This window comes from Cololabis saira, chromosome 1 (genome assembly GCF_033807715.1).
Source record: "Cololabis saira isolate AMF1-May2022 chromosome 1, fColSai1.1, whole genome shotgun sequence".
NCBI lineage: Eukaryota > Metazoa > Chordata > Actinopteri > Beloniformes > Belonidae > Cololabis > Cololabis saira.
Genome location: NC_084587.1, coordinates 24759357 through 25047714, shown reverse-complemented (window position 1 = coordinate 25047714; position 288358 = coordinate 24759357).

Here is a 288358-nt window from a genome sequence, read left to right as displayed (position 1 = left end):
ACTTTGTATGTTATGTTTTGGCTATTTCATGACACCAGGCTGGTTTTCACATCTGGCTTCTGCATGATAATTTTCCAGTTTTAGTCAGATGTTTCGCTATGGAGTTCATGCAGAAACTTTATAGTCAGTGAAATCTCTGAAAAATCACAGAGTGAGACAATGTGTTAATGCAGCAGCTAATCTTCTGAAGCATCCACCGCATTTACTGACAACAAAGAGATGCGAATGATGCAAAACATTATAATGATATATGATTGGAAAGAATCAAAAACCATGGGAAATATACATAGTCTGCGATTGTTTTTTGTCTAGTTTGGTGTGAAGGTCCTGCTCTATGGTAGCAGGGGGCTTCGGATCTGTCTGTGCCTAGAAATACTTTGTGCCATGATCCATTCATGAGGGGAAGTCGGATTAGGATGGTGCTATTTTAGAGCTCCGTCCTGGTTTAAGAAAGGGATTCCAGCACTCCAGCCGTACCGTTCCTTTAACTTAATGATGGCAACAGATAAAACAAATCAAAGACATCATTCATTTCGTTGAGTGCTGGACAGTCTCCATCACACAGAGGACATACAATCCATTGAAGATGACGTATTCCTTATGGGTGTAAGTTTTGGTTACTAGGAATCTAGGTTTCACCAGCCAATCCTGACGGGAGGTGGTGGAACCAGGGTGCGAGCATTTCACGGATCCCAGCAGAGAAGCTGCAGGTTTCCCAGATATAACCTTTGCTACTGGGGATGAAGTGAGAGGAAGCAGTCCAAGATGCCATGAAAGTCGGCTAAACATACTTTAAGTCTCACCGGCCTACCACTGTGTTTACACCAGCGGTAATGGTGGCGCTTACTTCGAGGAGGTGGAATCAGAGGGTGGCAGAGGTGATAGATGATTTCCAACAGTAGTGGGGGCAAAGTTTTCCATCCACAGTGATAGAGCTGCACTCCAGCAGAGAGTCAAAGATCCAGGAGCATTTGACGATTGTACACCAGCAGAGCGCTGATATTATGACGCACAGGAGCCAGAAGCAGAACAAAACCAAAATCAGAGCTGCAGAAAATAACCTTGGTGGTGTAACTCCACACCAAGCACCAAGAGTGAGTCAAAAAAATAACTTTTTCATAAACATATGTACCATACGTAGGCTACGAGGGTACCTACTACATACAATCATGAACCAATTTTAAAGCAGCACAAACAAAACTTCTAACATTATTTAACAGTGGACCCGTCCACACCCCTTGAGATAGAAATGGCTTTTAGATTGCTGACATATTACTCTTGTTTTGTCTCTTACTCTGTCATTCTCTCATTTTTGTTCACTGTAGTTCTGTAAGCTGTTTAAATCAACTATGAAACCAATGTTAATTTCTGAACTACAATGTAACTCTAGCTGAAGTCTAACTTTTCTTTATTAAGCCACTGAACTGTAATTCATAATTTTTTTCTCTTTACTTTTGTTAGGAATCCTTGAAGGAGTTGCAGAGAACTGGGAGATAGATTGAAAAAGCCCAAACATAATTTGTGTGTTACTCTTACGCAGGCAAGCCTGCATTATAAGGAGGTGTCACCCATGTATTGCGTAATGTAACTCTTAATCACTTGAAGTAGTTCCCTTATCTCAAGCCAACAGCAACGGAGAGGAGTCAGCCAAGAGTGGTCACTTTCGAACAAGGCTAAATCCACAATGTTTGGGGTGAAAGAAGACGAAGAGAGGCAAGTGATTGGGACCAATCGAGGCTCCAACGAAGGGAGGGATAAATTTAAACCACGGTTCCTCCCCATCAGTTTAGCAAATTATATTGCAATCGTACATCTAAATATTTGCATTTTTGTCAGTAGAAAACTATGATGCATATTCTGTTCTGTGATCTTTTCTGCCGAACAGAAAAGATCTGTGTGTTAAATTACTTTTAATCTCCAATAAGAAAAACTTTAATTGAGAGAAGTTGTTTGTGTTTATTTCTAATGCAGTGTCTTCTTCCTCATATCAACAAGCACACAGGTTTAAAATAACACTTTTCATGTTTTTATATGTAAAGCACCTTGAATTGCCTTGTTACTGAAATTACAGTAACAAGGCAAATAAACTTGACTTGCCCTTGATATAGCACCATAAACAATATGCAGACGTCACTAAAAAGGAGTCCAAAGTAACTTTTTCTGTTTTGGCTGAATGCAGAGAAAGACGACCATGTCGGCTAGACAACGGTTCCTAAAATGAATCAAATATTCTTTCAATTGAGTTGTGAACTGATAGTGTAACATGAGTAAAGTCTGTCGTGCTGCTTTAAGTGCACGCTGACCACACTGAATCCTCCAACTTCAGTTTTATGAGTCTGTGTGTAGCCCCTCGAGCGTCTGTGCTGCAATTTCAACTTCTCACCAAATCAACACACTGCACCTTACTCTACTACACATGTAGGTGAAAATCAGCTTAAAGCACTGCTTGAGACGTCTGCTTGAAATAGAGGTCTTCTCATTTTAAGCAACCAATATTTATCACGTGTAAGTTTCCATGCAGACCTCAGACATTGACTTTTCAAACTTTCATGGGAACATACCATAATTTACATTATTTTTTTTTCCTTTGCAATATTTGAGAAAGTTTACTTCAAATTGATTTGACAAAACACAGCTCATGTCGGGGTAGCAAACCATACATTTCTATTTGAATAATGGAATTGATTTGCTGCACTTGCTTTTCTACTTACTTTGCTCTGCCACCGGTGATCAATACCTTAGTATTGCAGTTATTTTTTCATTATTGCATGCCAGAAATGCTGGTTCATGGTTGCCTCTTGCTGCACAGAATTAAATATATTCAAGAAGGTAATGAAAGATGTATTGTCTTGAGGTAATATGTGCACGAAGCTTACAGTCTGACATGGACATTGGTCTGTCTCTCCTCACAGAAAAAAGTAAAGTGCTTTGTTTGCAAAAAAATGAAAATAAGAAAAAAAAAATTGCACCCTCAGGACATGAGGCAGCCAGAGCAGTGTTGTTATAACAACATGTACCCGTGTGTTTGTGTGTGTGCGTTCACATTTGTGTAATGCTTGCCTGCTTTAAAATGGAAACATTTTTTATAAATGATCCGGCTCTCAGAAAAAGAATTTAATTGACACACATAAGTCCCCTCTGCAAGAGGCGGAGTGGGAAATCAGTGCCAGGACAGGAATGTAAACCAGTGAAGCAGCAGGCGGTGAGTGGCATTCATCAATGTTTGATGGCTTCCATCTATCTTAGAGCAAAGTGGCAAACACGGACCAGCACAGAGACCTTACAGCAGGAGGTAAACACGCAACTATTATATAGCCTTTTGTCTGAATCAATATTCCACGTGTATTCAATAATTAAGAGAATGAAAAACCCAAGACTTAATAAAAAACACCCTAGTCATGCTTGGTAGGTTGTGACCTGCTCTATGACTGAAAGCCCTTTTCTCACTGTCTGACATTCAGATCAATATAATGGAGTAAAATATTCCTGTTTGCAGTACTGAGGGCTGTTGTAAAAACATCACCTTTTAACCTTCAAAGACTGGCTTCACATATAATGCATGCTACTAGCTGACCTGTTAACTCCTGAAGTATAGCGTTAATCGAGGGAACGTCTTGAGTGGTAGGCATAAAAAGTGTTTTTTTAATAATACCTCTGTAATTCAGCTTATCCAGACAAAGGAGTTTGGGTAGTTCCCGTGGCAGGAATGGAGCTCTTATTTTAAAAGAGCGGCACACTTTTTTGAACATAAGAATCTATCATTGTAGTAGTTGTTCTGATGACTTCATAGAACGCACCTGCACCAGGCAATCCGCACCGAGCCCAGCGATGATTGTCCGCTAAATCTTGGTTGCTTGGGTGGTGTGAACGCTCCATTCTGTGCTCAAGTAGAGCACGATATGGTACGGTTCTTGGTACGGATGGAAGAGGTGCGCACAGTACAGTTACACGTGTGATGTTTGCAGGGTTTACATGCTATGTATGAAATGCTAGAAAGATCCATTTGACCACAAAAATGATGACCTTGTAAAGGCACGCTGGTCATCCCATCTTTATCCCACCTCTACTCTCCAACTGTGCATTCACGGTGATAAAGGCCTTATATTCCCACCTCTGTTTGGTGTTCTGCACCAAACTTGGTGTTCTGTTCTGCAGTATAAAGACAGTCACGTGCCTCCACTTTGTGTCCACAGGCAGCATCAACCCCTTGTGTCTCTGGACACTGGACACTCCCCTGTTACTTCCTTCTGCATTGGGAATTGAAAAAGCCCTCATTTTGCCCTCTTACAGGTTTGCTGCCACCTATGAAGGCACGACTAAGGTAGAACAAACTAGCAGTGTGAATGAGGCTTTACATTCAAGAACTGGTTCAGTCTTGCACATGGGAAAGTATTGACAATAATCATAAAAGTGCATGTGTCTCATAGATTAGTAGAAAGCTTTAAAGGCAGGGTAAGGGGTTTCTGGATGATGTCACATTTGTTAGTATTTTAAAACAAAACATTAAGAACACATCAAGCTAGGCCCCCAGCTCTCACAGAGAACCCCCCCCCGCCCATCATAAACTCTCCAACACTTTTCCCCCACTTCATTCGCATGACCGTGAAAAATCCCCGTATCAGTGACTGGGTGCAGCAATATTTGTCATGATTTGTCTACTAATGGAGCCATTCTACTCCTCACTCTTTTGAATGCATTTAAAAAACATATTTTAGTGTTAAGTTCCCCCATGACTTCAGCGCCCCTTTCGCCCACACCCTGGGTGGTGTTGGCGAAAGGATCTTTCTGTGTGGAGTTTGCATGTTCTCCCCGTGTTCCCCTGGGTAGCTAATGGGAGCTACCCTCACAAAAACATGCACACAGTCCTGGGCTATACATGCCCCCTCTGGCCAACCGGGGCGCCAGATGGGGTGAGGAGGATCTGGCCGGAATAACTTGATCCTTCCACGCGCTACGTCCGGCCAGAGAAACCCCACCCTGTCTAGTGAAAAGAAGCGGCCTGCTCACTCCTCAGGTTAAGGAGGAGACCTGAGCTCAGTGCAGGGCTCTCCCTGGGTTGGTAGAGGGAGCAATGCCCAGGACTGACTTAGGTAGGAACACTGGGTGATATAATGGGGAAAAAAATTGGGATAAAAATATTTAAAAAAACAACAAAAAAACATATTTTATATAAAACCCTGAATTGTCTTGGTCATGAACTTGCTTTTCTTTTGTTTTGTTATTTAATAATATATCTTTATTTGTCAGTATATATCTCACGAGACACACCAAAATTAGCCCTTCTTTGCTTTTAACCCATCATACACTATACACTAGGAGCACTGGGCTGCCATTTTCCTGGTCCCCAGGGAGCAGTTGGGGGGTTTAGGGCATTGCTCAGGGGCCCAGAGTGGTTCATCTCTGTTGCCAACCTCAGGACTTGAACCTGAGTCCTCCAGACCCAAGCAAGCGTTAGCATAGCAGTTAAAGAGGTGAGCTTGGGTGCCCCTTCATGAGAAGGGAAGGGAACCTCTGTTGAGGACTAGTTCACTGAATGTGGCAAAATGTGTTCTGGGGTAGAAAGTGCATAGAATTGCTTACCCTACCTTTAATTTGAGGTGCATTTGAAATGGTTCCTGTCATGTTGTCAGTCAAAGCTTGACAAGGCATTTCTGAGAATGAGAAAACAAATATTAAGCATTATGTCTGAGCATGATAGCATCATATATTTGTCAGTACAACAACAATAATGTCTTCTTTTTAAATAATAGTTGACATAATAAACAATGTAAAATTAGATCTAAATTACAATGAATCAAAATGGGTTGTCCATGTTTTGTTGCCAGACTGAAAAGGGCAATCGATTAGCAAGTACTTGCATTTTGATCACCCAATACAGTTTTAGTACAAATACAAAGAAGGACCTCAGGCTTGTTGAAGAGAAACTCCAGCATCACGGAGGGCATCTTCACATGTCGACAGAACAATCTGAGACCGATCAATTATTTATATTTCATGAGCTCCAGGTTGAAAAAAGGAAGACGAGATGAAAGAGAGGAACATGCAGGAAAGTAGATGACAGATAGTTGCTTTAGAGGATCCAAACACCCCCCCCCCCCCTACTACAATAAAAGCCTGACCTGGAAAATGAATCGCTATAAAGCCTTATAGACTTAAAAGCATCAAGTGGAGTCTGCTGAAAACACATTTATCCCTTTCTGGCTGCCTTCCTTCTGACTGCAGTTATTAGCTATTTAGCAGACATTATACTGGCCCTTGTTAGCTAATGACTTGCCACACACAGCACGGCTGCTGATTCAGCACAGATGTCCAGCCAAAGCCAAACTAAAGCACTAAACCCCTACATAATGCAGCTATGTGCATAAAACAAGAATAAACCTAAAGTACGGAAACAATACTGAGCCAATACATTAAATGTCATTGTCCGTCGTAGTGCTGGCAAAACTGAAAAGTTCACTGTCTGTTTTTTTGCTTATCTAATAACAATCACATCTCAAGTGCATGACCTTTTCTGAGAACAGGGATCAATATAGTTGGCCATGAAGCTGCAAGCAATCCACTGTTTACCTTTGCCTATCTTTCACCCATTTAAAAAGGTCAGCACACTCTGTTATTCAGATGGAGTGAGAACCTTGCCCTTTCTTTTTCTGATTGATTCGAAGGTTTCTGCAAAGTGGAGTGTACTTGCTATCCTGCTTCCTGTCTTCTTTCCGTGTTGTTTTTGAGCGTATGATTGTGTCCGAGCGTCCGTGCATGTGGGTGTATGGGTAAGAGAGTTTTTTTACACAATATGTGTGCACCGGATTTTTGGTCCATTTCATGTATTGTAACACTCTTCAAAGAGACGGGTCAAAACAGTGTTTTATCATCAAGCAGGTTCAGCATCCCTTTGAAGGTCTAACGAATGTTTCTTGAAGCCTGGCCCCTCTTTGGGTTTGTGTGCAAAACATTACAGAGGCAGTAGTTGCGGGGGAAGTGGCAACAGCGGCAACTATTGAAGTTTGGGAAGAGTGAAGCCTGAGGATTAGGGTGTTCAAACATATCTGTCCTGTGTAGGCCTTGATATGACTGCACCTGGGAACAGGCTGTGCTGTGCAGTGACAGTTTCCCAGAGTCCAGGGGCTCTACTATCACTGCAACACAACAGCCTTAAAAGAATCGCAAGCAATGAGCTCAGTTTGAGAAATAGAATCACACCGTGCCGATATGACGCTCTAACATAAAAAATTGATTCACGATAAGAAAACGAATGTCCGTCTACTGCATATGTAATCCATCACTTGCCCTGACCTTTGCAGCTTTACTTTACATCACATTACATCACCTCTTTGCTATAATTGCAGTACTTCTGTTGAATATTGTCTTGCAAAGTAAACATGAAGCTGTTATGTCACAGGACCCGCCAAATCTGAACCGTAAGTCCCCAAAAAAAGTGAAAGGTTTGTGTTAAGTCACTTCAGACTCCCAAACATATAATTTTCAAGCATGAAAATGTTTTTATTTTTTTAATCATACGGCCATTTTATGGCATCACTACATTTGAAATGACCCCCTTACTGATCACACTGACCTGACAAAAACAGGAATGTCCATTTGAGTGCAAGTCTGTTCTTCTTGTTCAGTGATGGTGACAAAGAGTTATTCTCATATTAGATATTAAAGCAACTTATTAAACTCTACTGTTGTAATTTTGAGCTCAGATGGTCCCCTTTACAGGAGTAATGGTTAAGTTGCTTTTATGAAACTGTACAAAATTTTATTCTAGTTCGGTTTCACACCATGGACTGTAAAAACAATGGACGGAGCGTTAGCCACATGACCCGTAGGCTTCTGAAGACCTCTTTTTCTTTGTACATGAACACAGCCACTTCCTTCACAAAACAGAATAAAGCTCTGAAGCTGAGGAGCTTGCGGAGAAATCAACAATCCCTCTAAGGTCCCACCATCCCGCGTCAACCTTTTTTACATCAGAGCAGACCCATGTTTCAGTGTATGGAAGGTTGTAATTAAAATCTCATTGGATAAAAATACCTCTCACTGAGTATTTATCCACTCCTTCCAATCTATTTACTTGGCCTGCCATAAGAGATGTTGATGCTTTTGGAACGAGTTTACCAAATAGAGAGGGGTTTTTGGAGTTAGGAAGGGACTGGCTTTTTTGGCCACGTAGCACGTAGCAGTCTTTTATAAACAACTTCACACGCCTCCCCAGTGGGACCGTCTCCCAGCTAGTTTTAGGATGGGGACATCCTCACAATCTTGATGATTTAAAAATGCACATTTTGATGAAGCTTTTATATAGCACTGGCCTAGAAACATACCTGATGGCTCCCATTAGCCACCTACTACATGCAGCTCTGGGCCTAAAATGCTAAGGGATTCCCAATGATGCACTTGTGCATTTCCTCACTCTGTTCTCTTTACTTGTATGTATATGTTATGATTATTGCAATTAACATTGTTCTGTTATATGTCTCACAAATACTTTGTTGGTCATGCTTAAATTTCCCCATTTCCATTGTTGCCTCAAGCTCTTGCAGGATGGTGGATTGGACCAAAGTGAAGATTTAATGCATTTTGTTGGGTTCCTTAGCTAGGCTTATGCTATAAATTCAGAATCTGGACTCTTAAGTAATGAGATGGACTAATCAATTTAGAGTGAATTTGAGTGAAATGGAAAATAACTCGACTGTCCTTGATTGAACTGCTGCATTATTGCATTGAACTTATTTTCTGGGTAATGCGCTTTGAGATGACTTTCGCTGTGAACTGGTGCTACAAGAAAAGTGAACCAAACTGAATACACTACTGTTACTCTGTGGTTTTAAAGTAACACAGTTTAGGGGCATCTTCAAATTATAGTCAGAGAAAATAAACCTTAGTTGCATCCTCTCCAAACTGTTAAGGGAAACTAATCATTGGACTAACAATCAGTAATGCATTCATAATTAATGTATTACTCTCCAAGGCATGACACAGTCGTGCATAGAAGAAGTAAGTTAGATGTAATAGATTTTAAAGGTCCATATCCAAGTTTGAGTTAAATGTGCTGTGAAACAACATATTGATTTTATGTCTACATTCTAAATGATGACTTCTGGCAAAAATCACTCAAGCACAATGTTTATCACATTCATCATATAACAAGCGAAACACACCAAATCTAGCATTTATTATCTTTTCAACTTGTCTTGGCAGTCAAAGTGTGATCTGAGCTGATTTTTAATTGTTATTTAAAAGCTGTAAAATATGGAAGTCAGAAATGGATGATTTTGATGAAAGTAGCTATATCTACCTCTATAAGTCACACAGCACAGATACAAAAGGCGAAGTGGAAAATGTTCATATTACATGGTCCTGGGTTGAACGTGTCTTGTTCAGGGGAGAATGTAAAACCATCTCCACTTCCTCGTATAATTACATCCGAATAGAGAAAGCACACTTGAGAGGTAAATGAAAATGAGAACAGAGAGCGCAAGGGTGTAGCACTGAAATGTAACCTTCTCAGATAGTCAAATCCAATATTTTCACAAGGGATCAGATATACATATATTAATGCTAGGCAGACTTCCAACGCAGTGGGAAAATGATAAAGTGACATCATGCGACTGACTGCTGTGACTAATATCAGGGAAAGCTTTCATCTGCCATTTTAAGCTGGCTGCACATTTCAGGTGAATAAATGCAAGACGGGCTGGGCGGAGAGACAATTTTCATACTTGATAATAGAGTTAATAAATAATAATCCAATAGATAGACTTACTGTATCTCAGTTTCAGCAAATGGTGAAACTGAAATTAGTCAACATTGTCATCCTGAAGTTTACGTGTACTCCCCATCTACTTTTAGATTTTCGGCACAGAGGGTTTAGGAAAGTCTTTTTAATGATAGAACACATTTAAAGCACAGTTTTATGCTCATATAAAAACAACACACAAGTTAGCAAGCGACTGAAGTCTCATGAGATATGAGAAAGTCTGGATGTTTAGTCTCTGAGCATAATTGATGAACTGCTATTGTACTTGTGGATTTAAGTGTTTTGAAACACCGCTCTGTTCCCTGCGTCAAACTGTTTTTATAGTCCTCCTGCAGAGAGGCCACTTCCAATTTCTGTCAAAGTAGAAATATATACTACATATATATACGTAAACATAAATGCACATTTTATAAATAATATAGGGAATATTCCATCACTTGTCTCATTTTCTTTAAAACGCCCGGTGCCCTTTGCAGACAGGAAAATACCTATAGGAGAATATTGAACCAGATAACACAGTTTGACAGTGTTGGCTCAGTGAGGTGTCAGTGACATTAAAGAGGATTGTTTCTGGAAGTGGAAAATCTAATCTGCCTCTGATTCTCCAAGGAGCTAAAGGCCCGCAGACTACAGAGTGATTTATTCAAATTCTTTTAAAAGTCTCAGTTTTTTCCCCACACCTCTGGGATTGAAGATAAAGTGTGGAGATGTAGACCTTAAGGAGGGAGATGAGAGGTCATTATACTCAGGATATGTAGTGGAAATGTGATGTACTGCAGCACTGAAGCATTACAGAAAATGTCAGAAGGAATAGATGAGTTTTGGTAGATAGTGTAGTAAAGATTAAAGCTCCATTCACACAGTCAGTCTGGTCCACCTCCGTAGCAGCTGCATTCCACCCTGCTGTGCTGGATGAATGTCACGTAGGTGCGCCATAACATTTTATTCTGCAGCTGTTACACTTCCATATCATCAAAGAAGGTACGGTAGTGGTGTAATGGGTAAAAGTGTGCTGTGTGAATTTGTATTGCAGCAGCTTGAGGATGAAATCAATCCATCACGAGATGGCGAGAGGAGCTGTCAAAATATTACCAAGTTTTCAATTACGCTAGTCAGAGAGGCAGAGACCAACTCTGTTACAAACTTTGTCACTGGACTTGAGCCCTCGTTATTGGACGAACCCTGTGGCCGTGCTTATCAACCGTGAGGAACTTCCATCACCTAAAGCCGAACCATCCTCTTCCCAAACAACCCAAACATCCCAAAGCCCTGCAGCAATGATGAAACCGAGGTGAGGCCTACTATGTGTTTCCCAACCAGTGTTGGGGAGTAGCACGTTAGTAGTAACATGACAAGCGGGAGAGGAGGAGCTTGTCTCTTAAATGGAGGGGAATGCATTTGCCTAAACAAAGGAAACATGGATCTTTCAGAGCAAAGTTAACAAAAGAAACCCAATAAAAATGCAACAGTAAAGTGATAATTTTGCGTGATAATATAAAATGCATTATGTTGCTCAGAAAAGGCTGATGATATTAATTTTAAAGAATATTTTGGACATATACATCAGGAGTTACTTCATAGGTATGGTGCTGAAACTACTTTAATTTTTACACTTTAAATATTAAATACTACATACAGAAGTCTGGAAAAGAAAAAAGTCAAGTCATACATGAGAGAAACTATTCAGTTTGTGGCAAAATATTTTTACTTGTATGAAACTGAAGATGCATAATTCAAACCTGACATTTACTTTTAGTTCAGTTTGTGGAAAATGGTTGCTCTTTAAAACTTAAACAGTTTTAAAGCATTACAAACTGTAACAATAGGGCAAATGCACAGCATTCTTTTGTATTTTGTGTCTTTCAAATAAAAGACAATTTTTCTATTCATATGTTCCTCATTCAAGTTGTTAAAAAAATACTGCTATAATATCGTATCGTGTCATTATCGTGACCTCAATATTGTGTATCATACCATATCGTGAGATTATCATTATCATTACACCCCTAGTATAGCACAGCACTGGTCCCAACCAGGTAGAAACAATGTTTTTTTTAAATTGGTGTTTATTCAGCACTAACTGAATAAAGTTGCCAGTTCTGACCATAAACTGTACATAACAGTGGATGAAGAATTCAGTCACAAACAGCTGGTTGCTTCCCTAAGCATGGTAGCATGACGATTACCGATGAGGAAGTGATAACGTCTGGCCAGCTTGAACAGCAGCTTTGAAGCCTCTTTTTCTTCGTACGGGAACCCGGCCACTGTTCTTCAATCAAAGTTAGTTTTGGCTACCAGCTCCCTCAGCAGATTCCCGCCAAAATATCTGCAGAGCTGCCAGCAGACATTTGCCAGCTGAATATAAAGTTTAACATGTTGAGTTGATGGCAAAATCAAAAATTACTGTCACAATTAGCCTATTCTGGGTTAGTACAAATGGTAGTGGCTAGCCATTGGCAGAGCCTACTGTCAATCAATCATATTAAAAATACATTTAATGCTTTATACATTTTCCTGCACTGGGTCATAAAAAATGTACCCCCCTGAGAGTTTTCATTGGTGGGAAATCAAACGATTAAAAGCTAAACGTTTTTCTTTAACCAGGCTGTAAATATTTTTATTTCTGCTCTAAAGTTGGACATTTTAACGTTGGAGTCAATGAAGATTGACTTGCTTTTGCAGCCAGCCTGTAGCAGTCAGTCGAGGAACTGCAATGAAAATTATTTTCACATGAGCCTCAACCAGGAAGTCAGATGGTTGGTGTTTGGTTATGACAGACATTAGACACATGTCGTTGACTGTGGGCTGCAAAATATAATACAGACACTGTCTAGATTGTGGAACACTATGGTCTTACTTATTGAAAACAAACGCTGAGAAGGGAACGTTGAGCCTTCATGCGATCACTTTGATCACACTACTGGAGAGTGGTAGCAGATTGCAGGGGGATCTCCAGTAAGTCTTTATACCACTTTCGCTGTGTGAAACTGCCTCGTGTTCAGTATAAGGAAATTATAATCTCCCACCAATGAGTGCATTGAGTGAATCTATCTTTTTGTTGAAAGCAGGCAAAACCCTGCGTAGCAAGTAAAATATTTATGAACTGAATATGACCTTTTTGTAATCAGTAAAAACATTGTGAATTGCAAAGGCTTTTAAAAGTTAGCAAAGTGAAGATTTAATCAAATTTCACAGTCTGACAGTATCTGGAAAACTGCACACCAGTGACTGGAGAGTCTGTGAACGTGGCTGATACTGGAAAATCAAAAAAGAAAAAAAAGAACCATTAGATAAGAAATCTTTAACACAACTGCAGGGGTGACCCAGGATTTTATTATCATCCTCATTCATTTAGTTACACCCAGAAAACTGCCCTTGGCTAGTGAGACGTGGAGTCCAATCTTCAGCCTTTTAAAATATATATCACGTTTATGCCCCTAGTCTTTTTTAAAAATCTTTCTCTTTTTTCATTTTGCAAAAGGCTGGGGTCCAGGCATCAAGGCATGTCATTAATGAATCATCAGCTAATGAACGGGGCATGTGGGGTCTTGGCAAGACACACACACACACACACACACACACACACACACACACACACACACACACACACACACACACACACACACACACACACACACACACACACACACACACACTGACACACACAAAAAAAAAAAAAAAAATGCACACATATACATTTATTCATTTCACAGATGGTAATGTTGTGACCCATAAGTCAAAAGGAGGACAATGTCTCTACAATAACATCTGTGCATTATGCTTGGCCATGTGGTGTGATCTCTCTTTCATTTGGATTCCTTGTAAGAACAACTTATTTGAAATTTAGTCGTAGTTGCCTTTCAAGACTAATCAAGTGTATCTATTAAAAAATAAAGACTAGACAAAGACTTGGTAATATCTTTTATGTATATCTTCACAATCCCAGATGTTTATCATTAACATACTCTCCAACCCTTACCGGCTCAAGAGACGCCACTTAAATCAGTTTCAGATTTCGGGCCCTTCCCTGCCCAGCCATGAGATGCCTTTTGCAGATTTTTTTTTTTACGTATGTACTCTGGTGTGGAAAGTGAGTAGGAGTTCCACTTAAATAGGTCCTTGGTGACTGGAATGCAACACATGTGGTTACCTGCAGTCACTGTCAGTGTGGCTGAAAGACATATTCATAGTTTCTGTGTTGCATACCGACGAAGGTCAACATACACACTGATCAGGCAATAGTTGCAGTGCATTTAGGTCCAGAAATATTTAATCAGAGACCGAGTCTTTAGGATTTTTTTTGCGTTTTTTTATAAAGCGACACAATAAAAAATAAAACACTCAAGATGTGATCAAAGTGTGGACTATCAACTTTAATTAAAGAGATGTCACAAAAATATGGCATTTAGCATTATGTAAACACAGGCACTTTTAAGGGGTCAATATTGTTCTGTATTGTATTGGACTGACTGAAAAAGGTGCAACATGGTGACTTGGTGGTTAGCACCGTTGCATACCAGTTTGACTCCCAGCAGAAGCTTTTTCTGTATAGAGTTTTGGATGTTTGTGATGCTTTCAGGGTGTTTCTGCCGGGTTCTCCGCTCCTTCCAACAGCCCAAAAACATGCATTTTATGTTTATTGGGGATTCTTAGATTCTTAGAGAGTGTGTGTGTGGCTGTTTGTCTACATGTGGCCCTGTGGTGGACTAAGTGACTTGTCCAGGGTGTAGCCCCTGCCTTTCACCCAAAATGAGCTGGGACTCCAGACTCCACCAGATCCCTGTAAGCTTAAACAGGAATACGCAGGTACAGATAATCAGGGGCGCAGCTTGTGAACAGGCAAGGCAGGCAACTGCTTGGGGCCCCGAGTTGTTGGGGGGCCCATGAGGCCCAAAAAAAAAAAAAAAAAAAAAATTTTTTTTTTTAATAATTACTTTTATTACAAAAGTGTTTCCTATCAGGGGTTTAGAGGACTAAAAAAGTATTGAAGGCTGTTTTTACTGTACAGATCTCAAAATGTGGTAACTATCAATAACTATCAATAACTAGGCAATTATCAATGACATCTCAGTAGCCAGTAAGAAACCTCCCTTAAGGGGCCCCATGTCGTCATTCCCATGATCACAGCCATCCACCTGTACGCAGTGTCAAAAAAAAAAAAATTAAAAACTACACACAGTGTCGTGTGCACAGAATTTAACGTTCATTCTGGAAGTTTTAAATGGAGCCGATTCGGCTCAGCCGAAGGTGAAGAAAAATGAAGAGAAGTAGTTATCCGTCCGACAGTGAAAAGAGGAAGAAAAAAAAGGAGGACAAAGACAGAAGAAAGCAAGACAGTGGTAAGTGGAGCAGATAACTACCGTTAAACAGCAAAACTAGCGTCAGACCAGTGTTAAGTTTATTGACGTTTTTGGTTAGTAGAGCAGAGTAGAGTAGAGCTGTTCTGTGTAGTGGAAACGCACCTTTAATGTTAAGCTATGAAAGCTATGACGACTGCGTTTACATGCAGTCAATAACTCTTTTAAAACCTGAATATTCAGTCATGTAAACGCCAAACGGAATATCCCCATCAAACGGAACATTCAATTGTTTTCTATTTTACAGGATATAGTGAGTATATAGCGGTCTTGTTTGGTTTATTTGTTTTATTTGTTTGTTTTGAGTTTTTCTCTTTTCATTAGTATTATTATATTAGATGATTTAATGTAAAGCTATAGAAAACTAGATCCTGTCCTACATACTCCGGTTCAGTAGGTGGAGGTATGCAATCCGCCAAAAAACGCAAAAAAGAAGACTTTGTTTTCTGTGCATGCTCTGTTCGCAAGGAATCCTGGTCAAAATTTCATAAAGTTTTCATTGGTGTCAGTTTATTATAACATAACGGCGATGAACGCTGGTTTGAGGGGCCCCCTAGAAATTTTTGCCTAAGGCCCCAACAGACCCTAGAATCGCCTCTGCAGATAATGGATGGATGGAATTGACTGTAAAGAAGATAATTATCAAGGTGCAGTCCATTATCTCATTACTTGAGGTAAATGAGTCTGATAAAAAGTCTTGAGGCCAATATCAGGTATTGAGTTGGTATTTGGCAGCTGTTAGACTGGAGTTACCATTATGATAGGAAATCTCATTGCAAGTGAAGGTGTTTATATTTTTACACTTTTATCACATGTTAACTGTTAACTTTTAAATAATTTGTGGTGGAGTATTAATGGTTTATCTGAATATGCTAACAAAAATGATCCAACATAAGGTAATGTAGTCAAGTAAAAGGCTTAAGTAATCGATTAATGATGCATTTCTAACATTGAAAACACCTATTCTTTAATTTTCTTTAGCATTGGTTTCTAAATGTAATTTGTATTGATACTAAAGTATTACAACATTAAAGCTGCGATTGCATACTGAATTGCAGGTTCTGAGTGTTTTTTTTTCCTTTTTTTTGCTGAGTTAGAGGTCAGCAGGAACGCTCAGGATATAAAGCGAGCCAGCCTCAGAAAAACAGGTTGGAACGAAATTAGCATATTCCTATATCTGTGCATACTAAATAGAAGGTCAAGGTCAAATTTACTTATTTACCACATTTCAAAACATTCAAGGTTGACCAAAGTGCTTTACAAGGATGTACAGTTACATCAAAGCCATTTTAAAGCATGACGGGATCATGCACCTGGGGGAAAACTTTAATTTATGATAAACTAGAATGTGTTTCACTCATTTCACCTTTAATTACATCTAAACACAGAAGAAACCGTTTATAGAAGCAAAGAGGGAAATGAAGATGAAACAAACAACAAAGAAATATGTTTTCAGTGAAAATTATGCTGTTTTGTCAAAATAAGCATAAAACTCCCCATAAAGGGAAGATTATGTTTATAGTAAGACAAATATATATATATATATATATATATATATATATATATATATATATATATATATATATATATACTGACATGCACTGCCAGACCAATCCAGAGCGATGAGTATATGAAGCATCCTGTGAGTGCTTCAAAATTAAAATCACCACTAACAGGAGAAAAGATAAAGATCGGTTCTTACAAGCAATATCAACAGAGGTTAGCTTGGTGCTGATGCTTGTAATAATGTATTAAAGAATCCAACATATCCAACAAACTCAAAGTTGTGGGATATGTGCTTTGAATACAGAATAAGAGTGGTGAATTCCTTTGCCACTGACAAAAACTTTCTTCAAAGAATAATTGAAGAATCTAAAAGTATCGAAAGATAATGTAAAAAGAAAAAGGTTTGATTTAATGATGATGTATTAATATTTATGACATTACTTAACATTATATCACATAATCTCTTGATAAGCTCCTAATTATGTGCAGTAAAAATGGAAATGTCATAAAACCTTGTTGTGATTCAGAGATTTACTTATATGCTGTCATATTAACAAAAACCAAACACCAAATGACAGCAATGTAACATTTTGATGTACTTTCTACTTACTAAATCCTTTTATCTAAAAACAGGATTTTCTTTTCAGTGTGTATCTAAATGCATCGGGGAAACTGTCTAAGTTTTATCTTCAGTGTGAAAAAATAAATAAAAGAATCTGACAATTAGAATGTCCAATTCAGCCACATCTGTGATAAGAATCTGAAAAAAAGTTCTTTCCATTTTCACTGAGACAAGACAAATAATGGGGCTTTCTTGTTGTAGAAAATGGCTGGCTTGCAATTATTTGCAGCGAAAAACATATATATTTCACAAACTTGTACTCAACATATTTGTGAGGAACAGGTACAGAATTCTTTTTTTTCTCCTCCAGCACATTTTCAGAATAATGAAGATGTCCCTTCAACCATACATCTTTGTCAAACATTTTATTTTCTATCGATCCTCTAAGTTGTTAAGTAGCTTTTTGCTACAGGGACTATTCTAGCAGAAGAAAGAGATAAATGAACTGAATTGATTTTGTGAATTACAATTAGACGTTTATCTTAGGAGGTCAGAGTGAAATATCTGCAGTCTGCAGGTTCTACCTTGGTGGTCTTGGTTGACAGCCTCATGTTTTGTGCAGTCTGAAGGTTTCTTCTTTTATAAAATATAGAACTTGCTGACATTCTCCACATAGACAAGAAATGTACAGAAGACTATAGTCTTGGTTTGTTGGAACATTTTATTGTTTGTGCCATGTGCTTGCCAACCTGACTTCCCTGCTTTGTGCTTTTGCTTAACCAGAGTCTATTTATCAAAGCTTATTTGCTGAAAATAACTGCTTGCGGCTGGTGGAAATGGATTTAATGAGAACATTGTGACCCAGTCATACAGTAAATGCAAAACTATGACCCCCAAAAAGGCTAAAAGCTCCATAAAGCTTCCCAGCTGATTGATATTTGTTGTTTTCACCAGTGACCTTTTTCATAAAAGATAATAGAAAAGATATTAATTCACTGAGCTACAAATGTTGACAGGAAAAAGAAATGAGCATGTGTAATTTAGTCATTTTAGTTCTCTGAAGGTCACTGCCACTCTATTTGCCATGGCAGTTCTGTTTAATGATGAAAGACAAGCTGAAAATGTCCTTCTTCCAACCACCGTGTTCAGTTCATTAAGCTTCCACTGGAACTAAATGTAGTTGCTTTTAGTTGAGGCAGCAGACCACCCAATCTGTCCCCAAGCGATGGGACGCCCCCTCTCCAGAACCTTCGAACAGTTGTGCCTCAAGGTGGCCGGCATGTCACCATTATTTACCCTCTTGCCAGCACCTCCAGAATCTGCAACTGGCTCAAAGGTCAGCAGGGCGTGTCTGTCTACACTTCAGCCATCAGACACTCGCTGTTTTCTCAACCCGGCTGCGCCACATGGACACTGCGGAGAAATGTGATACCCCCACAGCTGCAGCTACCAGAACCAACAAGTACAGCCTTGAGTAGCGTCCCATGGTTCAGTCATGGCAAAGGCAAATATACTTTATTAATTACCAGTTCAGTCTAATTTGATCTTTGCTTTCTGGATGCCAAAAATAGCTGCTTCAAAATATCTAAATGAGGATACAGCTCACTTGGGCTTTTTAGCCAACAGCAGTGCGTGCCACAGAAACTAGCAGGCTGTTTTTTCTCTTCAGAATCTACCGCCACTTCTACCAAACCAGAAAAGGTTGCAAGAAACAACAAGAAACCTGCTATGCCTATGTTGTCCTTGGTATTATCAATCTTATGTATTAATCTAATTGTTATTTCACAGCAGAGTAAGAACCCAACACATTTCCTGTTTTGTCCTTGTCAACTTCATTTTATCTCTTATCACATTCCTGCACCACATTCCAGGAAAACAAGGCCAGTAATGACGCAAATAACATCAGGGATATTATATCCGATCCGATGTGTTAGGTGACTATGGTTATCTACTTCTGAATGAATAACCCTGAAATGCTGACGCATGCTTATCCATGAAGCCAAGTTATCAATTAGCATTGTGGATGGTAACCGATAGCTCGGTAAGTACTAAGTAGTGTGAGAACAAAAGACAATATTACAAATGAGTAAATGTGTTGCAAGCGATAGATGAAAAAAAATGTATATATATAGTAACAAAGAAAATCAAGGTAACAAGTAAAAAGATGAGCCTATTAACACAGAAAAGTGATGCAAGATGGATAATCCGTTTGTCTCTGTTTACCAACTTGTGCCCTAGATCTGAAGGGACTAGCGCAACCTTAGTACCACAGTCTGCTGACCTGTATGATTGGAAGTGGTGCACAGTGAGCTAAATAATGGTTATTTCAGCTGCTGTTAACTTATCTCCCTGACAGTCATATTTGGGTTTCTACAGGAATGCACTTTCAGATCACCACATCTCTTTTTCAAGCCACGCTTTTCATGAAGGCTCAAATGTACTGTGTTGCTTCACTTCATAATCTCTCCCGTGTGAAACTGAAAAATGACTCTGAAAAAACATTCTGACAGTCTCCTTCCAATGGCTTCAACAAATAAATGATAAGTAGGTCTTCACTCTTGGTTGAAACCGGGGCCGTAAACAGGGTTTAGAAAATAGAGATTTTTTTTTTCTCCTTCAATATATTTTATTTAACAAGGACTCGGAACAGCGGGAAACTATATCAAGAGTATAACAATATTATCAAATGGAAAATGCAGCGAAAACAACCCTTGGAGGTCATTTCATGAAGGCTATTTAGCAAAGGCTTATAGTATGATAGCCCAAATCTGAGTAGCAACCAAGATTCACATGTTTATGAATAATATTTTTAAGATTAGTTAAAAAGAGTCACTTCCATAGTGTAATAAATTAGCAATGTAAAATAGTTCTGAACATACAAAGACTTTCTTTCACGTTAAAATATCAGATTAATTTAACAGAATACACAAATACTTTTAGGTAGCGTTATCCTGCTCTAACATTCTCCTGTCCCACTTGTCCCCAAAAAGCAGCCATCGTACCTTTGGACTGCAGTCTCAGTGGTCTCCTGCAATAACTGCATTTCACTTTACAGCACTATGTCTCAGATCAGCAGTGATGGAACTGGCTCACAGAGGTACAGTCGACATAATGGCAGAGGCAACTGAGACTCAATAAATTAATGATGGAAGAGAAAACAAGAGAGGCATCAAGCAAGAAACCAAATAAAATGTATGATGCCATAAAATGGACTAAACTATCTTGCCTTTAGGGGAACCTGCTGAGCTAAACCTAGCAAAAATTCCCATGTGCTGCTTACGGATCTTACAGAGCCTGCCCTACATAGAGATCGGAGCTAGTTCCTAACTTCAACGTGGTGAGCCTAACATTAGTTTCAGACTGTGCGATTTTCATGCGGGTTGGCTGATCGTTGGAGTGATGGCTGTTTGGCTGTTCATATTATGTAAATGATCGCTCGGTGCGGTTACATGCACATCTAAATCCAGCTATTGGCAATAACCACTAAGGATTTAAAGGGGACCTATTATGAAAAACACGTTTTTTTCTTGCTTTAACATATACAAAGTGGTCTCCCCTCAGCCTGCCAACTCAGAGAAGGAGGAAAGCAACCAAATTCTGCAGTGTCTGTACAGCCGCCCAGTGTGATGTGGCTTCTACGAGCCGTTCAGATTCTGCTCCCGTTGTTACGTAACGAAAATGCGATTTACATAGGTTGGCCTCGGATGCATGAAACCACACCCACAACTAACTCCGCTGGCCGGAGCTTCCGCCATTTTTTCGTAGCGGTGTATCGCGTCATTCAGGCAGCCAATCAGCACAGTGCCTCATTATCATAGCCCCGCCCACTCAGAATCCCGCATGGAGAAGGAGGTTAGAGAATGGGATGATAAATACATGGCTCAGAGACTGAATTTCTAATTTATTTAGCAAAAAGAATCAAAAGCTTGTTTTTAAGACATTCAAGGCCTGTTTAAAATAGGTATTAGATGCCATAATAGGTCCCCTTTAACTGAGAAACGTTTCTGAGAAATCCAAGTATACAAGCATGGGCAGAGAATTAAATTATCCTGTGATGTGCATTTGACTCTGCAATGCTAAGTGGCGCTACACGCCCTTTTACCCCTGTTTACCTACACTTTATTTGAAAGCAATTTGTGGTGTTGACTCTGATTTCATCAGTGCCTGAGATCCAGAGGTGAATATATAGTATGTCTATTGCTTAATCAAATCTTTGAATGAACAACTGAACTGGTTTGTTGTGGACCCTGCTCTGACAGATATTTGCATTCTACCAACTTTGCACTGGGTTTAGCAGTCTCCAGTATCATTAAAATGCAGTCAGATGCTGCTTTTTTCCGGTATCGGTCATTTCTTCACTTTTCCAGACAGGCTTTCATTCCAAAAAGGCTCTTCCATCCTTCTGTCACTCTTTGTGCCCTGTTTGTATCACTATACTCCCTGTCTTCTGAGTGTCTGCCCCCCTTCACATATTGGTTTGATCCAAATCTGTCTTTGTACTGTCTTTGTATGGTGTGCCCTTCAAAATAAAGTCCTGCCCCTGTCTGCATGGATTCTTAGCAGAGCGTCTGAAGAACTGACTGTCTTTGGGAGGAGTTGGCTTTTAGAGCCACTCGTTCCCGAAGGACAAACAAAACTTTCTCAGCATGAAGCCAACGTGGGGGCATGTGTCAACTTAACCCTGCACATTCAACTCAGAGGCACTGTAAGGCAGGCCATAACTTCATAGAAATCCTGTTCAAGTCTTTTCTAATAGTGCTTCACTGATTCATGCCAGTTTTGTTTTATTTTGAAAATGAATTCCTGAGGCGCAGACCTCAGTGACCTTAGCTGTAGCTACATTTCCTTGTCTTTGTAATAGTTTGCATCACATTCTGTTCAAATACCATATCACAGTATCACAACAAAGTTGTGACTTTGTTGTATCTCCAAACTTTCCAAGTTGGATGTAGCTAGGTATAAAACACGGTGGCAGGTTCATCTGCACTTGACCCATATGTGTGCACTTGGATTTACAACAAACAAAGCCCCCATGACGTAAGGCTTTCCTGCTTTCTTCACACCCTGAATAGAAGTCAAATGTTAGAGAAGTGACTCTAACATTTGTGACTAAGTCTTCTGAATTTTTGCCAACCTATTGTACCAACATCAGAAAACAAGATATTTTCAAAATATAATTATCAAAATATCTTGTTGGTCTTTGCAGCACCTCTTCAAAGCAAAGCTATCATCAAATAAAACAACTTACGGTTATATGCTTTTTTTAATATGCAGATAATGATATTTACTCTTTATTTTAGGTTTTATTACGTTCACATGTCTCAGTTACAAGCCTGGAATGGGTGTGAAATTGCAGGACAGCTGTTTGCTGTGTATCATTTCTGTAATGTGTGAGAGTGTTGTCTTATTTTACTATATGAATGGGGTTCACTAACTTTGAACCTACTATAATTGTGGGGTCTGGCCACTTTCTGTTGACCAGAATATGGGGGAACTCCATCCATCCATCTAGTTTCTTTCTACACTCACTTCATCTTATCAAGGGGGTCTGCTAAAGCCTATCCAAGCAGTGTTTGGGCAAAAATCAGGGATTCACCCTGGACAGGTAACCAATCTATGGCAGGACATTGTTGGAACTCACAAATTCACAAAGGTTTTTGAGGGTCAGAAGTTGGTTCCATGGCTAGGTCAAAAGTTAAGAAACTATTTCAATAGTATCTCAAATGGCTAAGAAATGCATCATGTCAATGGTGGGAACTCACAAAGATAGGAAAACAAGAATCTATTTCTATGTATTTAGCTGGCATCAGTCAGTTTGGCCAGTTCTATCAGCCAAATGCTTTACGCAAAATGGGGCAATGGCCATCGGTAACTCCCACATAGAAACTATATTACAGAGCGATCTGGAAAGGGCAATTGTTCCACCCCATTGCACTTGACTACAGCTGCAACTGTACTGCTCGTGACTGACTGGATGCGTATGGGATTGCTGTAATCTGAAATGGTACACTTACACCATTAGCAGCCTAAAGTCTTGCCTGGTTTTCAGGTCTACAATTTTCTTTTAGACCCTTATTTTACAATTTTGCATGATAGATATAATTTTGAAGTGAAATGAACACACAAATTAACCTTAGTGTCTAATGCTCCAAAATGAGACAAGGAGAATCAGGATAAATACTAACCAACTACCTCACACACAACAGCCCCTGTTTGACTAATGGATGTTACAGGACTTAATGGAAACAACCAACACCCAGGGTGTCCGTGAGCACAGAATAAAACACTCTGTATAGCTTTTGGCAAGGCCACACAATCTGAAACAATTACTGTGATAAAACAGCAGCTGGTTCAAATTTACACATAGTTCCAAACAATCATTAGGGCCCGAGCACTGACAGTGCGAAGGCCCTATTGTATCTGTAGTTTCATATTGTGATTACTGACCAAAATACAGAAGGTAATCTATGAGTCTTTGGTTATAAAAATGTCCCACTTGCCTATAACGTCACTCCACTTTTTGTTGAGGTTTATATTGGATTTTGTAGTTTATAGAAGTTTGGAGAATGTGTAGACTTCCAATTTTAGTTAGACACCCTTTAAATATGTTGGTTTGGCTTATCCATAGTTGCTCCATTAAAGGTAGGGTAAGCAATTTTGTGCAATCTCTCACATCTTTACACAAACAACCAAATGACTAAAGAAAACAGATCTGTTTCCTTAAACTGGAAACAAACAGAGTGGGTCAAATTAGGGCATGTTTTCTCAGGGAGAACTGGCAGTTGGATTTAACTATCCATGCTTTGTTCAAATATCAACGGAAATTATGCAATCCAGCTAACCAACTAACCTACCTTTAAAGACAATTAGAAGTCAGTTATTTTCAGTAGGTGTGTTTCCACTAGCATGGATTCTGGGTACATTTTTCAGGCCCAGATTGTTTGCACGTCTCCATTACCAGGAACAGCCCTGTAAAAGTGGTATTCAGGAACCTTTACGGGATGAGAAACGTTCCTGTAGTAGGAGTTGTGCTCAGGTTGGCCAACAAGAACCTCCTGGTAGGGGGATCTCTGCTAATCAGAATTTCTAAACTACATTCAGCACTCTAATGTGAACATAAATCATGTGACCACAACTCATTTGAACCCTTTGGACCAGAGACATTTTGCTACGAGTACGTTTGATGAAATTGGAGATTACAAGAAAAAAAAAGATAGATGGGCCAACAAGTTGGTTCAGGTTTTGTTGGCAGGTGGTTTCCTTTTAATCTTGATCGCTACCACCATGGCCTATGTTAAAAAAACAAACAAAGACACAAGTAGTACATGCTGTACAGGTTGCCAGTTCTTCACAAGGCCAAACAGAAACAAACGAGAAACAGCCATGCACACACACATTCACTCTTAAAGACAGTTTAAACTGACCAGTCAGGCTAATGTGCATGGTCTTGAACTGTGTAATGAAGTTTTAGTACTCAGATGGCGCTTTTACACTAGTACCTACTCAGCGCGCTTCTACTCGCTACGCCCCCGTTTTGCGCTTTTACACTACGGGTGGAGGCGGGTGGAGGTGTGCCGAGTAGATACTTTTTCTGTATCTATTCTGCCGAGGTTCGAAGCGTGCTGAGTCGGCCTGCATCTGACGTCATCACAATACACGCCACCGATTGGTCGGGGGGCGGGGCCGTCAGACGTTTGAGTCAGGAGGCGGGAATCAGCGCAAGAGCAGCTCGCAACTTCCTCATTTTATTCAACAGGCAATGGCAGCGCAAACGTCTGTTTCGTGATCCAACTCTGAGTTGGAGATGTTCCTAAACCTGGTGGCTGAGGAGAGAATTAAAAAGGGATCTAGACGGGCGATAAGGAACGACCAGATCTACCAGGAGCTCGGTCACTCGCGCCTCCAAGCTGATTTCTCAGCAGCGCCAACACAAGCAAAATAAAAAAAAAAGAGTTGCCGCTTGAAGCTTCTTTCGCTCTCATTTTTTAACTTGATATCGAACACAAGTCACAGACCCAGCAGCACATATATATCATCTCCTCCAGGTTCTACATCTTTAGTGTTGTTGTCTTCTCCGTTTAGATACACAATTAAATACGTCACAGCAGCTTCGCTCCAATCCCGCCCACTTCTCATCTGGGTGTTTAAAAACAAATGAGGACGAGGCGAGTGGAGGCGAGACGAGGCGTGACGAGTCGAGTGGCGCTGAGTAGGTAGCCTACTAGTTTAAAAGCACCAATAAAGTATGCCAGCTGCACACAGAAAGGGCCCAGTTGGGGTTTAAACTAGGAACAATCCAGTTGTAAAGCAACAGTGTGAATCTTCACACCAGTGCTCCCACATGGGAGATAACACTTCCACAGCATAAACTTACCACACAAAACACTGATAGCACAAATGCATTTTAAAGATTTCAACTGTATTCAATTAGGCTTCAAATGAACTTGTTTCCTCTCTGGCCAAAGTGCTCTGTGGGGACTTTTTTGTGAACTGACACTGTAGAAAATAACACAATTGAAACAGAGAATCATGTGGTTGGTTGTTCCTTTATAAAAACACAGTAAAGGAGAAAGTAAAATGCTGTGTACAATTTGATAAACAATAAATGCACTGCACTTAACAGTCAGAAGAATACATTTAATTTCCTACATTTCAAAAAGCTACTTAAAATGCCAAGATTTTTGTTGACAAATAGAAAATGCTGGAATAAAAGTAGGTAAGGGACATTTAGTTATCAAAAAAAAATATATATATATATGAAAATAACATTTGTGTGACTATCTCTAGGAGTTGTTATATTGTAGAAAATGCAGTCTATTTGCAGTGAATTTGTGTTAAAATTGCAAAGCTTTGCTCTGCTGGGAGAATCTCAGAGGGCTCACCATCTTCATCTGTAAAGAAAAAAAGAAAGTTAGTTAAAGTGGTTCGCAGAGCTGTATGCACCCCCGCACACATAAACATCCCCACAGATATTCAGTACATCACTGAGACTTATATCCTTCTCTCAGCATCAGTCCATTCAACCTTTTGTCCATCCAACCACCAATCATTGATGTGTTAATGCATCAATCTAGTCATCCATCTGTTAGTCTGCTATTCAATTCAGCCACTTATGTATCTGTTAATTCAATTGTATTTTTAACATCTCACTGATTGTCCCTTAAACTTCCCATCAGCGACTTGCTTTGAGTATCTACGAATACTTCATCCATGAATCAGTCTATAACACCTGACATTTATCTTGTATCTTGACCTGGCTTGTATTTTCCCATCCTCTTAGCTATTTAACTTTGCACCTGTCATTCCATTTATTCTGAACTGTTTTCACTGAGTCATCAGTTGAGGTTTCTGTTTCTTACACCCACATTTATATCTTCTGAACTCCTACACACACTTCCTAATGAGGACCAAGACCTCTTCTGTCAGCGTAATAAAAGGGAATGAATCCCTGGTTGGTATTACTTCACAGGGTTAAAAGAAAAAGAGGATTATTTTTAGAAGAACCTTTTTTTCTTTCCTTTTTAACCTGACTTTTAAAGACAACAGGGGTAAATTGATCATCATCAGCAGCAGCAGCAGCAGCAGCAGCAGAGTACAAAGCAGTGTATTTTTTGTTTCTATAGTTCCTTATTCACCTTGTGAATAAATATAACCAATGAGAGATGTGTAAATGATGAAAGACTGTTGAGTAATTGAAAAGCCAATTTGGTGTAGAAACTAAGACAATATTGGACATGCTATGAAAGTCAAGGCATTTTTCTATTTAACACTTTTTACTTTTTTCCCAAAATATATAGTAGTATATATATAATAGAAAATAAATCATTAATGAATAAATTAGGAAACTATCCAATGCAACTGTGAAAATCTAAAAATTCATTATTTTAAGTATTCATTATTTTATTTTAAATAAATAATCTGTCAAGAATATTGGCTACAGTAAATTCAGCAACATCAACGTTTGCTTTATATCAAGTACAAGAATTCAAGTCATGCCGTGAATGTGTATGCAGTTTTTCTTGAACTATTTCACCTAATCAACTTTATTTACAGACGTCAGTCCATCAACGTTTGCTTTATATCAAGTACAAGAATTCAAGTCATGCCGTGAATCTGTATTCAGTTTTTCTTGAACTATTTCACCTAATCAACTTTATTTACAGACGTCAGTCAAATGGTAATCATCAGCTCCTTTAAATTTACTCTTGGTATTCAGATTTTAACTAAAGAGTCACTTAAAATACTATGCTGATGAGTTGAGGATGCTTCAGCAAGCCTTGCAATACCACTTTGTCCCACTCAAGGTGCCTACCTTTTGTAAAGTATATAAATAAAGAAGAAATTAAAATCGCTGCGGCTGTATTATAGCCACAAGTCAGTCACGTTGAGGGTACTGACTAGAAAGAGGTCTTAGGAAGAGCTTGTGGACTGGCCAAGGGGCTATTCATTGAGTTGTGAGAGGTCACCTGTTGGCACTTAATCCTTATGTGTGAACAGTGCAAAAAAGCTTACTAGTATGGGATCTCTGAGTGCTAAGGATATCACACCATGAACTCACGCTTTTCCATGAGCACCTACTTGGCTCGACTCGGTTAGGCGCTTTTCCACTATACGTGTCTAACCGTGCCGAGTAGATACTTTTCTGTAACTACAGGCTGTATCTGACGTCATCACATTACAGGCCACTGATCGGTCGGGGGTTGGCCAGTCAGATGTCTGAGTCCGGATGTAGATATCATTTGAAGAGAGGCTCTGACGGCGGCTTTTTGTTAGTTTTATTCGATCAACAATGGCAGTGCAGGAGTCTGTTCTGTGGCCCAACTCTGAGGTGCAGACATTTATAAACCTGGTGGCTGAGGAGAGAATTCAAAGGGATCTAGATGGAGCGATAAGGAATGAAAAGATCCGCCAGGAGCTTTGTCAGTCCATAATTGCTCACGGCTACCAACGGACTTTTCAGCAGCGACAAGCTACAAAAAATTAAAAAGCCTTGCTGCTTGAAGCTTTCTTTTACTCTCCTTTTTTAACCGTCGAACACAAGCCACAGACCAAGCAGCACATATACCATCTCCTCAAGGTTCTACATCTTTGGTGTTGTTTTCTTCTTCTTTGCTTGTGTCACATGATCAAGTACGTCACAGCAACAGCACTCCAACCCCGCCTACTTCTGCTCCGTGTACTGGATTGTAATGGAAAAGAAACTAGGCCAAGTTGAGCCGAGCCGAGTTGAGATGAGTAGAGCCGAGTAAGTACTAGTGGAAAAGTGCCATAAATACCTGGAACTGATAGGGAAATCCGGATTCAAGCTGCAACTAATGAAATAGCAATGAGTGGACTGCTGCATATCCATTACAGTTTTTTTTCCAAAAGAAAAACCAAACTCTTTTGCATTGAATTGTGTTTCCATTGAAGAGTTTTTCTTTTAATGAGCCTAAAGCCGGGCATACACTGTGCGATTGTCGGCTCGTTTTGAGCCGATTTTCCAGTCGTGCGACTTTTTTTTGATCGGGCCCGATTTTGACCCAATCGTTGCTCGTGCCTCGTGCAGTGTACGTGGGGTAAAGACGAGAGATTAACACCTCACGACGAGCTCCCGATCACAAATCGTGAGGTCGCAAGAAAATCAAGCGTGTTTGAAATCCTGGTCGCTCCTCGTGAAGGAATCGCAGAGTTGAAGCAGTGCTGTGACCCGATTTGCCTCACCCTTTCACAGAGAGCATGTGCAATCTCTGATGTCACGTCAAAAAACTATTATTTGTAGTTTAAGTGTTGCAAATTCACATTACAAATCAAGTTTTAATAGCAAAAAAAGACCGCATTTCCACGTACGGTGCGCGTCGCTGCGTACCCTATGCCGTAGGCTGTGCGTTGGTGTAACGCGGAACCATAAATCAGCCTTTAGTGTGTGCGCTGTCTGCTGTTCGGAACACTTTTTTCTTTTCTCATTTTGCTGGGACGCCGGGTTCTTCCGCCGAGACACAACTTTTGTTGTATGCGTTCTTTGTTGTCTCTAAAAATGATGCGCAGTGCCCACCCAATCAGAAACGGTACAGATATTTTGGGATTATATTTTATATATATATATAAAAAAATAAAATTATAAAAAATAAAGGATCCCCATAACCTTTGATCGGGTGGGCAGGACGCACGTTTGGGTGGACACAGCTCACCCCTGCCCCAAAACCGGCCTCGAGTTCCAGTACACAGAAGTCCGACGGGAGGATTCTGATCGTATAGTGTGAGCAGACGGGTCGCATCCGAGCATCGGCTCGTACAGTGTGAGACCAAAAATCGGAACGTTTTATTTGTGATATTTAGGTTTTGCACATATTTTGGGGTAATAGAAACATGAAAAATGAGGAAGGGAACCCCACGGAGTGACGAGAAGATGCTGTGAGCTTCTAATGAAATACCAAAGGTCTTATCAAAATTCAATAACAGCATTTATAAATCTTCCCTCTTTTCCTTTTTGACAAATAATGGTGTAAATTACGAAGCAGAACTAGCAAAGTTTCTCCTAGATTGGCATGTAGGCTAAATTATTGTTGCGAACTTTGGATAATATTTACCCACTAAAGTTATTTCATTCAGTCAACAGTTCAAATGCTTTATTAATGGAAAAACACTTACTCAACAAGTACTCTAGTCAATCCTCAGTTATTCTGCATTTACAGAGATATTAGAGATCGTGGACATAACTGAAGTGCCTACAAGTACAAACTGAGGAGAAGGTAAGATTTTAAGAGCTGCAGCTCGCTTGGCTAGAAATCAAAAGGTATGTGAAAGACAAGTACTTCATGCTCCTAAAATAGATCCATGAAGAGAATTAAGTAATGGGAATTCACCAAGGGGAGCAGGCTGGCTTAGTGGTTAACACTGTTGCCTCACAACAAGAAGGTTCCTGGTTGGTCTTTGTCTGTGGAGTTTGTATGTTCTCCATACATGTTTGCAGATAAATAGATGGAAAGATACTTTATTCATCCCCAAGTGAAAATTCACATTTTCCAGCAGTATCCAAAAAATAGAATAGAATAAAATAAAAATGGTGCTATTTAAGGCACAGCCCAACAGAAAGAAAAGGGGTTAGGGTTATATAGGGAAAAAATTGGGAAAAAATAGCTTATAAAATAGGTGGTGGTTTTAGTGGTATCATTTCCCCTCGGGTGCAGTTTAAGAGCTGTAGGGCGTGGGGGGAGAAACGACATTCTCATTCTGTCTGTGGAGCAGGACACTGACAGCAGCTTCCCCTGAAGCTGCTCCTCTGCAGTGAAATGATGACGTGCAGTGGATGATCTGAATTGTCCATGATAGTACAGAAACTTGCTTAACGCCTATCGGCCTGCCACAGATGTCAGACTGTCCAGTTCTGTGCCCACAACAGAGCCTGCCTTCCTCACCAGTTTGTCCAGGCGTGAGACATACTTAGGTTTGACACTGCTGTATAGAAGAAGGCAGTCTCCACCTCTCCACAACAGTCAGTTCGAACATCTGCAGCACCTTTTTGCAGATGGACGCCAGCCTTCTGACGAAGTACAGTCAGCTCTGCCCTTTCCTGCACTGAGCATCTGTGTTGGCAGTTCAGTCCAATCTATCATCCAGCTGCACTTCCAGGTAAGTCTATACTATTTCCAACAACGTTTGCATGTGCCTGTGTGTATGTGTGTGTGTGTGTGTGTGTGTGGGTGTTTGTGTAGGGGGGGCATGCTACATAGTGCAACTTTAAAAAAAAAAAAAGATATATCCTCGATTTTATCACCCAGTGCTTCTACCTAAGTTAGTCCCGAGCATTGCTCCCTCTACCAAGGGCCCTGCACTGAGCTCAAGTCTCCCCCTTACTTGAGGAGTGAGCAGCCGCTTCTTTTCACCAGACAGTGTGGGGCTTCTCTGGCTGGACGTGACATGTGGAAGGATCACGTTATTCCAGCCAGATCCTCCCCACCCCATCTGGCACCCCGGCTGGCCAGAGGGGGCAGTTTATAGCCCAGGACTGCTGCATGTTTTTGTGAGGGTAGCTCACATTGGCTACCCAAGGGAACTTCAGCACCCCACCCAGGGTGTGGGTGCTGAAGTCCTGGGGGAACTTAACACACACCCTGCAAGAATTGAACCCAGGACCTTCTAGCTGTGAAATGGCTGCATTACCAGCTGCGCCACCGTGCCTCAACATAGTGCAACTTTAAACTTATTTCAAAAAGTAAGGGGAGCAAGGTGAAACTCATCTGTGCATATGCAAAGGCTGCAAAATTGTGCTGCAAATTTTCTTATCTTTAAAACCTGACATGTCTTATGCATATTATATTTTGAGACTGTGCAGACATATGTATGCTGCTGAAGGCTAATCAAACACACACTTAAGTTGAAATAATGTAGTAGAAGGTAAAAGCTGAAAACACAGTTAAGAGTAAAGAAACGGGACATTGGTTCCACTCATAGTCTCTTGGCTTAAAGGCCTGTAATTGGTCTATTCTACTACCTTACACTTCTACACCCAAAGTATGGTTCTTCACATCACTATGCAAGTTTTGTGTGCCCACCCAGAAAGACTTGAGAATCATTTGTTACACCATGACAAAATCCCAAACTGATTGTGCCTTGGTGCTTTATAAACTTAATAAACTGTGCTTATTTCAACAAGTCTGACAAATGATGTTGTTTTAGGAAAGTCTGTGTGAGGGGACTTGGCCTTTCTGCACCTTGATAAATTTGTCATTTAAGTCCAGAACTCTGCAGAAATCCTGTGTTATGTCGACAGACTCTGGCTGCACACAATGCTGCAGCGTTTGGCACAGTTCATGAAGTTTCACTGACACAGATGTATGGTCGAATCTGCTAATAACTGCAGGAATCTTCTGTAGCTAAAAGTGCAAAGTCATAGCTGACCTTTTAGAAACATCCATTGGACCCAATTGAGTTTATCTGCGTTTGATGTGAGGGGCAATAACCTTTTCAATAATACAATGATCACTCTTCTGTATAACAGACTGGTGTGTTCTTTGATCAGTAAAACAAATTGGTATTTATGTGTTTTTAAATGTGTTTTGTGTTTATAATGGTCTCTAAATAGACTTGCCTCACCTTTGCTAGCGCTGGTTCAATGCAGGGATTACATATCTACTGAGAGAGGAATATAACATTATTTTCTTTCACAAATGTTTTATAATTATTTGAAAACCCAATGCATATTGTGGACTATGATACAATTTAATCCTAAAAATGCATACGTTTTCACACAGTAGGAAATTACTGTGCATCAGTGCAATGTGCTTGGGTTTTAGCAGTCCAATTTATCCCCAAATTGCACCATTTCCAACTCTAAATCACACCCTTTTTTCAGCCAGCCAAAAGCAAAATTGTTGCCAAAATTCCCGATTATCCATCTAAAATGTGCAAATTTAACGATTTACAGTTCGAAAGTCATTTTATGATCATAACGTAAGCTGGATGATGGATAAATAAAAATGTAAATATTTACCTGTTTACTGTGGTATAATTTCAAAATAAAATATATTTTACATAAACTTTATGTTGTGAAATCTTGGCTCCTTCAATTTTAAAATCACACCCTTAATTTCAGATCAGCTTAATTTAATCTAGTTACCACTATAAACAGAATCGATCTCTACTCCTACCCCTGAACGTTTGCTCATGTCTTCCATAAAGTAATATGAATGTGAGTTTTTCAGCTAATTACGTTTACTTTTACTTTGAGTATCCCCGTGGTTATGGGCTTGCAGCCACCAGAACTGTTCTTGGCTGCAGGTCCAGACTGGCTAACAACATCTGAGCTGAAAACCACAACAACATACTCGTCCACCTGCCAGGTGACTTCCAGCCATGTGGCTACACACACACTCAGTGAAGCATACTCTTCTTTTTTCAATAAAAAATACAACCACGAGGAGAAAATGTTATGAATCGTTTCTATTTAGTACCCATATTTCATTTCCACCCAAAAGCAAAGAAAACATAATTGTACAATAATGATTTATTATCTCTCTCACCACATCTATAAGCTACAAAATGCCGTCACAAAGACATCACATGGTGCTCACTGAGTTAATTTACTGCTGGAAATAGACTGCCAGTCCTCCACTATAGTCTGAATTGGCTGTGCTTTGCTCTAAACAAAGGCTTGCTTCTCTGTTGGAATAATGAAGTCTCCATCTGCTGGGAAAGTGTGTGTGTGTGTGTGTGTGTGTGTGTGTGTGTGTGTGTGTGTGTGTGTGTGTGTGTGTGTGTGTGTGTGTGTGTGTGTGTGTGTGTGTGTGTGTGTGTGTGTGTAGTACCCAGCTGCTGAGTTATGTAAGGAGTTCAGTGTCAACACGTTTTCGTGGTCAGAAAGGTGTCAGTCCCTCTCTTTTCTTGCTTCACCTTTACAGCTCATTTACTTCTTCCGCAGGAATCAAATAGCAGTACGAGTTACCCATGAAAAAGAAAAGAAAAAAAAAGCTTTAGACGTTCTTCTTTCTTTGATAAGAATCAGCTCTCACCTCTCGGACAGAAGCATTTAGAGGAACTAAGGTTATTGCAAACCGAGGCCAACTGAGGTTTGTGCTGTTTGATCTGCCACCCAAAGAGCAGCTGTGTTGCCATAAGTTCCACATCTCTGTTTAATGCCCCGGATCAACAGATTTGAATTAAACATTTCAATTTACATGTCATATGAGTTGTAATACTGGGGTGATAAAAGTTGCTCAGTGCCTAAGCAGGAAGTGTGTTCATGGTTAAAGATGAATGATCCTGTTCCCATAAGCCTCACTTGATTAATGACTCGGAATGAATTGCTTGTTTTGTTTGTACAGCAGTGACAACAGCTGTTTCCTCACCAAGGGAAATGCTACAGTTTTACAAGGTATTTATTATGCAAAAACTCCAGTGATTGGCTCATCCCTTGTTTAGCTAGTGTAGCTTAACCAATCCAATAAAGTCCTGCTTTACTTCAAATATATGATGTTCTTGTATTTTCTTAGGCTGACAAAACAGTGCCGCAATTTGCATCAGCAGTTTTATTGTCAACGTAAGTTTTTTTTGTTTTTAAACACAAAAATTGACTATTTGGTGTTTCCCATTGGGTCAAAAACAAAACAAATACTGTAGCTTTTCGTTTAAATCAAATATCTCAAGCATGCCTATGGCAACTAATTCAACTTCATATTTAACATATTCAACATTTTTCATATTTAAAGGTTGAGCAGGAGACTTTTTGGGGGATTTTTTTTTTAATTTAATGCTCTCACTTCAAAAGAAAAAAATATGAATCACTTTTGGAAGTGTGACCCAAGCAAAGTCACGGGTAGTTGGTTTGTCTGTCTAACTCCTTTTCTTCTGTGAACATGCATTGTGCTAGTCTGGCCAGCCATCGTATTCCTTTTCCTCTTTTGGTCTGGTCCCTTGTGAAATCCACTGATTTACATCACAAAGTAGAACCAACAGATGTGATGGTTACATCTAAGATGGTTTGAATTAAAAAAACAAATAAACAATAGTTAGTCCCTATATACACTCATATATCTAGTTGTCCTTTGTTGCATCATTCTGCATTCGGCGTCCTCCACTTCTACACCCAGACATACAGAAAAAACACACAATAATTGTTAAACTCTATACACTTGAGGAACTAGATGGAAATACAGTATAATTTATTAATTTTTGAACAGAATGGAGTGCACACCCTGTGCATACACTTTATGTTGGGAAGTTCCGTTTAACATAAAAAAACAACAAAAATTGAAAGCTGTCAATAACGGCTTTCTTATCCATGTGAGCAGTGAAGTGCTTCCAATAATCTCTTCACTGTGATGCGTTTAGTGTTATTCAGTGAATGAGGCAATTTTGAATTAATGTATTATACGACTTCAAAAGTGTTCCATTACTGCCAGGGCTTTAATTTAATTCAAATTAACTCTGCCTTAAAGGCACATGTCTGTAAAGTAACTGCAGGCCACTAAGAAGAATGCTTAACGTTATGATTTATGCCACCAAGACCTAAACTGGTCTCCTGTGAGGACATTGCAGAGTTGGTATGCACCATCTCTCTCCATTCAGGGCACACAGCCTGCTCCGTCCATCACACTGAGCACACAGATTTATCTCTGACAAATAAATCGAGAACTGTGATGATGGACTCTGACTTCGTCATGACTTGTAGCTTGGCTTCCCCACTCGTCCGCCACCAATTGGCCCATCTGTCAATCATCTGGCCTCATGATTTTCTTTTGCCTCAGATTATGTATCGTTTATCATTACAGCTCATCCAACCCCTGCAGCTGTCTATCATTTAACATAATCATCTCGGTCTCTCTCTCTCTTTCTGCCTCTTGGAAGACTGCCTGGCTGCCTGCCTGCCTCGCCGTCCTGACTCCCTCTTGAATCATTTTTTCCTGTCACAGGCAAACTACAAAGTCTAGCTCTCCCTTTCCTTTTCTACTTTCTTCTACTCTCTCATCTTCCCTACTCCCTGCCCTGGATTTAAAACCTAATGAGTCCTTCACATTTCCCCTCTGCCACCAATAACATCCTGAACTGCTCAAGCTCCTAATTGGCATATTAAATGGGTAACTGCCTCCACTGGAAGTCATTATGCCCACAATCTATATCGCCTAACTGAGGACGAATTTAAACATTCTAAACAGTCATCAAAATGGCATTAAAACTTGCTTTACATTTATTACAAAAGCAATGATGGAGGCAGGATAAAAATATGCGGTCAACAAATTGATATCAGAAATTCAGTCTAATCTGTGTGAGCAAGAAAATCAATATGGACTGCTAGCTCCCACACAGATAGCAGACATGTATACTCCCATAAACTCTAATCTAGAGTGACATCTCCTTTTTCAGTTGTGTCCTTGACCTGTGTCAGACACACTTGACCACTGATGGAGTAAATATCTTCTGCAATCAGTGGGGATGACCTCCTTTAAGATCTAAGACCCCACTGGTCGATGGGAGAAAGATCCTTGTATGAAAAGAAGGAGCGGTGTCAAATACCACTAAAAGATAAGCTGATAATTCCATAATCCTTGTTGCTGTATGTTTGTCATTCTTAACTGTTAAACTGGCACTGAAAGGGGGGATAAAATGCTTTGACATCAGTCCATGTTGTATTAAATGCGCATAAAGCAACACATTGATGATTTTTCCTCATGTTAAAATATGAGTTTCAGTTTAAATTGAAAGAGTTTTTGATTATATTTTAGGAAGAGTCATCTGCTTCCCACAACCCTTTGTCATATCAGAAAAAAACACCCAAAGTAAATATGGACTCAACCACTGTATTTCACTTTACGGCACTTTTTCATACATCAACAATGATGAAACTAGCTCAAAGTGCTATAGTGAACATCCTGACAATGGTAGTTAAGAGACTTAAGAAAACAATGACGGAAGATAAAACTAGAATAATAACTGAGGAAGACAAAGTATAGATTATAATTTATTGAGGGGCAGCTGAGATCCTTTGCGTTGTTTTAAAGCTCTTCTAAAAAAAGTGAATGTTGCAGTAGCCGCATCTCTATTACAGTTTTGGTGCAAAACCTTGGCAATATCTCAAAATGTTGATAAAACTCATCCGTGAAATGACTGCACTTTCAGTCATGTTATGTGGCAAAGTTTCTCCTTTCTCTGTAAATCCTTCGGGGAATAATCGTGATGGATGTCCAAAACCTCTTTAATTTTGACATACCTTTACCTTTTCTACTACGACTACGAGGTCACTTTCCGTGATTTCATGGAGGAACAAATGCTTCCACGAGGCACAGTTTCTTGTCGCAACTCCGATTCATACAAATTTAAGTGTTATGGAAACATATTTAAAGGAGCATGAGGCTCTTTTAAGAAATGAGACTCTCTAGCGCCACCCTTCGCCACGACGGCCGTCAGGGGTACTGCAGCCAACAGCGAAGCCGGCACGGGAGAACGGGGAGAACGTGCATGCAGCGTCATGTGACGTCACATCCGCCGCCCAGCGCGGGAAATTCAAGGCAACGGAGAGATACGGTAGAGGGCTCATTCTTTTTGGTTTGGAACGCTTCATCTGACATTATTACTAGAAAACTTAAAACGTATACGCATTTTCTTTCATAAATCCTGCCTCAATCCTGCCTCATGCTCCTTTAATGAGACATTGCAGCAGCATAGGATTGGAGTTATAGCAATGGGGAAGTGAACTGAAAATGTAAGGTAGAATGAAAATAAGATCAAATATTTTGGTATCAAAACAAAAATGTTAACTTTAGGCAACAACTTTACTATAAATAATGGGGCAACCAGAGTTAAAACCTAAAAAGTGTGCTGATGTAATGTCATGTTAGCAATTCAGAGGATATTAAATAAACTGCAGGTTTATTGTTGTGCTTTTAAAAATTGTATTGAAAATATCACAATGCACCATCTGAAACCTCTGTTATCCGATCCTATATCAGTATTTTCAACTCAACGCCACTATTTTTGCTTCAAACAGTACAGCTTGGTGTATGCCAAATACATAAATCCTACTTAATCCTGCAGGACTTGTTGACTTGTTTTTTTTAATGGTATGTCAGATGGCCTCCCATCTGACAAAGGGCAGTGATGGTGGAGATGGTGTCCTTAGGTGGGGTATAAAAAAAACTAATCTAAACTTGAGAACACCCAAATAAACTGCATAATGCACCAACAAGTCTCAACAAAAATCAAGTAAAATGGTTCCCATGGTCCTACTAGCTGCCCATAACTTTCAGGACTGACTTTAAGATTTTGCTTATTACTTTTAAAGCCCCTCATGGTCTGGCCCCAGATCATATATCAGGACTGCGGTCACACTACCAACCAGAATGTAACTTGAGATGCTCAGAAAAGAATCTGGTGGATGTTGGTAACTCACGCCTCAAGACTAAAAAGGACCAAACATTAGCTGTTATGGCTCTTTGGTAGTGGTATGATTTGCCTGAGGATCTCATGTCAGTTGAATCAGTTTTTATAATTCACTTTTAAGATTTATTTATATTGGAAGGCATTTGAAAATAGAGCAAGAGCAACTAATGCTTGCTTTATGTGATGAATGATCACAAAAAACATAGATAACGGATCGGCCCCACCATCCCTGTCCTTATAAATAAACACATATTTGGACACAAAAAGAACACCTTTTGTCGAGGAGCTTTTAGATGGGTCCTAAATATGTTATGGAAGGATATGTCGAAACTCTTAAAGGAGACCTTTTATGAAAAACCCGTTTTCTCTTGCTTTAACATATATAAAGTGGTCTCCCCTCAGCCTGCCAACTCAGAGAAGGAGGAAAGCAACCAAATTCTGCAGTGTCTGTACAGCCGCCCGGATGAGCCATCGAGTGTGATGTGGCTTCTACGAGCCGTTCAGATTCTGCTCCTGTCGTGACGTCACGACAGGAGCGATGCGTGAAACCACGCCCACAACTAACTCCGCCGGCCGGAGCTTGTGCCATTTTTTCGTAGCGGTGTATCGCGTCATTCAGGCAGCCAATCAGCACAGTGCCTCATTATCATAGCCTCCCCGCCCACTCAGAATCCCACATAGAGAAGGAGGGTAGAGAATGGGATGCTAAAGACATGGCTCAGAGGCTGAAATTTATTTAGCAAAAACAATCAAAAGCTTGTTTTTAAGACATTCAAGGCCTGTTTAAAATAGGTATTAGATGCCATAATAGGTCTCCTTTAATATAGATAGGGTTTCTAATAAGGTCAAATTGGAAGTGAGGGTTTACCACTCAAATTGCAAGTGGGGGAAGCCTCACTTACTGCTTACTGCTTTCATACATCCTGGGTAAAAAATGTTCATGCATCGCAAAGAAAAGAGACACGGGGTCCATAATATCCTTAAGCATGGACAGGAGTTGGGAGAGTTTATGCTCTTCCAGCAGCTGCAGTGCTACACAGTTTTCAGGTGTGAGTCTGGAGCAGTTTGAAAGTATCTCTACAATAGACAGAAGCATCAAGACTTACAAAACTTACAAAAAAGATTACGCATAATCAGCAGCAGAAAGGAACAATTTACTGTGAAAGAAGAAGAACCATTTTTCCACTGCTTTCTAAATGGGCCAACATTTTTTAAGTTGGAGATTTCTTTCCACACTCTTTATTCCACAGTAAATTCAGGTTGTGCAGCTTAGAAATGTGGGTCATCACCAAAATCAGCTTCACCTCCATTGTGTCTGAACTCCATCGTTTCTTGTAATTGGACTTGCTGTGCCTTTAGCATTTTTATAACTTCAGTGCAGGGAGCAGGAGCAGCATGCGTGTCGAGATGTGCCAACACACATATTAATGAATGGGTTCCAGAGCAGAGCGCAGAAGCCTCTGCAGCCTATCTCAACGACCTTTAAGAAGCAGTTAATAAAGAGAAATGTGCTCTTTAAGATTTTATAGCGTTAGCAGATGTGTTTTGTTGTTGAAAGTGCTGCTGTGACGGGTTTTCAAAGTGTGTTTGGGAGATGCCGTTGCTCTCTTCACTTTACTGGTCTGGCATTCCCTAACTCTTTCACTGGAAAGTAGTTCCAGACCTTTTGGCCTATGCTTACCCCTGGTTGCTTACTTAACCATACAGACATGAACAAATTTGTTGGTACGCTTCCAAATAAAGAGGAAAAAGAAAATGTGGTCACTAAATTCATTGGAGCCTTGTAAACTACAGATGGCATGCATTAGATATTGTGTAAAATTAATTTTACCTACTGTAATGCAGCTCAAAATAAAATATTTCAATGGAATGATATCGTGGACATGTTGTCAACTTATTGGATGAAACCAAAGAATTTTGGTAGAACATCATTAGGTTCAACAAACCGTTTCAACCCTTACTTGCTGTTTGCATCAATGCCATGTGCAACAGCAGGGAGTTGTCTTGAGGGGCTCCAGCAGATGGTTGAGAGCACGGCTCTAAATAAAAGTTAATGTTTCTATGACTGCTGGATGTATGAACCCCCGTTAGTCAACACAGGGAGCAACATTGAGCATAAATATCAATTTAAGAACGATTGTCATCACCTTCCTGCTCTTATGTTCACTTTAGTTTAGGTTTGCTTGTTGTTGGAAGAATGTGCTTGTAGTACATTAGTTCTTTTGAACACGGCGAATTGATGTTTCAGCTGAGTGTGATCTTCCCAATTATTTCAATTATTCTCCAGGAGAGGTAGGAGTCACATTTATGCATGCGGCTCCATCTCCATAAGCATCTCTACAATCGTTGGAGGAACATAGCAAATCATACACAGGAAGGAAACCAAAATCGAACAGGGAGATTGCTGTAACAACTCAGAAGGATTAAACTTCTGCAGAAAACTGGAGAAAAACAACAGTGTTTGAGTTTGAAGCACTCATATTATGCTGCCATCTTGACCAGGACTCCCTGGCAGAAGATATATTGTATCTCAATGGGACTTTCCTGGATAAATAAAGGATAAATAAAATAAAATAAAAATATTCTGGGCATTACAGCTCCTGTTGTTTTTCCAGTGCTATTTTATTCTTATGAAGAGCTTCCTATTTTTTTTGGTATATTTACACATTCACAAGGATCTTATGTGCAAGTATAAAAGGTTATCGTATGTCGATGTCACCTTTTGTGTCCACCAGGATGTGTCAGGCATAATAACAGCTTGTTTCACTTGTTTTGTGTTAAATACTTCTGAAAATTGCAGGAACAGCTGGAGATAAGGACATGATGCTCACCAGGTTTGATGTACAAGAACTAATTGCATGTCAGTCCAGTTAGGAAACCCTGAAAATACATCAGGCAGGATGGAAAGCATGCCTCTGCTTTTGCTTCCACTATGTTTTCCTCAAGAGAAATCTAAACTTTGAATGCCAAGAACATCCCTGTCTCTGCCTTTTACTCTTTGGTCTGTCATGAGTAATAAACGTATGACCTAATGGGCTGCTGTGGTTAAAAGTGAAACACTGCAATCTCTGGCCTCAGCCCAGTCTCAGAGTAAATTTCCTCTCTGCCAGCCACTGACTACTCGAATCAAGTGGATACAGAACGAGATGATATTAGGAAAGAGGGGGCGCTGAGAGACTCTTATGTGTGATCTCTGTATCTCATCACTGATGGAAAAAAGTTAGTGTGTGGGTACGAACATATGCAAATGGTTTGGAGAGGGACAGATATGTAAATTAAGAGATAATGAATTGATATGTGAAGCATTCATGGATTCCACTGAAAAAGAATAAAGAAGGTGTGAAAGCTGCAATAAAATCCAAAATATTTTGTATGATATTAGAAAAATAAATATGCATCATTGAAAATCTCCCATTCAGTCCTACATCTGAGGCCTGTCAGCATTTACATACCACGCAAACACATCTCTTTGGTCCTCCAGAGTTTGAGAACATCGGTGACATCCAGCTTGCATGTCTCGCAACAGACCAGACTCTAATTAGAGACGGAAACTTATTTCCATGTTTCCTTCTCAGCTCTTTTCAATAATGTGGGTGACCAGCTGGGCTCAATATTGCGCTGTAAACTCATTTGAACTCAAGAAACAAGAACTGTAGAAGATACAGAATACAATTACTTTGTAATGAATTAGGATCACAATTACTGTTGATTCATTTAAGAGTCATAAGCCACAAGTCCTTGGTAAATACATGGATTTATGGATTACTTCATGTCAAGTAGCTATCGCTCAATGTGTAACGCCAAGACATACCAAAAGCAGCAGTGGAGCCCAATATTAAGGGGCTTTCCTAACATATTGATTCTGCTCATAGATATATCCACGTAGATGCCGCCTCCAACAGTGCCGTCCATTGGAACGATGCGTCAGCGCGGCCGCCATCTTGGGCCGGGGGAAGCCAGCGTCTACTTACTGCATTAGTCAACAGGGGATCTATCAATGATTAAAATCACTATAACTTACTTAATTTTCAAGCCTTTTGGCTTTATCATAAATGTAAGATAGATTTATGATACAACATACATTAATTATTTTATTTATATCACAATACTTACATGTACTTAGACACACTCACAAGCATACTGAATTTGTTTTACAGTACTCTGAGAAATTATAAGAATGGTGCCGATAGTAATATGGGAAAAAAACTGACGAATATAAAATGTATCTAAAATATGGATGAATAGATAAATAATAGTATTAGAACAAAACATTTAATTATTTAAGGAAAGAGTTAAAAACAAACAAAAATAAAATAAAACTGAATACATGCTCACAAATAAAAGGAATGCCTCAATTAAAAATGTAGCAAAATACCCCCATACAAATTTCATACAAAATTTACATAATTGAAAACCTAATCTTCTAATATGCACAACTATAACACAATTTTGCATATCTTCTTTCTCAAGGTGTTCCTCTGCATTTGCAGCGTGTGGTGTTTTGCAATATGGTGTTACCTCCGTTTGTGAAAACTGGTCACAATTAATGAAATAAGGTTGAAGTGAAGTTTCAACAATATGGTGGCGAAGATCAAAAACATCATCAAAATATATATATTGGCCCTGGTGCTGCAGATGCACAAGAGTCTGTCATTTTGGTGTCAGACGCACAGTCGGACACGAGAATCGATCTGACCAGTCTAACTGCTTGTCAGAAATCCCGGCCCAATATGGCGGCCGTGTTGACATGTGCGACAGGCCGTGTATATATTTATGGATTCTGCTCCTCGAGATTTACTTTTTTTTAAAGCATCACGAAGGGGCTAATTTTTGGCTCTTAGGGTCCCCCTATAGCTGGGAAGGTTAAGTTGCTGTTATGACTGTAATATTTGCTGTTTGGTCTCTTTCTTGTTCACGCTTATTTTTCTCTTCCATCATTACTTTCTTGAATCTCTTTGTCACTTCTGCCACTGATGTCCACTGTAGTGTAGATTACTTTGGTCTCAGTTGTGCTTGATTACCGCCTGTTCTCACCCCCTTGTTCTCGTCATTACATTAAGGCCATAGCCTATTTCTACCCTTTGGACCTACATCTTAAGCCCTACCCCTGCAAGGTCTTATAAGGTGAGATTTTTCAGGCACACCAATCGTTTCAAAGACCAAGAATTATGAAGTGCTTGAGCACAGAATGGAGAACAGTGTGAGTGCACCCATAAAAAGGTATAATTCTGCATGCCTGAAGAACTTGTCGTGTTGTAGAATTTGTGATTGATCGTCCCATCCAAATTACAAGAACCTAAATCTCTTAAAGTACTAACTAAGTCCATGTCCTCTTTTCCAATTTTTTGTTAATGAAAAAAAAATGCATTTCTTTATATGAACCCCTAATTAAAAAATACCCATATTTATTCAAATTAGCACCAATAATAAAGTAAAAACTGTACCTTTGAAATTCAAATATGATAAAAATACAGATAAAATAAAATTTTACTCTGCCTGTCTTGTATAACTCACATCTCTACAGCATTAATTAAATGAAGTGAACTGTGCCACTGTTATACTGTTTTTAATAGTTTGATCTGCTCCGCTGTTCATTTTCGTTTCCTTCCATTCCATTTAGCTGCAGTTGCATGTGGTGTACCTCTAAATGTTGAACAATAAAAACTGTTGTGAAATAAAGGGCTTCAGTCCCCTGACATGGTGAAGGGGCTTGAATCTGAAATGATTACAGGAAGTGTCAAGGTTGTGTTAACTTTAACTGAGCAAACACAAGCCCATCCGAATGAGAAAAACAAGCAGTTCTGCTTCTAATACAAGCCGCTGCCAAATAAACAGCTATTATCTTGCTGAGGTAGTTTCTATTCAAGGCAACTGCTGCCTGTGTCATGTCATGGGTTGACAAATCATAACCTGATTTGGGATAGATTATAATTTGTCTTATAATAGCCACGGTGTTACAGTTACAGTTACAGGGCTTCAGTCAGTATGGTTGCAGTATGGGATGTATCCAGCAGGAGCATGCAGTTGGTCACAATCAAACACTCTAGGGCAAGTTTTAAAATTGGCTACAAAAATAAAGGTGATAGAATGAGAATAAAGTTGAATGGATAAGAGTTAAAACTTTTAAAAACACACAGAGTGGTATTATTTGCAGTTTCAGAATTTGTGGTGCAAGTACCCTTGACTGCACTGAGATAAGGCATTATCCACCTCCCTCGTTCACGGTACTTCCCATCTCTGCTCTTTTTTCTCATTTCCTGCAATCTGTCCAAGTATTGGCTCTCTGTGCCTCCCCTTTCCTACCCTATTTTCCACTCTAGTATCCAGGACATAAAAATGGTGAAAACAGACATAGTGCTGACTCCCTTGGAGATAGATGGTGGGTTCCTGCACAGAATTTTATTTTTGAAGTTTTACTTTTTTGTTAAATGTCACCTTTATAAGCAATATTTTCACATTTTATGGGTGCTGCTGTCCAGATCTAAACACAGGTAACAATATTGATAGATACTTTATTGTAGTTATTTTCACAAAAAGAACAAGGTTACTCTGAAATATACTGTGCTGTACTGTGACAACAGTGGTGGGATAGAATTAAGAATATTTAATATATTATATGAATCATATTGATTTAAAAATCTATAGGCGAAAATATATCAAACATATAATTATATTTGCACAAATTAATAATGGCATTGTTTGGTTACATTATTCTGACTACCAGTGTAGTGACATTTCTTTCACATGCTGTGTTGTAAATTAGTATTAATTCAAAGGTTGTTAAAAATGGCCATACAAAACAGGATTGTGAGGAAAAACTGTTGATGATCTTTTTCTGAAGCACAAGTAGCTCAACAAACAGCTTATTTTCAGCTTCTGTGAAATATGCATATATGAACGGCATAGTCACCCACTTTTGACAAGCTGTGGTAGACATTCATGAAACGAGAATTTGACATTTTACACTAACATGAAACTTCTTCTGCAGCCTGGTTTCTGTGATGCAGGATAATGTGTATGATCATCACTGATCAAGTAATTTACTGACAGAAAAGAAAGTGTAATAATTATTTAAGAACCTTATGTGAAAGTTTTTTTGTTTTTGTTTTCAGAATTTGCTCTTTTCCATCCATCCATCCTGGATATGCTGCCAGACCATCACTGGGTCACACATGCAGTTTACCTAGTGTGTATGTCTGTGGATTGTGGGTGAAAACTGGAGGACCCATTGACAACCCATGCAGGCACACAAAGAACAGACACGCGTCTGAGGACCGGAGCAGTAACCCTTGTGTTGTGAGGGGACAGCACTAACCATTGAACCCAAGTACCATCCAGAGCGTACCTAATTACATCTTTGAACAATGCATTATGTTCCATTAGGATCACCTAATGGGAATCAGGCTTTGAAAGTTGCTGCTCTAGTGTGAATGGCCGAGGTTTGCTGGATATGAATTTTTCTGTAGTCAGCTGAACATTAGTGTCCACTGTGGAGCCCACTGCGGCAATGAAAACAGAGCAAAGCCTCAAAGAGAACATAAAACAGAAATGATAAAACGAGTTTAATTAAATTCTAAACTGTTTGGCTTGAAAGCATTCGAGGCACTGCAAAGTAAAAAAAAAAGCATAGTTTTTAGAATTGTGTTACTATGAATGCAAAAGTGAGTGACAGAAGATGAAGCATTTAAAACATAGTTTAGTACTTCATAGACTTGTGCATAAATTACTTAAAGCAAACACGAATATAAATGTTTTGAAATGTTCTTTATGCCTGTTAGAGACAACATTTCATACATGGCATTGTTATTCAAATACATGTAAATTCAAACACAAAGGGGAGCGATAATAATATTCCACTACTATCTGTTATCACTAGAGAACAGCCCACGTCTTTTACTAGGGATACAATGAGTACGGAATCACTGGTTCTGGTGGATTTGTCATTGTGCCTACAGTCTACATCTTTAATAAAATACTAATTTAATTCCTTACTATCTCACAATACACTGCACTTGTAACTGAATCATTGTCCATTCCACTTAATGACAAAGTTAAAGGCAAACAAGCAATGAATATTTTTTTTTTCATTTTTCATTAGCAATTTATGAAATTGCTTGTGACAAGCTTTAAAAAAAGAAAGAAAAAGAAGTAGACTGGGTCACCGGAGGGGGTCAGTTATGCCATTCTGACTGTGGGAACTCTCAACAGCTGCCCAAATAGTTCCTTCTGTTCCTGGTCAAAAGGCAGTCCTCCTGTTTTCACACATTTGCTCTAACGTTGACTGTGACGACTGCCTGCAATAGAGTCACGGGATTGACAAGCAAATGTGTCTTTTTAAGGAAGGTGGAACATTTTGAGAGTAAATGACAATGTATCTAAAAAAACAAAAAACCCTTAATTTGTTGCCTTGTATCTACATTTTTAAGCAAAACTTTATATTTTCAGGTGGGTATAAACACAAGAGCATGCATTGCCGGCATTTGCATTTACATTTCTACACAGCTATGTGATCCAAAGTGAGAAACTTAGGGTAAAACAACATTTGCATCAATGGTTGTGCAATTTAGCGGATATGACATACTCAGTTTGATAGTTCACATGTATCGTTGACATGATGGTTCCCATAGCAACATCAGTCATTTTTTGTGAGAAATTTTGTCATAATGTGTCTTGCATCCTGTTTTCGAATTGAACTTTTTTAAAAAGGGATAAAAAAGAAAAAAATCTATAAAGGGCTCTGATGCAGTTTATATTATATATATATATATATACACATTATATTTAATAAGCTGGATTCTGAACAAGAAAAAACAACTTTTATTAAACTACATACACAATACATGACAATTGTGTTTACATGATGTTAGAAAATATCAAATTATTGAATTAGTCCGACTCAAATTTGAGTTTTTAAATGAATGTAAGCATCTTAGTCACATGACATTAAACTGCATGAAAACATTCAGCAGAACTAAAACTGGCTTACGAGCTATGAAAATATAAACATAAATAGGATATTGAAAAGCTACAGAGTTTTAAGCCTGTCCAGTTCACAGTTTTTTCTATTTTCTGGTCCAAGCTGCAGTGCGATAGCGCAACTGGAAAAGAACGATGCTAATCAGCTGAAAACGGGCACTGTAACGGAGTGTGACAAGCTTTGGTCGGTAAACTGATAGTTTGTATATTTGGACAAAGAAAGAAGTTAAATTAAGCGGCCCAGTAGAGACATAGGCCTACTGGGGGACTGTCGCATGTTCTAAATGGCAGGTTTCCTGTTAGTAAACAAATTCACAGCATCAAAAATCTGTCTACAAAAAGCTGTTTGAAGTTTCCTTGAGTGGTATATTTGGACTGAAGGTTGTTGGTCAGGACTGGAAGGTCGCCCTCACCGCGTGTGCTCTTAGTTCCTATCAGGCTGCTGCTCAGAGCAGAAAGCTGACCCCCAAACATTCTCCCCCACCCGCCTACCATCAAGGAGAGAAGAGATAAGAACTCTCTGCGGTGATAGAAGCCCTTCTATGGTGTGTCCTTTTCATGTGCATCTCCGGTTCTTCCCACAGACCATCCTGCCCCGTCATAGGCACTCCCCCCAGCAAGAGATTTACTGCCTCTTTGCACATCATGGACCCTCGCAGGTGTGTGTTTGTGTGTGAGGGAGGTGGGGGATGCATGATACAAAGTGAGTCATAATCTTAAATTCAAATACACAGAACACAAACTATTTAATAGCGGGCCATGGTACTGAGCATGTATATAATTTCTTCCCTGGCTGGGGAGTGGGACAGGGGTTCATGAATGCTGCAGCACTGACTGGGCTCCATATGCTTTTATAGCCAAGGCTTTGCTGGTCGCTTGGCTTTCTGTCAACCAAGAATTTCTTTTGATACAAAGAGAGTTACAAATGATTATAACTGAGTTTATGTAAAGCCATAGTTGTAAGAAGGCATTCACAAACCCATCTGGTAGCAGCACCTGGTGCTGTTATGTGCAGTTGGAGTGGGATGCAATTAATGTAACCTACAAAGGCATGATTTGTTTGTGCTCACTGGTTGGCCCAGCTGCCGCTGCGTTTTGGCAGGAGTTTGTACTGAGAGTGGCAGTCAGGGGAGATGGCTCCTTCTCCATGTGTTAATTAACCTGGAGATGACTGTACAAAGAGAGAATTTTGGCCGTGCTCTGCTGTGGAGGGTTTATCAGAAACCCAGCACTACCTTAATAAGTGAAAAATAAAATAAAGTCAACTTGTGCAAAAGGGCCGTTCGAGATTACGTCTTTTCACGGCATCCATTTTATTTTTTTTGTGATGGATTTAACTAAAGACAAATCAAAAATTTTTTTATCAATCTATCCTCGTCAAGTACATATAGTTACACCGGTGCCTAGTGACGATAATGATAAGTCAAAAAAAGTTGCTGCAATTAAAATGTCAGTAATTAATGCGAAGCTACCCATCTACAAGACCGGTTCCTTAATGAAGACTCATTAAATCCTTTGTGTATTTGAGATAATTCCCCAGATAAATCTGGAGCTGTTTTATTTCCTCACAAGGGGGACAAACCGTGTGATATTCTATATTTAAAGACACAGTAATCCAGTGAAAGTGTCAGATAATTGGAGGCTTAACTTTCTTAATCTTGGAAAGTTTGGAAAAACATGTGCTTTTAAAAAAAAATTAAATTTCTTTGACTTGAGCTTTTCCTTTCGTCAGTCATTACACATTTAAAAACATAATAAGAGGATATGCAGTGGATGGGTGTGGTTGGGGAAGATGCAAAAGACAAGGTAAGATGGAAAACAATGAAACACTGTATATATACAATAAATGAATTATAATGGTTGTAAAAGAAAAGTCACAGACTCCGGCTCCATGAGCACTCAGAAACTAATAAAAGAAAAATATTAAAAGCGATGATAAATTTATGATAAATGAAATAAGGGAGTGTATAATTGGCACAAAAGAGTCCCTTTCATGTTAAAATATCAGTTTCAATTTCATTTGGAGGGATATTTGTCGACTAGGCTCCTAATACACTGAATAAAGTAATGACGGCGGGGAAAATGAGAACGGGACCAAGCAAGAGACCAAACAAATCTTACAATTTTGCAAAAGCACCTAAAGTTTCACACCCACCGAGCTTCATACTGCAAACAGTTATTTGTGCCGTTTTTAAGAATACGAAAATCTCACATAGCCCCAGGCGGTGTACATAATATTGTATCCCTGACAAACCTCACACAAGAACAGCCTGTTTTCTGTAACATATTGTACTATATTTTGAGTTAAGTAGTATATACTATATAAAGAAAGATTCACAGTTTTTAGTGTCTGCAGCACTTGCACATTTGTTAAAGGTTCATATTATTCTACAGCAAAAGTATGACAAAAGCTATAGATTGCATCAGCTTCAAGTTAAACAGTGTTGTATTTACTCTTAAATATCAAAAGGCTCTATTTTGGATTCATATATTAACTGCACTTACTGCTCTCCTCGCTGCACTTACTCTGCAATTTACTGCGTTTACTTTGCCTTGATTGCTTTCCTTCAGGTGTAAGTCGCTTCGGATAAAAGCATCTGCTAAATGTAATGCAAAATATGCCTCACATTAAGAACATAGCATCAAAAACAACTTTTTGAAAGGAAAGGAAGCATTGTTAATTTTTTTAAATTCAAATATTTAATTTTAACCTGACATTTAGCAGTGATACACACAGGTGAACACAGAGCTGTTGCGTGTTTAGTTCCCTATACCCTATTAATACATAGCTTATGAAAAATAGGGACTTCAATAATGTGAAGACTCATCCAATGCAACTATAGTTAATTTGGGAGTTTTCTGCACTACATGCTCCTTCATCTGCCCCTGTTTCCAAGCAGTATCCCAGAAATGTACAAATGTATTAACTTTCATTTGCAGGTTGTAAAGCATTACAAGCTACCAAACTCCACTAAAAGCATTCAAGTATCTGTGAAGATGCATGGTTGGAGTCCATTCAATTTTCAAAAAGGGATCAATATTTTCAGGGAATGCAAACACATAATGATTCTTCTGATCATAAGCCATTTACTATGTTGGACTAAGCACCAGTGTCGCAAGGACCCTTCCATGTGTCCGTTAATATCAGACCGAGACCTGCCTGTTCCGACTCCCGGAGTGCAGCGCTGGGGGGTGGGAGCGCTTTAGGGGACGCATGTCAGAGTAGGCTGGCACAGAGCAAAAGTCACTCTGATTTATATCTATAGAGGTCATTTGGTCAGAAAATGAGCTTACACTTAAAATACATGAGTCACCGTCACTTCAGTTTGTTTTCATACTTGATACAGAAAGAGTCCTCCACTACATCTTTGTTGGAGAGGTAGTGATGAAGCACTGTGGCCAGGCAAATTGAGACAAAAGCAGTGCGTAAAATAACATTAGTACAAATATATTAATATTAGCATGCTGAAATAGATGCACATGGAGTGTCTCAGATTTCAGTGGAGCCATTAGTTGTTTTGAAAGAACAATTGCTCCTTAAAAGACTTCTCCAAACAAGCCATGAAAAATTCATCATGTTCTTCCGGCAGGCAGCCCTTTGAGATTACTGCTTCAGTGTTCGTGCACAGGGATACAACACATTATGAAGCATTACATCATATTATGGAAGAGTGATATGTTTGGCTGGAAGAATCCATGCAGTTGTATTCATTTTGTCACTGAGGATAAACGGCAAACAAATCTCTGCATGTGAGTGTCTGTGTGGACAAATGAGGGTTACTGAAAAGTGGCTTAGCTTATTCCACATATAGGATTTCCACTAGGTTCCTGTTTTTTGCAGATGGATGCATTCAGATGTTCTTATTCATATAGATCCTGCCTTTATTGTAAAATACTGATTGAAGACACCTTTGTATCAACTCATATGGATCCTTTGATCCTCACTCATGGGTTGAAGACAATACACTTAGATTTCATTCCTTTCGTTTCTTATGTGTAATATCGGTAGTGTTTCCAAGCTATGCAGAAAAAGCATAATATTTTCTTATATTTAAACCAGAATGGAAAAAGATTACAAACAGAGGCTCCCATGGTTAGAGTCCAGAAAAAAGAATCAAGACACACGCATCAGCATTAAGGTGAGATGATTTAGTAAGACAAAGTGAAGACAATTTTGTAGGTGAGGAGCATATAAATAGAAATACGTCAGCGTAGAAAGCAAAAACCTGCTCTCATTCACAACTTGTCTACTCCATACTTGATCATTGCTAGTTGGCTACAACGTGTGGGGTTTAGTCTGAGACATTTCAACAGAAGTACCTTAACGCTTGAAATAAATGTAAGTTACAGTAATTACATCATTGCTATAGGTTGTCATGGTGACAAAGAAAATGGAAGAGAAGCTGGTAACATAAGGGAGGAGTGTGCCTAGTACTCGAGTTGAGGGGGGATGAGGGAGGATGGCATCCCCCCTGAAATAAAAACGGTCCAAATCATCCCCCCAGTAAAACTGGCATCCCCCCTTTCCATCCCTTATGTCATTTCATCAATGAATGTGGTTTTACTGCTATTTCAACATTTAGAGTCATCACCAGAAAAACAACACCAGAAAAATAACTTATTTGACAATTTTCACCTGTTTCAAGTAAATTTTCACTTGAATAAGTAGTAAAATCTGCCAGTGGGACAAGATTTATCTTCTTATTACAAGTAACAAAATCTTGTTCCACTGGCAGATTTTTCTACTTATTTCAAGTGAAAATCTACTTGAAGCAGGTGAAAATTGTTGTTTTTTCCAGTGATGAGTCTTGTTTTAAGTGTAATGAGATTTTTTTTACTAAAATGAGACATTTTAACTAGAAATAAGACAAATATTCTGAGAAAGATTTTGAGTTTTTGCAGTAATCCATTTTACTTATCCTGTGAAGGACAGAGTCATATTGATAAGTTCAGAAAACTGTTTTTATTTTTGTGTTTTGATGTATTTGATGTAAGCCCAGTGGATATTTAAAGCTTACAGAAGGCTGCATTTAACTGCTGCTATGTCATTCCTGCAGTATTTCTGCAGGTGTTTTGGTCAGTGCTATTATTTGTAATATATTATATTATTTGTAATCAGCACAAATTATCTGTCCCCATATGATAAAATCCACCATCCCCCCTGATTTTTTTTTACAACTCGAGTACTGAGTGTGCCTATTAATCTTATCAAAAAGTTGTATTTTAACTTTAGTCTAGATGTTTGCCAAACTTAAATAATTTGTTTTTGTGCCTAACAGTGACCGAAAATGATAAATCTGAAGTGAAAGTAAAAGGAAAGTGTCATGATACAGAACACTTAAGAGGCAAGTCAAAGTAAGCCTGTTTGGACAGAAGAAGCTTCCTTAGAGGCCTAGTATCTATTTAAATATCTAATTAAAAATGACTGCCAGAATAGGGTGAAATTGATTAAATCTAACTGATGAGATCTGAAACACTAATGTCAGAAGTTTATTGATTGTATATAATATTGACGTTCTTTGAAATGTACTCCATTGGAGACTTAACGCTCATTCAAATAGGATGCGACATACCATGTGGACCGCAGGTTGCAATGCAACCCAAAAATAGCAGTTCTCTATCGTATCGAGACTATCTCTCCACTCTGTTACATATTTCATATGTACGGGGAATGAACCCCCCTGCTGTCAAGGTACATGGATATTTCTTTAAGACACACCGGCACACGCCCTCAGGTTTACCTATAAAGCTGTGCTGTGTGTAACCTGCTGGCGTGTAACCAGTGATTGTTTGATCTCCACCTGAGTCAAGGTGCAGCGTGAGACGATCTGTGTTGCAGAGAAGTGTTTGTGAGTGTGTGGGTGCAGCGTGAATCCAGAAACACAAAGAACCGGTTCTAGTCCAGCGTATTGCTCACGGTTTCGTGAGTTAAAGCGCTCCTTTGGATCCGTGCTCGGTGCAGTCTTCCGGTCATGGACGCTGTGATTCCCCATACCGACGTATTGCTCACGGTTTCGTGAGTTGACGCGCTCGGTGGGGCCCGCGTGGTGTGCAGACTGTTTAAGTCGGCTGACAGCGGGTGGGAAGACGTGGCTCTCCAGTCGAGCCGGCATCTCTCTGCCTCCGGTAACAATGTGAGGTGGTTAGACGCCGGTGTGTCCTCAGAGTGATAGTCCGAGCTAAGCGCCGGCCGGGTCCGGGTCGGCTAACAGCGAACGTCTCTCCCTTTTGTTATGAAGAGAAAAGAAAAAAAAAAACCCCGCATATTAGCCAGGTGAGCAGCTGAGCCAGTGTACAATCAGTGATGCTCCAGGTTGCTGTCGGTCCCCGCCCCCTAACGAAGGAGCAGAGTGATTGTTACTGAGGGTTGCGCAATCATGGCGGCCCAGCAGGGACACTGCATGAGATGTGGGGTTTCCATGCCTCTGGAGCATGGCCACGACGAGTGTGTTAAGTGTTTGGGACCTCAGCACGCATTATTGGCCAGAGAAAGCCCACAGTCGTGCATGAATTGTTGTATTTTGTCTGCATGTACCAGAGAGGCCCGCTGTAGATATTTCTCTGGGAAGCGGGCAAGTTTCCCTCTTTCTGAGGCGCCCAAAAGGAAAGTTGGGAAGTCGAGGGCTGAAGCCACACAAGGGAGGGGGGAGTGTTCGAGGCCCTGGCAGGGCACTCTGCCTCCCCCTATGCCTACAACAGTAGGCTGGCCTTGTGTTGACCTCCTTTCTCTCCCCCCTCTGGTGTTGGAGGAGGAGGAAGGTGAGGTCGATGTGGAGACCGTCATGTCGCAGGTTTTCGAACATGAATGACAGGGAGTGAGCTTCGGACAGCTTCCTCAGTCCTCTCTTCAATTATGAAGGAGCAGGCGGTGGCTACAGGCAGAGTCTTACTTACACTTATGGCTGTCCCAGTCTCAACTCCAGCAAAGTGATCGGGACTGTTTGGTTAAGTTACCGGTAGAACCTTCAGCCATGTTTGGTTCAAATGCAGCTCAGTTGTTGCAGCAGGCACGGGACAATCGCCGCTGCGCACGAGAGGTGTCGGGCCTCTCCAGGCGCTCCGGGGAAGGCTTCAGGCGGGCAAGAACAGCCGTCCGTCTTCCAAAACTAGAGGCCCCAACATGGGGATCTGGGGACCTCAGGCCCCAGCTGGAGGCTTCTCGTCGGCGTAACTCTCACCATCGGGGGAAGAGAGGGGGACCGGCTCAGGGGTCCTCCAAGCGCCCACCCCCCTCCTGACTATTCCCAGACCTCGGCCTGCCAGCGGCCCCTGTCGGCGAGCCGTTACAGTGACACGTGATCGGCTTTGGGGGCGGACCCATCGGTGGTTTCCACCATGACCCATGGCTACCGCTTACAGTTTTCATACAGGCCGCCTGTGGCGAGGTTGGCAACTTTCACTACTGTGACCAACCCTCAACATGCAGAGGTTCTGCGGGAGGAGTTGTCCTCCCTTTTGGAAAAACACGCCATAAGATAGAGTGCGGGATCACCAGGCTGGGTTTTTCTCCCGCTACTTCTTGGTCCCCAAGCTGGACAGGGGACTTCGTCTGATTCTGGACCTCAGGGGGCTCAACAAATATCTTCGTCCCCTGAGGTGCAGGATGTTGACGATTCCCAGTGTGCGGCAAGCCATTACCATGAGGGACTGGTTTGCCACTATAGACCTTGAGGATGCGTACTTCCAGATACCCATCTGGCAGGGGCACCTGCATTTCCTGAGGTTTGGCTTTGAGGGCAGACGGTTCGAGTTTCGGGTCCTGCCTTTCGGCATATCCCTGGCTCCCCGGACATTTACCCGAAGTATGGATGCGGTCCTCACACCTATGAGGATGCAGGGGCTCCGCATCCTCAATTATCTCGACGATTGGCTGGTCTGTGCGGCCTTGGAGGAGCTATGCCGCCACCATGTGGCCCTGCTTCTGAAGCACATTCAAACCCTGGGTCTGCGATTGAATTACAAGAAGGGGTGACAAACTTCCTGGGTACGGTTCTGGACTGGGGTGGGATGCGCTGGCGCACCCATGGCCTTGGGGCCTTCTCTATGCCTTCCCTCCATTCACTCTTCTCCGGCCTCTCCTTCACAGGATTCAGGTGGAAGGGGTGAGGCTGATTGTGGTGGCTTCTCTTTGGCCCCACATGCTGTGGTTTTCGGCAATTCCACCTCTCCTGGACGGCACACCATGGGTTCTCCCGCTTCGGCGGGACCTGCTGTCCCAGGCGAGCGGAGCTCTGTTCCACAACCTTCCCAGCGGGACTCAGACTGGTGGCCTAGCCCCTGAGAGGGACGGGCTCCTGGCTTTAGGCTTGCCAGAGTCTGTGGTGAAGACTGTGCAAGCGGCCCGGGCACCTTCCACTAGGGCTGCCTACTCATACCGTTGGGGGGTATTTACCACTTGGTGTGCGGCTCACCAGATGGATCCCTATTCAGCCACCACCCGGGGCATCCTGTCATTCTTGCAGTCTCAATTGGAGGCTGGGAAGTCTGCCGCCACCCTGCCAGGTATTGTGGCAGCTGTCAAGGCAGTTCGTGTCGGTGAGCATGCATTGTCTCCCGATGACTGCTCCTTGATTTCCCGGTTCCTTAAGGGTGCCCAGAGGCTTGCGGTTCGTAAAACTGGACCTTCGGTCCCTCCTTGGGACTTGGATATCGTCCTTGGTGCACTTCAGGATTCCCCCTTTGAGCCCCTTGGGGTTGCTGATTTGCAATAGCATTCCCTGAAAACCGTGTTTCTCCTGGCTGTGACTTCTGCCAGGAGGGTGAGCGAGCTCCATGCACTGTCCGTTCACAGTGACTGCTGCAGGTTCCTGCCGGATGGCTCGGGGGTTGTCCTCCACCCCAACCCAGCATTCCTGCCTAAGGTTCTGTCTGAGTTCCATCTGTCCCAGACGGTCGAGCTGCGGTCACTGTCCTCTTCTGAGGTGGGACAGACAACTGAGCAGCTCCTGCCCATGCTGTGCCCTGTCAGGGCCTTGACGGAGTACATACGGCGCACGCAGGCCATCTGGAAGACCGATCAGCTTTTTGTTTGTTTCAACTCAAGCTGTTTGGGCAGACCCTTATCTAAGTTTCGACTGTCCCACTGGATTGTGGACACAATTCAGAAGGCTTATGTGCTCTCAGGTGTGCCTGTCCCGTCCGGGATTCGGGCGCACTCGACACGTGGTGTGGCCACCTCATGGGCCTTGTGGCGGGGGGCCTCTCCCGCTACCATCTGTGCAGCAGCCACATGGTCATCTCAGTCAACGTTTTCACGTTTTTACCGTCTGAATGTGGCAGCCAGTCCCTCCTTTGGTGAGCGGGTGCTGGGTGTGACTCAACGGTAGGCGGCTACATGCCTGTTTCCTTTGTTGTCTCCTTCGGTCAGCTTGGCATCTTGCGGGCTGATCTGAGCAGCCGCTCCGTTCTTGACATTTTGTTTGGTTTCTTTTGGTCAGTCTTGTGGCTTGCAGACTGTCCTGAGCAGCCTGTCTGCCTCTCAGGCTTGGTCTTTGTGTCTTGCGGGGCCTCATCCTGATTGGTATGTAAATAGTGTAGAAGAACAAGAGTTGTCACTTTTCGGTGTACTGGGCTTGTGGGCTGCACCGTCTCCTCCCGGGGTGTCTTAAAGAGTTCCCCGTACATATGAAATATGTAACGGAGTGGAGAGATAGTCTCGATACAATAGAGAACGTTTGGTATGGGGGTATTATTGTTCCAATATTATTTGTGTGTGCGTAAAAAAAGATGTGTCCATGTTATAACGATTCGTATTCGTAATGATAAACATTTGTATGTAAATAAAAAAGTTGTACCCAAAATTCTGCTGTCACACACACATGAGTGATAAATTATTAGGGTTAGGATTGTTTTTATGTGAGTATGAATCTAAAAGCTGTGAGTGCAAAGTCTTGTGAATACAACTCTAATTTCTACGACTACGAGTTTTCACTGTGAACACGAATTCAAGTTTATGGGTGCGAGTCGAAAAACTGTTGTAATGACGTCACAGGCAGGTCACAGCATAGACATACGTAGACGCCCCATCGAGTGCGTCTGCGAGTGAGCCAACTGCCACATCCAATATGGCGTCAAAGTCGCCGCCATATTGGATGTGGCAAGACTGCGCTGTAAACTAATACAAGTAAATGTACTTATTTTAATAAAGCGCCTTTCTACAAAGACATTTACGTTTTACGTCTCATTTATTCATTCACACACGCATTAATATACTTGGGAAACAGTTAGGCACCGAATATAATATATTTAATTTTCTCAGATGGCAAAAATAAGAACTTTATTGATCCCACATAGGAGTATTTCATGTTGTATCAGCTATAGAGAACAAGGTAGTGCCGAAAAACAATATATATCCCTCTTCACAAAAATAAGAAAAATAGAGATACATATTTTCTCATCAACAAAACATATTTTTAAATTTTCAAGTAACAAAATAACATATTTTAACTATTTTTCTGATTTTTTCAATTATTTTATTGTCTGAAAAATGGTTCAAATATTATTTTATTGTCTGCAAAATGGTTAAATTATTTTATTTTGTTATTTGAAAAATTTTAAATTTGTTTTGTTGATCTATTTTTCTATATTTTTCTTATTTTTGTGAGGGGGGATATATATTGTTTTTCGGAACTACCTTGTTCTCTATAGCAGATATAACATTAATTACCCACTATGTGGGATCAATAAAGTTCTTATTTTTGCCATTTTGTAGACAGAAAATAACATGTTTTGTTGATGAGAAAATATGTTTCTCTATTTTTCTTATGTCTATGCTTTGACCTGTCTGTGACGTCATTACAACAGTTTTTCGACTCGTACCCATAAACTTGAATTCGTGTTCACAGTGAAAACTCGTAGTCGTAGAAATTAGAGTTGTATTCACAAGACTTTGCACTCACAGCTTTTAGATTCATACTCACATAAAAACAATCCTAACCCTAATAATTTATCACTCATGTGTGTGACAGCAGAATTTTGGGTACAACTTTTTTATTTACATACAAATGTTAATCATTACGAATACGAATCGTTATAACATGGACACATCTTTTTTACGCACACACAAATAATATTGGAACAATAATACCCCCATAGTTTGGTTACTTTGTAACCTTGGTTCACTGAGTGAAGAGACTATCTCTCCAGCTTTCAGGCCGCTCGGAGACATGTTTCGATCAAACTATCACTGGTTACACATCAGCACAGGTGCTTTATAGGTAAACCTGAGAGCGTGACCGGGCAAGCCGGTGTGTGTTAAAGAACTATCCATGTACTTTGACAGCAGGGGGGGTTCATCCCCCGTACATATGAAATATGTAACGGAGTGGAGAGATAGTCTCTTCACTCAGAGAATCAAGGTTACAAAGTAACCAAACGATATTAGCTAGATTTTAAAGATGAATGCCTGCTATATCGTTGTAATCTATCGGTCACAGGAAAAAAATATCTGGCTGTAGATATGTTAACAAAGAGGAGAAGATGAGTTGCAGCTGCAGCAATGACGACAAAGTTGTGGGTCCATGATGTCCTAAACTTATTATTATTTGTTTAAACTTTAAATCATGCTTTTGATGTATGTTTTAATGTCTTTGTAAAGCACTGTGAATCACCCTGTTGTTGAATTATGCTATATAAATAAACTTGCCTTGCCTAAACAAAGACAGGAGCAGGGAATTAGACTCATGCAGAGGCTGCAGCAGTTTGACAGACTGATGGTGAAAGAAGCAGCGAGGTGCACCAAACTGTGCAGGATCTGGAGCTGCTGCGGCAACGGATCACTTTAAAAGAACATTTTAAAATGAAAATAGCAAAAATAAAATTAAAAAAGCACCAAAGCTTTCCTCTTAATGTCACAGTAGGTCTTAAAACTCATATTATACAACTCAGGAAAGTAGGATAATACCAAAATCAGCTTCTCCATTATCGTCTATGTTCTTTGTTGGATTGATTGTAATTGGATTCATCACAGAGGACATTGCACCCAAGTTGACTAATTTATAACTTCAAGACAGGACGGACACACACATTTTCGTGCTGCAAAGCCATTCCTGTACCACACAAAAAAAGGATGGAGTTGAACACACTCCGTGTTCTGTCTGAAAACATACCACCAGTTTCTAGCATGATACAACAAGCTTGATTTGGCTTTGGAATGGCAACTGGGGAGTGGGAGGTCACAGCAAATATGTTGCACAGAATCAGAGTTCCCAGATCGTTTCAAGTTCAGATTCTGAGACGATTGCTCCTGTTTTGAAGCACATCTTCTATGCATTTTTAATAATTTATGGTATACATATTTTCATTGTGTTTGAATGCACAAAATACCACACAATGAGCTGTGATTATTACGTAATTACATACTAATTTGCACATTCTATGCATTGTTTAGTTTAATTGTCGCTCTGTTTTTTTTTTTAATGTGCATATTCATAATTCTCTTTATTTTTTTTAAATATCTCTATTGTATTCTTTGCTCCATACTGTTTGGCAATGATTGTGAAGAGCAAAGAAATGTCATTACACAGAGAAGCTTATACTGTACATAAAACAATACACTTTTAATCTGGTGATTTATTGTTATTGCCAACAAAATTAGCCAGCTACCTTGCAAATGCTAACGTATATTCAGTAAAAACATGAGTCATAAATAGGTGAAAACAATAGATCACTGAAAAACTGAACCAGTTTACCCAAGATTATTTCTTTTTTATTATCCATATTCGGAAAGAGCGAGTGAAACAGCGGTTTTTCCATATGTGTTTGCGAGTATCCCTTCACCCTATTAGACCTGGGATATGATATATAATTTTTCCACCTCCCATTTGTTTTTCACAAACTTTTGAAACGTAATAGCAGTTGATATGAATCCAGCTGACTTGGTATTGGACTTGAAGGCATTTTTCACTCTTTAATATCAGGTTTTAGACCTAGTGTGTGTAATCTATTTTATTTAAAAACATGCAATGATCTGGACACACTTACTTTTTGATTTTCTTTTCCTGTGGACATTGTTTCCCACTGATCTAATTCATCTAGCCTTTGCATTAACATTAGGACCTGCTCTAGGACACCATAGCTCATGTTGCATTCAATTATTTTCCCTCCATTTCTTTGTGCGTACAACCGTCAACTTTTATTTTCAAGCATGTGTTTTCATTTACCAATTAATGTTTTTTCCTCATGAAGAGGGCAGCACTTGTGTTCAAGGCTTATCTAAAGGTCAGTGTGATTGCTGAAATAGCTTAGTTTTAGAAAGTCAATGAGTAATGTACAGGTAATGAAAATGAAAAGACTTCATCTTAGACGAATCCATATATAAAAAAATGCAATCAGTGGTGCTGTGCTAGTACATGTATGTTTCTGGTATATATATATATATATATATATATATATATATATATATATATATATATATATATATATATATATATATATTTACAGTTTAATTCACTGGTGCCAAGTATATGACTGTCACTATCTGCAAAATACGGTAGATTTAAATATAGTTTAATTCACACAGAATAAATAAATGGGTGTTAAACAAATCTGAGTTTCAGACCTGCTTGCTTGTGATGAATGATGATAAAAAGGCCATTTCAGTGGCCCCCCTCTCCTCTGCTGCAAGTACATTTTTCAGCAGAGCCCCATGACAGTTTATCATGAAAGACATGCGGAGGTCACAGAGCACCCAAAAGGTCGCAGCCCTCCCACTCTACATGCAGAGCATTAGACCACCATCATAGATCACTGCTTAAAGGGCCATCACCATACACAAGATCTGTAACTCTACTTCATGTGCAGTAAGTTAGTAAAATTACTTTTGATGACAGTATTCAAAAATGTATATGCTCTGTTTTACAAAGTAAACATTTTAGTTGGCTTGGCTATCATTTTTTCGTGCAAAACTATACACAATAGATTGTCATGAATGGCTTTGTACCAAAAAAAGTAATGACTAGATTATTGGGATAAGATGTCGTTGATATTAAATTATAATTATCAAATGTTAGCATGTGCAGAAAACGAAAGCCCTTTTAAAACAGTGGCCATAACGTATCTGCACAGTAAAAGAAGTTTGTAAGCTTTATTTTCTCTGCTTTGCTTTGTCATACTAGCCTAGGCAATGCCAAATTTACACTCGCTTCTGTTCATTCATGAGATATGTACAGTCCACTCATTCCTTTGGGAATCTCCTTAAACTTTGTCATAGTAGTGAAACAAAAGTGGGAATTTCCTTGTGTGGGTACGATTTCAGCTTGACCTACTACTACAGAATCAGATATATACTGATGTTCCTTAACAACTAGAACCACTACGCTAATATTTTGGTTTTTTGAAGATGTTCGAAGATATTTATCTGAAAGACCTCTTCAGTTCTAACTGGCTTCTGAAGAGTCTCAGGCCCATTAATTATTATTGAACCAGTCATACTTGTGGGTCACTCAGTGCGGTTACATGCACTCTAAATCAAGCTATTGGCAACAATCTAACTAAGGAATAAACTGGAGTTTCCGAGAAATCCAAATATGCGCGAGAAGACAATCGAGTATTGAGCGAGGTGCTTTCGACTCTGCGATGCTAGGTGGCCCCACGCACACTTTTGCGTTCCGGGTCCTTCTTTGTTGTTCATTTTCTTCTCCTCCTGTGTTGATATTTTGGCTTTCGCTGTGTCGTCACTTCCAGAAGGGGGGAATCCCGGGTCACTAGCATGGCTAAGCGTGGAATTAGCATGTCGGAATAACTCGAATTAGGGCCGCATTATCTGGCAATAATAGCTTGATCTCAAAAGCTTCAGTTGGGGTCGACTACAGCCCGGCTGAGGTGTATATATGGCTTTTAAAAATTCGATATTGGTCGGATGAAGGCAACAATTCGACTTTCTGTTAGTGCATGTAAATGTACTAAATGTGGTAACAAATGAGCTACTGACCTACCTACCCCTCCAGTTTTCACTTTGCCAATAATTCCAATGCAATCTTGACTCCTTCCCATCTCACTTTACAGCCATTCACACTTTAGGTGTTTTTAGTTGGATCCCGCTAATATCGCTAGATGATGAACATGTGTTTATCACATGTTGACAATGTAAACGTAAGGAATGTTATTTGTTATTTGTTATTTGGGCCTGAAGGCAACTTGAGGGGAGGGAGGACAAGTTGGGCATTATCCGCAAAACAAAACGTAACCTGTTTGGGCATGTACAATGACATATTGTCCCTACATCAGCAAGATTTATTGCCGTCAGACAGGTATAGTTTTCAAAACGAGGATGGATGAACATTGGGATGAGCGTTTTTTGGATGGGTTTTGCATCTTGCGAAGCCATGGTTTGTCATTTTTGTGTCCAGTTGTTCGAACAATGGCCCATCCTTTGTGTTTCTAGACATATCAGAATCAGAATCAGAATCAGCTTTATTGGCCAGGTTCGAACATTGTCCAACAAGGAATTTGACTCCGGTAATTTCGCTCTTTGGTATTAAAGATAAATAATAAACAAATAAACAATAAACAAATGTGGAATTTCTATGTACAGTAGGGGTGTAACGATACACTAATCTCACGATACGGTACGATACACGATATTGAGGTCACGATAACGATACGATACGATATTATAGCAGTATTTTTTTAACAACCTTGAATGAGAAACATATGACTGGAAAAAATTGTCTTTTATTTGAAAGACACAAAATACAAAATAATGCTGTGTGTTTGCCCTATTTTTTACAGTTTGTAATGCTTTATAACTGTTTGTGTTTTAAAGAGAAAGCCAGGCCAACCATTTTCCACAAACTGAACTAAAAGTAAATGTCAGGTTTGCATTATGCATCTTCAGTTTCATACAAGTACAAATATTTTGACACAAACTGAATAGTTTCTCTCATGTGTGATTTGACTTTTTTCTTTCTAATTTAACAACTAAAATTAAATAAATAAATAAAAGTAAATAAATAATACAATTTTATATCATAAAAAATATTGATTCATGCACACCTTATGAGTGTAAGAGCAGATTTATTTTTGTTAAGAAGGTTATTTTGGTAATTCAGGGTTCATTATTTTATAAATATATTCTTTATATTCTGATGTAAATCAGAGACTATAATGACACTAGTCAGTTTATCTGTAGTGATTAGTGTGTTTTAGATTGGGCGGAGTGATACGCCACAGTACGGCACTAGGTGCTGTGTTGATGTTCTAAAATCCTACGCTGTTGAGCGGACATTAAAGTACACTGGAACTCAGCAGAAGTTGTCCCGTGTTTATCCTACTCACGACCCGAAAAAGGTTTAATTTAATAAGGTAAGGCTTAACTCTACACCAGCCTTACATTAGTAAAAGTTCAGAGCTCAAAACGGGACCACAAAACGGGACTAGTTTCTTCTGAGCGGAGGAAGATTTTGGTCCGCGGGTCGAGATGCGTTCGCGGCCGCGGTCGCGGTCGGATGTGCGTTTCTAGTCAACACAATAGATTAATATTAATAACCCAATATTGCGATACACTTTGTCACCTCCACGACACGTATTGTGACGTTTTTGTATCGCGAAATTTCGTGGCACGATATATTGTTACACCCCTAATGTACAGTATAAACATTTTAAAGGTGCAGCAGTTTGAGGTAGTGAGAATAAGTATAACCTGTTTACAATTTTAACAGACAAGATTATGCAAAAAATACAAGATCAAAATTATACAAAAGAAATACAAAGTGAGAGGTGCAGCAGAGTGAGGCAGACATGATTATTAAAGAGGGTGCTTTTTTTTTTTTGGTTTGGTTACTCTGAGACTGTTATTTGTGAGAGTTCATCAGAGCAACCGCTTGCGGGAAGAAACTGTCCCTGTGTCTTGAAGTTCTAGCGCACAGAGCTCTGTAGCGCCGTCCAAAGGGGAGGAATTGGAACAGTCTGTGTCCCGGGTGTGAGGGGTCGGCAGAGATTCGACCTGCCCGTTTCCTGGTCCTGGACCGGTACAGGTCGTCGATAGATGGGAGGTTAGTCCCACCTATCCTCTCTGCAGACCTGATTGTCCGTTGCAGTCTGTGCCTGTCCAGTTTGGTGGCTGATCCAAACCAGACAGTGATGGAAGAGCAGAGAACAGACTGGATTATGGCAGTGTAAAAGGTGATCAGCAGCTGCTGTGGCAGGTTAAACTTCCTGAGCTGCCGCAGGAAGTACAACCTTTGCTGCGCCTTCTTTCTGACGGAGTTGATGTGGGTGGACCACTTCAGGTCCCTGGAGATTGTGGATCCCAGGAACCTGAAGGAGTCTGTGGTGGAGACAGTGCTGTTGAGGATGGTGAGGGGGGGGAGTGGCAGTGGGTTTTTTCTGAAGTCCACTGTCATCTCCACAGTCTTGAGCGGGTTCAGCTCCAGGTGGTTCCGACTGCACCAGTGGACTAGCTGTTCCACCTCCCGCACGTACTTCAGGAGCTTCACAGACGAGTCCCCTGAGGTGCACTCGTTAGTGTAGAGGGAGAAGAGCAGTGGTGAGAGGACGCACCCCTGGGGGACGCCAGTGCTGATGGTCCAGGTGCTGGATGTGATGCTCCCCAGCCTCACTTGCTGCCTCCTGTCACTCAGGAAGCTGGTAATCCACTGACAGGTGGAGGCAGGCACGGTGAGCTGGGTGAGCTTCTGGTGGAGGATTGCGGGAGCGATCGTGTTGAACGCCGAGCTGAAGTCCACAAACAGGATCCTCGCATAAGTCCCTGAGGTGTCGAGATGACGCAGGATGTGGTGCAGTCTTATGTTGACTGCATCATCCACCGACCTGTTTACCCGGTAAACAAACTGCAGGGGGTCGAGCAGGGAGCCTGTTATGTCCTTCAGGTGGGTCAACACCAGCCGCTCGAAGGTCTTCATGACCACAGACGTCAGGGCGACGGGTCTGTAGTCATTTAGACCTGTGATGGTGGGTTTCTTGCCGGTTTATGGTGTCCTCAGCTGGTGGGCTGTACTCAGGTTACATGATCAACAAATCCCTCCCGTGACCCGCCACCCCGCATTACTTCTGTTTACATTAGACCTGACCTGCGGTTAAGACTACCCTCGGAGGCAAGTTATTCGTGGGGAAGCTCAAGACGCCACCCAGCGTCGATCAATGTAAATGGGGCACATAACACGCTACATCCACGCGTTAATCGCAGTGTATTCGCCAATATAAAAGGGGCTTTTGATTCATTTTCACACCTACTTGTCCATTAGACCCTGTACAGTTGGGAACTTGACTGTCCCCGATTTAATAGGGGTCCCAGCTTCAGCTTGTCCGAGTTTGCTTTCACACTGCACCTTGTCAAATGAACCAAACGTTTTGAATAATGTATTCTTCTTGTCCATGGTGGGGTCACATCAAGAAGTACTGAAGGAGGAGACAAGACAAACAATGAACAAGAAACCTCACTGAGCTATTGATTAATGCAGGGCAACTTCTGTTTCTGTTTTCCATAATGCTTTGTTGTAGTCCACTTCTTGCATTTAGTTTGCTTGTGGAGACCTGTTTTTTGGCAGACCAGGATTTGCTTCTTTAATCCTCATAAGAGTTCAACTGCGCATTGACAAAACCAACCAGACTTTCCGGGCAAACAAACTCTGGTCCCTGTAAAGCAGACCAAACACCTCTGGTGTTAATGCACCCTAAAGCATCTTACATTTTGGATATATAAACAATATACAGTTGACAAAGATTAACAAACCACAAGCATCGAAGGTGGGTCAGTGGCACACATGACCTCCAAAACTCCCTAAGTGCAGATGCTTGAAAAACAGTTTAAAAGCCTGAAACTATCCAAAGAAACCTTTTGGATGAACAGTGAAACGTTTTTGAGAAACCAATAAAAGAAATTGAGTTGTCTTCTGCTCAAATACTCAAAAACTCAATGATAACCTTCAGTGCAGATTCAGAGGCACATCAGCTCCTACCCCATAGTACCCCCCTCATACTCAGTAAAGAAGACAGAGGTGCACAACAAAGGTAGCCTGACCAACTATATTTGTGCTCTTTGTGAAAAGTCTGGCACGTGAGATGGGTTTGTTACTCCTCTTATTCACAGCCATTTTGATACAGGACATAATGAACCAACTCCAACGGCACAAGGGTAGACTTTATGCAATGACTCCTGCAGGAGCATCCAACAAGCCACTATTCAAAACAACCAAGACAGCTACAGAATTGTAAATTGTGTAAAACAAGTTTTTACAACAAGTCATTCACTTTATTCACTGATGCTAGTATAGATGTCCTCCTCCCTACTTTATTTGCTTAATTTCTTTCCTTGGTTACATGCTTATCCAGGGGTGTCCAGAGGCAGTTTCTTCCATGTCCATTGTTATTGCCCCCTTAGAATCAAAGCTGGATTCAGAAGAACTTGACTGATTTTTTATAGCAAAGAAGAATAAAATAAGAATGACTGGCCAATCAATGATACAAGGGGCACCAGTCCTAAAGGGATTGTGTTGATGAAGAAGGTACAAATTGTACTTGGAAAAAATATTTGTATTTTCACATTGATCATTAAAAGAATTTAAACTGCAGAGCTTAAATAAAAGAGACAGGTTAAATAATTTCTTTACAGAAAGTCTTTACAGTTTTCCAGCATTTGATCATGTCACATGCCATGAGGTGAGACAGAAAATTCATTCTTGACACTTATAAGGGAAACTGACAACCCTATCTCACCATTTGGAGTATTCAGTTGATAGATTTGTCACCTTCCTTTTTTAAGACTTTATTGAGTACGATTCATGTAAGACAGAGCTTAAAAGTTGAGGTACTTGTTTAACTTTTGACCTTAGAGCCATCTCAAAGCAAACGGTTTCCCCTTGAGGTGAATTATTGATCTTTCTTTTTGCTCGTCAGTTAAAAGGAGCAGTAAATGGTGGAATTGCCCAGAAGTCAGACAGTTAGAGATGGAAAAGTGCTTCATCTGAGGGAAATGTCAATTCAAAAGCAGTATAATCACTGATTAGATACATTTTATTTTACTCAAAGCGACTGAGCGGATGATTATGATGGAAGCAGAACACCACAACTTTCTTTACAGCAAATTTTCTGTACTTTCTGTGATGGTCTGATACTATCTTGTAACATTTGAGGCACTTTATTTTTAAACTTTACACATATTATTTATTTAAATTTGTTGTTTTCAATTTTAGTTCCTTTTATTTTTATTATTAATATTATTTAAATCTGTCATGAAAAGAATAATGTGATTTGAGCTACCTTTCTCCTGAAAAGATGCAGTTCACACAAACTACCCTTGTGGGCATAGAGGCAGATACTGAGGGGATCGACTGGAAATTACAGCGTAATCTTATTGAATTATTGAGTATAACCTTTTATCGCATGTGCTTTGTGCCTTGAGTAGTTGTGAATAGAACAAAATATATTTCAGAGAATCTGAAAACAAAATGTCAACACAGTTTTTGTCTGAATGGACCACTTGTCTTACATAACTCCCAACAAAACACATTCCAGGACTACTGTCTTGGTTGCTGTCTCATCCATCCTGTCGAATTACTGTAAATGTTCATTTATTTGAACATATTTGACTGAAAATATTGATAGTAACCATATTTTTCTATCCTGCCAGGCCCCTTGTTTGTCTTTAAGCTCTCAACCATAGCTGAGTGTGAAGATAAAAGCACAGCTTCTGACCGCGGAACAAACCCAGAGCCTCACACTGGGGGAGGTGAGAGTGAACAACAATAACGCCTTTCTCTCTTCAAAGCACCGCAGACAATTTGGCTCTATGTCCATTTGGCTTCTTCCCTGACCATCCATCCATGGTCAACATAATGGGTCAAATATAGAGCCACTTGAGAATGAACTCAGTAGTATGGGTATTTGGAGGGGAACAAGCAGGTTTGATGTGGTTGTGAATGGCGCAAAATGTGTGTGACAGCATTTCATTTTCCACTGGGTAACTGTCAGAGAAGAGAAAGAAAAATATCCCGTTAGTATCTGCCTAAACACATAACGGAAATCAAATCTATTAAATTATAATGTTAAATAACTTCTCATGTGCCAAATATGCTACAATGAAAGCTCTGTTCTGATAACAAGGAGGATACTTTGACCAACTATGACAGTGATTATTTTCAAGTTATTTATCCATGGCAGGGTTGATGTCACAACATCACTGCAGCATTTGCAGCGAATATCTCCAAGTAAAAAGAAGAAAGAATGACTATGTCTCACAGTGTCAGTGTTCATTGCAAATAAAAAAACAGATCTTCTAATGTTTAATGAAAGGACCTTGTGTAATCTGAAGCATTACTGTATCCCAAGGTTGGACACTCATCCATCTCTCTGTACTGTATATAACACAGCAATAATGCAGGTAGAGTGAATTAGTGTAAACATTCAATATGAGCTTTTTTGTTGGCATTTTGGAGTTATTAAACACTAGCAGAAGACAGAAAGAAAATGTGGGTAAAGAGAGCAGGAGAATGACAATAAAGGTCCAGCCAGCTGGAAATCAAATGGGAGGACTTGCTGCTGCACCCCTGTGATGTGTTTTCTAACCATTCATCAACAGGGTCAGAAAAAATATGAGCTTGTTTTCATGGCACTGTGTGATAATATAAAGTATTTACCTGACTAAGGGGAAATTCTGTGGAAGTAAAATTTTCATCTCGACTGCAGGAAATTAGTGTGGTCAGCGCTCTGACAAACTGAAAATACTTCCAGTATGTGGCAGGCAGCATTACAACCAATGCAACCAATTCAATCAATAATTTCAGTCCATTAAATATAATCTCATTAGGCCCAAATTATATACCGTGCCTAATCCAAATAATTGCAATTCATATTCTAATTAATTCGAGTTGAGGTCAAATTTCATGTAATACCAATTCATAAAAGCAGTGTAGCCAAGGAACCCAACAGATTGCATTGACTCTTCACTTTATTGAAAACCCCCATTCTGAGCAAGCACGTGGCGATGGTGGGGAGGAAAAACCAGAATCACAGAGGACTACCATCGGCCTTGACTGATTAGGCATCTGATGGAAGTGAGATGGACAAACAAACACAGAGATTAATCCAGGGAAATATCTGGTAACCAAAATTCAAATGTTCACCTTTGATTTAGTCCTTTTTTTATTTAGTCACATTTCTACCCTCGACAGTCACTGGAGAATGTCACCAGACCACTTTATTTTTTGTTACTTCTTTCTGAAGTTTTCAATGCATGCATGGCTATTGAAGCCACTAAGTATGTTAATTTACCTGGTAAAAGGGTTAAGAAGTTTCATAAAGAATATTACATTTATCATTTAGGAATTCCAACCATTTGAAGCTGATTTCCTTCATTTTCAGGGGCTCAATTATATTTGATCAAAGTGAAATAACTGCACATATATCCAATTTTTTTTTAAACAATTGGATTGAAACTCTTTTTAGTCTGGATTCTGGAACATATGGGCATCACCAAATAAGAGTTTCCTCTCCCTGGATGCCAGGCTTTACTGCAGCCTTCTTCCGGGGTCGGCTTGTTTGTGAGCTTTTCTGCCTTCAGCTTTGTTTTCACTCACTGAAAAGCATGATATATTGGGTTGGAATCAGGGGACTGACTTGATCACTGAAGTAAATTTCATTTCTTTGCTTTCAAAAAGTCCTTAGTTGCTTTCACAATATGTTTAAGGACATCATCCATCTACACTGTGAAGCACCTTCCTGTAAGTTTTGCAGCTCTATACACCTCAGAATTCATCTTCTTACATCTGTCAACAGTCACATCATCAATAAACACAAGTGATCAGGTACCAGATACAAAATGGTATTTAGTGACCTCAATGTTCCTGTAGCTTCAGACTTGAAAAACAAACTTGCCACACTCCTGAGCTACATCCTAGAGCTGTATCCCTGTAAACACTTCAGTGTGATGGAAGATAATATAATAAGAAAGAGAAGCGAGCAGATGAAGTAGTGATCCATTTATTATCAGAGCTTAACATCAAATCAACTCTGTTGACCAAAGACACACAAAGTGAAGCTTTGAACAATGAGTTTTCATTCTGAACTGGATTCTGTACAGATATATGAAGTCTGAGATCAAACTGACGTGCTTATTATACAAAGTAACTTTACTATCTGTAATGTGCAACAGGATTTTTGTTCCAAAGCTCCAAGTTAAGTTCTCTAGCTTTACATAATAATAGTTTCAAAGAGCAGAGTTCTCTTAACACTACCGATCAAGCTGTAATAGTTGGCGGACCTGAAGGTTTACTGTTGTTACAGGAGGCCGTTTTTCTGTGAACAATCTGTGTTTGGAATGTGCTTTGCACAATAATTTTTTATGGACACCGAAAGAGCAACAAAAAAAAATTCCCAGTGGAAAATCTTCTGTTTGTCTGGACCCCCCTTAAGGAAAATAGATGGTCCTTTAACATCCACCAGGAGACGTGTGTGCTCACGTTGATAATGACAATGCGGCCAATGTGTGCAACAGTATTCCCTTTTGTTCCAAAGCTCCAAGTTAAGTTCTCCAGCATTACATAATAATAGTTTCAAAGAGCAGAGTTCTCTTAACACTACCGGGCAAGCTGTAATAGGTGGTGGACCTGAAGGTTTACCATTGTTACAGGAGCCGGTTTTTCTGTGAACAATCCGTGTTTGGAATGTGCTTTGCACAATCATTTTTTATGGTCAGCGAAGGAGCAACAAAAAAAAAAATCTGAGTGGAAAATCTTCTGTTTGCCTGGACCCCCCTTAAAGAAAATAGATGGTACTTTAACATCCACCAGGAGACGTGTGTGCTCACGATGATAATGACAATGCGGCCAATGTTTCCCAGACTGCCTGCGGCTGTGATGTGAGTGATCTAATCTGAATGGACGCTCACTGTGTTCTCTCCTGCACTTGGAGCGGTCTACCTGTAATAGGATCAGCTATGAATGCACGTTAACATCAACTGTTAGCTTTTCAGGCTCACTCTCTAACACATGTTTCTTTATTCAGCTTGACGTCTTTGCTGTCAAGTGGTTTTCCAAAGTCATGGTCTCTACTGGAATTGGATCAATACTATGATACACACATGGAGAAGTTTATTGGTACCCTTCCATTAAAGAAAGAAAAACCCACACTCATCACTGAAATAACTTGAAACTGACAAAGTACTAGATAATTTATTGAACACTGTCTAATAAAACCAGACATTGGTTTTCAATTGTGATTCAAAAGAATCATTAAAAAAAAGCAAAAAGCCAAAAAAACTGTCCTGAAGATGAGTGATGGGACACTCAACTTGATGTTTTGTTGCACAGCCTTTCGAGGCAATCACTGCAATCTGTAACTCTCAAAAGCCAGTTTCCCTGACACTTTTGACCAAAAAGTCGAATCTCTGAAAGTTCGATATAGATAGTGCTGCAGGGGTCTGCGTTTCCATTGATCACTGTGATCATTCAAATGATTATTCAGATGGGAAAGCCCATATATAATATTTAAATAGACTTACAGCTGCATCATATTAATGAGGTCAAAAACAGCTGGAAACTAGATTTTGATGACTTTGACCGACTACGTCTCAACCAGCGTTGCCAGAGATGTGGAAATTTGCAAAAAACTTTTCCATTACACTTTTGCGAATACTTGGATTATCGAATCGCCTGAAAAACCACCTCCTGCAAGCATAAAAAGGATTATTCGATATTCTGGAGTTTTTTTTTTCAATTTTTTTTTTGAATGGCCGTTTCCATTAGAGGATTTATTTTTCTGTAGTTGGGTTTGCGTAAATCTAGGGGTAATGAAAACGTGCCTAAGGAGACTTCTGCACCTGAGGACAAATATGTTGGTCCACTCCTCAGTGGGCAAACTGCTTCAGCTATCTCAGGTTTCAAAGATGCCCAGACCAGATTGCACGTTTAAACTCTTTCTAGAGATATATTCAATAGGATTTATATTTTATGGCTCAAAAAATGTCACTTCAGAAAAGTCCAATGTTTTGTTCTTAGTCATTAGCTGAGACCAAACTTTCTGACACTACACAGCAAATTTTGCTCCAGAATGCCCTGATGGGCTTCAGATGTCGTTGTACCCTGCACAGATTTAAGACACCCTCCGAAGCAAAGCACCCTCAGAACATAACCAAGACTCCTTCATGTGTCAATGCAATTTTAGAAATTCCAGTCTCGCTTTTTCTATGTTTGGCTTTGAACAGTGGAGTCCTCCTAAGTCATTTGTTTTGGCTCAAACAGTGACAGATGGTGTGATCTGACACTGATCTGATGTACCTCGACCTTGGGGTTTACCTTGAATCTCTTTGGAAGTTGTTCTGGGCTCTTTGGTTACCATTTGTATTATGTGTCTCTTCAATTTGTCATCAATATTCCTCTTGTGGCTACATTCAGGGATGTTCGCTACAATCCTGTGGAACCTAAACTTCTGAGTGAAGTTTGCAGCTGTAGTCACAAGAACATCCAGCTGCTAGGAGATGGTCTTACAGCCTTTACCTTTAACATGGTTGTCTATAATTTTCTTTCAAACATCTGAGTGATGGCTTTACACCCTTTAAATAGTCAGACTAAACTAGATCAAAAGGCACCTTTGATGCTAATTACAGGTCAGACATTAGTATAACATGGTTTTCCTCTTCAACCACAAGATGGCAAAACCAGAGCATGTAAAATGTCTAAAAGATATACATTTGGTTCAACAACAATAAATGCTTCCACTGTGGTCATCAACAACACTGTTAAAACAGTGTAACTACAACAGGCATTTCAAACTGATTCCTCAAAAGGCCTGTGTGGCTGCAGGTTTTTGTTCCAACCAAGCAGCAGCACACCAGACTTGACTCAAACCCCTTTTACGTTGGCTAATATCCCGCGATTAACGAGTGGATCTAGCGTGTCGTGTGCCCCTTCTACATTGACCGACTCAGGGTGGCGTGTCGAGCTTCCCCGCGAATAACTCGCCTCCGAAGGTAATTTTAACCGCGAGTCAGGTCTAATGTAAACAGAACTAAGCCGGAGTGGTGGGTCCTGGGAGGGGTTTGTAGATCACGTAACCTGAGTACAGCCCACCAGGGAATTTTTCATTTATTTATTATTATTTCATAAAATAAGGAAACAGCTGATGAGAGTAACTGCAGCAGCAAGATTTCACAGGTAAAACATTTATTTGCAAGATAAGTAAGTGGGTTAACGAGAAGATCCGCGAGTTTCGGAGCCGAGGACGCCATAAACCAGCGTATGTTTGTAAACACAAAGGATCCTCCATTGTTTGAACAAGTGCACACAGAAATGAAAAAATGGGGCTTTGCAAGAAGCAAAACCCAGCCAAAAAACGTTCATCCCGATGTTCATCCATCCTCCTTTTGAAAACTACACCTGTTTGATAACATATAAATCTTACTGATGTAGGGACAATATGTCATTGTACACGCCCACACGGGTTACGTTTTGTTTTGCGGATAATGCCCAACTCGCCCCCCCTCCCCTCAACTTGCCTTCAGGCCCAAGGTGACAAATAACATTCCTTGCGTTTACATTAACAACAAGCGTTAAACACGTGTTCATCATCCAGCGATATTAGCGGGATCCAATCCAAAAACGTGTTTACTATATAATGTTACAACAAAAGACGAAGTATTAGGGCATACATGTACATGTAAATATAAATACGTACACATTCGCACAGATACACAGACATATACTGAAATACATACATGTAGAAATACATAGACCAACATGTACCCACCAAAAAAAAGGACTAATAATGACAGTAACGATAACAACGATAACGATAATTACAATAATAAATTAAAGCTGCAAGCAGCGATGAACGGGCCCTCGCGCGTAAATTTTCACCAATAAAGGTCAAGGACTCAAAACCGAGTTGATGACACCACCCACGACTCTTTATGTCAAACCAATCGAAAGTTATGGCGGAAAATAGGAACTATCACATATCGACCAATCAGAAGAAGGGGCGGGGCTAATTTGCACCAATTATGTTCAAGACTCAAAACCGAGTCCGATGACACCACCCACGACTCTTTATGTCAAACCAATCAAAAGTTATGGCAGAAAGTAGGAACAATCAAATATGGACCAATCAAATGAAGGGGGGGGTGCGCTTTTTGGCGTCTATCGTCGCCACGGTAACAATTTTGACTGAGAAAAGTAATGCCCATCGTCGCAGGATGGAGAGGCACATTTTGATGTATAACAAACCTGGGTGCACATTACGGCTCGTCGAAGAAAAGGCATAAATTGTGCCAAAATTATACGATTAATTCAAAATGGTCGACTTCCTGTTTGGTTTCGGCCATGGCGCCAAGAGACTTTTCTTTAAGTTGTGACATGATACAGGTGTGTACCGATTTTCGTGCATGTACATCAAACCGTATTGTGGGGCTTGAGGCGCAAAGTTTTCTAGGGGGCGCTGTTGAGCCATTAGGCCACGGCCATTAATGCAAACCATTAATTATCAAATTTTTCGCCAGGCCTGGCTTGCGTGTAAAATTTGGTGACTTTTGGGGCACGTTTAGTGGGGGAAAAAGGCCCTCATTTCGTCGGAAAAATACAAATAAAAACGAGAAAAAAACAAGAACAATTCCTACAGATACAATAGGGCCTTCGCACTGTCAGTTCTTGAGCCCTAATAATGATATTAACAACAAGTAGTCATCATCACAACCACCACACCCAACTCCATTAACTCAGGTTGCTTCAGATTCCCCGACAAGCCCACCCGCACCGGTTGCATCCTTACCACTACAGGCCAAATAGCCAGAGGTACCTTCGGCCCAGAGCCACCCCCCTACACAGGTCACACCCCTACCAACAGGAGGCACACGGTGGAACCCAGGAGACCAGGACCAGGAGAAGAAGAAAACTGGAGCGACACAACCAGGACCATAAGAGGCAGGGTGGCTGCCACCCCACACCCACCCCCTGCATGTAGTGCAACGGTGTCGACGAAAAAGAAAGACAACCTGCACCAGGGGGGAACCCAGAGGCTTAAAATAGCTTTTAATTTTAATGTAGCCTCATGAGCTAACATAAATTGTCATTTTGCTCCAAACACATATTTTTATTCTCACTAAAGAGTACTTTGATTCATGTTGTGTTGGTCCATAACAAAAGTTTACAATCCTTACAATGTAACAATGAAGCTAGAACGGTTTTAACTCTGGAAGGTTCCTTGATCGGGATCGACTTTCCATCATGCTGACAGTGTAAGGCTTGCAGCGAGTCTGAGGCTGTCTGGATACAAAGATATCACTTTGGGGTTTAAAGGTTTTTTGATATCCTTTGACTGCTGTTTTACATTCTCGCTTTGGGATGACATGTTTTAAGAGGAAGTTGTTTATGGCATAATAAAGCCTGTGGATGTCATCATTGCGTGCTCACACCAGGGTAAGAGACCTTGCATTATGGAGGATGTAATGCCCAAAGCGATTAAAAAAACAGAACAAAAAAAAACAAAAAAACAAGTGATGGCAAGGTCAGGCGTGGCATTCATTCTGAACAGCCGACATAAGAACAAATAATTTCCGTCAGCTTCTAACATACAATATATTAATCTGAATATAAGTATGGAGATAGTATTTGTGTCCTCTGCTGTCATGAACATTTTCAGAATCCATTTACCAACTTAACAAAAAAATCAAAATGTATCAGCAACAATGCGGCAACAACGTGGCGTAAGTGACAAACTGATAGCTTCTGTGTTACAACAAATGTTGACCTGCGCTAACCCTGAATAAAGAAATATCTCTCTTCTGCACTTACAATAAAATGTTCCTCTGAGTGACTGTTAATGGAAGCAAAAATTTTCAAAGTCAAACACATCTCAAAGGGATTCGTCTCTCATCATCTACATATTGTATTTTATGCTAAAATTCTAAGTTTATTCTCAAAGAGCTGTAAAAATCACTTGTGATGGGATGGTTCATAACTTCAGGGTTTCCCTGTCCTTGAGTGTGTTGGCATCTGAAGGATTTATTCAGTAATGATGAATGTGCCGTTCTAAAAAGCCATCTTTCCTTATGACATGGATGTATAAACATCCAGGTATAACTCACAAAGGAGGTCCATGGCACTGAAAACTGAATGGTGTTATTTAAAGCTAGAATTTGGCTCAGGGTAGAAAAATGATAGTTTACTAATACAGCCTGTACAGAGAATAGTCATGTGGATGAAAAAAAAGTACACCTCACGTCAATTCTGAGGTTTTATGAGCCAAAATGTTATTCTAAGGTTCGAAGGAAACAAAAGAAACAAATCTTGGATTAGATGAATATTGGCACAGCTGAAAATGTCATGTTACATAGTGTCACAAAATATTTGCCAAAAATTAAGCCAAAACATTGAATCACTGTATAAACAACTCAGTTTTCAGTGGATTGTAGAACCAGCTTTCACAGTGAGATCCTAAAGTAATCTTTTTCTTTATGAAGTTATCATTCTTCTACAATATTGCAGGGGAATTCTGGCCCACCGTTTATTTTTTACGATGTTGCTTCAGATCATTGAGGGTGTCATTAAAGACATCCATTTATGCACAACTCAAGGTTCTCTTAAAGGGGACCTATAATGAAAAATACATGTTTTCTTGCTTTAACATATATAAAGTGGTCTCCCCTCAGCCTGCCAACTCAGAGAAGGAGGAAAGCAACCAAATTCTGCAGGGTCTGTAAAGCCCGCCCAGATGAGCCATCCAGTGTCATGTGACTTTTACGAGCCGTTCAGATTCTGCTCCCGTCGTGAGTCATGACGGGGAGCGATTTCCATAGGTCGTCCTCCGCTGCATGAAACCACGCCCACAATTAACTCCGCCAGGACAAGAATTCCGCCATTGTTTCGAAGCGGTGTATCGGGTGGCTGTTTCAACAACGAGGGACAGTAAAAATTAGGTTTTGCATAGACACTTACCCTCATAAAAGGATCAGTACCAGCAGTACAGACCCAGCAACTGCACACGAGTCAGCGGTAAGTGACGTTAATTTTTGGTGTTATTCATATTTGTCTACAAATATGATTTTTGCATGGGCTAAGTATTTAGCTTAGCTCCGGTGTTACCCGTTAGGTAACAACGGAGCTCTATTAGTAATACATTTTTTTCTGTCTACGGTTTCAGATCTTCCAAGCAATGCACCTGAAGCTGTTCATGTACGACAGCTTCAGAAGACATGCACCAGCAATAGTGCAGCCAGCCATAGTGCATAAATGTTATTTATATACAACTTAGTGTATATAAACAGTGTATGGTGTATATAATGTGTAAAAATGTTTTTTTTTTTTTTTAACAATAAAGTTGCCATTTGTGAACATTCAGTGTTGTGATTTCTTTACAGTTAACATGATTCATTTGTCTTGTAACATAAGAAATGAAATGATGAGGAATCGGATGTCAAGGTTTGACATTCCCCCCAGCCTTTCAGTTTCTGTTTTGCCCCGCCTGTGTCCCATCTGTCTGTCTGCACCTGTGTCTCGTCGTGTCTCGTTATCCCCTGTGTATATCTGGTCTTGTCATTCCCTTGTTCCCTGCCGGTCCGTACTGTGTTATCCTCCATGTTTCCTGCCTGTTTTGCTCCAGTCTTTTTTTGATCCCTGTTTTGATCCTGCTTTGTTTTTGCCTTTTCTGGAATAAATCCTTGGTTTTTGCAACTCCTGCCTCCTGCCTCCTGCTCTCCTGCGTTTGGGTCCACACTATACACCAGACGTGACAGAACGGACCGACCAAAAATGGACCCAGCGGGAGAGGGGATTTCCCTCTGGGGGTTTCTCCACCGGGAGGTGGAGAAAAATATGAGGTGGTTCGAGGAGGAGGAGGAGGAGTCCCCATTCTGGGAAACACGCCTGGCTCGGGGTGGGCCCCGGAGCATGCAGGCTCTGGAGCGACGGCGTCGACGCCGGCCTCAGCTAGCCGCTGCTCCGGGGCGCAGCCAGCGCCCCGGAACTGGGTACCCCCTCAGCCAGCTCCTCGTATCCTGGTTTCCCCGTCAAGTCAAGGTCCCCCGTCAAGTCAAGGTCCCCCGTCATGTCAAGTTCCCCTGCCAAGTCGTCCAAGTTCCACGCCAAGACCCAGGCCTAGGCCTCGGGGACGTCCCCCCGAGCTTTCTCGCCAGTCTGCCCGGCCTCGTGGGCGACCCCCAGAACTGTCTTGCCGGTCGGCCCAGTCCTGAGGTCGGCCCCCGGAACGTTGGCCGTGTGTTGGCCTGGAAGGTGCCCTTTGAATACAAAGCAATCCCATATTATCACCAGTCCACGGTTGGGTTTCACAGTTGGTATATTTTCTTATAGTGCCAAACATGGTACTGTGCATTGTGGGTAAACGTTTCAGCATTGGTTCCGTCTTTTCTAAGGAAATTGTTTAGCTCAGGTACAACTTTGAAAACACAAGTTCTGCTGCAATGTTATTTTTTCAGCAAAAAAGGCTTTCTGCTGGCGATTCTTCCAAATATGGGAAAATTTGTTCCATCTTTTTCAAGTTTAACTGCCACAAACTTTAACATTTAACATGTTAACTGAGGACAGCCCGGTGGTTTAGTGGTTAGCACTGTTGCCTCACAGAAGGTTCCTGGTTCAACTCCCTGGCCCGGTGGGAGTCTTTCTGTGTGGAGTTTGCATGTTCTCCCAGTGCTTGCGTGGGTTCCCTCCATGTACTTCCTCCCACAGTCCAAAAACATGCATACTAGGTGATTGATTCTAAATTGCTAAATTCTAAATTTCTTAAAAGTTCTTTAAGAATTGTTTAAGAAACTTCTGGGTTTATGCTTGGACGTCATGTGCTGGGAACATTGGCAAGTGTCTTAGATCTTTTCTGCTCATGAATAAGCTTTCTTAAAGTAAACTCATAGACTCAGATTGTTTATTATTAATTCCTAACCTTTCTCAGATTGATTGCACCAACAGTCACTTTCAAGCAAATTATTCCTGGTGTTTATCTTTCTCTGCATTGTGTTAACACTCACCTAAATGCTCAGGATAGCAAACTGAGTTAACTTACCCATGAATAAGTAATAAAGTGCATTTGATTAGCAGCAGCTGGCTATCACTTACCCTCTCAGAAGTAGTGAGGAACGGGGAGGGGTGTGGTGTGTGTGTGTGTGTGTGTGTGTGTGTGTGTGTGTGTGTGTGTGTGTGTGTGTGTGTGTGTGTGTGTGTGTGTGTGTGTGTGTGTGTGTGTGTGTGTGTGTGTGTGTGTCACACTGCTCCTCCATTTTGGATTATTTCTGTTTTAAAAGACCCCATATTTTGCTTTTTCTCGAAGGGCTCAGAGTAATCTGTAGCATCATATATTGATATTTTATTTCATTTAGTTGAAGTGTAAGTGGTACATGACTGATGAAACAATCTTTAAAAGGTAAAAATAGTAAAAAAGAGGCTCTAAACGCTAGAAAACCGTGGGGTTTCGTGACTGGTTAATCCATTACTTTGTGGGGAGAAACAGACTTCAAAACAGCATATCATGGGACCTTTTATTAAAATAAAGCACATACTATTTAATACTGTATTTTTTTGGTTGTATGAGGTTGTAATGTAAGAAACTTTAAAAACCAGGTTGGAATGAAGAACCACAGCTTTTTTTTTTCTATGTTCCTTGTTCACAAAAAAATCCCTGGAATCTTGCAACTTTTTGTGCACTTCACAGAAAACAGTCTCATTCTTCTTAAGTGCCTCGGCTCTGTTTTTTTAGACTATATTGCTTTAATGATCATGTCTCATGTCTGTAGGTCAAGTCAATATTTCCTATGCAACTACTTTGACCATTTCTGTAGTTTATTGTCACAGTGGCCTAACTTTAATAGACTTTCGTAATAAGGCATATTGTAAAAATAAAAAAGTAGTTTGATCAGTTTCAGTATGCAGTTCAAAAAAACCTACAGCATTGCAAGCTACCGTTTGAGGATGTACTCAGTTAAATACTGATATTAACATAACAGCAATGACATGCTCTATTCACTTTGCCATTTAAAGTTGATGTTTCATGAAGAATTTGTTTCATGTTCTTGATCAAAAGGTATCAACCTCATTATCATCGGCTCACCAAAGTCCTCATAACACATCCTGGGGGTGATCCGTTCCAGCTCAGAAAAGACACAAAAGCCAACAGATAAAAGCTTAAAACCTAAAGTTAACTTTGATAAAGTCCAGTGCAAATCTATGTCAAGTCCAGACAAAAAGACGGGGCACAATTAAAGAAGAAAGGTCCACGTTATTACTAAATTTAATTAAGCTGGATTGAAAACAAGTGAGATCAAAAGAGACTGAAGTCATGCAGGGAAGATCAGGCAAAGTGCACACCAAAGAAACAATGAAGTGTATAATGTAAGCAGAGGGAGGTGGATGCATACAATGGTAGCAGGACGATGACATGTTACACAGTTGAAAAGAATGACAGGCTGGAGTGGCAGGTCTGCACTGGCATGGCTAACAGGCTACCACAACTAAATGAATGAATAAGAAAAATTCTGTTAGGACTAGAAATTTTTATGAAGCATTTTCGTTGCTATTCTGACAAATATGTTCAACAATTATAATTTTCATCATAGCACCAAACCAAATGATAACCATTTCCCACTTAATAAGCAGCAATGCTTAAGTTAATCTCAGACGTATTCGTGCAGATAGGAAGTTTTATGTTTTCCAGTGCAATAAATGTTACGTTTGAGTACCATCAAGACAAATGGGACACTTTTATTACCGTATATTCCGCACTATAAGGCGCACTTAAAATCCTTAATTTTTCTCAAAAATTGGCAGTGCACCCTATAATACGGGGAGCTTTATGTATGAATTTTGATGTGCTTACTGACCTCGATCCAATTTATGTGGTGCCCTGCGCTTAAAAATAGTACAGTTTTAGTGCGACTTTGGTAAGCCACGAAGACGTTCCTCTTGCCTGTGGGTCCATTTAGCTGACACATTAAAGTCCGTTCTTGGTTGGATATGGGTTGTAACCTCAGACAACGTTAGATAACTAATTTTGTAGTGCTGGCAAGCAGCCATCATCCAACATCTAGTCAGTGTTACCTAACTATAATTAGATGTCAAGACAACGTTAGCTTTTTAGCGTAAACCCGATTTTCAAATCTATATCATAATCCAACTATAATCAAATGTTGGAATAAAACGTTGTTCCTCACACTAACTTCACGTGTCCACTATTGCTGGCAACGATGAATCGATCAGAGAACAGTGCATGGTAGTACGCTTACCTTACTTTTTATTTGAGGTTTCCTGGAAGACGAATGATTTACAACTGAACGATATTCAGAGTTATTGTGAATGAGTTCAATAATGTGTGACTTACCTAACCGTTTTGTTTGGCTTTATATACATTTCTTCGTGCGCCTTATAACGGTGCTCCTTATCTATGAAAATAGACCCGTTCATAATGCGCATTATAACGTTATGCGCATAATGGTCCGCAAAATACGGTAACCTATATTGCCAAACGACAAAAGCAAGATGGAGTCTGTCATCAACTTACATTTTTCTTCTGCCAGTCTTCAACATAAGGTGATGGTTATATATATGATGTACAATAAAGCATGAGGGTTTTTCAAGAGGTTTCTTCCTGTTAAGGGATTTTTACCTTCCCATAGTCACCTGGTGCTTGCTTAGGATGGGGGATTGTATCAAAGAAAAGTTTTATTGCAATTTGTTGGTTTCCTTTGCAAAGCAATAATTATCATCATTAACTGAAGCTTAATCGAAATGATTGATTCTGCATGGTCCAAGTGTTTCTGCATATGTATCTAACTTTACTGGAACAACTGAAAGCTTGTTGCTCCTTAGATAGTCCATTAAATGTGAACTCTGTCAAGAACTCTGGAAACATAATCGTAGTTGTGACTCCACATTATATTCATAGGTCTCAATGCAGAGTATTCCTTGAGGAATTTCATTTCCAGAATTGGAACATCCTCATCATTAAGCATGCACTTATAATTACTTGGGAGTATGTACAGAGTCTTTCGTGGACTCTGAAAGTAGAGAGCAGGTGGAAGGGGATGAAGATGTGTGTGAGAGCCCTGGTTCTCAGGACCCACTATTGTCCATGCGTTATATGTTCCCCTGCGCGTCACAGACCAGTCACAGCAATAGGTAATACATGTGTGTAAATGGAAGAGAAGCTGGCGAAACTCTAAGGACGCAAGGAGGCTAGATGAAGAAGGAGCTTAAATACTTGGGCTCAACCGGTCAGAGCAATGGGAATGTTGAAAAGAGATATAGAAGAGAGTGCACGCAGGGTGGAGTGGGTGGAGAAGAGTGTTTGAAGTCATCTGTGACAGAGGAGTAGTAAGTAGACAGAACTGTGACCAAGAGACAGGAAACAGAGATGGAGGCAGAGACGAAGATATTAAGATTTTCTTTGGTAACGACAAAGATGGATAGGATCAAGAAGAAGCACATCAGAGGGACATCCGGGGTTAGACACCTTGAAGACAAAGTAAGAGAGGTTAGATTAAAATTGTTTGGACACAAACAAGGATGCTACAGATGGAGCTACCAGGAAGGAGGAGAAAGGTGAAAATATTTCTGGATGAGGTGAAAGAGGACATGCAGTTGGTTGGTGTGACAGAGGAAGATGCAGAAGGTAGGCTAAGATTAAAATAAATGATCTGCTGTGGTGACCCCTGTAGGGAAAAGCTTAAAGAAGAAGTGAATACTACATGAAAACTGAGTGACAAGGTGATCATTTAGTTTGAAATGGGTCATTAGAACAATAAGGTTTTTGATGTCATTTAAAACTTAAAAGGGTCAAAACTATTCATTGATTTGTAAAACACTCAAACAAAAAGAAAAATAGGCATCAGGGAATATTTCTCAGGACGCTTGCCATTTTTTACTGTACACACACCAGTGGACACATGCAAATTTAAAGTGTGGGCATTTGGCATATGCTTCTTCCCTGCGTGGGGAAAATAAAGTTGAAGGCAGTTTGCCAGCTGAGAGCTGGCTAACTATGCATAGAAGGAGGCTGAATAGCTTGACCATTTACCACACCACAGCCCACAGGATTAAAACACAAAAAGAGGCAGTAGCCATCAACATACTCCATCTGCGAAGAGACAAATGAACTGCCCTTTTATAGTTTATCCTGCTGAGCTGGAACCAAAGAATGTGCTGAAGGTTTTAGAGAGCCAATTGACAGGAAAGATGGTGAGGGAAGTGCTGACTCCTAGAGAACTAAAAATGAAAACTACTTTGCTGAGTCAAATAAAGTCCAGTCAAATTTATTTATAAAGCACATTTAAAACCGAGTTGACCAGAGTGCTGTGTGCAGCATACATATGGGTCTCACAGTTACAAAGAAGAGGAGTACAATAATAGTGTCAATAAAGGACAGCTGAGAAAGATGAATTTGACTTCATTGTGACATATAGTGATGATAACTGACAAATCTTATAACCCACAGACATTGACAGAGATTAACTAGCTATTTCTCTTGCAAATTCAGTGACACCAATAATTTAAAGGGAGCTGTTTAAAGCTGTTTTTTTTTTACATCCTCCCTATGAGATGTTGACTTTATTTATATCCAGTATTCCTGTTTTTCTGGCAACAACAAGAGTTTTTTGTCCTGCTGACAAATGCACCCGCTAAGTCCCTCAAACATAACCATTGGTTTCTCTTCACTTACCTGTTCAGCACTGATCTTAAGATGATCGTAGTTGCTTTTAAACCATGATTACATTGCCGTGAGCTATATTTTTAATTCTCTTTGAGCCAGTGTGCAGCCTCAGATCCTCGGGGCGCTTGAAACTGAAGATGTTGAAAGGCTTTGAAACAAGCTGCCCAAGCAGCACTAGGTCACAGAATTACTATATGTTCAAAGACTGAAAACTTATCTTAATACAGCTTGTGGCATATCTTTTATCACATCTTCTCTTCTTTCATAAATATAATTTTTTATCTCTTAACTCAAAATATGTGAGGTGATAGCCCAGAGGGATCTAGTTCAAGTTGTCTCAGTAGGTAGAAACCAGCGCTGACATCACTTAGCAGCTACAAGATTATTAATGAAAAAAAACAAAAAACATCCACCTTCATGCTTTCAGTTATTCACCAAAATACTGCCTCCTCAGTAGCATGGGAATGTTTCTCCTCATCAATCTTGTTCTCATACTTTTGTTGCCGCTGTTTAAACCTATTTTTTAGTTTTCCTTTTAAATCTTTTAAAATCTAATTAAACTATACCTGATATCTCTATAATATAGATATATTAAATTACATATACATGCATTACATCTGTTTTTTTAGGCCACTGCAGTTCATCATTTGCAGTTGATTGTCTTGTTTCCACTTGCTTCATTGTGCAATAGTGTGTGTGTCAGTTATTTGGTTAATTTCTATGGGAACCTCTGTAATCTCTGACATAGTAATGAAACTCTTCTTTCCAGGGTTTTTAAAAAGTCTTTTTGAGTATGATTTACCTCAATTGCTCTGCATCGTGAATTACAGAGACAACATATACTTTGTGCTAGGATTCAGTGCAAGGTAGCACAGTGTCGATATCCAGCAGGCTTTTGACAAAAAAAACAAAAAACAGTATTGTATTGGTTTGTAGTTTGGACTACAAATGTAAACTGTGTGCAAGAATCTAGGGAATAAATTTCTGTCCCTTGGCAGCAACTTTAACAACATTAGAATCCATAGCATTAGCATCGAGTCCACACATCAACAAAGAAGTGTACTTCGCTGGGTTGGGCACCAGGAGCTATGATCTGTGTTTCACATGGGGGTACGGAGGGCAAGTGGAAACTTGTGGAAATTCAAGCTTTTAGAATTTTTTTTCCCACAGTGGACCTTATTCCTGAAATCTTTTGTAAATCTGTGAGCAAATTTGAACATAAATCACCTCCTTACTAAAAAAGTCAACAAGCGTCAACAACAAACTGAAGGTAAGAAGGTAAGCCTTTACTTAATTTATCATTATACTTTTAACACACGTTTTAAGAAACAATTTATAGGAATAATTTTTATTAAGCAATCGCTTCCTAAATTGTAGGCTGTTAAAAGTTTCTTGGCCCCCAAATGTTGTTGTCTTTTTGTAGCTAAAAAAAATATATATAAAAAACCGTCTGCGGGAAAAGGGAACTTTAAAAAAAACTAATGGTTGTGTCTTGCTTTATTTTTCTATTTATTTAGTGAACATGACGCATTTCCTGGTTTAGCTGTAGAGTGCTTCAACCACTAAATTTCCATGAATTTAATCTTTAGTTCTGATTTACTTTGTTTACAACTTGTGTTTTAAAGGTATCTGCATACTGTGAAAATAACAGACCCAGTCACGCATTAATGTTGCAAAACCTTCCCCCCCAAAAAAAAGAAAAAAGAAAAAAGATTTTGTTTTGTCACCCATATGATTTTTTTTTCACCAGATATGGCACATATATATGCATTTTGATCTTATAAAAGATCATTTTCATTTCGTTTTACCAACTAACAAAAAATTGAGACCAAATTTGGAAATCTCACACACGGTGTCAAAATCAAATATTTCATGACTGTCATGAACAGATTTGGTGAGCAGCGGGTGAAGGCAGGTCGGTATAAAACCCCAAGTCCCCATTCTATCTTTATGTCAATCATGAAAATGTAGCTCTTAAGTAATGTAAGGAAAAGTAATACACGTCTTAACCCACTGCTGAGGCTGGTATCAGTTTAGGTGATACTTTTTACAGTCGTGAAATGTTTGACTGTAAACACACCAAGGGGGAAGTGAATGCATCGAGACGGGCAAATAACTTTTCCCACTTAAGTGATATTTATAAGGAGGAGAGTGCAGTGAATATGTGCTCACCTCATGCATTCTTCAGGCCATATGTTTACTGCTTCAGAGTTAAGTCGAGTCTGATACAGCGAAGTGGAAATGAGAAATAAGGCGAGACAGAATTTAACATAAAACCAAGCAGCCAATTTCACAGAGCCTGCATTTCTTGTAATGCATTCTTCTGTTTACACCCACATACACGACCTAGCTCAGACCCAAACATACCTATTTCATCAAGTACAATTAAACTGTTTATAAAGTGCAATAGAAATAATTGCATTGTGACAATTGAACATGTATCTTTTTAGGCTCTTGTTATTATTTTCATAATCGTGGTGCTACAGATACAGTAGCTGCAACTGCTTGTGAGTTGTGTGTGGTTGCAGCTGCCCTCACATCTTTTTTTGGAGTTTGCAGTCCAACTCTTTCTTCCTCTGCTAGAACTGATTGCCTTTGATACTTTTTCCATTCAGTAGCTTTTATGTTCATGATTCTAGATTTAAAATCATCCAATGAAACACGTTTTTTTCTTTTCCTCCACATCTTGGATGAGTGTCTCAATTTCACGTTTTGGTGGATTTTGTCTCTGTTGTTGTTTACGATGCCGTGTTCCATAACTTCTGAAACAAACAGCCTTAGTCTATTTGTATGGAAATGAAAAATTAAGGCAGTGTCTGCATCCTTTCGTGGTCAAAGATGATCTTGGGACTCGTGCTGGCGTTCTCTAAGAGATTTCTACAATAACTGGGGTCTTTTTAAAGGAGGAATCTGTGTTTGAACAGCTTTCTAAATTTCATACAAAGAGAACGCTCTTTTTTCTTTGTTTGAATTAATCTAAGTCAGCATTTGCATCTGTTGTTTCTGTGCACATTTGAAATTTACACACAAAAACAGCCACCGTGCTAAACACCCCAATGAGCTTTTCCACAGGTTGTGTTGGTGAGGGGTGGTTGGCTCTGACTTTCTTTCTTTCAGTGCCAGATTCTTGTTGTAACCTCATGTTTGGTCTTTTATTATTATCATAATTTATTTTCACGTGTAAATTAGTGTTCTCCTGAATTAACTACTACTGTTGGCTGTTTTGCGGTCCTTTAAGACAGGTTGATGCTGGCACTCTGCTTCAACATGGAACCCGTTTGTTCCTGTGTTCTGTGGAGCAAGAACATCTTGGCGTTGCATCAAGCTGAGCACAGCACAAGGATGTGCGGCCATCAGTTCAACCTAAACCAAAGTGAAAACATTTTCAACTTGGGAGCAGCCATCTGTGACAAGCCTGGATGCATTGAATTGCATAAAACCTGACAGATTAGCAAGGCAGTGGAAGAGAAGCTGATTTTGCTGATGTTCCCCTTTCCTGAGCTGTATATACTGTACAATATGACTTTAAAGACAAGCCAGGACTTAATGAGTAAAACCTTGTGGAAATCTCAGATTTTTGTCATAACGACAATTATCATTGTTGAGGAGAGATGTCTATCTTCCGGTGTCCATCACCTTTGCCTTGGCCTGTCCTCCTGGCTTTTATGTGACATGTGACTGTGATTGTGAACCACATAGTTATAAGGCACACCTGCATTCAAGTCATGTCCACAATTGACCAACAGCTGGCAGCTCTTATCCCTTAGAGAGTCTTTCATACAGCAAACGCAGAGCAAAGACATCTGCAACAAACCTCTCAGACAAAAGCTGCAGAACCCTGTAGAGAAAAAAGGTTATTACACATTACAATGTGTATTTACTACACAAATATCTCGTATCAACAGAATACATGCCAAAAAGGTTTATTTTTATTTTGTGTTGTCTAATTGATTAGTCTTTTAAAAGGAAATGCTTCTATTCTCTTGTGCAATTAATTGTTTTTCTTAAAACAGGCTGAAACATTCAGATTGAACACTGAGATGATCACATATCAATTCTGAAACTCAGCACCGCTAATATTGTGATGGAAAGTCTCGAAGTCATCTGTGCAGCATTGTGGGTTGTTTGTGTGCTCATCCACGGTTTCTGTTGGCACGATAATGCATAGTAGGAGCTGGAAGTAAATCTTTGTAGAGGTGCTTGGCTCACCTTCTCGGTACTAACTGCACACCTGCAGAGCACAGATTAGAACTGAATTATCTGAAGAGCGAGCTCTGCTGCTGCCTCTCTGTCCTTAATCTCAGCTTTCATCTGAGGCTTGTTATTGCTGTTTCCCTCCCGCTGAAGGAAACACTTCAGGACTTTGTGTCTCTTAGAACACCTTGGATGTGGATAGCATGTTAAACTGCAACGCAAACTTTTGAGATACAACAGCACCAACAGCATTATGGCAAACTCAAATGTTTGTGCACCTCCAGCATAGTAATGTTTTCTTTTTATCCTGACTCTCGTGTGAGCAAGGTTTACACAGAGGTCAACATTTCTAGGTTATGATGGGGTGACTTTTTGATACAGAGATGTGAACAACATATGTATACTGTGCTGGGAAAAAAAAGTGCTAGAAATTATGAATATGCTTATGAATTCAAAAGAAGATTGTACAAAAGATAATCTGGCAAGTGAGGTTAAAAAATCCCCTCTTGATGATGTAATCGGGCCTTCAAATAACAAGCACTGGACTCCATACCACATTTTGAATTGATAACTGAACACTCTTGAATGTGAGCCTTAAAGCAACACGAAAGAACTTCTACAACTGTTTTATTTTAGCTAAGGACTTCCTAAAAAACCCTTCAGTTTATAGGTTAAGTCAAATATATAATTAACACTTTCCAAGATTTACACTTCTTTGGTGTTTGAAAAAAATGGCCATGAATGTTGAATGAAACAGAAATGAAACAGAATGAAAATAATAGAGTTTTTCGACATCCAATACGATTAATCTTGGAAGGACCTCTCGTGAGAAGAGGGAACATGCCTTTCTAGCATAACATGGTTAAATGAGACACACTTATTTCAAAGTTCATTTGAAAGTTCTGTTCTGGAATATTCTTCAGGTTTTGAGATAAACCTGCAAAGGAAATTCAACTTGTGATTCTTTTCCTACTGTCTCTTGAAGATTTTTTTGCCAAGCAGATCCTTCTACAGTGGAAGAGGTAAAGTTGACTTAAAACGTTGATACCCTGCTGTGTTTTGTTCAGTCATTCTCTCATTTTCTATTCTATTATACTTTTGTGAGTCTCACAGCCTGCTGAGCCATAATGCCCACTCTAGCTCTGTGGGCTTGTTTACACCACTGTGGATGTGTGACAGTGTCATGAAACAATATGCAGCTGTCACAAGAGACGACCGGGATGGGAGTCCAAATTTACTTTTTTGTCTGTTTTTTACCGATAGTAGGGATGGGAAACAACGAGAGCCAGATGATGCTGCCCCTAGAGGCAGACAGAGAAGTTGCACATCTCGCAAAAAGACAATCACATAGGAAGCTTGTTCTATTTCGTCCCTACTGACCGCCAGGCGGTGCTGTAAGCACTGGATATCTCCCCTCGCGCATGCGCATGTCGAGTACAATACCAACAATGTCACGTCACCCGTGACCCCTGCATGACCCCCGGAAGGGGTATATCTTCCGGGGTCAAGCATGGGATCGGCTCCTCATTCTTCTCGCATCGCGCTGAAGTACAGGACGGAAATAGAAGGCTGGTTAAAAGCTTCTTCCTTTCCTCCCTAAAACCGCCGGCCTCTGTGCAGCTTCGTGCCGTAAGGTAGGAGTAACGATCTCTGTCGTCCTCCGAGAGGCTGTGGCCACGCGGTATTTATTGGTGTTCGTTGCGGCGGCGGCGGCGTCTCCCCGCCCCGCCCCCCTGGGCCAGCTGGCAGAAGGTAAGCTGTTGGCTGCGCCCGACACCTGAATATTCTGTGCAGTTATTTTTTCTGCAAAAAAAAAAAAAAAAAGACAGAAAGGGATTATTTATTTTTTTCAAAAAAAAAAAAAACACCTTTTTTTGTCCTTCTTACAGCCGTGGTGAAGGCCACGCCCCTCTCCCACCGGCACACTTGTGGTGACGGCAGCGTTTCGCTCCCTCTCCCACTTTATTAAAGTGACAACATTATTTTTTTCCTTGCAGATTATTTTTTCTTTAAAAAAAAAAAAAAAATAATATAAGAAAGGAAAAGAACAGCGCCTTTTTGCCTGTTTTGCGGCCGTGGTGACGGCAGCGTTTCCGCTCCCTCTCCCACCGGCTCGTTCAGGGTGACGGCAGCATTTGCTCCCTCTCCCACTTACTGATGTGATATTGTTATTTTTCCTTGCAGTTATTTTTTATTTTTTTCTTAAAAAAAAAAAAAAAAAAGGAAAAGAAACAAGAGAGGATTGTTCTCTTCTTTTTGAGTAAAGACGCCTTTTTTGCCTTTTCTCATAGCCGTGGTGACGGCAGCGTGGCCCTCCCCTCTCCCGCCGGCATATTGGCGGTGACGGCAGCGTGCTCGCTGTGGTGACGGCAGCGTTTCCGCTCCCCTCTCCCACTGACACACCCATATTGACAGTAGCGTGGCTGCTCCCCTCTCCCACCTGCATATCGGTGGTGACGGCAGCGTGCTCGCTGTGGTGACGGCAGCGTTTCCGCTCCCCTCTCCCACTGACACATCCGTGCTGACGGTAGCGTGGCCCTCCCCTCTCCCGCCTTCATATTGGTGGTGACGGCAGCGTGCTCGCTGTGGTGACGGCAGCGTTTCCGCTCCCCTCTCCCACCGACACCTACGTGGTGACTGCAGCGCGTCCGCTCCCCTCTCCCACCGGCACAGCCGTGGTGACGGCAGCGTGACCGCTCCCACCGACACATTCGTGTGGACGGCAGCGTGTCCGCTCCTCTCTCCTGCCAGCACATCCGTGGTGACGGCAGCGTGTCCGCTCCCTCTCCCACCGGTCCCTGTGATGGAGCGTTCATGCCCAGGGTGCATGGCCTCCCTGGATCCTGCGGTTGACCAGGACCTCTGCGTGTCATGCCTGGGCCCTGAGCAGCCGGGGCCGTCGGCCAGCCTCCCCTCATCCCAGCCGGGGTCTTCGCTGAAGCGATCGGCGAAGAGAGTGGTGGGGGCCCCCAAACGACGGCGGATGACGAGCCAGCTCTCCTCGAAGGTAGATCGCTTGGCTGCCGACATGGAGCAGATGAAGGCGCTCCTCCTCAATCTGCAACCTGGTACTGGCCAGGTGGAACCTGCCGTGCCAGAGTTTGCTCTGGGGTCGCCACCGCCGCTGCCAGAGGACGCAATCTCCATTGCAGCCTCGGCGAGCCACTTCAACGTGTCATCAGGGGACCCGGCCTCACAGCGCTCGGGGTTCTCCTCGCACTCATCTGCCCAGAGCTCTCGGGAGGGGACGGTTTGTTCCTCCGTGCAGAGCATTATCCGCACTGCCCTGGCACACTTGCAGCTGGATGCACCGCGTGCGGAGGTGGCCTCTAGCGCCTTCCACAGGCGCAATCCTTCTCCGGTGGAATTCACCATTCCGCCTTCGTCGGATTTTTTGAGGGAGCTGCACTCATGCTGGAGAGATGTCACAGCCCTCTCCAGGCTAACAGCTGATGACCGTGCTCTGACGGCGATGGAGGACGCTGCAGTGGCTGGTCTCCACCACATGCCCCCCATCGAGCCCTCCATTGCAGCACTGATAGTGGCTCCTGATGAGGCTCTGAAGCCAGATCCCAAGTGCCCCTCTACCCAGTGTAGGGTTACTGATGGGCATATTTGTAGGGCTTATGAAACAGCGGCGCGCATCGGCCGGCTGGGGAACACCCTTTCTCATCTGCTACTGGCCCTCTCCACCTCCCTGCAGGATGCACAGGTGGATGATTCCACACGGGACTTGTGTGATGTGTCCCTACAGGCTTTTGCCTCCCAGACGAGGGAACTGGGGCGGCTGATGTCCACCCTGGTGCACACGCGCCGTCATGTCTGGCTGGCGCAGTCACCCCTGACAGAGACTGCTCGTAGGGTTCTTCGTCAGGCACCGGCAGAACCGGGGGAGCTGTTTGGGGCAACTGCCCTGGAAGCTCTGAACCGCACCGCCCTGGCCGATGAGACCAGGCAGCGACTGGTGCACCTTCACAGGAGGGCGCCCGCTTCCAGTACACCGAGGGGCCCTTCGTCCGCCCCTGGACGTCGCCCCCAGCCTCCTGCCCGCAGGAGCCAGCGCAGCTCCCAACGGCCCGTTGGACAGCCTGCCGGGGGGTTTCGCCCCCCCGGCACTTCCAGAGGCCGGGGGAGACGGCGCTAGGGCCACGGGGCCGGTCGTCGGCTGCTTTTCCCGGCAGCAGCTCAGTCACTGGGCTGCCTGCTCGTCGGACCCCTGGGTAATTTCCACCTTAACCCACGGGTACGTACTGCAGTTCCGACACCGGCCCCCTACCTCCGGCCGGGTCAAGATGACCGTCATCAGAGACCCGGCGAACATTCTGGCTCTGACTCAGGAGTTGTCCGTCCTGCTGGCCAAGGGCGCCGTTGTGCCGGTAGACCCCCTGCTGCAGCCCCAGGGGTTCTACTCAGCCTACTTTCTCGTCAGCAAGAAAGACGGCGGCCTTCGTCCCATCTTGGACCTGAGAGGCCTCAACGGGTACATGAAGGCCCTGCCCTTCCGGATGCTTACCACAGCAGATGTTCTGCGTGCGGTCGGTCAGGGGGAGTGGTTTACGACGGTAGATCTACAGGACGCTTACTTTCACGTGCCGATTGCGGCACAGCACCAGCGGTTCCTGAGGTTCGCCTATCAGGACCGCCATTACCAGTTCAGGGTGCTCCCGTTCGGGCTCTCCCTGTCCCCAAGAGTTTTCACCAGGTGCGTGGCGGCAGCCCTCGCTCCCCTGCAGGCACAGGGTATGAAGGTTCTGCCGTACCTGGACGACTGGCTGATATGCGCGCCGTCCCGAGAACAAGTGGTGGCAGACACGGCCCTCCTTTTGTCGCATGTGGCCAAACTAGGGCTCACAGTGAACAGAGGGAAGAGCTGTCTGGCTCCCTCCCAGCGAGTCGCCTACTTAGGATTGGTACTCGACTCGGTGACCATGAGGGCCTGTCTCTCACCGCGGCGTGTGAGCGACATCCTGCGGCTCCTCCCCCGATTCAGGAGGGGCAGACGGCTGCCTTACCTCCAGTTCCTGCAGCTTTTGGGCAGATTAACAGCCGCCTCGGCTGTTGTGCCTTTGGGCCTGCTGAGGCTACGCCCCCTGCAGATGTGGCTGAACGGCCTTCGCCTGGATGCCGAAAGGCACAGGCACAGGCTAGTCAGGGTGTCGCGGGTGTGTGTCCATGCCCTGGCACCCTGGAAAGACGGGACATTCCTGCTGGGGGGTGTGCCCTTGGGCACTATCACCTCCTTCCGGGAGACTGTCACCGCAGATGCCTCCCTCTCGGGGTGGGGTGCTGTTTGGCGCGGCAGGCCTGCCCAAGGGCAGTGGTCTGCGCGGGACCGCACACGCCACATCAATGTGCTGGAGCTCTGTGCTGTACACCGAGCACTCGAGCACTTTTTACCTCACCTATGGGGGAGGCACGTACTGGTTCGGTCGGACAATGTGTCCACTGTCTCCCAGATCAATCACCAGGGGGGCACCGGGTCTGCACGGCTGCTGCGGGTGTCTCGGGGCCTTCTGACGTGGGCCGCTCCTCGCCTCCTCAGCCTGCGGGCGATATACCTGCCAGGGGTCAGGAATCAGGTGGCAGACTTCCTGTCCCGACACAAGCCTCCCCCAGGAGAGTGGCGGCTTCATCCGGAGGTAGTGGGGATGATTTGGGTCCTCTTCGGCAGAGCGGTGGTGGACCTCTTCGCCTCGGGCGTCTCGGCTCACTGCCCCCTCTGGTTCTCCTGGACAGAGGAGACCAGTCCTCTGGGTCAGGATGCCCTAGGGCACGAGTGGCCCGACGGGCTCCTGTACGCGTTCCCCCCACTACCTTTAATCCTGCCGACGTTGCAGAGGGTCCTCCAGAGAGGTCACAGGCTCCTCTTGGTGGCCCCCTTCTGGCCGGGGAGACCGTGGTTCCCACTACTCCGGAGGCTCTGCTGCGGCACGCCATGGCGCCTACCCGACCGGAGGGACCTTCTGTCCCAGCTGGGGGGTCGGATTTGGCATCCCGACCCCCGTCGCCTTCAACTCTGGGTCTGGCCACTGCAGGGCCCGACCCGTTAGTGTCAAGCTGTACTGAGCCCGTCAGGGCTACCATCTTGAACGCTCGTGCGCCCTCCACCCGCCTCCAGTATGAGTGCAAGTGGAGGAGATTCTCTGCCTGGTGTGCGGACAGGGCAGAGGACCCTATGCTTTGCCCTGTGGCCACGATCCTGGAGTTCCTTCAGTCCCTCCTGGATGATGGCCGTGCTCAGTCCACCTTACGGGTGTACGTGGCGGCCATTTCATCACGACATGCCCTGGTCGAGAATGCCACCGTGGGGTGCCACCGGCTGGTTTCTCTCTTTCTTAGGGGGGCTCTGAGGCTGCGCCCCCCGAGGACCCCAAGGGCCCCGGTGTGGGACCTGTCTATGGTACTAGGTGCCCTCTCTTCTCCACCTTTTGAGCCCTTGGCCCAGGTGGACCTGAAGTGTCTTTCTATGAAGACGGCTTTTCTCCTCGCTATGACGTCAGCAAAGCGAGTCAGTGAGTTACATGCCCTGTCAGTCAGCGGGTACTGCCTGAGGTGGAACCCGGATGGCTCAGGGGTTACGTTGTGGCCGAACGTGGCGTTCCTGCCCAAGGTCCTGCCACGCGATCATGCTAATCGGCCTATCCAGCTTGCCCGGTTCGACCCCGAGCCTGCGGAGGGTGGGCCAAGCCCTTTGTGCCCCGTACGGGCCCTTACTGCTTATGTTGCTGCCACCGCGCCTGTGCGACGGTCGGAGCAGCTTTTTATCTGTCATGGTGGCCCTAACAGGGGGCGCGCTATTTCTAGACAGCGCCTGTCCCACTGGGTGGTGGACACCATCGAGCACGCCTACAGGGCCAGTGGCCGCCCCTTACCAGTGGGGGTGAGGTGCCACTCGACCAGAAGCGTCGCAGCTTCTTGGGCTGCCCTGAAGGGGGTGCCTCTGGAGGACATCTGCGCAGCAGCTTCGTGGACGTCGCCGGACACGTTCTCCAGGTTTTACCGGATCAATGTCGCCACTCCCCAACCATTGGGCGTGGTTCTACTCCCGGGTCCTTCTGCCCCTGATCAGTGAGGTATGTGACCGGGATTCTATGTGACATTGTTGGTATTCGTCATCCAGTGCTTACAGCACCGCCTGGCGGTCAGTAGGGACGAAATAGAACGAAAGTTACGCCTGTAACTACGGTTCTATGAGTCCCGGATGACCGCCAGGCCTGCCGGTCACTCCGAATCCTCGTGCTCGCGAGAAGATTCTAGGAGCCGATCCCATGCTTGACCCCGGAAGATATACCCCTTCCGGGGGTCATGCAGGGGTCACGGGTGACGTGACATTGTTGGTATTGTACTCGACATGCGCATGCGCGAGGGGAGATATCCAGTGCTTACAGCACCGCCTGGCGGTCATCCGGGACTCATAGAACCGTAGTTACAGGCGTAACTTTCGTTCCTCCTTCATATAAGACATCACTCTGAAACTGCTTTTAAAATGTAAAACAAGTGCTCGTATGACTTTATGATAATACTCATTTCTTATTTCCGGGTATAATTTTGGATGATCCTAAATAATATTTATTATGATCAGAAAAAAACATGTTTGGGATACAGTTATTTTTGTGAATCACATTGCTGATGAATGCTGGTGAAGGAAAGGTAATGAAATTATAAGCTGGAATCCCCTGAATGACCAACGGGACGGTATTCGGGGGAAGACACCTTGCGATAGATTTTAAAACAACAACAACAAAAGACTGTTTCATAGTAAAACTATCCTTATTCCGTTACTGACGACAAGCTCATTATGCATGGTACACATTACTGTAACCTTGCAGATTTTTGGTTGTTAGATATATAATACACTTTTCCTACAGTCACAGAAGCAATCATCTCTAAGATAAAGCATCTATGTTAAAACCATTTTACTTCAGCTACTAGTATAGACAATTTATTTAAACTAATCTGTTATGTGAAACCCTTCGGCCCCCCTTATGGCCCTGATTATAACTGAGGCAGGTATGGAAAATGAATGATTGAATTATTGAATGATAGGGCAAGCTTTAGTATTGCTATTAATGGCACCAATTTCCTGGTTAGATATTTTGTGTTGAATTTGCATTTCTTAATACACATCATAAGTTTGAGACGGTTAGATCAATCTTGCAGGAATTGGGATCTTTTAAGGATCTCTAGTAAATGTATAGTTTTAATGAGCAGTTGATTCTGGTTAATTTCTAGTAGGATAGCATGGCTTTAATCTCCTGCGAGTTTTGATCAAATATCCCCACTGCCATTTAGCTAATTTGTCAGAGAAACTGAATATACCACATTAATATCAGAATTACTGCTTGTTTTGGAACATTTCCTTGGCTGAGGTCAACAGGAACCAGTAATTGGACCCAAAGGAAAAATTTGGACCCGAGGCAGTTGTTGTTGAAAACAGTTCTCCTGGTTCAAAATCCCAGTCTCCAGTTGGCAGCGAGCTGGCAGGTCAAAATTAGAAAAAACAGCAAAGGATCAGCAGAATAGAACAGAATGTCAAAAAAAAATAAAAATAAAAAAGACAAGACAAAGGTACAAAAAGAACATTGATTATACAGGAGGGAGACTTAGTTCAGGATGTACAATAAGGAAGCAGCTGTGCAGGTGAAAGATAAGGTCAGATGGTGACACTTAAAAACAGGGAGCTTTTGCACAGGTGAGGTATACAGTTTAACAAAATCATATATTTAGTTGAGTTTTAAAACACGTGGAAAGGCAAAAAAATCCAATCACATGTCCCAAAACATTGAGAATGCTTCACAATACCAGTACCCCTAAACCGAAATTAAATTAAAACACAACTGTCATTCATATTCACTTTTTATGCCAGCATTTCTCTTTTTCCTCCTTTTGAGCCTTATCTCACTCTTAACACATCATTTCCAGCAGCTCTTTTTGTACTCTTAGCCATTCAGACAGCATTCCTCGGCATCAGCTTTTAAGATACTTAAAATCTGTATTTTTATGCAGTTATTTATTGTGTCAGGCATTGTTAAGGTGCACAGTTTTCAAACCCCAACCCACCAAAAGTAGTTTGGGTGCATCGTTTTACATTTGAGGTTAACTTTTGGATACAAAACTAAGATAGTAATAGAATAGAATAGAATAGAATACTTTATTGTCTGTCCCAATGGTGACAGAAATTCCTCTTGGACAGGGCTCACAACCACATTCACACATTCCCATAAGGATACGTTACAATATAAAAAGAATAAATACGTTAAAAAACAGTAAATAAGTTAGAACAGACATGACAGTGCCTGTTAAAAGTGCAACAATCTATTTGATAGTGTTCAGAATGGTTGTGGCAGATGGAATGAATGACTTTTTGTAAATGTTTTTCCGGGCCAGTGGAATTTTATACCTTCTGCCTGACGGCAGTAGTTGAAATGAGTGGTGAAGGGGATGAGAGGGGTCTTCTGTGATCAGAGTGGCCTTCCTGATCACAGAGTGGTTGTAGAGATCAGACAGGGGAGTGTGTTGTGATCTGCATATTTTGCTGGCCTGGTTTATTATTCGTGAGAGTCTGGTTTTGTGTTTGGTTTGAGATGTTGAATGTAAGAATGGATTCAATGAGTGAACGGTAAACCAGAATTAAAATGTCTTTGCTGATATTGAATGTCCTTAGATTCCTCAGCAGGTGGAGACGCTGTTGTGCCTTCTTGTAGATAAAGTCTGTATGCTGTGTGAAGGACAGACAGGTGTCAATCTCAGTCCCCAGGTATTTAAAGGACTGGACCTGCTCTACCAGCTGCCCCTGGATGCTGAGTGGCTGGAAAAGAGATGGCGTTATTGCTGCCTTGCTTCTGCCTCCACAGCACAGCTCCTTTGTTTTGGCAATGTTCAGCTGGAGTGAGTTCTCAGTGAAGGTTTGGACCAGGTCGCTGACTGCCTGCTGGTACTGAGTCAGGGCATCAGAACCAGTCATGTGGGCAACCAATGCCATGTCGTCTGCATATTTAAAAAGTGTCATTCCTTCTCTGCTACAAGAGATGGTGTTGGTATATGCAGAGAAGAGAATGGGAGATAAAACACAACCTTGAGGAAGCCCTGTGTTTAAAACCAGTTTGCTCGATTTAAAACCATCCACAAGCACTTCTTGTGGTTTGTCATGTAAAAAGTTATAAATCCATAAAAGCAGTGTTGGGTGCACCTGAAGATCTGACAGGGTGCTGGTGTGTACAGTGTTAAAAGCAGAGGAGAAGTCCATGAATAAAATCCTGGAAAATTAATGAAATAATTCTATTTCATTATTTTTTTTTTTTTAAACATATTCTAACTTGCACTTTTTCAATTGGGGATACAATAAATAATTAAAGCTGCAAGCAGCGATGAACGGGCCCCCTAGCCTTGTGCACGTTCAGGCGTGCTGCAGTTGAAGCGCTTGTATGACTTGCATGTAGATTCTTCAGGCCTGGACATTTAGTGGATGACACCAGCCACGACTCTCTCCATCAAACCATTCAAAAGTTATGGCAGGAAGTAGGAACTATCAGATATCGACCAATCAGATAAAGTGGCAGGGCTAATTTGCAGCAATTATGTTCAAAGACTCAAAACTGAGTCTGATGACACCACAAACAAGTCTTAATGTCAAACTAGGGCTGGGCGATATGGCAAAAAAAGTGATCACGATTTTTTTTCCCATATTGAATGATCTCGATTTTTAATCACGATTTTTTTAAATCAGAAGATCCCCCCTCCCTACTGGAATAAAATAGAAAGAAACCAGAGATTAGTTGTTTTTTTATTAACAAATAAAGCAAATAGCATGTTTTAACAAGAATCCAGAATGCTACCAGTGGTTCCCACCGAAAAAACTAGGGATGCACCAAAATGAAAATTTGAGGCCGAAACTGAAGCGGAATAAAATTTAAAGACTTGGCTGAATACTGAGTACCGAATAGCCTACGGAATGCGGTTGTTCAGTTTTTCATTTATTTTGCCATTTTTTTCCACAATTGCATAGATAAAATTGCAATGACATTATTAAAAACAAAAACAGTAAACTAATATGAGTTGAGCCACTGTCAAGCAGCTGGCGATGCTGTTGCTTAAATTGACCAAAAGGTGGCTCTCTAACATCACAGTTTGTGTACTGTGTGTGACTCTGACGCTGGTTGGTAATTAAGGAGTTAAAACTCACTCGCCACTTACAGGACTCAGTAGCCAGCAGAAACGGCAGTTTTATTACATTTATTAACTGTAGTACCGCTATTATGAGAGGTTATTTCTCACAGTATTAACCTAAAGGGACTTAAGGCTGATTTATGGTCCCGCGTTACACCAACGCAGAGCCTACGGCGTCATCATGCTGAGCTCTGCTCGTTGCCTCCGCGCTCCGACACATTCACTCCGCTGAGCGCGCACACACACACACACGCACGCACACACACACACCCATGTCGGGGCCGCGGAGTTTCTGAAGTCGGCGGTGATGAGTAATTTGTGGTACAAGCAGAGCGAATCACAACTTTAATGAGTGCGGTTCGAATACACAATACATCCATCACGAAGGGCATTTTGTGAATCCATCACACCCTCCTCCTGTACGCTCGGAAGAAGTTGTCCGGCGAAATAAATAAATAAATAACCGCTAACCGTGAGTCCCAGTCGGCTCGAAGCTAAGCTAACGCTAGCCTGCGGTTGTTGTCTTGTAGTTTTATTCTCTCTGGTCACGCTTGCTCCCACCAGTGCAGGGGAGGCAGATGTGACTACTTGACTGCCTATGGTCATGCAACTTGCCGCGGCATGTCATGCATGATCAATTAATGCAGACAGCGCGGTGCCAGGAAAGCGGGTTGTGATTGGTTGTCGTGCACTTTGCTGCAGCATGTTTTGCACGTGATCGAGAAAGTAGACCCACAGCTGATCACCGTGATCGAACTTAATTTGATCGCGATCACAAATCGAGATCGTATAATCGCCCAGCCCTATGTCAAACCATTCAAAAGTTATTGCAGAAAATCGAAACTGCACCAATTAAGGTGAAGGAGTCAAAACCGAGTCCGATGACAACACCCACGAGTCTTTATGTCAAACCATTCAAAAGTTATGGCAGAAAATAAGAACTATCACATATCGACCAATCAGAAGAAGGGGCAGGGCTAATTCATGCCAATGAAGGTCAAGTACTCAATACCGAGTCAGATGACACCACCCATGCCTCTTTATATCACACCATTCAATAGTTATGGCAGAAAGTAGGAACTATCAAATATGGACCAACCAGATGAAGTGGGGGCGCGCTTTTTGGCATCTTTCATCGCCACGGTAATGCTTTTGACTGAGAAAAGTAATGAGCGTCGTTGCAGGATGGAGACGAACATTTTGATGTATAACACACCTGGGTGCACGTTACGGTTCGGGCCGTATTAACTGCCGAAGGAATGGCATAAATTGCGCCAAAATTACACGATTAATGATACAGGTGTGTACCGATTTTCGTGCATGTACGTCAAACCGTATTGTGGGGGCTTGAGGCACAAAGTATTCTAGGGGGCGCTGTTGAGCCACAGATCTTAAAGCCTGATTTACGGTTCTGCGTTAAATCGACGCGTACCCTACGCCGTAGGCTCTGTGTTGGTGTAACGCGGAACCATAAATCAGCCTTTAGTCACCTCGTCTTCACACAGAAGATTTAATTGAATTATAAACAGGTACACCACAGTTACTCAGATTCCTCATCATTTCATATGTTACAAGAAATCACAACACTGAATTTTCACAAATGGCAACTTTATTGTTAAAAAAATAAAACATAAGTTGTATATAAATAACATGTATGCACTATTGCTGGCTCAAGGAAGGACCGTGCATCTTCTGAAGGTGTCGTTGAACAGCTTCAGGTGCATTGTTTGGAAGATCTGAAACCATGAACAGAAGAAAAATGTATTACTAATAGAGATCCAGTGTTCCCTAACACTCCGTTAGGGAACACTGGAGCCACCGGGGCCCGGGACTCCTCACCAGTCCGGTCCGGTGTGTGGCCTCCGGTGCTCCGGAGCTAAGCTAAATACTTAGCCCATGAAAAGATCATACTTGTAGACAAATATAAATAACGTAAAAAAATAACGTCACTTACTGCTGACTCGTGTGCAGTTGCCGGGTCCGTACTGTGGGAAGTGATCCATTTATGAGGGTAAATGTCGATGCAAAACCTAATTTTAACTGTCCCTCGCTGTGGAAACAGTCACCGCTTCCAAACAATGGCGGAGCTCCAGCAGCCGGCCGAGTTGGTTGTGGGCGTGGAGACCGAGGCGTGGTTTGCATTTTGCTTACGTAACGAAAACGCACAAATCTGAACGGCTCGTAGAAGTCACATGACACTGGAAGATTCAGTCGGGCGGGGGGTACAGACCTTGCAGAAATTCATGAGATTTCATCTTTCCTGTGTTGGCAGGCTGAGGGAAGACCACTTTATATATGTTAAAACAAGAAAAAACGTTTTTTTCGTAATAGGTCCCCTTTAAAGCATAAATACCACAATTTAAGTTTTACCACCAGCAGAAGGGCATTTTAGCTCATTCCATTGACCATTTTTAAGGAGATAATAAGTCTTATCCAAGTGTTGGTCAGAATTAAAAAAACAAACAAACAAACAAACAAACAACAAACATCTAAATTTGTATTCCTGAGGACTACCTCTGTTTCAGTGCCTTCATGTAACATTATCTGTTTATCGGATCTCTCCTACCAAGAAAATCTCCATATGAGCTTACGGAAGAAGCAGAGACTCATCCGGATGAGCCCACAGTGCTCAACACTCCACTCAATGGAGCATTTCAAGACACAGCAGGGATCTGCAGGCTATAATCTGGGGATTTTAGCCGGCAGTCAGGTGTGAAGTGCCTAAAAGACAGAGAGGTCAGATGAAACAGCAGGGAACCAGCATCACTGCCCAAAAGTATGCTTAACACAGAGGGGGGTGAGGGCTGCAACAAACAGCAGGAAAAGCAAGGGTGAGGGATGAGGAGACAGGAGGAGGGAAGTCAAAAGCAATCAAGAAGTTGAAAAGCAGGTCACTTTGAACATTTTGTTTCATGTCTACTCATGTAAAGCATTATGTATGTCATTCAAATCTGTTAAAATAACTACAGAGGTAATCCTCAGACAACCAGAAGGTCAAAATGTTAGCCGATTATGACGGTAGCAATCAGGTGAAGGTTAAGGTTGGTACAGTTTCTGTTCATCCGTGAATCATTTAAAATGACATTGCATGTTTCAGTTTCACTTTTTTTTTTAAGTGTTCATAAGTTTAAACCAAACAGAAGACGACTTAAAAAAACATATACAGTATTTGTGCATGCATACTATACATATCATGCATAATCTTGCTTGATATTATAAAAGAAACAATCTCAAATATAGTTCATTTTGCAATTACTATATAACTAACGCTATTTGCACATTCGGGACTACTGACAGCCTGACAGGACCGCCGTATTTACTGCATCCAGTCATTCAATTTTTCTCAGACCTATTTTCTTTGACATATTTACTAATTCATTGTATCCAATATCTGAGAAACCTCACACGTCTGTGTATTCTGAATGCAGATTTATGAATTTCAGGTTCAGTGTATTAGGAAACCAACACGTTTTATGATAGAGCTCTTTATGTCTGCTTGGATACTCTGCTAAATGGACAGTTATCCTGCCATGCCCATGACGGGGCGTTCAGCAGCCTTTTATTAGAAGAATATTTTCATGGCAAGAGTCATTTATCAGGGCCGCTCGGTGGCGCAGTGGGTTAAGCGGCGGCTCATATACTGAGGCTACAGTCCTCCTCCTGCAGCGGTCGCGGGTTCGAATCCAGCCCGCGCACCTTTGCTGCGTGTCTTCCCCGTTCTCTCTCTCTACCCCTTTCCAGTCTGCATCTCAATAAAGGGCCACTAGAGCCCAAAAAAATCTTTTAAAAAAAAAAAAAAAAAAAAAAAAAAAAGAGTCATTTATCAGTCCTGATGGCTCCTCACACAAAGACTGTGAATTCAGGGCCTCACTGACACAAACAGCTCTCACTGCCCTTCTCTGTGCAGGAAACGCATACAGACAGGCTGGTCAGGCTCTGTTTCTTGTGCCACTTTTCTCACAAACAGTACAGCTCTGTATTCTCCTCCTAATGAGAACACAGAGCGCTTCGGATGGATGATGACAAATGAATGTCCAAATGGCTGTCACTGGAGATGGAGCACCTTTACTGGAGCTTCCCCAGTCATAGCGTGGAAATGTTGAGGAGCTTTTGTTCTTCTGAAGCTTATCAGCACGATGAGGGTGAGAAAGGAATGGGTTGGTTTTTGCTTTGAGGAAGTTAACAAGCTACTATATTATGGTTATCAGTGTTTCAGCTCAGCAGACATGAATGGGAAAATATATATTCAGGTTATTGTGTTCATTATGTTTAAGTACTTGAATTCAAAAAATTAATGTTCATTTTTAGCATGTTTTTTCTTCATGATGTAACTGTTGACATGGCACTATTTCCTGACCATTATTTTTAAATGCTGCCCTGTTTGATTATGGAATACTGTATATTGTTCCTCATTTCTGTAAATTGGACATAATTTTGAAACAGTTTGTTTTAGATGACAACCTAGACTTCTCATGTTTAACAGAGAGCCACTGATTTTCACAACTGAGAGGCGTCACTGACAAATTTCATATCTGTGAGTAAATAGCTTCTTAAGCAATCGCTAATCCAGACATTTATTGAATATGTGTCATGATGACTTCCTGCGGGCTAATTTAATAACCTTGTAAAAGGGTCTGAAGTACGCCACAGATGCTATGTGGTGATATGCTAATAAGCAGAAGGAAGCTGCACAGGTCCCACCAAAATAAAAAAAGGACAATTTGCTCTTCAATGAGAAGAAAATATGTCAGTCTATTTATCATTATCACACTCTAGTATCACTGTATTACTTTTTACATGTTCCAGATCTGGAACAAGCTGGAAAAAAAATGTAAGCTCAACTCTATATTTTTATTTTCATACTAACAGTTCCACCCTCTCATAACTCCATAAGTGTATGACAGATAGCCAATACTTAAAAAGAACATTCTGGGGTTAAAAAGCTGTAGGTCTATTATTGGTAAAGGAGTGTGAACTTTCATTAGGGACCAAATCAAAGCAGTTTTTGAGTTATCACAGAAAGTGTGTGAGCAGACTGGAAATTAATATTAACATGGGGCAACAGAACTGCGTCAAAATAAAGGGGTTTTTTAACCTCTGAACTGAATCAGTACAATATAGTACATTCATGACAAAATACGAAAATATTCATAATGTGACATATATGTATAACAGGCTAAACAGCAGGAAAACAAATTCTGTGTGTAATGGCAAAAGCGTAGGGCTGGTCCAGATACCATTTTATGAACAGGTCTCGCAGCGAGAGCAGCAGAGGCAGCAGAAGCAGCGGGAGCAGCCGGAACAGCGAGTCAATTTGAAGTTGAAAAATCTGAACTTTATGCAAATGAGCAGCAGCGACGCCGAGGCAGCGTCCAATCACAGACCGGGATTCCCGAAGCGAGAAGCCTCAATGCAGATTGTACTTTCGTGTACACACAAACGTACCTCATACACATGCGTACAGGAACCGAGCTGTGCACTAACAAACTTATTTTATCAGGAATTAATATATTTCATCCAGCAAACTGACATTTTTGCTGATTTGACTGCCGTTTTTACCTGAACTGCTCATGTGAAACACGTATCTGATGGTTGAGGAGCTGTATGGTCCGACCGATTTTATTTGTTACATCGATCCAATGCAAAATAATTAAAAACCGTGCTTATTAATCACAAAACACAGTTTAAACATCATGACCAAATCCGCTCCGACCCGGTGTGTCAGTGATCACCGCAGACAGACTGCAGCTTCACCGGGACCAACGGCTCGCTGACGGTTGCTGTTGATCCGGGACCAAACTGGTTAAGGAGCATCAAACTCACTCTTATAATAATAATAATAATAATAATGACTTGGATTTATATAGCGCCCTTCTAGGCACCCAGAGCGCTTTACAGAAATCATTATTCATTCATACACATTCTCACCAGTGGTGGTAAACTACATCTGTAGCCACAGCTGCCCTGGGGCAGACTGACAGAAGCGTGGCTGCCATATCGCGCCTAGCGGCCCCTCCGACCACCACCAACATTCATACACATTCACACGGGGCAAGGTGGGTAAGGTGTCTTGCCCAAGGACACTACGACAGCAAACTGGGACAGAGCGGGATTCGAACCGCCGACCTTCCGATCATTGGACGACCCGCTCTACCACCTGAGCTACTGCCGCCCCGCCTACTATGCGGAAATAACGCTAAAATAGAAAGAAGGCTTCCCAAAGTGTGATCTATGGTGCAGGCATCAACAGTACATGCAGCTTTCAGTGTGAACGCACCAAGCAGCGCGATGCTGGCATCAGGAGATTTTTGACGCTTTCAGTGTGAATGCAGGGCAGTGCAGACCCTGATTAAGAGGAGGACTGACAATAAAAAGCCATCATCAATAGAGCCCTGATACAACGATTCACCATGGCAACCGGCGACAACAAAAGATCCACATACCTTTTTTTTTTTTAAACTTTATTTAACATTTCAATTTACAAAATCCCTTTGAGGAAACATTAGTTTGCATTTGAAGATCCACATACTTCATGCCACTGGAGTTAGAAGTGTTAATACGTGCGTATGGTGAGTATGAGAGCATATTTCGGAAAAAAAACACAGCTGCAGCAGCAAAGGAGAGACAATTGGCGTGGGAGAAAGTTGCTGCAGTCAATGTGTAAGTTTGAATGCAGTATTCAATTAACATTTAAGCACACTGTCTTATAATATTACAGATGAAAACAGTGGTGGAATGGTATTGAATGTAATTTTATTGTCATTTAGATCAGGGGCAGCCGCCACACCTCGGCTTCAGGGGAAAATGTAAATGTTTTATTTTTTATTTTTTTTATACATTTATGGAATTACTCTGTGTCTATTTGTATTGATTTATTCTATTACTTAATACATATAAACTAACTACAAATGCATATCAGAACAACATGATGGATTTCACTATGTATTATCTTTCCCCCCTCATATCTTGAAATGTGATGTCCCTGACGACAGTGTGATGTCCCTGACGACAGTGGTCGCTATCAATCTCGTTTTTAGCGCGCTCTGCAGTGTTACTAATTTACAAAAATGAAAAGGAAGCAGACCACCACGCAATTTAAAAAACAAAAGAAAGAAGGCAAGTGATGGGTCCAATGTTGCCCCAGCAGCAGAAGATAACGAGGCTGTTAGCCACTGATGGATTAATTATGTAGTTCATTTTAAGGTAAGATATTAAATCACCCTACCCTCTTATAAATCTGTTTTAAGGGAAATATTTGCCTTTTTTTTACTCTCTCTCTCTTTCTGTCTTCTGCTCCCTCCCTCTCCTTTTTGCATTTGGACTTTAACTGTTTGAAGTTAAACTCGGATGTCCCTGTGATATTGTTGCACTGACATAGTGAATAAAATATGTTGCGTTTGTTAGATACGCTTTTTCTGCTCTCTAACTCTGCCGCTTGCTGTCCGTGGTTCAGAAAACGGATGCGTATTGCGTAAAGGCCCATTGGCTGAATTGACACCACTGAGGGAGGAAACAGAGAGAAACTCAGGCTTTATTGAAGTAAACCTGCTAGCGAGCAGGTTAGGTTCAGAGGGTCAGTTGCCATAGTAACTGACTCAGAGTTTGAGTTAAATCGCTTTCTGGAACTGAAAATTCCGGATTTCCCTCATCTCAGGCTTAACAAACTCAAAGTTTTCACAAAACCCGCTTCCCGGAATACCCCTCTGGTGGACATAAAGTCTGTTGCGTGCTTTTCTTTTTGTTGTTACAAGGTCGCTGAAGGCTGTCTCGGACAGGTATGTAGTGCTACATATAATCGACGGTGACATGTAAGAATCTTTTTGCCAGAAAAAAAGAGAGGGACAACAACTACCCATAACTATGTAATGAACACCTGCACCGCGGGCAGAGTCAGGATGCAGCGGCGCAGTCAGAAGAGCAGTGAAATATGCGCGAGTCACAATTTTTCCGACTGTACTGTACGTATTTTTTTTCATAATCATTTTTCATTTTCTCCCGTTCAAATCCAATTAATTGGGTCGCGGTGGGGTGGTGCTGATCTCCGCAATTAGAAGCCTTGTATAATAATTGTAAAAAAAAAAAAAAAAGGTTGTTACTTCACAGATTTCACATTTTTTTGGAACGTAACCCCCGCGAAAAACGAGGGATTACTGTATGCCATTATGATTTTTTATTTATTTAACATGCGCAAATATAATTTTTACAACTGCATATCCAGGCAAAGTTTCGTGCACCCCCCAGAGATCTCTGGCGCCCCCCCAGAGGGGGCGCGGACCCCAGGTTGGAAGACACTGATCTAGAGGTAAATCCCAACTGTATTATCAAGTTATTCTTATACCACTTATATTAAATGTTTTTATATATTTATATACAATTAGAATCAGTTTTAAGAGAGCTTGCCCTGAATAGAAGCAGCTTTTTCATATTGACTGCAGCGAAGTGTGTGCTCGCACATTGCTGTTCATTTATTCTGCTGTAGTTGAATACAATCAGCTACTTGCAGCATCCAGGTAAATTTTTATGGTGTTCCACCATGTTTAATTGCAGCTGTGTATTTGACAACCTTCCTTGTCTTTTTCATCACTCGATTTAATTGCAGTCACACCACTGAGGTCTTTTACATATTATCTTCCTTTAAACAACCGAGAAATGAACTGAAGCTTTACTGTTGATTACATTTACGGTCACTTGTGAAAGCAAAGGGAAAAAAAAAAATCAGATACCCAAGAAAGCTGTGTGTCTACCTACTGAAGTGCAAAGATAGCTGCAAAGTCTGTGTGGAGGATGAAATCAGTCAGCACATTACATCTGTGAAACAGCCCATTGTCAGAATGCTTTGTGAGCCAAGCTGCAGTCCTACCAGCCTCTACTGCATCTTTAAACATTTTTCACTCATATTGGGGGCATAAACTACTCATCGAACACTATAGGAGCCTCCAACCACGAGGACCTCCCATCTCTGTGGAAACACCAAAAAAAAACACCAGCAGCAACAAAGAAAATCAGACAAGCATCAGGTACATTTTTTTTCTGAAGCATTTATTGAGCACTGATTGAAAAAAACAGTCAGTGACCAGAGGCCTTAAGAACTTGTTGCTGTCCGTTAACCACAAAGCAAAGAGCCCCTTTTACATTGGTGAGACATGTTTAACATTCAAATCTAGTATGTCACCTGTCCTTTTTACATTAACTAACACGGGGTAGCATGTCGAACTGGCGCCGTGAATAATTCGCCTCTAAGGGTACACTTAATCATGGGTCAGATCTAATGTAAACAGAACTAACGCGAGGTAGCCAGTCATGACAGGGATTTGTTGATGACAAGACAAGGATATTCGCAAGCTCCTCATCCTCAGAGCCGTGAACACGTTCAAATTCCATGGATAAAAGTGGGGTCTAATCTAAAAACACCTAAGGAAAGGGGCCGCATTCAGATTGAGGAATGCTGTAATACTTTACGAAAGTGTACCCTGGGGACACAATATCGCACCTTTGCAGTAATATACAACTGGAAAGTAGAGGCAGAATGAGAATGCATCTTAATACTACCTTCTTTGTGTAACAGAGGCTCATGACTCTCTGCCTGTGCAATGTCTGAAACTACAACGAATTTTAATGTAAACACGACTTTTGTCTGAATGACAAAATGTTATCAGTGTAACAGATTGATGAAGCCATTATAACCCTTTTCATATATGAAATATCAACATTAATGGCTTCATAAATCTATTACAGCATTCAGTCATTCAGACATTGGTCACTTTTTCATTAATGACCCTCATGCTTCATTCAGACATACTTGGAAAAGTGAGTGAGAGTGCCAGAGTAAATGCATAATATTTGTATTTGCATGTGAATGAAACAGCAAGTAAAAAGGCATATCAATATAAAGTCTTGAGTTTTCTCAGAAAATAATGTTACATCAACATAACACCGATCCACCAACATAGAACTGAATTGAAGTGCCAAGTACGGATAGTTTGAAGAAAACATGATAGCAATTGATGGGAGCTAAACCTAGTACTTTTTTATATATATTTAGGCTGTTATTGAAGTATTAAAGGACCCAGCAGCTGTTAAAGGATATAATTGCACCACATATGATAATCAACTTCAGAAAAATCCATAATCTTTTACTTTAGATGGGGATACTGTCTCCATGATTACAGCCGTTTGTAATCAAAACTCCAAAAATACACACACACACACACACACACACACACACACACACACACACACACACACACACACACACACACACACACACACACACACACACACACACACACACACACACACACACACACACACACACACACACACACACACACACACACACACACACACACACACACACACACACACACACGAATTACCACCTCTGCTTAGGAATGGTCAACGAGTTGTTTGTCAGTTTGTAAGTCACAAGAGAATATAATAAATAATATTTGCTTAAACCTCCAAATCTTATTAATTAAGAAATGATGAGCTTACAATATCAATTACATAATGAAAGTGTTATATCATTAGGGCAACCAGTTGCACATTTCATAGAGAACAGAGAGGGAGTGCTTGTCTGGTGAAAGCATCTGTCAGCTCTCCATTCAGCAGAATTGAGAAACATTGTTGTCATTAGATGAGAAACATTAATTTAATGTACTCACAAAAAGCAAGTTTAATTTTACATTGTGCAAGTTTCTGAAGTTGATGTTGTTAATTGCTTGATCCCTCTGACCTTGAACTGAGATGCCAGTATGTGTAGTGCTATAATCTTTTGCAATGTAAAAAGTAGGAAATTAGTCGACGTATAAAATCAATAAACTTTGACTGGAGCAATGCAAACTTTTTTTTTTGGCACAATCTAATGCCTTTTAACTCCTACCATCAGCTAAGCGAACAGTTAATGAGCTTGCTTTTTGACCCAATGGACATCCACCTGACTGCAGTTCACAAAGAATCTTGATTTGTGGCTTTAATGACTTTCTTCATGATCACCTAATAACCTTAGTGTACCTGTGAATAGATTAACCATAAACAAAGTCTATTAAATCCTCTTTGGATCCCCCACTTTGTGGATTTGTTCATGAAGAGCAGCAGATGCAGACCTTAAAGAGGAGTCAGCTGATAGGGCTTACAGGTAATCAGGGCTGAGCCCAGTACTGAGCTTCCAATCCAGCTAGGTTTGCATCTGTCATGCTCTGGTTTCTCACATACTGCTTAAAGCAGCGCAAACTCTATACAAAGCTGGTCAGATTTAAAGTCAAATAGATCTTAATGAATGCGTGATTGGATGGGGAAACAAACAATGTTACTACATTAGACAACAATGAAGATTTCCTCAGTATAAGGTGATTAAAATAATGAGGACTTGATTTCTCTTTTTTTAATCAAACTGTACTTTATAGGATTCAGGGATGATCAAGGATTAATGTAAAGTCAACAAAAACATTGTGCAAACAGAAAAAAAAATTGTATTCAGTTTTAAATAAATTATACCAGAAAGCTACCCGACAATTGACTTTTCAATTTCACATTCTCAGAGCAAACCTACTCCATCACACATACGGCGCTTTTACACTAGTACCTACTCGACTCGACTCGCCTCGCCCTCGTTTCTTTTCAATACCCAGATGAGAAGTGGGAGGGTTGGAGCGAAGCTGCTGTGACGTATTTGATTGTGTGATCTAAACGAAGAAGACAACAACACTAAAGATGTAGAACATGGAGGAGATGATATATATGTGCTGCTGGGTCTGTGGCTTGTGTTCGATATCAAGTTAAAAAATTAGAGTGAAAGAAGTTTCAAGCGGCAACGCTTTTTTTTTGTTTGATTGTCTCGGCGCTGCTGAAAAGTCCGCTGGTAGCCGCGAGCACCTATGAAGTGACAGAGCTCCTGGTGGATCTGGTCGTTCCTTATCACCCGTCTATATCCCTTTCTAATTCTCTCCTCACCCACCAGGTTTATGAACATCTGCACCTCAGAGTGTGATCATCAAACAGACTTTTGCGCTGCCATTGCCTGTCGAATAAATTGAACAAGAAGCCATGAGTCGCTCTTTCGCTGATTTCCGCTTCCTGACTCAAACGTCTGACGGCCCCCCAACCAATCTGTGACGTGTAGTGTGATGACTTCAGATGCAGGCCGACTCAGCACACTTAGAACCTTGGCAGAATAGATACAGAAAAAGTATCTACTCGGCACGCCTCGACCCATCTCGACCCCTAGTGGAGAAGCGCAAAGGCGAGGCGAGTCGAGTCGGGCTGAGTAGGTACTAGTGGAAATGCGCCAATACTTTCTGACTTGCCTCCTTCTTCAGACTTGCCTACTGTTTCCAGCTTGAGTGAAAACTGTAAAGGAAATTGAATATTCAGTATTTAATTAAATATATATAGTCACACAGATGAAATCAAATGACCTTAAACACATGAGCAATTGTTAAAATAGATAATCATGCTTTAGCAAAAATCCCAAAGAGCATAAAGAAAAACAGTCATCGCACTTCTTTTTTTTTTCAACGCCATTAATTTCTAGCCCAATTTTCTTAACACACTTTTTCAAAATACATTTTCATATATTCATTTTTAACTATTAATTTAATTCACATTATCATTACAAAAAAGTACCCAAAAATAAGGTTTTATACCATCAATTAACTTAGTAACCAACTTCACTTCAGCCTGTTCTGCTGTTGCGTTTTCATTTATAGTGATGGTCCTGGTAGGAGCCAGAAGACCCTTACATACAGTTTTTTTTTTGCAGAACATTTCCCCCTTTTGCCAGTCTCTGTGCCTGTACACATGATCTGCTTACTGGAAAAGCGTAAAATCTGATCACCTTTTGTTTCCATCTCCTGATGTTGACGAAAAAGCCGTAAAAAAGGAGAGACCGGTTGTGTAAGGTCCATCCCCCGATTCCATAACAGAGTGAGAAGTGTGAGAATTTAACAACTTTATGATCACGTTGTACGTGCGCCGATCACAGTTGTAACCTCAGAGGAGTCGCTCTTCGCTCCAGGGATGAGCAGCACTCAGTTAAAACCGGCTGTAATGTAACAACAGCCGCTGAGGAAGACTTGGACACTTCCGCAACACTTATTTACTGTACTGATGCTGTACATGGATGCCAGTACGCAAGTGCCTACTGACTTAGGATACCACCCAGTTGCTAACTATCATTCCAGACCATTTGCTGTTGGAAGAGCACTACCTGATAAGCTGTAAATATATTTGTACTAAAGCTTATGCCGCACATGAAAATTCCCACAGTCTTCAGTTCCTTAAACGCACCATAGACGTCGATCAGCTCAGAGCAAACGTTGGCTGAACGTTATCTGCGTCCATAGAACTGTGAGTTATGTTGTTTACATGTGTTACACTCTTACTTATGTTTATACAGGACTCACTGAATGCTATTTTATCAGTGACACTGTCTATTCTACTTATACTGCATATCTTAATGCTCATTCTGTGATAACTGATTAATGCTGACTTTAATTTCATAACTCATCTAGAGCTGTAATTTCAGTTATCGTGTTAGAGATAGGGGTGGGCGGTACACCGGTGTCATAGTCATCACCGGTGTGACACTGCGCCACGACATGGATTTTGCAATACCGTCAATACCGTAATAAATCAATTATAAAATAATAAGCCTAAATAAGGCATTAAAAACGTCGGTGATATGCAAGGTTTGCTGCCGTGTTGTGACAGCAAGAGGTTGAAACACAAGCAACCTGTTTCATCACTTAAAAAACACGCACGCCCGTGAATATGAAGAGGCAACCCGGGCCAAAACGAGCGCAAGTGGGACCAGCAGCTGCTGCTGGGACCGCTGCTCCGCTGCTGCTGCTGAGCAACACCAGCGGAGCACGTCCCAAGACTAAACAGCTTCCAATGTAGGCATCGTTTACTGCTGCTACACCTTACGACAAGAGTAGTAAGAAATGCAGGGCTTAAAGTATTCCGGCACCGTGCCGGATCTCCGGCGTACGGAGTTTTTTTTCTCGGCGTGCGAGTTTGACTGCTTAAAAAAAAAAAAAGAAAAAGGTTTGAGAGAGAAAAAAAAGTTTGAGTCAACCGAGTTCGTCTACCAATGGAATGAGAGGAAAGCAGCTCTGGCGCTCAACCAAACTAACACTAGCCAATCAGAAGTAGAGCGGGGCGGGTCTTTGACGGCAGCGGAGCGCAGAGCGCTGTTTCAACCTGCTGGAATACCAGTCACCCACTTCAAGATGGAGAAAAAATTAATGAATGTCGGTTTAAAAGAATCTTTTTGCCCAGAAGAAAAAAAGAGTGACAAAAAAATACCCATAACCATGTTCTTCTCTCGAAAAAACAAACCTGTACCGCGGGCTTTAGAAGAAAAAGACGCTGCAGCGCGAGTCGGGAAGCAGCGGCTCAGAGCAGTGAAAACGTGCAAGGCGGTGCTGATCTCCGCAATCTGAAGCTTTGTATAATAATTGTAAAAAAAAAAAAAGGGTTGCTACTATGTGAATATCACTTATCACGGGTTCTTTTTGGAACGTAACCCTCTCGAAAAACAAGGGATTACTGTATATGAATACTCTCATGGCATAAACCTGTCAAGTTTTGGATTTAAAATGAAGGGAAATTTTCCACCACCCGCTGTCCAACCAGCCCAACCGAGGTCCAGTATTACATTTTAAGACAGGTTTACAAAATATTTAAAATATAATATAATAAAAATAAATAATATATTATATATATATATATATATATATATATATATATATATATATATATATATATATATATATATATATATAAGATCTTTAGGTTTTTTGCCAGATAAATATGTTGAATATGCATAATACTCTCCCATGTCTCTTTTTGATAAGGATACTACCATTTACTTATTATATTATAAAAATATTAACCTTATTCACATAAAGGGACAGGACAGGCTACTCCTCCCAAAACGTACCAAAAAATACCGTGATATTATACCGTCACCGTTCAAAAGATGAAAAATACCGTGATATTAATTTTAGGTCATATCGCCCACCCCTAGTTAGAGATATATCCAGCTCAGGGTAAGTTTATGTTTAATATGTACTTTCATTTTCTAATCTAGACACACACACACACACACACACACACACACACACACACACACACACACACACACACACACACACACACACACACACACACACACACACACACACACACACACACACACACACACACACACACACACACACACACACACACACACACACACACACACACACACACACACACACACACACAAACGAGTTGTAATGAGAGCAAAAAACTCAAAAAGAGCTGAAACTTTATTCCTGAGGGGTATTCCAGAAAGCAGGTTCAACAAGTCTAACCCTGAACTCTGAGTTGATTTACCCTGAGATAGGAAACTCTGAGTTTTCGGTTCCAGAAAAGCGGATATGAGTTAGTTCAATCAACTCTGAGTTTGTTCACCTTGAGTTAAGCGCGTGCATGAAGAAAATAAAAAGCCATCATCAATGGAGCCCTGATACTACGATTCACCATGGCAACCGGCGACAACAAAAGATCCACATACTTCACGCCACTGGAGTTAGAAGTGTTAATCGGTGCTTATGGCGAGTATGAGAGCATATTTCGGAAAAAAAGCAACAAAGCTGCAGCAGCAAAGGAGCGACAATTGGCGTGGGAGAAAGTTGCTGCCCGAGTCAATGCGTAAGTTTGAATGCAGTATTCATTTAACATTCAAGCACACTGTCTTATAATATTACAGATGAAAACAGTGGTGGAATGGTATTGAATGAAGGCGGGAAAACCGCCGAAACTGTCAGACGGAAGGTAAGAAGTCGGAACTTTGTCTGAAAAAAAGAAACCATAGGGTTGAATGAAATTTTATTGTCATTTAGATGCAACCCCACAGGCGCAAATAAACTTGCCACCCGTCCCTTGAAATACGAAATCGTTACTTAATTGGGAATTAAAAGTTGCGTTCCGTATTGAACCAATACGGACATATATTATGCTCTTATTTATTGATGTCATAATATACGGGTGAAGGTCGGAACATTTGAATATATTGAAAAACTTCATTCGTAATAAATTCAACTAAAGGTGAAACAAATATATTATTTTCCACTACATTCAAAGTAAAATATTACTGTAGTTTCACCTTTTAAGTTGAATTGTTGAAATAAATTACACCATAATTTTCCAACCCTCACCTGTAGCTATATTTATATTTACCATAGGAGCAAAAGTATTTCAGTTGCTAGCATGGTTGGCTGTCTGTACAGTCGTGCAGGTTCAATGCAATTAAAGCACTTTAGACTTTAAATCAAAAAGGATTTTATTTTTTCATTTAAAATAAATACATTTCTATGCAGTTTAGAAGTTTTAGGGATGTCCCTTTTTTTTAGCGCCTGTGATGCTGAAATCGGGGAGTCCCTTATTTCTATTTCTGAAAGGTGGAAACCCTAGGCGCAAAGCGCAATTGGCAGCAGTTGAAAATGAAATACAAAAATATAATTCAGACAGGTAAGGCATATGCGTCGCCAATGTTGTAAAGAAAACTGCCGTTGGCAAAAAAAAGAAGCGCAACACAGTATTTGCTCTAAACTGAGAGCACGTCCGCGGTTTGTAATGTTGGATATATATGGCTGGAGAATGACGTTCAGATAAATAATAGAGTATGACGAAAAAACGATAACGTTCCTTAAGGTACTCATCAGGGAATGAAAGTATATCTAATCTTGGTCTAAACATCCTCTCCTGACGTAAGGCATTGCGAATTAATTCGGCTTCGATGTCAATTGGATTCCGGAGGAAGGACACCCCATGTGGGATTGCTGCTTCAGGCTCAGCAGGAGGGAGGAGACAGAGAGAAACTCAGGGTTTATTGAAGAAAACCTGCTAGCGAGCAGGTTAGGTTCACAGGGTCAGTTGCCATAGTAACTGACTCAGAGTTTGAGTTACATCGCTTTCTGGAACTAAAAACTCCGGGTTTCCCTCATCTCAGGGTTAACAAACTCAGAATTTTCACAAAACCCGCTTTCTGGAATACCCCCCTGGACTCTGTGACCATTCAAACTCACATGTACCGTATAAGTGTACTGACTGACACCCTGATGTCTTTGCTGCCACCCAAGATCCCCATACAGTATCATACAATATTTATTGGAAATTCTACTTCAAAGGTTTCTATATATTTTCATATAAATGTGTAAAAAACATAGCCATAACCATGTTACAACCCCCACCCATCCGCACACACAAAAAACTAAATGTACAGAACTTGCAAGAAAGTGATTATAAATCAGTGACAATGAGAACATTTTATGTGGATGCATTGCCAGAATTCTGGTAGAAATAAGAACGACAGATCTTTCCACAAAGGTATTACCTTTACATAAATGCTGTGTTTACTCAGCAGACCCCAGTGACTAGTCACAATTCCTGTGGTCTGTAGTGTTACACATTCAGCACAAATACTTAAATCGAGTCTTTCTGAGAAGAATCTCTTTCATATAACAGAGTTGAGTTGTCTGATCCTCTTTATCCTATGATGGAAACGTTCTGCCATAATGGGAATCATCTTTGCTAGTACAACAGTGCCTTCATGGGCAGGATAAACATAATTCTTGTTTAAGGTCATGCTGTGCTTTTTTTTTTTTTGTCTTTGAGAGTCCTTGGCACTTTTTGAACAGTTGTAAAACATTGAAGTTCTATATTTTTTTAAGCATATTTTAACAATTTTAATTGGTCTTTAATTTTTTGTGTTGATAGTTTTAACTTTGCATAAGACTTTCAAAAGAATAATAACATATAAAACTACCTATGGCAAGCCAGACAAAAATGATATGTAAAACTTTATGTAGGGTAAGATTAAAGATTATTCCATTGGGATGCAAATAGCAGTTTTTCTCAAAACATTGAAATAAAATATGAATTTTATATTGAATAGGTTTTCTTATCCTGGGATAATTACAGGTCCTTATTGCAGTGCAGCTTTTTATATTTATAAATAACCATTCAATCAGTCAAATTGAAAAGAATAATGAATGGGGAGCACAGTAGTCATAGAATAATGTAACAAAAGACATCTAATTCTTCTGGTCTTTGATCTCTAAAAGTCAAAAATGTATTGAAATGCTGTTGTTTTACTGAGCTCTCTCTCTGCCTGGCTATGGAGGTTTCTCATTGGTACTAATATGCCTTGTACCGCTACTGCATTGATAAGCTTTGGGAGTAGTTGATTTTGTTTAATACAATTATAGTCATCTGAAATCAACAAAAGCTTTGTTCATTCATTGATATATTTGGTGGTAAAAAGTTATCAGAATACATATTATGTGGAGGAAAAATACGTAATCACCACAGTTGAATTGAATTTATTGACACAAGTATCAACATAGGTGGTAGTTATGAACTCTTCCTGAAAGTAGGTGAATAAGACCAAGACTCCAGCTGACTAAGGCTACGTTCACACTGCAGTTCCCAAGTGACCCAAATCCGATTTTTTGCTCATATGTGACTCAGATCCGATTTGCTTATGACAGTGTGAACAGCACAAGTCACATGGAATCTGATCTTTTCAAATCAGATTCAGGTCGCTTCCATATGTGGTTCTAAATCGGATACAGGTCTGATGTTTTGCAATGCGACCTCAGTGTGAACAGCCAGGTCGGAATTAATGCGACTTTGACGTCACACGCAGAGCCCCGAGCCGCGGGGGAGACACGGGAGACGGCGGGGGTCCCTCCGGGCCGCCCCCGCCTCTCCTCCCCTACCCCGCGCTCACCTCTTTATACGACCTCAGATCAGACGAGACAACCCGCTGAATTTAAGCATATTATTAAATAAAGAAGCTAAGGATTCAAATCAGCGAAGCGGTCGTGGTCGCATAACCTGCCCGTTTTACAACGAGCTGGACCGTGTGTTAGGTGATGAACCCAGCTGAACGCCGGAAAGCAGAGCTGACACTCCGGGGAGCGGAGCTAGAGCCCTGCTGTAGCGGGACTGTTTTCTTCCTCCCGCTCCCGCTGCATTTCTGACCACTCCCGCCCGCACGGTGCGGGAGTGGTCAGAAATGCAGCGGGAGCGGGAGGAAGAAAACAGTCCCGCTACAGCAGGGCTCTAACTCCGCAACGCAACGTGTGTGTTCCACTCCCGCCCGCGCCCGCAGTGTTTACATCCGCTCCCGCAAAACTCTGAGAATTCATGCCCGCACAATAATAGAGATGCAAGAGAAACGTCCTTGACAAATCTATCTGATTTAATGTTAACATGATAATTGTGGAGCTTGATGGATATTTGGCAGTTCATAGGCACCTGTTGGATGCAAATCCATCATTGTCATCATCACACGCCTCTGCGCATGCGGGTCAGTTCAGGGCCGCGATGCGTTCACACTCGAGTCGGATATAGGACACATTTTAAAAGATAATGTGAACAGCCACACAAAAAAATCGGATATGGGAAAAAATCGGAATTGAGCATTAAGGACTGCAGTGTGAACGTAGTCTAAGGTTATCACTTGTGTATTGGGACAGTCTATCATCGGCTTCTGCTTGATCCTGGTTTGACATGTTTTGGTGTAATTGACAGATAAAAATCATTTTTCAAAGATGTAAAAGGATAAAGCCTGCCTTATAATTGACACCATTAGTATGACTACATAAATCTCTGCTTTTGTTTTTTTGAGGCCAACTCAGAAATTTGAAAGAAGTGCATTTTTTTCCAATGACCATAAGGAGATGGCTCCAAAAATTACAAATTTTCTTTTGAACGTCATTTTAAAATGGCTAACTTTACAGGAGTAATGAACATATTTACAATCTCATACAAAAAAAAAAAAGATTTTGTCTCAGTGGCTAAATTTCACATGATGGATGTGTGGGGTGGATTTTTATTACCACTTGGTGCAGAAAAATGCCCCTACCGGTGCTTCCCACAGTTCGACAGCATGCTCTAGGATGCTTTCTGAGTCCGGCCAGACAGGCCCTCGGGACAAAGAGGACTCCTGGGGCCACTGAAGTTAAGTATGATTAGAATACCATGGTACATCTTGAAATGGGCCCCAGGAGTCTAATGCATGGAAAGCTGTCAATAAAGGAGGGCACCTGACATAAAGCCTATGTCTAACCAATATGTTGAGCACAATGATCCATTGTAGCTTCATCTAAAGAAGGTAAAAAACCCAAAAGAAGTTTCTTGCTTGCTTGTTTCGTTGCAGTGTATTTTAGCTTAGCTAAGCTAAAATATGCAGGTTGTGGTAACTGAAGCAATGAGGTGTGCTCTAACTAATCTAACTGCATGGCTCATTGCTTCAGTTACCACAACCTGGTTTTATTAATTTTTATTAAGGTCAGAGCTAGCCCAGTTCCCCATTTTTAGATAAACTGGTGGTTTGGTGGAGTCAGTCCTGCCACTATTGCAACATTGGGAGCTTCCAAATGGATCACGGCTTCTTTTTTTTTCCCCTTGTCTGCATGGTTATCTTGGTAAAACCTAAAGCATATACTGTATTTGCATTATAATCTCCCAACAAAGGGTTTTTATGCGTGTATGTGTGTGAGTGTGTTTCCTTCAACAGCCCTCTTGATGGTCTACTATATTCTATTGGTCCCTCAAGAAAAGGTAGAAAAAAAGTGAAAAAGAATTTAAAAAAAAATCTACCAAAGAAGACTCAGACCCCGTCCACACGTAGCCGGATATCTGCGGATATCTGCTAAACCGGAGATATTTTCCTACGTTTGGACCTGTCATCCACATGAAAACGCAAATAAACGAATGTTTAAAAAAACTCCGGGCAAAGTGAAGATTTTTGAAAACTCCGTTTATGTAGATGCGTGTAAACACACACAACCGGAGTTTTGCGTTTTCGAAGTCACATTATGCGCCAAAACAACAACAAATCTGCTCTGACGTGCGCCTTTTGTTTACTACAGAACTACAGATGATCCAGCATCTGTTCTCCAAGCTATTTATTAAATAAATGGTCTCTGGTCTTGACCACCGTTTACTGCGTTACACCGACACAGAGGCTACGCCGTAGGGTACGCGGCGACGCACAGCCCTACGGTGTAGGAGCCGCGGAGCCGCGGCGGAGCCCGCGGAGCCGCCTAGGCGCAGCTTCCCCGGGAGCCGCAGATGATCTACAGGTTAGAATGCTTATGAATGTGATCGAAAACGCAGATCTTCGGTTATGTGTGGAAGGGTTTTTTTTTTTAAAACGATGTAATGTGGATGCAAATTTTTTTATAAACGGAGGGGGGAAATATTCGTTTTTAAAAATACCCGGCTACGTGTGGACGGGGTCTAAGATCACTGGAAGTGGAACGTGAAAAAGTTGGAAAGAAAAGACAACACAGTAATGGGTGCAGTTTGGTGATGGTGTGGTGTGCTATAGTGTGTGGCGATGAATGTATAATGTGTTGTGTTTGAGGAAAAGGAGACATAAGACAAACAGGTATTTATAAGCAGAAGAGGACAGACAAAAGGGGAGGGGGGCCAATGATAAATGGAATATTTATCATTGGTGTGTGACATGCATGTGCTGTGTGTAGTGCGCATGCAATGTGTTGAGGGCAGTGTTGATATAAATGAATAACATATACATTCTATCTTATATATGAAGTCGGGGCAGCACGGTGGCTTAGTGGTTAGCACTGTTGCCTCACAGCAAGAAGGTTCCCGGTTCGACTCCCAGTGTTTCTGTGTGGAGTTTGCATGTTCTCCCCGTGCTTGCGTGGGTTCTCTCCGGGTACTCCGGCTTCCTCCCACAGTCCAAAAACATGCATATTAGGTTAATTGATGATTCTAAATTGCCCGTGGGTGTGAGCGTGAGTGTGATTGTGAGCATGGTTTGTGTGTCTATATGTGGCCCTGTGATGGACTGGTGACCTGTCCAGGGTGTATGGATGAGCTGGGATAGGCTCCACCAGACCCCCGTGACCCCGCAAGGGATAAAGCGGGTAAGATAATGAATTAATGAATATGAAGTCAAATACATGCAGTCAACTAGTAAATATACATATTATGGGGAAAGAAGAGAGAATGCATATTCACACACACACACACACACACACACACACACACACACACACACACACATAGCAATGGGAAACACAGTATGGATGTGAAAATCCACTTTTTGGACATTAGAATGCCTGTGCCACTTCCTCATCCAGCAGAGCGAGGTGTTTGAGTGAATTCTGCATGAACGGATAGAGCAGCTGGTGTAGCCGTGTTTTCTGGGCGGATCCAAGTCTCTGTCAGGGCTAGGACCTGAATGTCTGAGAGACATAACAATAAACTGATGAACTCTGTTTTGTTAACTCCAGACTGACAGTTCCAGAGACCAAAGGTAACAGAGGAGGTGGCAGACGGGTATAGCATGGGACAACACAGGTTTTGCGGATTGCGCTGCCTACGGGAGGCGTGTCTTGGTTTGTATCCATATGTGACCGGGATTGGTGTGAGACACATTATGCACTACTTAGGTTGTAACTCTGCTTGTTGGACTCTTGCAGGCAGACTTGCAGGTCTTTACCCTATGTGGTCTTAACCTGAAGTGGGCAGTAACGCTGACGCTTCAGCATCCCGAGTGTGGGGAAATACCAGAAGTCGACTCAAAGTCGGCTGCAATTGCTAGGCTAATTGCGACTGGCTAAAGCCGCCTCTTTCTATTTCCCCCACGTACAAGTATACACATACACACATATTTATATACATGTGTACATGCATATGCATACACAAATAAATAAATAAATAATAATAATTTCAATGGTTATTCTTTCAGTAACAACAATGGTTCTTATCATCACTGGTTACCGCTACCAGCATCCTCGTTATATCAGGCCGTCCCAAGCCCCCCAGAGCAGCGTCCACAACAGACCCAGCCGGGGGAAGGGATCAGGAGGGGACACGAGGCCACCAGTCCCCCCAGGTCACATCACCAACCAGAGACCCAGCACGACCCAGGAGACAATGGCTGCGAGAGACCACCGCGAGTCTATTGATTATGTTACTCATAGACTGTTAAGTAGAACTGGACAAACCTTTGAGTGTCACTCTCAACAAGATCTCCATCAAATACAAAAAAACCCAAACCATTTTCTACTTAGCATTTTCATACCTATATTCATACATTTCTTTTTCAATGTGTAATAGATAACTGGCTCTGAGAAATGTCAGATGAAAAAGTGAAGGTTTCAGTATGAAGCAAATCACACCAACCATAAAACAATAGCTAGTGTTGTGAAAAAAGACGCTGACATGATTAAAAAAAACAAGACAACAATTTATAGATGTATGTTCAAACATTTTGGTGCATTCAAAATGCCATGCATCAGCCAACTGAGAGGGTTTCTGTAAATTTTCTATAACTAGTCTGATTTGAATCGGCCTTGACATTTTCACCACTGTGACATTATTACTCAGGAAGAAGACAGCGAGGACACAGTTTGACCGTGCTTAAAGATCTTGGTTTGTATGCGTGCCATATGTCATTGGATCAGTAGAGCACTGGACGGAGACATAAATAACCCTTGAAACCACTAACCCACTTGGCCTACTCACCGGGTGCAAGATTAGAGACATAATCACAGGCTAATGATGTCACAATCCCCAAGATTAGAATTAAATCATGTTAATCTGTACACCAGCAATACTTGCTGCAAATGAAATTGTTCCATTCATGTATAGAGGTAGCTTTAAATGTCATAATTAAATATAATTTGAGAGCTTAAATTACTTTGGAGGATTTTGTGAAGAAGTCTAATTTGGAAAATACATTTTGCAAATTGGCAAGCTGTTGTGATAAAACCCTGATAAACATCAGAAAAATAAGCCAAGTATTAAATGTGATATTATCAATTAATATAAAAAGAATTATACTGTTGTAACACTACAAAAAGCTTGAATGTTTATACGCTATATCATCCTAGGCTAAAAGACTTATCAAATAAGTTAACTTTCAAAAGAATAACTTTATTGATGTGTGCTAGGTAGTGTTGTCCCGATCGATCGGGTGGCCGATCGATCGGGCCCGATCACGTCATTTTCAAAAGATCGGGATCGGCCAAAAAAGTATCGGGACATACTGTTATGGCTCGGCCGGCTGGTTTCCGACTCCGCGACCCGGTAGCGCTGGGAGCGCGGAGTCGGCGCAGCGGCCAGAAGAGCCGGGCGGCTCTGCTCTGAGCCCCAGCTGCAGCTCAGAGCGGCTCCAGCAGCTCCAGGCCAGTTCGTCTTATTTGTTTGCTTATTGCTCTGTGCCTATGTTTTAACATATATTAATTATTTAATCATTTTATAATTGCATTTAACAATACAGACAGTTGATGTGTGTTTATTGTAAGATTTTGGGCAGCGCCGGCGGCTGAAGAATCGTTTGTGCTGGTGGGGAAGGAAGCGTGGCTAACAGAGAGCTAACAGCAGCTAGGCTACGCTCAGATAAACGGTCTGAAAGTTTTAAAAACAAAGAAAAGCTGTCGGAGAAAAGTGACTGTAGTGTTATGTAAATGATTATCCGTCACTCGTAAATCATCGTTTGGTCCACTTTATTGACTCGGTAACAACACAGGGGTGACGGACTGCTATTTTGCAGGCTGGTGTTACGGTCTAAAGGGTCCGTGTCTGAACAACCACAATTGGTTCCTACGCTCTGCGTGACATCAGCACAACACAGTGACAGAAAACTATAACAGCCACAATGAATATCTGCTGCTATTCATTTCATGCTGTTGAGAATTCTGCACTACGGTTAAGCCAAAATGTATTTTCATTTTCTTATTGATTGTGAGTTTGACTGGATGTCATTCAACTTTTAAACCTCGTAAGTAAACTACCTCCTTTTGAAGTGAAATTGATTTATTTTTGTTATTTTACTATTCTGAACTTTTTGTTTTAGTTTACAATTTCATGTTTCTACATTTTGTGGCACCAGAGCTGATAAGCTTTGTTTTGATCCAATGATGCAGTCAGTGAAAAAACAAAAATATGTCCATGTTGGAGAGAATGGACAATACAGTTTTTTACTTAATTTACTTTACTTTTTTTTACTTTACTTTTTTACTTAATTCTTTGCCAAAATGTATCTGATTGGGAAAAAGTATCGGAAATGTATCGGGAGCCAAAAAAAGTGATCGGATCGGGAAAAATCGGGATCGGCAGATACTCAAACTCAAGTGATCGGATCGGATCGGGAGCTAAAAAATCCTGATCGGGACAACCCTAGTGCTAGGTGAAGGATTTGAGAATGTATTTTCATACTTTCATACAACATGTGGAGGTAGCCTAATGCGTTCTTATTTTATCCAAAAATGAGTGTCTTATTTCCGTGGGGACAATACCAATGGGCAAAGAAAAAAAAGCTTCTAGATGCCATTGGATAGGCATACAACCTATCAGAGAAATGAAGCAGGGGGCGTATGCAGAATGAGAACCTGACTAGTACCACCAAAAAAAAGACATGGTGTACAGTGGGTTAGGATCTGTTGAAAGACTGTTGCCAGGGGCACGGTGGCACGGTGGCGCCCGGGTTCAATTCCCGCCAGGGACGCTGTGGGCGCTGAAATGCGTGTTAAGTTCCCCCATGACTTCAGCACCCACACCCCGGGTGGGGTTGGCAAAAGGGCCTTTCTGTGTGGAGTTTGCATGTTCTCCCCGTGTTCCCTTGGTAGCTAATGTGAGCTACAAAAACATGCAACAGTCCTGGGCTACACATGCCCCCTCTGGCCAGCAGGGGTTGGTAGAGGGGAGCAATGCCCAGGACTGTCACTTAGGTAGAGCACTGGGTGATAAAATGGGTAAAAAAATCGAGGATAAAAATATTTAGAAAAAAAGCGAGACTGTTGCCAGTTTTGCAGTAAAATCATGTTGATGCAAGGTGTTACTGTAAATGTTGTTTTGAACAAGGAAAGCAGTTAAAGTTAATTTTTTAAGAAACCTGTGGCTCCTGTAAAAGAATGTGTTTCATGCATTAAGTAGCATTAATGTGATCAGACAATTGGCATAGGATTTACAAGTTTAAAAAAAAATTAAAATTAGAGAAGGAGATGCAACTCAGAGATGAATTAATGTAGCAATGACATCTGCTTCATCACCTTTAAAAAGTGACAAAAGACACCACAAAACCCAGATGACACTGAGAAAGATTTGCCATTATCCTCAAACTCCCAGTCAAGCATCCACCCGGGTACGTATTACACAGGTAAGCTTGGCTGCAAAATGTCTGTGCGGGGAATGGGCAATGTAATTACAGACTGGGGGTTTTGAAGACTTGATTGTCTTCCTCATTCAAAAAAGAGGTGAGAGCTGTTTCAAACAATCACTCCATTGCAATAAAAGCAACACCAAACTTTGTTTCAGGCTTGTCATTTTGTTCTGTCAGTGGTGCTGAATAATCTGCCATTGTCACAGTGCATAACTACATTTCAATCAGCAGGAGCGTCTGTTAATTGTCTGTAAGTGTTGATTGGTAGAAACACTAAAAGGGTTGTTGTCTATGCATTTTTTACGAGTGTGAATGCTTCTTCACCTGGAATAATTTGCCAGTATCGTCATTTCAATGCAATATTGCTGGTAGTGAAACCTTAGTCACATCACTGTTGTTTCGAAGTTTTCCCAAACAACACCACCGGTGTAAAAATATGTCATAATCAGATTTGTTGTGATTATTCACATATATCTCATGATCTTAAATGCTGTAGGATCGAGCAGTGTGCACCTGCAACTTTCTCATATGTAAATATGCTCAGTCTCAATTCTCTCTGACTCAGGTTCATTTTGCTCATAATACTATAACCATAATAACTCGTCTGTAGTCGGAGGATTATTGTTTGGGAAAGGAGGCAAGAAACAGAGGTGATTCTTACTGTAGATCCCTCCAGCGAGAAAGTCCTTTATCTTGACAGGATTTTCTAATCCTTTGGGATGAGGATTTCAACTGCTTAAAACCAGATAATCTGTAAACAAAACTCTCGTGTGATGCAAAATGATTTCAAAAGTAGTTATTTTCACATCAGCCAAGATGATATTTTTGTTCTCAAAATAAGAATCCTTGCGGAGGAAGTTGTTCATTAATGAGGGTGCACAAACTACAGATGAAGTCCTGTATTATATAAATTCATTTTGTAATTAAAGTTGTGAGGGAAACATCTGACAAACTTCCTGTGTGAAAGCTCAATACAGAAACCATATCATAAATGTTTACAAGCTTATTATCCTAATAGAATTAGTTTACATGTACCGATGTTCAAAAATACACTTTCTCTCTTGCTTTGCTGTGTGACTCACCTATGGTGGCACACCATAGGTGGTGCATTTTGCAAATGTGTCAATTGTATGTGAGGAAAGAAGACCTGGGGTCTCATTTATAACTGTTGCGTACACAGAAAACGAGGCGTGGAAGTGGCGTACGCCACTCCCCAATCAAAAGTTGGGATGTGACACGACAATGTGTGTCAACTCTGACCCATGAGTATACAGACATTTTGAAGGCGGTGAACATCGACGATGCAGGTGGTGAGGTGGTGAATTGCCAGCCTACATAATACATTTAATCTCACTTCATACCAAACATCAATGATAGATCCACGTCATCATAAACATTCAAACCAGGAATGTTTTCTATACTGCGGCTTATAGTGGGTCATAAATTTTCTGTAAACATCATTCAATATGAAAAAATATAAAACAAATCTGAAACCCTGGAGCGCAGAGGAAATTCACAACAATGCTGTTCATGCTCATGTTTGCTGAGTCTTGGCGCGTGCGATCAAGGATCAGTGAGGATGTAATGCGCCACTCACACCAGACGTGCTAGTGCTGGGGACAGCCGGAAGCTCAGCAACAACGCTTCTCTTGCTGGGGACCTCCTCGTCCTCACCACCTACCACCCCTGATTGTTGAAGAACTGGAGGACACAGCACAACTTGCTGTTTTACGTGTGTAATATTATTACAACTGTGTCATAAATATGTAACAGTGCTTTACAGGGTTCAACTGTAGTCTCTGCCTATGGTGGGAGGCAAGTCTTTGTTTTGCCTCCACCTTAAGGTCCGACCATTTCTTTATATTTTCTTTTACAATTCTGTCAGTTGTGCAGACTGCACCACACATGTTGCCACCTGCAGCCTTTTCTTTTATTTGCAACTCAGTTGCTGTGGCCACTAAACAAAATTTCTTTACCCGCCTCCACCTCACCCACACGCAGTTCAATTTCGGAATCAGAGACATTTATTTTAATTCTTTTCTCATTTGTTACCATGATTAACGCTTTGATCAGCTGGCTTCTTCATATGCAACAATATTCCTGTGCTGCTTTTCATTGACCATTTAAAGCTGGGTTTGGGCATGTTGAGGGTGGGATATGAGGCTTATTCAGGTGCACACATTTCCAAGTAGTGTGTTATATTATCTATAAAGGGAAAATTACCTGCAGGTGTGGGTGCGCACAGTTTTATAAATCTGGCGCATGTACACTTTTAGTATGGGTCCTACGCATTGTTTTATAAATGAGACCCCTGTACTATAAACCTCATATATAACTGTGTTCAGGAGCACTTTACAACCTTTTAACATGCAAAAACACCCTTTGAAGGAAATTACACAAAGCATATTCAAGATCAGTTAAGTCAATGGCTTGGTTGGTAAACACACATATACACACCCATAAAGATGGAATAACATCTGATTAAGCATTTCATAAAATGTTAGTGTTTTGTTTCAACTTTATGTGCAAAAGTGTATATACCATATGTTCTTATAAAAAGAATTCCCTGATACTCATTGTTCTTCATGAAAATTAATCCTAACAGGACAAAATCAATCCTTTGTTCAACAAAACAATTGTACTCCTGTTAGTAAGTTAGTTTCCCTGATGGGTGGCTGATGAGTGGCTAGTGGACACCGGGCAGGCAGACTTGTTATAGATTTCCTAGTAGCTCAACAAAACCCATCATAAACCAGGACACAAGAAAGGTAGCTTTCCATAAATTTACTTGAGACTCAGCAGGGGTACCACTTGGTGGATTGAACAATGTGGTGGTGAGAAGGAAGATGACTGAGGCTTATGCTGATGTCACCAGATTAGCACGGGTGTGGACAATTAGGAGATAGGATCTAGGTCAAATTATTCCCTTACAGACACGCAGATAGTTGACCAAACAGCATTAAAAAAAAAAAAAAAAAAAAAAATATATATATATATATATATATATATAAAAAATAAATAAAAAATAAATAAACAAGGGTGCAATTTCTGGTCCTGATCAGAATGTTGAGTACAACCACAGTTACCTGTAGTATCACGTCATTCCATCCAGGTTCCTTTGACAAATCTACTGACAAATTCACAACCCCCCTCTGCCCCTGAAGGTGGAATAATTCCCGATGAAAAACTTGCCTGATCTCATCAATAAAGTCACAAGAAGAGAGAGACGTTATAGGTATACCGGAATTGAAAGCTTCCACTTAAGCCAGAGTGGTCCTTCGCACTAGACATGATTTAGAATACTACCATAATTTAGAAAAAAAACCTTAGAACTTTGCAGAAGGAATCCACAACACTTATCACCAGAGAAAACCTCTGGATCAAGCAGGTGAGACCGGCGTGTGGTGGGGAGACGGCAGAAGCTGAGGGTTGACTGCAGGAGAGAGAGATAATCTGCAGTGGATGATCCAATCCAACTCTTGAGAACAAATTTGTTCAGTTAGTTAAGCTCCTAGTTGTAAGAGGGTTTGTTTCATCTCTGCCAACAATTGTAAAGCTTGCTCATGCTGTCCAAGATGCTGTCCCTGTTCGTAGAGGGCCTGTTGTAATGCTGTGTTCTCAGATCCTGTTGGATCCATTATCCTCTTGGCCAGACTGTTTTGTTATAATAGGTATTTTCAAGCAGGATCCAGAGGACTGAAGGCAGGCAAGTGAAACAGGTGATTTATTTAGAGTGAAAGAAAAAAAAAGCAAATGCCTGATTAATAGGTAATGATCCTACATTTCCTGTGATGGGCAGGGGTCCAAGTTTGAGTGGGGAAGAGTTGCAGGCCTTCATGTGGCTTAATTGAATGGCTTTACAGGAGAGACAGCTGGGCTGGTGGTGCATGGGGGCTTTCCTGATGTGGAGCTGGTGGACACCTGGCAGGTCAAAACGAACAGTCCTGAATCAGAACACAAGACGGTAACGGTCCAGAGATGTTTACATGAAAATCTGCCAGGCCTTGGTCTGGCAATGAGCAGGGAGATGACTGAGGCACAGGTGTGGACAATTAGGAAATCAGAGCCATCAGGAAGCCGACTCTGGATCCAACTAGATCAGTTACAGATACAGATTACAGATACACACACAAAGGCAAAAAAGCCCAACCAAAAATCATAACCATTGACAGCACCCGTTTAAAGATATGGTCCATGATGTCTCACTTGTTAAATGTCAACAGACCTTTCTAGAACTTTAATCATCATAATAAAAGAATATGTGTGTACAGTCAAATTAAATTGCCTGTATTCCATTTGGCCTTTCAGCTGTGCCTGAGAATGATATATAGCATATAGGTTTGAGTGGGCAAAAATTGTAACGCTTATGTTGTGATGGTTACTTATGTAAAAACACTATTCTCGCTAGAAAATTTAGAGAAAATTTTAATCAACATACTAATGAAGGGAAATAGGCCTTCACATCAGGTCTCAGGTCCCCTTATCCCATTCTGTTTATTCCTGTAGGACTTTGATCAACCTTATTGAAAGAAAAACTGTAAAAATAATAATAATAACAAAAATTGTTCTCCCTACTATTCTCTTTTCCATGTCTTCCTGTGGTTAAAGAAATGCTACTGCAATGCAAAGATGAGCCTTGGTTCCCGCTCAGACATGGTTCTTTTATGTGTCGGAATGGGGGACAGCACTAAATACAGGATGCAGTGAACAAAATCAGAGGTGGTGTGAGACACTCATGGTCACATCCGTGTTAATGTGCATAGATTTTGACTTGAACCAAAACTCAACTGGTCATGTAAAGTGTCATGAATACCTGAAATATCCACACTTCATGAGCTGCATTGTCTGCAACCAAAGAAACTTTACAGCTATAGTGAAAAACTGTAGGGTATGTGTGGTGGAAGCATGGCAACCTTACATTCAGCTGGTTTGAAAAAAAAACAGTTAACTGAATAGCCCTTATTATTGTAATTTTTAGACCATTCTACACTGCTGACAACAGATGTAATACAGATTGGGACATTAATTAAATCTTAGAAATCTCAATCACAAAAAAGTTGTTTTAATTTTAGTCAGACATAAGGGATTTCCACTTGGAAATCAGTCACACCTTCAGTTAAAAGTTTAAGAGGTGTCTGTGGGGTTATTCAAAAGGCAGGTAACATACTAATTTTCATTATTCCAACTTTTCTGCAGTAGTCCTTGTCTTAATTTGGGCCAAATTGTTTATTTTTGCCATAATGACCGTTTGTCACACCTCTCCATCTAAAAACACCTCTCATATGAATGAAAGGTCAGGGAATCAGTCTATTTTCAGGAGAAGATGCATTATAAATAACATACAAACCAACAAAAAAAAACACTATTAGAACACACAATGTCTGAATAGAAAGGCCTGAGTGAAAATATAAGTTATTTTAGGAGAGGTTTTAGGTTTTGTGGATCCAGCTAACACAAAGAAAGCCAGGATGAATTAACCTGCTTCAGGTAGTAGTGGGGAAGTGGGGAATGCCAGGGTTATTGGCACTCACAGTCCAAAAATAATTGTTTATTTTGAGGGGGGGTTTTTACCCTTTTTCAGGCTTCTCTTCAGATTCTGGATCGAAATGACATTTGCGGAAAAAAAGCTTCACTTCGTGCATCTTTAGTCAGTAGAGGTACTCTGACACTGAACTCTGCAGCATCTTCAATTATATCATTCTGCTTTTATTTTTGCTCTTAAAACATTTCTTACTCTATTGGATTTACTGACATGTTTATAAGAAAAAAATAATCCTTCAATAACTCTTCAATATAGACTCAAGTGAAACTGAATCATGCTGATGCTTAAATAATGTTATAAATGAGGTCACTGACTGTGTTCCTGATTTGTATTCATGATGTCCCGCATGTTGCCCAGCTGACAGCTGTCTGTGTGATTGCATATTTATTTGCATATAAAGCAGGTAACTAAGATCTGATCTCAAGTGTTCACTGGAGACACGTGTGGTGATGCATTTTAATGCCAGGTGTGAACTCACATGCTAAAGGTTGTCCACTAGTGGAGAGATCACCCAGGACAACGGATAACTGGCAGGTCTGATCAGGCTGTCAGATATTTTTTTTTTTTAGGTTTTCAAAGAATCATGAATTGCACTTGAATGACCTCTGAGCACATCTTGGCCACAGTGTAAAGCAGATTTACACAAATGCTCAACAAATCATGTAAAATTATCTCATCTCCCATGTCAGAATGGAACACAATGCACTTAGTTTTTAGCTTCACTTGAAATCAAGCTTATGAGTTAGGATGGATTTGCAAAGTCAATTGTACTCATACTCCTTGAACTACAAATTTCCCCATGAATCAATCATTCTGGCCCGCATTCATGAATGCTACCAAGCCATAAAACTTTGTAGTCCTGTCACAGTTCATGATACAAACTGATAGATGGTAATGTAGTGTCTGTCCCAAAAGCTTTTCTTTAAACAAAAACAGAATAAACACATTTTCAGATTGTTCAAAAGAAAAAGCAACCCCCACCCAAAAAAAAACAATGAGTGAAGGTGAGTAACAGAAAGGGAGTGACAAAAAGATCAGCAGGGAACAAAGGTGGGAAAGTCAGGACAATGTTTGGACTCAAGAGCTGAAGAAACACGGCGGTGAACAATCAGGAATGACGACAACAGGGGAAGTAAAACTTAGACAGCACACAAGGATTAATACTTTAAAAATAAGAAAGGAAGTTCAATCAAACTCGCCAGCACACACAACATAAGATAGAACAAAGCTAAGCAAATGTCACAGGGGTGGTTCAAGTCCCCAATTAAATACTTTCGAGGGTGAGCAGCGCTTAGTAACCCACAACAAAAAGCAGGGGTGCAGCAACAAACATTTATTGCTCCAAGACGGTTATAAAATCAGGGGTGGGGGAGTCACTAAAAATAGAACTGTTTCTAAAATGGCCAATCCATAAAAGGTTAAAAAAGGTTAAAGATGAAAAGTCTCACTCATTCTGGGCTCACTGTCCTCCAGTGCCCTCTCAGTGTCCCCTCCCTGTTGGCCCACGCCAACAGGGATCCCCGGTCCGAGTCCGCCGGGGGCTCCCCAACCACCTGGGCCCCCATGGGCCTCTGTACGTCCGTCCATCCTCCTCAGCTCTGCCCATTCTCCGTCCAGCCACCACAGTCCATCCACTCTTGTTCATCCACCCTCGTCCCTCATGGGCCTCTGTCCGTCCGTTCAATCTCTCAGCCTTGAATATATAAGGGGAAGGAAACCCTCCCCTGGTCCACCATTGGTCTAGGGGGGCCAGCCTGCAGTGGTTTATTGGCCACTGCAGCTGTCTGTCAGGATTCAGTTGATTGTGTTCAGCTGTGTCTAATCAACTCAAACAAAAGGTAATTGCATGCCAACTCAAAAACAGAAGAAGTTACATTTCAAACAATAACTAGACAAAGCAACAAAACATGCATGCAAATAAAATGTTACACTAAAATTCCAAAACAATAAAACGATTAAACACAGCCTGACACTCAGCATGACACAAAGACAATAAAGACTAAACTTAACCCCTAAACCACTGCAGTAAAACAACAAAGCACAGCATGTGGAGTATAAAGCCAGAAACACAGGAGGAACTCCAAACCATCAATATTTCTAGATCATGACATGTATTCGGCTGGATCTTTGTACGGCAGTGTCCATGTGACAAGACCAAGACATTTGCTCAACATGGCACTGCATTGCTAGTGTACCAAAAAGCAAACAAAAAAAGCTTGTGGAATCAATTGCTCTCTCGAAGCATTGTCTTAGTGATGGTGCTAAAGAGTGTGACAGCCAAAGTTCACTACATGATGCTTAAAACAAAACTAAAAAACTAAACTTAAAAAACTTAAGAATTTGTGTTGAGACATACAAAGTGCAGCGCTCGTGAAGGATTTCTGTTTACTTCATTTTCGATTTCGACAGACATACATTTCTGTTTGATGTATATATTTTTATTATGCTGATACTATTGTTTAATCTTTACATAGATGATACTTATGATTTGAAGTTAATAGACCTCATCTGAAACTGCTGTTCATGACAAATGTCTAATGAGATTTTTTTGAGACATCAAGTTGATTTAAAGGGAAAGAAAACCCCCAACACAAATAAAAAAAACACAGCCTTCATAAATTTTATTTACAGATCTTTAGGTGGTTTTTGTAGCAATCGTGGTTAATCTGTCATGCTATTTGATTTATACAAGCCATTACACCAGATGTTCTGTCTTCAAGTGTTTTTCATTAGGCCAGCAAGGATATCTTCTATGTCTTTGTTGTCAAATATCTACAAGTAATATGAGTCATTCTTTTCTCTCGCTCTCTGTGTGTGGGTGTGTATTTGTTGCATGCGAATTCAGTTACTTGTCATGACACAAGGAGGTCAGGCTCTGCCAGTTTGTGTTTTACAAAAATTATCTCGTACAACAGAAATAACTTTTTCCAAAGAAAATGTAAGACTTCTTTTTTTTCTTTCTTAGAAATATGTCCAGACAGTAGTTGGACTGGACTTACTTGAACATATGTGCTTGTCTGCCTGCAAAGAAACTCCACTGTGGTTCATCCATCACTTCTTCATGGACTTGTGGGTGTGAAGAGCTGCCAGAGGGCTCTCCAACACACTCCCCATGTTCTGAATGTGTTCTCTGTGTGTTTACCTACTTTCAGTTATTTGTCAAGGTTTAAGAGTGTTGTACACGTTGGACCGAGGCACAAAGGGAAAAGCTGCCTCGTCATCAGGATTCAGAGGTAAAAAGGTTTAATCTCCCTGCCAAACACCAACATCTGGTGCCGTTATTTTACAAGAAATCTTTGTCTGCTCCATATATCCTTTTGCATAACTAAATGGATTTCCGATGCGTATGGAGAAAAAAACTAAAATAGTCAGTTGTCTAAGCAAGTGTTCTGAACTACTTTTCTTGATGCCCCTTTTTTAAATGAATAAACATGCAAGTACACACAAATAATTTCTCTCCAGCATATAATAAGACCAAGGGCCAGATTTACTAGCTGAAGGAAACTAGTGTGTTTTGCAGCTGGCCCTGTTCCATATGTATTTTTTCTTGTTGCCTTTTCAGAGTACAAAAATAGGAGAGCAGAGCGTTTAAAGAATGAAGCGCTGTGATTTGCTTGGGTTTCTGACAGGTAATTTCCTGCTGATTGCTCCATTATTTACTTCAGGAAAAAAAGCATGTCTTAATGTTTGTGCTTGATGTGACTGTGATAGTTGCTGCAATGAGAAGGCTCTGCAGGGAGCAAGCACCACTAAGTGAAGGAGAAACAATTTCTCAGCTTGTAGTAATTTATTTGGAAAGGAGAGGAGGGCATTATTAGAACATTGTGATTGTTCTTAATTTGTTGGAGGAAGTCCAAGACCACCTGGAATCTTAATAAAATGAAAAAAAAATAATGATGAGTAATAATACGAATTAAAGCTGCAAGCAGTGATGAACGAGCCCTCGCGCGTGCAATTTGCACCAATTAAGGTCAAGGACTCAAAACTAAGTCCGATGACACCACCCACGACTCTTTATGTCAAACCATTCAAAAGTTATGGCAGAAAATAGGAACTATGGAATATCGACCAATCAGAAGAAGGGGCGGGGCTAATTTGCACCAATGAAGGTCAAGGACTCAAAACTAAGTCCGATGACACCACCCACGACTCTTTATGTCAAACCATTCAAAAGTTATGGCAGAAAATAGGAACTATGGAATATCGACCAATCAGAAGAAGGGGCGGGGCTAATTTGCACCAATGAAGGTCAAGTACTCAAAACCGAGTTCGATGACACCACCCACGCCTCTCTCTGTCAAACCATTCAAAAGTTATAACAGAAAATAGGGACAACCAGAAGAAGGGACGGGGCTAAAACATTTTTGAAATCAGCTGGTTCATTCGTTATCTATCTTCTCGGGCTTTAACAGACAACATATTTGTCTTATATGTTTGGATCATATTATGTCTTTTGAGCCACAGATCTGATCATTATTCTGATCCAAAATGCTTCAAAACAAAGATAGGGGGTAAATGTTGTTTTGCTTTTCATTTTCTATTTTTAAGTACAAACACTTAAAGCAAAGAGCAACAATAAAGAGGTAAAATGTTTGAATATTGTTAAAACATTTTTGCAAAAGATAAACACTGCTAAAGAAGCATCATGGATGCCAACATTAAGAGACACTTTCATTGCAATTAAAAAAAAAAAGAAAATTCTATCCTCGTAAATTTCTTCTACAGTCAGTGTCACAGTACGATGATGATGTCTCATATGTGTCACCATACTCAACGTAGGGCTTTTTAAAAGTAGCTTCCTTGTGGGACAATGCTAATATACCATGGCCACCTCCAAATGTATTTATTTAAAGGAGCTTGAGGCAGGATTGAGGCAGGATTTATGAAAAAAATTTGTAAACAATTTAAGTTTTCTAGTAATAAGGTCAGATGAAGCGTTCCAAACCAAAACGAATGAGCCCTCTAGCGTATCTCTCCGTTGCCTTGAACAGGCTGTGTGCTGCAAAATGTGCTGCAGTGCTGGGGCCGAGTTTCCCGCGCTGTCCTCCGGATGTGACGTCAGAACATTGCAGCACATTTTGCAGCACACAGCCTGTTCAAGGCAACGGACAGATACACTAGAGGGCTCACTCTTTTTGGTTTGGAACGCTTCATCTGACATTATTACTAGAAAAATTAAAACATATACAATTTTTTTTCATAGATCCAGCCTCAAGCTCCTTTAATAGTCAGATAAAAAAATAAAAAAAAAAGAACCCGCAGGTCAGATGATATGTCATGGATTAGAGAGTTATCTGGGTGGACCTTGGATCACCAGTGATCTGTTATAGCGCTACTACCTATCTCGACATGGGCCACATGGCCAGCTGCCCAGGGCACCATCTTGACAGGGGCAACATGAGAATGCACAAGAGGGGGAAAAAACTCCTGTCTCTTCTGAGTGGGAGACCTGTTGAGACAGCAAGCTGTCCGAGAGAGTGACAATACAGATGGGAAGGGTTGATGTACTGTATGATACATCTATTGTGGAGAAAAACTGATATTGTCAACAAAAGGCACTTTTACACTAGTACCTACTCAGCGCGACTCGACTTGCCACGCCCCGGTTTTGTGCTTTTACACTACGGGTCGAGGCGTGCCGAGTAGATACTTTTTCTGTATCTATTCTGCCGAGGTTCTAAGCGTGCTGAGTCGGCCTGCATCTGACGTCATCACAATACACGGCGGGGCCGTCAGACGTTTGAGTCTGGAAGCAGGAATCAGCACAAGAGCAGCTTGCGACTTCCTCATTTTATTCGACCAGCAATGGCAGTGCAAAAATCTGTTTCGTGATCCAACTCTGAGGTGCAGATGTTCATAAACCTGGTGGCCGAGGAGAGAATTAAAAAGGGATCTAGACGGGTGATAAGGAACGACCAGATCTAGCAGGAGCTCTGTCATTTCTCAGCCGCTCACGACTCCCAGCTGACTTTTCAGCAGCGCCGACACAAACAAACAAAAAAAAACATTGCCGCTTGAAGCTACTTTCACTCTCATTTTTTAACTTGATATCAAACACAGGTCACAGACCCAGCAGCACATGTGTTTTTGTCTTCTTCGTTTGGATCACACAATCAAATACGTCACAGCAGCTTCGCTCCAATCGCGCCCACTTCTCATCTGGGTGTCTAGAAACAAACGATGGCAAGGCAAGTGGAGGCGAGATGAGGCGTGGCGAGTCGAGTCGTGCTGAGTAGGTACTAGTATAAAAGCACCATAAGTCTATGTCCATGCTAATCCTTATTAGCTACATTTTAAAACAAAACTGATTTTGTTTTAGCTCAGTCAGAAAACATACTGAGCAATTATACCAGCATAATCTCGTGTCATCCATGCTGATTGGAGATGTGCGCAAGAGTTAACTGAGAACTATCCCGGAAACAAAGTTTGATGCAGATTACATAATGTTAAATTTTCCACGGCTTTTTCTGTATTCACAAATATAGGGAAGACACTTTAAAAAAAATAATAATAATTTTTTAGCACATATCAGACTGAAGCAATTTGGGGTGCACAGACGAAATAAAACATTAGAATGGCAGGAATCCATTAGGACAAAAAAGTTAAGTTGAAAGTACAATTAAAGATAATAGAATTATGAATAAAATGTATTAAAAAAACAAGATTAATAGCTGTGGCAGAAAGTTTAATTAAAGGCAGGGGAAAACAGTAGTTACGAGTACTTTTATCAGTGGCTAGAGCTGGGGGAGGTGGGTTTGGGTAGAGGGAGATGGAGTGGGTGCTGAATGGGGGCGGGGAACATGTAGGCTAGAACTGCCACTGAGTAACTTTTTAAAACGTGCAAACTGGAGAACATCGGGAGCTATGTTATCGTCAAAGTTACACGGACGTGTAGACAGACATTCATTTAAAATGGGAAAAATGGTTGAAACCTGAGACAAAGGAGTCGGCTGAAGAATCACAAAAACAGACATTTAAGTCTATTTAGTTACGAGGCATCTTTAGGTCATTTTCCTTTTTTTCCTGTGGGTTTATTTGTTTCATTGTGAACTGCACCACTAAGATATTATCAGTTTGTCCAGACAACATGCAACAATAAATAGAGCTACAGGGTGTTTGCAAGATATTTGCAATGTTAAGGTTTTTTTTTCTTCTAATTTTATTGATCACTGCCTCATCAATGAGCAGGTATCCTTAAAATATACTCATTGGATACTAGGTATTGCTGTTGAACGTTTTACATCCCACTCATATTTTTATTTAGACATATCTTTCCTTGTAAATTGCATGTCCTCTCTCATGAGTGCCTGCTGGAATGGCTTCCTCCGAAGATGATGAGGACACTTCAGGAGCATGACCTCCGCCCATGTCTTTGGCCGACTATTAAAAGCCCTTCTCCTTTGTGCATTCTGTGGGTGATGACTTTTCTTTTTTTTTTCCTAATTTCTTTGGTGGAGCATGGCTTTTTCCTTTCACCTTTCAGATGGTAGTGCAGATACACACATCCACATGCATGTATCCCTTTTAGACGTTGAACAATAGGAGGCTTATATTGCATCTTTACGCATCCAGTTCTGATCTAGAAAATGTCATGTCATTAGTTGTGTCCATGATGCGTCCATGATTTGTCATGACAACGCAATCTGTAAAACCGATGTTTCTATGTGTTTATTTTATTCATTTGACAAGCTACACTTGTCATGTAAGTAAATAATTTACAATCGCTTCTTTGCAACCAGATGCTAATTTCAGTTATTCTTGACAGACTGAATCTTTGAGACCATAAAGCTGAAGCGAGAGCATCCATAGCTCGACTCCACACTGGAATACTGTAATAGAATACCAGATACAGTGAATCCCACATTTATACCGCAATGTTTCATCAGTTATTAAAACATAAGGGAACCATATGGAAACAGACAGTAGATTATGGATCGTCTTGGAAATCTGCACACTGAGGGCAAAGAGGTACGACAATGAAAGCAAACTAGACACATTACTAGAAAGGCAGGATCTTCCATCTTCATTTGCACAATTAACAAATTCCATGGGGAAGAAAAAGCCAATCTGACCCCTGACAAAGTCCTTCAGTGGCAGACCGCTAATCAATGTGGAGTGGGAGGAAGTTCTGTGATTACAGAAGACAGAAAGAGCAGCATTAGTCAAATGTCACATCAGTTATGTCTGGCTGAAAAATGACAAGGAAGATTCATGCATTTTTATCTCTTCATTATGTAACAAGAAGAGCAGTAATTCATCATGGGCTGAAATAGCTGTAAACTGCCACACCTGCCCGAGTATATGTCAGCTACCGACAGCAAAAGGCTCTCAGCTGGATTTATAATGTGACTTTTCATGATTTTGCTGAATGACATGCATTTCAATTTAAATGTGGCACAACCTAGGGAAAAAAAGCAATTATGCTTGTTTCGATTCCCTCTGGGAATCGACACTTTTAATGTGTGAAAGTGTAAACAGAATGGTAGAGAAACTAGCTAACAAAGTGTTTTCAGATAGGTGCGTGCAGCCTCGCTAAAGTGGCGAGTTTGGTTCAAAGTTGCACGCACTGCTGAACAAGGGCTTGTCGTAATATGCCAAGCACTGTAAAATGAATTTTAACAAGAATCATCGAGGATAAACAGCCTCATTAAGTTAGCAGAAGGATTAAAGGTCAGTCATATCCTTCATAAGTTACCCCATCTCAAATTTGCATGCAGTACTTTTCAATAAATATGCACTTTAAATAACACAACTAAATGATCTAATTAAGACCTGCTCATTATGTAAATAGTGAAAGTGGAAAATAACTGCTTGCAGAATATGTTGAGGCACATGACATGTGACAAACAATCTCTTATATTCCTGAAGCTTGCGGCTTCTTTTCAAAGGGGGGGTGGGTTAAACCAAAACAACAAAAAATTACAACCCCTCTGGCTGAATCTCACACTTTGAGGAATATCGTGTTGCACTGCACATTAAGTCAGAACATAATCCACTCAGTATGATAATCGCTGGCCGGTCCATTACTCCTAATTATATCAATCATCACCCGTAGATTTGAAATGGCATGTTACACCCCGCTGATAGGATTTATGGCCCTGTATTCATTCAGAGACAAATTGAAATTCAAAGCACATGAAGCAGAAACTCACACCTCCTGTGTCTCTGTTGAGAATTTCTTTTATTTTGCAGCATCTCTGTCTTCTCTCACTTATTGCCAGCAGCGTGAGTTCTGCTGAAAGATTCTGCGGAGATACATTCCAGTTTAAAAGTTTGGCAAGCTTGTTATCATACTCGTCTGGCAAAGGGCAGGTTTTTCTGTCTCTTTTTTCTGTCTAAATCCCCAAACATACCTCAAAAGGTAATTTCACTGCCTTGAAAACTGAATCAATACTTTACTCGCTAGTTTTCAGAATGATACATTTTACAACTTCCACTTCTTGACTGACTACAGTCTTCAGGAAGAGCTAAAGGGGGGGTCATATGTAAGCTTACAGGGAGACGGAAAACTCTAAATATGGAGTATGAGTAATGGAATTTGTCATCTTAATACTTTACGCAGATTATCTGATAGTCTTTCAGAATTTTACAATGCAAAGAAAACTATGAATGCAATGCAGCAGCTTGACCAGCTGACCCTGTTTGCCAGACACAATCCCCTTCTCCTGCTGCCTTGTTCCCACTGCAGAGGAATCCACAGGATCTCCAAGTCCCTCAAATCCTGGGAGACGATGCCGGTGTTCACTCTTCTTGCCAGCAACACATCATCTGCCAAGCTTTTTTTATCGTTTAAAACATTAAAGTGTTAATAGAGGCAGCTCTATCGCAGAAAATAGTTTTGGAGTCTGGCGGTTTTGTATAAAACTGTGCCAAGGTAACAAATTGACCCAGTAACACAAAATTAATTGGTGATGTAGAGAAAGTAGCAGATGAACACCACTTTAAGAGCATGTTTGGTTTGTTGTTGTTTTTTTTTGTTTAACTTTAGGCTTTTTCACAAGCTAAAAAAAAAGGACAAAGAAGCTGAGTATTTTAGTGAGTCTTTTTTCCATTTTCTTTTCCCTTTCTTAGCTTAAGATAACAGAACAAGGTCACACAGTTTATTCATGAGACGTAGCTGTCTAAGCCTCAAAGGCTTTTTGGTTCAAGCCTGTAAGGATTACCATGACCTGGATGACTGCGAATCCACACCAGCGTGTAGTTGTTCAAGTAACTTCTGCCTATCAAGTACGGGTTACCTCTGGGTCCCGCCGAGGTGCCGCCATCCATCGCTACACCGCCACGCCAGTTGTAGTGACTCGTGGCAAGTATAGTCGATGAGAGTAGTCCCACCAGAAGTGCTGTTGCACATTTCAGAAATGCCCTGAAAACGACCCTCTGCTCCTGTTCTGGTATGGAGAGAGCTGAATATATTTCAGCCTTCAGCCACAGCTGAATCAAATCAGTTTACACATGGTAAATCGAGCCAGCAGGAAGTTAGATGCAAGAACGGCATAGAGGATCTGCTTTGTATTTAAAATAAAACACCATACGTGGACTCTGCCTCGTACATCAACTTTATTTTAACCAGTGCACAGAGAATAGCACTGTACTGCAAGGATAGCAAATAGTAAGAAATAATCCATCTTCCAAGGGCCGAGGACATCCATTAGACAATATCTAGTGGGGCCTGCAGGGATGTCAGAAGTCCGTTTCAATGGAAACAGTAGAAAAACAAGTTTTGGCAAATGGGCGCTATTAGCTTGCATCTTTAACATCTTTTGCTTTATTCATTAACCTTTTTTGATTGTTTGAACTGTCTTTATCACAGAAAACAAGAGAAAAGGGAGCCAATTGAAGTTAATAGTGATATAAACTATATAAGCCACACATATAAGACGACACATCCCCCAGTGCCGCCATTTACTTAGATGCCTGGCTGATAATTAAAACAAGGTGGCAGAGATGTTGAAGCAATGGAGATAAATCAAACAAACAAACAAACTGCTATATGCCCTTGTTAGAATAATGAATTATATATAGCAAGTGCGCTCATTTAGCTCTAAAATATAATTAAAGGATACTACTGAAGGTCAATCTGCAAAAGCTTTGTCTTACAGCCTGCGGTACTTTACCAGCACAATTAGGCGATTTACAGCATTTACAACTTTTTTTTTAAAACAATGTAAAGATTCCTGTTTACTAACTTTACAGAGTTAAACTACATATGAACTTCAACCTTTTTAATATATATACATTACATGCATGCGTTAAGAGTTTATTTTTAACTACGTCAAAATAAATTGTGTGATGAAATCTCAAAAATGTTGTTCTACTTAGTTTATGGTGTGGATCCTGTGCCCTTGGACAAACCAAACACATTTTAGTTTTGTAAGTGCACAAAAAAAAGAAAAAGACTTTTGTTTGCAGGGGCTTTACTCCGGTCATCGGCATCTTGTCAGTAGACGCAAAAGGAAGCAAGTTCATGGCTTCAGCCTCTAACACTTGACTGTTTTGTCATAAATATCCAACTATTGGATACCAGTTCTGTGGAGCCGTCTTCTCCTTTTGCATTAATAGTTTGTGCAACATTTTATAGGCTCATCTTGAGTCAACAAGACTTGTTTTTTGACAACTCTATTGGGTTGTATTCATTTGTCCTGAGCACTGTATTTACATTAATTGCCATTTTGCTTCAAATGCATGTACTGTTCTCAATCAAAACTGCTTGGATTTCACATTTTCTTTGTCCCTGAAACAAACATGAATAGTCCTTAAGATTTAAAGATTAGTCTTGGGTTGTTCCAGCTCCAGAATGTTAATCTAACGCATGTAGGTTAAGTCATACTAAACACATAACATTAAACAACCTGAATTCTGGTCTTGTCTTCTACTGTCTTTTTAGTCTTTGTGTAACTAAAACTAGTTGTTCTTAAAAAAAAAAAAAAATCTAACAGCTCTTCAGGTTGACAATTTGAGTGAAGTGTAAAATGTGTTCTTTTCAATATGTAGTAAATAATAAATAAAAAAATATGCAAATATGCAAAATATTTCATCCTGAGACTTGTCAATTGGATTGATTTGACGTGGAAAAGTAGTGTCCATATTTTCTGAATTTTGTATTAGAGGTGAATTTTACAATTCCTAGAAAGGACTTGTTGGAATTGTGAATGCAACAGAATGTGTTGTGGAGTGACTATTTATTGAAGTCATTCAACAAGGATGTGGGCAATGCCAAATTGCAATTTAGCAATCAAGGTAAAACACCATAATTATTACATACCATGTTGTGTCCTGCTGGCATTCAACAGTGTGGGAATGTTACCAACTTTTTACTCTACAAACAAACCCACACAGAAACTCAGAGTAACCCTGTGGCTGCAGGGGTCTCGGCTCTTTAATAATACTGAAAATCAGTCCTATACTTTCCCAGCTCTTCAGCAGAAAACTGTTGCACTTAAATGTATCTGAGAAGTATTAGGTGCCACTGAGGACTCACCACCACCCATGAAAAGCTTCTTTAATCCAAGTGAACTCTGCCATCTACTGAACTCTTCTCCTGCCTACAATACACACTTTATGGAAACTGCACAGAGTACCCACCTCTCTCCTTAATTAGGTAGTACTGCAGCCCTTATGTCACCTTTTTATACCATATAGATTTAAATGTCAGTGTGAATCAATATATATTGTACTCAGAAATATATCAAATTAATTTAACAAAAATGATTAAGTTCTACTTTGGCTTTTTGTGTGTGTGGTTGGCACTTTTGCCTTAAAGCAAGAAGGTTCATGGTTGGAAGATGTCTGGCAGGAGTCTTTCTGTGTGGAGTTTGTATGTTTTCCTGTGGGTTTCCTTCCACAGTCTGAAAAACATGTATTCATGTGTGTGTGTCTTCCCCGGGGTTGCAGCATGAGGGCATCCGGTGTAAAACTGGGCCAAATCGAAATTGTGCAGACTATGATCCGCTGTGGCCACCCCTCCAAGAGGGATTAAGCCAAAATGGGTGATGATGATGATAACATTTGTTTCAAAAGTTAAAATAAGTTTCATAGCCATCTACCCTCAGAAATAATCTTAAGTTATAGCACTTCAGCGCTCATTGATTAAGTAACCTTTTTGCACACTCAAAGGTAAATGTGTTAACTATTGTTATGAAGTATGAAAATCAACAAAAGTCCAATCCCCTTTCACTATCTTCATCAGGGAATAATTTATCGTTTAGCAACAGTCCATTAGGTAGGAATTTGAACTCTTCAGCATTTCAGGGCATTTCAGTTTCAGTAGATTCTTTACAGAGACGTTATGCTGCCCTCTGGTCAGCCAACAAAAATACACATCTGGACGACTCCTGTCACAGATGGATTTGGAAAACTCTAATTTGGAAAGTGGGTTGCACACACATGCACATGCAGATACACACACACTCTTCCATGTGGACTTAAATGCGCGCATGGCTGTGTGTGCTGCAACTTCCACTACTGCTTGGTTTTAGGTTACCAGGCTTCCCTCACTCGTCTCCCCTGTAAGTCTGTCTGTCTTTTTCTTTGCCGGCTCCAGGAGTCTTGCTGTCTGCTCTCAAAATAGAGCTGACCTCAAAGCAAACTTGATGCTGCTGCTGCTGTTGCTGTCTTTAACTTTGCATGGGAGGTGATGCATTTGTAAGGCATACTGTGTGTCTTTGCTTGCATGTGTGTGCATTCGAGTGAAAATGCACATACCAATATATTCGAACACAGGAAAATGTAATCTTCCGGAAAGAAAATAAGGACAACTACAGCCATAATTAACTGTTTCGCTTGCAGAATTTGACGAGCCAAAAACACACAACTGTTCATGAACTGTGTTCTCCACTGCCACGGTTTTAAGTGATGCAGCAAATTGTAAACTTTGTCATTCTTACCACAAGACCGCTGTGTATCCTGAAATACATAGAAAGCTTCCAAACCGCTGAAACCAGCAGACGACATGCATGCAAATCGTGTTACAGCATGCTTCTGATGGAGGACGAGTTTTACTGAGCCTTAGAAAAGCGGAAAAAAGAAAACTGGTAATGATAAGTGATGAGTGAATTACTGGATTTTTCTTGCAAAGGAAAACCGACAGTTACCGCAAAATACATCCAGGCACACCCTTATTATTTGCCATCAGGTCCTTATCAGACCTTTAGTTTAGGTAAACACAAACTCAAAGTTCCATTTGAAAAAAACATCAAAAATGAAAAAGCAATTTTCTTTGGACAGACAAGTCCTCATTGGAGATGTTTGGCCTGAAAGCACAGCACCTCATATTAGCAGATTAACGTGGTGGCAGACGGTTGGTGAGTTGGGCTTTTTGAGGACTTTAACTCAACACTTCACTATTCTGGAGAATGAAGAGAGAGCAAAGCCTGACACGTAAATTGCTGAAAAAGTTAGAATCCTCTTGTTGCAATAATCCAGTAAAATAACTAGACCTTAACCTTACATGCTGTAATGCTGTGGTAGGACCTAGAGTTGTCTACAAATTAATGGCCATAAACCTTAATTAATTGAGTCAAATTTGCAATGAAGACACATTATGGGCTGAACTTCATTTTTCACACACACGGCTTCTGCATATTTTCTATTAAAGATCCCATTTTATGCAATTTGAATCCCTATTCATATTGATCAAGCCCCACAACAAAGTCACAAACTCACAAAACCTCTGGGCCTGTTAGAACATGCAGCCTAAATCTTCTATTTTTCTTTTCTTTCTGTTACAGTGAGCACTCTGTTTGGCCCTTCTCCTCCTGCTCCCACTTACTCTGCTGTTATTGGTTATCTCCAGAAGCCAATCAGACATAGTATTGCCAGTCGCATGTGATGGCGACAGAGACAACTTTTGAACTGAATCGTGTCGGGGTGGGGCTGACCCCGTGTGGGCATAGATACATGGACTGGGTTGATCTCCGTTTGGAGTTTAAAGGACCAATCTGCAGATGCAATTAATGCTTGCATGAAAAATAAAAATCTCTAAAACCTCTTTGTATGGCTGTTTTTTCAAAACGTTTATTTACTGCATAGTCAATTTATTCTTTAAATGCCAGCTAGACGACCTGCAAAATGTGTATATGATAGCTAAAGACAATTTTGAACCTTTAAGGTCAAGAAAAGCATCATGTGCACCTTTTAAACAAATAATGACTGCACATTATGCTCTTCCTCTGAGGTTGTGTTTACTTAATTTTAAATCGTGCTCAGGACTGGATTATTGTTATTCCTTCATTTTGCACATGACTATATAATTCATGAATGTTTGTATAGTTTTGATAGGTAGCTGGACTTTATACTAAACTGTTGAAAGAGTAAAAGGCGGCGTGATCAGTCAAGGGTACCTCTTACACCTTGCTCTTTGCTACATGGCGAATCTAATCTCTGGAGCTGACGTTTGTAGGGCAACTGAAAGAAAAAGGCGAGTACATCAACCTTAACTGATATAGGTGGAGGTAAAAGGGTTAATTAGGTATAATTCAGAGGTGCTATTCACTCACCACCCCCAGAGGTGCTTATTCAGCAAAACTAAGAGCAGAGGAGACTTCAGACGATTTGAAGTGAATAGATCACCTTTTTTTTTTTTTTTTCTCCATCAAATGACTTTTAGTAGAGCGATTTACATGTAGCACAAATGGTGGAGAGATGTCAGGGGTATCTTCCTGTACAATTTTCAGGTAAAAACCTAATTGGCCCATTAGCCCGTAAAGAAGGGTAGTAGTGGCCATTTAGCCAGAAGCCTGTAAAAATGTCAGCCTGGAAAAAACTGATTTTTAATGTACATACTGAAATGTCATGTGTAACGCGTGTCTTGTAATATACTTTGGTATTAAAAAAAGGTGCCTAATTATTCACATCACACAGAAAAAAAAATGTCTGTGGAAAAACTTGTATTACCCATCACACGCTTCAGTACTGAGACTTAAAAAGCTCCTGCAAAGGGCCAATGGTATATTAGAGGTCAAAGAGTAAGATCAGCCTCCCGTGGCTTCGGGAGTTCGTAATTACCACATTTTCACCTGGTACACTCTTTTACATAGTTGGAGCAGGAGGCTTCGCCAGCTCCACATAGCTTTGGTAGATCAAAGCTGTGAAAAACAAGCTCCCTCAGACTAAAAGACATCAAGCCAATTAGTTTTTACAAATTCACTTTACATCTGTTACCAATTAGAACACACCGGAACAGCTCCAGGTGTACCAAATAAGAAAAACTAATAATTATAAAATGCTCTGATTGGGTAGATTAATGTGCACACAGTTTTGTGTTTCATCAAAACAAGTTAGTAAGCTTATTAGGATGATATAATCTACTTATTAATTTTCGAAATGTGGGTTAGGGATTTTGTTCCATGTTGGACGGTTGTAAAATCTGTAACTTCCTGATTCTGGTTTTCATGTTACTGTAAAACCAAGCTGATCAGCTGCTGTCTGCCAATTAAAATAGGGATTTTTTGGTGTGTAACTTTTGAGTAACTGAATTCTCATCTGATCGAATATACACATCCTGTAGCAAGAGTCGAAAACATTGGAATATAGTTCTTCAGTTCAAAAGAAATACACAGAAAGAAAATAAATGACTGTGTGTGTAAATGAAAAAATGTTAATAACTGTGTAGGCAGTGCAAGAGGAAACCAGATACACTAAACAAAAGTACAAAAGCAGGCTTTTCATGCGAAATATCAGTTGCCCCGCTTCTGCATGTTGACATTCTATTTGCGATTATGGATGATTAGCTGGACTCTGTCCCCCAGGAGCTGAGCCCACATAACCCCTCTCTCCATTCTCTCTTCTCCCTCCTGCATTCAGCCTCTCTGGGGAAGGAGAAATCAGTCAGTGTGCAAGAGTTGTACCAGAACGGGATCCAGGATCCGGGATGTGTGAGAAATTAATTCTTGAATATTTCGAACAGAGTAGACTTTTTAATTTAGTAATGCCTGATAACAAAGTTACAAAGGTCATCCATGCAAAATTCTTCTTCAGCTCAGGAGTGGGCAGCCAAAGTGGCTGAGAAAATACATTTTTCTGGTTGATTCTGGGGCCCTTTCAAACCAGTAGATACCAGTGGTGAGTTTGGCTCTATTAAGATGCAAACCATACAGACAGTCTGTCGCCAGTACCTATCATTGCCAAATGCACCTCTAATCATTTGGAAATGGCACGCTCGTCTTCATTTTTGGTTATTCTCTGACTAGGTTTTGGCATTCAGTGTCTCAGACCAATTTTTATATGAAATCCTGCATCCATAACAGCCAGGGGCTAGACTGGCAGTGGGCATACTCGGCATTTAAACAGGTGAGCCTACAGAGTTTGGTGACTGGAACAATTATTGTTTTTTCCTTTTTTCATTTTCAGACAAAGACTGCAATGACAAATCAGTGAAATATCATCAATTCAATTTTATTTCTATAGCGGCTAATACAACAAAAGTTGTCTCTAGACGCTTTCCAGAGACCCAGAACATGACCCCCAAGCAATTATTACATAAACAATGGCAGGTAAAAACTCCCATAGTGGGAGAAAAACCTTAAGCCAAACAGTGGCAAGGAAAAGCTCCCCTTTAGGAGGGAAGAAACCTTGAGCAGGACCAGGCTCATAAGGGGGGACCCTCCTGCCGAGGGCCAGACTGGGGGTCGGGGACGTCAACAGCACAACAGGCATGTGGAAGCAGCAATGGGATGACCAGGGGTGGGGACTGCAGGCCAGCACGCAGCTCCCGAAGCTCCGGCCCAATCAGCAAGCCCCAGGTTAGGTGCAGGGTCGGGGAAAGGTTGAGAAGGGGCAGGGCCAGTCATCAAGGGACAGTTGGTTTTCCTTTTACGTAAAACCATCGTATGGCACCATTCTCAGTCTACTGACTTTCCAGAACATGATATGAGGTGTAGTCAGTCTGATTTGTGAGCATGTTGCCCCGCTTTGGAAGAGCTGCTCACATCAGAAGCTGAGAAAAGTTCAGCTGTCAGCCAATCAAATTGTGTTTACAGCCTAAGAGCCCGTCAAAACAAATAGCAAATAAATAGATAGCAACGATTCAAGTGTTTTTTTTTTCTTTTTTCTTTTTTGTATACTACATGAGATGTTAAAAGAACAAAGATGACGGAGTGTCTGATGTATTCTAGGTCAAGGAAGACTGAGCACACTGCTCCACTGGTATACACAGTAGATGTATGCAGACATAAACACATACAGGGTTGGTTTTTCTAAGTTTAGGGTTTCTTGGAAATGTCCTTGTCTTACAACGAAACCAAATGTTCAATCATCAGAGGTAGAGGTTGACATAGATGATGATATATGATAATTATACATGAAGTACTGGCCATAAAAGGAAAAATAAAAAAGGAATCAAGAATGGGTATTTTGCATAGAGGCTCTGTTCACTAAAGTCTGTTTGTTTGTTGTTTCTTTTAAATCAGAAAATAACTGTTCAGTATTAAAGCTGCTAACTGTTACCAGGTCATGAACTTTTCCCCGCTCCATGCTATCATTAAAAAAAAACAACAAAAACAACCCTGACTCTTGCCTAAATCAGTTACCCTCTAATGGCTCTGCAAAATGTACATTTGTGGGTCCACTTATTTCTCGATAACATCAAGCACTGATCTATTTTCGCACATTCTGCCCAAAAGGGTTAGATTTAAAAAAACCTGTAAACTGTAATTTATTTTTTTTTAGGAAAAAAGCAATGGACTTTCCAGATAGCTGGATGTTGATTGATTATGACTCAGGTTTTGATGGTTGTGCATCCTTTTCCGTTTTAATTTTACATGTGCACAGAGGTTCTATAGAAGCAGCTGATGTGAGTTTGTATATAATTAAACTGAAATCACAATTATAACAATTAATTTATTGTTGGGGTTGACAAGCCATGTGCCTTAACATTAACATCGCTAGTGCTAACAGCAGTATTGTGCTTTTCATAAGGGTCAGTTTTGCAGAAATCAAGCGCTCGTTTTGTTTTTAAACCACACTCTAGCGTTCCTCAGCCTTTCTGCTCTGTCTAGTTTTTCAGCAGTGATAATGCAGAAACACTGAGGACTCCTGAACAATTAATTATAAAATGAAAGCGCATTAGCAGGCAGCCTGCTTGCTGTGCGGTCCCTCTGGTTATTATCTTTGTCACATTGGCATGCATGAAACCCTGCCCTTTCCTCCAAATATACCAGATATTGGATATACAGTACGTGCAAAATGCTCTAAATGAATGTAAAAGCTTGTATTTGAGATGGCTGTAGTTTCAAGAGGCAGAGCTTTATTTATATCAAACTGTATACATGGGACTTAATCAGTACTATTGATAAACCACAGAAGATTATATTATCAAGCTGCTTACCTTATTTCTTCTTTTACTCGATGGAATTACTGTAAAAATCATTACAATGTCAAGAAAACCCCCCAAAACAGAGATTAAAAAAGGGTTTTCGGGGTGTCACGGTGCAGTGATGACAGCAAATAAGAAGTCATGGATAAAAGGAAGTACTTGGCAGGTTCATGTGTCGTCTGGTGGATTTTCAGAATTAGCAGTTGCTGGTCTTAATATGGTCAAGATCACGTTGATGTACCTAACGTTTAGTCATGGACTGTAAGCCACTCTGTAACATAGGAGCAAATGCAACAGTAGGTTTTTTTTCTTAATACAACAGGAAAAAGGATTAGGAAAATAAAATATAGCAAGCTAAAATGACTGAGTGAGTGGCAAAGCATAGTCCTGAATAACAGTTCTTTATCATCATAATCAAATTCAGAGCAGCCCTGATTTTGCAGCATGTGGCATAGCTAATAGTCGTGCATTTTCTTGATCAGGGGCCCCTGAGAGCTAATTTATTCAACAGTTTGGAGCATCTGCCCTGAAGCATTTCCTCTCACATAAAACTCCTTCAGGGTCAAAACTGTAGCTATAGTGTAAACTGTAAACTTCATATACAGTGGGGAGAACAAGTATTTGATACACTGCCGATTTTGCAGGTTTTCCCACTTGAAAAGCATGTAGAAGTCTGTAATTTTTATCATAGGTACTCTTCAACTGTGAGTGATGGAATCTAAAAAAAAAATCCAGAAAATCACATTGTATGATTTTTAAGTAATTCATTTGCATTTTATTGCATGACATAAGTATTTGATACATCAGAAAAACAGAACTTAATATTTGGTACAGAAACCTTTGTTTGCAATTACAGAGATCAGACGTTTCCTGTAGTTCTTGACCAGGTTTGCACACACTGCAGCAGGGATTTTGGCCCACTCCTCCATACAGATCTTCTCCAGATCCTTCAGGTTTCGGGGCTGTCGCTGGGCAATACGGACTTTCAGCTCCCTCCAAAGATTCAGGTCTGGAGACTGGCTAGGCCACTCCAGGACCTTGAAATGCTTCTCACAGAGCCACTCCTTAGTTGCCCTGGCTGTGTGTTTCGGGTCGTTGTCATGCTGGAAGACCCAGCCACGACCCATCTTCAATGCTCTTACTGAGGGATGGAGGTTGATGGCCAAGATCTCGCGATACATGGCCCCATCCATCCTCCCCTCAATACGGTGCAATCGTCCTGTCCCCTTTATAGAAAAGCATCCCCAAAGAATGGTGTTTCCACCTCCATGCTTCACGGTTGGGATGGTGTTCTTGGGGTTGTACTCATCCTTCTTCTTCCTCCAAACACGGCGAATGGAGTTTAGACCAAAAAGCTCTATTTTAGTCTCATCAGACCACATGACCTTCTCCCATTCCTCCTCTGGATCATCCAGATGGTCATTGGCAAACTTCAGACGGGCCTTGACATGCACTGGTTTGAGCAGGGGGACCTTGCGTGCGCTGCAGGATTTTAATCCACGACGGTGTAGTGTGTTACTAATGGTTTTCTTTGAGACTGTGGTCCCAGCTCTCTTCAGGTCATTGACCAGGTCCTGCCGTGTAGTTCTGGGCTGATCCCTCACCTTCCTCATGATCATTGATGCCCCACCAGGTGAGATTTTGCATGGAGCCCCAGACCGAGGGAGATTGACCGTCATCTTGAACTTCTTCCATTTTCTAATAATTGTGCCAACAGTTGTTGCTTTCTCACCAAGCTGCTTGCCTATTGTCCTGTAGCCCATCCCAGCCTTGTGCAGGTCTACAATTTTATCCCTGATGTCCTTACACAGAGGTTGAGAGGTTGGAGTTTGTTTGATCGAGTGTGTGGACAGGTGTCTTTTATACAGGTAACGAGTTCAAACAGGTGCAGATAATACAGGTAATGAGTGGAGAACAGGAGGGCTTCTTAAAGAAGAACTAACAGGTCTGTGAGAGCCGGAAGTCTTACTGGTTGACAGGTGATCAAATACTTATGTCATTCAATAAAATGCAAATTAATTACTTAAAAATCATACAATGTGATTTTCTGGATTTTTTTTTTAGATTCTGTCACTCACAGTTGAAGAGTACCTATGATAAAAATTACAGACTTCTACATGCTTTTCAAGTGGGAAAACCTGCAAAATCGGCAGTGTATCAAATACTTGTTCTCCCCACTGTATACATTACATGGGAAGATGGCTGTGTTCCAAATTGCATATCTATGCATTTATAAACTTTGAAATTGAGTTCATTTGGTTTAAAATTTATGATCAAATAAAAAGGCAACTCTCTTGGCGGTATCTCTGGTAAAGCAACGAAAGAACAGGGTTGGCCCAATTCTGATAAGAACAATACGACACGCACCAGAACAGCACTCATTCACACACAGTGTATTTAGTATACTGCATTTGAGTGTACTCATAAAAGTTTGAAATTTTGCACAAAAACAGAGGTTAATAGCACAATTAAAATGTATTAAAACAATTTTGTTTTGGCAATCAGATGCAATGCTATCTAATACCATTTAACAAACACCCCTAATTATGCATACATTTATGGTTTTCTATAAAGCATGTTTATTTCTGATCGAAAGATGGACATGATAATATGCCAGCCCTTAGTGGTCATTCATGGAACAGCCCTTTTCTATATTTCTGGGATGGTGATGGCTTTGAAAACCAGAACCTGTCCCTTTGCTCGACTACTGCATATGCCAAAAAATATTTTCACTGTACTAGATGTAACATGAAATATTATTAGCATTATCATTTACGTGTTTGACATTTAACTTTGCAGGATTTGTAACTTGAATTTAGATAAATTCTTTGCTGCAAACATTCTGGCTTCTTTCAGCACTGGTTGAAGACACATATTATTAAGAAATACAATAGTCCAGTTTTACTGGGAGATAAACCTCCTTCCTTCCAACGGGTATTCCATCAATCCAGTGAAGAAAATGGGCATTGATTAGCTGGAAGAGCCTTCATTTACATTCAGCCTGGTCTGTGGTTTACAGTTCTTTTTCATTTATCACATCACACACTGCATCCCTGAAACATTTTTTTCCACACTTGTGGCCCAGCAGAAATGATTTGCTTGCTGAAATCTGATTGAATAAATGAGGTTTACTTATTCGCCCCACTGATAGTGTACAGTCCATGCATATTGATTTTCATCTAGTTCAAATCTTCAATATGAGAAATAATTGGCTTCTCTTTCAATAATCCCTGTGCCCCCATTTTATGTTATAGTGCTGACCAAACAATACACTGAAAAAGTAATTCTATGCATTATATGCTCTGAGGAAAGTTTTTCCCTTCTCGGACGTGAAATCATTTAGATGCTTCAGTTGGAAGATGCCTTGGAGGGCAACATAGAGATATAAAGATTGCCATTTACACATAAAACATTGACCCTTTTTCTTATTCGCATGCTTGTTGTGAAAATGTCTTGCTTTGCAGTATGACTGGCTATGAGAAGCAAATAAATTACCTTAATCCCTCAACCTCCCCCCAATCCATCATAAAAAAAAGAAGAGTATAGCATTTCGATACAGAACCAACTTTTACACAGTGTAAAATCTTAATCAAAACAGAATACTGAATTCAAACTTTATTCGCACAGAAAACATATCAGATGTTTAAACCAAGGAAATGTACCATCTTATGAAAAGTGGATTTCTAAATTAATACCTGCAACAAGTCTGCTGTATATATACACACACACACACACACACACACACACACACACACACACACACACACACACACACACACACACACACACGTATATATATATATATATATATATATATATATATATATATATATATATATATATATATATACAGTGGGGCAAAAAAAAGTATTTAGTCAACCACCAATTGTGCAAGTTCTCCCACTTAAAAAGATGAGAGAGGCCTGTAATGTCCATCATAGGTTCACTTCAACTATGAGTGACAGAATGGGGGGAAAGAATCATCCAGGAAATGACATTGTAGGATTTTTACTGATTGGTAAATTCCTCGGTAAAATAAGTATTTGGTCTCCTACAAACAAGCAAGATTTCTGGCTTTCACAGACCTGTAACTTCTTCTTTAAGAGGCTCCTCTGTCCTCCACTCGTTGCCTGTATTAATGGCACCTGTTTTAACTTGTTATCAGTATAAAAGACACCTGTCCACAACCTCAAACAGTCACACTCCAAACTCCACTATGGCAAGGACGTGAGAAACAAAATTGTAGACCTGCACCAGGCTGGAAAAGACTGAATCTGCAATAGGTAAACAGTTTGGTGTGAAGAAATCAACTGTGGGAGCAATTATTAGAAAATGGAAGACATACAAAACCACTGATAATCTCCCTTAATCTGGGGCTCCATGCAAGATCTCACCCTGTGGGGTAAAAATGATCACAAGAACGGTGAGTAAACATCCCAGAACCACACGGGGGACCTAGTGAATGACCTGCAGAGAGCTGGGACCAAAGTAACAAAGGCACCATCAGTAAGACACTACGCCACCAGGGACTCAGATCCTGCAGTGCCAGACGTGTTGCCCTGCTTAAGCCAGTACATGTCCAGGCCCGTCTGAAGATAGAGAGCATTTGGATGATGCAGAAGAGGATTGGGTGACTGTTATGTGGCTGGGACTTTCAGCATGACAATGATCCCAAACACGAAGGAGTGGCTTCTTAAGAAACATTTAAAGGTCCTGGAGTGGCCTAGCCAGTCTCCAGATCTCAACCCCATAGAAAATGGGTGGGAGGGAGTTGAAAGTCTGTGTTGCCGAGCGACTGCCCCAAAACACCACTGCTCTAGAGGAGATAAATATCAAAATATCAGCAACAGTGTGTGAAAACCTTGTGAAGACTTACAGAAAACATTTGACCTCTGTCATTGCCAACAAAGAGTATATAACAAAGTATTGAGATGAACTTTTGATATTGACCAAATACTTATTTTCCACTATAATTTGCAAATACAATACTTTATAATACTATACTATAAAAAAACAGACAATGTGATTTTCTTTTTCATTTTGTCTCTCACAGTTGAAATATACTTGTGATGAAAATAACAAGCCTCTCATCTTTTTTAAGTGGGAGAACTTGCGCGCACACACACACACACACACACACACACACACACACACACACACACACACACACACACACACACACATATATATATTATATATAAAGTTCTGTTCTGGAATTCAGACACTTCACCTCTAAAGCCTCTATAAACTTTAATAATATAGTTGTTTCCTCTCCAAATGTGGAAGCTGTAAACTTCACAGGCACAAAGCACCCCCATACCATCACAGATGCAGGTTATTTAATTATTTTCTGATGACAAGCTACATAGCCCCTCCCTTTTTTGTGAACAGGAAGCAGTACTGGTGGATTCAACATCTCTTTTTTTTAAGATTTTGATGCATCTGACCTCAAGAAATCTTTTCACTTTACCTGAGACTATTGTATAAGCTTTATAAGATCATTGTCATACAGTATTTATTTTCAGCCTTGTACGATGGACATGCAGATTTCTCCACATTCTTGGAAAATGAACTATTTTTGATAACCCAATCATGTCACTGACCTGTTGCCAATTAAACTTCTTAGTTGCAAGATGTTCCTCCAGGTGCTTTCTTTTCATTAGTCTTTATAACACACATTCTTATTTAATTCTGGGTCCCATAAGTAACTACAGCCTTGAGTAATTGCATCTCTGGTCTTGTTGGAGACTTTTCTACTTCACTGAGTAAGGATAATGTCTAATTCTGCTAAATGTGAAATTGAAACACTCAGTGAAGTGGAGAAAAATGAATCATTGTAAATCATATTGTGGTTTTTATTGTAAAATCACAAAACCAAGAGAAGAAAAACTGCAGATAGAGCATAAAAAGTAAAGGTGAGCTCTGTAAATTCCAAAACAGAGGATGCTTGTTGACATTTGAATTTAATATCAAACTCACTGAAAACCAGAATATTAACCCTTTGTATGGCGTCAGATCTATGGGGTATTACTGTCTTTAATCAAGACTTTAATTAGTCTGTGTTTTCACTTTTAGATACTGTACTGCTCTCTCTAAAAACTCTGTCCTCAAACTCAAAAAGTCTCAGCCCCTCCCCTCTGATCTCAGATTTTTTTTTTATGTGCTCTTGAAATTTGCTTTTGGGGATATTTGTCTGTGCTCACGGATTGTTGTGGAATAATACTTTCAAAATTTCCCCTGTTAATAGGCTAATTTGACCCTGAACAATGACATCGTCTTATCCTTGTGATAGTGCCACGGAGTGCGCTAATTTTGTTCACACACTCCCCCTACTGAAGGCTTCAATTATTTCCTCCCAAAATGATTTATTTATTTTGCATTCAACATTTTATCTTTGACTCTAAGAGTCAACAAATAATTTATTGAATAAATTGTTCTTGTAAAAAAACAAATACATTTTATAAACACAACATGAACATGGAACAAAGATTGTTGACTTCCCTATTTGGTAATAGTGCTGCCACTAATGACATATTTTCTAACGACTAACCTTTCTACTAGTTTTTCGATTAGTCGACTAATCTAAATGACCTAGATCCTCCCTCCCCCCCAAAAAAAATGAAATGATCCCAGCTTTGAAAACATTTAATTTGTGTTCATCAACTCAAGAATTTGTAAATGTGCATGCATTGCATTGTCCATTGTGTCAAAGACGTGACGCTTACTTTTTCTGTCCGATGGAACTTTTTACCTAATAATAAACATAAAAATGAATAAAAAATATAACATGTATGTCTAATACGTTCCTTCTACATGTGCCCACTCTTATTTTATTTAAACATGTTGGTTATTGGTCATTTTCTGCCATCTGAAGTGTGAAAACATCATGTGGGGTGACCGTCCGGCCTTGACTTCTGTTTGGACAACTGGTTTTAAATCACATTAAAACAATTTAAAAATAATGCTTGCCCTATTGGGCATACTTTCAAACTTGTTTTAGATTTATTGACAAAGTTATGGAACATTTGTACACACATTTCAATCATAATACACAAACTAATCTTGTCCGAATATGTTCATTGTCTGAATTATCATCTGGGGTGACCATGAAAAAAATACAATTGAGGGACTTTTATATTGACAATCATCTCAAAGAGGATGTTGCATCAGCCAGTTACTCCATGAGGGTCCCAGAGAGACAACCTGCAGGTCAGTAGTCTCTCTCTCCTTTACAAATAAATCCTCTTTCTAACTGCTGCAGTGTATACGTCACATTTTGATATCATGTGGGGTGACCACCCTAAAACTGTAAATAATTAGTTTTATTTGCAAATCTATATTTTGAAGGTAAATTTGTTAGTGATATGTGGTGAGAAGTAGCTAGCTTAGATCACAACTGTTAGCCTGTTATATTTGATTAAACTTGAAAGCATCATGTGGGGTGACCACCTGTCATGTGGGGTAACCAACAAATGGCAATTCTGTATCAAATTCAAAATTGAATGTCTATCAGTTTTGGTTCAAATATAAATTATTGGTATAGCATGCATAAGTGGATACACCTTGTACACATTTTAAATCAGTTTTATGAATTTTAGAGTACCGGTAAGTAAGAGGGTGACACTGCCATTATGGATAGAATGTATTTAAAAATGGTTTTCAAAAAATGAAAGGAAAAATGTGTCTATCTTTCTTGAACAGTTAATTTAATTACTGATACTTATTAAAATATAAATTTTGTTATGGAAATCTATTAATTTTGAGATAAATGGTCGCCCCAAATGACGGTTTAAAGGTTTAAAAACACTAAAATACCTTTGTTTGAAGTTTTCACAGACATGTATGTGTACACTACATTTCAAATGTTTGGAAAATGACGACATCCACTGCTAATCCAGGAAGCAGGAACAAACGGAAACACACGTCAAGCACTGGAAATCTGCAACAAAAAACCACAAACAGAACACGAAACCGGCACGGAGCCAACCAAAACATGAACAGCAATCGACCCAAATCTTGAGATCTGATCGCAGTCTGAGCTAAGCTACCGCTACCGCTACCTAACCCCAAAAACTAGAGAGCCAGGATGCAGGTGAACAAGCCAGTGTGTATGTCTATGTGTGTGTGTGTGTGTGTGTGTATATGTGTTTGTGTGGCTGTGTATGTTTGTGTATATGTATGTGACTAAGTGGCTATGTGTGTGTGTGTTTGTGTGTGTGTGTGTGTGTGTGTGTGTGTGTGTGTGTGTGTGTGTGTGTGTGTGTGTGTGTGTGTGTGTGTGTGTGTGTGTGTAATAAACCAAACAAAGCTCTACCTGAAGTGTATCTATAGTGGGGGAGGGGGGGGGGGGGGGGGGCAACCCCGCCACCCGTGAGACCAGAGGCCGACACGGAAGAACCCGGAACCCAGGCCACCAGCAACCCCACAGAGGGGAGAAGTAGGAGGGAGGCAACCCACCGCCTGCGAGGCCCCGCGGCGGCTGAGGGGGCCCCCACGGCGCGGGAAGAAGCAGCCAGGGATTAGGAGCATCTTCAACAGCTCCTGTGTGCTTCCTTTTCGTTTTCATTCTCGTTTACGTTGATAATGTCGACTAATTGGGGTAGCTGTATTTTGTAATACTGTTTAATTTTTGTCATAGTTTAAGTTTAATCTGCACACTCCTGTAAAGTAGCACAAAATGACAATTGATTTTTCATGATTTCTAAATCAACTGGTCTTCTTGAGTTAAGCTATCAGTATTAGCAATAAATCTGTCCTCCAAAGTTAGACCCCAACTGACCTACATTACTGTTTACCATGTTGTGGTTGTTTTTTTCCCCTTTCATCTCATTTTGTGAAGAGATTTATTGGTTAAAATGTATTTATTTATTATTATTATAATTTATTATTTATTTATTTATTTATTTATTGGTTCTCCATGTCTCCCGCCCTCTTCTGGTCCTGTGTGGGGCTGCTGGTGGCCTGGGTTCGGGTTTCTTCCTTGTCGACTTCTGGTCTCTTGTATGGCGTGGTTGTGTCCTCCCTCCTCCACTAGTTGCAGTTCAGGTAAAGCCTTGTTTTCACTTTGCACACATAGTTACACAGACATACACACCTGCTCACTCACCTACATACTCACCCCACAGTTTTGGGGGACAGTTAATCGCAGTAGCCTAGTATTGATTTAGTTTTAGAGACCTGAAATGGTTGCTGTTTGTGTCTCTGCCTGTTCCCGTTTTTGTTTGTTTGCTTTCTCTCTTAAGCCGGGCATACACTGTGCGATTATCGGCTCATTTTGAACCGATTTTCCAGTCGTGCGACTATTTTTTGGATCGGGACAGATTTTGATCCAATCGTTGCTCTTGCCTCCTGCAGTATACATGGGGTAACGACGAGAGATTAACACCTCACGACGAGCTCCCGATCACAAATCGTGAGGTCGCAAGAAAATCAAGCGTGTTTGAAATCCTGGTCGCTCCTCGTGAAGGAATCGCACAGTTGAAGCAGTGCTACGACCCGATTTTCCTCATCCTTTCGCAGAGAGCATGCGCAATCTCTGATGTCACGTCAAAAACTATTATTTGTAGTTTAAGTGTTGCAAATTCACATTACAAATCATGTTTTAATAGCAGAAAAAAAAGACCGCATTTCCACGTACGGTGCGCGTCGTCACGTACCCTACGCCGTAGGCTCTGCGTTGGTGTAACGCGGAACCATAAATCAGCTTTTACTGTGCGCACACTACACTTCTCTTCTCTGTTGTTCTAATTTTTCTGGGCCTTCGGGTCCCTCCGCCGAGACACAACTTTTGCGGTATGCGTTCATTGTTGTGTCTAAAAATGATGCGCAGTGCCGGATCCCCATAACCTTTGATCGGGTGGGCAGGACGCACGTTTGGGTGGGCACAGCCCACCCCTGCCCCAAAACAGGCCTCGAGTTCCAGTACTCAGAGGTCCGACAGGAGGATTATGATCGTATAGTGTGAGCAGACGGGTCGCATCCGAGCATCGGGTCGTACAGTATGAGACCATAAATCGTGGGCTGTGAACTTTTGAACTCCGCGATCTAGTCGTGCAGTGTGAGATGGGGCAGTCTCAAACGATTTAAAATACCGCACAGTGTATGCCCAGCTTTACAGATTCCAAAGGCTTGTGTGCCCATTGTGTGTTTTCCTGTGTTTCTCTCATTTCAGACTTGCCGCAGATGCTTAAACGGTTTGATGATTGTTTTTTATTGAAAAATATAAAGTAATAAATTATTTTCACACACTCTCACCTCACCTTTTCAATATAAATATCAGTTTTGTGTGTACGAAAAAGTGCATGCTTTGTTTTTCTGCATACAAATTGTCGTGCACTTAGTACTCACATTGTATGTGTAATTGATAATGGCATTTGTCCTGCGAATAAATGTAAATTTTTCTTCTTAGTATCTAATCTTCTTAGTAAGTGATTTATTCCATATTAAACCAATTTCTTATCAGTTTGATAACAGAGACAAAGATTATTTAAACTAAACTGAAGCACAGTGCAGAAGCTGTCAAGACTGTCACAGAGGCTACATCATGTGGGGTATCATAAATAATTGCAGTTTAAAAATTATCTTTGATTGTTTAATTGTATAAAATGAAAGAGTAAAAGGCTATGCTTTTCTTATGAGGAAAGAAAACAGCAGCAACTGTTCGGTTCTGAAGCACTTGTACACTTAGTCAAAGCCATTAATTGCTCCTGCAGATGTGAGAACTCAAGGTCACTTACTTCAAACCCCATCCATGTCAACCGGTTTATCCATTTCAACCCTGCTGTTACACTGCTGTCCGTGCACAGAATTCCATCAAACACCGGCACCGCCACCCTTTTCTAATTTTGAGCAATTTGAAGCAGGACTTGCTGGTAAACCCTCTAAAATGTGTTCAATTTAAAGATATCATGCTCCCACCTCATTTGAGATGGTGGGAGCGCTTAGAATCATGCCGTGGAGGGATACGGTTGGCCTGGAGGAACCTTTAGCTTGGTTATAGTATTTCTGACAAAACGTTGATGTTATTACCTTATCTTCCAAAAAGCTGTGTTATGTGTATGCTTTCATCATCCCAGTATTTCAGAAAATAATGATGGAAATTAAAATATTCAATTGTTCAAATAATGCATCAAGTGTCACACTGTTGGAAAAATGTGATATCAATCCACAAATCATATATACTGTACACATATGAGTGTACATTGTGTGTACATATTGGATTCTAGTGAAGGGAAAAACACACCGTCTCTTATTTCTCAAGACTCTACATTACCATACATATAAAAGAAGAAAAAAGCAACCCTTTATCATATTTTAAAATGAGGTAAATACGACCTCAAATGAGCAACAAAACATGACATATTATACCTCAGAATTATGTATCTAGTGAAATCTAAGCCAAAAAGTGGAAGCACCGTGTTAAAATCTAAGAGCATTCTTTTACTGGAATTTTAAAGGTAAACAGCAGCCAGCTCCTGCTAGTTAAATCCAGTTTATTAACTGCTCCTCGGCAAGTGCAACCACCTTTTTAAAAACAGAGGTTTTGTCAGTTGGATTCTCTGGAACATGTTGACACAATGCCAAGTAAAAACTAGACCAGAAATGACATTAGAAGGGCAAATGTTGCTACCCATCAATTTGGGGAATGGTTGTAAGACAATTTGGAAACAATTTGAAGTCCAGCATTCTCCAGTGAGACCGCAAAACTGCACAGTGCCTCCTCTAGTGAAAACCATATATTTGTATTACAGCCTCATCCCAACAATGAAGCAGTTGTGGAGGTGTGTTGATTTGGACCTAAACCTTTAGCGGCCATTCAACAGCAAACTGCTCAAAGAACTCTTTTTTCCTTTTTGGTTTGTTTATCTGATGTACCTACTGGTCTGATCTACTTCCCAGTAACGATTGAAAACAAAAAACAATGTTTCATGTGAACAGAATAAAATAGAGCTATTTGATGAGTTTAGGCTTAAAGGTTTAAATTTGAATTTCATTTTTGGATCAGTGTCAGCCGAATATCCAGTTTGGGAATTCAGTCCTCCAATACCGATACTGGATTGGACTGGTTCCAGCTCTCATCATGGTGATGGCAGCTACAGACAAAACATTGACTAATGAAAATCATTATCAAAAAAAAAAAAAAATAAGTAATCAAAATCAGGTTAATTGAAAAATAGAAAATTACTAACACCAGAAAACAAGTGTTGTTCCACAAGTTAGTGCAGCTACCTTTTGTTCATTAAATAATGGTGTATTCATGTCGAGTTATATTTACCTAATTTTAAGACCTGGTAAGAACCTGATTATGTTTTTTTCTTTTCAATGCACTGATCTGTAAAACCTTTGAACTGACATCTCCATTTCTTCACTTAGACATTTTTTAACCTTCAGGTAGAGTCAATCACACCATTTCCCTCGACTTTTATGGGGTAACTGTCTCCTCCTCCTATTCGGTTTAAAGACATCAATGCAGTATTGTTCTTTTTAAAATGAATCTGTTCTACTAAATGTCACATCAGACATTTATGTTCAAAAGAGAAAAATCATCCTGCTGTTTGTTCTTTAACAGGACTGCTCATGCGGATTGGGATGAAGATGTCGTGTTTTGGTGAAAGCAGGATTAGACGAAGCACTTGGATTGGCAGTACAGAAGTGGAGTTGGAGAAATTTATATGAATATTTTGTCTTTTTTTCCAATGAGAGCAATCCTTTAAATCCTGTTGCGTTTTGAGTTTGATGGTTATTTTCAACATAAAATTCCACGTTCAATTTGTTTGCACATACCATGTCATAGAAATGATGCAGTAATGCAACAGTAAATTAAAATAGACTGATATAAGACTTTGCTGGTTAGTGACAATAGGTTTGAACACTGCTACTCTCATATTGCCATTTAGACATTGTCTGTTTCAATGTTTGCAGCCTGGCTAAATGGCTTCGAGTGTTTAAATCATCCAAATGTCTTAGTTAGGGTGAAGCAGAAGACTGATCCAGGAAAAATAGGCCAGGGTCAGAACCAAAGACATGCAGAGGTACAGATTAGGCTGAGACAAATGGGCTTGGCCCACTTAAAGGGGACATATTATGACATTTAATGTATATTTTAAACAGGCCTTGAATGTCTTAAAAACAATCTAAAGCTTGTTTTTTCTACATAAATCAGAAATTCAGCCTGTGGGCCATGTCTCTCTCATGTGCTCCGGAGCTGAGCTAAATACTTAGCCCATGCAAAGATCATACTCATAGACAAATATGAATGACATAAAAAAACGGAACATACCGCTGACTCGTGTGCAGTTGCCGGGTCCGTGCTGTGGGATCTGATCCTTTTATCCATTTCTACTCTCCCTCGCTGTTCAAACAGCCACCGCTTGTAAACAATGGCGGACGCCCCGGCCGGCTGAGCTGGTTGTGGGCGTGGTTTCAGCAGCGGAGGAGATCGAGGGCGTGGTTTGCATTTTGGTGACGTAAAGAAAATGCACAAATCTAAACGGCTCACAGAAACCACATGACACTGGGGGACTCTGTAAGGTGGGGGCGAGCAGACCTTGCAGATTTTCATGGGGTATCATCTTTTCTGTGTTGGCAGGGTGAGGGAAGACCACTTTATATATGTTAAAACAAGAAAAAACGTGTTTTTCATAATAGGTCCCCTTTAAATCGATACCCACCCCTAATAAATACCATCTTGCTATGTGTGGAAAATTTTCCACAGTCACTCAGCCGACTACTTAGCTCAGGCAGAAGATAAAAATCACGGAAGAGTGGGAGATTAAGGGATTAAGGGTAAAGTGAAGAGCTTGGTTACTGATGCTGCACCCAACATGATAGCCTGTGCAAGAAAACTGCAGGTCCGGCACAGCGTCTATTGGCACTTTTCCACTAGTAGCTACTCGGTTCTGCTCGGCTCGACCCAACTTGGTCTAGTTTCTTTTCCATAACAATTCAGCACCTGGAGCAGAAGTAGGCGGGGTTGGAGCGAAACTGCTGTGACGTATTTGATTGTGTGATCTTAACAAAGAAGACAACAACACTAAAGATGTAGAACATGGAGGAGATTACATATGTGCTGTTGGGTCTGTGGCTTGTGTTTGATATCAAGTTAAAAAATGAGAGTGAGAGAAGCTTCAAGCAGCGTCCCTTTTTAAAAATTTTCTTTTTTTCGTCTTGGCGCTGCTGAAAAGTCTGTTGGTAGTGGCAAGCAGCTATGAAGTGACAGATCTCCTGGCAGATCTTGTCGTTGCTTATCAACCGTCTAGATCCCTTTTTAATTCTCTCCTCAGCCACCAGGTTTGGGAACATCTGCACCTCAGAGTTGGATCATGAAACAGACATTTGCGCTGCCATTGCCTGTCGAATAAGATGAACAAGACCTAACCGTCAGAGTCGCTCTTCAGCTGATGTCCACATCCTGACTCAAACGTCTGACTACCAACCACCTGACCAATCGGTGGCCTATAGTGTGATTACGGGTCGACTCAGCCCGCTTAGAACCTCGGCAGAGTAGTTACAGAAACAGTAGCCGAGCTGGGCTGAGTAGGTACTGTACTACTGGAAAAGTGCCATAACACAGTCAGTGTAGGCTAATGTAAGCAGCATGTTAATTAGAATCAAATTTTACTGTGGATTTTCGCCGGATAAATTAGACTGTGTTTACTATCTGAATGAAAATTTTAGGGACCCACCTCATGCATTAATTTCATAGTCTATGATAAATAGTTGTCATGCAGCTACCTTTTTTTGCACTTAAATCATTCACAAAGACTAAACGACCCTCAGTTGAAGGCATGGATAGTGGTCAGAAAGGATGGTGTTGTGCTTGGAGCCCACTGCAACTACAATACTGGATTCAGTTAGAGCTTCTCCCATGTGTCCGCTGTCATGTTCACGTGTATTATGGCATAAATCAGTTAATCTCGCCTTTCTGGATCTTTAGGAATCCGATAAAAAGCTTGATCTGTTCCCATTTTTCTAATATTATGACATCCCAGTGCACAACAGCAATCAGGCATTGTTAGCCTACTACCGTTTACTGGCGGAGAAACGTCCTTCTCGCCGACTTCAATTTTACAGCCAAAATGACATTGGTTACCTTTTAGAGTGTTGCAGGCTGGGAATTCGTACGGTCTGGAGCTCTATTGAGCTGTAGAGGTTACATATAAAGTGCAATATGCGTTAGCCTGTTAGCTTAGCTGTGACATCTTCAAGAACACAAGTATGTATGCTGCTGGAAAAAGAGAAATATGTGTTCTCATCAGAGCATGTGAGCGGAGCGGAGCGTGAGCGAGCGGCGGAGCGGAGCGGCGAATTTTGAAAGGAGCGCAGAGCGGGATTTTTTTTTCTAGGATGATTGGCTGGAGCGGGGCGTCATCCCGCTCCAGTTTCGCTCCGTTACCCCTCATATCACGGCCCCGCCCCCGATGCGTGTCCAAACATATCCCACCTCTCCACAAACTACCTGTTACCTTTCTTAATTTCCAGTCCTATCTCTGAACCGTAGTTGGGAGAGCTGGTATTTTAATTCGGTCTCTGGCTCGTAACCGGCGTTAGGAGTCCGGGGAAAGTGAAGGGAAAAAAGGACGGAGGAAAAATGCTGTCCGTGCAACCTCGCACATTTATTACAAACATGTAATAAGAGCAAACAAAACGCGTGAGGGCTGACGACTGAAACTAACGGAGGACACACTGAAAAGTAACTGAACACGTGTACCGGTCTTCCACACGCGCACCTGCATCTCCCTCTCTCTCCTCCGCTGCACCCACACGTCTCACACACACACACCCGAACACACAGTGAATGAAACATTGTTTCGGGAAAGGTTAATAAACAAAAGTGTATTAAACCAGATAATTCCATTAGGTGAAATTATTTTCTTATTTTTTCTTGTCAGTAAATATCTATTTTTTGGACTTTAAAACTATGTCGGCTCTGCGTAATTGTTCCTCTCGGCTCCGTGACTGGCTGCAAGGAACGTAACTTTGCTGAGTCTCTCTCTCTCTCTCTCATCCACCTCTGGTTAGATCTAAGGCTTCAGGTAAACATGTGCATTTTATATGCATGCAAACATTTTTGGAGCGGAGCGTGGAGCGCTGCGCGGAGCGGAGCGGGTTGCAGTGTTACTGGAGCGCTGAGCGGTTATGGCTGGAGCGGCATTTTGCGACTTTGAGGGCGGAGCGGAGCGGTGACAACCTTTGTGAGCGAGGAGCGGAAATTCTCGCCGCTCCACTCCGCTCACATGCTCTGGTTCTCATGTCCTCCAAGGTGCGTTCATGTGACTTGTACATGCCAAGAACACTTCCCAATGTTCTTGGGAATTGGAAAACATGACATGAGTGGTCATGACAGCAGTGTTCAGTTTAGAGTCTGTATAAAAAAGTCAAGATTTAATTTGATTCCTTTAATAGTTATGAGATTCTGTTTACATAATTATTTGTGGGGAACAAGAGCCAAGCAAACAAGAAGCTTCTCATTCTTATCTTTTTTTTTTGTCCTGTCTTTTGTTAACTGTTATTTCCTGTAGCATTATGCTAGATCACTAGATCACATATGAATTTTTAAACATTTTCTTTGAAAATGAAGAGGATCAAATCATATCAACAGAGCACAATTCACACCAAAAATGAAATATCTAAGAACTGTGTTGATTCATAAAGTTAGTGGTTTGACAGAATGACAACACCTATCCATTACTGTCAAGGTACTTTCTGGCTGAATGGCACAGTAATATAAAAATGTTAATGAGGTGTTACAGAGGGAAGTCGTATGTGCAAACTCAATGGATTGCAAAATTTCAGGAAAAGACAGCTCAGCCATGTTTTAGTGATTTACGCATTGTCCTATAAATTGCCCTCGTTGACCCCATGCTTTTATTCAAACTCCACTTCTAAGGATGCCACTGCAAATAAAGAAATTATTGTGCTTAACAGATGCAACAATGGGGTTCAATTGGGCACACATGGTTTGTCATTGGCACTCAAAGGATACCTAACTTTCCATATCTGTAGTAATATGCTTTGTCTAATGCAAGCAAGTATGAAAAGCAAGTTTTCTGTCACTGCTTTCAAACATAATGCTCAAGTTTATGCCTTCCTCTCTATGCACTCTCTACTAGCAGCAGCTGTGATTAAAAGCGTACTTTATGCATCCATGAACCAAAGACTTTTATCTGCCGCAGTGGTGAACCCTACACTGTAAACTCTGACGTAGCCTGTCATGCATCTCTCTAGAAAGCTTACTACATTGACATACAGCACGGACCAAAGGTTTGGACACACCTTTTCATTCAAACAAATGAGGAAGTGTGTCCAAACTTTTGCTCACTTGGTTCACTTTGTAGCACTGCAGCTGGAAATGCGAACCAGAACAACAACTACTACTTCTTTGGTGTTTGCAAGCCAGAAAAGAAAATGTTTTTTCTGCAATGTCGGTAAAAGTAATTAATGCTCAGCAATTATCAGTTTCACCTTACACTAAGGAATATTTTATTTGCTCTGTTGCTTAATCTGAGCTAAACAAAGGAAGTAAACAACAGGAAGCCCAGAACTGTAAGCTTCAGTGCTGTAGAAAAGAACATGCATCACCACCTAGTGTTTGGTGGTGTAATTACTGAGTGACACGAAAAACAACCGTTAAACTGCAAGTATGGAGTAGGCCCTTTACATAGGCTACATGCATAGTTGCTACGTACAAAAAAAAATCCCAATAAAGCACCTGACCTATGGCCATAAACTGTGGGAAGTGATCAGTAGAAATATATTTGGCAACTAGAGTTGCCTAACAGCAGAGATACACTATCAGCCAAAAGAGCATCTTTACTGGGACGATATATTAATAATTGATGTTACTGTTAGGAGAGATGAGTGTATTAAAGCCTTTAGAATGATGAGATATGAGGAGTTTGTTCCGATTGATGCTGCAGAATAGATCAGGTTTTTATATCTGGGCCAGTAATTAAAATTTCTGATATTTATTTTTTTCTGATATCCATCCATCCATCCATCTATTTCCGCTTCCATTCGGGGTCAGGTCGCGAGGGCAGTATTCTAAGAAGGGATTCCCATCCGGCCACTTTGTCCAGCTCATCTGGGTGGATCCCAAGACCTTCCCAGGCTAGCCGAGGGACATAGTCCCTCCAGCATGTCCACGGTCTTCCTAGGGGTCTCCTCCCAGTGGGAGTGCCCAGAAGAAGTCACGAGGGAGGGGTCCTGGAGGTATCCTCATCAGACGCCTGAGCCACCTCGTCTGGCTCCTCTTGATGCGGAGGAGCAGCGGCTCTACTCTGAGCAACACGAATTGGTGATTTGTGTTGACTCCCGCTCCTGCGCTTTTTACATTTTGAGCGCAGTCACATCAGGTTGACATGATGCATAAAGATTCTGCACAGTAAAAAACAAAGGGCGGTAGATATGTTCCTGGAACAAATCACAGCTCTGAAAAGCTAGTCCAAAAAAAACACAACACAAGACTTGTGATATTTTATATATTATATGTATATTGGATACAGGTGCTGCCATGCCAGTGCTAGAATTGTTTTTTTTTTTTTTTTTAAACGTGCACAGGTACTGCGACAGAGAAAACAAAACAGCAACAGCACAGTGACAATGAAAGATACAGTGTGACAGATTTTGAGTCAACAAAGGAGGAGGAGGAGGAGGAGAATAACATGATTAAAGTGGTTGAGGAGGAACAGTTGTTGCTACTCATCGTGCCTGAAGTGGGACGGAAAAAAGAGTTGCTGTACAAACTTCCGCAACAACGGAAAAGCAGGGCCACAGCATTTCTGCTTCCTGCATTAACCACGCCCACTTTACCTTTTCTGACCAATCACACAACATTTCTCACACCCACTCGAAAAAATAGTTTGTCCCAGATAATGTGTTGAGAACAAGCTGCGAGAAATCCCAAATAAGAGCTGTGTGGACAAAATTGCACCAAATTCCTCTGTTCTTGTGGAGTAGGCCTTTCCTCTGACACATCAATATTATTCCAGGTAGATGTATCAGTAAAGCATCCAGGGGCTTGTTTAAAAGCAAAGTGGCTTCTTTGCAAATTTTGAAATATATAGTTTAAAACTTTCCCTTAGCAGTTACCTCGGAACATGTACTTCATCAGTCCTTACACAATTTCATTTGCAAGCAGTAGCTGTGTGATTGCACTTTAACTAACTGAAACTTGCATCAATAGGATAAACTGAACCTTTTTCTGCTTCTGAGAGGAACGACACTTCCACCATGCCACCACAAACCCACACTTTACTAACCTTGCTTAGTGAGGGTAAGTGAGAAGAACTAAGATGACTCAAGTCGTCTTTGGTTTTAAAACATGTGAGTTTAAGACTTTTCATGAAATCATAGTAATTATTCAGAGCGACAGGTTTTTCGTTGAAACAAACAATTGTAGGATGTAGGACTCCAACCCCACAATTCCCACAATTGAAATTCCATCAAGCTTTATGAAACTGAAACATTATCAGAAACCTCACACACTGAGATCTCAAGTTGTGGGGTACATTGAAAATTACCTACCTTTTCAGTCATTTCTTTTTAAAGGTAAGTAAATATTGTCGCCGCAGAAAGCTGTCTGCCAAACCCAGTCGAACAGCAGGATGCTTGTGGTTTTATGGATGCAAAGGAAGCTAGTAATTTGTTGTGCGCCTGCAGCAAAATTAGACCAAAAATTTGCAATTAGTTGCAGCAGGATACACAAGTAGTAAAAAAAATAAACCAGCAGAGTTAGCCAGGGTCCATGTGAAATGTATGTGTGGACTGCTGAAAGGATCTGGTAAGGTTCTTGATAAAAGAGGCAAATGTGAATTACTTTTGGGAACAAATATAAGGTGAGCTGTGGTAAGCATCTTTCAAAAGTGGATGGGCTTTCATAATGCTACACCTGTCTCAGTGTTGACTATATTTCAGATTTTGCTTATGTAATTAGCTTATTTAAATGTATTAATACATTTTGCTTTCAGATTTTATGAAAAGAAAAATTTGAATTATAAATAGGGATAGAACGTTTTTTGCATGATGCAGAATCTTTTCAACTCAATCTATTAGACTAAAAAAGAAATGCTTCAAGATACAAGCTGCAAAAGAGAAAACAAACAAACCACTGCAGTTTAAATCTGTGCTCATTTGAACCATTTGGTCAGAGTCTTAATCAAAGAAGAGGGTTTGTTTTAACTTCTATTACTACACTAAAAATAAAAAAAATTGTGTTAGTATAGTGAAAGAACTCTTGATGTGTGCTTTGTTGGCGTTCTCCCCTCAAGAGGAATCATAATGAAGATGTTTTGACAAGATGACCAAGCCTTTTGCTTTTCATGTTGCATCCAAAATATTCCCATAATCTTTTTTAAACATTTTCTCTGACAGCTATTGTTCTAAAATCTGCAGTGGCTAATCATTTTGCAGTCTATGAATGTAGCTGCAACCATGATTGATCTATCTCAATAACACTTAAACAATAAACCATCTCTGAGATTTCCACAAGCTTACATGGCTTTTTCTGTGTGTTATAGGCTACAAATAATCACGCACTGAGACATTATTGTCTGTATAATATGCGGTTGTTTATCTCTTCCAGCAGATCTGAAGGAAATATTTTTCCCTGTAACAAAAACTCCTCATTGTTATTCAGCGAATGCACTCAGGTTTTGATGTATTCATGAGAGGCTCTGCAGATAAGAATTTTCTTCCATTGTAACCTCAGTTAATAGGTATGAGAGGAAATGAATGACATTTAAAAGATCATAAACAAATAAAAGATTTTTTTCTCAATGACACTTTATCTGACAACCTCCACAGTGTTCTGATTGGTGATACACATGCTGCCTTTGCAGAAAGGTCAACACTAAAAAACAAAACAATACAAAAAACGCAATCTTTCTGCTTGTCCCAGTGTGTTATCCACCAAAAACCTGCATTTTTAAAGATTCAAGGTCAAATTTTGATAAAGAGAAGGCATCTTTTAGTCTCAACATGATGAAAAAACTAACAGGTTTTGCTTGTGCCAAAATCATGGTGGCATATTTTAACTAGGGCTGAACGATTTTTGAAAATAATCTAATTGCAATTTTTTTCCTCAATATCGCGATTGCGATTTAATATTCTGTTATTTTTTCAAGGTCGCATTCTCATGTATTTTTCAACTACAAAAGCAATAAATCAATCTGTTTCATAATAAACAATGTCAGATTTATTTAAAGCACAGATTACAACAATAAAAAACATGTGCACCTTCCACCAGGCCAAGGGGTCATCTTCTCCATCAATGGCAGGGGTCATGAGGTAACTGTTTAACTCTGCCTCAGCGACATCTTCAAGTTGCATGGGAGAAGAAGAAGAGGCCACAACCGTCTTGAAGAAGCTGCCAAGAGACTTCTTTCACCCTCTCGCCATAGGGTTGTGCACTTTGAGCCCTAGAAATGCTTTCAGTTCGAAACCTCTTCTCCTTTCAGATGAAAAAAAAGCAATTAGTATTGAAGTTAGATTACAAATAAACAAATATAAAATCCGTTTTTTGATATCATAGATGCATGATTATTACTAACCTGGTTATATGCACGCCTTGCTGATTTCAGCATTTCGGTCTTGAGTCTGGTCTTAAAGGTATTGTGACATCATTTTTAACATGCTTTTAACACTATTAAAAGTCTTGGCCAACATCCCTCAAATGTGTCTAAAAGAGTGTAACAAGAAAATATTCACTCTAGTACTCTATTCCTGGCTTTTTATTACAGTGTTTTTTTTGCGCCGTGAAAAATGCTTCCTTTCCCCCCTTTCCTGTCAATCATTGCTCCGCTCCTCCTCCAAACCTCCTCCTCCTCCAGCCATACGCTCACAGCGGCGTCGGAGAGAGCCGGGAGCAACAGGCGAAGCATGCACGGAAAAGCAGCACGGCGAACCACAGCAAACAATCATAAAAATAAAGGCATGCAAGCAGCAGTGTCACCTTATCTTAAGTCCAGTCAGTGGCCGCGGGTGTTCCTAGCAGTTTTCCTCCGGTGATTAGAACAAAAGAGGCTCTAAACACTAAACAGCTCCGTGTTAAGCCTGATTTATGGTTCCGCGTTAAATCGACGCAGAGCCTACGCCGTAGGGTTCAGCGTACGGTGCGCGTCGCCACGTAACCCTACGCCGTAGTCTCTGCGTCGGTGTAACGCGGAACCATAAATCAGCCTTTATGGTGCGCTGGAGAGGAGAGGAGACAGGGAGCTGGGTGGAGGGGGCGGTGATTTAGCGGGCCGTTACGTAACGGCCCGCCACCAAACCACATGCGCCGTTTTTGCACAGTTATGCGGAAAATCCCAGAAAGCACACAATACACTGAATGTTAAAAGTTCGTTGTTTTTTGGGTGTAATTGATGTCAAGACACCCAACAAAACACAAAAAATCAAGAAAAATGTGTTTTTCATGTCACAATCCCTTTAATGGTGGGAATGTTGTCTGCAGTGATGTACTGAGTTTTAAACCTGGGATCCAGGAAGGATGCAACATCCAAAAGTTCCTGGATCCTGGGGTAGTTGTACTTCTCATTGAGGTATGCCAGGACCTTAGTTTTGATTGACCTAGTAAGGACAGTGTCCTCTTGGTGTTCAGCCAGGACTGATGTGGCCAGAAGGTGAAGAACTGGTTTGAGGTAGGAGATGCTCACATACTCCTCTTCTGAGATAGCATCTGTAAAGTCATTTAAAAAAGGAACACGAGAAACGGACAAAAGTAGGGTGGTGTGTAAAGCCCCTTTCACATAGAGGGCACAAAGAGCAGACCGCCACCGGCAATCCCATTCATTTATGTGCTTCCGTGGCGCAAGAGCAGACCGCTCTGCCGCCGAGCGAGAGGGCGCCTGCCGCAGCGTTTGCGCCGCGCTTCCCTGCGCCCGAATTGAACATTTTTTAATTCCACCGTGCTGTGCTGTGAGGACATCTCTGTGCGTCCAGTAGGAGAGAAGAAGGCTCTGCGTCTAGTCAGTACTGTAGTACAAAAGTTAAAATAAAAAAAAACCCATGACAGTTCTGTGTCAACATGATCCGCAGGGTGTGTCGTGTTGCTGCGCCGAACAGTCAGCTGCAGCTGCTTGATAGATTTGTGTTGCGCTGAACAGCAACACTACAAACCTGCGGATCATGTTGACACAGAACTGTCATGTGTTTTTTTTTTATTTTAACTTTTGTACTACAGTACAAATGCACAAGTGAGCCATTATGGTGCTGCTAAGTTTACTTGCTCAGTTCATTTCTATGTGAAGTAACATGCCACGTGGTATGAAAATAAAAATAATGAAAAATTTCCAACAGGTATTTGTGTATTTCTACATCTTACTTACTCCAAGGCCCGGCAGGGGCCTTTCTGTGTGGAGTTTGCATGTTCTCCCCGTGCTTGCGTGGGTTTTCTCCGGGTACTCCGGCTTCCTCCCACAGTCCAAAAACATGCATATTAGGTTAATTGGTGATTCTAAATTGCCCGTAGGTGTGAGCATGAGTGTGGTTGTGAGCATGGTTTGTGTGTTTATATGTGGCCCTGTGATGGACTGGTGACCTGTCCAGGGTGTAACCCCTGCCTCTCACCTGAAATGAGCTGGGATAGGCTCCAGCAGACCCCCGTGACCCTGCAAGGGATAAAGCGGGTATAGATAATGGATGGATGGATACATCTTACTGAATCGATATCGAAGCATTTAAATCAATATCGAATTGAATCGATATCGAATGGAATTGAAACCTAAAGAATCGAAATCGAATCGTGAGGTTCTTAACAATACCCAGCCCTACTATGAGTACTACCTGGTGGGTGATCTCTGCTGATTGGGTATTTGAAAAGCAGGAAATTAAATTAAAATTAAATCATGTGACCACAAATCATTTAAGCATTTTGACCATAGACATTTTGCTACGAGTACATTTAGAGAGCAGATGAAAAAAAATGATTTGATGGACTGATGGGTCGGTTCAGGTCTTGCTGTCAATTACACCAATATCAGGACTCTCAAGTCTCACACATTGAGCGTGAGACTCACGCATTTCAACAAGTTCACACGCTCTCACGCCACACATGGCATTTCTCATGCTGAGAAAGTAACTTCACTGCACAGTAATTCCAACAGCCCATCTTATAAACAAGTCCAAGGTAGACTACACTACTGTGCGCTGAGTGTTTGTGTGAAATAAGAGTCAGGAGACTTCTTTGTGTTTGCTCTGTTTAGTATTCATTAGAAACGAATTGCAGAACATGAAGACAACACTGCTTAGCTGTTGCTTTTAATCTCAATTGCTATGACCACGGGGGTAACTTTAAAAACAAAAAAAAAGCAAGTAGCATGCGTTGTTTACGTGTTTCTTCTTTTCATTCTTCTACTAGCTGTTTGCAAACTGCATTCTTGCCACCTGGTGGTCAGTTTTTTCAGTCCAAGGTTCTCATGCGGCGCTACAGTAGTGGAAACACGCCGGCTGAAGGTCCGCCAGATTTACCCTGAACTCCTGCTAGTGGAAATGCGCCTAATGTTTTTCTGACCCGTCATTGATCTGCAGTGCAGACGCCTTTTAAGTATCAGCCCAACCTGCTTGGTACATGAAAACTGCTTCTTTGACAAATAGAAAGTTGAATTGGATACATGCAAAAGAAGCAAGCTTGACTTTATGAAATCAATTCTCTGGGTCCTTGATAAACAGCTAAACAAAGAAATATTACCACAAGATATAAAGCAACAGATAGTATAAAGAGCAAATGTTTAGTTTGTTCGTAAAACAATAGTTAGAGCAAATGTCTAGAATTTTACTGCAATATTTATTTCTTCTGTTTTAATAATTAACCAGGAAATGAATGGTATTAGCCAAATTACTGTTGCAATATGAAATATCTTATAACCCTCCAGGCTGTAAATGTGTCAGGTAGAAGTTGAGTTGAGTTGAAACATATTCTCACCTCTGGATAAAATGCAGTAGAATAAGAGCTGAAAGCAAAACATGCACTCAGACTTTATCCTCTGATTTTGGCTCTCAGCTCAGCTCATGTTAGAAAAAGTACAGCCTTGGTCTCTGTAAATGCATTCCTTTTACCTGTTGAACGTTGTGTTTGTCTTCATAAAACCTTATGGATATTTACATAATTTAGACATATAAAACAAGGTTAGGTAATATATGGAAACCTACTATTTAGCAGTAATCTAAAAAATACATTAGAGTATAATGTCCCTGAAAAGAATGAGTGATGAGTGAATAAAAGATGTAATAGAAAAAAATTCCTTTCTATTGGAGGTGCTCAGATACATGTCCGAAGATAATTTCTGTAATTTCTTTCATTGTGTACCATTAATTCATGTTCACTTGTGTATACATATATATATATATATATACATATATATATATATATATATATACATACATATATATATACATACATATATATATACATATATATACATACATATATATATACATATATATATATGTATATATATATATATATATATATGTATATATATATATATATATATATATATATATATATGTATATATATATATATATATATATATATATGTATATATATATATATATATATATATATATATATATATATATATATATATATATATGTATATATATATATATATATATATATATATATATATATGTATATATATATATGTATATATATATATATATATATATGTGTGTGTGTTTGATTACATATTTCTATATGTTCTCTAGTGTCCCAACAGCTAGTTTGCCATCGGCCGCACACCACACAGCACCCGATTCACATGGCAAATTTGTATTGCCAAGCCCTGCCAGGCCAATGGGTGAAGGTCTGGCCATCAGGTTCTCTTGAATGAACTCCTCTCCCAGTACTGATTTCACGGTTGGACCTCTAATCTACGCCTGGAGGAGAGACTAGGCGCTTCTAGATTTTTCTTCTTCATTTCCTCTACATACAGTACTGTATCATAAGTGATTTCCTTCAAACTTATTTAACTAATGCCAACTCCATAGAAAAAAAATAGAGCTATTGTCCCCATCATTATTCCTCACCTGGCATTTAAACTGGTATGTGCTTGCCTAGATCAGCCATCATTAACTTAATCTCATTTCTAAGGCGAATTAGCCCCGACACAGAGAAGCTAACCACTTTGAAATATTCTGGTCTCTTTCTCTGCCTCTTTACGTTTTTCTTCTTCTCTATGAGCCAAAGCAGCTCTGTTACAATTTAAACTTGAATGAGGAGGCATGGGACTAAACTTAATGAGAATTTGTTTTAACTGCTCTGCCAGTAATTAGTTTGTTAAAGCAGAACGAAACGAGCGTGTCTCAGGAAGTGCAAAATTGGATATTAATTAAGTTACAAATGAAAATCATGCTTGAACGCTAAGAGCAGCCATCAGACTGTGGCTATCAAACTGCCGATATGTTTTAAAATTAAAACAGTTTTATTTATGGTTGCACATCACTATGCATAAAGTTTTATCTTCTGTTCTTATTCAGTTTGTTTTAAAATGAGCACTGTCACATGCTCCACATCCCAGCTCTGTGGCTTATATTCATAACGCAGCTGTGACTGTAACTCTCCCAGACGTGTCAGATGCATGGAGACAACCAGGTAATGAGATGTAGAAATCCCACGCACCAGTTTCAGAGCCTGTGTTTTCATCCCCTGGCTGCTTGTCACTTCTGGTGCAATGGCACACTCCATCAATATTAACTGTCCTTCTACCAGCAGGAGGTGACACACGGAGCAAGAGTCCGTGAATCGTAACAGAGGGAGAGAGAGACAGAGAGAAAGAGAGGGCAAGGACAAGAAGGGTAACAAGTGCAGAGGAAATGCAGCAAAAATCAACCAAAATACATGCATGCATTAAGACAGTGACTCTGCCTAACTTGCTGTCAGCTCTGGCTTGATCGATCGTGGCGGTGCAGTGTCACAGACACAAACTAAATTGTTTCTGTGTGGTCAAAGTGTGTGAACTCTGCTGATATTAATCCATTTCAACAGGAGCTCAGTATTGTGTAAGCACAGAGCGACAGTTCAGCCGGGATGAATAATTCAGTGTCTTCACTCCATGATCACTGTTTAACATGCGCTGGATGTTTATTGTGTGTGTATGTGTGCGAGAGAGTGATGGAAGGGGATTGTCATGGTCAATGAGATTTGTTTTGTCCTTTTTTCTAGTTTCTTTGTTCTAGTTTTGACCTTTGGATTTGCAATTGCACAGGATGCAATGGACCTACTTCAAAATAAATTGCAATTTTAAGCCTCTGACAAGACTCAAACATGTCATTTCACTTAAGTGATAGTGTGAATAGGGTTCCCACAGACAAACAGAAGTCATTTTAACTTTGTCAGTGTATAAAAAAACAGCTTGTATAGGAATTGCCACCCAGTCACTACTATCTTGTCATAAGTCTGTGAAAACCGACTACTGATATTGTGCAAATATCTGTCAATATAGGCAAAAGGATGAGAGTTTATGGCCTCTGCTTCCATACAACTGTATCAACACAACAAAATAAGCAAGTTTATGAAGCACAGGCAATTAACTTATCTCCTCCTTTTATGTTCAGAGACAGTAGTGTCCACAATATCAGTATTTGACAGACTTATTTGAATTTGAATTTGATTTGCTTATGACTCTATGATTTTAAAAAAATGTTTTAAATGCACAAGTTTCAGATGAGATAAACAAGTCCCTCTGAGGGAAATCTTTCCCACAGTCCCTGTATAATCAAGTAAAAGAAACATCAAAGTAAAAATATGGTTGCGCAGAGTTTAAGGGTTAAGGGATTAATTACTTATAGCCATCAGGGGGAGCATCAAGGCATCCATTAGTCCCTAATTAATTCAGTGCATGATAGTGACCACAGACTCATAAAGGCCTGCTTCCAGATGGTATTGCTCAAAGCAGAGCCCTGATCTCAATATCATGGAGTCTGACTGTAATTACACGAGGAGAGAGAAGCTGTGGAGATGGCCTAAATCCAAAGAAGTGTAACAATCTTCACTTTGCTTTTTACTCCCTTATGCAGTAAATGAAACAGCCATCTATGGTTCTGAAATAATACATTGACAATGTTAAAAGCCTTTCCCTGCACCCTAACCTGTATTTGGTGAGCAGACTCATTCAGAGTGTAGAATAAGAAGGTTTTATATTATACTGCTGCATGAACACAGGGTCCTCATGGTATGAAGAAGCTGGATCGACAGGACTTCTATGACCCACAGTTACCTACCCTGGAAAACACACCCTTGCCAGTTTCAAGAAGTGAGACTCATGTTATGAAATGATGGGTATTTATTGCAGTCATGTTTCTGTGCCCACAGAAGGAGCTCTCCTACAAGTCTCCACAGACTCAGGCACTCACCACATGCTACACTGACCAGCGGGTGAAACAGAAGCTGATTGTTAGTATCGTTGCATCACAGCAAGATGTTTCTGGCTTTGATTTTGTCAGCCTGTTGGGATATATTTGTGTAGTGATGGTGACACTGTCGTTGTAACTTGTAGTTGTGGGCGCATATGGTCTAGGTTTCCCAGGAGCCTTTCTTTTGTTTGAAGGATCTAATAAAAAATTTAAGTGTTGGGTTTTTATGTGGATACCACAAAACTAATGTCTAAAATCATGTCTTAGTCCTGTTATTCTTCAATCTGTATCACCTATTCACTACAACTTTAAAAATGAACTCATAACTGAAAGTGCTTTTTATCGAACGAGCCAATAAGTCTGACTTTGCAGGTAAGGAGACTTCAGCACAAGAATGGCTTATTAATAAGCAAATCTTGCAGTTACTCCTAAATACACTGCTCAAACAACTTAAAGGAACACTTTGAAAATAAATCAGATTTCAATGGTGAAAGAAAAAAGAAATGTTGGATATCTACACTGATATGGACAGTTTAATCTCTCAGGAACAAAAGGATGCCACATCTTTTGATGGAAATAAAAGTTTTCAGCCTACAGAGGGCTCAGTATATAGTAGGGCTGCAGCTATCGAATATTTTAGTAATCGAGTATTCTACTGAAAATTCCATCGATTAATCGAGTAATCGGATAAAACATATTTGTTTAGTTAAAGAGCAATTATAAATGTACATAAGATGTTAGATGTTAATTGACATTGACAATAGGTGTTTTCCCACGTGTTTCAATTGAACTTTCATTTGTGTCAAGCAAATTTTAAGTTCTAGTTAAGTTTTAAGTTAGAGTTTTGGCAGTGTTCAAAATAAAATTATGAGACCTGCTGTATTGGAGCACATTAGACACCAGTGCTGCTTGTTTTATCCATGAATGACTATAGAGATAAAATGAAATGAAAACTACCCAGTTAGCTTTATTACGTTTTTATTTTTCTGACATTTTCTGCCTTTTCTTTTAGTTAAAACTGTAGCGGGAACAGGTTTATATACTGGGTAAAGGCTGATTTATGGTTCCGCGTTACAACAACGCAGTATGGTGCGCGTCGCTGCGTACCCTACGCCGTAAACTGCGGCGTAGCCGTGGACAGCCTGCACGTCAGCGCAACACCGCCAGCCGGACCGCCGCTCTCCGCCCTCGCCAGTGAGCGGCGTAGACTCTGCGTCGATTTAACGCGGAACATTTAGAGGGGGAACATTAGGAGAACGGACCAGAAGAATATAGCGTGGATTAAAAATAAAAGTTAAGCACTGAACTACATTAGTCTCCTGTCTGGGCCATTGCAGACTGCCTGAGCACGGCATGTTACAAAACAAACATATCCGCCGCCTCTTTCTCCCCCCTTTAACGTGCGCAGCGTCAGCGTGTTGTGTCGCATTAAATGTGGTCCGGGCGTAATACGAAGCTTTGAGCTGGTGAAATTAAACGAAAAAAAAATAATAATAAATTAATTAATTAATTAAACGATTCCTCGAGGCAGAGAAAATTCCTCGATCATTTTTTGAAATCGAATTACTCGAATTATTCGAGGAATCGTTTCAGCCCTAGTATATAGACACCCCAAATATCAAAGTGAAAAAATGATGTGGCAGGCTCGTCCATTTTGCCTAAATTCAATTTCAGAAACTCAAATTTTTTTTTCAATATCTTGTGTGGCCCCCACATGCTTGTATGCATGCTTGACAACGTCGCGGCATGCTCCTAATGAGACGACGGATCGTGTCTTGTGAGATGTCCTCCCAGATCTGTCTAAGGGCATCAGTGAGCTCCTGTAAAGTCTGAGGAGCAACCTGGCGGCATCTGATTGACCGAAACGTTATGTCCCAGAGGTTTCTATCAGGTTTAGATCAGGTGATCGTGAGGGCCATTCAATTGTCTCAATTCCTTCATCCTCCAGATACTGTCTGCATACTCTTGCCGTATGAGGCCGGGCGTTGTCGTGGATCAGGAGGAACCCAAGACCTACTGCACCAGCGCAGGGTCTGACCACGGGTGCAAGGATTTCCTCCCGATACCTAACAGCAGTCAGACTGCCGTTCTCTAGCCTGTAGAGGTCTGTTGGTCCCTCCATGGAAATGCCTCCCCAGACCATCACTGACCCACCACCCAACCGGTCATGCTGAATGATGTTGCAGGCAGCACAGCGCTCTCCTTGGATTCTCCAGACCCTTTCACGTCTATCACAGGTGCTCAGGGTAAACCTGCTCTCATCTGTGAAAAGCACAGGGCGCCAGTGGCCACTTGCCAATTCTGGTGTTCTATGGTAAATGCCAATCGAGCTCCATGGTGCTGAGCAGTGCCCTGAGGCAAACCCTCGTGAAGTCTGTTTCTGACGGTTTGGGCAGAGACATCCACAGCAGTAGCCTGCTGGAGGTCCTTCTGTCGGGCTCGGGCAGCTCAACCTGTTCCTCCTTGCACAAAGCAGCAGATATCGGTCCTGCTGATGGGATGAGGACCGTCTACGGCCCTGTCCAGCTCTCCTAGCGTAACTGCCTGTCTCCTGGAATCTCCTCCATGCTCTGGAGATTGTACTGGGAGACACATCAGATCTTCTTGCAACAGCATGCATGGATGTGCCATCCTGAAGGAGTTGGACAATCTGCGCAACTTCTAGAGGGTTAAGAAATCGCCTCCTGCTCCCAGTCGTGATAATGACTCTAGCTAACGCCAACACTTGTGGGAAAAACAGTTAAAAAAGATCAAGAGGGAAGAACTTGAAATGGCCTCCACCTTCAAAACCAGTCCTGTTTTGGAGACCGTCTCGTTGTTGACCCTCTAGTGGACCTGTTGTTAATTCCATCAACACCAATGCACCTGAAACTGATTAACAACCCCCTCTGCCACGTACCTGACCAAAACCTTATCAGAAAAGTGCAGTTGAATTCATGCCATACCCTGATAAAAAACTGTTCTTTTAATTTTTTTGAGCTGTGTAGTTTTTAACATTCCCGGATTTGATACTTTGAAATTAAAAATACCATGTACAGTAGGAGTCTAAACAAAGTTAGTAGCTCAGTGGTCCAGTCCATAGTATACATTATGATTTTCTTTCATCGTCTTGCTCAGAATCAATTTTCGGCCAGGTTTTTATTATAACTATAAGTAATATTTAATTATATATTATTTTATCTCTAGGCCCACTCTTTGTTCTCTCCACCTTTCTCTTTTCTCAATTTTTTTTGAGCGGATCTGTTTGTCTTGGGTGACCTCACTAGGGCATAAAGCCCCCGACAACTGAGCTCAGGGTCATTGGAAGATTCAAACCCCTCCACCAGGATAAGGTGGCTCGCGCATCTGTTGAGGATGCCTCCTGGATACCTCCCTGGTGAGATCTTCTGGGCATGTCCCACTGGGAGGAGACCCAGGACATGCTGGAGGGACAATATCCCTCGGCTGATGTAGCCTTGGGATCCCCCCAGATGAGCTGGATGAAGTGGATGGGGAGAGGTATGTCTGGGCTTCCTTGCTTAGGCTACTGCCTCCGCGACTCGATACTGTATATTTATTTATTTATTTATATTTAAAAAACAAATTACTGAAAGGAAAAATTAAAACAAAAATATTTTGCTGCTATGTTAAACACATAGGTCTACTGTGTTTGCTTTGTCCCACTAGAGGTGAAAGAAGTCTTTGTACAAATGTTGAGTGAACACTGTATTCAAATAAACAAGAAGAACTTACAGAGAGGAATTGTGTTAACTTTTTAACAAATCCGTCTATCTTGCTGTTTAGTCCCACAGACTATTTTCAAATAAGCAACTTGGTCATGGTTATGCCTCATTTCTTATGTGTTTTGTTGACCAAACTTGAGACCACTTAAGTAGCAGAGTTACAGTCAGATCATGTATTACCAATCACGCTCGTAATGTGAACATCACAACAACTTGAAAAGTACAGATTATAAAACAGTGGGTCATGTAGTGTGAACAGCACAGCTGGAAGTTATGTAATCTAAAAACAGCCTTAAATTCAGTTTGCACTTTGGTATGTTTTACACCAGAGGCTGACACATTAACTTTCTGCTTATATGGTGCTCCCAATTTGTCTGGAGTAGTATTCGAGATTATTTGATATTTGCTCGGAATAAAGCATCAGTAATCTCAATATTCCTCATTCAATGATTTCTTAAAGACAAATGGTGATGTTTAAGTTACTCCCCTTGTGATGGTCATCTACGGTTGCAATATAATACTTCACACAGCGTCCCTTTCTGACAGGGCTTGATAAAAGCAACCCCCGGTGTGACCCTAGCAGTAACAGCATAAGACTGAGAGATGTATTACTGTAGATTACCTCAGCACAAAACTATACATAAAGGACAGCTGAAGGGCAAAGGACATCACTGTCTGTCACTCAAGACCTATTGGACCTGGATCATTGTGTCACCAGGGGGAAGAAAGAAAAATGAAGATCAAAGCGCAATTAAAAAGGTGACAGCAATACATGATATTCTGCTCATGTCCCACATTAAGGGCTAAAGATGCAGTTGTTAAAAACAAAAAAGGAGGGAGTTAGACCTCTGACACAAATAATCCATCCAGACTGTTAAACAGAAGGTGGTGGTCCGTGGTGCATCTGGTTGAAGCATGTACACCAGCCAGGAAAGCAGCCAGCTTTCTGTCAGGCGGCACACAAAGCGGTTTGTGAACGTTAAATGTTACAGTAATTTAAAAATAGATGTAAAACATGTCCTTACAGTCTAATAAATACATTTGCCTCTCAAGCATTTCTGAGGGTCCTATATAAAATATGTACTTTGACTCAGTAGATGAAAGTGCATTAAAAGACACCGTGACTAGTTTGATGTCACAAACTAACAAAAAAAACCTTTTCCGTGTTTGTTGATGAATTCAAAGGGAATGTGATTTGACTTTTCAGCAGTTTTCTATAAGGAGCCATGCTAGAGTGTTGTGTTAGGATGCATTTACAGATTTCATGAAGAACGACTCATACCTCTGATGTAGGTCTGTTACAAAGCCCACACATCTGAGAGTCTTTGTTGTTAGCAGAATGTTAACTCTGCACTTTTGTGCTCCTCTGCAAAGATCTTGAAGGAGCTGTTATCAAAAAGATCAAACAAAATGACACACACATCTCTTACTTTGTTTGTGCTTTCGTGTAACGCGTTCATCTCATGATACACATTTGTAAAGATTCCGCTGCACTGGCAGAGGTGTTAAAGCAGTCAGACATGTAGGTACGTCTTTTTGGTGTCTGTTTGTGCAAAGAAACTCTTTAGTGGTGGTGTGGGTGGAGGTTGTGTATATGCACGTGAGATGGATCAGTGCAATTGTGGTATGGACTTAGACTTACATTTCTCCTGTTCAGACCACCATGACTGCAAGTGTTAAAGGAATTTTAGTGGATTTACTGTAGCTTGAGCCATTCCCTTGTAGTTGTAGCCCACCATGGTTGCCCGACCTTCAGGGGCTTTGTATGTCTTTTGATATCATTACAAGAGCTTTCTATTCATTTTTGACATAATGGATGTAAATGTTTGAGATTTTTTATTTTGTCTAATGAGACTCACTGAATATCTTAAAACATTTCCTTCTTACAGAGGCCGCCCTATATTCTTCTCCTAAATCAATAGCAAAATGTTTTATACCTGTAAGAGGATGTGAGGAGGTGATTTGCCTAATCATTATTAAATCCAACATACATTCAATTTCATTACAACATCAATGGTTATCTATCTATGAACATAATACCTCTACTTCATTGCACAAGCAACTGTTTGGCCTGAAACACTGCAGAATAATTACAGGTATGACAGCCACAATATCTCTTGCATAGTGTTTTATAAACATTTGTATTTACAAATTAAATGTAATAAAGCACATGGAACTCTATGAATTTAGCTTGACAAGTTGTTGGGCTATTATCATTTGAAAAATGACAACTCTGCACTTGCTGTTGGAATCTTCTTCATCACATCACAAACATGTTCATTAACTTCCAGCTTTAGTTGAGATAAATGCTAGATGGTTTTTTTAGGGGTGGCTGTAGCATGAAGTAGGAGCAAAATTGAAACAGGAATTTCCTGTCTGTTATTTGTTTTGTTGTAACAAAGCCTACAGCCAGGTATAATACACAGTATCTGTTTTTGTCAGCAGTAATTCTATAAAAGCAGATGTTTTGACAGTTTGCTGGTCTGGAGCTTTCAAAAATGTATAAACACAGTGCTAATAGGAAAAGACATAAGCAATTGCTTTCGAGAAGCAACTGTTGCTGCGTGACAATCCAAGCAATTTGGAGTTCAATGTTCAACATTCATTTCAGGTGGCTGTCTTCCCAGATGTGTCAACAAATATATCCCAAGTTTAAACTACAATGCTTAGACACCAGAAAAAAACAGCAAAATATCTGCTCCTATGGGCCTTCCTTATAATGTTAAAATGTTTGAGTCCATTGCATCACACTTAGAAGAAAATTGAAGACATAAGTACGGTTTGTTTGGAAGGGTGGCTATGATCATATGATACTTATGTTAGTACTCAGACAAAAAAAACCCATAGGATTAAAATAGCCAATGCTAACATATGCATATAGCTGTATGTATAAGAAAACAGTTCCTCTGAAGGTATATTCTGCTAAATTACAACATTATTTAAATTCATTTTTCACTCTGCCAAATTGGCACTGCATATCTGTGCAAACTCATACATTTTAGGAAATAAAATCACAGTTGAATTAAAACAAGCCCTCTGTAGACTATCTCTCTCAGATATGAGCATTAAGCAAATAGGTCTAAAAGCAAGTTTCCCCCAGACATATTTCTTCATGCTGTATTCAGCCCAAGCTTACACTGCTTCATTATGAACCCTGAGGAAAATTGGACTTTCCTTGGACTATTCCCTCTACAGCCAAAAACAGTTTTCTGAAATGGTACTCCCTAATACCTGTAGAAATATAGAATCTCAATAAGTAAAACTGGCAAACACTAATGTAAAAAAAAATAACATTACAGAATTAAAAAGTTTTATCTGCATCATAGGTTTTTGATCTTTTCCATATTTTTCCTGGCCTCCATCTTGCCTAGGCCTGGAAGTACTATTTGTAAATAAATATACCGTATTTTCGCGACCATAAGGCGCACATTTTATTTATTTATTTATTTTTAAATGTGCCGGGCGCCTTATGAAACAGTGCGCCGTGTCTATTACCTGAATTACGGTAATGTGAGGCCGCCCACCATGAGAACGGTAAAAAGAGAAGGGGGCGGGTGAAGCCCCCGTGAGTTGGGACGTGAATGAGACCATCCACTGAGCTGATTAATGCGAAACAGAAGATGAAAACTTTTAAGGATTTGCTTGATGTGTAAAGTGAAATAAAATACAATCAAACTAAGTTTTGCTCCGCTCTATTTAAATAAGCACACTTGTTCTGCAGCGCGCGTGTGTTATGCATGTCGGGAACGAGGATGCACCTGCCGTGGGTTTGCGGGGTCCGATCACCGCATCCCCGGGGCAGATCCGGCTGAAATGCCGGTGCTCTTTCCCCGGGAGCCCCTACTACCAGACAGTGCAGGCGGGCTCCTCCGGTACCGGCCGGTCGGAACCGGTCACTTTCCCCGGTTAAAGCCGCGTGATGCGCGCTGCTGCAGCCCGACTTCCTGGTTCCCTGGTCGACCTGGTTCCCGGCCGCTTTGCGAGAAGGGATTTCTGGGGTCTGTCTTAGGTCGGATCAGCTTCACCCTCCGAGTTTTGCAGCCAAATCTGTCGGTTACAAACCCGGTACCGGATCCCGACATGCGCGTGCGTGTATTTGCGGCGCGAAACACACACATTCTCATTTATGTGGTGCTTGCCTGGCACAGCTGATGGACTAAACCTATGGTGATTTTTAAAAGAAAAACTTTGCATAAGACGTTTCCAGCCGGAGTCATTATAAGGACGAATGAAAAGGGGGGGCTGGATGAAGGGATGATGATCAAGAAGCTGAGACAGGTCTGGAAATTCGGACTGGCGCAGCTGAATTAGCGGAGCGGAGCTCCTGTCGGATACAACCCGGTACCGGCTCCCCGACAGTGCGTGTGTGAGCGGGTCCCGTGTCCCGGGACCCGGGACCGCCGAGGGACCAGCGCGGGGGGGGGGGCGGACCGGGACCCGGGACCCGGTCCAGCGCGAGGGAGTAGACGGGAGCGGACCCGGTCCAGCGCGGGGGGGGGGCGGAGCGGGACCCGGGACCGCCGCGGTCGGGATCCGCAGCACAACGGGGTATGAAAAGTTTATTTACTCTTGTGCTTGCCTGCCCCGCTGATGGACAGAAACTGCCGGCTATGGTGATTTTTAAAAGAAAAGCGTTGCCTAAACAGACTTTTCCAGCCAGAGTGAAATGGTGGCTGAGACAGGTTTATGTGCGGCGCCCCGGTGGTTTTTTTAAATTCTTTAATGCAGAAACAGAATATGAACCTTTGAAGGGTTTGATTGATGTGAAAAGTGAAATAAAATATCAAACTAAGTTTTGCTTCCGCTCTATTTTTAGCGCGTGTGTGTTTTGCAACGCGTGTGTGTGCAGCTCCGGCGCCTTTTGGGTCGGTGCGCTGTATGTGTGTTTTAAAACCAAAAATGACACACAAAACTGAGGGTGCGCCTTTCCACACAGTGCGCCATATGGTCGTGAAAATACGGTATTATGAGCTGACAACATAATTTTTCCGGCTCATCTGTCAGTGTGAACCCTGTTAACAATCTCAATTACTTTTTTGTTTTTTTTGTTTGTCTTTTTAAGGAGTCTGCAGTGAAAGAGGTTTTACATTTAAACAAGAAACAACAAAAAAATAATAGGTTTGGATGGATTGAAGGATTAGATTCCACAAAAATCTACAAAAGGTAGGTGGCCACGATGCAGGTGCTGAATTCTAATGCAAACTCCTGCTGAAAGCAGTCTACTATGAAATATGTTTGATTATAAATTTGCATGGGAAACTAATGAGGGGAATCTAGTGAATATTTACTTTCTATTCTGTGATTCTACAAGGACGGAATACAGAAGATTTTAGATGCACTTAGACCTGGACTGCACTTCCTGCAGATATTATTAATATCTGCTATGATCACATTTAAAACTGCTTTGGTTTATGCTACAGTAATTCCACTTCCAATTCCACAACAAGGTACTGGAAACATTCCTCAGAGAGTTAATATTGGTCCATATTGACATGATAGCATCACGCAGTTGCTGCAGATTTGTCGGCTGCACATCCATGATGAGAATCTCCCGTTCGATCACTATCCCAAAGGTACTCTATTGGATTGAGATCTGATGACTGTGGAGGCCATTTGAGTACAGTGAACTCATTGTCATTTCCAAGAAACCAGTCTGAGATGCGCTTTATGACATGGTACGTTATCCTGCTGGAAGAAGCCATCAAAAGATGGGTACACTGTGGTCATAAAGGGATGGACATGGTCAGTAACAATACTCAGGTAAGGTGTGGCGTTGACACGATGCTCAATTGGTACTAATGGGCCCAAAGTGTGCCAGGAAAATATCCCCCACAACATTACACCACCACCAGCCTGATCCCAAGATACCTAAAGCCAGAAAGACTAATCTTAAAAGGGGTATCTGACTGTATGAGCTGTGATGCTGAAGCATTCACAGGATAGCATTCACTTTTAGAGACGTTCACTTTATAGCCTGAGAAGGACCCAAATCTCTCAAAAACGTAATTTTTATAAGGTTATATACATCACTGACCTTCTTAGGTTGTATCTAAGGAGAGAGTACTTCAAATATCTTTTTTTTAATTCAATACCCTGGAATATAAACAGGCAAACCTATATGAGCAGAAATTGCACAGAATTATATTTTGCTCTGTTTTATTTATTTTCTCACCAGGAAGTCTCATTGATTGTTACACATCGGAGAAAAATAAAATAACGAAATTACTGACAATGCAGAAAGAATTTGTCAGTACAATCACATGCACCGGCCGAAGTGGCAGCAATTTCAAATGTCTGTTGAGCTTTCTCAGAGCTTCAGCTGTTGTATTTCAACACTGAATTGAAAAATTCACACTCCAACCCCACTTTCTGTGAGAAGCTCTGTCCACTATTGTGCCACTAATTTCAATGCTTCTCCCATTTTTGGAGTTGATTCATGTGTCCTGTGTAGAAGCTAGCTCTAATAAGGATTACATCAAGCTGCATCGTTAATGCGAGCTTAAGGCAGTTAGTAGTTTTGAGCTGTATTTCCATTAGTAGGGGTCCAAAGGTAAAAGCTAGAGGCTAGAAACAGGGTCGGCCTCTTCCATCATCAGCCATTGCTTCTTCATTTACACTGTTGGAGCGGCCACGGTCTGCCATTTTAGCAAACTACCACTCCATACCACCTATTAGTGATATTGTATGACTTTTGCTGTATGTCAATTACCATAAAATAAAAGAACAGAACATTAAAAAGAAGTTAATCTTACTCAAAGAGGATGTTGAGACAACTGAATAGTGCTATCTCCTGCCCTCAGCAGTCAGCTATCTTTAAATTTACGATGTTGATTTGCTATATATTAAATCATTTTAGATCTAATGTTTTGCACTGAAATTAATTACACAGTACAGCCTGTCAAAATTAATAAGATGAATATTATTTCTATAAAACAATTTTTTGTCATGTTTTAATAATTAACCAACATAATAATTTTGCACAGAGTGACGGCAAGTTTTTTTTTTTGGTTCAACTACAGTGGGGCTAACCCATATTTTGGTGGGGCTCAAATAAACGCCAGAATTTCAATGTTAAAGGAGCCGTCTGTAAGAAATGGCCAAAACTGGTACTGCAGTCACTTTCAAAATATTGTTGAGCGGCGTGTACCCTCCCCCTCCTCCCCCCGACCAGAGGTTGCCAGGTCAGCTGCAGAATGCAGCAGGAACGTAGGCTGCCATGGCTGCGATAATTACAGTCGAGCTGGCAACCCGGATGCCGAAACAATACTGACTTTGTGATTGGGAGATAGCTGGAGGGTGGAGCTTCAGGCCAAAACAAAAAATGACAACATAAACATCAGTTGAAGGCTGCAACTCCTCTTTTTAAACTGGAATATCCTGGCTTGAGTGTTGTTGTCAGTGACATAAGTATTTGAAATGAACATGATTTCTAAATGTCTATTGACATATCTGGGTCATTTTATGATTCGTTTTATTATTGCTCTTACATACAGCTCCTTTAATATATATTTAATAAAACAACACTCTCACACCACAGCTAGCTTGCAAAGTTTGCATACAAAATTTTTTCCATTGTCTATTTTTATGAAATACTGCCACAATGCAGATGTGTTTGTCATGATAGAGTTCAACAAATCACCGGATCTTGCCCTTCTACTTTACAATCAATCCATCTCTGGTCAGTGGGTTGGGTTAATCCAAAATAGCAAAAACCAGGGGTTGTCCAAAGATATACTGTTACCTATGAAGGAGATGTGCTCTTAAAACACCCCCTTTAGAACTTGGTTCTGTCCTCCTGATGAAATTAAATTAGATTAAAGAATCAACCAATCAGAATTTTGGTTAAGCCAGGCCGCATTGACTAATAAATTGACCAGTTGACTGAGAGATAACAACCCTACTTACAGTACAAGTAAACCAAAGTTAAAATGTGCACCAGTGCTCCAAAACGTGCCCCTGTAAAGCGCAGCACCAGTAACTTGTCCATGGGGCATCCTATTTTGATTAAAGGGGAAGGGAAACACAATTCAGGCATGTCTTAGGGACATCAAGGACTGGATGTCCGGAAATTTCTTGCTTCTAAATTCAAATAAAACAGAGGTTATCATTCTTGGTCCAGAGCATTTTAGGAAGGGATTAGATCAAGGATGTCAGGGATACGGCCCAAGGGCTGGATCCGGCCCGCACGCGGGCTTCATCCGGCCCCGGGTGGAAAGGGAAAAATAACAATGTTAAAAAGAATTTTAAAAAAATTAAAAAATTATAAATTTAAAAGAAAAATATAAATCTCCTGAAAACAGGGCAGCTGGACTAACCATCTTAGACTATTTTGGACAATGGATTGCCTTTCATAACTACCAATAGAAAATGTAGCTTATTGTTGTGTTGATCTGCCGAGAGGTGCGTCTGCGAGCGGGTGCACGTGCATGTGTATGCGCGTGTCCGAGCAAGGCGCCGCAGCTCAGCGCAACAGGATAGCGCAATTGGACTGATAACAGCTCGGGCCAGAGACAATGAGATGACACGAGTTGTTCATGGCGTGCTGACAGAAGGGCAAGATTACAGGAATCACTAGGAATCACGGGAGAAAACGCGTGAAAAACCGGTAGCCTCTTTGGTCTTTTTTCCTCTTTCCCACGCGTTTTCTCCAGTGATTCCTAGTGATTCCTGTATATTCTTGCCTTTCTGTCAGCACTCGTATCATCTCATTGTCTCTGGCTCGAGCTGTTATTAGTTTTAGTTATTAGTTATATGCATTTACCTATGTGGATCAAAATCAAGACTTAAGGTAATAAGACCATAGAATACAAAGAATAAACATACCTTCAGAGATTGACAACAGGACAAATACCTTCCAGAAATCATTCAGTGCTGAAGCACCTATTATCAAAACACTATACTGTACATTGAGAGAATATACACTGACTATTTTAACATGAGTCGGGGAGAAAGAGCTCAGCATGTACCCTTAAAAGTCAATCACGGAGGGCTCCTACAATCAGTATGGAGGGCAAGCATAGAGCAGAACCCTTGACAGTACTAACCAAAACCAAGCATGTATAATATGGAGTACTACTAATGAGTAACTGACTTTTACACTGCTGTGAAAGGAGTGTGCAGAGAAGAGAGCTTCTAAAGGACAAACAAGACCCGCAGCCTCTGCCAGTTACACCAATCTGAGCATGACATTGACTCACTCATCCACATCACCAGCATACAGAGGCGGTATCAGTATGTCATGCATAGGGAATGGTAGCAAAGACTGGCTAAAGCATTGAAAACAAAGGGGTCAAACTACAAGGAGGCAGTACAGTAGATTATCAGAGTAGCTACAGTCCTTTAGATATCTGAAATAAAAGCCAACTATGAAGTAGCTATGAAAAGTAAGGTACAGTAGAACCTGGAAAGCCATATTAATAAAGTCCAAACTACCAGTAATCAGAAATTTAAACATTTAAATTTTAAAATATAGTGTTGGAGGAGAAAAAAGAAAAGATGTAGAAAGTGAAGCCAACAGTGATGGCAATGGTAGCCAGAACACTGGAAGCTGTGATCCGTGAAATGAGAGTTGCTTGAGAGGCCTCCTCATGTTTGCTTCTGTCCAGAACTGCACGGTCCTAGGAATGGCCAGCAACATTAAGGCCTCTTCCAGAAGACTAAAGCTTGAAGAGAACAACTGCTCACTCAGACAGTAGTTTTTAGATCCAGTGCATGACCTGGTGTTGCCAGAGAAACTACATTTAGAACAATAAGGCAAACTTTGGTTGTTTTATATTTCAGCGACAGTTAGTGTAAATTTAGGGCATAATTATGTAACTTCACACTGTTTTTAAACTTTTACTACAGAATGAGTGCAGGGAATGCAGAAATAATTGAAAAAAGTAATATTTGAAAAGATCAAACAACAGCTGCAGAGATAGAAAGTTGTTCAACTGAAAGGAGTTAATGTAAAATTCTCAACAGGGAAGTCTATGAAGACTGGGAACTGTGAATGGACTGAAGAAGATGCATCACAGTACATGAGGGACTTGACTGATCATTGGTGGCGGGGTATAAAGCATTGCATCTGTGTAGAAGGGGATAATTGCACAGGCAAAGACTACCTCAAAGACTTAGAAACAAATAAAGGGGCATTTTGAAGTGTAGCTAACATGAAAGATGAAGAATAAAAATGACCTGCATTCTTGTGCAAAAGAGCTTTGAGCTTAAATTCTGTCAGTGCTTTTTTAAATCAGGAGTGTATTAGCATGCAAATATAAAGCTAATGAGAAATACTGAAAAGTGCAGCTGAGGTGGGTTGCACTGGGATATGAATCAATGTATTCATATTAATTGGTGTACCTCTCATAGTATCACTGTATTTACGGCTTTTATCTTAATAAAGATATTCAACTTTATCCACTCACACACAGAGATATTTCACAAAAGAAATATTACAAAAAAGAAGAAAAAAGTAATAGCACTACTATTTATAACAGGGGTAGGCAACCCTGGTCCTAGAGTAAGTCCAATGCGAACCAGACTCCTGCTCCGATCATATAGAGACCGGACAGCCCTTAATAGAGGTCCCCGGACTCCATACTCACTGAACTCCCCCCACAGAATGGCACGAGGGACACGGTCAAATGCCTTCTCCAGATCCACAAAACACATGTAGAGTGGTTGGGCAAATTCCCATGAACCCTCATGCACCCTGCGGAGGGTATAGAGCTGGTCCAGTGTTCCACGACCGGGACGAAAACCGCATTGTTCCTCCTGAATCCGAGGTTCAACTATCGGCCGTAATCTCCTCTCCAGTACCTTGGCTTAGACTTTTCCGGGGAGGCTGAGAAGTGTGATCCCCCTATAGTTGGAACACACTCTCTGGTCCCCCTTTTTAAAAAGAGGGACCACCACCCCGGTTGCAATTCCAGCTGCACTTTTTCCTTCCTCCATGCAATGTCGCAGAGGCGTGTCACCCAAGACAGCCCTACGACATCCAGAGACTTGAGGTACTCAGGGCAAGTCTCATCCACCCCCGGTGCCCTGCCACTGAGGAGCTTAGGAACCACCTCAGTGACTTCGGCTTGGGTGATGGATGAGCACATCCCCGAGTCCACACTCTCTGCTTCCTCAATGGAAGGCATGTCAGTCGGATTGAGGAGATCCTCGAAGTATTCCTTCCACCGTCTGACGATGTCGAAGTCAACAGCTCCCCACCTGCACCGTAAATGGTGTTGGCAGAGTACTGCTTTCCCCTTTCTGAGGCACCTGTCATGGTTGGTCCTCCAGCCTTCAGTGGTTTTCCACTCCCCTCTCCTGCTCACGCCATCTGCCAGCCACGCCCACCTCGCCCCTCACTCCTTTCACCTGCTGTCCCAGCTGTAGCTCCTCAACAATCAGGACAGCATAAAAGCTCCACTCTCCTGCACACTGGACGCACCTCAGCCGGTGCCGAGGACCCAGTGTCCTCCTCAGCCGGTGCTGAGGACCCGGTGTCCCCCGAAGACGGCTCCTCGTATCAATATCCCCCGAAGCCGCCCCCTCGGATCCTTAGCCCCCCGTAGCCGGCCCCTCGGATCCTTAGCCCCCCGTAGCTGGCTCCTCGGATCCTTAGTCCCCCAAAGCCGACCCCTCGGATTCTGTCTGCTCAGTCCCGAGACCGACCCTCTGACCCGTCCGTTCAGTCCCGAGACCGACCCTCTGACCCGTCCGTTCAGTCCCGAGAACGGCCGTCCGCTCAGTCCCGAGGACAGCCCACCGACCAGTCAGGCCTTTCTGCCAGGCCCCGAGGACGGCCCCCTGACCCGTCAGGCTGGTCTGCCAGGCCCCGAGGACGGCCCCCTGACCCGTCAGGCTGGTCTGCCAGGCCCCGAGGACGGCCCCCTGACCCATCAGGCTGGTCTGCCAGGCCCCAAGGACGGCCCCCTGAACTTTGACTGTGTGTTGGCCTTATTTTTTAAAGTGTCTGGATAGCTTATTTATTCCCAAATTCATAATAATCAGAGAATCTATCTTACCAGCTTACCATTGCTCAAATGTACAGCACAGCAATGTTGTGTTAATGCTTAACGCAGGGCTTCTGACAGTTCTTCATAAACAACTAATAAAATTTCTGCATGCACGCTACACAAATAAGCCCATACTCTAAAACACTCCTGCTCCCATTAATTGGCTCGCACTAGTTGTATATCCACAATTTGATTGACTGTAACTCACACTAATTCAACTTCACTTCAAAAGTTGAAAACTGAATGGGGTGACGTCAAGCACTGCTGAGCCGAATTCTGGGTTCCATGAATCACAGCAGGAATGTTGATTTTTGTCAAAAGTTGAGGAATTTCCATTGATTTTGTTTTCAGTGTTTGTTAGAAACAATGCTCTCATATATACGGCACATAACCCCACACCTGATGTTTGAAATAAAAAAAGGAAGATCAAAGCTTAGACATTCACCTTTAATTTAAGAGGCGTCTAAAAAATATGTTAATTACCATAATAATTACAGCCATTTTAATCAAAGTACATACATTTTCAAAGACTCAGAGGAATTGACCATTTAAAAGTATCACCTGATGAGAATAAGTTAATGATGACTTAATAAATCCAAGGAGGTCTCATAGGAGGTACTTTGCCTAAAATGGCAGTGATCTTTAAACCATTAAACCACAGACTTTGTCTATATACAGTTCACTCAGTCGTCACTTTATTATATGTATGTATATATATATATATATATATATATATGTATGTATATATATATATATATATATATATATATATATATATATATATATATATATATATATATATATGGCACATACAATTTATGTTAGACACAGCTAACCTGCAACCATATAACCACATTTCTGTCCGTAACTGCAGCACCTCCATCAGTGTCAGTGTCAGCAGGGCCGGATTTAGCGAGGCCCACTAGGGTGGGCAGACTGAAATGTAGGGTGGGCACGGGCGAAAAAATTTTGGGGGGTCAAACCCCCGAAATGCATTGAAAACTATGCTATCATCATATCAGTTCATCTATCTTCTCCACAGTATGCTAACCCAATTGCCCTTTCTGACACTTCCCTCTGCATTTACCTGGGCTTGGGACCGGTGTTCTGCCAATCCTTGCTACCTGCCGAGAAATGCTACTTGTGGTTCTATGCATGCACACAGTGGATTTTCAAAGTTTGCATCATTTCTTGCACGATTTAAAATGGATAATATGGGATGTCGAGTATTTGATCCTTCAAAATACACGACCCATGACATGAATTGCATTACACTTTGTGAACATTATACGATAAAGAGAAAAAAAAACAATTATATTGCTTTATATTTGATATTCATTCAGTCATTCACCTTTATTTAACCAGGCAGGTCATTAAGAACATTCTTATTTACAATGACGACCTGGCAAGAGACAAGGACCACTTGGGGGAAAATGAAGTGGTTTAGGGAGTAAAACACAGTAAAATTGTAGCTTTACAAAGGTAGAAAACCATTAGGTAGCATTTTTTGGCAAAGCAGCAAAAAATGGCAGAACACCGACACAAACAGGACACTGGCTTGTGCCCTGTTGAGGCTGCATTTATTTAATGTATTTTTCTTTTTTTTTTTTATCAGTCAATCGTACCCTACGGCGTAGGCTCTGCGTTGATTTAAAAGGTCCCGCGGCAGGCTGGCGGCTCCAGAGACTGAAAGGCACCGCAGCACCGCCACCCGCACTGGCGCTCTCCGCCCTCGACCTCACCGCTCTGCGTTGGTGTAACGCGGAACCATAAATCAGCCTTACGGCGTAGGTTACGCGGCGACGCGCAAGAATGGTGCGCGTCGCCGCGTACCCTACGCCATAGGCTCTGCGTTGGTGTAACGCGGAACCATAAATCCGCCTTCAGTGTGTCTGCAGTTCTGAACACCTCTCACGTCTCCGAGACACAACTTTTGCGGTATGCGTTCATTGTTCTGTCTAAAAATGATGCGCAGTGCCCACCCAATCAGAAACGGTACAGATATGTTGTGATATTTTTTTATATATATATAAAAAAAAAAAAATTATAAAAAAATAAAGGATCCCCATACTTTGATTGGGTGGGCAGGACGCACGTTTGGGTGGGCACAGCCCACCCCTGCCCCCCCCTAGAACCGGCCTCGAGTGTCAGTATCTGTAATTGCTTTGGAAACTGATTAAACTTTCTCAATGTATCTTTCACAAAAGTGAGTGGTACCTCCTATGCTTCTGGTTATTGTATCGCCTGCTATCTAAAATGTATTACAGTCACTACTGTATTGCAGCTGAATGACATCAGTCTGTTCACTTTCACCATCAATTTCTCAAACTCATCTCATTGTCATTCAGCGTTTCTCAACCACTCTTCCCTCCTGGAGTCACCTACATCTTAAGAAAATGTTATATTCCACTAAGCTAGTGTAAGTAAAAAGAGTGACATTAGAAATTACTGTCACTTCTTCTTCAAGAGTTTTCTCGACCATGTCTATATCACAAAGTAAAATGTATCTTACAGACAGCATTTGTATATATTTAGCGTGAGGAGAGTGTCCTCATCAAAATACAATATGGATGATATTTTGCAGCTAAATATCTAGTGAAAGCAAGATGAATATGTGAATATTTGATACTGAATCCTTTGAAGTGTTTGGTACCAGCAGCTGGCTTTGACGTACAGTAAGGACTTGAAAAAGTTGATGAAAAATCTGCAATATTTCAAACTGACTTTCAAAGTAAAGATTGGGTCTAGTGAATACATTCAGGAATGTTAATGTGGACAAGTGAGTACATTATTGTTCAAATCATATCAAAAGCAGCATGAAATAAAATAAGAATTAGTCTAAAGTCTAGAGTCTAAAGAGACCTAAGAGCAAAGGGAAATACGACAATGCATGTGCCATCAAGTAATCTCTTCCTTTAATGAATATAATATAAAAATTGTCAGATGAGATAAAATAACCATAACATCAATCTCTGAATTGGGCTTAAGACTGCAAAAGTCGTCACTTCACCAGCTTAATTAACGGAGACACAGGAACAGAACAGCAACAGATAATGTTTAATTGCCAAAATGTAGTTTACACTTGAGCCATTTGACCTTTCCTCACCATGTAACTCATATAGGTCACTGCTGTCCTGGAAAACTCACATGCCAATCTGCTGTAAAACTCCAAATTTCTAAAACAGCCTCTAAAAGAGGCCCAGACCTCCCTCTTCTTGGCCATCTCTTCCAGCTCTTCTGAGGAATTGCTGAGACATTTCCAAGCCAAAGAAATAACCCCTCCAGCATATGGGTCTGTCCCGGGGCCTCTGGCCCGTTGGACATCCTTGAAACAATTCCCCGGCAGGGAAGCATCCAGCAGAAATCCTTATCACATACCTGAAGCACCTCAACTGGTACTCTTGGATCCTTCCCAAATGTCCTACCTCTAAAGGAGACTCCAGCCACCCTTTTAATTTATGTAAATATAGTAAGTACTTTTAAAATGTATACTTTATATATATTGGTGTGGATTACTGCAACTGTATGATTCATTGTTCATCATTTACAGGAAAACACTAACCTTGTAACAAACATGAAAAGTATTACCCAAAATAGAGTTATTACTGAATTCAAGCAGAAATTAACACAAAGGACAGGTTGACAATTTATTATTGTTTACAACCCAATAGATAGAAGTTTACCTTTACTTTTACACTTACAATAAATGTAAACGTTTTATTCTGTCTAAACTGCATGTCATTTTGCTAGAACTTGGATGAAGCCTCAGGACAAATAAGAAGAGCAAGCATAAGTTTATAACCTGTGACAAGCTTACACCGAGGAAAGCATAATTTTTTTCTGATAACAGAGTCAGTTTTCAATGTGCAAACATAAGGCCTTATCTCTTCCAGCAAGACAGGTACAATGAAGAATGTTAATGCATATATATTTGATAGAAAATGACCTTTTCTATGGCATGTGGAGCCTGGGGGACAACACTGATAAATTCGAAGCCATTAAACATGGATATGATATGATGATCCCTTAAACAGAGATTGTGCTTTGTTCAGGTTTGAAAACTCTTATGACTTTTCATATCATATATCAAGATCATGTGTCAATGTTATACTTTAGTTATAAAGTGAAACAGGATTGCCTTTGTGAATTAGATACATGCGCTTCAGAAGATGCAATCTGCCTCTATCATTTGATTAGATCCATAGTTTTGTGTCATTCTTTGTGTTCTTCCCTTAGCAAATTTTGTGAATAAAATATTATGAAACATAGTCATAACTGTTGTCTTTTTTTCTAATAATAACGAATGCCACTTCAAAGAAGGAAGTATATATTTTTCTCAACTAACAGTGACTAAAGGCAATACTAAACAGAAGACTAAGGGTTATTCTTTTCTTGTAGCATGGCTATAATAAGTAAACATTATAACAGTAGGACATAACCATGGGTCTGTGGTTGCAAAAATATATGGATGAGAAAAATACAACTTGACATTCATTTTGTTTATCAGGGTCTCAAACTAATGAAAAAGCAAGGTATGCTTCAGGCTGAATTAGTCCTGTCATTGAAAAGATGCTATGTAATACATTCTGTAGTCCACAAAACAATCCCAATATTTTTTTATTTCATTAATCTCTTAACCCTTTAATGTCTGACATATGAAATAAAATAAATGTGTTTTCAAAGATATAAATATATATTGGACTGAAAAACAAAAAGTACTTTCATCATTGTGATTCATCATTCATCCTTTTTCTAATTATGGGTGTGGTACAGGTCTCTCAGAAATGTATGTATCAAATACATCTATACATCTGGCATTATAGGGTTAAAAAAACATACATTTTAAAGGTTTTACCCTAGTCATTCAATCATTCATTAGATTAAAAAAAACACACACACTTCTCCTATGTCCAGAGTAATCACTAATGGAATTTCATCACAAGGTTCCTCACTCTCTCCTTTATTGTTTGATATTTTTATTCAACGACTTGCAGCAGCAATATGACAAAACCCAGAAATTAAAGGAATACAAGACACTAAATCACAACATAAAACAAGTCTTTATTAGAATCAGAATAAGAAAAAGGTTTATTGCCAAGTACATTACTGGACATACAAGGAATTTGTTTTGGCGTAGTTGGTGCAACAGATTATTCTAAATAATATATACATGGTAAGTGATTCAGTGAGTTGAATGAAAGAGCGGTCCAACAATGTGCAGGTGATCACAGTGCAAGTTTCCAAAGTGCTAGCTGATCGTTAAATGTAACGCATAGTGCAGGTGAAATGTCATGACAGAGGTAGGGTGTGGGGGAGAGGAAGAGTATCAGGGTGGGTTACGGGCCTGCTTAATAAAGCTAGTGGCAAATGGGAAAAAAACTGTTTTTGTGGTGTGAGGTTTTGGTCCTGGTGGACCGCAGCCTCCTGCCAGAGGGGAAAGTCTCAAAGAGTTTGTGACTGGTGTTGTGCGACTCGGGTAGCTTGGCTGATTAGTTATTCAAGGCTATTAATGAATATTATTAATAATTATTAATAATTAATAAAGTTGACTATTTATCAAATCATATTATCAAAATGATAATTCTCGGGGCACCACCACCAGGCCTTACTCCGATGGAATTCGATAACTAAAACAGCAGAAAATCAGTCTCATATGATTTTTGAATTATCCTGCAGAACAGCAAATCTTACAGAATAACAGTGAAGGCGTGATATCCGAACACTGGGCTCTGCTTAAACAAATCAACTTGTGACCAAATCTTGCATGAAATAACACAACCACTCATTAAGAATCAATCAGAATTTATTTACATACGGGTATCAAAAGGGATGTAAATAAATACCCGAATAAATCTGATGGCACACGACATTATTATAAAACCATTAACTAACAAGAAAAACAACAATCAATAAAATGAAACATAAACGTTAAATGCATGGAATGAAAAAAAAGAAGAAATCAAGCAATAATAACGAAGATACAGAACATCTGCAGTTCAAACGGGGCTCCTGTGGTCTTTTAAAGATGGACGCGCCCTCTGGGCCACGTGCAATCGGACCGGATGGCGAACGCAGCATTTAAAACGTGCCTACGGCAGAAAACAACGACTAAAACATGAATGACTAGCAGAAAGTAGTGACTACAAATTAATGAAAACCGTTCTGATAATGATGCTGATGTAATCTCAGCTCTGAACACAGATTTAGCTCTGTAACACTCTTAAGTTACTGATAACCCAGGTCTCACAATCTCACACACAGTTCTGAACACTCTTAAATCCTACTGATCACTGCTACGCGGGCTCACGTCTCCTCTGGGATCCGGAATCGGGTGCCTGCGGGTTTGTCGACTGGGTTCGCGGTCCTGCTAGGGTTTCGCAGTCAGGCTATCGCGTCCCGTCCCTTCCCCTGAAACGGATTAGACAGCGGCGGGGCCGCCTCGTGCCGGGCCGTGGTTCCGGACCAAAACGGAGGCTCACACACATTCCTAGGCGCGGCGGGGGACCGGTCTCTCCTGCCGTGCTTCCCTCTCTGCGCCGGTCGCCGACGCGCGGCCGTCCGGGCCCCGGGAGAGCTCACGCCGGGCGAGACGCCGGCCGTCCGTCCCCGATCCCTGCGCCGGTTCGCAGACAGGGGCTCGGAGCGGGGAGGGGGGGTTCAGTCTGAGCACTCAATCGCAGCTGTGTCCCGATCTGGTTGCCGGGAGCGCGTGGGCGTCGGAAGCTCGGATCTGCAGAAACTTAAAGAGGAACAGAGTTTAGTGAGAAATCGGAGCCTCCCGGGGGACCGCTGCTTCAACGGCCGGACCCCGCAGGGCCCGGTCCGGTGCGGGCCTCCTGCCTCCCCCCAGCCCGGGGGGAGAGGAGGTGGGATCTTTGGTCCTGCTGCTCAGGAAGAGAGGTTGATCGGAAGAGAAGAAGAGAAGTCTCGGTGCAGCACAGAGTTTTGTATCTCCGCGCGCTGCGATGACGTCAGCGGTGCCTCGTTTGTGATTGGATGCGCGCCGCTTGTAGGCGCCGCCCCCCCCCCACGCAAGGCATGCTGGGGGATTGTAGTTCATGGAGGCCTGGCTTTTTGGGCTCCGCTGCGTCCGGCCCAGGTGTCGTAAATCCCCCAAGGAAGTCTGTTCCCTTGCAGAAACTTTCCTTGCTTGCTTTGATCTGTTTTGACCCCCCCCTCTAGGGGTCTGGTTTACTGGGTTTTGCTGTCCTGCTTTGATCTGGGGCCGTATCGTGGGTCACATACAGGCCATCTCGAACCAGGCCACCAGGGTCATAAATTGGCCTGAGCGAGAAGATAGCAGCAGGGCCATAAACTCCAGGGGGGAGGCCGGGTCTGGCTTTGCTGGAATTCATAATCACAAAATGTTCATACATTTTATAAGTTCAGATGGGCATATGGGCGAGCACAACACGGGGATGGAAGGGATCGAACATAAACTTTTCTGCATGCTTCAGGTCCTGGAGTCATACAGGTCCTGCAGCGACTGCAGATTGCAGCCGATCACCTTCTCAGCAGACCGAATGACACGCTGCAGCCTGCCCTTGTCCTTGGCCGTACCAGAACCGTACCAGATGGTGATGGAGGATGTGAGGATGGACTCAATGATGGCTGTTTAGAAGTGTACCATCATTGTCTTTGGCAGGTTGAATTTCTTCAGCTGCCGCAGGAAGTACAGTACATCTTCTGCTGGGCTTTCTTGGTGAGGGAGCAGATGTTCAGCTCCCTCTTGAGGTCCCGGGAGATGATGGATCCCAGGAAGCAGTAAGACTCCACAGTGTCTGTTGGGGAGCCACGGAGGGTGATGGGGGCGGGTGAGACTGGGTTCTTCCTGAAGTCCACAACCATCTCCATTGTCTTTAGGGCATTGAGCTCTAGGTTATTTGGCTTATCTGAATGCACCAGGTCACCACATGGTCCACCTCCCACCTGTAGGCGGACTCATCACCATCAGAGATGAGTCCAATCAAGGTGGTGTTGTCGGCAAACTTCAAAAGCTTGACAGACTGATGACTGGAGGTGCAGCTGTTGGTGTACAGTGAGAAGAGACGCAGCCTTGGGGGGATTCGGTGCTGATGGTCGAGGAGTAAGAAACATGTTTCCCCAGCTCACGCATTGCTTCTTGTCAGACAGGAAGTTGGTGATCCACCTCCAGGTGGAGTCGGGCACACTTAGCTGGGAGAGCTTGTCCTCGAGCAGAACCGGGATGATGGTGTTGAAAGCAGAGCTGAAATCCACAAACAGGATCCTTGCGTAGGTTCCTGTGGAGTCCAGGTGCTGGAGGATGAAGTGAAGGGCCAAGTTAACTGCATCATCTACAGATCTGTTGGCTCTGTAGGATAACTGCCGAAGGTCCAGGAGGGGGATGGTGATGTCCTTAAGATGTGAGAGCACAAGGCGCTCAAAGGACTTCCTAACCACAGAGGTCAGGGTGACGGGTCTGAAGTCGTTAATTCCTGTGGTCCTTGGCTTCTTGGGAACAGGGATGATGGTGGAAGTCTTGAAGCAGGCTGGAACATGGCATGTCTCCAGGGATGTGTTGAAAATGTCTGTGAAAACTAGAGACAGCTGATCAGTGCAGTGCTTCAAGCTGGCTGGTGAGATAGTGGCCAGTCCAGCAGCTTTCCGGGGATTCTGTCTCTTGAAGAGTTTGTTGACGCCCCTCTCCTGACTTGAAAGAGTCTCACAGAGGTGGGCGGGGGGTGGAGGTGATGCACTGGTGCTGTTGGGAGTTGTTGTAGGACTGTCCCTTTGTCTTTCAAAGCGGCAGTAGAACTCATTGCCCACAGTTACATGATGTTTTTTAATTAGGAATTAATTATTTTGAATTAAATAAGTCCGAATTAAACTATTTTCCTTCGAGTTTACATGGAAATAGTAATTCCGAATTACTTTACATGGAAAACACGTTTGATCGGCTTTATCCAATTCCGCTTAAGGTCTGGGGATTGGGAAGGGTTCTGATTGGATAGGGGGGCGGACCGGAGGTTACGTCTACCGGAACACAGTTTACTGCGTGCTGCCATCTTGAAACTTTGTTTCGAAAACAAGCCCAGCGCGGAATATAAGCGTCATCGCGAGAGACGGGCAAGGGAACGAGCATGCGCAGAAAGACCGGAATTAATTTAAAGCGGAATGAGTGTATACATGATCGCGGAATTATTCTATTCGGATAGATAGATTTTCCAAATCTGATTCTGATCATACATTGAGGTTGTTTGAAACGTGATTCCAGTTTAGACAATCACTTCATGTATAAGAGTGATAAGGTGTTGTGAAAATGTTTGAATTGTGGTTTTGACATGGCAGACGTGACAACAGTCCTTGGTTGGATGGCTAAACAAATGAGTACACAGGAGCCTTTTCTGTCTCTGGTTCTTTCTTGTCACTCAGAAAAATTGCACCATAGCTCCACATAACCACATGTGATAGTAGCACAGTCAGTTCCCTACTCTCCTGTATAGTTTGTTGCGTAGGCTACCATAGCAACCATGTTCATAAAGGAACGTGAACAAGGACTCACAGATTCAATATGATCACTCACAGTATATAATGTTAATGGTCAGTCAGAGATCAGATTCTGATCAGAAATGCCTATAAACACTTCTTGACTGCAATCGCAATAACTACTCATTGTTCATCTGTTTAATCCCTTGTTGTCTCCTGATTGTAGCCACGTGTGCCTTGTTAGCCCCTGTAAGTACAAGTTGTCCTATCCTTCATGTTTCCCCTTCAATTCCATCTGTTGTGGTTACTATTTGTGTCTCTCTTTTTTTACCTTTTAAGTTTCCTACTGTTGCAGTGTTGTTTCATAAAAAAGCTTTTTTTTTTTTTTAAATCCTGCTTCCCTGTCTTATCTCCTGCATTTTGAGCCCTCCATCAAAACCACACTATGATATACTCTTCAGTTGTGTTCTTTATTTTGCTTTCAGTTGCCAATGCTCGGATAACAACGTAGAACCATTGCATTTCACACAAATATTGGGTTCTGCTCATATCTTCCATATCCTTTGAGCAGTACTCTGTTCATCAATATAGGGGTATAACAGTTATAACTAACATAAATGTTAGTTGGCCTAATGTTCACAGTGTCGTGATGAGGGCTGTACTGTATTTTATTATCTCATTTGTGAAATAACCATGAAATAAAAATTAGTGTATGCATAGTGCCAATGGACATGATGTGCAAAATACCAACTTTTAAGGTGAAATTAAGCATTATTTGTGTCATTTTTAAGGCCGACATAAATATTCAGTCAATATCACTCTTAAATGTTCCCAGTGTGTATATAATATGTGATGTATTCCATATTACATAATAATTAAGAAAAAAACCATTGCAAGTTGTCTGAGAATTCATTTTTTTATGCAAACAAAGCATAATGCTCTTAATTCAAACATCGAAAAATTTAAGTGAATAGGGAAAAAAAAACATGAAACTTCCCTTAAACAGTTCTACAGATCAGATCTTGTTTCTGTATATTTTCTTTCATGTTTCTAGCTGAATTGCTTTGCTTTCATCTGTCTTCTTCTGTAAGTTCCATAGGTCACTTGTTTTGGTAAATTGTTTTTATACCTTTCTAGTTTGCTTGTGTGCCATTTGTCTTTGGAATTTCATTTTGATTAGTATTTCTTTCTGCAGTCCTTTTCCAAGTTGGTTACCCATTGCCTCGGTATGCTTGAGGACTACAACTCCACATTTAAACAAGGACATTGTTCATCACTCTGACATGTACACATTGCAGTGCATAACAGCCCCGATTTTCGGCATTTGGCTATAGGTGGCTGTAGGTGGTAGCAGGTGGCTATAGGTGGCTGCAGGTTCCTATAGGTGGCTGCAGGTGGCTATAGGTGGTTGCAGGTTCCTATAGGTGGCTGCAGGTGGCTATAGGTGGCTGCAGGTGGCTATAGGTGAAAGCCAAACTCCAGGCCACTAAGCTAAAAAAATACAAACGAGACACGGAAGACTATGTGAGAAACAAAGTTTACCATTGGAATACTAATGAGAACATCTCACTGCCTCAGCAGTCCCATGCGCAATTACGCACGGCACCATCCAGACCCCGTAACACACCACGATTCGCAACGCACCGGCAAAGGGGACCTCTCACCAGGGGAAACGGCTCTTCCAGTGACTTTACCTTCGACAGCGACTCCAACGACCCTTCACACCCTGTCTCTTTTTTAGAGAGACAGCGAAAACCACATACAAACACCAGAAACAGAGGCCGATGGCGAGGCCGGGGCGCAACAAGAGGAAGTGCAGACGAGGAAAGCGGTCAGCAAAGAGAAGATCGCCGTGGACCCGTCAATACAAAAAGACACGGTAATCATTAACATTTCCTCTAAGGAACTGACCCCTGACCAGCTATCACTACTGTCTAAGGGTCTGTCATTTGTCCCCACTAGTAAAGTTAACTTGTTCGGCCTGAAAGTGGACCTATTTAAATGTTTTAGAAAGATAAAATTACGATTTTTTTTTTCTAAAAATACGCACACAATTTCAAGTGCTCCGTCCACTCATTTCAGACCTTAAAGCACATTCTGCCCTAACACAATGAATGCATCCATTAATACCTTTTGTAGAGTGGTGGAGGATGATATTATGAAGACACACACTCAACCGTACCACTACTCCCAAAACATCACGGAGGATGAGAGGACTGCCTTACATGAATTAATGACAGACAAAACGGTGGTTATAAAACCTGCAGACAAGGGAGGAGGGATCTGTATTCAAGACGCAGATAAATATGAATCAGAAATTCTGTCAAAACTGTTGAATACCAAGTTTTATAAATGGCTACAAACCGTCCCCACCAACTCATTCCAAGAAGAGGTGGGATCCTTTTTGGAGAACGCTAAACAAGAGGGTTGGATTACACAGAAGGAGTATGAATTCTTGTATTGTCAGCATCCCGTTTGTCCAGTATTTTACACCCTACCCAAAGTGCACAAAAGCCTGTCAAATCCCCCTGGTCGCCCTATTGTCGCCCAGATGAATGCTTTACTATCACCTTTGTCAGAGTTTGTAGATCACTACATCAAACCTTATGTCCAAAGATTACCAGCATATATTAAAGACTCCACAGATTTTATTAATAAGATCTCTAACCTTACTAACCTTCCTGATGATCTTCTGTTTACCTTTGACATCGCTAGTCTCTACACTAATATTCCCCATGATGGTGGTCGAGAAGCCTTAAAGTTCTATTTGCAGGACTTACTCATGCCACCGGCCAGGTTCATTGTTGACTTAGCTACTTTAGTCATGAAGTAGAACTACTTTAACTTTAATGGTGAATATTATTTACAAGTATCTGGTACCAGTATGGGCTCTATTTGTGCTCCGAACTACGCAAATCTATACGTGGGTCACTTTGAAAAAAACTTTGTGTTCAATCCTGAGCACAATATTTTTTTGCCAAACATCTTAAGATGGTACAGATTCATTGATGATATCTTCTGTCTAATTAAAGCTGATGTTAATGAACTGGAAGACTTTTTTTCATCTTGCTGAATAGCTTTGACAGTAACCTCCAATTCACAATGGAGTATAGTAGTGAAAAAGTTAATTTTTTAGATATGTGGGTTGAAAAAAACAATGGCTCCTTATCCACTTCACTCTACCGTAAAGAAACCGATAGAAATACACTCTTATTGGCTAGTAGTTTTCATCCTCCTCCCCTAGAAAGAGGCCTACCCAAAAGCCAGTTTTTTAGACTCCGGAGAATTTGCAGCAGCACAGAGGATTTCATAGCCAAGGCATCAGAGATGAGCTCTAGATTTGTCCAGCGGGGATATCCTATTGATTGTATCCAGCGGGCCTATGATGCGGCACGGAAGAAATCACGCTCAGAACTGCTACAAAAAAGCCAAAAGAAAGAAAGGAAGTTCTCTGAGACCTGCATCACTTCCTACTCTCCTCTATCTTTCTCTGTGTGAAATCCACATTTGAGAAATACTGGCACATCCTGACATCGGACCCTGAATTGGCCCCCACTTCTAAAGACCCCCCCCCCTCTTTGTATATAAACGGAGACAAACTTTAAAAGACCTGCTTGTTCACGCTGACTATATGACCCAAACACCTAAGCCACCTACTCAGAGACTGTTGGCTCCCTTACCTACTGGAAATTACCGGTGTGGTAACTGCGCACAATGCAATAACACCTCCAAAACTTTTTTTATCATCCCCACTCTAACAAAAAATTTCCCATCAAAGAGGTGATTACTTGCGCATCTACACATGTCATATATATGCTACGCTGCCCTTGCGGCCTAGCATATGTGGGAAAAACTTCCAGACAGTTAAAACAAAGGATAACTGTCTTTTCTCCATACGGAGACTATCCTGTGGCTGTTCATTTCAACGAGAACAAACATGACATCTCAACTTTACGTTTTTGTGGACTTGAAAAAGTCAGTCTTCCACGGAGGGGTGGGAACCTGGACTTGCTGCTAAAACGTTGAGAGCTCTTCTGGATTTTTACTCTACAAACACTGGCACCTAAGGGATTGAATGATAAACTGCCTTTGAGTGTTATGTTATGATTTGGTTTTATCATGTGTAGTTTCCTTCCTCACACTTCCCTACAATAATGAGAGCCAGTTTCTATATGTATAATTTGTGTAATGTGTGTATATTTATATATACAGGATATATATATATATATATATATATATATATATATATATATATATATATATATATATATATATATATATATATATATATATTCACCTTTTTTAATCTTTAAACAATTTGTGAGTTGAATTTGACCAGTTCTCCTTTCCCTTCCTTTCTCTAGGAATTGGGTTGATTAGGAGACTGCAGCCTGACTCTTATTTATTCTAAGATGTTCTGTTCATGATAATTTTTGATATACTCTGTGTTTTTACAGGACATTCATTCTCCCTACTTGTCATACTGAGATCAGAACGCTTAGATAGGATTTTTGCTGTGTGACTCTCTTCCCTCATTGCAAATATTTTAAATTGATTGACACTTTACAGGTATAATCATCTTCCCTTTTTAATGATTATGCCTTTGGATTCGACTGATGTATTTTGTGCATGCACAGTGTGGGTGTTGTGTTTCTTTTCTTTTTTTCCCTGTGTTTTGGAGATACATACTGACTGTAATTCAGTATGTGACCTTGTTTGAAGGTGCTCAGGTGTAGGTGTGGCGGCACCTGATTGGACCACATACGCCTACCAGCCTATAATAGACAACCTGTGGTTCTGATCTGTTTGATGCCTTGAGAAAGGTCGATGATTGAAACGTTGACCCAATAAAACAGTAGTCTGGTGAGAAGAACGTGTGCAGGAGTTTTCTTTTTAAAATTGGCTGCGGCTTTCCTCCTCCGACGCACCTTTCTGCATAACCGGTGTGCAAAAAGTTTCTACTTTGGTCACCTTATTAGTTACAAAAAGGAGATTGATGAACATGGAGTTGGTTTATGTTTTGAGAGGGTCTATTTTAAAGGGATACATATTACTCCCCTCCTTGAACCGCCACCTTACTGTGGTGGAGGGGTTTGTGTGCCCGAGTGATCCTAGGAGCTATGTTGTCGGGGCCACTTTCGCCCCTGGTAGGGACTCCCATGGCAAACAGGTCCTGGGTGACGGGCCAGACTAAGAGCGGTTCACAAGCCTTTCATGATGACAAACAAATCAAGGACCGTTACGTCGCCCGGATCGGCGTCACCGGGGCCCCGCCCTGGAGCCAGGCCTGGGGTTGGGGCTCGTAGGCGAGCGCCTGGTGGCCGGGTCTTTGCCCGTGGGACCCGGCCGGGCTCAGCCCGAAACGGCGACGCGGGTCCGCCTTCCAGTAGGCCCACCACCCGCAGGAAGGACCATGGCAGGCCGGTGCATTGTGGGCTGGGTAGCAGTCGTGGCGGGGTGCCTCGACGACCCAATCCCTGGACATCAACCCTCACAGTGGGGACATGGAATGTCACCTCGCTGGGGGGGAAGGAGCCGGAGCTTGTGCGTGAGGTTGAGAGACACCGGCTAGAGATAGTCGGGCTCACCTCCACACATAGCTTGGGCTCTGGAACCCAGCTCCTTGAAGGGGGCTGGACCCTCCACTACTCTGGAGTTGCCCAGGGTGAGAGGCGGCGGGCTGGTGTGGGCTTGGTTATAGCCCCCCAGCTCAGCCGCCATGTGTTGGAGTTCACCCCGGTGAACGAGAGGGTCGCTTCCCTGCGCCTTCGGGTCGGGGATAGGTCTCTCACTGTTGTTTGTGCCTACGGGCCGAACAGCAGTGGGGAGTACCCGGCCTTCTTGGAGTCCCTGGGAGGAGTACTTGATAGTGCTCCAACTGGGGACTCCATTGTTCTACTGGGGGACTTCAACGCTCACGTGGGCAATGACAGTGATACCTGGAGAGGCGTGATTGGGAGGAACGGCCTCCCCGATCTGAACCCGAGCGGTGTTTTGTTGTTGGACTTCTGTGCGAGTCACAGTTTGTCCATCACGAACACCATGTTCAGGCATAAGGGTGTCCATCAGTGCACGTGGCACCAGGACACCCTAGGCCGGAGGTCAATGATCGACTTTGTTGTCGTTTCATCTGACCTTCGGCCGCATGTCTTGGACACTCGGGTGAAGAGAGGGGCTGAGCTGTCAACTGATCACCACCTGGTGGTGAGTTGGATGCGCTGGCGGAGGAGGAGGTTGGACAGACCGGGCAGACCCAAACGGATTGTGAGGGTCTGTTGGGAACGTCTGGCTGAGCCCTCTGTCAGGGACATCTTCAACTCCCACCTCCGGGAGAGCTTCTCTCGGATCCCGGGGGAGGCGGGGGACATCGAGTCCGAGTGGACCATGTTCTCTGCCTCCATTGTCAATGCGGCGGCTCGAAGCTGTGGACGCAAGGTCTCCGGTGCCTGTCGTGGCGGCAATCCTAGAACCCGGTGGTGGACACCGGAAGTACAGGATGCCGTCAGACTGAAGAAGGAGTTCTACCGGGCTATGTTGGCCGGTGGGACTCCTGACGCAGTAGATAGGTACCGGCAGGCCAAGCGGGCCGCGGCTCGGGCAGTCTTGGAGGCAAAAACTCGGGTCTGGGAGGAGTTCGGGGAGGCCATGGAGGAGGACTTTCGGTCGGCCTCGAGGAAATTCTGGAGGACCGTTCGGCGCCTCAGAAGGGGGAAGCAGTACTCTGCCGGCACCATTTATGGTGCTGGTGGGGAGCTGTTGACCTCGACTGGGGACATTGTCGGACGGTGGAAGGAATACTTTGAGGATCTCCTTAACCCGACTGACATGCCTTCCACTGAGGAAGCAGAGGGTTGGGGCTCGGAGGCGTGCTCGTCCATCACCCAAGCCGAGGTCACCGAGGTGGTTCGTAAGCTCCTCGGTGGCCGGGCACCGGGGGTGGATGAGATTCGCCCTGAGTACCTCAAGTCTCTGGATGTCGTAGGGCTGTCTTGGCTGACACGCCTCTGCGACATTGCATGGAGGAAGGGGACAGTACCGCTGGGGTGGCAAACCGGGGTGGTGGTCCCTCTGTTTAAAAAGGGGGACCGGAGAGTGTGTTCCAACTACAGGGGGATCACACTTCTCAGCCTCCCGGGGACAGTCTACGCCAGGGTACTGGAGAGGAGATTACGGCCGATAGTCGAACCTCGGATTCAGGAGGAACAATGCGGTTTTCGTCCCGGTCGTGGAACACTGGACCAGCTCTATACCCTCCGCAGGGTGCTCGAGGGTTCATGGGAATTTGCCCAACCAGTCTACATGTGTTTTGTGGATCTGGAGAAGGCATTTGACCGTGTCCCTCGTGCCATTCTGTGGGGGGTGCTGAGTGAGTATGGAGTCCGGGGCCCTCTACTAAGGGCTGTCCGGTCTCTGTATGATCGAAGCAGGAGTCTGGTTCGCATTGCCGGCAGTAAGTCAGACTTGTTCCCGGTGCATGTTGGACTCCGGCAGGGCTGCCCTTTGTCACCGGTCCTGTTCATAATTTTTATGGACAGGATTTCTAGGCGCAGCCAGGGGCCGGAGGGGATCCGGTTTGGGAACCTCAGGATTTCATCTCTGCTTTTTGCAGATGATGTTGTCCTGTTGGCTTCATCAGACCGGGACCTCCAGCATGTGCTGGGGCGGTTTGCGGCCGAGTGCAACGCGGCAGGGATGAGAATCAGCACCTCCAAGCCCGAGGCCATGGTTCTCGACCGGAAAAGGGTGGCATGCACATTTTTCTTGATTTTTTGTGTTTTGTTGGGTGTCTTGACATCAATTACACCCAAAAAACAACGAACTTTTAACATTCAGTGTATTGTGTGCTTTCTGGGATTTTCCGCATAATTGTGCAAAAACGGCGCACCTGGTTTGGTGGCGGGCCGTGACGTAAGGGCCCGCTAAATCACCGCCCCCTCCACCCAGCTCCCTGCCTCCTCTCCTCTCCAGCGCACCACAAAGGCTGATTTATGGTTCCGCGTTACACCGACGCAGGCCCTACGGCGTAGGGTTACGCGGCGACGCGCTATGTACGCTGAACCCTACGGCGTAGGCTCTGCGTCGATTTAACGCGGAACCATAAATCAGGCTTAACACGGAGCTGTTCTTCTGTTCTAATCACCGGAGGAAAACTGCTAAGAAGACCCGCGGCCACTGACTGGACTTAAGATAAGGAGACACTGCTGCTTGCATGCCTTTATTTTTATGATTGTTTGCTGTGGACTGTCTGCTTCGCCCTGCTGCTTTTACGTGCATGCTTCGCCTGTCGCTCCCAGCTTAACTCTCCGACGCCGCTGTGAGCGTATTGCTCGCGGGGAGCTGCGGTCCCAGTCCTCTGGTCCCGGTTGGACTTCATCCCCGGGCTGTAGTCGCCCTGTCTGGGCTGTGTGTCGGTGTTTGTGGTTTGGTGTGCGTGCGTGTGTGTGAAGACGGCAGAAGTGTGTAGCGGTTGGTTGGAGGAGGTTTGGAGGAGGAGCGGCGCAATGATTGACAGGAAAGGGGAAAAAGGACCCGTTTTTCACGGCGCAAAAAAACACTGTAATAAAAAGCCAGGAATGGAGTACTAGAGTGAAGTTTTTCTTGTTACACTCTTTTAGACACATTTGAGGGATGTTGGCCAAGACTTTTAATAGTGTTAAAAGCATGTTAAAAATGATGTCACAATACCTTTAAAGCTCATATAATCATCAGCTAACTTATGGGTGAAGGGTTTCAAGACTGGGCATACAGGAAACTTCCACAAATCATTGAATATTAAGATTGATGGCTCGTGACTCAACTTTATGCTAACTGTGTTAATGAGTTTAAATGTTTTTTTAATTGATTTTATCCACTTACCAATGCAAAACTGAAGAGCAGAGGGGTTTTCTGCAAAGCATAATATTAGGAAAATATTCATGGAGTGAGCATTGGATGAGAAACTGTACCACTGGGCTCAATAGAACCAGATGGGCTGGGGAGTTCCATGGAAAACCATTGTCACTCAACACTGTCCACCGCCACATTTACAAATGAGACCTGAGGGGGAGAAAGCCACATATCCACTCTGTGCAGATATAGCACAGGATTCTCTGCACACAGTTCATCGCATATGGACAGAAAGACAGTGGACACATGTTGTGTGGTCAGGTGAATCCACATTTTGGCTTGCTTCTGGGAAAAATGGCAGTAAATGCAGAGATGCATATTGGGATTTGGAGATATATAGGCCACCATAAAGTGAATGTATTTTCCTAGAAGTTTTGTGGTTATTTCAGCAGGGCAAAGCCAGACCTGATCTTGCATGACTGACAACAGAGTGACTTCATTGACACGGTGTGTGTGTGTGTGTGTGTGTGTGTGTGTGTGTGTGTGTGTGTGTGTGTGTGTGTGTGTGTGTGTGTGTGTGTGTTCTGCCTGCAGTTTAGTCCACATGGAAGAAAAAAATTAATATTTTTTTTAATGAGAAAACTCCATATTTGGCAATGGTCTTTACACTTTTTAAAAAGTTAAACTTAAATTGAAGAGCGAGTTAAGACTTAAGTAAAATGTGATTAAAAACTGAAGTTGATATCAAAAAGTTCTGCGTCGGATTGGGCAAAACCTTAGTTGTGTTGTGTCCAACACCATCAGCACACACTTCGCCCCTAGAAGTTCTTTTTTTCATATTATTTTTACTGCTAGTTCAAGCTGCATGCTAGCCTTACTTCCCCACTGGTATGTTAGGCACTCTGGAACACTGCTATTTAATATAGTTTTTTTATTTATTTTTTACAAAAAAAAACACCTGTCAATCACTATCATCGAAACAAAGTCAAACAAGACTATATGACGTCATATTTCTAAAAATAAGTGAAAGTGATGCAAAGTAAAGGAGGAGAGGATGAAACATTGCAGTCCCTACACCTACAATTAGCAGCTCATCCCAGGTAAAACCGGGACCAGAAGATGTTCTTAGCAGATGTTCTTCAGACGGGGAGTCAGAGAGATGTAACGTGCACTTTCTGTTTTGAAATGACACTTTTTATGTTTGTGCCACTCACTGCTTAGGAACTGTTTAATAAATACAGTTTTGGTAAATTTGACTTATTTCCCCTTTTTGCATGAAAGTTTAAAATTATCATATATTAATGCAGTATGAACAAGAATGTTTTAATGTAAACATATAGAATCATCATACTGGTGTGATTGTAGGCATCAAAGTGTTAATTCAAGGCTAAGGCAAAATATCGAGATATATATCGTGTATCGTGACATGGCCTAAAAATATCGAGATATTAAAGGTATTGTGACATCATTTTTAACATGCTTTTAACACTATTAAAAGTCTTGGCCAACATCCCTCAAATGTGTCTAAAAGAGTGTAACAAGAAAAACTTCACTCTAGTACTCTTTTCCTGGCTTTTTATTAGTGTTTTTTTGCGCCGTGAAAAATGCTTCCTTTCCCCCCTTTCCTGTCAATCATTGCTCCGCTCCTCCAAACCTCCTCCTCCTCCAGCCATACGCTCACAGCGGCGTCGGAGAGTTAAGCCGGGAGCGACAGGCGAAGCATGCACGGAAAAGCAGGAGGGCGAACCACAGCAAACAATCATAAAAATAAAGGCATGCAAGCAGCACTGTCCCCTTATCTTAAGTCCAGTCAGTGGCCGCGGGTCTTCTTAGCAGTTTTCCTCCGGTGATTAGAACAAAAGAGGCTCTAAACAGCTCCGTGTTAAGCCTCATTTATGGTTCCGCGTTAAATCGACGCAGAGCCTACGCCGTAGGGTTCAGCGTATGGTGCGCGTCGCCGCGTAACCCTACGCCGTAGTCTCTGTGTCGGTGTAACGCGGAACCATAAATCAGCCTTTATGGTGCGCTGGAGAGGAGAGGAGACAGGGAGCTGGGTGGAGGGGGCGGTGATTTAGCGGATCGTTACGTAACGATCCGCCACCAAACCACATGCGCCGTTTTTGCATAGTTATGCGGAAAATCCCAGAAAGCACACAATACACTGAATGTTAAAAGTTTGTTGTTTTTTGGGTGTAATTGATGTCAAGACACCCAACAAAACACAAAAAATCAAGAAAAATGTGTTTTTCATGTCACAATCCCTTTAATAAAAGGCCCTTTAGCCCAGCCCTACGTGCACGGTCCAACTGGCTGCTACAGCTCGTCCCTGTCAGGTAGCGCAGGATGAAAGCCAGCGCTCTGCTACGGTCACGTACTCGCCGTGTCTGGTTCTGAGCTGAACTAGCGGGACAATCCCATGTAACAAGTCGTCAAACGAAATGGAAGAAATGCAGAAATATTGCCTGTGTTTCTCATCATCAGGTTCTGCATCGGCAGGACGAACGAGGTCTCCAGTCTCCCGACAGCTCTGGTTGAAAGGCCTGACAAACCATCTTGAATCGCGCTGTTTTCTTTACCGAGATCACAAGAAAAGCATTGCAGTGATCTCCTCTTCATCCTGTGTTGCTGTCTTGTTTATTTATCTTTATTCCACTAGCTGGTTTATTAAACAACTTCGAAATATTTAATCAGTTTTATAAGCAAACAGACGCGAACGCAGGCTGAAACAGCAAGTACATTATATCCGCCCCTTTAATGTGATTGGCTTATGAGTAAAACGTCCCCCACGTGGAGTGCGCTCTTATGATTGGCTGAAACAAAGGAAGATATCTGATTAGTTGCAGATCCTTCCAGGTTTAAAAAAACCGCATTTGTGGATTGAGGCACGTCAGGGAAGTATCAAAATTCACACACAAATCCAGCGCAGCCCACAGACACAAAACCGTTTGTAAATCATGTTATATTTGTGTGTGCATCAGAAATACATTTGTGTATCTTGTCCTACGCACGTGTGAATTATTCAGTGCATTTGCAAATCATCCCGTGCATTTATGAATCTTGTCCTGTGCATTTATGGATCGGCGTGTGCATTTATCACTTTTGAGACTGTTCTAGCTCCATAGATTTGAGGCATCTAATTAAGCATTGACATTCATTTCTGCGGAACTGACATTGATGTAAATCATGCAAGTTTACAGTTCTGCATGATTAAAACATACAACATTCTATACCATTTTACAGCTTTGGCAACTTGAGTGAATTGAAACATTCTTCTCTAGTTCATTTTCATAGTTAAGTGTTAATCAAAAGTTATATACCCAAGCAACATACAGAATCCCTAGTATGACTAATCTGCATAAGTTTGCAATATATCAGAGGTAAAGCAGTAAACTGGTTTATTCCATGACACAGTTGTTCTGTATTTACACTTTTGTCCCCATGACAGAGACATCTGACCAATAAGTGGAGAGAATGTTTTCACATGGTCTGAAGTAAAGCAATCTGGTACAGGTTACTGGGTACACAACGAAACTAAATTGAAAATGCTCCAGGTTCCATATTTATCAGGTGATTCAGACAGCGGACATCTACAGCAAGAAAGAACCCTAAGATAAAAAAAGCTGTGTACACAAATAGAAATAAATAGATTGTGTTTTGTGTCAGCGTCAAATGATGTTGTAACTGTGTATATACACGTATTCGTTTGACACATTTGGGCTTTCTAGGCTGTATTTACCCAACTTACCTACTGAAGCAATACCAGAGTAACCTGGGAAATTACCGGCAACTTAAATTGTTACATTTCTGCTATAGTAACATTCTCCAAGTGTAAAGAACGTCATTAGGCTGTTAGCAGATTTTCTTTAAACAGAATTAAGGATTAGCTAACGTTATCTAGCTAATTTTTATCAGCAATCAACTGCATATGTTAACCTTTTTCCTTGATTTGCATCTTTCCCCTGTAAGTCCATCCACAACGATGGCTTTTTCTACAGAGTTCCACCATATAAATATCTCAGGTAACACCATAGAGATGATAGTAGAAACACACCTAAACATACCTTCATAGCTGTTTGATAAAATGCTAGCGAAAAGCTATTACCTCCTGCTGTACATGTTTAACATGCAGTACTCAGTAAATTCCACTCCTCAAACATTTTAAAGCAAGTTAGAGTGGAGTGAAAGTTAGGCTGGCAATAAAGTTAATTTAAAGAAAAATACACAACCACATGATGCACACTCTTTCCTTGCATCAAATACTAGGCAATTAACCCGCAGTTAATTAGAAAATTTCCCCTCCTGTAGTTCGTTGGATAAGAATGAGGAGCAAATAGTACAGTGGATGATTCATAGGCCGCTGGTAATCACACAAGGGCAGGAACCAGGATTCTTGAATTAGTCTTGACTTCATTTACCTCACAGAAATTGCCCACCACAGCTTTATGATTTAGCAGTGTTTACCATGGAAGATATATCTTTCAAACACATCCTTTTTGAGCTATTAAATATGCTTGTGGCATTACAGTTTAACCAGCTCTGAGGCAGTTTCTTAATAGCTCAGAATATGCAGAAGAAATGCAGATCTGGATGTGCATTACAATGACCAAAGTTCTCTCAATTTCTTATTCCACAAAGGTGGTTAGGTCTAACATATTCGGGGCAAATTAAAAGGAGATTATGAATTTTAATCATTTTCATGTAAATGGGAATACTTTTTTTAAAAGATACAGGGCTTGCAAAAGTTTAGACACCACCAGGTAACATTTAACCTAAACGGAAAAGAAGAAGGAATAAAAAAAAAAAATGTACTTCATGTGGGAAAAAAATTATTGACATCCTTTCACCTTGAGCAAGATTGATGTATGTTCTTTTTTCATATATATTTTTAATGTGAAAAGAAAAATTTGCACCAAAAACATGTTTACGTACCACATGAAATGTGTGTTCTCGGGTAACTTTAAGCAGGATTTCATTCCTTAGATATTGTTGTACAGCTATGAGTTTCAGAGCTGTCAATCATGATAAAGACCAAAGGAAAAAAAGCATATTTAATCACATAGCAAATCTTTACACTGTGCAAAGTTCTGGTTTATAGTCTTCAGATGTGACAGTCTTATGTTGGTCTTTTAAATATCCTTCTAAAGTATTCACAAAGGTACCTGTGCCATTATATTCACTGTAGCTCTGTGAGCGGGTTTGATTGTTGCTGACTGACTGACATGTGATGTTAGAGTGTAAAGTTACTTTTTTGCCAATAGTACTGCAGGGAAGACAAACGGAGAGCTAAAGGGCATCTTAAAGATATTCAAATGGTCCTCCAATGAAACTCAAACTTATGTTAGATGTACAGTAGATGTGTATGTACTTTTTGTTATACCTGTATGATATTTTTATGCTGCACTCTTTGTCAGGAAAATAAGAAAGGGAGGAAATGGGCAGAGGTGTTTTGTGAAGATTTGTACTCAATTGTAAAACAGCAGGTCATGAATCTTCTCCTCCTATTCTCTCTCATTATTTGTTTAGCTGAACTTGTTGACAGAGGCGGAGCAGAAATCACAGGAGGTGATAAGCTCAGTTTGAGGTGCAGTACTGTGTGACCATCACGGATATGAGGGTTAAAACCACAGCACTGCTTCACAACTTTCAGCCATCTGTTTTAAACGGACTGCGTGTCAGCAATTTCTCACATGCATACCCACAGCTCCACATCTATCCCTGCAGACCTGCCTCGCTGCGGCTGCTACGATGACCTTGTCTACACGGCCTGCGCAAAGGAGCAAATCAGTAGCAGCTGCAGTATTCAGTCATCTGTAGTCATGCATTTATGGATTTTTTTCTAGTATGATTACTGCCAAATATACAATAGTGTGCATTTGATATGTGTAAAAGAAGCGAAGATCGCCACGTGTAGAGGGCTTTCTTGCTTGAAATGGCAAGAACTGTGTTAGACCAGATATAGGACAGAAAATCATGATTGAAAAAACATTTTTTTAAACATTTATGTCATTACAATTGGGACAATTCCAACACAGTACACGATAGCTACTACTTCTTATCGCTACTTTAAATGCAGCATTCTTAACTGTTAGTTGATCATTTCTTTCTGTTTAACGTCTTCTGGGTGGACCAGATTGTTCAGCAACTCAGAGAGTGCATTCACACCAACACAAGTTAATTTCCTTGCAAGTGAGACCCCAAGAGGAGTAGGTGAGCACCTGTGTGGTACCCCTTGGGGATGAAGCATATCAAATTAAAACACTATTGAGAGCTGAGACTCACATGATTTTATGATCACAGGAAATACTCTGGGCTGACACGTCAAGACTTTATGAATAGTCATATGTGAATGGACACAACGTCCTGTATTGTTTTGGTTTACAGCAATTTTGGTAGTTTCAGCAATTTCAGTTAACCAAAAGGTCCATCTCCAAAAAAAAATTATTTTATTGTATCACCACTAGGATCAAAAGGGAATCCATTTTCATTTAACCTAATGTTAACAAATAAGCACTAATAAACATATTTACAACCTTGTACAAAAACAGGCTTTGGTTTCCATGGCAAGATTTCTCATCCTTAGCTACTGTACATCAGCTGAAATTATATAAAGCCACCATCTCATGCACATCAGGGGCATAGCTGCATTACAGTCTTTGGTGTTTTGCAGCTCACTGTCACTTTGGATACTTTTGGGTAAACTTAACATCTATAATCTATAATAAAAACCTTAGAGAGCACAGCCATTCTTTTCATAATAATAACATAGATTGCCGTGCTGCTAACTGTACTAAGAGACCACCACAACTGGCTCTGCGATGGCCTGTAAGTGTTCAGGTGGAGATTTTGCAGCCATGGTCAGTTGTTTAAATGTTTTCTTAACAGAGGGTCATGGCAGAAAGCTTGGTTAGAGCTTGTTTGTTCTGGAAGCTCACATTTCACATGTTATGGTTGTGACATTTTTTTTCTGTATTTTATCTTTTTATCACTGTTGACTGCTAGATTTACTTTCTTTTGCCATGGTTGTTTATTTGGTCCTTTAAAACCCACAATCCACTATGCAGATGTCCATGGAAACCTTCATAGCTCAAACATGGTGTACACCCTATATTTGGGTGGGATTGAGGTTGTGAAGTTGGTATGGCTATCTCTGACGCAGTAGACAGAGATTTCCATACCAAGATCACCTCTTCACAGGTCTTACTATTGCCATTTTGGTGCACACCAGAGTGTGTTTTTACACTGACATAAATTAACCATTCCCATATCCAGAGTTTCTTTTGAGTTCATTTAAATAGTGCCAGTGGGAAGACAGCTCAATTTGGGAAAGAACCCTTAAAAGGAGACTTCTCATCACATGTAGATATGTTGTATATCAGTTTACTTCAAAACATGCCAACGAATAATGCTAGAAATGGGATAGTAACAGCAACGTCAGTGGAAAAACTGACACTTTAGGTGAAATACATGTTAGAAAATACTGTACAAGAGCCTTGACATTTTTTTCTTCAGTTCAGGTATCAGTAGAACTCGGTTACTATGTATATATTTTTCATGTGACCAGCCTCAGCGAAGAAACTGATGGAGTGTGATAGCAGTGTGAAGATATTACAATCAAGTCTGAAGGATTTAAGTTGCCTGCTTCTGAATGGCATGACCTGACCTCCCATCTCGATGGAGTGCAGATATGGAGCTGGACTGTCATGCCAGTAAGTGTTGGTGGGTTGGATGTCTGTTAGCTGCTCAGTTACAACATCAAGTGAGACGATATTTGAGTTTTTTCATCAGCTGTTCACTCATGCAGTTGACCGAGAGCGCTCTGAAAGTAAGAGATGGAACTACAATTATCCAACTACACAACCTGGCTCCTTTCTAAAACCTCTGTGCAAGAAATGGATGTAAATTATTCCTCAACCAGTTCTTACAGCACTGGTCAAAGAGATATGCCTCACTGAATTTGTAAATTGTCTTAATTTGTCTGTTACTGGCGTGACATGAATGCTTTAAACAGGCAGATGCGCTTCTGTGGTGCTGAGATAAGACTGGTAGAGGTTACTTAAGGATGTCATCTGTCACCTGTGATGACTGTGCAGCAATACTGTTTCATTAGAATGCTCTACACTGGTGCTCCGGTGTTATTTTTAGGACATTTATTGCTTGAATCCCCTCCTCCATGTCAGAGGATTAAAGGTGTGCAGTTGTCTCTGGGTGTGTAGTTGGATTTCTACCAAGAATCAGTAGCCTCTGTTTTTTATAACCTATCAGCACCATGCTTGACATACATTCAAAGAATCATACATTTTAAAGAATCTGTATTTCCTTATAAGGTATCTTATAAGGTATCTACACATAAATGGCCAGCCTATATAAATTAGAATATCTGACAGACATTATTTCTGATTTATCTAGATAATGTACATTTGGACAAAAACAGCAATGTTTTACACAATTTCACCTTTTCAGTTTAACACTCTGTCTGTCCGTCCGTCCGTGCGTAAATTGTTTTATAACCTTATGTTTTTCCCTTTTGTCCCTTCTGGCATTGTGTCAACACATACCCGAAACTGCCAAAAATGTTGGCTTTTATAGAGGTCTGCACAAGTGCTAATGGTCATTTCATCAGTGGTTGATTAGTACAGCACCTGGCTGCAACTTATCATGCCACCACCCACCGCCACAAAATCATTTTTGTTCAATGAATAATGGCACGATGAAAACAGTTAGACGGTGTTCATTTGAGGTTGGTTTTGCCTAAAACTAAGATGCCCAAACATTAAATGATTTATATTACACTTTTATACAAAATAAAAATGGATTCAAAGAGAGGGGTACTTCTCTGATCTGCTGGTCCATCTGCTGGATCATCAGCTGATTTAGGTCACCAAGAAGATCCTTCTGGATCGCTGCCCTGAACTTGTTCCAGCAACGCTCCGATTCAGACCAACATGAACCTTTCAGCAGGAGCTGCTGACAGGTCGGACGGCTCTCAGTCGCCATGACAACCGTGTGAGACGACTACTCGAGATAAAAGCCTGATCCTAAAATGTCCCATAACTGTGTCTGAACAGACAAACATACAAAAACAATTTGCAGCGAAGAACCGGTTCTCTAAAGTTATCTTTTTTAAATAAAACTAACATGTCACGGAAGGGTCGGTTGGTACGAGCTGATAGGGATGCCCCGATACCGATATCTGTATCGATACTGCTCTCATATACTCGTACTCGCAAAAATTCTCCGATACCACTTCATTGTTGTTGTAGTGTTGTAGTGATTAGTGACTCTAGGGGGATATGTTGAGAAGAGAGTGATACGCATGAGTGACACTGGCAGCGCCATTTCAGGCAAGATAGCGACAATTAATGCCAGCGGGATGTCAGCAGTGTGGACATATTTCAAAATAAGGGACGACAACAGAAGCAAGGCAGACTGCAAGCTACGTGCTGCTAAGGTGTCAAGAGGAGGAAAGGAGAATATGTCATTTAATACCAGCAAGCAACTTGATAAAACATCTCAAGACACATCATAAAGCTGAGTATACGGAGTTTGTTAATGCTACTGCAAGACCACAACAGCCAACATTAGCTCAGGTTCTGCAAAAGCGATAGACAATGGCAAGAGACAACCCACGGGCTGTTAAAATAACGGAGTGTTCTCGACGCACTCGAGCCACGATATGATGTTTCAAAAAATTGTGTAATCATGCACTAACGCTGAATATAAACATTCACAAATGTGTACGAACACAATAAAACTCTTATACAACTCTAGTGTACTCATGTTATATGCAGTATGGTTTTTTTTATGCATTGTTTTTTATTCTTATAGCGCCACCTATTTGTGAAAGGAAGAATTTCCAGTTATTATTGCATATGCCCTACTTCTCAAAATGATCACACAAAAAATACTTAAAAAGTTGATGATGCCTCAGAAATAATTGAGTGTAGGCTATGGTTTAATAGGACAAACAACAATGTGAAAGAAATGTCTTTCAATGATGAAGAAATGCCCTTAAAAAAATGTTAAACGTTAAAAAAACTTTCAACCAAAACTATTGGGTCCTTAATTGTTGATTTAAAACAAATACAATCATCGGAGATCGGAGTCTGCAACGCCGTGCCACAGCAATAGACCGCAACACCAGGAAGTGATGCGATGCGTGACGCAATACGTTACCCAATCAGCAAGCCACATCAGATCATATCAAGCAGCATGTTTCATTTTGTAAACCCCCTTTGATGGCCCTAACTTCAGCCACCAAGTCCCCATGCGGCACATTTTCTACAACCTCACTAAATTACTCTGCCTATCTCATTTGCAAAAGTGCACATAGTCTTTGGCCCAATCCCAATTCTCCTTCACTCGCCCTTCTTTTCTCCACTCGCACTTCTTTTCTTCCCTAAGCCCTAAAAAAGAAGGGGGAGATTTTAGGGCACTTGAGATCTAGGGCACTTGGCCCAGGTGCCTGTCCCAATTCTCCCCCTACCCCTCGTTTTCATCCCTTCCCTGATCAGGAAGCTGAGAGCCAAAAGCTGTTTTAATTTCAGCTGTAGCGCTGTTAATATGGCACTTTATTAAGTTTTAATATTTTTTCAGGTATAATGGTAACCTTAAGATCCCCAACCGGGGCTCAGTTTATCCAAATAACGCCTGTTAAGAAATTTGACCCGATGTTTTCGGAGATGAGAAGAGCCGCCGGCCCCGGGGAGCAACCTCAGCTCACAGCCCGAGAACAGACGTGATCGCCGGGTCAGGCTGCTCCGTCAGCCCCGGGAGAGACACTCTCTCCCGGGACGCAGCTCTGTTGAGAATCACGCCGGCTGAAATAAATCATTTAGGAATATGTTGGTTTAATAGATGAAATCTAACAGTTGTAGCTACGCCTGTTAAGAAATTTGCTCCGAAATTTAGAGATTTCTGTCTGCCGGGTCCGGAGCTTGGGTCCGCGTTAAATCGACGCAGAGCCTACGGCGTAGGTTGCGTAACCTCCGCCGTAGGATCTGCGTTGGTGTAACGCGGAACCATAAATCCCTTTATTCTGGCGTGATCTTCCGCAACTTTATCTGAAAGTGTGTAAATTACCCAGATAACAGCTGGATTACTTTGTGGTTTCTGAAGACTATTATATCAGAAACATCCAAAACAAATCTGACGAGTCACAGGATTATTTCTCTCTATTTCTCTGAGACCAGTCTGCCTGTTTGCCTTCGGTCGGCGAGTCAAATCGACGCAGAGCCTCTTTTTTTCATACCCCCTCGCTCGCCAAGTCAGCATCTGAAATCCCTCGATTTGAAGGGGCTATTCTCAGCCCCTAGCCCTCGTTATGCCCCCTCCCCCTAGGTGAAAAGAGGAATTGGGACACCACTACCTTCACGGGAACGCGCAAAAGTTAGGGTTAGGGAAGAAAAGGAGGGCGAGGGGGAGTATTGGGACGCACCCTTTGTCTCTCACTCTGTTTACTGCAGAGATGACCATTTGTTCCCCAGGGAAAACATCAAGCTCTCAGCTGGAAGCTCACGGGAGTTCCCACAGGAAGATATTTGTTCATGATTCAAACCGACTGATTACATCTGATTTCACATTTGAGATATCACTGATATATGTTTTGATGACTTTATGTACCATTTTGTTTCATTTAAGAAGTCATCTAAATGTCCCTAAAGCTTCAAAACTGGTTTCTGAATCTGCCAGTCCATGACAACAGGATTATAAATTGTATTTATTAAATTGTTCACGCTACGCTACAGTCTTCTAATTTTTGAATTTACATCAAACACATACAGTATATTGAATGTTAAAAATATCAAATATTACAAATTACTCATACTGACATTTTAATATTGTGTCTTTTAATACTCTGTCAGAATGGATGCTATGGTGATATTTCCTTTGATTTAAATGATAATCTCCATATTATCTATATTTTGTCTTTTTTATGTATATATATATATATATATATATATATATATATATATATATATATATATATATATATATATATATATATATATATATATATATATATATCTCAGGTGTTGGATTGAAATCGACTAACAACTGAGTAGTGTTGTAAATTAGATTGCTTTTTGAACCGAGAAGGGTAATCGGCTCCAAAAAGGTCCACTTTGTTTTCCCCTTTTTTTTCTATTAGTGGGCAATGAGATGTACCTGACTCATAATCAATACTCCAACAATAAACTGGACTCACAATCTGCTTTATCAGTACATTGAAATTTAACTCCTGGTAAACTTTGCTCATTTTAGTTGTGCTGTTAAAAAAAAAAACAACATTAGTCTTTTCTACATTTAAGGTCAGTGCTGTTGTAGGATTGCTATCTTAATTAAAGCTACCATCCGAGTCAATACAGTCAGTCAAAGCCAAATGTGGAGCAAACAAAAAAAAAAGCAGAGCTGGGCCAAGTGTGGGCCAATCAGTATCAGTCTTGTCTGACGTAACATTGCTGCAAAAAATATTTATTGTGCCGAGATGTTATACAGAGATGCATTATGTAAAGCCACCACAGAAAATAGCACACTGGTCTTTGTAGAAGATAAAGACAGATTACCATGGCCTCAATCACTGACGAACGTCTGAGAATTGAATTTCTGTGATTCAGATGTATTTCTTGGCAGTCGGGCAGGTGAGCACGTGGCTGACAGATCAACTAAAACCGGCTGCAGGAGAACGAGCTCTCACTAAATTGAGTCAAATTTGAATGGGATGAAATGGGCTTCTTAAATCAATAAAAATATTATTATTTCTCATGCTATCATTGACGATATTAAGAATTTTAATGCAGAGAAGGCAAAATAATACAGGTCAGTTGGTTGCTGTAATCGGATAAGAAGAGATCACCATTATGTTTTAAAGCAGGTCAATCCTAATCTGGGAAACGGCCTGTATCCCTGATAATTCTGTTCATTCTCTAATCCTCAGGATGACAGCTAGCAACATTACCAGGAGGACAGCGGGACAGCTTTGCATTGTCAGCTGAGACACCCACTGGGAATCTTGTGTCCATATCTAATGTGAACTACAGTGGAATTTAGAGTAGAGGTTTAATAAAGAGCATTGGTGAGCTCATAACAACACGAAGGATGTCTTCATAGTAAAAAGATTGTTTTGCATTCATGAAACATACTCAGAATTGCCCTCCCCCCCTTTTTTGAAGGTTTTAGGCAATTAAAGAAACATGAAGAGGCTTTCAATATCAATGCCATCAAAAGTTCTTATTTATTAGCTAACTTAAACCAAACAGCAATAAATGGAGGAAAAAAATAATTAGTATTTGATGTGTTCAACCTTTGCCTTTACAGAAGCTCTTAAAATCTCAGGAGTCTAAAAGTACTGTATTCCTGCTCCAGCATTTCAATGGATAAAATATATATTCCCTTTTTTATTTTTTGGAGATCTTTGCTCATTTTGAGCGCAGCAAGGGACATCTCGATGTAAGTTCAATTTCAGTTTAAGTTTGATTTTTTTATGATTTCCATATCAGCCAGACTCAAAATACAGTACTCTCTGACGTTAGTAGCAATTAAACATGCAGAAAAACTAATATAATGATTAATAGTTAAAAATATATAAAAGACAAAACACTGAGAATTTAAAGGGAATCAGCATCAACATTTACAGTATTTTACATGTAGCATTCAATGTTTATGGTGCAGTGAGGCTGAGCAGTGCCCAATTAATCAGTCTAACAGTATCCAGAACAAAAGCTATTACAGCCTGGTAATTTCAGTCAGGATGCTTCTGATTGCTGGGAGGAAGGGCAGACTGAGCAGACTGTGTCCCTGAGAAATTCACTTCATTTGTATTCATGTGTATGTCAAAATATTTTGAAAAAGTACTTTTTTGGGCACAGTAACTTATACACAAATGCAAAAGAAACTGAATAGAACATAGAATTAAGATGATAGGATCATAGATCATAAGATGATAGATCAACAAGTCACCATAAATTTACGCCAGGTCTGGATCATCATAACAAGCACTCAATATTGTACCTTTTCTGGTCGTATCAAATGCTAGATTTAGTTCATTTCAGTTCAATAGCAGTGAGATGCTTCCAGTTTGTAATCTTAGCTGTCACCTTCCTGCACAGTTTACATGTACTCCCTGAGATAAATTCGTCATAGGAGAGAGTGGTAGAATATTTGTGGTTTTGTTTATTTGTGTGTCCCAAGAACCAGAACCAAGCAAGGTGAGGCAGCGTTCAGTTATTCTGCTCCTCACCGGTGGAACAAACTTCCTGTAGACCTGAGGTCTGCTCCAACTGTCAGCTCCTTTAAATCAGGACTAAAAACATTACTGTTTACTGAAGCGTACTCCTAAATTAAATACTTACCTGCTGTACTCTACTGCCCTTATTTTTAACAACTTGTGCTTTTTATCATTTTACCTTCTTTTCTCATAATTTTATTTCATTTTATTTGTTATTTACTGTCTAATTATGTCTTGCCGCTTTTAATGTTGATGTAAAGCACTTTGAATTACCTTGTGTTGAATTGTGCTATATAAATAAACTTGCCTTGCCTATTTGTTTTGTTCTGCTTGTTTTTTAGGAATAAATTATATAATATTGCTTCAATAGATGAAATGAGTAGCAATAATTACATCATCACTGAATTTCTGACATAATTGGTCACAAGACTGTTTGTCTTTGAGACTCTCTCTCAAGGCAACATTGGTCCACCTTCTCAGAACAATGGCAACAGATATTAAAACAACACCTTTTATAGTGGTCACTTCTAGTCTGGGGTCGTCAGAAACTGCTCTTCGTTTGCAAGAATTTTGCAGAGTATGATAAGACTCATTGAAACTCCTAGAGAGACTGGGTGTACTAAAGAGATTTCATGGCCTAGTTCATGGTGACAATATGGCATGGTGGCAAGAAGTGTTGACTTGTTAAAATAAAATGCAACTCCAAGTAAGGGATAACTCCAATCAAACATACTAGTGGCCAAAAGTAATTAAAATATAAACAAATACGAGTAAATATTGTGTGTTTTGGTATCTATACCTACATAAAGTAAAGTTGTAAAGCACTTTGTGTCAGGGCTCCAGAGTGCGACCTATTAGGTTGCATATGCGACCTAATTTATTAAGGTGCAAGTTAAAATTTAATGAGGTCGCTCCGGTGCTACTTGCAAGAGGACTAGTGGGGGGAAAAAAAAAGAAAAAAAAAATTCCACCCGGCTGCGTTAGTGCGTTAACGTGCGCGTACACGCAGCGCGCTCAAAAAGGTAAACAAAGCAGATGCAGTATGAAGCGGTCTATAGTCGATTATTTTAAGAAGAAAAATGTGCCAGAGGCTGGTGGAGGAGGAGAAGAAGGATGGATGGATGGATGGATTCTTCTTCTTCTGATGAAGAGAGTGACAGGTTGGAAAAGAGGCGGGGGAGAGTGGGGAGAAGAAAAAAAAGTACAGCTTTCTGGCCAGTTCCCGTGGTTAAGATACGAGGGACAGGCAGGCCCGGTTCTACGAGGGTGCATAAGCATTGCACCCTCAGTTTATGTGTTTGCTCAGTTGAAAAGACGAAAAGAAAACTCACAAATGCGCGCGCGTTAAGCCTCATTTATGGCTCCGCGTTAAATCGACGGCGTAGGTACGCAGCGACGCGCACCGTACTTTCGCGTCGCATCCTACGCCGTATCTGCGTTGGTGCAACGCGGAACCATAAATCAGCCAGTGTCCGTCACTGATCTGCTTCCTGCAGCAGCAAGACGCTGCTCTCTGCTGCTCCGTTAACACAAAGTAACGATGGATATTCAGAAGTGGTTCAAGCACAACGACGCAAACAAGTTTCCAGGACTGTCTCAGAAAATTAGAATATTGTGATAAAGTTCTTTATTTTCTGTAATGCAATTAAAAAAAAACAAAAATGTCGTACATTCTGGATTCATTACAAATCAACTGAAATATTGCAAGCCTTTTATTATTTTAATATTGCTGATTATGGCTTACAGTTTAAGATTAAGATTCACAGAATATTCAAATTTTTTTAGGTAGGATATTTGAGTTTTCTTAAGCTGTAAACCATGATCAGCAATATTAAAATAATAAAAGGCTTGCAATATTTCAGTTGATTTTTAATGAATCCAGAATGTATGACATTTTTGCATTACAGAAAATAAAGGACTTTATCACAATATTCTAATTTTCTGCTTATTTTTGCTTAATCTGCAATTTGCTTATTGGCCATATTGAGGTTGAACACACTCATGCAGAAGGTAAGGAGTGTGTCTCATTTTTGTAGGTAAATGATCAGGTATCTTATAAAAACACACAGAGGTAACACTTTACCATAAAGTCACCTCAATTAGCCTAACATTAATTAGTACATTAACATTACTAAGCATTTATATAAATTATATTATCCAACTTTTAAATTATTAACTAACTCTGAGTAGTAAACATTAATTAGCCTAACTGTAGGCTATATGTGTTTCCTATACATAATGATTGTTAATCTGTAAACAGGTAATTAATGCTTAATAATTTAACTAATGTTAGCAATGAAAAATATGGTGCTACCTAATTTGTTTTGGTGCTACTAAATGAAAAGCTAGGTGGCACCAGTGCTACCTGTGAAAAAGTTAGTCTGGAGCCCTGCTTTGTGTTGCACTTTACCTGCATGAAAGGTGCTATATAAATGAATAAAGTTTAAGTTTAAAGGGGAACTATTATGGCATCTAATACCTATTTTAAACAGCCCTTGAATGTCTTAAAAACAAGCTTTTGATTTTTTTTGCTAAATAAATTAGAAATTCAGCCTCTGAGCCATGTCTTTAGCATCCCATTCTCTAACCTCATTCTCTATGCGGGATTCTGAGTGGGCGGGGAGGCTATGATAATGAGGCACTGTGCTGATTGGCTGCCTGAATGACGTGTAGAAAATGGCGGAAGCTCCAGCCGGCAGAGTTGTTGTTGTTGTTCCGGCCAGAGTTAGTTGCGGTTTCACGCATCGCTCCGTCGTTACGTAACGAAAGGGAGCAGAATCTGAATGACTCGTAGAAGCCACATCACACTGGATGGCTCATCAAATCAAATGTTTTTAATTTATTTATGTATTTTTTGTCCTTTTTTCTATTTATTTATTTTTATTTATTTATTTATTTTTTTCTCTATGTTATATTTATCTCATTATTTCGGTTATTCAATTAGTCTACTTTGTAAGTAGACTTATGTGGGTAGGGGTTGTGTGTGGGAGGGGGGAGCAAAATGTCTGTCAAGTATTTGATACACTGTCATGCAATGTCATGCAATAAAATGCAAATTAATTACTAAAAAAATCATACAATGTGATTTTCTGGATTTTTTTTTTTTAGATTCCATCACTCACAGTTGAAGAGTACCTATGATAAAAATTACAGACTTCCACATGCTTTTCAAGTGGGAAAACCTGCAAAATCGGCAGTGTATCAAATACTTGTTCTCCCCACTGTATGTCTGTACTGTAATGTAATATTGTAATGTATGTTTTATGGGATCCCCTTGAAATGAGATGTTACATCTCAAGGGGGTATCCTTTAATAAATTCTACAAATTTTATATCAAGTTATTTTCTATCTTAGATCATGTTTATAGTATACAACTATTGGTCTGATCACATTAGGACTTCTTGGTGTCCCAGATCAGCACAAATGGCAGGGATACATAGAAAAAATGTACGAACGTTATCCAATGTGCTGGATTCACTTAGGGCCTTGCTTATGTTTGAAAAAAAAAAGATGATGTTTAGGTGCGCTCTTTTATTCCCAGAATGCTGCCTATCATTCCTTTTTAAAATTCCTGCTTTGAAGTCTCAGTCTGTTCTTTTAATTAGCTTTTCTCATTGTGTTGGATAATCCCCCATCTCACTCCGCTCCAGGGAGACTTATAACATGACCCATTTGAAACCATCTTAATCTCACCTCTGCTGCCTTAGTGGTTGATGTCACATCTGTCCGCATCTGGCTGGCACACCAGCAAAGGGAAACATCTGCTCAATTGGCAAAATATCTCACTTGGTTTGTCGCTTTCAATATTCATGTAAGGTAAATTGATTGTAAAGATCCACTTAAGTCCACTAAATATTACGAGGCATCCAGAATCTGATACAACTGATGATTATGATAACAACTAACAAGTGTGTTTACATTCATTCTTTAGTCATATCCAGACCAATAAACTTGGCTAACTCCTCTAAACATTATCTAATAGTGCATCACACTTTGCTTAATTTGCTCTGGCACCTATTTCAGAAAGCAGATTCAACAAACTGTGAGTTAAAATACAAGCTTAGAGTTGACAAACCCTGAGATGGAAAATCTAAGAGTTTTTAAATTAGTCAGCTGTGAACATGTTAACTCTGAGAGAAGGTGGTGTATTGCACGAATAAAGAGCTATTGTTACTGAAAGTTGGGATACTGTGATTCACCATGGTGACCTCGACTAAATGGAAAATGTCTTCCTACTTTTTTCATTAGAATAAGTTAGTTCTTCGTGACCAAGACTTTTTAACAGAAGCTAATGTCTGAACCGAGACAGGAGAAACTGCTCTCTACTCTTGGAATCGGCTCAAAACCAACTTTAACCTCAAGGATTTGATTTCATTACGCGATTTTAAACATACCGGTAATTTGAATATTCTGGATGCATCCACTTTTGGTTGTAGAGGTTATGACTGATCACCATCAGCCATATTTACATTGACCTTTGAAGTCTTTAAAGGTCTAAAATATGTGGTAATTTCCGCCATGAGTGTTGGCAGTCCTCTATGACATTGTTGGTTTTTTGTGGTACTTAACTCTTGTTCTCTTAACTGCTGCCTGTCTTGGTCAAAGAGGTTTTTCTCTGTAATTAAATAAAGGTGAATACATAAATACATAATAAAAGACAATGTGAAAAGCGAGTGAATGCTCTGGATATTTAAATATTTAATGACATATATAATATTGCTTGAATGACAAGTCATGGGATGTAGGTGTATTGTACTTCAAATTATTTTATCATGCAGGTGCAATCCTGGTGTTGGGAAAAAAATAGAAAATAAATGAACTTGCAAGCAGTTAAAGACAAAACAAAGATCTTGTGACTCCCCAAATTAAGCAAAGGGCTAGTGTAGCTGGGCTCCCACGCGCCTTGAGTTAGGACAGAGTCTGGAAAGGGTTCATTTTCCCTATATATTGTGTCCCCTGGAGAGTAACCCTCTATAAGAGCATTCCCCAGAAGTCAACAACCCCAGCAATTTGTCAAGGACCATGTTGGCATACCTTATAGACCTTATCCCTAGAGATGAGGCAAAGGCCTCAGCATTTTGTAAACTGTTCCCAGCTTTCTCCAAAACATGCAGCAATTGAAAACAATTTCCCATACATAACACATACAACAGTCCAGGGGTGCTCTCCCCGCACAAATCCAAACGGGCCTCAAAGACCACCGGTTCTCTGAATAACCAATGGAGGGACGTTGAGTGTGTCAACCACTGATGACTGAAGAGCCCCCAGATTTTAAAACAGCTTTGATAAAAAGGTGACAGTCCCGTTAAATCAAGTCTCTTGTAGTCCATTAAGAAAAGAGCGCAGTCCATTCCCACCCTGTTCACAGTTTGTAACATAGTCAGCGCCAGGGGCCTCCAGACCAAGCTTTCTGGCCCCTGCAAAAGTTTCTGGACAAACTGTGGGCGGTAGGTGGCTTTTCGGCTTACCAAATTGATAAGGCCCTGCCCACCCTCATCCCTGGGCAATCGAGGAGCACACTCTGTGGTACCCAATGGAGCTTGTCCCAAAAAAGGTCAACCAAGTGTCTCTGGATTTGGGCCAAGAGTCCAGCAGGGGGGTCCATACAGGCAAGCCTGTGCCACAGTGAGGAGGTCACCAGATTGTTTATTATTAATGTCCCCCCCCCATAAGTGTTCCTCACAATGAGAGGATTAAGCCAGTTCCTGTAGGTTAAGAATCTCCCGTTCCAAGGTTTTCATTGACTGGGCTATTCCCCTTGTAACATTCAGCGTGTACTGTTGACATAGCAATTTAATCTGTACTTTTCCACAGTCCCACCACAATTACAGTGAGGAGTAAGCTCCTTTTTGCTCTCTAAATTTCTCCCCCAAAAAAGTGAATATTTCCACAAAATGTTTGTCATCTAAAAGAGTTGCATTGAAGTGCCAGTAGGCATACCGGTTTTAATGGGTGCTATGTTCACACAGCACATTACAGCACTGTGGTCTGAGAAGCTGACTGGTAATATGTTGCACCATTTCAAAGAGCTAGCTTGGTACTTAAAAACATAAACTCTGTCTAACCTTGCAAGTGATAAGTGATTTCCCCTGCTGTGAGTCCATGTATACTATCTTGTGTTTTTGTGGAGATTCATCCAAACATCCCAAAGGTCATGTGTTTCAATGTTTTGTATAAGTGCCCTCTGAGAGGTGGCTCTGGGTGGTTCCTATCTAGTGCGTCATTTACAGTGCAGTTAAAATCTCCAGCAAAAAAAAGCAAGACGTCTGCCTCTAAACTAGTAAGGACATCTCTAACATTGTTTAAAAGGACAACCCTTTCCAGGCCCGTTGTGGGCGCATATACTCAAAAAAACCATAGAGACCTCTTCAAACTTCTACACCACCTTTAGACATCACCCTTTCTCAATCTCAACTGCCTCATAGTGAAGCGGAGTAAAAGATTTAGAAAAAAGGACAGCCACACCCCCGCTCGTTGCAGACTTGTGACTTAACACCGTTACCCCATCCCACTCCTTCCTCCAATCAATCTCATTGTTCACATCACTATGTGTTTCCTGTATAAAAGCTACGTCTATGCGTTTCACTTTCATAAACTCAAAAATCAGCATTCTCTTTTTTATGTCCCTCGCACAATTAAAGTTAAGGGTAGTGACAATCAAGTTCTTAATTATGTGATATTAAGTAAAGGCAGTGTCAGTGATAACTGTAAATCCATCATCAACAGGGCTGTACAGTGCGACAGTTTTCATCGCATTTGCGAATAAAAATCATCCGGTGCGAAGAGAAATATGTATCCACTCGCATTTGTGCGAATGAGTTGCGCTGGGGACGGGTCATGTTAAAAAAAGTGTGAAAATCAATATGAATGTCTCTTGACCTACATCAGCCTTTCTCAACCGGGGTGTCGTCAAAAAAATTACCTATTCTGACATTTCATATATAAATACCGTATTTTCGCGACCATACGGCCGGGGCGCCGTGTGGAAAGTCTATTAATACTTTTAATACATCCATGATCCGATCGCGCGTGGCGACTGCGCCTCGACACGCGGACCAAAATCTTACTCCGCTCAGAAGAAAGTAGTACCTTTTTGCGGCCCCGATCACGGGACTCTAGCGGGGTTTTGAGCTCTGAACTTTTAAGTCTGGTATAGAGTTAAGCCTTACCTTATTAAATTAAACCTTTTTCGGCTCGTGAGTAGGATAAACAGAGGACAACTTCTGCTGAGTTTGAGAGTACTTTACTGTCCGCTCAACAGCGTAGGATTTTAGAACATCAACACAGCAGCTAGTGCTGTATCACTCCGCCCAATCTAAAACATATTAACAACTACAGATAAACTGACTAGTGTCATTATAGTCCCTGATTTACATCACAATATAAAGAATATACTTATAAAATAATGAACCCTGAATTACCAAAATAACCTTAACAAAAATAAATCTCCTCTTACACTTATAAGGTGAGCATAAATAAATCTTTTTTATTATGTAAAATTGTATGTATTTATTTACTTTTATTTATTTATTTAATTTTAGTTGTTACATTTCTGGAAAATAAAAAAGTCAAATCATACATGAGAGAAACTATTCAGTTTGTGGCTAAATATTTGTACTTGTATGAAACTGAAGATGCATAATGCAAACCTGACATTTACTTTTAGTTCAGTTTGTGGAAAATGGTTGGCCTGGCTTTCTCTTTAAAACTTAAACAGTTATAAAGCATTACAAACTGTAACAATAGGGCAAACGCACAGCATTGTTTTGTATTTTGTGTCTTTCAAATAAAAGACCATTTTTTCCAGTCATATGTTCCTCATTCAAGGTTGTTAAAAAAAATACTGCTATAATATTGTATCGTATCGTTATCGTGACCTCAGTATCGTGTATCGTATCGTGAGATTAGTGTATCGTTACACCCCTACTAACTGTCTACCTGGGTGTGCTAGTAAATTTTTATTTGTGCTACTAAAATTTTTAACTTGCTAGCACCAGTGCTACCATTCAAAAAAGTAAGCGTACAGCCCTGATCAAGATAGCTCAGTTGGTGCTGCTTTAGTGCGCAGAACTTTCCGAATCTCGTTGCCTTTGTTACGCAGGCAGTGAAAATCCGGCTTGGGGATAGCACCCTCCCTTAACCAGCAACCTGCGTCTTTAACAAATCGTTGTAGATCGGGGAAAAACTCTGCAAAATTGACCTCCCTCTGTCCTTTCGTTTTACTGAGAAACTGAATCATTTCGTCAGAAGTATACACAACCCTTGGCACATCAGTTTGCGAGCACTTAGACTAACCAGAGTCATAGGAGCACTCCTCACCATCAGTGATCTCAGCGTCACTTTCTCCCCTCTTTATTAGGGCACGAGCACTGACAGTGCGAAGCCCCTATTGTATCTGTAGGAATTTTTAAGGGCCCGAGCACTGACAGTTCGAAGGCCCTATTGTATCTGTAGGAGTTCTCGTTTTTTTTTTCTTCCGATGAAATGAGGGCCTTTTTGCCCCCCTAAACGTGCCCCAAAAGTCACCACATTTTGCACGCAAGCCAGGCCCGGCGAAAAATTTGATATTTAATGGTTTGCATTAATGGGCGTGGCCTAATGGCTCAACAGCACCCCCTAGAAAACTTTGTGCCTCAAGCCCCACAATACGGTTTGACGTACATGCACGAAAATCGGTACACACCTGTATCATGTCCAACCATGGCTGAAACTGAACAGGAAGTCGGCCATTTTGAATTAATCGTGTAATTTTGGTGCAATTTGTGCCTTTTCTTGGGCCGCTTCTTCGCTCGAATCGTAACGTTCACCCAGGTGTGTTATACATCAAAATGTGGGTCCTGCGACGATGCACATTATCTTTCTCAGTCAAAAGCGTTACCATGGTGACGATAGACGGCAAAAAGCACGCCCCCCCTTTCATCTGATTGGTCCATATTTCATAGTCCCTACTTTCTGCCATAACTTTTGAATGGTTTGACATAAAGAGTCGTGGGTGGTGTCATCGGACTCGGTTTTGAGTACTTGACCTTCATTGGCATGAATTAGCCCCGCCCCTTCTTTTTATTGGTCGATATCTGATAGTTCCTACCGCCACAACTTTCGATGGTTCGAATGGTTTGATATAGAGAGTCGTGGCTGGTGTCATCCGCTAAATGTCCAGGCCTGAAGACATCTACATGCAAGTCAAACAAGCGCTTCCACTGCAGCACACCTGAACGTGCACAAAGGTGCGAGGGCCCGTTCATCGCAGCTTGCAGCTTTAATTTTGCTTGTACTTCCTGCTCCTACCTACCTACCCTTCCTACAATTTCTCCTACCAGTAAACCACACTCCTCCACACCATACAGCGTTTCCACTCTAACGCCGTGCTCTCTCATCAGTTGCTCAAAACCCATTGTTCCTCACCGCGGCACGGGCGCCCAGTGTTGGGTGTCGCCCATATGCCCATGTGAACTCTGAACTTATAAATGTATATGAACAATTTCAGGATTATGAAGACCAGTAAAGCCAGACTTTGGCCCTTCTTCCTGAAGTCAGAGTTTATGACCCGCTGCTGCTAACTTCTGGTTATCTCGGCCTGGCTCGAGATAGTCCGTTTACGACCCCCGCTGCATGACCCAGATCAAAGCAGGACAGCGAAAACCCAGGAAACCAGGGCTCAGAGGGGGGTACTGCCTCTTTGAACAGACCCAAAACCTATAAATACCAGCAACCCCCGAGGCAGCGCTCCGGCCCTCCTGCTCCTCCTAACCTTTTCTCTGCTTGAGTTCCCTTAGCCCGGAAGCCAGACTCTTCCAGGTCCGTGAGCCCGCGCCTTGGTGCAAGACGGCGACGGCCCTGATTCCAGTGGACTGTCCTTGCACGCAGGAGGCGCGTCAAGAGGCTCCGTGATCGGAGAGACCTGCCCGGCTGTGCGCACGCAGCAAGACCGCATCTCTTTTCAAAGGAGGAACGTGGAGAGCAAGCTGAGCGGCTGCCCGCCCCGGGGAACCCCTGCAGGATCGTCCTGCCCGTGACGTCCCCACAGGACTGAGCCGAGCCGAGCCGCATGGTGGAGCCGAGAGAAACGAGGCCGCATCGGACCGGAACCCCGACAGAACCCGCAGCTTCCCGATCCCGACCGGAAGGCGTGAGGTCTTGAGTCTGAGTGTACTAGTTTAATTGAGAGCGTTCCAGAGCTAAATCTGTGTTCAGAGCTGAGACTACTGCATACATCATCATCATTGTTATCATTATCGTGTTTGATTATTTGGTAGTCGTTGTTTTCTGCCGTAGTCACGTTTTAAATGCTGCGTTTGCCATCCGGTCTAATTGCACGTGCCGAGGGCGCGTCCAGAATTTGGTCATATCTGATTGTTTGAGCAGAGCCAGTGTTCGGATCTCACCCTTCAATTATATTATACTATACTTAAACCATAATCATCTGAGACTGATTTTCTGCTGTTAAGTTATCATTTTTCCCTGGATTAAGGCCCCGGGGTGGTGCCCCTACGAGAATTATTATCATTTTGATAAATAGTCGACTTTATTAATTATTAATAATTCTTTAATAGAATTATCATTAGCCTTCGATAACTGGACAGCCAAGCTACCTGAGTTGCACAACACCAGCAACAGGTTGGGACGTACCTCCACAAACAAAACACAGAACGCCAAGAGTCCCAACTCCGGTAGTTTACACAAACGAAGTAGGTAATTCAGTCCCGTTTAAGAAACAAAGAAAGAATATAGAATATAAAGAAAACTTTCACACAAAGCCGTTTCATTCATGCGTCTCGCTCACAGCACTCCCCACATGCGCTCACAGAGAGAGAGAGAGAGAGAGAGAGAGAGAGAGAGAGAGAGAGAGAGAGAGAGAGAGAGAGAGAGAGAGAGAGAGAGAGAGAGAGAGAGAGAGAGAGAGAGAGAGAGAGAGAGAGAGAGAGAGAGAGAGAGAGAAACAAACAAAAAGAAAGACAGTTACTAGAAAAGAGCTAGGGCTCTCAAGACCTCCGCTTATAAAAGCATACATTTTTGTTATACAGAAGGTTGATGCATGCGGTGAAGTTTCACCCCGCTTGTCCCACTTTCTTTTTAATGCAACCAAGACACACACAAAATGAACATAAGAAGAAAAATGATACATTTTTAGCTATTCAGAAGGCTGGGGCATGCAGGGAATATCCACCCTGCATGTCCAACTTCCTGTTTTTAATGCACCCAAGTCCCAGACAAATGTATGTACAAGGTTAACATACGAGGGACATAAAAAAGACAAAGAAGCAAAAGAGAAGAGGAAACAAAAATGGTGAAGTCAGTTAGGATGGAGGGGATTGGCAAGGTGGTTCAGGGGACGTTTTGGCCCATTTGCTGCCTGGCGGTGGGGGGTGGCCTCTGGGTTCCTGGGCAGTCTGGTGCATGTCCCTGCTTTTCAGGACTGGCCCTGTTGCATGGACTTTCTGAGTCTCAGGCTGATCCAGGATACAGCATGGCTGGTGGGTCTGGTGCGTGGATAGGCCTCCGGAGGCGCCTTCTGGAGGCGGTGGTTGGTTGACTAGTTGCTGACTGGGTGTGTTGGTGGGTTCCATATGGCTGGTCCTGCACCGCCTCTGGGTGTCGACTGTCACTGCCCTTGTGCCGCTGCAGTCAGGCTGTGTGCAGGTGGCGGGCTGGGGGCGGTGGCAAACCCATTCCTTCTGGGGTTGGTCATGTTGCTCCAGTTTCTCCATCCTCTCCCTCCACTTCTTCACCGCCTTTCTCTGCCTCTGCCTGAGTGGCTGCAGGTGGGCAGCAGGAGTGGTAGTGTCACCACAGGCAGGCCTGGAGGTGGGGTGGCTTCGTTACAGCCCTTGTCTCCTGCTGGGTCTCTGGATTTTATATTTTTGCATTTTTGCATAGATATGGCTACCTATAGTACTGTATACTATTACCAACCATGAATTGTCATATAGTATAGTACAGTACACAATAACACAATATATCGTATCTAACTAGATGATAAATGTTGGATGATTATGCACTCTCAAATGGATGTTCACACATTGGTCTTTGAGAATTACAATTTTTTTTATCCCACAATTAATATGTGCGTACTAGTTGACGGCATAGACTTTGTATCGATACATTTACATATGTTTGAGCAGTTAAACATCCGTGTATGTATATTATGTATATGTATTGATATGTATCAGTGCTGCCCCTCTCCAACCAGCTTTGACACATACATTTAAATATACCCACGGCCCCACATGCATTTCAACCATGTAGGGCCAAGGGAAAACTCACCATTACACCACCACCACCAGCCTAAACTGTTGATACAAGGCAGGATAATCCATGTTTTCATGGTTTTGACGCAAAATTCTGACCCTACCGTCCAATTGTCGAGACTCATCACACCAGGCAATGTTGTCCAATTTTGGTGAGCCTTGCCGAATTGTAGACTCAGTTTCATATTCTTAGCTGACAGGAATGGCACCCGGTAGGGCTGGGCGATATGGCCTTTTATTAATATCTTGATATCTTTAGGCCATGTCACGATACACGATATCTCGATATTTTGCCTTAGCCTTGAATTAACACTTTGATGCCTACAATCACACCAGTATGATGATTCTATATGTCTACATTAAAACATTCTTGTTCATACTGCATTAATATATGCTCATTTTAAACTTAAATTAAAAAAAATTTAAATTTTAAACAAAAAGGGGGAATAATTCAAATTTACCAAAACTGTATTTATTAAAACAGTTACTAAGCAGTGAGTAGCACAAACATAAAAAGTATCATTTCAAAACAGAAAGTGTACGTTGCATCTCTGACTCCCCGTCTGAAGAACATCTGCTAAGAACATCTTCTGGTCCTGGTTTTACTTGGTTTTACCAGGATGACCTACTCTGAGCAGGAGGGGCCCTTTAAAACACCTTTATATTCAGACTAATGTAGGTGTAGGGACTGCAATGTTTCATCCTCTCCTTTACTTTGCATCACTTTCACTTACTTTTAGAAATATGACGTCATCGTTTGACATTGTTTCGATGATAGTGATTGATTTCATGTGGCCACATTTAAGCAACACTACGTGACGTTTGTCAGCTCTGGTAGAGAAAAGCCTGAATTATGGTTCCGCGTTAAATCGACGCAGAACCTACGCCGTACCTACACCTACGGCGGCGACGCGCACTCACGTCGTAGGGTCTGCGTTGGTGTAACGCGGAACCATAAATCAGCCATAAAGGCTCGGCTGCGCGTCGCACTGAGCGGCTCCTCTGCTCTCCGGAGAGCCGTGCACATTGTGAAGGAGAAAACATCCCCTCCCGTCTTTACTAAACCGGTTTGCTTTGAAAAGAGTCCGTTGTGCGTAGCAACAGCACGGATGAGCTCACGGCGCAAACAGGCCGTGGGAAAGTTAAAGTTAAAGCCGGGTGGAAGTGACCGGAGGTCCCGGACAGCAGCGCCGACACCAGCAGCTGGTCGTATGACTATGCACGCACGACAGCACGTGACTGACGTATGTGACTGGGTGCGCTTGTTTTATCCCTCTGAGAAGGAGAGACGAGACGAGAGAGTGCGAAAAGCCTTTAATTTAATGCCCGCGGCTAAAAGCAAAGGCGTGACAATGTATACTCGAATATTCAAGAGAATATAGAAGCCGAGATACATCGACTATACTCGATATATCGCCCAGCCCTAGCACCCGGTGTGGTCTTCTGCTCCCGTAGCCCATCCGCCTCAAGGTTCTACGTGTTGTGCATTCAGAGATGCTCTTCTGCATACCTTGGTTCTAACGAGTGGTTATTTGAGTTACTATTGCCTTTCTATCAGCTCGAACCAGTCTGGCCATTCTCCTCTGACCTCTGGCATCAACAAGGCATTTCCGCCCTAAGAACTGCCGCTAACTGGATATTTTCTCTTTTTCGGACCATTCTCTGTATACCCTAGAGATGGTTGTGCGGGAAATTCCCAGTAAATCAACAGTCTATAGTATATAGGATAAGGTATACAACAGAAAAAGAGTAAAGGTCTAACAAAAATCCCTGAGTTTTGCAAAACAACAATTTCAGATCTTTTTCTGATGCAAATGTGGCTCCATTGTTACCAGTGATGGCTCTTCATCCATAAAGGGATATCTCATCATTCCCCAAAGTGTGTCTTATAAGTTTTCCAGGTGCCAGATGAAACTATATGAAGGAGGGGAGGCAGCAAGGAACTTGGGGTTAATGGAACAAAACCTACTCTTAGCCTGGTTATGATGAAAGAGTAAGTTACCAGAGTGACGGATCGAAGTATGTTACTTCAGTTTCTGAAATGGGCTTAAAGGGGACCTATTATGGAAAAAAAAAAAAACGTTTTTTCTTGTTTTAACATATATAAAAGTGGTCTCCCCTCAGCCTGCCAACACAGGAAAGATGAAATCCCATGAATTTCTGCAAGGTCTGTACCCCCCCCCCCCCCCGGCAGAATCCCCCAGTGTCATGTGACTTTTTTGAGCCGTTCTGAATCTGCTCCCGTCGTTACGTAACGACGGGAGCAGATTTCCATAGGTCGGCCTCCACGCCCACAACTCTCTCCGCCGGCTGGAGCTTCAGCCATTGTTTAGAAGCGGTGGCTGTTTGAACAGTGAGGGGACAGTAAAAATGAGGTTTTGCATGGACATTTACCCTCATAAAAGGATCAGTTTCCACAGTACGGACCCAGCAACTGCACACGAGTCAGCAGTAAGTGACGTAATTTTTTTTGTTATTTATATTTGTTTACAAGTATGATCTTTGCATGGGCTAAGTATTTAGCTTAGCTCCGGAGCACCGGAGCTGCTGCCGGAGCTGCTCACGGACCGGACCGTCGAGGAGCCCCGGGCCCGGAGCTCCGAACCCGGGGGCTCCGGCGGAGCCGGCGGCTCTATTAGTACCGTAATACATTTTTCTTCTGTGGTTTAAGATTTTCCAAGCAATGCACCTGAAGCTGTTCAACGACACATTCAGAAGACGCACGGTCCTTCCTTGAGCCAGCAATGTTATTTATATATTTTAACAATAAAGTTGCCATTTGTGAAAATTCAGTGTTGTGATTTCTTTACAGTTAACATGATTCATTTGTCTTGTAACATAAATGAAATGAGGAATCGGAGTAAATAACTGTGGTGTGGTTACACCAACGCAGAGCCTACGGCGTAGGGTACGCGTCGATTTAACGCAGAACCGTGGACACGCTTTGCTACGCAGCCGCTGCTCTTCTCCCCGGAGCGACGCTTTGTTCCCTCCCCTCCTACACGCCATTCAAGCAGCCAATCAGCGCAGAGCCTCATTATCATAACCCCCCCTCCCCTCAGAATGAAGCACAGAAAAAGGCTTTAGAAGCAGTAAAACTAGAGACATAGCCCACAGGCTGAATTTCTGATTTATGTAGAAAAAAAAAGCTTTAAAAGTTTTTAAGACATTCAAGGCCTTTTTTAAAATATACATTAAATGCCATAATATGTCCCCTTTAAGTTTAACCTTCTCTTTTGGATTTACTTTGATTGATGGAACGAAAAGGGTTCTGCCTTTGGTTACTTAGGAAATTGTGAAAATTGGTCATGTGAAAATTCTCTTCACATCAACCCAGAACAAAGAGTTGATTTTGCTGTATTAAAGAAGAACGTTATGGCCCAGCTGCTAACTCCTTGTCTTAATAAAATGTATATAGATAGGCTTGACACAGTTCATTAATTTAACTGATGCCAGCTTTTAAATGCACCTACAGTGATAGCAAAAATGAAATTTCCCTACCACATGAGGTTTGCATTCGAGACACGGCAGGTTTACAGGATAACTAATCATGCTGGCCTAGTTCACATAAACAAAAAAGGGTACTTACGTTCCTTGAATTCTTGTCTTACATCAGTATGCTCATTGATAGCTGCACATTGGATTAAGCAATATTGGCAACAACTGAGATTAACTGATTAGCTGAGAGTAACATTTATGTCCAACCAGCTGTTGTTCCTGGCAATTATTGACTTGGTCATCCTCCCTTATTTATTTTATGCCTGTTTCACAATTTCATCACAGGAATTCAATCAGGTTAATTGGTTTAGGTTTCTTCTTACAGTGGATAATATCCAAGGATTTTAGAGAGTGCCATTCATACTTTCCCTCTTTTATTTGGCCTGCAGCTGTGTAATTTTCACTTGGAGACCAGATCAGAGATAATTCAGAGCAGATTTTGCTCTGAATTTGCTCTGGTTTAAGTGCCTCCGAGGAGGGTTTTTTTCAGCTCATTTATGTACTGAGGGAATAGACATTTGATTATAATATTTGTTGTGACATAACATTATAAAAAAGAATGTATGAAAAAATGTAACACCTAAGGTGTAAGCTAAAGCATACATTTCCTAATTATACCGTCCTCTTACTGGCCAATTGGTTTCATATTTGGTACATTCTTTCTGCATGGTATTTCTATCAAGCTTGTTTTGCAGTTACTTCAAATAGTTGGCTGATCAATAGCACGTTAATGCACAGACTGACTAGTATATTCCTGAGCAAATTAGGTTGGAAACCTGTCATGATTTATTATCTGCCCACCAGATGGTGTGGTTATTGAGAAGTTGATTTTTATTGCACCAAATTCCTGGAATTCTAACATTGTACTATAGTGTAATCTAAATATGAGCTATATAATGCACAATAAAAGTTCAGTTGTAGTAAGACAGAACACATATCTTTTAACCTACAGCAAGCATTTGAAACAATGAGGAATCAAGGAGCAGAGGTCAGGGAAGTGCAGGAGTTGAAATACCTAGGCACAACTGTGTACAGCAATGTTCTTCAACCTTTGTCCTCAGGGATCACTTTCCTGCATGTTTTAGGTGCTGCGTTGCTTTAAACCACGTGGCTCAAATTCATGGGCCATGGTTAGACTTGTGTAGTCCTTGACAGCAAGCTGGTGGTGATCTAATCAGGTGTATTAGAGCAGGGAAACATCTAAAACATGCAGGACATTGGTTCCTGAGGACCGGGGTTGAAGAACACATGAGTAGAGCAATGGAAAGAGGTTAAGAACAAAGTCCAGGCAGGGCGGTGTAAGTAGCAGCAAAACTTAAAGGTGAGATCAGCTTCTATATACCTTAGATATATCAGCACTGACAGAAAGACAGGAAGCAGAGGTGGATGTGGCAGAGTTGAAGGTGTTAAAATCATCTTTGGAAGTGACAAGGGTGGGTAGGATTTACAAACTAACACATGTCCAGCCAGGGTTTGATGTCTTGGAGTTAAAGTAAAGGGCGTTTTTAGTTTGGATCCTGCTAATATCGCTGGATAATGAAGGCGTGTTTAATGCTCGTTGGTAATGTAAATGCAAGGCGTGTTATTTGTCATCCCGTGCCTAAAGGCGAGTTGAGGGGAGGGAAGGCAAGTCGGGAGATGTTATCTGTGAAACAAAACTTTACCTGTGTGGGAGTGTAGAATGGCGTATTGTCCCTACATCAGCAAGATTCATACATCATCAAACAGGTGTAGTTTTCAAAATGAGGATGAATGAACATCGGGAGTGTTTTTGGACGGGTTTTGCTTCTTGAAAAGCCCCGGTTTGTCATCTTTGTGTCCAGTTGTTCAAAGAATGGACCATCTTTTTTGGTTCTGGACATACGCTAGTTTATGGTGTCCTTGTCTGAGTCTGAGTAACTGAGTCTGAGTAACTTGAGGAACTCCTCGTCTCCCCAGTCACTCATCTTGCTAATATAGAAAATATTAATAAATAAATAAAAAAATTCCCTTGCTGACAAATTGCTAATCAGACGATGACTTGAAGGCCAATCAGGTGTATATATATATATATATATATATATATATATATATATATATATATATATATATATATATATATATATATATATATATATATATATATACATAAGTGGTTGGGGGGAAAAAATCGATATTGCAATATATTGTTGCGCTCTCTGTCGCAATAAATAATGGATAAACTGACGGCAAATATCGATATTTTATTACAACACACATAATGGAGTTACGCGGTTGTCACCGCACTATTGTTCATGTACTTCAATTTGTCCAACATGTACAGTGTTTACATTTACAAGCCTAGGAGGCAGTGAGGCCCTATACAAATGCACTTTCTTTGCACATTGGAGTTTTTGACTGAATAAAATAAATAAACAGACATTTTCCTTTTTATGGGTATTTTTTCTTTTTCAGTCACATATATCGGAAATATTGTTGATGAAATGTCTTACAACATATCGAATATCGTAGATATCGTGATTATCGTTATCGTGGGCCACATATCGCCACAGTATCGAATCGTGAGTTACCCGTGTCGTCCCACCCCTATATACATACTGTACACGCACGCACGCACGCACGCACGCACGCACGCACGCACGCACGCACGCACGCACGCACGCACGCACGCACGCACGCACGCACGCACGCACGCACGCACGCACGCACGCACGCACGCACGCACGCACGCACGCACGCACGCACGCACGCACGCACGCACGCACGCACGCACGCACGCACGCACGCACGCACGCACGCACGCACGCACGCACGCACGCACGCACGCACGCACGCACGCACGCACGCACGCACGCACGCACGCACGCACGCACGCACGCACGCACGCACGCACGCACGCACGCACGCACGCACGCACGCACGCACGCACACACACACACACACACACACACACACACACACACACACACACACACACACACACACACACACACACACACACACACACACACACACACACACACACACACACACACACACACACACACACACACACACACACACACACACACACACACACACACACACACACACACACACACACACACACACACACACACACACAATAGACAGGTGAGAGGTGAAGAGTCAAGCCAGTGTATGGAGCTAGAAACAGTCTCATAATTCAGAAATGCACAGGACAAGTTTTACAAATGCACAGACCGATTTGCAAATGCACACACCGTTTCACACATGCACAGAACAATTCACACGTGCGTAGGACAAGATATACAGATGTATTTTTGATGCACACACAAATATAACCTGATTTACAAATGTTTTTTTGTCTGTGAGCTGCGCTGGATTTGCGTATGACTTTTGAGACTCCCCTGACGTGACTCGATCCACAAATACGTTTTTTCTAACACAAAAGGATCTGCAACCAATCAGAGTCTTCCTTTGTTCCAGCCAATCATAAGAGCGCACCCCACGTGGGGGACGCAGAGCAGTGGATAAAACACGACTTACTCGTAAACCAATCAGATTAAAGGGGCGGATACACCTGCTGTTTGAGCTGCGTTAGCGCCGTTCGCTTAGAAAAGTGATTAATATTTGGAGTTGGTGGAGTAAAGATAAATAAACAAGACAGCAACATGGGATGGAGAGGAGATCACTGCTCTGCTTTTCTTGTGATCCCGGTAAAGAAAACAGCGCGATCAGAGATGGTTTGTCGGGCCGTTCAACCAGAGCCGTCAGGAGACTGCACTCCAAGTCCTGCCGATACAGCAACTGATGATGAGAACCAGCAGAGATATTTCTGTATTTGAACTACAGGTGTCTTTCAGGAGAACGAGCCTGTTGACGCGTCAAATGACGGGGGCGAATATTGCTGCAGGTCGCGTTCTGGCTTTGGCTGCAAGGGGCGGATACACCTGCTGTTTGAACTGCGTTAGCGCCGTTCACTTAGAAAAGTGATTAATATTTGGAGGTGGTGGAGTAAAGATAAATAAGCGCAAATCGGTGTGAAACAGTGTGTGCATTTGCAAATCGGTCTGTGCATTTGTAAAACTTATCCTGTGCATTTGTGAATTATGAGACTGTTCTAGCCATACCAGTGAGACAGAGAGGCACACCCACACCAGAGTGGAGACCTGGACTACAACAGACAGTCAAGTTTAGCTGATGCTGTGTTAAAAACAATAGGTTATTGCTTCGTTTCTCCTGCCTGATACAAAAAAAAAAAAAAATCACCCCCCTCAGGGTTGTAATGGGTGTGAAATCAAATGACCAAGCTGTAAATATGTTTATTTCTGCTTTAAAGTTGGACATTTTAGAATGAAGGTCAATGAAGATTGACTTGCTTTTGGAGCCAGCCTCTATTGGCTAGTCGAGGAAGTGCAAAAAGTCTTAATTCTGAATGAGCCGCAATCTGGAACTAATAGTTGGCGCTTGAGTACAACACATCTAGTATGGGATTTTATGATATCTCATGTCTTGACTGGATACCTTTAATCATGCCTTTAGGCAAATGACAAAGATGACAAATGGGAGGCCCCAGCCCCACTTAATGACTTATCTGTCATCACTGTCATGCTACAGCTCTTACACTCTGCACCTCACTGAGAACATCTCTTCTGAGTCAGGCTAAGTCCTGCTCGCCTTTCTTAATTTACTTAAGATCTCATCTTGTATTTTTCCATGAGTACCAAGCTACCAAGGACTAGCATGAAGAGTGTCCCATCTGTCTGGGGTTCATCAAAGCCAAGAGAGCATTGCTGGAGCCCATGGCTTTGTTTTGTTGCCTGTTTCAGTGCTTAACCCTGGAAAAGTGAGTCAGGTTTGTGGAGAAGGTGCTGGGACAGATGTTGTTGTCTGTTCTGACCCCTTATTCTCAATGTCTCTCATCGGGTTCCGAGGGCGGGGAATTTTCAGTGAATGCTCCAGCTTGCAGCTGAGATGTACACATGAATTACCTTGAGGGGTGAACTAAAACTGAACAAATTTGCTGGTTTTTGCCAGATGCTGAACTTGGCGCCACTGACTTCTGGGGAGATCTTTGGCATCAAAGTCATCTTGAGGCGTTACTGGAACTCCTACTTTCTGTCAGAAGGGTTACTGGAGTGAGAATGAACAGGTCGCTCGGATGGGTAGAGGCAGGAATGAGAGGCCTGCTATAGTGGCGACCTCTGACATCAAGGTGGTAAGTACTTTAATGGACCATGTTGGAGGAACATTCCGTTGAGAATCCTCTTTGCAATGCCTATCATCCACTCCCACGCACCACCCATCTGTGGAGCATGAGGAGGGTTGAAGACCCAAGAACAGCCACCTTGTGAGAGGTACAGAAGAAAGGTCAGTTTTTGAGGGAATCTTAAGTTTCACTGCTGCTCCGACAAGGTTTGTGTCTTTATCAGAGCAGATCAACTTCACTAGGCCCCCTAATGGTAAGGAACCGCTTGAGAGCATTAATGAAACTGGAAGTGTCCATAGCTTAATTTACCTCAATATGGACAGTTCCTAGTAAGAGACAAGGGAACATAACTGTGCATACTACTGATATTTACTCAAAAGTGTGCCGAACTTAAAGCAGCACAATGTAACTTTAAGCTTTTGTTGAGTTTGGCGCCTCCTTTGGACAAAATCGGTAGTGCTTTACCAGAAACAACACTACATTTCCCATGAGCACCAGCGCGCACTGCCGGAAAACTCCTGTCCCCGTTGTGTGCATTTGTTTTGATGAGAGAAGACGGGACGGACTCTCAAAACTACCCAGTGTTTCCCCTACCATTATATAGGCCTGGCGGGGCCGCCAGGCCAACGAGACCCCCCGCCAGGCCTAAAAAAAAAAAAAATCAATGATCATTTACGTTTAGGAGTCTCTGCAGCTGTTCTGCAACGGGAGTAAACCTGCTTCGTTGCCTAGTAACGCTGCTGAGAGAGCTGGCATATTATATATTATGGGATGTATAGAGTTTGTAGCTAGTCAAAAAAAAAAGAAAAAATATTGCAGGCGACAGACAACATGATATAAAGAAATGTTTCTGCCAGGTCTGTGTGTTTGTGTTTGCATGAGACGCTGCAGGGAAGCATGAAGGGAAAAACAGCCCGACGACGCACGAGGCGTCCGCAGGGTCCTAGTGCCAGCCATGTATGAGCCAATGGTACATTTCCAATTTGTTGTTTAGCTTACATTTTTGTTCTGATTGAGCTTCTTTTTTTGGTAAGCAATAATGATGAAAATAACACAGACAATAGATTGTCTTTCCACTAGAACCACTAAAAGTTCATTTTTTCCCCAGTCAAATGCATGTAACTCTGTTATAACAAAACGGGTAAAACAAATCTACAATATTTAAATTATTTATAACTGATATAATCTCAATTGTGAATAGGGATGTTTTGTCACATATGCCGTCAGCACAAGCAGCCGCTAAAAGAGGACCATCCCAGAGGGTTTTCATAGAGATCCCTCTGAAATATATATAAAAAGATGTGCTCAATGCTCTTATGGGGTCAGACCACCACACTGCAGCCTTTCAGGCCCAGGACACTTTGGTTAAAGGTTAGATTAAATCTAATTATTTCATTGAAGTGATATCATTCAGCAATATAGGCCTACAATGATTTTTAATGTAAAACTTTTTTATATTGCTACATGTCCAATATGCCGTCCCACGCGCCTCGTCTGTTTAGGATTTGGGTGGGTACCACCGGGCCTGAAAAAAATTCTAGGGGAAACACTGCTACCTTTCTGTTTTCAGCGGTTGTTTGCAGGATGGATAGCGAAGAGGTAATGTATCTATTTTTGGCTAATCAATATATTATGACGATGTTGAAAATCACCAAGTTCAACTTGGTTTTATTAGTGAAGTCACTGTTTCAGCGAGATAATGCGCTCTACAAACTCATACGCTCTGCACCTTTTTCCTGTCACCTTTTTTAGAGGGACTTCATCATAAATTAGTAGTCCAGTTATATTTTGCAGATCAGCCCTGCACAATTTTACAGTTCTCAGGAAAAATACTCGAAATGTTCTATAATGTAGCGACCCTGCAGTTATGTTCAGTTATGTTAGTAATGTTGTCATGTTCAGATGTTCTGTTTAATGTTAAGCCTGTGGGTAGAGAACAGGTAGGGGCGGGGTAAGCACGGGAGTTGTGAGTGTGAGTGTGCGCATGCGTAGAGCGGCTGAGCGGCGCCCGTTAGGAGGCGCGTCAGTTGAACAGCTGTTGAGCGGAGTTGAACAGCTGATTGAGTAACTCAGCAGCGTTTTTGTTGTTTTGGCGTGGTTACGGCCATCAGTAACCCATTTCTGTGACAGATAATAAATCTGTTAAACTGGTTTACGCTTCCTCATCCTTCTGATGCATCCTGATCGCTACATTTGGTGTCAGAAGTTAAACAACGGATTTTCCTCCACCCTGCTCTGCCAACGTCAGCTCTTCCTCGCCAGTTAAACGTAATGGCAGCACGTCAGGAACGATCCGGAGCTCGCCAGAAGGTCAAACAGGAGGGGATGGACGGTGTATGGCGTGATTATGACAATGCCCCAGAACGTTTGTCTCGCCTTAGACAGACAGCCATAGAGCTGGCTGCTGCTGCCGGTTTCGACTCACCCAGCGCGGGGCGGCGCTCCAGCAGGGGAGCTCCTGCCGAAAGTGACGTGGTGCCGGATGTAACCAAGGATGGTGGCGCCCATTATAACCAGTTCCAGGTGAAAACACCGAAATACAATGGTAAAGCGGACTGGGAAGCCTTCCAGGCTCAATTTGAACTGTTGGCTCAGGCTGTGGGCTGGTCTGAGGACAAAAAGGCACTCCAGCTAGCTCTGTGCCTTACAGAAGAAGCCTTATCCTGCTTGCTCCTACTCAGCCCATCCGAGAGGGCGGACTATGGGGCCTTGGTTGGGGCTCTGAAGCGGCGGTTTGGTCAGTGCAGCCAGCCTGGTGTGCTGCGTTCAGAGCTGTCAAGCAGACAGAGACAGCCAGGGGAGCCGCTCCGCATATTGGCTAATGACATTGAAACCCTGGCACGGAGAGCATACGCCCACATGTCTCCTGAGGTGCAGAGCGAGCTGGCCAGGGACCAGTTCATCCGAGCCATAACCCCAAGAGAGCTGCGCATCCAGACTCAACTGGCACACCCCAGCTCTCTGCAGGAAGCACTGGAGATGGCGTTGGAGAGAGAGGTCGTTGGAGGAGCAGTAGAGGGCGGCCACCCGGAGAGCAACCCTGTTGTGAGGACGGCGATGCAGGGAGACCCAGGACAAGAGAAACCAGCATGGGCGGCCGAGTTGACTGAACTGATCCGTGCTGTGTCTCTACAATCACTACAGAGCGGCACCCGCCCTCGCCGGGGCCCCCTTGTGTGTTGGCTGTGTGGCCAGGCTGGCCATATAAGCGTGAGGTGCCCCAGGCGTGCTGATATTCAGGGAAACGCCCCCGGGTCTGTGTAAATGGGACGACACAGACCCCCACCCCGGTGTCCCACCCTGCCTTGATTTCATTGGACGGAGCCCAGCCGCACGGACGGGGGAGCGGGGCTCCACTCCCCCCAGAAGCAGATGACATCGCTGAGTCTGTGAGGGTGGTTGGTTGGACTCACATGGGGGATTTCTGCCATGTTCCAGTCACCCTGGCAGGGGCTCCATGTACGGCCCTTGTCGACACCGGCTCCACAGCTACATTAATGAGACCGGACGTGGTTCCAGCCGGGACACAGTTGACACCCACTCTTGTGAAGCTGCGAACAGTGACTGGTGGGTTAGCCCCCATGCTTGGGAAAGGGGTTGTGGCTATACGGGTGGGGGGGCTGTCAGTGTCTTTTAAGGTGTGGGTTGCAGAAGTACAGGACCCCTGTATATTAGGACTGGACTTCCTGAGGGCTGCTCGCTGTGTGCTAGATCTGGGGAAGAACACACTGGCCTTTCCAGGGGGTCCCACAGTTGAAATGGTGCACCCCACGCTAGCCACGTCACCACACCCACCAACCTCGAGAGTGGCTGAAACACACCCCCCGCTCCAAATCCCCCCTCCTGCAGCAATGCCCCCCAACACCAATGCTATCCCCAGCCCCGCCCCCAGCCTCACCCCCACTCAACAACCCACAGCTCTGGGAGTGGACAGACTGGCAGCAGTGAGGGAGGTGTGGAAACGCAGCTGTGATAGCTTGGAACCTGAGCAGCAGGAGGAGCTGTGGCAGGTATTGTGGGAGTTTAAGGACATTTTTGCTTTGACGGAAGAGGAGGTGGGCCTGACACACTTGGTGCAGCACGAAATTGACACAGGCGATGCACGGCCCATCAAAACACGCCCCCGTCGCCTCCCCCTGGCCCATCAGACAGCAGCAGACAGTGCTATTGATGAGATGTTGTCAACCGGCATCATTGAACCCTCTGACAGCCCCTGGGCCTCGGGGGTTGTGATGGTCAATAAGAAAAGGAGTCCAAAGATGAGATTCTGCGTGGACTACAGACCGCTGAATAGTGTGACCAAGAAAGACTCATACCCGCTGCCCCGCATCGACGAGTGTCTGGACTTAGTGTCCGGCTCGTCCTGGTTCTCCTCCCTAGACCTGCGCAGCGGGTATTGGCAGGTGCCCCTCAGTCCTGAAGCTAGACCAAAGACAGCTTTTTGCACTGGACAGGGGCTGTGGCAGTTTCGAGTTCTCTGCTTCGGCCTGTGCAACGCCCCGGCCACGTTTGAACGGCTAATGGAAAAAGTGCTGGCCGACGTCCCCCGACAGAAGTGCCTGGTCTACCTGGACGATATCCTGGTCCACGGGAGCTCCTTCCAAGCGGCCTTAGGAGCTCTGCGACAGGTTCTACAGAGGATAGCAGCAGCGGGGCTGAAGCTCCACCCCGACAAGTGCTGCTTCATGAGGAGAGAGTTGGAGTTCTTGGGACACAGAGTCGGAGGAGAAGGCATCAGCACCTTGGAGGACAAGGTGCGGGCAGTAAAGGACTGGCCAGCCCCCACTAATCTACGGGAGCTGAAGAGTTTCCTTGGACTTGCGTCTTATTACAGGCGGTTCGTGCGTGGCTTCTCTTGTATAGCCGCACCCCTGTTCTGCCTGCAACGGAAAGACTGTGATTTTGCCTGGACTCTTGAGTGCGAGCTGGCCTTCAGCTCTTTGAAGAAGGCCTTGACGGAGTCTCCCATCCTCACCCCCCCAGACCTCAACCTACCGTTTGTCCTGGACACAGATGCCAGTGATGTCGGGATGGGGGCGGTGTTGAGTCAGGTGGGGTCAGAGGGGGAGAAAGTGGTGGCGTACTTCAGCAAAACCTTCAACAAGGCGGAACGGCGCTATTGTGTGACACGCAGAGAGTTGCTTGCAATCGTGAGAGCAATCAGCCACTTCAGGTATTACTTGTGCGGCCTGCCCTTCACGGTGCGGACTGACCACGCAGCCCTCCAGTGGTTGATGTCTTTCAAGGAGCCTGAGGGGCAGATTGCGCGCTGGTTGGAGGAGCTGGCGCCATACGTCTTCACAGTGGAGTACAGGGCTGGGGCTCGCCATACCAATGCTGACGCCATGTCCCGGCGCCCCTGTGCTCCCAGCGGCTGCCGGTACTGCGAAAAGAGAGAGGATCGGGAGAAAGAGCTCCGGGCAGGGGAGGAGCAAGATCACACACACCATGGGGCCGGGCCGGTCTGCAGAGAGACGCAGGTTATCGACCCAACTGACTGGAGAGCGCAGCAGGAACAGGATGCTGATCTACACCCGGTGCTGAGGTGGGTGGAGTCAGGACAAAAGCCACTGTGGAATGAGGTCGCTGGGTGCTCGCCTGCCACCAAAGGACTGTTTTCAAAGTTTGAGGCTCTCCGGCTGATGGATGGAGTGCTTCAGAGAGCCTGGAAAGAGACTGCTACAGGGGAGGAGAGGTGGCAGGTGGTGGTCCCCAGAGCTCTGAGGGAATCAGTGCTTAGAGCCTCTCATGGAACCACGGGAGCAGGACACTTTGGCGTCTCCAAAACCCTGCGTCGACTCCGCCAGAGCTTCTACTGGGGCCAGCTCAGGAGGGATGTTGAGGACTTTTGCCGTCGCTGTGACCTTTGTACAGCGCACAAAGGTCCCACTGATCTGTCACGTGCCCAACTTCAACAGCTGGCAGTGGGTGCCCCGATGGAGAGGGTGGCAGTGGACATAATGGGCCCGTTCCCACGTACAGAAAAGGGGAACCGTTATGTCCTGGCCGCTATGGACTATTTTACAAAATGGCCAGAGGCATATGCTATACCCGACCAGGAGGCGGTGACCGTGGTAGATGCTCTGGTGGAGGGCATGTTTGCCAGATTCGGAGCGGCTGAGGTCATCCACAGTGACCAAGGTAGAAACTTTGAGTCTAGAGTGTTCACTGCTATGTGTGACCGGCTGGGCATGCAAAAGACACAGACTACTCCTCTCCATCCGCAGAGTGATGGACTGGTTGAACGTTTCAACAGGACTCTGGCAAAACAACTCGCTATCCTCACTGCGGAGCATCAGCGTGATTGGGACATGCACCTCCCTCTCGTCCTATGGGCCTACAGATCGGCTGTGCAGGATTCCACCTCATGCACACCAGCCCTGCTCATGTTGGGGCGAGAGCTAAGGACACCAGCAGAAATGGCTCTTGGCAGACCCCCAGACACACCGACAGTCCCACCGGGACCGGAATACGCCAGGAGGCTCCAAGATAGGATGGAGTCAGCACATGCTTTTGCCCGTGACCAGTTACAGAAGGCTGGCATGAGACAGAAAAGAAATTACGATACAAGAGCTAGAGGGGGGGACTTCAAGGTCAGGGACCTGGTGTGGGTGTATAGTCCAAGAAGAAAGAAGGGCCGGTGCCCTAAGTTGGACTGTCACTGGGTGGGCCCCTGTGAGGTATTGGAGAAGCTGGGAGAGGTGGTCTACAGGGTCCAGCTGCCACCTAGAGGGAGACGGGTGGTCCTCCACAGAGACAGGCTGGCCCCATACAGAGGTGATGCACGCCCACATCAGCGCCTCAACCCCCCTACACCTTCTCAGAGAAACCAGGCAGTCACACCCCCGGATTCAGTGACTGTGTCCCCCTCTGATTCCCCACACTCTCCCCCACCCACAAACTCACCCCCTGCTCTTAGGCAGGATGTTCCCAGACTGCAGGTGCAGCCGCGTGAGTTCACCCCAAGGCGGCCTCAGAGACTGAGAAGAGCCCCGGGCCACCTCAGAGACTTTTTATGCCACCCCTCGGGGCGAGGGACTTAGTAAGGGGGGGGTAATGTAGCGACCCTGCAGTTATGTTCAGTTATGTTAGTAATGTTGTCATGTTCAGATGTTCTGTTTAATGTTAAGCCTGTGGGTAGAGAACAGGTAGGGGCGGGGTAAGCACGGGAGTTGTGAGTGTGAGTGTGCGCATGCGTAGAGCGGCTGAGCGGCGCCCGTTAGGAGGCGCGTCAGTTGAACAGCTGTTGAGCGGAGTTGAACAGCTGATTGAGTAACTCAGCAGCGTTTTTGTTGTTTTGGCGTGGTTACGGCCATCAGTAACCCATTTCTGTGACAGATAATAAATCTGTTAAACTGGTTTACGCTTCCTCATCCTTCTGATGCATCCTGATCGCTACAATACATTTTCTTTGCATTGCATTATTTCGTCTAGTGCTGTAACTCTATTCAATTGTATTATTATTTTATAAAGCTTCCTCATTGCGAATTACACAATTTTATGATCACTATTATTATTCTATGTGTCTGTTGTTGATATTGTCAGTAATTTTAGAATTATCAAAACCCAAGATGAATCCCCTGTATGTGAAAACATTCTAATTTTGATTCTTATTGAACATAGAACTCTACATTTACATTTGTATCATAACAATTCTGTCTCTTGTTTTATCAGGAATCTGCTGTTCCTGAGAACACCTCTACCTCTGCATCAGAGTTTGAACCATCACAAAGACAGAACCGACACGCAGCATATCGCCAGTTTGTGCTCTGGACACCTGTCCAGACCCAATGGGACAGTACACTGGTTTCAGGGTTTGCTGTCTTCTGTAGAATGGAACCTTTATGAGGATTACTGCAAATATTTAGATTTTTTTTTTTTTGTTCCATTTTTTCCTGTACAGTTTTTGTGTGTGTTTAAAATAAAGACATTTGTGCAAAACAAGACAGACTTTTATTTACACACCTTTCAGAAAATAGAAAAATTCTTGAACTTTGTCATTTGCATAGTGACAGCAGTTATCCCATACATACTTATTATAAACAATAAGTAATCTGTATCACAGTAGCAGTAATGAACAACTGTATGACAGGATAAATTACTGTGAATAAAGTAAACAAGTGTAAATAAAAATAAACTAAAAATAATGAACTGATAATAAAAACTGAACTATGAAACAGTGTAAGAAGTTACTGTAAATAAATACAATGACTATAGTAGCAGTAGCATCTTGTGTCCATCCTTGTTTCGTGCTGGGAGAGTCCGCGTGTGATACACTGGTGGAGTGTAGGAGAACCGCTTCCCTGCATACATGAGGATGTGATTCTGGAAGTTTTCCAGATCTGCTGTAGTCCTGCAGAGTGTGAGAATAAAGATACAAAAACATTATTTCTTTCTGATAATTACTGACCTATAAATCAATCAACATACTTTGTTGATCACAAGTTTGAATTTTTTTCGTTGCTGAAGTCACTGTAATTATGCAGACAGTAAAAGAAAGTAATGTATAGCTATAGAAAAATTAGAGAAATGTATATATTTATACACTCACAAGATAAAACTACACATTATAAACACCATATAAGGTTTATTTTACTACCCTTGTTATTATTTTAATATAATTCCAACAAAGTAGATTTATTTTATATGCTTATATGGTGTTATATGGTATTATTTTTATCTGGGAGTGTATACTTTGCCTATATATTAAATTTTTCTGGCTATATTTTACTGTATCTACAAATGTGTTGCTTTTATCATCAGTGTATGAATATCTGTATAAACAGACCTGCAGAGTCAAATTGTTTACATAGATATTGACATTTGATACAGTAGCAACACTTACACCAGCTGTAGTAGTTTCAGGATAATTGTTTTTGTAAAACACACTGACATAGGTGTTGACAAAAGTGCATACCTGAAAGTGATGAACGTCTTTACATCCTTCAACCATCTCTTGTCCAAGACGACGGCTACAAGGGCTTGTAGCGAGTGAACGCCGGGCCAATGTTTATTCTTGTCCGGGCATTTAGCTTGTTACTCTCCCGCTTTCTTTTTATCGCCTCCTCCGATAAAAGTTTTATTTTCTTTGTTTTTTTCGCTGCTTCGGCCATGATAACAGCTCCGCGTTCAGCTCACCACCAACCTGAGCTCTGCGCTCCACGCCCCGCCCATTTTCGTCTCGACTACGAATCAGGAAGGAGGGGGAAGTGACGTATGCCGTTAAACAGTCAAAGCCGTAAACAAAAATTGTAGTTTTTTAGTGTGGAAGGGTTCCTACCATGCTCCTCAAAGTTACATAGTGCCAGAGAAGGCGATACAGACCCCTTCAGACCATGACAGAGGTGTCAATAAACCTGTTGTAAGTTGATGTACCATCACAATGACTCTGGAAATATTATATTAAGGTGGAAAAGTTACATAGTGCTGCTTTAAGTATACTTTTTAGTATATATTGTTTAGTATGGCATTTCGGACGCACCGAGTGACATCTTCTGATGGATCATTGTCACAGAACTAGAGGACCCTCAGAAGGTTCCTGCCTTGTTCCTGCATTAAAAAACAGTGACACATTTGTTTGATGTCTGCTGTCACCACTATGACTTCTCTACGAAATCTGATGAGTACTCCCACAAGAGTGTTGTTGAGATCTGGCCCTGTCAAGAGTAGGCCTGGGACGATAATCAATAAATCAATTAATTGCACGATAAATGAAAATGGACTTGATAATTTTTCCGGCCTCGATAAATGGCCATATGCACGCATATTTGTTTTCTTCGTCTCCGGCCTCCAAACACACTGGATGACAAGAGGGCTCACTCTGTGCATCGGTCTTAGCACCTGGGCGCGTTTGTTCCTTAGCGGAAAAAAATGAACGGAGTGAACCATCTTGTCAATCATTCAGACTCTTTGTATCTGTGGGGGGAGGCGGAGCCTCGGGTTGAAACCCCCCCGACTTGAATCCCCCCTGGTAGACTGCGCGAGGGAATCCTTGTTAGTTTATTTTCCTCCGCTTAGTAATATGCTTAAATTCAGCGGGTTGTCTCGTCTGATCTGAGGCGGAAAAAAAAAGGAGAGCGCGGGTGGAGAGGAGAGGGGCGGTGGCGGCCCGGAGGCCGGCCATCTCTCTCCCTCCAGCCCGCGGCTCAGTGCTCGGGTGATTGCCGGGCGTACCGGCGCAGCGAGGGGACGAGCCAGAGCTCCATCACCCCACGCGTCCGCCGCCAAGATCCCCAAGTGGATGGGAGCGTGTGTTCGCCTCCGCCGGCCTTCGCAGGCGCAGTGGTACGCGGTCAGCGCGGAGACCTGAGTCCCCCGGCAGCCGCGCCCACCGCGCAAGCGGGGGGCTCGACGGAGACGGCACTCCCTTTTTCCTCTCACCCCCTGCGAGGGGTGCGGAGGTCCCCGGGCGGGTCCCGCACGTCGCGACCGGGCGTCCCGATGGTCTGCACTTGGGGGCACGAAGGCTCGAACCCCCGTTTGCTTGTTTTATTTGTTTTGCATATTTAAAATGTCAAATAAAGGTTTAATTATTACATTTGAAATTGATATATTAACATTACATAAGTGCTTATTTTGGTGTCGACAATAATATCGTTTATCGTCAATAATTTGTGGGACAATATATCGTCCAGCAAAATTTGTTATCGTCCCAGGCCTAGTCAAGAGGATGTAATTTAAAGACAGTCCATCATACTGGGAACTGGAGTCAAATACAACTCTGATATTTCGAGTGGTAGATACTTAAAGCTAGTGTCTACGATTTTACATATTGTACATTTTTATCAAAATCATTTATAAGGTTGTTATGGCCCAATAGTGTTACCTATGAAATATGATTATCAACAAGAACCAAAAGAAAATATTTCTTCTATCTGCTGTAATCCTGCAAAGAAGTCAACCAATAGGCGCTATTCGGCCCGCACGGTGCCTATTGGTCAATCTGCTTGAATGTCAGTGATTGGACAGTCCTCACCCTACTCCCACCTCCCAAAGTACGGCAACACGTCCTGCTGGCCCCCGTACCAGAGGGGGGGTGTCGGAGGCGGGAGCTTCATGTGAGGCAGGGCACAGGGGGGAGGGAGTTTGTTTGTTTGCTGTACTGTATCATGTCCATCCATCTTTTTTTCATGTACTTTCTAAATGTACTCATAGCAACATGTATTTGGTCAAAATGCTTAAATGATTTGTGGTGACATGATTTAAGTTCACGTGAGAGGGCTGTGAGAGGGCTGTACGTAATTTCCTGCTTTTAGAATACACAATCAGAAGATACCACCCACCAGGTAGCCCCTCTAGACGGAAAAACGCCACCCTCCCACTACAGAGCCATTTTTTGCCCCTGTAAAGGTTCCTGAAGGCCACATTACAGGGCCATTCCTGATAATGGAGATACACGCAAACGCCCCGGCCACAAAAACTCTACCCGGAACTCCTGCTAGTGGAAATGGCCCTTAAATTGTTAACACATTGCCCCCTTTATTTACTCATTAAATATAATTAGGTTATTTTAAGCATACAAATATAAAACTAAGCAAATAATGTACAATTGCTCAAGAACTGTCCTGATTTACATTGGTTTTAACCAACTAAACTTAAAAGTATAGGCTACCAATTTGAAAACTCTAGTTATATATGTAGAGTGTAGATTTATGCAATGAAAGCAGCACTGGTTCAACTTTAGATTTTAAAGGCTGCATGTATCCCCAATGAATATCTGAGAGTCATATCCAAATATCCAGGATGACTGTGTTCCAGAAGAAAAATCTTACTATTTCTCATTTGACCCATTACTTACAAAATCGATATCTGTTGCAGCCATTTTTTCTTAAAAGTACAGTATTGCTTTTGTCCAACTATCAAATCACAATACTTATTTATCAATACATTATATATCATACAATTTCAATACTAAAACCAGCCTTTCAGTGTCTTGGGTCCTAGTTGTATCTGTTATTGAGCCCTCTAAAACTGAAGGTGTTTAACTCAAATTCAAGTACATTTTTTTTTGAAAGCATGGAAAGACTAAAGATTGGTGCATACATGTAGATTGTAATAAAGATTTTAGCACCTCTAGAGATTATCTCTTTGGCGTGTTTTGCTGTTGTAAATAATGATAATAAAGTCTGCAAGGCACATGCAATCCATGTGCCTTGTTCCAACCTCTTTCTGCACAGGAAAAGTCTGTGGTAAAGATTTTGGGTGGCACAGACCCTGGTGGGATATTCAATGCTTTTAATTTGGTCCTCCAAGATTAAAGAGTGTCAAAAGGAAACAGATGAGAGTCATCGAAAGCAGGAAGAAATTAATGATACATAAAATCTTTGTTCAACTAACTTGCTTTTAGGCCTCTCTCTCTCTCACTCACTGCTTTAGTCTTGTTAATGTGGCATAATGAGAGCAATAAATCAGCATTGTCTTGTGTGCATACCACTGGTAGGTGCAATACTGTATCAGGGGATTTGTTCAGTGGATTTGAGCAGAAAATTAACAGCTGAGATTATGGGACTTCCTTCAGTGACAATTGGCAGATCATAAAATTCTCCCATAGCAACAAGGATAAGGGAACACTATTTTGTCAAGGAAATGTACTGCAGTGATTAATATGTTTCACTGGTAAAAAGTTAATTAACTGACTGAAACAATGAGTTGCTTACCATTCTTTAAATAACCATGTTGATAAACACATCCTGTGCTCGTGGAAATATTTTTGTCCATTTTAGAGAATTTTTCAAGAACATAACGAGTCTGGAGAAATTGCAAAAAGTCTGATGAGCCCTGATCCACCCAGTTTAAAAGTGATGAGTGCATCAGGGTCACCCCTGGGTCCCAACAGGAGCGGAAGCACAGCCTGTTTTAGACTGGGGTTTTGTTCTGCCCCAATACAACCTCAGAGAACTCTAGGGCCGCCGCGTTCAGACTGCAGGCAAATATCCGATTTTTAGCCCATCCAGATTGAAACTGGATGACTCTTTTGAAGTCTGAACAGTCCCAAACCGCATGAGATCCGATTTTTGCAAACCAGATCGAAACCACCTCCGGGAGGTAGTTTCATATCCGATCATTATCGCATTTGGGCAGATGCGTCTCAGTCTGAACAGCTCCAAACCAGAGGCGGATCTAGGGGGTGGCTACTTGGGCTCAAGCCCCGAATGTTTTTCCAAAAGCCCCGGATCAATAGGCGCCGGAACCGTGGGTGCTTCGGGGCCCGAGCGCCCACGGAGATGGCCGAGCAGGCGAGCCCCCATGTCAACAATCAAGATTGACTAAAGCGGTTTTCACGCAGAGGGCGCACAGCGGTAGCAGCTGCCGGTTTACCCATTCATTGTGTATTTGCTGCCTCCGCGCAAGAGCGCAGGGTCGGCGGCGCGCAACAGGGCGCACGCCGCCGGGTTGGGCGCAGACTCGGCGCAGAGACGGCGCAGGTGCCCAGATCTGAAAAAACAAAAAAACAAAAAAATCGTCTGGTCTAAATGTTCAATTGGGGCGCAAACACCGCGGCAGGTGCCGTCTCGTGCCGCCGAGCTCGGTGGGGAAGCGTCCGCTCTGGGCGCAAAGCGCAGACCGAGCCGGTGTTCTGTTGATTTCTGCTGCTTCGTCGAAAAATGCTACCACGGCATAAACCGATAGCATCTATCTGTCGAGTTTTGCTACCCTATCAGAAAAAGTTCCTTAATGGTTTTCTACCTTTTGCAGAGCAACAATCTTACCGTTTTACTCCCTAAACCACTTCCTTTCCCCCCAAGTGGTCCTTGTCTCTTGCCAGGCCGTTATTGTAAATAAGAATGTGTTATTAATGACCTGCATGGTTAAATAAACGAGAATGACTGAATGAATATCAAATAAAGCGATCGAATTGTTTTATTTTTCCTCTTTATCGTATAATGTTCACAACAATTAATGCAATTAATGTCATGGGTAGTGAATTTTGAAGGATCAAATACTCAACATCCCATATTATCAATTTTAAATCAATATTTCAGGGGTAGCATAATTTGATAGTCCAGTAACGTCCTATCAAATAATGCTCCCGTCACTTAATGCATTCAGGTAAGATACTAATCACCTCACTACCACTGCAGGATGAATCTCAGCATTCTTATACCTCAATTCAGCCATTTTAAATCAATATTTCAGGAGTAGCATAATTTGATAGTCCAGTAACATCCTATAAAAAATAATGCTCCCGTCACTTAATGCATTCAGGGCGCGGGAAGCATCTAAAATGATGCCTGATACTGCGCCGCAAAATATCTAAAATTATCTAAATATCTTAAAACATTTGCCTGCGCCCAAATTGAACATTTTTTAATTTCACCGTGCTGCGCTGTGACGACATCTCGGCGGTGTCCAATAGGAGAGAAGGTGGTGGAGGGAGAAAAAAACTTGCAGGTTGTAGATCAGAGACGATCAAGATTGAAGAAAAAATCATTTTGGCTGTGCGTCTGTGTGAGGAGCTGTGGGATACAAGACTGCAGGCCTATCATGACCTCAATAAAAAGGGACAAAAGTGGAGAGAAATCTCCCAAAATTTGGACATGCCAGGTGTATTTAAAAATGGTAGAAAACTTTTGGTAGTGGTAGAGAGCTATTGCAAACCGAGCTGTAGGCTACTGTACGTCCAAAGGAGTGGGAAAACGGCGCCAAACCGGGAAACCCCCCCCCCCCGGGGCTAAGCCCCGGATCTCCTGACATCCTAGATCCGCCCCTGCTCCAAACACTCAGATCGGATATGACTGTCCCAGACGCTCCAAACCACCCGCCCTTTTCCAGTTGTGGAGCTACTCATCCTTTCACAGAGAGCATGTACAATCTCTGATGTCACGTCAAAAACTATTATTTGTAGTTTAAGTGTTGCAAATTCACATTACAAATCATGTTTTAATAGCAGAAAAAAGACTGCATTTTCACGTACGGTCGCCGCGTCCCCTACGCCGTAGGCTCTGCGTTGGTGTAACGCGGAACCATAAATCAGTCTTCAGTCGCGCTGTGAGCCTGAACCTGCAGCCCGTCAGCTCATTTGTTGTTCATTGCTGGTTCGTTTTGTTAACTTTGAGCTTTGTTGGTTGGTTTGTTAGTTTGCTGGTGGTTTTGTTCTGAACACCTTTCTCTGTTTCTCATTTTGCTGGGACGCCGGGTCCCTCCGCCGAGACACAACTTTTGCGGTATGCGTTCATTGTTATGTCTAAAAATGATGCGCAGTGCCGACCCAATCAGAAACGGTACAGATATATATATTTTTTATATATATATATATATATATATATATATATATATATATATATATATATAAATAAAATTATAAAAAAATAAAGGATCCCCATTACCTTTGATCGGGTGGGCAGGACGCACGTTTGGGTGGACACTGGATTCATAGGATTCCAAGTTCACCCAGATGTTTCGAGATCTTGTAAAAATTATGCAAAAATCTGCATTCTTAAAGATTCATTTCTAAACACGTTTTGTCGTGATGGGCTTTTTGGTTTTCAAAATAAACATGTTGTTGTATGTGGTTGAAATCTTCTCTAAAGCGTACTCTTAAAAGCGTATTCTTAAATTAGATACTTACCTGCTGTACTCTACTGCCCTTACTTTTTAACAACTTGTGCTTTTTATTATTTTACCTCTTTTCTTATCATTTTATTTGTCATTTACTGTTTAATTGTGTCTTGCCGCTTTTAATGTTAATGTAAAACACTTTGAATTACCTTGTGTTGAATTATGCTATACAAATAAACTTGCCTTGCCTAAAATTCTTAGAATTACTCACAGCATCCACAAGTTTACGTAATGTCCTGTGTTAAATGTAAAACCAACAAATGTAATAATATAGAAAAACATACAGAAAATATTATCAATAAACACTAATAAAACAAGTTCATATCATAACAAAGGTCTGTTTGAGTTGACAGGACTGAGTAAATCTTGAAGCACCAAAAAAGAGGGAAAGCAGGAACAAGTCTTTCGAGGGTTTGCTCAGCAGGTCATTATATTGATGAATCCTGAGTCGGTGAGTGTTTATGTATCTGTGCGAGAAATTACAAACACAGAGCAGAAAATTGAAAAATTCATGTTCATTTCTCCCTCTCTTGCTTTACTCAAAACAGGCGGATGAATAATAAATATTTAGCCAACACAAACCTGACTTTCAGAGTTACACCAGATGATGGATTAGTTTGACTGGGGCCTGCCCTTTCTTTTGAACATTTCCCTCCTTTGATTTGATCTGGCAGCTGGGGATGTGTTAGAACACAGAGGTGTAAACTTTTGCTGGTGTATACCACCGCCTCTGGAACCACAAGGCACTGAGTGAGATGCACGCAAGTTGTCATTTCTACCAGACACTTCTGCACTAATTAAAATATTCTGAACCCCTTAGGAGAACTCTGACTGAAATCACCTGCTAAAGTGTTTGGTTGGAACACAATCTAAAGGGCTCATGGGCCTTGTCATACACACATGGTATGATTAACCACAGCTAACACATTGTTCCAAAATGTGCCACCAGCGGGAATAAAATTTATCTTGTTGCTCCAGAAGTAAAATAATTAAACCAATATATAAGGAGTCACAGCATTTGTAAATCAACTTCAAATAACCCTTTCTCCTTGAAATGTTCTTATACATTTTAAGGGAAACAAGTTTGTTGACGGAATTACATTTTCATCAGGACTTTCATCCCAACAGCTTTTCAATTATAATAATTGTATAGTTGTTTCGATGGTTTCCGTACAAAAATGCAGAACTGCCGAGGCGTCTGTTATCATCCTCCCTCCATGATGTGTTATATGCCATTAGAATACAAACATCAGTATTTAACCAAGCCTATCATCTTTCCTTAATCCTAACAAAGCACTGACAGTGCCTAAACAAAACCTTTGAAAAAAATCTGACTGTCCTTGAACCTTTAGCAAAACTGTATATATATATATATATATATATATATATATATATATATATATATATATATATATATATATATATATATATATATATATATATATATATATATATATATATATTAGTTAGAGCACTTGACTTTTAACCAATGCACTGTGGATACAAATTCTCCAAATCTTCTTTGAGAACCTGAGTGATCTCCACAAACCTGCAAAGTTAAGATATCAACTCAGACCTTCAAAGGAGCAACTTAATACATTCTGCTTTTTCCTCATCTCAATGCCGGGAACTCACCCTCACCAGCAGAGTACTATCATTCTGCTCAGAGACAAAAGCCTCTTAGTTGAGATTGCTTAAGCAAAAGTGGGCTGAGTCGCATAATTGCTTCTTAATTCTATTGCTGCTGCTGTGTGATTCAGTGTGATTAACTGACTGTATTTATTTGATGTTTGTAATTTGTTGAGGCTTTGTGATGATCAGCTTGTAAAGCCTGTCTGACGTTGGCCCATTCAAAAAGGCCACAGAGCCACCGACGATGCCTTGTTTTCAGTGTCGGAAATGAGAGGACTGCAGAGTTTATTAGTGCCTGAGTTTTCTCCAGCCTTGTCAGAGCATTATTATACTAATTTCTTCTTCTCTTCTCTGTCTTTCCTTTCTGACCCCCACACAACTAACATTATTTGAAAAGGTAAAATCATAAAATATTAGTTTTGCATTAAAAATGATTAAAACAATTGCCAACGATACTTCCAGTTAGGCTAAACGAGTCAAGTATTTCAGTTATGCTTCTGCATAAGATTACATTTTCAGTAAAACACAATAGTTCATAGTCACTAAACATTTTAAATTCCAAAATTGTAATCAAAGCATTTATGAAGGCAACTTGGCTACTTTTTTTTTTTACTTAATTCATCTAAAAATAAATGAACATAAGAGGGAAAGAGTTCAATATTTTCCTCTGATATTCAGCAGAATATATATGGTAAATTACAGGAACCTCTGATTTGTAGTATGATTATTTAATAAACTGAAAAGAGTGCTTTACATTCTGTTAATGCACTGTCAATGTGCTTCATAAAAGTACAACAAAAGTCCTAATTTAAAGATTCATTTCATAATATTTAATTCTGGGGTTGCATGTTAATCTCAAGGAGCAGCCTTCTTTTTTCCTTTTTGATGTCAGTACAGAAATGCTGTTTCTCAAAGAACCACAAAGCCTGGCTCCAAAACAGACTCAAACTGGGGTTTTTTTATAGCCATCACAACTGTATGGGGGGGGGGGGGTACATTTTTCTTTACCTGACCGCTTAAAATTATATATTAACGTAACACTGTCAACTGACTACCGTATTTTCGCGACCATTACGCGCATATAAACGTTGAGCACCCAATGACGCAGTGCGCCCAGCGTGTTATTGTAAGGCGGACGTAATTGAGGCCACCATGAGAACGTTAAAGGGAGAAGTATGGGCGCGTGATTTGCGCATAATTTGCGGACGTAGTTATTAAGGCAAATGAAATGGGCTGGATGGATGAAGAGATGATGAAAGAGTGGCTGAGGAAGGTGTATGTAAGGCGACCCGGTGTTTTTTTTCACACATCATCATCGCTGTTGATCTGTGACTCTATGCATGCCCATCTCACACCCGATGTGAAAAAAGAAGTGAAACAAATGAACGCTGCGCTTGCTGTCATTCCAGGAGGTGTCAGGACTCAGCCCGGCGGGCTTCATCCGCAGCCTGATCGCGCTGAGACCAGGAGAACAGCTAGAGTATGGTTACTGTTATTTAAAAAAATAAATAAATAACAGTAACCATACTCTCTAACGTAGCCAGGACGAACTCGCGACGAGCTGTGGCAGTACCTCTATTTAACTCCCATAAACAAATTAACAAATGCGCTGCAGCTGAGTGTTCAGAGCGCTGTAGTGTCGGAGTGCACCAGGCTCGTGCCCGGCTCGTGCCCGGCTCGTGCCCGGGTCGTGCCTGTTGCCCACGCCCTGAGCTGTTCTCGGCGACGGGCACGAGTATTTGTTTGACCCCCAGCACCATACTCCCTGTGCATTTATTTGGAAGATTTTAACCATTGGTGTTGTATTGCAACTTGGTGACCTCCTGGGGCAAATGACAAAGCACAAATATGATGTTTAGGGCACGGCCAGTTGGTTTTCAAACAGATCCCTCATCTGATGTAATAGCAGAGGGGTCATGGTAAGCCCTCTGAGCATTATTCATAAGTGATCGAGAAGAAGTGGGCACATTTCACAGTAGAGGACAAATGAATATAAACATCACCATCCCTCCTTGTCTTCTTACCTGTCTCTCTGAGGGACTTAATCCTTGGATCAGTCTCAAGCATTCATCAATATATTGGCTGGGATAACACATTGGACTCCTAGAGGACTTCTCTTCCTTTGCTCTATCTTTTGAAAGTATGTGGAAGATTAAAACATCCGTTTTCTCATTTGAGAGAAACTGCACTGGGATAAAGATGTTACAGTTGGCGTGCTTTGAGGACAAGCAGCAATGAGAGCATGTAGCTAATGAGGATTTGCTGAAAGATCAAATAAGCTTTGAAATGACTTACACTCTTTCAAAAGTATTGTAAATTCAATTAATACATTCTCAGAAAAATTAATAGATAGGCATGGACCAAAATGTTGCCTCTGCCTGCTGGGGCTTAAATCCAGAGAGAATTGAAGTATAATATGGGAATTCAGTTATCATTCGTATTCTTGACTACCAGAATAGGTTTATCTATGTCCAAGAAGATGTTGGAGTCCTCACTTGCTTAGCGTAGGTGCCTAGAATGATAAGTAGTCGTAAAGGCGACAGAGTATGTGTTTAATTTGAAATCCCATTCTAAAATGTGATTAAAGCAAAAAGAAATACAAAAGGTTAGGGAATTAATAATATATGACGACTGATGTAGCTGAATGTCACGACTGACAGCTGAGTGGAAAGAAAGTGGGGAGAAAAAAAAGGTACCAATATGTGCTTGGACTTGATAAATTAACAGCACAATGTGCCTATTCTTATGCAAGTCTTTCTGTTTCTTCCTTCTAACACTGACCCATCTCATCTCAGTTAAAGACTCACGCATCTACCACCATGCTGTGCCACCCACATCGATGCCAGTGTTAAAAATCATTTCCACCACAGAGGCAGATCACTGGGTTCACCGGTTGCTGAAGGAATGTGTTCTAGTTACTGTATAAAGACTTTCTTATGCCATTTCTCTGCATCTATCCATACATCCATTTTCTAAACCTGCTTATTACAATGCAGGGAGCCAATCCCAGCTCGCTGAAAGGCAGGTACGCCCAGGACTGGTCATCACCTGTTTCTCTACATGTTTTAGTTTTGGAAAAAAAAAACAGAAAAAGTCATCAAAATAAAAAATTGTTTCCCAGGTTTTCCTCATTCTATTTCAGATCTTGCATTTTTGCTGTTATCATTATCCTGAACACCTGGAAATTTGTGATTACACAATTTTTCATCTCACTGAACATCTGTATAGGAAGAGCAACATCTTGCTTTAAAAAAAAGAGAGGATTTTACTGCATATTTGGTTAATCATGGAAAACATTTAAACAAATGGCTTCAAACACCACTTGTGTGGTCCGTAACAGCCTGAGTTGCTGTGTGGGCGTCCTTCAGCATATCAAGTACATTTAATAAAACCATTCACCTTTTAAAGCAGCACAACGTAACTTTCAGCTTTTCTGAGTTTGGCGGCATCTTTTGGACAAAAGCGGTATTGTTTTACCAGAAAGAACACTACGTTTCCCATGAGCACCAGCGCGTACTGCCGGAAAACTCCTGTCCCCTCGCTGCATTTGTTTTGATGAGAGGAGACTGGATGCTTTTCTGTTTCACCAAGTGAACAGACGGAACGCAAAAAAAAAGATGTTAAACTGCTGGAAAGGAACTGGAATTTACCGGGATACCTTAAACAAGGAAGCCAGGGAGCAGTATATGGAGAAAATAATGATTATTAACGGTCTGGATCCATATGAAATCTCTACTGAAGAGCCATATGTTTCAATAAATTTGTATAATACAACATACAGTACATGTTTTGTAACCATCCCTTTTCTTTTTTTTTTTGACCGCTGTATTATGCTGAAGAGGCTCCTCGTGAGATTATTTTTTTCCTCTGCAGCTACAAATAAGAGTTAATATTTTTTCCTCAACAAACTAGTTTTATCTGAAGATTGGGGTTAATTGCACCGCAGAGAGCTGGCCAGCAACTGCGTTTAGCTGGAGAAGTGGGGAATAAAACCCGTGTTTTGATCCGACGCCCGTCTGTGTGAGTGTTTGTGGTTTAAGGCTGTTTATGGTTCTGCGTTAAATCGACGCAGAGCCTACGGCGTAGGGTACGCTGCGACACGCACCGTACGTTGCGCGTCGCCACGTACCCTACGCCGTAGCTCTGCGTCGATTTAACGCAGAACCATAATTCAGGCTTTACTGTGTGTTTGGTCGTTACAGCCGCGATCCAAAGCGAGCCGACGACTCTTTCACTCTTTTACTCCGTTATATCAGATACTTGGCCTGCGTGGTTCTGCCTCCGAGCAGGAAACCGTTGAAAAGTTAAACCATTAGGATCTTTTCCCTGGTCTGTTATATGTGGAGCTGCTGCTGCTGCTGCTGCAGCAACAGGTTACCAGCTTCTGCGGAGCTCTGCGCTCCAAACCCCGCCCATTTTCGTCTCGACTGCGAATCGGGAAGGAGGGGGAAGTGACGTATGTGCCGTAAAGCAGTCAAAGCCGTAAAATTTGTAGTTTTTTAGTGTGGCAGGGTTCCTACCATGCTCCTCAAAGTTACATAGTGCCAGTGAAGGCGATACAGACTCCCTCAGATCATGAAAGAGGTGTCATTAAACCTGTTGGAAGTTGATGTACCATCACAATGACTCTGGAAATATGATATTAAGGTGGAAAAGTTACGTAGTGTCGCTTTAAAGAACATAATCTGAAACTCATGCAAAATGCCCAAAAATTAAAATAAAATGCTACGCTGTATCCAAAATCGCATACTAACGTACTACATGCTACATACTGCATCAGTATGTACTGTATACTGCCTGGTAAATGAACAATTCAGTACGCCGCTCCAGCAGACTGTTCACACGGCAGTATGCAGCCAAGTATCCCAGAATGCATTTCGCACCAAAACGACAGCAGAAGCCGAGAGCTAAAAGCTGTTTTAATTTCCGCTGTAGCGCTGTTAATATGACACTTTATTAAGTTTTAATATTTTTTCAGGTGTAAAAGTAACCGTTGAGATCCCCAACCTGGGCTCAGTTTATCCAAATAACGCCTGTTAAGAAATTTGCTCCGATGTTTTCGGGGATGAAAAGAGCCGCCGGCTCGGGAGCAGCAGCAGCTCACAGCCGGAGTACAAACGTGATCGCTGGGTCGACCTGCGCCGTCGTCCTGGGGAGAAAGTAATCCAATGAACTGACCTGCAGCTCTGTGGAGAATTACCGCTGGCTGAAATAAATCATTTGGGAAGATAAAAGTTGGTTTAATAGATGAAATCTAACAGTTGTAGCTGCCACATAAGTTTCTCTGAATATAAAGTGAAGCTTCATGTTTTTACTGGATCCCCAGAAGCAGCGCTTTCATTCATTCATTCATTCATTCATTCATTCATTCATTCATTCATTCATTTCACAGTAGGCTCACAAGTAGTCTATTGAATTTCATTTTATTTTATTAAGCTACATATGTTTGGGTTTTTATTTAGTGCACCTCTACGTACTTGGTATAAAACATAATAAAAATAATGTTTTTGTATTTGTAACTCTGTTTTGTATTGTATGAGTGTTTTCTCAATAAAGCTTGTAAAAAAAAAAAAAATGTGCCAGTCATTCTGGGATATAGTAGGCGAGGTAGACTGGTCTGATGCATGCTGCGGATTTTTTCCAAATCAGTATGACATCTGGGTATTTTTTGCATACTGCAGATTTTGCTTCTGTTCACATACAGCATACTACTTACTACATTTTGGCAAAATCAGTACGTACTAGTAGTACAGTATGCGATTTCGGAAACGGCCCTAGATTTTCAATTTATTCTCATGTTTACAACACATTTAATTGCAAATTGTGAGCATATACGCCATTAATGTTATAAATCTGAGAATGACCAGCAACATTTGTTCTTATTCCTCATTTTTACTAGATCCAAATTTTTAGACACAGGTGTGTGTTCATACCAATGAAAAATTCATACCAATGAAAAATACTTAAATTTTCATGAATCCCAAAATGTTTAAATCTCCCTTTGTGAACAGTTTACGCACAAATATGTTCCGCTTACGTTTCATCAATGAGGCACAGTGTGGGAAGGTTACCATAGAATGAATTAAGAAATGTCTGGATGGACATACAGATCAGAGCTGATCTGATCACTTTGGAGCAAACTGTCAGTCAGAAAGATCAGATATGGTGAAAATCAGATTTGAGCTGACACTGTAACCATGTCAGTGAATTGCTGCATGAAGGTCTAATCTGAACTTGTCTTCAAATAACAGACATACACAATCAACAATGGTGCCACCATCAAGAATCAGAGAACAAAGAACACAACAGATTAATCACCCAAAAGGGAGCGTTTTCTTCTCGACGGGATGACGACACCCCCTGTTGAGTGAAAACAAATGCTGTAAAACTGCTGGTGGCAAACTATCTGGAATATTTTACATGGGGGGGCAAAGGGATGGCAGAAGGTCTAGACAGGGTGACGTAGGACAACATCAGCGCAGTATGAGGAAATTCCGTCGTCTATGTAAATGGTATCAACAAAAGGTTAACCACAGGATGTGGTTAATTGCAATCAAAGAAAAAATCATTTGAATTGCAAAGCTTTACATATCTAATCTTAAAACAGAGGATTTTCCTTAAAAGAGAGGATTGTCCTTAAACCACGTTATTTTGATCGAGTATCATCTTATGTTACAACACTGGAATTTTGAATGGAGAAGAAAAACAAACCATTTGGTTCAGCTGTAAATGGAGGATTGTTCCTCTGACTCCCTGCCATCTTTTTCCACCTCATCTTCATCACTTACCTCTTCAGTATCTGTCCCTTCTTCTTAACCTGATAACCTCTTGTCTTCATCCCTCACACCACTGTCTTCTTGGTCATCTTCTCCCTCACTTTGTTACTGCTCTGCTCCTCCCTCTGTGGCAATCCCCAAGTCATTTCTATATCTTTCTTCATTTCTTCTATCCTTTCGTCCACTTGTTTTTCCTGGTCTCTTCTCCCTTTTTTGCTAAAATAACATGTATATTTTTCTTTCTTTTTTTTTTTACCTTGTCTGCACATATATTAATGGTTAATACCATGCTGGTAAGAACTTAAAGCATATATATGTGCATTTTTGATATAAAATATATATGATATACTTGTATATTTTTCAAATGTATTTTCATTTTGGCCTGAAAGTGACAAGATGTTAAAGCTTAAACTCCTTGTATAATATTTCACAGTAGGCTCACAAGTACCCCAACATATGAAACCAGAAAACATGAATCACATGCCCCCAAAAACAAGACAACTTATTTTCACTGTACTTATTTATCCAGTTTGACAGTCATGATGCATTGTGCAGTTTCACAAGATAAGATAAACATTTATTTATCCCACAGTGCAGTGGAGATGTTTTAGTTAAAAAAGGCCTTCATCTGCCTGATTACTGACACTAATCACCATGATGGCAGGTGATGATCTGCAATGATTTGCTCACTGTAATAAACTGATGTTTGCATCGCCATCATTTTAGCTACATCATTGTAAACTCCTTAAACTGCGACCTACAGGATTCATACACGTCCATTTTAGATGGAAAATGGATATTATTTCATCGATATATTTTGAAATACAAATGCTTCATATAATGCTTATGTGTTTACTAATTAACTTAATAAAAGGGGATACACCAACAAGAAATAAGAACCTGTTCTGGCAAGCGATTAACAGGCGTACTGAACAATTGCCTTTGGCGGTTGGTTCCAGGTTAAAATTTAACTTGGTTAAATAAATTCAACTCGACTTGAACTTGAAAATAAGTGAAAATATCCCCTGTGTACTCTGGAAGCTTATTTAGCAAACGCCTGCGTCGTCTAATCCACATAGCACGGCCAGCAGGAGGTCTGTCACACACACACTCGCAGCATGTGCAGGGGCATAAGTAAGTATTTAAGGGGCCAAAGATAACCTTTTATAGTAAAAAAAGTAGTCATTTGTTTTTAGTACCTTTTTAGGATCATTAAAATCAGGGGGACGACGACAGAAGAGTTTCTTAAAGATGAAGTTACAGGTCTGTGAGAGACAGATACTGTATCTTGCTTGTTTGTTATTGACCAAATACTTATTTTCCAACATAGTTTTCAAAATAATTCTTTAAAAATCCTAAAATGGGATTTCCTGAATTTTTTTTTCTCATGTAGTCTCTCATAGTAAAGTGTACCTATGATGAAGATTACGGACCTCTCTCATCTCTGTAAAATACTAAATACTAAATACTTTTTTGCCCAACTGTACCTCAGCACTGAATAAACCATTATTGTGTTTTCATCAATATTATTAACATTTTAAAGCTTTTGCAGAAGAGAGAGAGGGAGGGGGAGGAGGGGAGAACGTTTGAGAAAGCTTTTGAGAATACCTATAAACGACATGTGCAATTGCAAATTGTAATGTAAAGCAGCCACAATAAAGTTCTTACATTGGAAAATAATGTTAATATAAGATTTTATTTTATTTTAAAGGCCAATAACAAAAAAACATTTTTAAAAAACTGTAAAACAAAGAGACTGCTGAAATGGATGATAGTTTGAAGCTACATCCCTAAAATGAGCTCTAAATGTTGCAGCTTATAAATAACTTCAAATGATTATAGTCATCTGTGGGTAGATTTTCATGTACATCAGCTAAAATGAAGACAAGAGCCGGGGAAATACTTTTAGTGAATTTAATTAATGGAAGTGCCAGTTGTACACTAGCATTCATCTGAGAGAATCATTAAGGACCTAGTAATAACAGTACAGGGAATGTTCCTGAACAGAACCAGTATTGGACAGGTTCATTATAAATTATGTCATCAGTTATTAGGTTTTTTTAGCCTCTTGTGTTTTCAAGAGGACAACATGATCTTTTAAGTAAATTTCTTAGTTTACTTGTTCTTTCTTCAGAGGTCAGGGTTTTTTTTTCTTTTGCTATTTACATTTTATATCAGTGCAGAGCAAGCCTAGCAGTAATCATCCAGAAACTGTGTAGGAGTCTTTCTGAACCTGAATAATTATTACAGTCATGCTGAAAGATAGTAATCAGCAGCACCCGCAAAGTAGGTGGCATTATTTCATACTATAGGGTCCAGGACAAGGTACTCAAGGCTAAGCAGCAAGAGAATCGGGGAGAGAATCTGAGGAAGAGTGATTCATGTACTGTATCGAATAGAATAAAAAATATGTTTTTTAATCACAAGATTTTTTGGGGGGAGTGGGGGGGGCATTTTCAGATCGGACTGAATTTAAATTGCTTTCATTTCAAAGCACCCCTTCAAACACAAAATTGGTATGTGTCTGAAGTAAATGTCAAGTAAATTATACAAATACATTTTCCATTGGATTAGGAGAAGAAATTACTATCTTTGAAAATGGTAAAATGCTATTTTTAAGCGAGATTTAGTTCAAAGGGCTAGCCATGTAGCATTGACAAACGATCTGTGTCTGTTTCAGGAAATAGTTTGAATTTTAGTAAAGAAGAGAAATACAGTTTTTCATGTACTTCAGCAACACCTTTGGGAAAATGTGTTAATGATTCAGAAAAACAGTTGCTCTTACATCTTAGTGTAATATTTCACTAAATATGTCAATAAAATTGTTTTTATGTCACATACAGGATATAACATGGTCATGCAGTGGCCCCCACTGGTCCAATAAACTCTAACTGTCCAAGGACATGTTAACATATGACGGGTGGCATCACACTTTCAGCAAATCAACTCATTGCTGGTTTGCTATAAACATGAAGCCATCTATTTTTACCCTTCCCTCTTGCCAATTAGCCACAACAAAATCATGTCCTCACATGGTAGCTTGCCCAGACATTTTTATGGATGGAAAAACAGTTGTCAAGCAACCAGCAAAAGCTCCAGAGAGTTACTGTTACCAGTCAAGAACTATGCCAGCATATAACCACCCTTAATATATAAAAACCTTGATTTTTGTAGAGATTAAAGATACTGGCTGACAAGGTAACATTATACTGGACAAAGTCAGTCAAGTTCAGTCTAGATTATTAACTAAACCATCCAAACATTATTTGTACCGCACACAAATGACACTGATATATATCTGCTCATCCAACTCTAGGGAATAAATCCTATTAATGTGCTCATCCACTTGTTCTAATCACCAGAGACCAGTTTACTTATTTAGTAGCTGCTTGTAAAAATCAAGACTCAACAGGGATTCCTTCAAAAAAAAAAGAAAAAAGAAGAAGATAAATTATATGAACCAGAAAAAGGCTGTAATGCCACACTTCTGATCCAGGGTGTTGATGCTGCTGTTGGTGGATTGTTTCTGTCAGGGTGAGGAGCAGATAGCAGTCTGCTGCATGAGCAGTTCAGTGCTTAAGTAAAAGCTGTGATAGTTTGATGGCTATACCAGGAATCCCTTTTCATTTTTATTACTAAATGGAATGCCAAAAAAAGGAAAAAAGAAAAACACATTATTTACACAATAAAAAGAAAAACCTAAGAAGAAGGAAAGTTGGTGAACAAGATATAATCTAGTTTCTCCAGTACATTATAAGCAGATAAGAAGTGTCACATAAATTGCGTTTACCTGTCCAGAAGAAAAATGACCAACTTAGGATTCGTTTAAATTTCTTTGGTTTGACTCAGATTCATTCTCCTTTTAACAGCACTTTTATCATGTTCTTTAAAAAGTGTTTAGGGCAGTAATGCAAGATCTTAACTCTTGCAAACTGCTCCTCCAGTACATCTTTCCACAGCCATTTGTTTAAAGCCTGAGCATGTTGACCTTCCGCATTTTTAAGAACTTGAGCAGTGAATACTTTCTCAGGAACACTGTATCAAAGAATAAAATTATCTATTATTATGTAAATAACTTAGTATTTTAATAAACACCATTATTCACTTTTGTGTTGGATGAATTTGAGTTTGATATTGCAAATGAGGCTATATTTAACCTTACAAATACAACAAGAACCATAGCAACTCACTGGAGGCCAGAACACCACTGTGTCCAGTAGCTGGATGCAGTTCACTTGTGGAAAAAGTTACTCAAGTGCTGTCAGGGTAGTTTTCAACTGTTTCTCAAACAAGAAGCCCCAAAGCCAATATGTCAAAACTCCAAGTACTTTTTGTCAACAAAGTATTTGATTTATAACAACTTTAAAATACATATTCAACAAATGATGGCGCCCCCAACATGAGCAACAGCCGCAACAAAAGGCAACAGAACGCAAGATCGATTTTCTTCACCCCAACGTAGTGGGTATCATATGAAACTAGAGAAGCTACACTTTCAGTTGATACCAAACATAATCTTTTCCGGGCCGACCACTTCATGACAAGCTCAAAATTCACATTTCACAGCCAGCACATCAGATTGCGTGTTCATCCCACAGTACATCAGCAAATCCCAAAACTATTCCCACCAAAAGCAGTATATTCTATTTCCTTACCGTTTCGTTGTCATTTTCAGTCTATCCTCACCATTCTTTGACCAAAAACGTAATCCTTCATTAGTAGTGAAACTGTTTCATCCGCCGTCATTTCATATCCTGCCGGTCGCGGTCATTTTGTTGACTTCTCGTGGATTTGGGGAATTTAAGTAAACTTTGTTGACATTCTACATGTCGCGAGCTTTCAAACGAGATATTACACTTGAACGAGACTTCATCCATCAGGCCTTTACCGTTATTTAATACGTTTAATACATCCATGCCGCTACCGTTCAGCGTAAACTCCGGAGCGCGGCAGCCATCTTGGATCAGTGACGCACAGTTGCACAGCGCAGAGAGAGAGACGCACCGAGATACGTGCACAGAGCGAAGTGATTTTTGGATTGAGATTTTACATTTACGAAATCATGTATAAACAAATTATATATTTTAAAGCCATATTCCCTTCAAAAATGGTTTAAAAAAAACAACACATTTGCCACATTTTGGCACAGTATAGGTATCCAAGTTCCCAAATGGAGGGTCAGCCTGCTATTATCCACACTAAAACCTTTATAAAATGTATGTGCTTCAAGCTATTCTCATGTAACTTGGTACAGTTGTAGTCAATGTGTTGCTGAATGCAGACAGTGGTATCTTTATAATTATATACATTGCTATCATGGTGTTTTCCACTGTGCAAACTAAAAAAAAATTAGACGAGGATAAACATTTCATTTTTTTTCTTTGGTTTATCACAATTTGCTCAGGCATGTGAACATTCACAATTTTGCTGTGAGGTCTGTGAGGTCTTAGCTATCCATTGAGACCAAGATTGTGCATATTGTCTTTATAATTTTGGAGATATTGTTGATTTAATTTGGATATGCCTGTTCAGGCAAAATTCACCTCCAAAATCCCTAGGGGTTAACAGGTTAAAATGTAGCTTTTTTTCTTCTTATTTTGCAACACTACAAATAAAGACCTGGGTGCTGGATCAGTCTAGCCAGCCTACTTCTTTAACTTTGGCCTCTGAATTACAATCCAAGATAAACTTTAGTTTTGAAGTAACTTCATTGCTACAAACCATAACTCCATTAATTACTTCTACTCTTGTCTCAAAAACTCAGACATACCCTTATATAACATTTAACACATTGTTTTTTTCTCCCCCTTTAGGGAGAATTGTAGAAAACCTTCTTGGCACTTGCTGTCAAGAAAGTTTTGGTGAACCCGAGTAATAGGGGTGGGGGTGCTCATTTAGCAGTCAAACACAGTATCATTTAATCCCCCAGATGTGCGTTATCAGTGTTTGCCAGTTTATATTACTTTAGTTCCTCTTCTGTGCTTTCTATCCCTGTTTTTCTCAGTTTTTTTATTTTTTATCCTCATGGAGAAATTGGAGCAATACAGCAGGGATGAAGTCTCGAGGCTGCAGCACTCTCATTTAGGATCACAAAGTTTCATAGAATCAGTGGTTTTTAAAATTTGAAATACAACCATTTACCTCAGTCATGATTCATAAACCTTTAACAATTATTTACTCTTTTTAGTTCTCATTCCTAACACTTCTGCTGTCATTCTCACAGCACTAAATAGCCATGTTTTTTTGGATTTTTTGTTTGCCATTCACAATGCCAAGCAAAGGATTGTTGGTTTAAAAGGTTGCAGGGTTACACTTATCTAAAAATGTCCAGACATTCTCTACTGGGGAAAGGTCAGGACTGCAGGCAGGCTTTAGTGCCCATCCCCTCCTGTTCCACAGCCGTGCCTTTGTCATGTGAACAGAATGTGGTTTTGCCTTTCCTTGTTGAAAAAATTCATGAACCTCCCTTAAAATGATATCTCTAGGCAGGATATGTTATTTTAAAATCAAAATGGAGCACAAGAGAACCTGATGCTGTTAACGGGGTGGCTGGTCCTCAATGACTTTGGACCAGAGCACTCATTTCATCCAAAAAAGATCTGAAAAATTGATTTGTCTGACCACAATTTTTATTTCCATGGTGTGATGGGCTATCTCAGATGCATTTGAGCCAAGACGTGGAGCTATCAGGTGCTGATGGATGATGGCTTCTGCTGCTCTGATCTGGGGGACTGGATATCATGAGTGTTCAGTTTGAAAATACCCCAGATTCTTTGAATATTTTTCATAGGAAAAAAATTCTTTTAAAACATCAAAATTATTTTTTCCCCACCTTTTGTTGCCAAAGTGAAGATCTTCTGCCTATCTTTGCTCCTCAAAAATGTATCATTTTTATCTATTTCACCTCTTTACCAATCTTTGTTGGAGTGTAATGCAGGCTAAAAATCCAAAGGATATGTGTTAAATTGAATGCAGCTGATGAGAAGACACAAAGTGCCTTGGGTTTATACTATGTGCAAAGAAATAAAAGTCAAAGCAATGAAAGAATCCCTGCACATTTTAACTCATTTTACCTCAAACCATTAGAGAGGCATGCTTTTGAATTAAGCCCACAATCACATTGCTGATCTTAATGTGATTGTTCACATTAGTCTTTTAAATGTATTGTTTTTCAGACTTCTTTGTGAACAGGCTTCTGCACTGTGGAGAGCGACATTCGCAAGAAGGATGAAGTGACGTCAAACGCACATACAATAGGTGTATGGAAATAAACATTGATGCACCGGCAATGGTCCTGCATGATTTCTTTTTTAAGTGTTTGTGCAGTGGAAGCCAACACAATCATAATCACATTATACTGAGAAGACGATTGAGGAAAAGAGAGCAACATTTATGACATTGGCTATGTGTGGAGCGATGACTTCAATATCTGTACAGATGTACAGATACATACCAATGTATCTGTACATATCCAAAAAAAACTGAATTGTGGCATTAATTGCATAACGATGACAACAAGAACTGATGAAATGTGAGCCATTCACGCTGCAATTGCTGTGGAAAACATCAGATACCTATCTGATTTGGGACCACAGACACCCAGGACTGATGTGGGAAAAAAAGGATTTGAAGTCAAACGTGGTGTTCAGACAGCCAAAATAATAAATAAAATAAAATAAATCAGGTATGGACAGCACAGGCTTAGTGGTTAGCACTGTTGGCAACAGTAACAAGATTCCTTGATTTGCTCGCGGGCCCAGCAGAGGCTTTTTTGTTTCGAGTTTGCATGCTCTCCTCGTGCTAGCTTCAATTTTCTCTAGGTACTCCAGCTTCCTCTTGCAGGCGAAACACATATATGTTAGGTTGATTGACGATTCTAAATTGCTCGTAAGTGTGAGTGTGAACATGTGTGGTTGCTTGTCTATCTATGTTGACTTGGGAAGGACTGACAACCTGTCCAGGGTGAACCCTGTCTTTCGCGTGTAATAAACAGGTTAGAAAATGGATTGATTGATCAGATATGGACAAACATGAAAAAAAAAAAAAAGAAAACTGTGTTGATAACTCGCAGGATTGTCGCGTTCCTCTGTAGTCTAGACTCTAGAGCACAGGGCATTGATGGTTCCTAAGAAAAGTTTTTCAATTTGTCTCAGACCATAATAAATGCACTTTAGTCCACTGAAGACGGTAGCATTTCTGGATGTTCACATGAGACATTTTTGCATAATTGAGCCATACGCTGCATTTATAAATTGCATAGTAAACTGTATTCAAATATGGAGATATCTGTAAGTTGCTCTTTTATTTGCTCTTGTATATATACCTGTATATATACCTGCTGGGTATCTTAAGTTGAGCTGCTGTTTTTATTTAATTCAAATTTATGTTTAAATTTGCACTATTTTTACTAGTTAATAGTTGCACTATTAATACTTAATTGTTCAAGCTGCCTCAAAGAGAATTGCAAATTGCAAAATGATAAAATAAGGTGAATAAAATCAAAATAGAGGACAACCTGGATCTGTTTATTTTGCATTTGTTCATTTCTTTAATGTGTTACGAAAGTATCGGATCGGGACTCAGTATCGGCAGATACTCAAAATCAAAAAATTTGGAATCGGATCAGGGCCAAAAAAGCCTGATCAGGCATCCCTAGCGGTAACAGTTGTATGAAGTTGTTGTTCTTATTGATAGAAAATACACAGAAGTCAGTTATCTGTATGTGGGCTTCTACTTAATTCCTAAGATATTAAGGCCATATTTGTCTGCAATTGGCCCCCGGATTTTTGAGAGTTGAGCATTTTGAGTATCTAAAATCCATCCCAGTTGCTTCCCCATAAAAGGTCATAAAGGTTACAGTTTGAAACATAATCTAGCAAGCTATGTTTTACTTAAGTATAATGGATAACATGACTTAGTTGTGCAGAATCCCAATTTCTATGAAACAGTCATGACTCTGGAAGGGATCCATAATCCACAAAATGCATAGGGCTAGTTTGATTTGCAGCCGTGTCACTGGGCATACAGACCATTTTTATTTTTATTTTTTTTATTTAACCTTTATTTAACCAGGCAAGCAAATTAAGAACAAATTTCTTATTTACAAGTGCAGCCTAGGGGGGTAAGGGGAGGGAGCTAAGATGACCATGATGGTGACCAGCACTTTATTGTGTCAGTGGACACTGTCTTTAACACATTTATTTTCAAGGCTTTTGACTACAGTCCAGTAAATAAAGTTCTTGCCTTAAACAGAAGCAAAAAAAAAAACCAGTAAACTATAAGATAAGTCATGGCATTACACAATTTGCTTTAAAGCAAAAAAAATAATCATAATTGTAAAAGTTGCACAAAACTACACAAGCAATTGGAACGTTGAAAATGGATAGAAGTGAAGATGCATGCTTTTTGCCTCGTACTTTAATCCATGGAAATGTGGTTTGGTGTCTTCTCTGAAATTTTGAATATAGAGCTTAATTACGTGTGATTATAAAGCCACCCTGAATCATCTACTCCAGTGCCTCTTTAGATGTGGTCCATTCATTTGGAGGCATGCCCTAATTACCATTAGGTTAATTGCTTTGAAAGCCTGCTCCATTGATGTTTAAATTGTACAGTCATATAGCTTATTTGCTGTTACCAAGCCTTGCCAAGATTTGTTCAAAGAACAAACAAGAGGAGAAATAATTATAAAAACTAATTGTAAAGTAATTGGTATCATATTGTGGGGGCTACTTATGAATTATAAGTTTAACCACAACATTTTTTACCAATTACCAGGCAGTATATGTTGCCACTACCAATTACATTTTTTTAAAGTGTGAGCTTTACAACCTTTTATTCCAAAGAAATTTGGCATGTCATCTCAAAGTGGAACGTAAGCAGATAACAATGTCTGGGAACACTTAAACCATTAAAAGCACATTCAAAAATGTTGAAGGATTTACAATTCCCTTTTGAAAATTGTATTCACATTATGAATTTGACATTAGCAACAAAATAAAGAAATTATGGAATAGAGAAAGGAAAAGACTGAATGTTGTGTAATAACCACAAGGTAAAACAGTTCACGAGTGATAATGTTAACAAGAAAGATATCAGTGACATGATTAGAAAGAAGCTTAGCACAAAAGGCAAGGAAATTTGTGTTTGGTAGATTTTTTTTGTAACAATGCTTCTCGGTAATAAACCTTATACCATTGGAAAGCTTTTTTATATGGTCCCACATTTGTAAGGTATATGCATTTGTGGGATGAGCAGCAGAGCTGAGTAGCTATGTGGATTGCGCCCATCAAAAATCTGGCAAGACTTGTCTGCCAATGCCAACCAGCTTATATTGCGGTTGCTATTGATTCTTGTTTGGAGCTTCTGGTACCGCCATTTACTGCGGCACTTAGGTACCGTAGGCTGTCTTCTACAGATTTACAGTCAAGGTTTGTGTAATGTGGTGAGTCAAAAAAAACAAACTACAGAGCCTGTATCAACAGTTAGTTTAATTTCCTTAGTCGACGTGCTGACTGTGCTGACTGTAACCCCACATTGTAATTTATTGGGTGCATGAGAAAAGTCCTTCAGATATAGCACAGTCAGTTTAAGCAAATGTACTTAACGTACATCTCTGGTCTCAGATGTGTGTCATGGTCAAGTGTCACCTGAGTCTGGTAAAGACTGCACGCAGCCAATCTCCAGTCTCATACGGTGGCCAGGAGCCCTGCCATGACTACCCTTCACCATCAGGCTTATTTTCACTGGTGTCAGCACTAAAACCTGAACATGTTGAGGAATGTTCAGCGATGAATCCAGATTATGCCTACAGCAGTTATAGTTTCAAAGTGTGGAGAAGACATGGAGAACACTATGCTGATTGTTGCCCCGATAGAGTAACATCTTTTGGTGGGGGCAGTGTGGTTGTGCGGAACGTCATCTCTCTCACTGAAAAAACAAGGCTCATCATCATTTGATGCAATCTCAATGCAGAGAGATATGGAGAAGAGATTATGCAACCAGTGGCAATCCCATATCTCCACAGTCTGGGACCAAACTCTATTCTCCAAGATAACAACGCTCATCCCCACAGAGTGGGGTTCATCAGAGACTACCTCTAGATTTGGGAATGGAGAAGATACTTGTTAAATGGTTTTGGCCAATAGTACTATAGTCTAGTGGTGACTACATGAGGGAAAAAAAACATCAGCAACATAACAACAATCAATTTCCCCTCCGGATTGCAAAAGCCATAAACAAATTGGACACAGCTGTTGAATTCAATAAGTCTTATTTATTCCCCTTTTTACTTGTTTAGCACTACTTATTTATTTATTTTTCCTTTATCTCATTTTATTCTTTCTTAATTTCCTCTTAAAGGTTTCATTATTTATTTATTTATTTATTTATTTATTTATTTATTTATTTATTTTCAGTGTTCTCCTCATGGGGGCCCTCCACGCCGGGAGCTTTGTCGGGCCTACCTGCAGGGGCTGTCCTCGCCTGGATAGTTGGGGGTCCTGCTGTCCTGGCCTGGATAGTTGGGGGTCCTGCTGTCCTGCCCTGGATAGTTGGGGGTCCTGCTGTCCTGCCCTGGATAGTTGGGGGTCCTGTTGTCCTGCCCTGGATAGTTGGGGGTCCTGCTGTCCTGCCCTGGATAGTTGGGGGTCCTGCTCCAGGGCTTTATAGCCATGGTGTGGGCCCCTCTCTGTCTGGGCCGGGGTGGTCTCTGCGGCAGCGTCCCCTGTAATCGTGGGCTTGGACGGCTCTCGGTGTGGATGGTTCCCATAGGATGGTGTTTCCTCACCTGGTCTATCGGTCCTCAGCCATACTCCATTTTTATCACAAGGGTGGGGGTGGGGGTTGCCGGGGGTGTATGCATCTATATAGTATGTTGTGTGTATGTGTGTGTGTGTGTGTTGTATGAATAAGGGGACTGGGAGTGGGGGTGTCAAGGGGGATTGTTTCTTTTCACTTTTTAATGTAAAGCACTTTGTCTTGCACTTTACCTGCATGAAAAGTGCTATATAAATAAATAAAAGTTAAAGTTGAAGTTAAACAGACTAGAGTAGACTACTGCTGGCATATTGACTACTGCCTCTCGGCTCCAGAGCTCCACTGGTAATGTGTTCATTCAACCGTGCATTGCGCACGTAGGTTGAAGGCCCACCATGTTGCAAAACCGGACTAAAGTACTAAACGGAGTAAATGGTTTATAAATGATCTATTTGATTATTTGGTTTCTTTTAGTAGGCCTACACTGTAGATGACATTCAGTATCACACTTAGTACTATATCACTTATAATATTAAGTGTAAATCAACCCCAGGTCGCTCTTGTAGCTGAATTTTTCCACCATTTCAGATTAAAAACCATAGATGGGTAAAAACATGCCATGCTGACAATAGGATGATGTAAACAACACTGCTGCAACTGTGCAGCTCTTTGACGTTTTATCTATTGCTTCTCTGTGTGGCCAGTAGGGGCAGTTGCTGACTTTGCAAAATATTAATTGAAAGATTTTTCTGCAAGTTTGTTAATCTGTTGTCTGCTTCCATGGTTTTAATCACTGTGGATTACAATCTAACTATAACAAAAAGTTCTTACATCTAGTTTTACAAGTGTATTTGTAATTACAGGGAAGAACATGAAATACTGTAAGTTTATAGTGGATGTGTGAATGATCAATAATTAGTATTATTGGCAGTAATAGAGGGCCCCAAAATCAAATTTAGCTCAGGACCCCATGGAGGCTTGGGCCGGCCCTGAAGACACCAGTTCTAAAAAGATATCGCACACCACAGATATGTATTAATATTATTTTAAATTCATCAAGGGATCCAATGTGGTATAAACCCAGTTAGGCTGCTCCCAGTTTGCAATGCAACCTGCCACCTTGCATTATACTCCACAAACGCGCAACACAGCCACAAGCAGATAACCCCAAATTAACCTGGGAAAAACAGTGATGACTGCCCCTCTTGTGTGCAATGTGATGGCACACCATCATCTAATCAGGCACTTGTTCCTGAAAATAACCAAACATATACCAGGAATATATTAATTTAGCACATTTATAACAAATAGCATTACATACGTTCCAACAGGCCTCTTATACCCCTTAGATCAAATCCAAGCAGCTTAACAGGGAATGCAATGTTTCCATGTGATTCACTTTTCACCCAAACTTTTCTTGCCTCCTACACACAGTATCCTCTGGGTAAACCACCACCAGCACTGTGACACATTTACGCAGGATCAGCAATCAACTGAAGGCGATTTCATACAGACTCACAGTCTGTATGAAACTGACTACCCAAAGAGCTCTGCACCTACCGTATCAGCTCAGCTCCAACAGAGATCCAAATGTACCAATTATCAATTTGCCCAAGCAAACAAAAGGCTCCTTGTCCGACCGATAAAGTCCAGTTGTGACCTATTCATAATCTATCCACCTTCAGTCTGAATTGCATCTCTACTGGGACCAAAAGCCCATCAACTAGAGGCAATCAGGATGAAGAGACACAAAAAAAAAAGAAGAAAAAGACTTGCATACCAAACTAAGGGAAAATACCTCCTGTGGGCTAAATGGATAAATTGTCAAATTGCCAATATGTGTTGTTTCTTCAAATTTCAATCATCCAACCCAACAAACACCAAACGAGTCAAGGGAATAAGTCAATTAAATAAGCTTTTTGGTTTTGGCAGAGAACATTTGGCAAATTGTTCATGGGTGCAACCCATCTACTCAGCTGAGACGTAACCTCACATACAAAGAATTTTTCTTAAAAAAAAAAAAATCCATATATTTTGGCCTCCTACTGACATCCTCCAATCAACACCTGCCTGCTTTCCCCTCCAGTTCGCATCTCCACACACCTGCTGCTTCTGGTCTAATTTACTTTCAGTACTTAAACAGTCAGTTTGTCATTCTACTCTGCTAGATCGTAGTGTCCACAGCAAGTGCATTTTTGGGACCTTTCTGAATTTTTGACCTGTGCTGTTTTCTGACCATTGCCTGAACCATAAAACTGTATACCACTGCCTGGATTTGTATATTTCTGGTTTGTTCTTCAGATCGGACTGTGCTTTGGCCTGCCTTTAACAATAAAACCTCCTGTAGCCTCATTTCTGCCTCTACCTCTCTGACTCTGCAATTGGGCCTTCTGACTAGTGACATTTGACGTTTTTCGTCACTGAAAATCAGTCACCAAGTATGGGTATGGGTACTATTAATACATCTATTATTACTGGGACATCTTTAAGTAAAATCCTTTACTCACGTAGGTTGGAGCAGGACGCTATTAAAACCCTTAATGTAGATCATTTATATTGATTTCTAAATTATGTAGCTTACCCCAAATCCTGTGGAACTCTTCTGTCATGGCTGTTATAGGTTTGTGACCAGGAATAGATTACTATTAAAAAAAGAAGAAAAAAAATCATACAACGCTATGGCCAATTTTCTAAAGACACTATGTACGATGCTATTGTTAAAATATTTGGCATTTCTGACTTTATAAAGAAAACTCACATTAGCAAAACATAAATAAATAAATGAAACAACACAAGTATTTGGTGTGAAGTGAGGGCATGGCCATGAGTGATATGATGTATCGATGGATAAGATCATGTGTAAAAATGCAAAGTGGGAGTGCTCTAACAAAAGAAATGATCTGAGTATGCAAAATAGACAATTTATTCAGAGCCTTTAGATCCTTTCCTGACATAAAGGCCTCTCCAATCTAACGATTGCAGCGTCTTCAGGGGGGTGGGGGTGGGGGTGGGGGGTGACGACATCCACTGCCAATCCAGGAAGCAGGAACACACGGAGACACACGTCAAGCACTGGAAATCTGCAACAAAAAAACCACAAACAAAGCACGAAACCGGCACGGAGCCATCCAAAACACGAACAGCAATCGACCTAAATCTTGAGATCTGATCGCAGTCTGAGCTAAGCTATCGCTACCGCTACCTAAACCCAAAAACTAGAGAGCCAGCATGCAGGTGAACAAGCCAGTGTGTATGTCTATGTGTGTGTGTGTGTATGTATATGATCATGCATGTGTGTGTGTGTGTGTGTGTGTGTGTGTGTGTGTGTGTGTGTGTGTGTGTGTGTGTGTGTGTGTGTGTGTGTGTGTATGCATGTGACTAAATGACTATATGTGTGTGTGTGTGTGTGTGTGTGTGTGTGTGTGTGTGTGTGTGTGTGTGTGTGTGTGTAATAAACCATACAAAGCTCCACCTGAAGTGTATCTATAGTGGGGGAGGGGGGGGGAGCAACCCCGCCACCCGCGAGACCAGAGGCCGACAAGGAAGAGCCCGGAACCCAGGCCACCGGCAACCCCACAGAGGGGAGAAGTAGGAGGGAGGCAACCCACCGCCTGCGAGGCCCCCCCCCCACCCGGCGGCGGCCGAGGGGGCCCGCGGGCGGGGCCCCCACAGCGCGGAAAGAAGCAGCCAGGGATCCCGCGGCGGCGGACCGCGACCCAGGCAATCCCCGGCCACCCGGTCCGGGCCGGACACGCGGCCAGGAGGCCCTCACCCTTCAGGCCAACGACCCCCACCCGGCAGGGGGCCAGCCTGCCCGGAGAGACAGAGCCGCCCCGGCCGCCGACGCGGGCAGGCGCACCCGTCCCCCACGAAAGTGGCCCTCCAAGACCAGAGGGGCGCCCCGCCGTAGAGGCAGCGGGGGGGACCGGAGACGGGCCCGGAGAGAGGGAACCCCCCAACAAGGCGACACCCGCGCAGGCCCGACAACGGAGGGCCCCAGACCCAGGCATCCCATTCATTCATCCATTCACCTATCCGATACCTATACTAATAATAATATAATATACTATACATAATAATAATAATAATACTAATAATAATACTAATAATAATAATAATAATAATAATAACCATCTTTGTATAATATAATATAGATAAATTATTAAGTTTTTGATGTCCTGCCAATGGAGGCTCAAATCCTCCATGGCAGGACCCTTCCATACCGCATTCTCACCGACACAGACATACAATCACGCACCGTTTCCCCCTCCCCGGGGGGATCCAGCACCGCCAGAAGGCACCCCAGGCTGCACGGCGGGCCCCGCCAGGCCCGGGTAACCCGACCCACCCGTCCCAGGCCCAGGCCGGTGAGGGAACGCGGGTGATGTGGGACCCCCTCCCGCCCCTTGTGTTGAGTGCATGTGATTAATGCCATAAAAACAGGGAGGAGGGAGGGCCAAGTATCGATTGACACAGACCCCCCCCCCTCCCGAACTACGTGTCCTTGTCAAATGTATTTATTAAGTGTTGAATGTGCAGTGTCTATTTTGCTGTTAAAACCGTGAGGCGGGGAGTGCCAGGCCCCGCGGGACAGTGCCCCCCACGACCCGGACCCCCCGCCTTTCGCCTATGTGCGTATGAATCGTGTAGGGGGGCAAGAGGGGGAGCGGAGGCCGAAGCCAGGAAGCAGGACCAGCAAAGCCGGCCCTGATAAGACACCCGCGTCCCCCCACCGGCCGTCCAGTAGACGGGGGCCGGCCCCCCGAGCCGGGCAAGGGCCCCACCGTACCTCCAAGGGCGCCCCCGGCGCCGCCGGAGCCCCCAGACGGAGGGGGAAACGGTCCAACATCCTCCCATTCATACTGACAACATAAGACATAGATACCTGGGAATGGTGCCACCCCGCCGTCGCGCCCGCCCGTGCACCCCCCGGTCAGGGGAGGCCCGCTCCCCGGACCCGGCCCCACCCCCCCCCGAGGCCACCCCGGCGGACACCCCAAGGGTCCCGGAGTCCCCACATCCGCAGGGGCACTTGGCCCCCGCCCAGCGACGGAGGACCAAGGCAGCAATGCCCCCCCAGCGCAGACAGCCACCCCCCACCCAGGCAGGGCCGGGCCCTCCGGGTGGGACCCCCATGTCCACG